Source organism: Trachypithecus francoisi, unplaced genomic scaffold, assembly GCF_009764315.1.
Source record: "Trachypithecus francoisi isolate TF-2019V2 unplaced genomic scaffold, Tfra_2.0 Lachesis_group12, whole genome shotgun sequence".
Lineage (NCBI taxonomy): Eukaryota > Metazoa > Chordata > Mammalia > Primates > Cercopithecidae > Trachypithecus > Trachypithecus francoisi.
In genome coordinates, this window is record NW_022681457.1 from 577,639 (window position 1) to 853,917 (window position 276,279).

Genomic DNA, 276,279 nt, shown 5'->3' on the forward strand with positions numbered 1-276,279 from the left:
GTGACTCAGGTTTGAGTGGGGAAGTGCTCAGAACCCATGGCTTCTTTCTGGGGCATGGTCCCACAGGGACCAGGCCCACCCACCTGCTGAGGTCCCACGGGCTCTCCCAGGCACAGAGACCCGAGTGGGACCTCAGCAGGTGGGTGGGATGCTGGGAGTGGAGGGGCTGAGGGGCATTCTTTCCTTTACCCCCTTATGGCTGCAGTGAGCTATGATCGCACCACTGCGCTCCAGCCTGGGTGACAGAGTGAGACCTTGTCTCAAAAAAGGAAAAGAAGGCCAGGTGTGGTGGTTCACACCTGTATCCCAGCACTTGGGAGAAGATTGCTAGAGCTCAGGAGTTCAAGACTAGCCTGGCGACATGGCGAAACCCTGTCTTTACAAAGTATACAAAAATTAGCTGGGTGTGGTGGCAGGTGCCTGTAATTCCAGCTGCTCAAGAGGCTGAGGCATGAGAATCACTTGAACCTGGGAGGTGGAGGTTGCAGTGAGCTGAGATTGTGCCACTGCACTCCAGCCTGGGCAATGGAGTGAGACTCTGTCTCAACAAACAACAACCAAAAAAAAAAAAAAAGATTTAGAGGCCAGGTGTGGTGGCTCACCCCTGTAATCCTAGTGCTTTGGGAGGCCGAGGTGGGCGGATCACCTGAAGTCAGGAGTTCAAGACCAGCCTGGCCAACATGGTGAAACCCCGTCTCTACTAAAATACAAAAATTAGCCAGGCATGATGCTGGGTGCCTGTAATCCCAGCTACTCGGGAGGCTGAAACAGGAGAATTGCTTGAACCTGGGAGACAGTGGTTGCGGTGACCCAAGATTGTACCACTGCACTCCAGCCTGGATGGCTGAGCGAAACTCTGTCTCAAGAAAAAAAAAAAGATCTAGAAAGGAGAGTTAGGGAGTCCATGAAAAATCTCTAGCCAGCCCTCCTGAAGCACTAGACAGGGGAACAAGTCAGACTTTGCAGGAAAATCTGGGAAGTCAGGCATATCCAACTATCAGAGTCATGAAAGGCTGTTGCCTCTGCATCTGGTGTTGAGCCTGAGGTCCCTGGTGGTTAGCAGGGCAGAAAATTGAGAAGAGATAAACAGGAGTGTGAGGGAAACAAGGTCCTGAACATTTGCATCTGTCACACCCTTCAGGGCAGAGCGAGAGCACATGGGAACCCCTAACACATCTACATCTGTCTGTTGCCACATCTAAATAGAGCAACCGTCCAAGAAAAATACCATGCTCAACTTCTTTCTTCCAGTTTTCATGCAATTTTCTCTTTTGGCCAACTCTAACTCAGAACCATATGGGGGGCCGGGCGCGGTGGCTCAAGCCTGTAATCCCAGCACTTTGGGAGGCCGAGACGGGCGGATCACGAGGTCAGGAGATCGAGACCATACTGGCTTAACACGGTGAAACCGTCTCTACTAAAAATACAAAAAACTAGCCGGGCGAGGTGGCGGGCGCTTGTAGTCCCAGCTACTCGGGAGGCTGAGGCAGGAGAATGGCGTAAACCCGGGAGGCAGAGATTGCATGAGCTGAGATCCGGCCACTGCACTCCAGCCTGGGCGACAGAGCGAGACTCCGTCTCAAAAAAAAAAAAAAAAAAAAAAAAAAAAAAAAAGAACATATGGGGAAGGGTTTTTGTTTGTTTTTTTTGTTTTTTTCTAGAGTCTTGCTCTGTGCCCAGGCTCTGGAGTGCCATGGTGAAAGCTCAGCTCACTGCAACCTCCGCCTCCCAGGTTCAAGCGATTCTCCTGCCTCAGCCTCCCAAGTAGCTGGGATTACAGGTGCCCGCCACCACGCTTGGCTAACTTTTTTGTATTTTTAGTAGAGATAGGGTTTCACTGTGTCGACCAGGTTGGTCTTGAACTCCTGACCTCAGGTGATCTACCTGTCTCAGCCTCCCAAAGTTCTGGGATTGCAGATGTGAGCCACTGCACCCAGCCACCTTCATCACTTTCTTTCTTTCTTTTTTTTTTTTGAGACGGAATCTCACTCTGTCACCCAGGCTGGAGTGCAGTGGTGTGATCTTGGCTCACTGCAAGCTCCGCCTCCTGGGTTCACACTATTCTGCTGCCTCAGCCTCCCGAGTAGCTGGGACTACAGGCGTCCGCCATCACGCCTGGCTAATTTTTTGTATTTTTAGTAGAGACAGGGTTTCACCGTGTTAGCCAGGATGGAGATGGTCTCGATCTCCTGACCTCGTGATCTGCCCGCCTTGGGCTCCCAAAGTGCTGGGATTACAGGCATGAGCCACCGCCCGCGGCCACCTTCATCACTTTCAATATGTCGTGCCACTCTATCCTAGCCTGTGAGGTTTCCACTGAAGAGTCTGCTGCCAGACGTATTGGAGCTCCGTTGTAGGTTTGTTTTTGTTTTTGAGACAGAGTCTCACTCAGTCACCCAGGCTGAAGTGCAGTGACGAAATCTCAGCTCACTGCAACCTCCACCTCCCAGGTTCAAGCGATTCTTGTGCCTCAGCCTCCTGAGTAGTTGGGATTACAGGCATGAGCCACTGAGCCTGACCTCATGCCTGGCTAATTTTTTTGTATTTTTGGTAGAGACAGGATTTCACCATGTTGCCCAGACTGGTCTCTAACTCCTGGCCTCAAGTGATTCACCCGCCTCAGCCTTCCTAAATGCTGGGGATTACAGACATGAGCCACTGCACATGGCCTCCATTGTATGTTATTTGTTACTTTTCTCTTGCTGCTTTTAGGACCTTTACTTTATCCCTGATCTTTGGGAGTTTGATTATTAAATGCCTTGAAGGTAGTCTTTGGATTAAATTTGCCTAGTGTTTCTATAACCTTTTTGTATTTGAATATTGATCTCTTTTTCTAGGTTTGGAAAGTTCTCTGTTACTATCCCACTTAGTAAACTTTCTGTTCCAGTCTCTCTACTTAGGGCCAATAAAACTCTTAGATTTTACCTTTTGTGGCTATTTGCCAGATCTTGTAGGTGTGCCTTATTCTTTTTTTTTTTTTTTTTTTTTGAGATGGAGTCTTGCTCTGTTGCCACACTACAGTGCCACAATCTTGGCTCACTGCAATCTCCGCCTCCCAGGTTCAAGCAATTCCCCTGCCTCAGCCTCCCAAGTAGCTGGGATTATAGGCGCCTGCCACCATGCCAAGCTATTTTTTTGTATTTTAGTAGAGATGGGGTTTCGCCATGTTGGCCAGGATGTTCTTAAACTCCTGACCTTGTGATCCACCCACCTCGGCCTCCCAAAGTGCTGGGATTACGGGCGTGAGCCACCGCACCTGGCCCTTATTCTTTATTTTTTATTTTGTCTCCTCTGACTATGTCTTGCCCTCCTCTCCTCTCCTCCTCTCCTCCTTTCCTCTTTTTGAGACAGAGTCTCACTCTGTCGACCAGGCTGGAGTGCAGTGGTGCAATCTTGGCTCACTGCAACCTCCACCTCCCAGTTTCAAGCAATTCTAGTGCCTCAGCCTCCTGAGTAGCTGGGATTACAGGCATGCACTACCACACCTGGCTAATTTTTGTATTTTTAGTAGAGACAGGATTTCACTATGTTGGCCAAGCTGGTCTCAAACTCCTGACCTCAGGTGATCCTACCACCTCAGCCTTTCAAAGTGCTGGGATTACAGGTATGAGCCACTGTGCCCAGCCTGACTGCATATTTTCAAATAGCCTGTCTTTGAGCTCACCAGTTCTTCAGGTTGATCAATTCTACTGTTCAGAGACTGATGCATTCTTCAGTGTGTCAGTTGAATGTTTTCTGCTTAATTTTTTTTTTTTTTTTTGAGACGGAGTCTCGCTCTGTCGCCCAGGCTGGAGTGCAGTGGCCGGATCTCAGCTCACTGCAAGCTCCGCCTCCCAGGTTTCGCCATTCTCCGGCCTCAGCCTCCCGAGTAGCTGGGGATACAGGCGCCCGCACCACGCCCGGCTAGTTTTTTGTATTTTTAGTAGAGAGGGGTTTCACGGTGTTAGCCAGGATGGTCTCGATCTGGACCTCGTGATCCGCCCGTCTCGGCCTCCCAAAGTGCTGGGATTACAGGCTTGAGCCACCGCGCCCGGCCAATTTTTTTTTTTTTTTTTTTTGAGATGGAGTCTCGCTCCATTGCCCAGGCTGGAGTGCAGTGACACAATCTCGGCTCACTGCAAGCTCCGCCTCCTGGTTCACACCATTCTCCTGCCTCAGCCTCCTGAGTAGCTGGGACTACAGGCGCCCGCCACCACGCCCAGCTAATTTTTTTTGTATTTTTAGTAGAGACGGGGTTTCACGATGTTAACCAGGATGGTCTCAATTTCCTGACCTCATGATCCGCCCACCTCAGCCTCCCAAAGTGCTGGGATTACAGGTGTGAGCCACCGTGCCCGGCCCCTTTTGCTTAATTTTTTTTAATTATTTCTTTTTTTTTTTTTTTTTTGAGACGGAGTTGGCTCTGTCGCCCAGGCTGGAGTGCAGTGGCTGGATCTCCGCTCACTGCAAGCTCCGCCTCCCGGGCTTACGCCGTTCTCCTGCCTCAGCCTCCCGAGTAGCTGGGACTACAGACGCCCACCACCTCGCCCGGCTAGTTTTTGTGTTTTTTTTAGTAGAGACGGGGTTTCACTGTGTTAGCCAGGATGGTCTCGATCTCCTGACCTCGTGATCCGCCCATCTCGGCCTCCCAAAGTGCTGGGATTACAGGCTTGAGCCACCGCGCCCGGCCTTAAAATTACTTCAATCTTAGCCTGTAATCCAGCACTTTGGGAGGCCGAGACGGGCGGATCACGAGGTCAGGAGATCGAGCCATCTGGAAACACGGTGAAACCCCGCTTACTAAAAATACAAAAATAGCCGGGCGAGGTGGCCGGGGCCTGTAGTCCCAGTCTACTCTCGGGCGTGAGGCAGGAGAATGGCGTGAACCTGGGAGACGGAGCTTGCAGTGAGCTGAGATCCGGCCACCGCACTCCAGTCCAGGCGACAGAGCAAGACTCCGCCTCAAAAAAAAAAAAAAAGAAAAGTCTTTAACAAGAGGACATGCTTTCGTTTGGCGGGGCGGTGGCTCAAGCCTGTATCCCAGCACTTTGGGAGGCCGAACGGGCGGATCACGAGGTCAGGAGATCGGACCATCCTGGCTAACACGGTGAAACCCCGTCTTACTAAAAAAATACAAAAATTAGCCGGCGAGATGGCGGGCGCCTGTAGTCCCAGCGACCGGAGGCTGAGGCGAGAGAATGGCGTAACCCGGGAGGCGGAGCTTGCAGTGAGCTGAGATCCGGCCCTGCCCACGCCAGCTGGGCGACAGAGCGAGACTCGCTCAAAAAAAAAAAAAAAAAAAAAAAAAAATTACTTCAATCTCTTTGGTTAATTTATCAATAGGATCTGAATCCCTTCTCTGTGCTATCTTGAATTTCATTGAGCTTCCTCAAAACAGCTGTTTTGAATTCTCCGTCTGAAAGGTCACATAGCTCTGTCACAGTGGGGTTGGTCACTGGAGGCTTGTTTAGCTCACTTGGTGTGGTCATGTTTTCCTGCGTGGTGTCAATGCTTGTGGGTGTTCGAGTTCAGTGTTTACTGTAGTCTTTGTAGTCTGGGCTCATTTGAACCCATCCTTCTTGAGAAGGCTTTCCAGGTATTTAAAGGAAATAGAGTGTTGTGATCTAAACTTTTGGTCACTGCAGCTGTATCTGCATTAGGGGGCACCCCAGGCTCAGTAACGCTGTGATTCTTGCAGAATCTTAAGAGGTACTGACCAGGCGCAATGGCTCATGCCTGTAATCCCAGCACTTTGGGCAGCCGAGGCAGGCGAATTATCTGAGGTCGGGAGTTTGAGACCAGCCTGGCCAACATGGTGAAACCCCATCTCTACCAAAAAATACAAACATTCGCCGGATGTAGGGGCGGGCACCTGTAGTCCCAGCTATTTGGGAGGCTGTCGGGAGAATCACTTGTGCATGGGAGGTGGAGGTTGCAGTGAGTGGAGACTGCAGCACTGCATTCCAGCCTGGGTGACAGAGTAAGACCCTATCTCAAAAAAAAAAAAAAAAAAAAAGGAATCTTAGAGGTACTGTCTCGGTGGTCTTGGGTGAGATTCAGGAGATTCCCTAAATACCAGGCAGAAACTCTTCTCTTCCCTTACTTTCTCCAAACAAACACAGTCTGTCTCTCTGTACGGAGCTGCCTGGAGCTGCTGGAGGGGAGACACAAGTACCCTTGTGGCCACCACCACTGGGACTGCACTGGGTCAGACCCAAAGCCAGCACACCACTGGGTCTCACCCAGGGCCCGTGGCAACCACTACCTGGCTTCCGCCAATGTTCATACAAGGCCCAAGGACTCTTCAGCCAGCAGGTGGTGAAGCCAGCCAGGCTTGTGTCCTTCCCTTCAGGGTGGTGAGTTCCCTCTTGGCCCAGGGCATGTCCAGAAATGCCATATGGGAACCAGGGCACGGAGACAGAAACCTTACGAATCTACCTGGTGCTCTATTGGCTGAGCTGGCACCCAAGCTACGAGAAAAAGTCTTTCCCACTCGATAGGGCTTGGCTGTGTCCCCACCCAAATCGCATCTTGCACTGTAGCTCCCATAGTTCCCCCATGTTATGGGAGGGACCTGGTGGGAGATACTTGAATCATGGGGACAGTTTCCCCCATACTGTTTTTGTGGTAGTGAATAAGCCTCATGAGATCTGATGGCTGTATAAGGGAAAACCCCTTTGACTTGGTTCTCATTCTGTCTTGCCTGCCACCGTGTAAGACACGCCTTTCAACTTCTGCCATGATTGTGAGGCCTCCCCAGCCACGTGGAACTGGGAGTTCATTGAGCCTCTTTTTCTTTATAAATTACCCAGTCTCAGGTATGTCTTTATCAGCAGCGTGAAAACGGACTAATACACTATTCTTCCATCACCTTTCATCACACAGGAGTCTTTCTCTGTGGCCACCACTGCTCCAGGCCCATGGCGGGTACTGCCTCGCTACTACTGATGTTCACTCAAGGCCCAAGCCCGCTTCAGTCAGCTTGTGGTGAATGCTGCCAGGCCTGGGTCTTTTTCTTCAGGGAAGAGGGATCCCTTCTGGCCCAGAGCAGATCCAGGAATGCTGTCCAAGAGCCAAGACCTCGATTGGGGATGCCAGCAGTCACTTGGTGCTCTACCCCACTGTGGCCAAGCTGGTGCCCAAGATGCAAGACAAAGTCTCCTTTACTCTTTCTTCTCCTTTCCTCAAGCAGGAGTCTTTCCCCAGGGCCACCGCAGCTGGGAATGCGCTGGGTCACGCCTGAAATCAGCACGGCCCTGGGTCTAACCCAAGGCCTGAAGCGAGTACTGTCTGGCAAACCACTGATGTTTATTCAAGGCCCAAGAGATCTTTAGTCAGCAAGTAATGAATCCTGCCAGGACTGGGTCCTTCCTTTCAAGACAGTGGCTTCCCTTCTGGCCCAGGGTGTGTCTAGAAATGTCATCTAGGATTTAGGGCCTGGAATGGGGGCCTCAGGACTCTGCCTGATGCCCTATCGTCCTGTGGCTGAGCTGGTATCCAAGTTGCAAAACAAAGACCTCTTGACTTTTCCCTCTTCTTGCCTCAAGCAGAAAGAAGGAGTCTCTCCTGGAACTGTAAGCTATACTGCCTGGGGTTTGGGGCTCGGGGGCTCAAGCACTCCCTTGGCTCCTCAGCCAATGTCTCACTGGACCTCATGTCCTCCAGGTCCACTTGTTCTGAGCCCAGCAAGGCACCGGACTTGCCCAGGAATCGCAGGTTTTGTGACCTGATTGCCTTTCTTATTTATTTATTTATTTATTTATTTATTTATGGAGTTTTGCTGTTGTCCAGGCCGGAGTACAGTGGCATGCTCTCGGCTCACTGCAACCTCTGCCTCCTGGGTTCAAGCGATTCTCTTGCCTCAGCCCCCTGAGTAGCTGGGATTACAGGCGTGCACCACCACGCCCGGCTAACTTTTGTATTTTTAGTAGAGACGGGGTTTCACCATGTTGGTCAGGCTGGTCTCGAACTTCTGACCTTGTGATCCACCCACCTCAGTCTCCCAAAGTGCTGGGATTACAGGCATGAGCCACCGCACCTGGCCTCAAGTTTATTTAGGGTCCCAGAGCACTTTGGCCCACAGTGGCTAGGCACGCCGGAACTCAGGTTCCCACCACTAGAATGGATTTTCCTCTGTCTAATGCTTATTTAAATGCTCTCTCTGTGGGTGGTGTCTGATTTCTGCCCCATGTTGCTTTCCACTGTAATAGAACAGCACTGAGATCCAATGCAAAGCTCCAGTCAGTCACTGAGCTCTCCCTACCCCAAATGCAGAGATTCTCTCTCCTTGCCATCTGACTGCTGCCAGGAGATGTGGGAGGGATGGCACCTCACCCCAAAAGCCCATTGGCTTAAAATAGCAGTCCCATCCCAAAAGCTCAAACCACCCCAAAAGCTCATTGGCTTAAAATAGCAGTCTAATATTACCTCTCATGGTTCAATGGGTTAATTTAGGGTTTAACCAGCTGACCAGCTGATTCCTTTTTTTTTTTTTTTTTTTGAGATAGAGTCTCACTGTGTCGCCTAGGCTGGAGTGCAGTGGCGGGTCTTGGCTCATTGCAATCTCTGCCTCCTGGTTCAAGGAATTCTCCTGCCTCAGCCTCCCACTAGCTGGATTACAGCGCGCCCGCCACCACACCCGCTGATTTTTGTTTTTCTTTTTTTTTGGAGACGGAGTCTCGCTCTTTCTCCCGGGCTGGAATGCAGTGGCCGGATCTCAGCTCACTGCAGCTCCACCTCCCGGTTTACGCCATTCTCCTGCCTCAGCCTCCCAAGTAGCTGGGACTACAGGCCCCGCCACCTCGCCCGGCTAGTTTTTTGTATTTTTTTAGTAGAGACGGGGTTTCACCATGTTAGCCAGGATGGTCTCGATCTCCTGACCTCGTGATCCACCCGTCTCGGCCTCCCAAAGTGCTGGGATTACAGGCTTGAGCCACCGCGCCCGGCCGATTTTTGTTTTTCCTTTTTTTTTTTTGGAGTTTTGCTCTTGTGTCCAGGCTGGAGTACAATGGTGCACTCTTGGTTCACTGCAACCTCTGCCTCCTGGGTTCAAGCGATTCTCGTGCCTCAGCCTCCCGAGTAGTTGGGATTACAGGCATGCATCACCACGCCCGGTGAAATTTTTGCATTTTTAGTAGAGACAGAGTTTCTCCATGTTTGCTAGGCTGGTCTTGAACTCCTGACCTCATGTAATCCACCCGCCTTGGCCTCCCAAAGTGCTAGGATTACAGGAGTGAGCTGCCATGCCTGGCCGAAAACAACAGATTTATATCTAACCATACTAATAATTGCATTGACTCTAAATTATATAAACACCCAATTATAAGACAGAGATTTCAGACCGAATGAAAAAGCATGACCCCACTCTATGCTGCCCACAATAATTTTTTATTTTTTTTATTTTTTTGTGAGACGGAGTCTCGCACTATTGCCCAGGCTGGAGTGCAGTGGCTGATCTCGGCTCACTGCAACCTCCACCTCCTGGGTTCAAGCGATTCTCCGGCCTTAGCCTTCCAAGTAGCTGGGATTACAGGCGCCCACCACCACACCCAGATAATTTTTTGTATTTTTAGTAGAGATAAGGGTTCACTATGTTGGCCAAGCTGGTCTTGAACGCCTGACCTTGTGATCCACCCACCTCGGCCTCCCAAAGTGCAGGAATTACAGGCGTGAGCTACCGCGCCCAGCCGAAATGCACTTTAAATAGATGTTCTGTACAAAAGTTAACTCAAAATGGACCACATCACTAATGCAAAACTTAAAACTATAACATTTCTAGAAGGAAACATAGGAGAAAATCTTTGTGACCCTAGATGATGCAAAAGTTCATTATATACAAAAGTTCATTATGTACAAGCATGATCATAAGAGAAAACCTTGATAAATTAGACTCCATCAAAATTAAAAACTTGGCCAGGCGCAGTGGCTCAAGCCTGTAATCCCAGCACTTTGGGAGGCCGAGACGGGCGGATCATGAGGTCAGGAGTTTGAGACCATCCTGGCTAACACGGTGAAACCCGTCTCTACTAAAAAATACAAAAAGCTAGCCGGGCGAGGTGGCTGGCGCCTGTAGTCCCAGCTACTCGGGAGGCTGAGGCAGGAGAATGGCGTAAACCCGGGAGGCGGAGCTTGCAGTGAGCTGAGATCTGGCCACTGCACTCCAGCCCGGGCGACAGAGCAAGATTCCGTCTCAAAAAAAAAAAAAAAAAAAAAAAAAAATTAAAAACTTTTGCTCTTCAACAAACATTATTAAGAGAATGAAAAGATAAGCCAAACAGTGGGAGAAAAATATTTGCAAATTGCATACTTGATAAACAACTAGTATCCAAATATTTTAAGAACTCTTAAAAGTCAATAGCTAGAAAACAAACAACCCAATTATTTTAAAAGGGCAAATGATTTGAATAAACACTTCACTAACGAAGATATGCAGATGAAAACAAGTACATAAAAAGCTGTTCACATCATTAGTCCTTAGAAAAATGCAAATGAAAACCACAAGGTCATTCTCCACCTATCAAGAGTGGTTATCATGGAGAAAAGAGGCAGGGTAATCACTTGAGGCCAGGAGTTTGAGACCAGCTTGGGCAACATACCAAGACACTGTCTCTACAAACATAAAAATTAGGGGCCAGGCACAATGACTCACGCCTATAATTCCAGCACTTTGGAAAGCTGAGGCAGGCGGATCACCTGAAGTCAGGAGTTCGAGACCAACCTGACCTATAGGGTTAAACCCCGTATCTAGTAAAAAAAATAAATAAAATAAAATACAAAAAATTAGCCAGGCATGGTGGCACATGCCTGTAATTCCAGCTATTCGGGAGGCTGAGGCAGGACAATCGCTTGAACCTGGGAGGTAGAGGTTGCAGTGAGTCAACATCTCGTCATTGCGCTCCAGCTTGGGCTACAAGAGTGAAATTATGTCTCAAAAAATAAAAAATAAATAAAAAATAAAAAAATCTATTGGCTGGGCACAGTGGCTCACGCCTGTAATCCCAGCACTCTGGGAGGCTGAGGAGGGCAGATCAACTGAGGTTGGGAGTTCGCGACCAGCCTGACCAACATGGAGATACCCCGTCTCTACTAAAAATACAAAATTAGCTGGGTGTGGTGGTGCATGCCTATAATCCCAGCTACTTAGGAGGCTGAGGCAGGAGAATCGCTTGAACCCAGGAGGGGGAGGTTGTGGTGAGCCGAGATCGCGCCATTGCACTCCAGCCTGGGCAACAAGCGAAACTCTGTCTCTCTCTCTATATATATATTATTTTCATGCTTTTTCCTGATTCATTTGGTGATTGTTCTCCTTTTCCACATTCTTTTTTTTTTTTTTTGGAGACGGAGTCTCACTCTGTCGCCCAGGCTGGAGTGCAGTGGTGCAGTCTCAGCTCACTGCAAGCTCCGCCTCTCGGGTTCACGCCATTCTCTTGCCTCAGTCTCCCGAGTAGCTGGGACTACAGGCGCCCGCCACCTCGCCCGGCTAGTTTTTTGTATTTTTTTTTAGTAGAGACGGGGTTTCACCGTGTTAGCCAGGATGGTCTCGATCTCTTGACCTCGTGATTCACCCGTCTCGGCCTCCCAAAGTGCTGGGATTACAGGCTTGAGCCACTGCGCCCGGCCTCTTTTTCCACATTCTTTTGGATTAATCAAGTTTTTTGTTTTGTTTTGTTTTTGTTTTGTTTTTTTTTTCTGAGACGAGTCTTGCTCTGCCGCCCAGGCTGCAGTGCAGTGGCCGGTTCTCAGCTCACTGCAAGCTCCGCCTCCCGGGTTTAGGCCATTCTCCTGCCTCAGCCTCCTGAGTAGCTGGGACTACAGGCGCCCGCCTCGTCGCCCGGCTAGTTTTTCGTATTTTTTAGTAGAGACGGGGTTTCACCGTATTAGCCAGGATGGTCTCGATCTCCTGACCTCGTGATCCGCCCGTCTCGGCCTCCCAAAGTGCTGGGATTACAGGCTTGAGCCACCGCGCCCGGCCTTTTTTTTTTTTTTGAGCCAGGATCTCACTCTTTTGCCCAAGCTGGAGTGCAGTGGTGTGATCATGGCTCACTTCTGCCTCGAACTCCTGGACAAAAGTGATCCTCCTACCTCAGCCTCTCCAGTAGCTGAGACTATAGGCATGTGCCACCACACCTAGTTAATTTTTTTTTTTTTTTTAATAGAGATGGTGTCTCATGTGCTGCCCAGGCTGGACTCGAACTCGTGGGCTCAAGTGATTCCTCCCGCCTTGGCCTCCCAAAGGGCTGGGATTACATGCATGAGCCACTATGCCTGGCTGAATTAATCAGGTAATTTTTTTATGATTCTATTTTCTCTCTTTTGTAGGTTTATTAGCTATAGCTCTTTGTTTTGTTATTTTATTTATTTATTTATTTGAGAGTTTCGCTCTTGTTGCCCAGGCTGGAGTGCAGTGGCATGACCTAGGCTCACTACAACCTCTGCCTCCTGGGTTCAAGGGATTCCCCTGCCTCACTCAGCCTCCAGAGTAGCTGGAATTATAGGTGCCCGTCACCATGCCCAGCTAATTTTTTGTATTTTTAGTAGAGATGGGGTTTCACCATGTTGGCCAGGCTGGTCTTGAACTCCTGATCTCAGATGATCCACCCGCCTCAACCTCCCAAAGTGCTGGGATGACAGGTGTAGGCCACCGCACCCAGCTATTTTATTTTTTGAGACAGAGTCTCACTCTGTCACCCAGGCTGGAGAGCAGTGGCACAATATCAGCTCACTGCAACCTCTGCCTCCCAGGTTCAAGCGATTTTCCTGCCTCAGCCTCCTGAGTAGCTGGGACTACAGGCGGCTGCCACCACACCCGACTAATTTTTGTATTTTTAGTAGAGATGGGGTTTCTCCATGTTGGCCAGGCTTGTCTCAAACTCCTGACCTAAGGTGATCTACCTGTCTCGGCCTCCCAAAGTGCTGGGATTACAGGCGTGAGCCACCACGCCTGGCCTGCTTTGTTTTTTTAATGGTCACTGTAGAGTTTATCCACATCTTTAACTTCTTGCAGACTACATTCAAGTGCTACTGCACTCCACACTCCAGTGTGGGTGAGAGAGCAAGACTCTGTCTCAAAAACAAAAAACAAACAAAAAAACAAACTAGCTGGCTGTGGTAGCACACACCTATAGTCTCGGCTACTTGGGAGGCTGAGTCACAAGAATTGCTTGAACCCAGGAGGTGGAGAGGTTGCGGAGAGCTGGTGATCGCGCACCACTGCGCCCCAGCCTGGGAGACAGAGCAAGACTCCATCTCAAAAAATTAAAAAAAAAAAATTTTCCTAGTGCTACACATAGGAATGTGCAGGTGCACACGCATACACCTGCATGCACACACATGTGCTCAGGTACATATATGAGTGAGTAAAACCAGTGAAATCGGAAGAATAAGGTCTTAGAATTGAACTAATGTCAATGTCCTGTTTTGATGTTGTATTATAGTTATATAAGATGTTAGCATTCTCTGGAGGCTGAGGCAGGAGAATGGCGTGAACCTAGGAGACGGAGCTTGCAGTGAACTGAGATAGCACCACTGCACTCCAGCCTGGGCAACAGACCAAGACTCCGCCTCAAAAAAAAAAAAAAAAAAAAGATGTTAGCATCAGAGGTAAGTGGGCGAAGGGCAAACAAGACCACCATGGACTCTTTTTTTTTTTTTTTTTGAGATGGAATCTCGCTGGGTCCCCCGGCTGGAGTGCAGTGGCGAGATCTCGGCTTATCGCAACCTCCGCCTCCTGGGTTCAAGCGATTCTCCTGCCTCAGCCTCCTGAGTAGCTGCGGTTACAGGTGCCTGCCACCATGCCCAGCTAATTTTTGTATTTTTAGTAGAGACAGGTTTTGCCATGTTGGCCAAGCTGCTCTTGAACTCCTGGCCTCGGGTGACCCACCCACCTTGGCCTCCCAAAGTGCTGGGATTATAGGCGTGAGCCACCACGCCCAGCACCATGTACTCTTTTCGTAACTTCTTATGAATCTATAATCTCTTAGAAATAAAAATAATCAGTTGGGTGCTGTGGACCATGCCTGTAATCCAGGCACTTTGGGAGGCCGAGGCCAGTGGATCATTTGAAGTCAGGACTTTGAGACCAGCCTGACCAACATGGCAAAACCCTGTCTCTGCTAAAAATACAAAAATCAGCTGGATGTGGTGTCGGGCATCTGTAATCCCAGCTACTCAGGAGGCTGAGGCAGGAGAATCGCTCAAACCTGGGAGGCGGAGGTTGCAGTGAGCCAAGATGCCACCACTGCACTCCAGCCTGGGTGATGGAGTGAGATTCTGTCTCAATTAAAGAAAAAAAGAAAAATAATAATAATTTTACATTTTACAACTTTGTAATCATAAAAATACAAACACAAAATGTTCAACTTTGTAATCATAAAAATTACAAAAGAAAAGAGGAGATAGATGGAATATTAAAATTTTATTGAATTAAGCTAAAAGAAGGCAGGAAAAAGGCAACTGAAGAAAAACAACAACAAAAACGGAAGGGACAAATGAAATGCCAGATGGTAAACTTATGCCCAATTATTTCCATAATTACAAATAAATGTAAAGAAATTCAGCACTCCATTAGGAGGTAGAGATTGGCAAACTGGATAAAAAGGCAAGATCTAGGCTGAGTGTGGTGGCTTATGCCTGTAATCCCAGCACTTTGGGAAGCTGAGGTGGGCAGATCACTGGAGGTTAGGAGTTCGAGACCAGCCTGGCCAACATGGTAAAACCCCATCTCTGCTGAAAATATAAAAATTAGCCTGTTGTGGTGGCGAGTGCCTGTAATCCCAGCTAATCAGGAGGCTGAGGCACGAGAAATGCTTGAACCCAGGAGACAGAGGTTACAGTGAGCTGAGATCACACCACTGCACTCCAGCCTGGGCCACAGAAGAGACTCTGTCTCAAAACATAAATTAATTAAATAAATAAAAGGCAAGATCTATCTAGAAGGTTAAAATATTATGAAATATGTTTTGTGACCATAACAGAAATCAGTAATACAAAGATAACTCCAAAAAAACAAAAACCCTTGGCTGGGCACGGTGGCTCATGCCTGTAATCCCAGCACTTTGAGGCCAAGGTGGGTGGATCACCTGATGAGGTCAGGAGTTCGAGACCAGCCTGACCAACAGGGTGAAACCCCATCTCTACTAAAAATACAAATATTAGCTGGGCGTGGTGGCGGGTGCCTATAATCCCAGCTACTTGGGAAGCTGAGGCAGGAGAATCACTTGAATCCAGGAGGCAGAGGTTGCAGTGAGCTGAGGCTGTGCCATTGCACTCCAGCCTGGGCAAAAAGAGCAAAACTGTCTCAGAAAAAAAAAACTCACAAGTATTTGGAATGTAAATAACCCAGAAGTCGAAGAAATCAAAAAAGAAAGTATAAACTACATAAAACTCAATGAAAAAAAAAAATAACATATCAAAATACACGACATGAGATAAAGTAATGCTTAGAAAGACATTGATAGATTTTTAAATGCATTATTAGAAAAGAGGAAAAGGAGGATTGGGGAGACGGTGGTTAAAGGATACAAATTTTAGTTAGGCAGGAGGAATAAGTTTAGGAGATCTATTGCACAATATGGTGACTACAGTTTTTTGTTGTTGTTGTTGTTTGAGATGTAGTCTCTCTGTGTCACCCAGGCTGGAGTGCAGTGGTGCCGTCTCCGCTCACTGCAACCTCCGCCTCCTGGGTTCAAGCCATTCTCCTGCCTCAGCCTCCTAAGTAACTGGGATTACAGGCGACCACCACCATGCCCAGCTAATTTCTGTATTTTTAGTAGAGATGGGGTTTCACCATGTTGGCCAGGCTGGTCTCGAACTCCTGACCTCAAGTGATCAGCCCGCCTTGGCCTCCCAAAGTGCTGGGATTACATGCATAAGCCACTGTGCCTGACCAACTACAGTTAATAACAATGTATTGTATACTTGAAAATCTCAGAGAGAGTAGTTTTAAATGTTCTCACCACAAAAAATAAGTACGTGAGGTGGATAGGTTTATTACCTTGATTAGCCATTTTACAATGTATACATATATCAAAACATCATGGGTTTTTATGTATTTATTTTTATTTTTTGATATTTGTTTTATTTTGTTTTGAGAGAGGGTCTCATTCTGTCACCCAGACAGTGGCATGATCATGGCTCACTGCAGCCTCAACCTCCCAGGCTCAAGCCATCCTCCCACCTCAGCCTCCCAATTAGCTGGGACCATAGGTGTGCACCACCACACCTGGCTAATTTTTTTAATTTTTCATAGAGACAGGGTCTCCCTATGTTGCTCAGGCTGGTCTTGAACTCCTGGGCTCAAGCTTGAACCAGGGAGGCAGAGGTTGCAGTGAGCGGAGATCGCGCCATTGCACTCTAGCCTGGGCGACAGAGCAAGACTCTGACTGAAAAAAAAAAAGAAAGAAAGAAAGAAAATAAAACGTCATTTTCAGAGGGCAAAGTGAGGAGGGTGCACCCTCAGGACATTCTTGCCTCAGCCTGGGGAAAGAGAGTTTAAGCAATTCCCCAGAAAGGCACAGGAACCTCAGCCCAGAGAGGGGCAGCTTCCTGCCTCGGGTAGCACAGCCTTGGGCTCCAAGAGTCCCTCGTCTCTACCTCCCCAAGTTCAAATATGCATGCGTGAGGTTCCAAACCCAGCCCCAACGCTAACCCCTGGCTGCCTCCTCTTTCTGACTTCTCAGGGAAAAAAAACAACCACCACCACATACACACAAAAATCCCACAAGTCAGGAAACATCCATCACGGGCTGTCCAGCCCAGGCCGGAGGGGCAGGGGTCAACAGGGAGGTGACCTCAAGGTCTCCGTGGGGACTAGGATCCGGCGGGGCTGGGGGTGAGAGGCTGGAAATTTTCCCACCCTGAGACTTTCCTGCGTCAACCCAGGAGGGCGCCCTGGATGCCGCCAGCCCTGCCCCCAACCTCCTTCCTCTCCTGACAGGGCAGCTTCCCGGCTAAGGATGGATGGGGAGGGCGCGCCAAAATGGAGCCACCAGGACCAGGAATGGACAGGCACTTCGAGACTGACCAGACGAGGGACCGTGGCTCAGAGTGGCCGAGGCCTGGCCTCAGAGCCACACAGCCGGGAGGTGTACATGGGTTGGCGTCGCTCCCGGCACACGCAGCCTCCCTCTGCCTCCACTGCCCTGCCCAGGAGCTGGAGCCCAGCCCGGCCTTGGGTGTGTGAGAAGCCACTGGCCCGGGGCCCTGCTCCCCCGGTCCTTCCTCCCCACAACACACTCAGGACTCAGCCCTTCCTTGTGTTAAATAGAAACCTCTTTATTCTAAGTATCAAACGTTCCTTAATACATTGGATTGGGGCCAGACCTTGAGGTGGGGGAAAGGGGCGGGGGAGCTGGGATATTTCTGTAGAGACTTCCAGAACGCCACTCACCACTCTGGGCTATGGCAGGAGGGGAGGCGCTGGGAACAGGCTTCACGGCCTTGGGAAAATCCTTTGTCTCTTTGGCCTCTGTTTCCCCCCACCCTTTTTTTTTTTTTTTTTTTTTTTGAGAAAGGGTCTTGCTTTGTTGCCCAGGCTGGAGTGCAGTGGCACAATCATAGCTCACTGCAGCCTCAAACTCCAGCGATCCTCCAACCTCAGCCTCCCCAATAGCTGGGACTATAGGCACACACCACCATGCCCAGCTAATTTTTTATTTTTTGTAGAGATACGGGGCAGGTCTCACTATGTTACCCAGGCTGGTCTTGAACTCCTGGACTCAAGCAGTCCTCCGGCCTCAGCCTCCTAAAGTGTTGAGATTACAGGCGTGAGCCACCGTGCCTGGCCTTCATTTCCCTTCTGTACAGGGAGTTTGGGGTTGGGTGAGAAGACATCTAAGGGTCTTTCTATCCCAGGGGTGTGTGGTCCCAGGCAGGGAGTCAGGAGAGGCGCCGTACGGGAGGCTGGCTTGTCAGCAGCATAGATGGGGTCACTAAGGCAGGCGGCTGGGTGACCCTCAGCGCCGGGCCCGAGGCCGCACTAGAGACGGAGGCCGGGGCCGGGGCAGACAGGCCAAACTGGGCCTGGCCAGCCGGGAGAGGGGGAGGCGGCCCAGGAAAAGAGGGAAGCTGAGACAGAAAGATGGGCGGGGCACGGGGATGTCTGCAAAGAAGGCACGGTCCCGAGGGGGTGACAGGGCTCCCTCCTCAGAGAGTTCCAGGTCCCGGGCCACGGCCAGGATCTCCTGGCGGGCGGCTGTGTTGCGCAGGCCACGGATGTCGAGGAGGGCTGCCACATGCTTCCTCCTGTGGGAAGAGGAACAGACAGGTGCATGCAGATCCCCAGCTCGAGACACACCCAGCCCACCCACAGACCCCACCTGACCCCCTCACCTGTCCCAGAACCTGCCCAAGTTCTGGGCCTCTGTGCCCCCTCCAGAGCCTTCCATCCAATCAGCTCCCTCGCCCAGGCCCTCACCTCATACCAGGTCCCTCCATAACTTCACTTCCAACCATCTCCAAATCCCCCTTACAACCAACTCCAGAACCAGACCTGGGATCTTCCTTTTCACCCCAAGCCTCAGCTTATGATTAAAATTCACCTTCTCTGCTGGGTGCAGTGGCTCACGCCTATAATCCCAGCACTTTGGGAGGCCAAGGCGGGTGGATCACCTTAGGTCAGGAGTTCGAGACCAGCCTGGCCAACATGGCGAAACCCTATCTGTACTAAAAATAAATAATAATAATAATTAATAAATAGCTGGGTGTGGTGGCAGGCGCTTATAATCCTAGCTACTCGGGAGTCTGAGGCAAGGGAATCGCTTGAACTCGGGAGGCAAAGGTTCCAGTGAGCTGAGATTGTGCCACTGCAGTCCAGCCCAGGTGATAGAGCGAGACTCCATTTCAAAAGTAAAAAAAAAAGAGGCCGGGCACGGTGGCTCACGCCTGTAATCCCAGCACTTTGGGAGGCCGAGGCGGGCCGATCACGAGGTCAGGAGATTGAGACCATCCTGGCCAACATGGTGAAACCCCGTCTCTACTAAAAATACAAAAATTAGCTGGGCGTGGTGGCAGGCGCCTGTAGTCCCAGCTACTCAGGAGGCTGTGGCAGGAGAACGGCATGAACCCGGGAGGTGGGGCTTGCAGTGAACCGAGATCGCACCACTGCACTCCAGCCAACAGAGCAAGACTCCATCTCAAGAAAAAAAAAGGGCCGGGCGCGGTGGCTCAAGCCTGTAATCCCAGCACTTTGGGAGGCCGAGACGGGCGGATCACAAGGTCAGGAGATCGAGACCATCCTGGCTAACATGGTGAAACCCCGTCTCTACTAAAAAATACAAAAAACTAGCCGGGCGAGGTGGCGGCCGCCTGTAGTCCCAGCTACTCGGGAGGCTGAGGCAGGAGAATGGCGTAAACCCGGGAGGCGGAGCTTGCAGTGAGCTGAGATCCGGCCACTGCACTCCAGCCCGGGCCACAGAGCAAGACTCCGTCTCAAAAAAAAAAAAAAAGGAAGAAAGAAATCTTGTCCCCACTCCCCCTAAACCCTCAGCCCTAGGCACCTCCTCATCTCCTCAAGCTCAACCCCCAAACCCAACCCAGCTAGCAAACTCTCAAACTTAGCTACAGATTTAAGTTCTGACTCATGATCCAATATTCAAGTTCAGAAACTCCACGATCAGCAAGAATATTGGGACTTCTTGGGACCCCCATGGGACTCCAGGAATCTGTGCCTTCCCAAGGACATGACCCTATCCCCCAGAACCAGAACTGACCACCCTGAATCAGTTCCAGGACCCCCACCCTCAGTGCTGAAACTGAAACCTGCTCATGCCTCACTCCTTGTTTTGCTGGGGTTCTGTTTCTGAATGTAGAATGTCTGTCTGCCTGAATAGCACTGCAGGGACTGGCAGTGCTCCAGCAGCCACCACCACTGCCACCACCATCCAGCACTGTCACATGGTGGTGTGGTGTGCTGATCTGGTGCACCAGTTTTTTTTTTTGTTTTGTGGTTTTGGTTTTTTTTTTTTTGAGACAGAGTCTAGCTCTGTTGGCCAGGCTGGAGTGCAGTGGCACAATCTCGGCTCACTGCAACCTCTGCCTCCCGGGTTTAAGCAATTCTCCTGCCTCAGCCTTCTGAGTAACTGGGATTACAGGCGTGTGCCATCACACCTGGCTAATTTTTGTATTTTTAATAGAGATGGGGTTTCACCATGTTGGCCAGGCTGGCCTCGAACTCCTGACTTCAGGTAATCCGCCTGCCTCAGCCTCCCAAAATGCTGGGATTACAGGCGTGAGCCACCGTGCCCAGCCAATCTGGTGTGCTAGTTTTAGAGCCAGTCTACTGCCTGGGTTCAAGTTCCACCTTTGCCACTTGCTAGGTGTGATATTTCAATAGCTTTAATTATACCCCTTATAGGCCAAGTGCAGTGGCTCACACCGCAATCTCAGCACTTTGGGAGGCAGAGGCAGGCGGATCACCTGAGGTCAGGAGTTCAAGACCAGCGTGGCCAACTTGGTGAAACCCGGTCTCTACTAAAAATACAAGAATTAGCTGGGTGTGGTGGCACATGCCTCAGCACTTTGGGAGGCTGAGGCAGAAGAATCGTTTGAACCCGGGAGGCAGAGGTTGCAGTGAGCTGAGATCAGTTCATCCTGGGTGACAAAGTGAGATTCTATCTCAAAAAACAAAACAAAACAAAACAACAACAACAAAATACCCCTTATAAAGTTGGCATGGGCTGGGCAACGGTGGCTCATGCTTCCCTGTTTGTAGGAAGCCGAGGCAGGCGGATCATTTGAGCCCAGAAGTTGGAGACCAGCCTGGGCAACATGGTGAAACCCACCTCTACAAAAAAAACAAAAAATTAGCTGGGCATTGTGGTGCGTGCCTGTGGTCCCAGCTACTCAGGAAGCTGAGGTGGGAGGACTGCTTGAGCCCAGGAGGTCAATGCTGCAGTGAACCATAATTGTGCCACTGCACTCCAGCCAGGGAAACAGAGTAAGACCCTGTCTCAAAAAAAAAAAAAAAAAAAGGGTTAGCATGTAAGATGCTTACTTAGGTCTGAAATAAGAACTCATTGAATGAGAACTGAAATTATTACTATAGTCATGAATGATGATGATGATGATGTTGATGATGATAAATTTCCCTAATAACCCTATGACGAGAATACTATTATCCCCATGGAACGGATGAGGAAACTGAGGCTCTGAGAAGGTCACATAGAAAGGAAGTGACCTAGCAGGAGTTGAATGCCGCCTGCGCCTGCCGCTGTCCCAGTGCGTGTGCGCCCATGTGCCCTGCGTGTCCCTGAGTCCCCCGTGGCTCCCCTGTGGGCCGGCCCTTCCTGCCTCCGGGCAGCCCTGCGCCCCCCTGCCCTGGGCTTCCTGTGACCGCCTGTTTGTTTGTGAGCCCTGGTGGCGGTGGCGGCGGAGGCAGCAGCAGCGGCAGGAGAAGGAGGGAAATCGTATTAATAATGCCCTGGTTCCAGCAGGAAACGGCCGTCAGACACGCTCGCCGGCTCCCTCCCTCGCCCAGGAGGCAGGAAACGTGGGGACGGATGCCAAGGCCACCAGGAGACCTCGGCCAGGCACTGCAAGCCCTGGCCCAGGCGGGATGTCTCACCTGATGTCTGGGTAGTCGCGCACCAGCACTCCCACCTCCACCTGGATGCTGGGCGTGTCTTCCAGCTGCAGGACTTCAGCCAAATGGGGCACCACGGCGTCCAGCCACGAGGCCTGGGACTCCTGCAGGGGAGGGAGGATGCAGGGCTCACACCCTCCCAAGATTGGCCCTGCCAATTCCTGCCCCTCCTGGCCTGTTATCCCATCTCTAAAATGTAGCAGAAACCAGGAGCGGTGGCTCAAGCCCATAATCCCAGCACTTTGGGAGGAGGCTGAGGTGGGCAGATCACTAGAGGTCAGAAGTTCAAGACCAACCTGGCCAACATGGTGAAACCCCATCTCTACTAAAAATACAAAAATTAGCCAGGCGTGGTGGTGCACACCTGTAATCCCAGCTACTCAGGAGGCTGAGGCAGAAGAATCACTTGAAATCGAGAGGCAGAGGTTACAGTGAGCGGATACTGCACGACTGCACTCCAGACTGGGCAATGGAGCAAGACTCTGTCTCAAAAATAAAGAATAAAAATAAAAATAGGTTGGGTGCAGTGGCTCACGCCTGTAATCCCAGCACTTTGGGAGGCCGAGGTGGGTGGATCACGAGGTCAAGAGATGGAGACCATCCTGGCTAACACGGTGAAACCCCATCTCTACAAAAAATACAAAAAATTAGCTGAGCGTGGTGGCAGGCGCCTGTAGTCCCAGCTACTCAGGAGGCTGAGGCAGGAGAATGGCATGAACCTGGGAGGCAGAGCTTGCAGTGAGCGGAGATCGCACCACTGCACTCCAGCCTGGCAACACAGCGAGACTCTGTCTCAAAAATAAATAAATAAAATAAATAAATAAAATAATAAAAATAAAAACTAAAATGTAGCAGAAGACATACTGTGGTCACATTTGAGAAAAATCCATAATATAATCTCCTCCCAGTTTTGCAGATAATTTGGAACTCTGGGACACCCCTCCAAACCTCTTCCAAGTTTGCAAAATCTTGCCTTTGGGGGAGTGGAGACTGGATAAAGTGTACAAGGAAGCTTCCTGCATTCTTTCTTACATCTGCATGTGAATCTACAATTATCTCAAACATTTTCCAAAGAAAACATTCCAAGGACTCTGGGCTTGAGACTCCGGGAAGAGCAACTGAATGAGGCCCTTCTAGCCCAGCTGAATACAACTGGGTACAAATAAGATCTGGCGGTTTTTAATTCCAGGATTTAGAAATGTTAGGATTTGGCCAGGCGCGGTGGCTCAAGCCTGTAATCCCAGCACTTTGGGAGGCCGAGGCGGGTGGATCACGAGGTCAGGAGACGGAGACCATCCTGGCTAACACGGTGAAACCCCGTCTCTACTAAAAATACAAAAAACTAGCTGGGCGTGGTGGCAGGCGCCTGTAGTCCCAGCTACTCGGGAGGCTGAGGCAGGAGAATGGCGTGAACCCGGGAGGCAGAGCTTGCAGTGAGCCGAGATCGCGCCACTGCACTCCAGCCTGGGCGACACAGCGAGACGGTCTCAAAAAAAAAAAAAAAAAAAGTTAGGATTTCTGCATTTCTCTTGCATGTAGCTTCTCTGTACGTTCATGGAGTCTTTTTTTTTTTTTTTTTTTGAGACGGAGTCTCCAGGTTGGAATGCAGTGGCAGGATTTCGGCTCACCGCAACCCCGCCTCTTAGTTCAAGCGATTCTCCTGCCTCAACCTCCCAAGTAGCTGGGACTACAGGCGTGAGCCACCACACCCGGGTAATTTTGGTAATGCAAGGAGTTTTAACTCTGAGCCAGGCACTGTCCTAAGTACTTAACAGGAATTAACCAATCTGATTCTCAAAACAATGGATAGAGACCATTATTCGCCTTATTTAATAGCCAAGGAAAGCGCCCAGAGGCGAGTTCTCACAGCAAGAAAGCCAGGTTTTAAGTGCAAAGGGTGTGGATCAAAGTTACTGGTTGCTATTGACCAGAAGTTGGCTGAGAGTTTCTGTCCTGAGCCCTGCCCCTCTCCCCCTGGCTTTTGAGACCTGAGATTCTCGGAAGCCAAGCCTTGTCCTGGTTTCTGAAAGCCCCCCAACCGCGTCCCGACACTGACCAGCCGCCGGAACAGCCTCTGCAGTTGCGCAGCGTCCTCCCGGAGCCTCCCAGCTACGCGGCTGCGGGTCCGCGCCGAGCTGCAGCGCAGGCGCCCACGGAGCAGGGGCCGCACGTACTCGACCAGCGCCCGCCGGTGCAGCTCGGCCACCAGCGCCTGGAAGCGGAGGAGGGAAACCCGAGGGGTGTGAGCCATGCCCCACTGACTCCCATCCCGCCAGTCTGAAGGCCAGCCCCGCCCCACTCGCCCACATCCACTCGGGCACCCATGGGCACCCTTCCCGTGCCCACGCCCCAGCCCCTGCACTATCCTAGGGTGCCTTCCCTCGCCCCCTAATAAGCCCGCGGACAGCCCCTGCCGGCCCCCAAAGGGTGCTCCATCCCAGCCTCTCCCCATTCCCCAAGCTGCACTCTCAGGGGCCCTGACTCAGTCTGCACCCCGTCTTACACCCCTGTTCCACGCACACGGCTCCCCGCAGACCCTGGGCAGGGGCCACCTCTTCCATCCATAGGGAGCCGCTCCCCACCTTAGAGGGATTTCCTCCAGCAGGAGTCTTCTTGCTCTTCCAACCTCCCCTCTTCCCGCCCCTTTCCCCTTTCCTCCTCCCCTCTTCTCCTCCACCCTCACCTCCCCTCCCCTCAGGCAGGCGCACCTGGTAAGGCTCATCCTGCATTCTGCGCAGGGCCAGGGCCTGGGCACCCAGCGTGCCCACGATGCCATCCAGGGCCTCCGGGCTGCTCAGCCACTTCCGGCGCATCAGCTTGTTGAAGTGTGGCTGGCAGGGACAGAGTAGGGGGTTAACGGCTCTCCTCCCTCCCACCCTCCTTCTTCACTTAGGTATTTGTTCCTGGAACCCTGCTCTGTGTTGAACCAAGGCTGTGGGTGCTGGGAACACATGGGGAACAGATAGCCCCAGCCCTGGCATCCTGGGACTCACAGTCCAGAAGGGGAGACTGGTCCCCAGGTAGTGATGACCAAAAGCTGGCAAGGCTGGGACCCGGGAGCCCAGGGGTTTAGGAAGCCCAGAGGGGATGCCTGACTCAGCATAGAGCCTAGGAGGGCTTCCTGGAGGAAGGGACACCAGAACTGATGCCCTAGTGATGACCTTCCTTAGGGATGGGATGGGGGAGGGAGTGGCTCAATGGGAGAAAATCGTGAGTATTAAGACAGTTCAGATTTCAGATGGGCATGCCAGGGAGAGGACCAGCAAAAAGGTCAGAGTGGCTGATGAAAACAGGGGACTTCATTTAAAAATTATTAAGGGGCTGGGCGCGGTGGCTCATGCCTGTAGTCCCAGCACTTTGGGAGGCCGAGGCGGGCGGATCAAGAGGTCAGGAGATCCAGACCATCCTAGCTAACATGGTGAAACCCCATCTCTACTAAAAATACAAAAAAATTAGCTGGGCGTGGTGGCAGGCACCTGTAGTCCCAGCTACTCGGGAGGCTGAGGCAGGAGAATGGCGTGAATCCGGGAGACAGAGCTTGCAGTGAGCCGAGATCGCGCCACTGCACTCCAGCCTGGGTGACAGAGTAAGACTCAATCTCAAAATATATATATATATATATGTGTGTGTGTGTGTGTGTGTGTGTATAAAGGGCTGGGCACAGTGGTTCACACCTGTAATCCCAGCACTTTGGGAGGCCGAGGCAGGAGGGTAGCTTGAGCCCAGGAGTTTGAGACCAGCCTGACAACATTGCGAGACCCCTTCTATACAAAACATTTAAAAGTTAGCTGGGACTGGGAGTGGTGGCTCGTGCTTGTAATCCTAGCACTTTGGGAGGCTGCACCGGGTGGATCACCTGAGGTCAGGAGTTCAACCCTGTCTCTACTAAAATACAAAAATTAGCCAGGTGTGGTGGCGTGCAACTGTAGTTCCAGCTACTCTGGATGCTGAGACAGCAGACTTGCTTGAACCTGGGAGGTGGAGGCTGCAGTGAGCCGAGATTGCACCACTGCACTCCAGCCTGGGTGACAGAGTAAGACTCCATCTCAAAAATAAGTAAATAAATAAAAATAATAAATAAAAATTAGCTGGGTATGGTGTCATGTGCCTGTAGTCCCAGCTACTCAGGAGGCTGAGGTGGGAGGATCGCTTGAGCCCAGGAGTTCAAGGCTGCGATAAAATATGATCATGATACTGCACTCCAGCCTGGGTAACAGAGGGAGGCCCTGTCTCAAAAAAAAAAAAAAAAAAGAAAGAAAAAGTAAGAACTTTAAGACATATTTTTAAAATTCATTAACTATGCACAGCCCTTAAGGGGAGGAACACGAATTGCTTCCACATTCCACTTCCTAGATCTGGTTGAGAAAACAGGTTCCCCATCTGGGGCTCTTAGGAAGGAATATAGTAAATGCCTCAGTTAATAACATCCTCCTTTTTGAAAGTTGCCTTTTCTCTCCACCCTTGAGTAGATCCGGTATTTGATGAAACTTGTGAAAGTGGGTGGAACCTGTCTTGCCCCCTCTTTTCTAGAATGCACTGTATATATATGCAACTGTGACTTTCAAGGAAATGTGTTTGCCATTTGCTGATTCTGGGGGAAGTTAATTTCTCACTTCTTTCACTGGTTAATGAAGGAAAGCATTGCACCTTGCGAATGCACCAAATGAATTGAGTTCATCATTTTAAAAACTGTCTTTTGACCAGGCAGACTTATTGAAAAATTATTAAGGGGCCAGGCACGATGGCTCATGCCTGTTATTCCAGCACTTTGGAAGGCTGAGGTGGGTGGATCATGAGGTCAGGAGTTCGAGACCAGCCTGGCCAACAAGGTGAAACCCTTATCTCTACTAAAAATACAAAAAATTAGCCGGGTATGGTGGCGGGCGCCTGTAATCCCAGCTACTCGGGAGGCTGAGGCAGTAGAATCTCTTGAACCTGGGAGGCGGAGGTTGCAGTGAGCCGAGATCGATCCACTGCACTCCAGCCTCAGCAACAAGAGAAAAACTCTATCTCAAAAAAAAAAAAAAAAAATGTTAAGGGCTGGGCACGGTGGCTCATGCCTGTAATCCCAGCCCTTTGGGAGGCTGAGGCTCGAGAATTGCTTGGGCCCAGGGCAGCATAGTGAGACTCCCTCTCTGTAATTTTTTTTTTTTTTAATTAGCTGGGCATGGTGGCCCACACTGTGGTCCCGGCTACTTAGGAGACTGACGTGAGAGGATCGCGTAAGCCCAGGAGGTTGAGGCTGCAGTGAGCTATGATCATGCAATTGCACTCCAGCCTGGGTGACAGAACAAGATTCTATCTCTGAAAACAAAAACAAAAACAAAATTCTTTTTCCCCAAAACAAAAAATAATAATAACTTTAAGACAGTGACGGAGAACATTAAACCAAGCTTGGGCCTTTCGAAGTGTGTGTTTTGGGGGTGAGGGGAGCTGTGCGACCCTGAAGCCAGTTTTGAGGCTTATTCCAGGTATAAGACAGGGAGGGGAGAGGTGAGGCTGGGGCAGGCCTGGGGTGCACAGGGCCTCCTGGGCTGGGGGAGAAGCCCCAGCTTTCTCCTGAGGGCAGTAGGGAGTCATGGCCAGTTTTGTACTGGGGAGGGAGAGGGTCAGATTTGTGCTTTACCAAAATGGGAGGAGGCGACTGTGGTAGAAATGACGGAGGAGTCTGGAAAAAAGGGGAAAGCGGAGATAGGGAGGGAATGAAAGAGGGTGAGGAGGGGGAAGAGGAGAATCCCAGTGGTAGAATTCATAGGATGAAGTGAGTGACCACTGCCCATGGGGAGGGAAAGGAGGTATCTGGAGGAGACCAGAGACCCTGGAGATGGGCAGGCTGTGGGTCTCTCCCTGATACAGGGGCAAGAGGAGGGTTGGGGGAGAGGCTGCAGTCTGGGTGGACACAGGGTATGTGAAGTTCGGAGACATGCCCAGGATGGTATCCACGGGGGAGGTCTAATTCCCTCTTCAGCTCAGCCTCAGCACCCCCTCCTGTTCTCTCACCCTGACAGCAGCCCAGTTTTTATTGTTTTTTTTTTTTTTTTAAGATAGGGTCTCGGCCGGGCGCGGTGGCTCAAGCCTGTAATCCCAGCACTTTGGGAGGCCGAGACGGGCGGATCACGAGGTCAGGAGATCGAGACCATCCTGGCTAACACAGTGAAACCCCGTCTCTACTAAAAAATACAAAAAACTAGCCGGGCGAGGTGGCAGGCGCCTGTAGTCCCAGCTACTCGGGAGGCTGAGGCAGGAGAATGGCGTAAACCCGGGAGGCGGAGCTTGCAGTGAGCTGAGATCCGGCCACTGCACTCCAGCCTGGGCGACAGAGCCAGACTCTGTCTCAAAAAAAAAAATAATAAATAAATAAATTAATTAATTAAAAAAAAAAAAGATAGGGTCTCACTGTATTGCCCAGGCTAGTCTCGAACTGCTGAGCTCAAGCGATCCTCCCACCTCAGCCTCCCAAATTGCTGGGATTACAACAGGTGTGAGCCACCATGTCTAGCGTGTTGCTGGGGGCTTTTTGTTTGTTTGTTTTACTGTTTCTTTTGAGATAGAGTCTCACTCTGTCACCAGGCTGGGATGCAGTGGCGTGATCTTGGCCCACGACAAGCTCCACCTCTCAGTTCAAGCAATTCTCCTGCCTCAGCCTCCTGAGTAGCTGGGATTACAGGCACCTGCCACCATGCCCGGCTAATTTTTGTATTTTTAGTAGAGAAGGGGTTTCACCGTGTTGGCCAGGATGGTCTCGATCTCTTGACTTTGTGATCTGCCCGCCTTCGCCTCCCAAAGTGCTGGGACTACAGGTGTGAGCCACTGCGCCAGGCAGGGTGTTTTTTTTTTTCTTTTTTGAGACAGGGTCTTGCACTGTCTCCCAGGCTGGAGTGCAATGGTGCGAACATGGCTCACTGCATCCTTGACTTCCTGGGCTCAAGCAATCTTCCCACTTCAGCCTTCCAAGTACCTGGAACCACAGGCATGCACCACCACACCCGGCTTATTGTTTTTTATTTTTTGTAGAGACAAGGTCTTACTACGTTGCCCAGGTTGGTCTCCAACTCCTGGGCTTAAACGATCCTCCCACCTCAGCTCCCAAAGTGCTGGGATTACAGGTGTGAGCCACCGTGCCCGGCCAGCTCTGTTTTTTGAACCTCCAAAAATGGAGCAAGGCATGAGAGAACCCACATAATGCCTGGGCCCTGGTGATGCTCCCAGGGTCCACACCCTGGCTGATGCTCACACACACACGCACACTCATGCACACAGCACACACACACACACACTCCCTCAAAAGCCTACAGCCATTCACACACTCACGCAGGCATGCAAGCACAGCACTGTGTCCTATCTCTTCATGTCTCTAGCTGGTTCTTTTTTTTTTCCTTTTTTTTTTTTTCTTTTGAGACAGAGTCTCCCTCTGTTGCCCAGGCTGAAGTACAGTGGCGCGATCTCATCTCACTGCAACCTCTGCCTCCCAGGTTCAAGGGATTCTCCTGCCTCAGCTTCCCGAGTAGCTGGGATTACAGGCACCTGCCACCATGCCTGGTTAAGTTTTTGTATTTTTAGTAGAGATGGGGTTTCACCATGTTGGCCAGGCTGGTCTCAAACTCCTGACCTCAAGTGATCTGCCCGCCTTGGCTTCCCAAAGTGCTAAGATTACAGGCGTGAGCCACCGTGCGTGGTCTGTCTCTAGCTGGTTCTGATGTCTCTGCCTTTGTCCTATTGTCCCACTCTCTCTCCTTTCCTTCCTCCCTCACCTATCTTGTTTTCTCAGTCTCCCCCTGTTTCTTTTGCTTCCGCTCTCTCTGTCTCTGTCTCTCTCTCTCTCTCAAAACAAACATAGTGGTTTATAAAGCCGGACACAGTGGCTCATACCTGTAACTCCAGCTTGGGTGACAGAGCGAGACTCCGTCTCAAAAACAAAAACAAAAACCAAAAAGCAAAAACACGTAGTGTTTTTTTTGTTTGTTTTTTGTTTTTTTGAGACGGAGTCTCGCTCTGTCGCCCAGGCTGGAGTGCAGTGGCACGATCTCAGCTCACTGCAACCTCCGCCTCCCGGGTTCATGCCATTCTCCTGCCTCAGCTTCCCTAGTAGCTGGGACTATAGGCACCTACCACCACGCCCGGCTAATTCTTTGTATTTTTAGTAGAGACGGAGTTTCACCGTGTTAGCCAGGATGGTCTTGATCTCCTGACCTCGTGATCTGCCAGTCTTGGCCTCCCAAAGTGCTGGGATTACAGGCGTGAGCCACCATACCCAGCCACACAGTGGTTTATAGATTAAGATCGTAGATTTGCAATGGGCTCTGCCATTTGCTGGTCTCATCTTCCTCACCTGTAAAATGAACCTACAACCCATCTTGTAGGATTGCAGTGAGAATTAAACGAACCAATACTCTCAAGCACCTGGCACAGTGAGTCCTGAGAATGTGTTCGCTGTTGCTACGAAGTCTGTACATTTAAGACAGCAAGCTGGGTGTGGTGGCTTACATCTGTAATCCCAACACTTTGGGAGGCCAAGTCAAGAGAATTGCTTGAGCTCAGGAGTTCAACACCAGCCTGGGCAACATAGTGAGAGCCTGTCTCTACCAGAAATACAAATAAATAGGGAGGGCACGGTGGTTCATGCCTATAATCCCAGCACTTTAGGAGGCCAACGTGGGCAAATCACGAGGTCAAGAGATCGAGACCATCCTGGCCGACATGGTAAAACCCCGTCTCTACTAAAAATACAAAAATTAGCTGGGTGTGGTGGCAAACGCTATAGCATGGCAGGTGGCAGTAAGTGCTTTGGAGGAAAACAGCAGGAAGTTGGGAGGGGGGTTTCGTCTAGGGGCTTCTATTTTTTTGTTTTTTGAGAGGGAGTCTCACTCTGTCACCCAGGCTGGAGTGCAATGGCATGATCTCGGCTCACTGCAACCTCCGCCCCCTGGGTTCAGGCAATTCTCCTGTCTCAACCTCCGGAGTAGCTGGGATTACAGGCGTGTGCTGCCACGCGTGGCTAATTTGTGTAATTTTAGTACAGACGGGGTTTTGCCACGTTGGCCAGGCTGGTCTCAAATTCCTGACCTCAAGTGATCCGCCCACCTTTGCCTCCCAAAGTGCTGGGATTACAGGCATGAGCCACCGCACCTGGCCAGGGCTTCTGTTTTAAATGGGGCAATCAGAGAAGGTCACACTGAGGTGACACTTGAGTCAAGACTTGAGGCAGGGCGTGGTGGCTCACACCTGTAATCCCAGCACTTTGGGAGGCCGAGGTGGGCAGATCACATGAGGCCAGGAGTTCGAGACCAGCCTGGCCAACATGGTGAAACCCCATTTCTACTAAAACTACACAAAAATTAGCTAGGCGTGGTGGTGCATGCCTGTAGTTCCAGCTACTAGGGAGGCTGAGGCAGGAAAATTGCTTGAACCTGGGAGGCAGAGGTTGCAGTGAGCTAAGATTGTGCCACTCCACTCCAGCCTGGGCGACACAGGGAGACTGTCTCAAAACAAAACAAAACAAGACTTGAAAGAGGCGTGAGAGGGAGCTATGTGACTGTGAGAGGGAGAGCATTCCAGGCAGAGGGAAGGACAAGTGCAAAGGCCCTGAGGCAGGAATGTGCCTACTGGGTTAAGAGACAGCAAGGGGGCTGGTGTGGCTGGCGTGGGGGTTAGCAGGAGAGTTGGGGGGCGGGCAGAGGGAGGAGATGAGGTCTGAGAGAGAGAGAAGGGAGAGGGAAGGGGCTGACTGTGCAGGGCTGTGGGGGCCACGGCGGGATTTTGGCATTTGCCCTGCGTGAGCTGGGAGTTGTGGGAGGATTCTGAGCAGAGAAGGGGAGTGGTCCACTGTATAACATGGGTTGAGCTTGTGTTATGGCCAGGAACACAGTCCGCCTGCAGTCTCTCTCCTCAGTGCTCCCACCCCCCGCCACCACATTCACTAACCCACCTTTGCACCAAACCCTTATAGGGCGGGCACGAGGGCCTAGAGATGGGTGTAGGGGGCTCTGAGGTCTAGGAGAGCCTAAGCAGGGATTTGGGGGACCTCAGTGGGGAGGGGCTCCACCCAAACCTCAAGCCCCCTCCTGCTGATGGCCCTCTGTTCTCCCCCTGGTCACATCCTCATGTCTTCCTTCCTGCACCCTCTCCACCCCACCAACAGCCCAGGCATGGCCCTAACCGCCCCCGCCCCCCGCCCCTGTCTGCTTCCCAAACACTGAGCTTTGGGCTAAAGGGCACTGGAGGATGGTGGTTGAGGCGGGAGCACTTCCCTGTCCCGGCAGGGGCCCCAACCCTGGCCTCCCACCTCACTCACCTGCAGCTCCTGGAATAGCAGGTCGGCCACCACACGGTGGCAGAGCCGGGTCACATGGTCCAGAGCACTAGCAGACGCTTCCCGGGCCGGCTCGCTTTCTGGGGGCCCCACCCGGGCCAGGCGCTCGGCCAGAGCTCTGTGGGGATCAACAGAGCCAAAAGTGAGGGACCCCAACATCTCAGCCCAACCGCCTAGACCTGTCTCCCCTTAGGTAGAACAGAGGGGCACAGGGGTGACAGGTCAGATGGGAGGCGAGGAAGGTCAGGGACTCTGGAGAGGGGACAGGGGATACTTGACAGGTTGGAGGTGTCTGGGGATTGGGGATGTCTGGGGATGTCAGTGGACTCATGGATATTGCGGGGCTGAGGGATGGATGGCTAGGAGGTCTAGGGTACACTGGGGGAGGTCTTGCTGGGTCTTCGGGTCTCAGTTTCTCTTGGTGCTTTCTGGGTGAGAGTGGGGAGGCCTCCATTCTAAAAGTCTGTGGTTCTGATAGTCTACAACTCTGAAACTCTACCCTTACTCTTCTCTTTTTTTTTTTTGAGACAGACTTTTGCTCCTGTTGTCCAGGCTGGAGTGCAATGGCACGATCTCGGCTCACTGCAGCCTCCGCCTCCCAGGTTCAAGTGATTCTCCTGCCTCAGCTTCCCAGGTAGCTGGGAATGCAGGTGCCGGCCACCACACCCGGCTAATTTTTGTAGTTTTAGTAGAGACAGGTTTTCACCACGTTGGTTAGGCTGGTCTTGAAACCCTGACCTCAAGAGATCTGCCCACCGTGGCCTCCTAAAGTGTGGAATTATAGGCGTGAGCCACTGCATCCTGCCCCGGCCATTTATTATTATTTATTTATTTATTCTGAGACAAAGTGTCGTTTTGTCGCCCTGCTGGAGTGCAGTGGTGCGATCTCGGCTCACTGCAAACTCCGCCTCCCGGGTTCACGCCATTCTCCTGCCTCAGCCTCCTGAGTAACTGGGACCACAGGCACCCACCATCACGCCCAGCTAATTTTTTGTATTTTTAGTGGAGACGGGGTTTCATCATGTTAGCCAGGATGGTCTCGATCTGCTGACCTCATGATCTGCCCACCTCGGCCTCCCAAAGTGCTAGGATTACAGGCGTGAGCCACTGCACGGGCCATTATTATTATTTTTTGTAATACAAATGGTAGAATAGTATACCCACTTCTGCTCTTTCCTTCAACAGCTTAGAGACTTTTCCGTTAGGGCATGAAGAGTTCTCACGCTCCTTTTTAACATCTGAGCTGGATTCCACTGCTTAGCTGTCCCATCATTTATTTAATTGGCCCCCGATAGATGGACAGTTGGTTCCATTTTTTCCAGGGAGGAACTCCGCACACATGTCATCTCCCATGAACTTTTGGCCTCTGAAGGGTGGATTCCTAGAGGATCTGCTGGGTCAAGGGCCCAGTGTTTGTGATTTGAGCAGAAAGTGCTCGGTCTGGACTATTCTCCATTCAGCAATGGAAGAACACAGACTGCCACAATGATACGAAATGGGAATGGGCAGGTGCGGTGGCTCACACTTCTAATGCCAGCATTTTGGGAGGCTGAGGCAGGAGCATCACTTGAGCCTGGGAGTTCAAGACCAGCCTGGGCAACATAGAGAGACCCTCATCTCTTTTCTTTTCTTTTCTTTTCTTTTTTGAGACAGAGTCTTGCTCTGTTGCTCAGGCTGCAGTGCAGTGACGGGATCTCGGCTCACTGCAACCTCCGCCTCCCGGATTCAAGCAATTCTCCTGCCTCAGCCTCCTGAGTAGCTGGGATTACAGGCACCTGCCATCATGCCTGGCTAATTTTTCTATTTTTTTAGAGATGGGGTTTCACCATGTTGATCAGGCTGGTCTTGAACTCCTGACCTCAGATGAGCTGCCCACCTCGGCCTCCCAAAGTGCTGGGATTACAGGTGTGAGCCACTGTGCCTAGCTGACCCTCATCTCTCTCTCTCTTTTTTTTTTTTTTTTGAGACGGAGTCTCACTCTGTCGCCCAGGCTGGAGTGCAGTGGTGCGATCTCGGCTCACTGCAAGCTCCGCCTCCCGGGTTCACGCCATCCTCCTGCCTCAGCCTCCTGAGTAGCTGGGAGTACAGGTGCCCTGCCACCACGCCCGGCTAATTTTTTCGTATTTTTAGTAGAGATGGGGTTTCACCGTGTTAGCCAGGATGGTCTTGCTCTCCTGATCTCATGATCCACCTGCCTCAGCCTCCCAAAGTGCTGGGATTACAGGCGTGAGCCCCCACACCCGGCCCCCATCTTTTTTTTTTTTTTAATTAAACTAATCAAAAAGGATAAAAAGGCAAAAAAAAAAAAAAAAAAAAAAAAAACCTGTCATTCTTAAGAGTCTTGAGTCCGGGGTCTAGGTTTCTATAATTCGAACATTCCAATATTCAGATGCTCTGTAGTGCTATGGCTGTTTCAAGGACTCCCAGATTTTATGCTTCTAAGGTGCCATGCTCAGGCTCCCCTGAGTCAGTTCTGCAATCCCCACCCAGATCTGGGCATCCCAGGTCAGCTTCCACCTTGGATTGGTCCTCCCTCCATCACACCAGGGATGCCCTCACCTCAGCGGGGGGCCGCAGTTGACCAGGGCGATGGTCTTGCTGATATAGGTGTCAGGTAGCATCTCCCGGACTCCTGGGTTCTCATGGAATCGCTCCACACGCTGCTGGAAGCTGGTGGGAGGAAAGGGGACAGATGAGGCGCTGTTGGGTCAGGGTTCCTGGCTGGGCACCCAGCCTGCCAAAGCCACCATCACTGTGGTGGCACTCTACCTGTCCTTAGGTGACTCCCTCTCATCTCTCCTCTCTCTGTAGGATCCCAGGCCCCGATGCCCAACCCCAGCAGAGCTAACCCATGCTCCCAGCTTCCCCTACCTCTGCAGGAACTCTGCCAGCCCCCCCAGGCAGCAGTGGGCCATCCGCTCCCCAAACTCCTGGCTGATGCGGGGTGCTCGCTCTGTGTGCTCTTCCAGCAGCTGCGAGGTCCAGGGCGACGAGAAGAGGTGAGGAGGGGCAAGGTCTCACTTTCCCACGCCTGCGCCGTCCAGTCCATTCCCCAAGCCTCCCTCCACCTCCTACCTCACACACATCCTGGGCCAGGCTGCTGGGCTGGTCCTCCAGGCTCCCCCAGTGCTCCTCGTCCTCCTGCAGCACACGGAGAAGGGCGGCCCGGGTCTGAGCCTACAGTGGGGAGACAGGAGACAGGCAGGAGTTGGGGGCTGCCTGGGGGTCTTTTTCTATCTCTTTATCCTACCACAATGCCCTAGCCCTTAGCCCCAAGCAGTTCTGGTTTCTACCTATGAGCTTGTCAAGGTGATGCTGGGGAGGGAGGCTGAGCCAGAAAACTTCCGCAGCCCTTCCCACTCCTAACTCTGTGGTTTGGAACTTTTGTATCAAAAGTCTGTGGTTTGGCCGAGCGCAGTGGCTCGTGCACGTAATCCCAGTACTTTGGGAGGCCTAAGTGGGCAGATCACCTAAGGTCAACAGTTCGAGACCAGACTGGCCAACATGCAGAAGCCCCATCTCTACTAAAAATACAAAATTAGCCGGGCGTGGTGGTGCATGCCTGTAATCCCAGCTACTTGGGAGGCTGAGGCAGGAGAATCACTTGAACCCAGGAGGAGGAGGTTGCGGTGAGCCGAGTTTGTGCCACTGCACTCCAGCCTAGGCAACAAGAGCGAAACTCCATCTCAAAAAAAAAAAGATACAGGTACATTAATATACATATATGTACATTAATGTACACATGTGTATATTATTTACAATGTGTATAATTATTTATGTTAATACATATACATAATGTATATTTGATATTTACATTTAATATACATTAAATTAAATATATTTAATATAAATCCTATTACATAATATGTATTAAGTATTATTTATATTAAATATTGTTTTTCTTTAGAGGCCATATCTTGCTCTGTCCCCCAGGCTGGCGTGCAGTGGCACCATCATGGCTTACTGCAGTCTCACACCCCTGGACTCAATCCTGCCACAGATTCCTGAGTAGCTGAGGCTACAGCACCTGCCACCACACCCAGCTAACTTTTTAAATGTTTCACAAAACAATTTTTGTTGTTGTTGTTGTTGAGACGGTGTCTCACATTGTCACTCAGGCTGGAGTGCAGTGGCGCCATCTTGGCTCACTGCAAGCTCCGCCTCCCGGGTTCACGCCACTCTCCTGCCTCAGCCTCCCGAGTAGCTGGGACTACAGGCGCCTGCCACCACACCCGGCTAATTTTTTCTATTTTTTGGGTGGAGACGGGGTTTCACCGTGTTAGCCAGGATGGTCTTGATCTCCTGACCTTGTCATCCACCCACCTCGGCCTCCCAAAGTGCTGGGATTATAGGCGTGAGCCACCGTGCCCGGCCCAGTTCTGTGACTTTCTTGTACTCTAAGGTTTGAAGTGTCCAGATATACTGAACCTTTACCAAGTGTCTCTGTACAGGCGGCCTTTGTGTCTATGGCGTATGGACAGAACTTAGAAATTCATAAAGGGAAAAGGGAGCTGGAAAGAGTGAAAGGGGGAGGGGACAGGCCTCCCAAGCCCACTGTGACCCCCTCCCTCCCTCCACAGCACCTCCCACTTCCAAAATGCAAAGTCCCAGGTACCTTAACATCTGTGACGCATTCATCCTCCAAACCCCGCAGGGTGCCAGGGGACAAAAGGGGCCCCAGCTCCCCATTCTCCAGGGCAGCCATGTCCACCAACCCTAAGACCTCTCTGGGGGTGGGGGTGAGAGAAAAGGAGGTCTGTGAAAAGTGGGGCTGGGCAGTTGGCCCCTTCCCTACACCCTCCTACCCACTGTTTCTGTGACCCTAGGCCACTCCCTTCCTCTCTCTAAGTCAGCTCTGCTCATCCCTCAGAGGAAGTCTTTGGAATTGTTGCCTCCCTGGCTCCAGCTCTCTGAGTCAGCTCCCTGATGGATGGTGTCCGGGCATGATATTTAAGGGTCAAGTCCAGGCTTGAAGATCTGACACGCAAAGCTTCGCCCCTGATCTGTTTCAACAGACGGAAGTTCCCTTTGCGCCTATGCTCTGAAGCCCTGCTCCCTTACCTGGCCTTGCAGGCTTCCCCAGTCCAGCCCTTGCTCCCCACCTTCTAGTTGCTTACATGCCTGGAGCTATGTGATATCATCAATATCCACCCCCATACACCCCAGACTTGGGCTCACGGCATCCTCTCAATTATAAACACCATCTCCCTATAAATTGGACCAAACCCAGTTCCCAGCACTTTAGGAAGCTTTCTGGACTCGCTATCCTGCCTCCATCCCTTATAGATAACATGAGAGCATTATCAACATACATTCCCAAATCAGATCTATGTGGTTGATGTGGGTATCTGTTGCCTTCCCAGTCTTCTGGTGACAGCACCCTGATTTTGTTGGAAGAACCACCCACCCCCTTCACTGCCCAATGTGTGGCTTGGATGTGGCTGACTCCCTTTTCTCTGGGGTAGACAGGTGACCTGGAGGTAGCTAATCACCATATTCCATCCCCCAGGCACAAGAATGGATATGTTTTAGGACACAAAGGCTCAACAGTAACAAGATTCTAGGACTGGGAGGGACCACGGCATTGAGGTTCTGGGGGCTACCCTTATAGAATTCAAGGGGCGAACAGCACTCGAGTCCTAAAACTGGGCCAGGTGTGGTGCCTCACACCTGTAATCGAAGCACTTTGGGAGGCCAAGGTGGGTGGATCACTTGAGGTCAGGAGTTTGAGACCAGCCTGGCCAAAATGGTAAAACCCCGCCTCTACTAAAAATGCAAAAAATTAGGCCGGGCACGGTGGCTCGTAATCCCATGGTTGGCATGTAATCCCAACACTTTGGGAGTTCAAGTCAAGTGGATCACCTGAGGTTAGGAGTTCAAGACCAGCCTGGCCAACATGGTGAAACCCCATCTCTACTAAAAATACAGAAATTAGCTGTGCATGGTGGTGGGTGCCTATATAAATCCCAGCTACTTGGGAGGCTGAGGCAGGAGAATCGCTTGAACCTGGAAGGCGGAGGTTGCAGTGGGCAGAGATGACAGCACTGCACTCCAGCTTGGGCGACAGAGCAAGACTCCATCCCAAAAATAAATAAATAAATAAATACAGTCCTAAAACTAGAAGGATCAACAGCGTTGAGGTTCTAAGACCGAAAGAGGGAATGAGGCTAAGGTTTAGGATTCAAAGGTTCATTGGTACTAAGCTTCTATGGTTGAGTCATAAATTCTAAGTTCTAAGATTGGAAATGTCAACACTACTACTGACCTAGGTTCTAAAGAGAGAGCAGTGTAGGATTCTAGAATTCTAAGTGTCATTGTATTAAGGTTAAGGGTCAGTGGGGCTATGGTTCTAGGAAGGAATGGTCAACAGTGCTAAAACTCTAGGACTCAAAGTGTGAACAGCTAAGATTCTAGTAGCGAAAGTGTCATGAAGCCCAGGTTCTTGGACTGGTGGGCCCACGGTGCTGAGCTACTAGGATTGAAACTGTTGATAGTGCTAAAATTGTAGAACTTGAAGACTCAATGGTGCCAATAGGTTCTAGGTCTGAAAGGGTGGGAATGCTAGGATTCTAAGACTGGAAGCATCCGTGTTACTTTAGATGCTAGGAGTGTAGGCCGGGCGCGGTGGCTCAAGCCTGTAATCCCAGCACTTTGGGAGGCCGAGACGGGCGGATCACGAGGTCAGGAGATCGAGACCATCCTGGCTAACATGGTGAAACCCCGTCTCTACTAAAAAATACAAAAAACTAGCCGGGCGAGGTGGCGGGTGCCTGTAGTCCCAGCTACTCGGGAGGCTGAGGCAGGAGAATGGCATAAACCCGGGAGGCAGAGCTTGCAGTGAGCTGAGATCCGGTCACTGCACTCCAGCCTGGGCGACAGAGAGAGACTCTGTCTCAAAAAAAAAAAAAAAAAAAAATTTAAAAAGATGCTAGGAGTGTAACTGTCTGATGATGCTAAGGTTGTATGTAGGTCTAGAAGAATGAATGGTGTTGAAATTTTAGGAACGGAAACGTAGCCACGCGAAGGTTCTAGGACTGGAGGAATCAACGGTGCTAAGATTCGGGGACTGGAAGGGTGGACAGTGAGGCGATCTAGAGTGTAAGTGTTGACAGAGCGCTGAGGTTCTTGGACAACAGTGGTGCCGGAGCTCTTCTAGGACTGCAAGGGTTCGTGGCACTGAGGCGCTGGAACGGAAGCCTGGGTAGCAATTCCATTCTAGGATTATAACTGTCAGCGGTGCTGACGACTGGATGGGTCAATGGTGCTAAGTGCTAGGACTATAGGGTCAGCTGTCCCAAGGTCCTTAATGTCTGAAGGGGCCAGTGCTAGGGGTTGGGGCTGGGGCTTTCACGAGACCTTGGGCAACCGAGTCCAGCTCACCTGGGGTAGACCTGATTGTGCCAGTGCAGCAGCGCATAGCGGTCGGCCAGCGGCAGCCTGCGACGGGCGGAGGCCCCCAGCCACTCAGCCAGGGCCCCGTGGTAGCCTCGCAGGTAGACGCCGAAGGCGCCCAGGCCGGCGGGGTAGGCGGGGGCCAGGCGGCCCCGCACAACGGCCATATCTTCCAGCAACCGCGCCCGCAGCGCCTCCAGCTGCCCGGCCAGGCCTCCGGGCGCCCCGGGAGCCGCCGCCTCTAGGCGCTCCCGGGCCGCGCGCGCCACGGCTTCGGCCCAGCGGGCGCGCAGCTTGCGGGCCGCCCCGGGCCCCCGACGCCCATCCGCCGCCTCCTCTTGCACCAGCACCTGGCCCAGCTGCGCCACAGCGCCCGCCCCGGCGCACATGCCCGGCCCGGGGCCCGTCAGCGTTTCGCGCACCAGCGCCCACAGCTCACGCTGCAGGGCCTCGTACAGCAGCGCCACGTCCCGCGCCCTGCGGCCCCCGCCAGCGCCCTCGGCCTTGGGAGGCCCAGGTGCGCCGCCCCCCGACGGCGCCAGCTCCTCGGCCTCCAGCTCCAGGATGTGCTCGTCCGCGCGCGCTAGTTCGCGCTGCTGGATCAGGCTCAGGATCTCCAGCACTGCAGGGGGGAAGGCGGGAGGTCAGCAGTGCGCGGGGGGAGGGGGGCGATGCCGGACGCAGGGGTGGGGGGGTGCTTAGGAAGCGAAGGGAGATGACGGGAAAAGGGTTACAGGAGGCGGGAAGGTGTTGGGGGCAGAGAAGAGCCCGGAGAAGAGCAAGAAAGAAGGGTGTTGGATGAAGGATGTAGGGGAGGGGGCAGGGTGAGGGGGCTCATGCTTGTAATCCCAGCACTTTGGGAGGCCGAGGCTGGCAGATCACTTGAGGTCAAGAGTTCAAGACCAGCCTGGCCAACACGGCGAAACCTCGTCTCTACTAAAAATACAAAAATTAGCCGGGCGTAGTGGCGTACCCCTATAATATCAGCTACTCGGGAGAGCGAGGCAAGAGAATCGCTTGAACCCGGAAGGCGGATGTTGCAGTGCGCCGAGATTGCGCCACTGCACTTCAGCCTGGGCAACATGTTGAGTGAGACTCCATCGCAAAAATAAATAAATAAAAACTTAAAAAAGAGAGAGAGAGAAAAGAAAAATGCCTGTAACTGAGGAAGGGATCTGGGGAGGTTGCAGGGTGGAGAGATGCAGGAGGGGTCGGAGGAGGCGAGAGGATTGAGAGAGGAGCCAGGTAAGGGGGAGAGGAATGGAGGCAGCGGTGGGAGCAGGAGGGGCAGGGTGGGGGCTTGGAGATGAGGAGAGGATGTGGGACCACTGATGGGGTCTTTTTGGGGTGGGGATGGCTGTGGGGTGATCTGGCCCTCTGATGAGTTCAGACTGCCTGGAGAAAGGGGAGTCGTGGGGCTGGAAGGCCTCTGAGGCTGAAGGAGGGTCCTGGCAGCCCAGGGTTACCCTCGACACCTCCACCCCCCCTCCACTTCCTCCCTGGCAGAGAAACTATTTCCTGGCCAGCGCTATTTCTGCCCATCCGTTTCCAGAAGGCGGGGCTCTAGTCACCCCCTCCTCACCTCCCTCTAGTGCCCTCCCAGTCCCCAGGGAGCTGGGGCTGAAATAGCCTCTGGCCAGAACGCGCAGGGCATCAGAGGACAGAAAAGGCTCTCCTGAGTCCCCAGCCCTGGAGCAGCTCAGGCCTCAGGGCTAAAAGCAGAGCTCAGGCACAGGAGCAGAGATAAAGGCAGGGCTGGGGATGGCAGTTAATTAAGATGGGGATTGGGACAAGGATGGGGATGGGGCTGGAGGTGAGGATGGGGGGAAGGTGGGGGTGGGGATGAGGGAGTTTAGGGTTAGGATTAAGTCGGGTGGGAGTCTGGACAGATATGGGAAAGGAGCGAAGAATGACATTGGGATCTGGGTAGGGATGAGGTTGGAAAGGTGGGGAAGGGGAGTGTAGGTGAAATCTGAGGATGGAAAGGACATAAAGATTGATGTGAAGGCCGGGCACGGTGGCTTACGCCTGTAATCCTAGCACTTTGGGAGTTGGGCGGATCACCTGAGGTCAGGAGTTCGAGACCAGCCTGAGCAATATGGTGAAACGTCATCTCTACTAAAATTATAAAAATTAGCCGGGCATGGTGGTGTGTGCCTGTAGTCCCAGCTACTCAGGAGACTGAGACAGGAGAATTGCTTGAACCCGGGTGGCGAAGGTTGCAGTGAGCTGAAATCTCGCCATTGCACTCCAGCGTGCATGACAGAGCTAGACTCCGTCGCAAAAAAAAAAAAAGATGGATGTGAGTTTGAAGATGAATTCTGGAAGTGAGTTGGGCTTACGAATAGGAACGTGGATGGAATTGAAGATGGAGGGGTTGGGGATGAGGGTTTAGGATTGGGACTCAGGATAGGGGTGAAGATAGATTAGGGATGAAGAGGAGGTTGAATTTGGAATTGGAGTTGAAACTGGGGGCTGAAGAAGGACTAGGAACTCAAATAGGACTGAATAAGGAGGTTGCTGGTCAAGTGTGGTGGCTCATGCCTGTAATCCCAGCACTTTGGGAGGCTGAGGCAGGTGGATCACCTGCGATCAGGAGTTCGAGACCAGCCTGGCTAATATGGCGAAACCCCATTTCTACTAAAAATACAGAAAAAAATTTTAGCCAGGCATGGGGGTGATGCATGCCTGTAATCCCAGCTACTCGGGAGGTTGAGACAGAAGAATTGCTTGAACCCGGGAAGTGGAGGTTGCAGTGAGCCAAGATTATACCATTGCACTCCAGCTGGGCAACAGAGTGAGACCCCATCTCAAAGCAAAAAAAAAAAAAAAAAGGAGGTCGCCAGAGGGAAATGGGTGGAAGGTGGATGCTGAGAGGGGCCTGGGGCTGGGGGTTAAGAGTGAGACCAAAAGAGTGTAAAAGGGTTGAAGGTGAACATGGGGAAGAATGGGATATGAAACGGGACTGGACCAGCTGGGGGTTGCCATGGTGTTGGACATAGACATTGATATTAAAGATGGTGTTTGGGGCCAGGCGCGGTGGCTCACGCCTGTAATTCCAGCACTTTGGGAGGCCGAGGCAGGCAGATCACAAGGTCAGATCGAGACCATCCTGGCTAACCCGGTGAAACCCCATTTTTACTAAAAATATAAAAAATTAGCCAGGTGTGGTGGCAGGCGCCTGTAGTCCCAGCTACTTGGGAGGCTGAGGCAGGAGAATGGTGTGAACCCGGGAGGCGGAGCTTGCAGTGAGCCGAGATCGTGCTACTGCACTCCAGCCTGGGCAACAGAGTGAGACTGTCTTAAAAAAAAAAAAAAGATGGTGTTTGAGCTAGGCATGGTGGCTCACACCTATCATTCCAGCACTTTGGGAAGCTGAGGAAGGAGGATCACTTGAGGCCAGGAATTCAAGACCAACTTGACCAACATAGTGAGACCCCCATCTCTACAAAAAATGTAAAAATTAGCCAGGTGTGATCGCCTGTGCCTGTAGTCCTAGCTACTCAGGCTGCTAAGGTGGGAGGATTGCTTGAGCCCAGGAGGTCAGGGCTGCAGAGAGCCATGATTGCACCACTGCACTCTAGCCTCCAGTCTGGGTGATAGAGTGAGACCCTGTCTCCAAAAGTAGATGGCGTTTGGAGGAAAGGATGAGCTGTACGAGAAGCATATGGATGTGTCTCAGATAGAGACTGATGGTGGGCTTGGAATAAGTGTGGGGTGAGAACAGAAAAGGCATTGATGAAGACACTGGGGCTTGGAGTAGGAATGGGTACTGAGGATGAAGATGGGATGGTGTTAGGGATTGAATTATGTCCCCCCAGAAAAAAATATATGTGAAGTCTTCACCCCGGTACATCAGAATGTCACCTGATTTGGAAATAGGGTCTTTACAGAGGCAATCAAATTAAAGGGAGATCATAGCGCAGACCCAAATCCCATATGAGTGGTGTCCTCATAAAAAGCAGAAATTGGCCAGGTGCCGTGGCTCACACCTGTAATCCCAACATTTTGGGAGGACGAGGCAGGCAGATCACTTGAGGTCAGGAGTTCGAGACCAGCCTGGTCAACATGGTGAAACATCATCTCTAGTAAAATACAAAAATTAGCTGGGCGTGGTGGCACATGCCTGTAATATCAGCTACTCGGGAGGCTGAGGCAGGAGAATCATTTGAACCCGGGAGGCAGAGGTTGCAGTGAGCCGAGGTTGCACCACTGCACTCCAGCCTGGGCAGCAGGGCGAGACTCCATCTCAAAAAATAATAATAATAAATAAAATAAAATAAAGAAATTGAAGAAATTGGGGATAGAAAGGGAAGGGGGAGAGATGGGACCAAAATCAGGTATTCGCTTGGCTTTAGACGTGGGAGTAGGGCTGAAGACGGCAGGTGGAGGAGGCAAAGATTGAGGGTGGGCGTATATTAACAGGTGGCGCTGAAGAGGAAGGTTGATGACAGGAGTTAGGACTGCCGTGGTAACGGGTTGGAGCTGGCATGGAGGCAGGAGATGTGAGTCAGACATGTGAATTGCAGGTCGGGGTCACAGGTGGCAGCTGGGATGGGCTTAAGTATGAAGCCTGGGACCACCAGGGCTGGGGATGGACATGGGCACTGGAATTCTCCCAGGACTGGGTCAGGGCTCTGGACTCACCTGACAACGGCTCCTTCATCTTTGGGGGCTCTGGGACCTTGGGTGGGGGCTCTGGAGCTGCCTCACCTGCAGGCACCACTCTCTCAGCCAGGGACGCACGCTGGGGCTTGGATCCACGCCCGAGTCTCAGGAAGGCCAGTCTCCGGGCGGCCTCCCCTGCTGCCTCCTCGTCGCCATGGGCTCGGGTCCCATGCAGCCGGGCCAGGAGGCCAAAATCTGCTGAGCTCCTGCGTATCCCTGGTACCAGCACACGGCCCAAGAAAGAGCGGGACTGCCCATCCCCAGGGCTGCCTGCCCGCCGGCCCGGGGCCCAGCCCAGACGGAAGGGGGCCAGGCCTGCAAGCTTCTCCAGGGTGGCGCGGCGGCGACAAGATGTTCCATTGGGGAGGGACCCCAGCTCCCCAGCCTCTTCTTCCTCCAGCCCTGAAACTTCTTCAAAGGGGTTCCGAGAGGACCTCAGGGGCAAGGTCCCTGCCCGGGGCACCTTAGGGTCTGACACTCCCAGATTCTTCAGGATAGGCATTTTGACAGGTGAGGACCTGGGGGAAAAAATAATGACCATGGATGATGCTGATGACAATGGTGGTGTGGATGACAGTGCCTCTGTGTACCGAGCACTTTGGGGTGAGCGTACCAGACACTTGCCTGAGCACTTAATAATCCCTGGATCTGCACAAGCTTATAAGGTGGGGACTTTTTTTTTTTTTTTTTTTTGAGACGGAGTCTCGCTCTGTCGCCCAGGCTGGAGTGCAGTGGCGCAATCTCGGCTCACTGCAAGCTCCGCCTCCCGGGTTCCCGCCATTCTCCCGCCTCAGCCTCCGAGTAGCTGGGACTACAGGCGCCCACCACCTCCCCCGGCTAGATTTTTGTATTTTTAGTAGAGACGGGGTTTCACGGTGTTAGCCAGGAGGGTCTCGATCTCCTGACCTCGTGATCCACCCGCCTCAGCCTCCCAAAGTGCTGGGATTACAGGCTTGAGCCACCGCGCCCGGCCTTTTTTTTTTTTTTTGAGACGGAGTCTTGCTTTGTCCCCCAGGCTGGAGTGCAGTGGCGCGATCTTGGCTCACTGCAAGCTCTGCCTCCTGGATTCACGCCATTCTTCTGCCTCAGCTTCCGAGTAGCTGGGACTACAGGAGCCCAAGGTGGGGACTTTTTTTGTTGTTTTTATTTCTTGAGACAGAGTCTCACTCTGTCACCCAGGCTGGAGTGCAGCTCACTGCAGCCTCCACTTCCTGGGTTTAAGTAATCCTCCCACCTCAGCCTCCTGAGGAGCTGGGATTACAGGTGCATGACAGTACGTCTGGCTAATTTTTCTTTTCTTTTTTTTTTTTTTTGAGACGGAGTTCTCGCTCTGTCTCCTGGGCTGGAGTGCAGTGGCTGGATCTCAGCTCACTGCAAGCTCCACCTCCCGGGTTCACGCCATTCTCCTGCCTCAGCCTCCCGAGTAGCTGGGACTACAGGCGCCCGCCACCTCGCCCGGCTAGTTTTTTGTATTTTTTTAGTAGAGACGGGGTTTCACCTTGTTAGCCAGGATGGTCTCGATCTCCTGACCTCGTGATCCGCCCGTCTCGGCCTCCCAAAGTGCTGGGATTACAGGCTTGAGCCACCGCGCCCGGCCCTAATTTTTCATATTTTTAGTAGAGATGGAGATCTTGCCATGTTGCCTAGGCTGGTCTCAAACTCCTGGACTCAGGTGATCCGCCTGCCTCAGCCTCCCAACGTCCTGGGATTACAGACACGAACCACCATGCCCGGCCATGCTGGGGATTTTCTTTATCTTCATTTTGATGAGGAAATGGAGGCTCAGAAGGGCAAAGGCACCTGCCTAAGGTCCCACGATGATTTGAGAACAAAGTCAGGATTTGCACTCAGACCGTCTGATTCCAGCGCCTGGGTGCTCTCCCTACATATCCACATTAGAACCTTTCCTTACCCTACTCCTGCCCTGTCACTAAGGAGCAATGTTCGTGTCTGGAATATTCTCCCTTTTTTTTGAGATGGAGTCTCATTCACTCACTCTGTCACCCAGGCTGGAGTGCAGTGGCACAATCTCAGCTCACTGCAACCTCTGCCTCCCAGGTTCAAACAATTCTCCTGCCTCAGCCTGAGTAGCTGGGACTACAGGCGCGTGCCACCACACTAGGCTAAGTTTTATATTTTTAGTAGATACGTGGTTTCACCATGTTGACCAGACTGGTCTTGAACTCCTGACATCAGGTGATCCACCTACTTCAGCCTCCCAAAGTGCAGGGATTACAAGCGTGAGCCACCGCTCGTGGCCTGGAATATTCTCTGTCTTAAGTTGATCCTCTTGATCCTCCTACTCCGTGGAGAAACAGGCTCAGAGAGAGGAAGGCTCCCTCCCAAGATGACACAGTCAGCCAAGGACAGAGATGGTATGGGGACCCAGGCCCCACCATCCATCCAGACATCCAGGACTCCAGGACAGACTCCTGAGCGCCTGCCTACACCCCCTCATCCCCTTCATCTCTCCTATTTGATTAGTACCCTTGTCATCTCTCCCTCATTCATGTCTTCGGCAAAAACTTATTGGGAAATGTCTAGAACAGGCAAAGCCTAAATTTTTTTTTTTTTTTTTTTTTTTGAGACTGGGTCTCACCCTGTCACCCAGTGCTGGAGTGCAATGGCCCCATCATAGCTCGCTGCAGCCTGAAACTCCTGGGCTCAAACGATCCTCATACCTCAGCCTCCTCAGCAGCTGGGACTACAGGTGTGCACCACCATGCCCAACTTTATTTATTTATTTATTGAGACAGGGTCTTGCTATGTTGCCCAGGCTGGTCTCAAACTCCTGGCCTCAAGGGATCTGCCTGCCTCTGCCTCCCAAAGTGCTGGGATTACAGGTGCGAGTCGCCTCACAGGTCTCTAGGCAAATCCTTAGAGATGGAAAGGAGACTGACAATTACCTATAGGACTGGAGAGAATCGGGGAATGGGAAGTGACTGCTAATGGATGCAGGGTTTCCTTTTGGGGAAAGGAAGACACTCTGGAACTAGATAAAGGGGATGGTTGCACAACACTGTGAATGCATTAAATGCCACTTAACTGTATGCTTTTAAAATGGCTTGAGGCCAGGTGTGGTGGTTCCGTGCCTGTAATCCCAGCACTTTGGGAGGCGGAGGTGGGCGGATCACCTGAGGTCAGGAGTTCGAGACCAGCTTGGCCAACATGGCGAAACCCTGTCTCTATTAAAAATACAAAAAAAAAAAAAAAAAAAGAAAAGAAAAAAGCCAGGCAGTGTGGCAGGCACCTGTAATCCCAGCTACTCAGGAAGCTGAGGCAGGAGAATTGCCTGAACCCAGGAGGTGGAGGTTGCAGTGAGCTGAGATCCTGCCACCGTATTCCAGCCTGGGAGATAGAGCAAAACTCAGTCTCAAAAAAACAAAACAACAAAAAAATGTACTAGGTATTTTCCATGGGCCCAGCCCTGTGCAGGTGTTAGGGACACAGCAGTGGCCAGGGCAGCTCCAGTCCCTGCCTTCACAGCGTCCTGAGTCCTGCCCATTCCATCTCCTAAGCCTCTCTTCAGTCTGCGCTCCCTCCTTTCACTCCCTTCCAATAGCCCCTACCCCAAGCGGAACCCTTACCCACTTCCCTGCTCTGGCCTTCTCCCTGGTCCCCAGCCTCTAGTCTTAGCACCTCCAGTCCACCTTTCAGGACCTTAAAAAAACACAGACCTGCTCTTCTCCATCTCTTAAGCCTTCCATGGCTCCCTAGTGACTTTGGGACAAAGCTGAGGCCTGTCACCACAGTCTTCATGCTCTGGCAGCTGCATACCTCACTAGCAGTGTCCCGTAGCCTCCTCCTTACCCTGGGACCCTCCAGGTTTCAGCATCTGCTGGTGCTTCTACGTAGACACCTCTTCACCATGCTCCAGTCAGGACTTCAGGACTCACACTTCAGAACTCAGCCCCATGCCCCCTCCTCCAGGAAGCCCTCCCTGACCCTCAGGCTCCCACAGTCCCTGGGTTCCCACACCTCACCCCTGCCTGCTCTGGGTCATCCCTGTCTGGGGACAGATCTGTGTCCCTCACTGGACTGCAAACCCCAGGAGGACAGGGCTGGGGCTGTCTTAGTCACCACTGTGTCCCCAGCTCCCAGCACAGGGCAGACACTCAGGGAATGGGTGCTAAACAGGAAATGAAGGAAGCAAAGAGGCAAGACAGTTCATTCCTTGGGTTAAGAGGAGGAGGGTGAGTCAAGCTGGAAGAGGTCATTGGGAGCAGGCCATACAAGGCTTTAAATTCCTTGATAAGGGACAGACTTTCTTCCAAGAGCCCTGCAGAGCCACAGATGGGTGCTTTTTAAAACGATGAAATAGTTCAAACATTCAGAAAATTACAGAGGACAAGCTTAATAAACACCTCTGCGCCTACAATCCTAGCCACAGCTCACACAAACATTTGTTCTCTTGGTTCAGGTTTTTGTTGTTGCTTTTGTCTTTAGAGACAGGGTCTCACTCTGTTGCCCAGGCTGGAGTGCCTTGGCGTGATCATGGCTCACTGCAGCCTCCAACTCCTGGGCTCAAGCGATCCTCCCACCTCTGCCTCCCAAGCAACGGGGACACCCTGCTAATTTTATCTTTTAATTTTTTGTTATAGACGAGGTCTTGCTATATTGTGCATGCTGGTCTGGAACTCCTGCTCCTGGTCTCAAACAATCCTCCCTCCTTGGCCTCCCAAAGTGCTAGAATTATAGGTGTGAGCCACTGCAAACTGGCCTGATTTTTGTTTTAAAGAATAAGCCAGGCGCAGTGGCTCACGCCTGTAATCCCGGTACTTTGGGAGGCTGAGGCGGGTGGATCACCTGAGGTCAGGAGTTCGAGGCAAGCCTGGTCAACATGGTGAAACCCTGCCTCTACTAAAAACACAAAAATTAGCTGGGTGTGGTGGCAGGTGCCTGTAGTCCCAGTTACTTGGGAGGCTGAGGCAGGAGAATTGCTTGAACCTGGGAGGCAGAGGCTGTAATGATCTCAGACTGTGCCACTGCACTCCAGCCTGGGCAACAGAGCGAAACTCCATCTCAAGACAAAAAAATAATAATAATGAATTACAAATGCGTGCAGCCTCCTCTCGCCACCTCTCCTGGTCCCACTCGCTCTAGGCTTCTCTTAAGGAATCCAGCATCCAGAATGAATGTACTGTCTATCCATCCAAGTAGATTTTTATCCCATGCTCCATAGACTTGTATCCAGAAATAATATACTGTTTTACACGGTTTCAGACTCTCTATAAATGGTATCATACTATTTGTATCTTGTAACTTGCTTTAAAATTTGTTTTTTTGCCCACATTATGAACTTGTGAGATTTATCCATGTCTAGCTATACAGCTCCAGTTCATTTAAGTGCTATGCAATATTCCACCGTATGAATTGCATAAAGGGTCAGATGTTCACTCGTTCTCCTGTTGCTGGACCCGTAGTTTGTTTGTCACCAGGACAGGGTTCTGAGCAGGTCGGGACAGGGTCAGGATTATGCAGACGTGTAGGGGTGGACAGGAGGCCTGGAAAGAGGGTGGTGTGCAAAAGGCCTGGGTTGCCTAGGCTGTGGGTAAGAGCACCCTTTTCCATGATGGAGAGGCCCCTTCTTTCCTCCCCTATTTCAACCCCTGAGCTGCTGCTTCTCAACCCTCCGGTTCCTAGAAATGCTCTCGGACCTCCTTCCAGTCTCCGTGGGCCCCTACCCCCCAGGAGGCAGTCACCATGACAACCCTTTGCCTGGAGCCCCCATGGCTGTGTGCAATAGATACCCCCCATGCACACACATTATTTGCACACTCATTTCTCTTTTATTTTATTTTTTTGAGATGGAGTCTTACTCTGTCACCCAGGCTGGAGTACAATGGCACGATTTCAGCTCATTGCAACCTCCACCTCTTAGGTTCAAGTGATTTCTCCTGCCTCAGGCTCCCAAGTAGCTGGGATTACAGGTATCCACCACCACGCCTGGCTAATTTTTGTATTTTTAGTAGAGATGAGGTTTCACCATATTGGCCAGGCTGGTCTCAAACTCCTGACCTTGTGATCCACCCGCTTCAGCCTCCCGAAGTGCTGGGATTACAGGCGTGAACCACTGCACTCTGTCCTTCTCTTTTATATTTTAGACAGTCTCACTCTGTCACCCAGGTTGGAGTGCAGTGGCGTGGTCTCGGCTCACTGCAACCTCTGCTTCCCAGGCTCAAGCAATCCTCCCACCTCAACCTCCCGAGTAGCTGGGACTACAAGTGTGAGTCACCACAACTGGCTAATTTTTGTATTTTTAGTAGAGATGAGGTTTCGCCCTGTTGCCTAGGCTGGTCTCCAACTCCTGAGCTCAAGTGATCCACCTGCCTCAGCCTCCCAAAGTGCTGGGATTACAGTCATGAGCCACCACAGCCATCCTTGATTTCTCTTTCATCCTCTGAACTAGCATCCACATGCCTCATCCCAAAATGGCTCCATCATCCCCCCTCCACCCCATAGCTGTCTCCATCTTCCTCTCAAAATTTCAGGCTTGAATTTCCCTCCAGTTGAAGTCAACCTTGCCCAGACTACATCTGACTTTCCCCCACGTGGCTTCAATATCACCTCCAATCTGGATCCAGCATCCCCAAACCTGGCTGCAACATTTTCCCAAAACTGGCTCCGACGCCTTTCCCCTTCCTGGCTCCAACACCCGCCTCTGCAAACTGGTGCTGACATCCTGCCCCCTCCATCCCTCTGTCTGCCTCCCAGTGCCCAGCCCCTGACTCACTTCCGAGGCATCCCTCAAGCCCCCAGCCTCTCAGGCCCGCAGGATGTCTTGGCCACCAGAGCTTCCCTCTTTGAGCCCCTCCTCCTCTTCCTCACTGCCAGCCTTTTCCCTGGAGTTCCTAACCTTCTGCAGCGGCCCTGACCTCGGTTTGCAGAATCCATCACCTCTAACGTTCAGTGTCTACATTAGAGAACAGTCGTTCTGCATGGTGTGTCCCCAAGCCCAACCCCAACCAGTGCAACCCCAAACCAGTCCTTGACCCCAAACACAATCCTGTCATGGGCCCAGCCCATTGCAAGCTCATCCGCATCTCCAATCCCAACCTGATCTAGGTCTCTCCTGCTTGATCTCAATCCCCACCTGGTCCCTGTCTCCCATCTCCGAGACCCCATCTCTTGGGACAGAACAAATACTCGATCCTTCCTGGCCTCAGTCTTCCCACCCAGACTCGCAGGACGTTCGACCCAATGTCATCTCATCTCTCTTCTCCCTTGGTGGCCAAGGTTTCCAATGCTCCCTTGTACCCTCTCTGGACCCTTCGAGTCCTCAAATTCTCTCCTGCACCCTCCTCTTGTTCTCATCTCCTTTCTGCCTTCTCGCCGGCAACCCCCTGGGGTCAGGCCCCAGATTCTCTCTTTCCCCTCGGCCCCTGCTGGGTTTAAGGCACAGGTTCTCATCAGCTCTGGTCCAGTGCAATTCAGGGCAACACTTTTCCCAGAAGGGCTCCCAGTGGGAGGTGGGACCCCTTCCCCCTGTCCCCAGCACACTCACCTCTGTCTTCCTGCCCGTCCTTCAGTTCCAGCTGCTGTCCTGTCCCCAGGCTACTTCAGCCAGGACTGCTGAGAGCTTGGATCTGAGTTGGGGGGGTGCTCGGAGGAGGACAATTTCCTGTCAGGAAACCCCTCCCTCTCTGGGGCCAGGGGCGGGAAGGACTCATTATCTGTCTGCCCTTTTAGGCCAGGCTGCGGTTGGGCTGGGAAGGCCGAAACCCACAGCGGGGCCCCCACCCTCACCCCGACTCCAGGCCGGAATCCGCCCACGCCTGCATGCTCTTCACGCCTCCCAAGGTGACAACACCATCCTGGGCGCCCCAGGGAGACACCCCAAGCTGGACGCCAGCCCAGAGCTGCTTTCCAGCATGGGCAAGCCCCGAGGACTTGGAATGAGAACTTGGGGGCAGGCAAGCATCTCTCCAGAGTTCCCTGTCACGGGCTGAAGACCAGGAGGGAAGTTTTGCTGGGTCCAGGGGCTGGGGAGGGGGACCTATGGAGGAGGGCACTGGGCATGGCTTTGAAACTGTGGTTCTCTTTGTCTAGAAGCTCCTGCACCCAGGTCTGTGCATGGGGCCCTCCTTTGCATTATCCCAGTACCAGCCCCATGGTCTCTTCCTCTGTTCTCCACTGTCCGGTCTCACAGAGGCGTCACTCTGCTTTGTCAATTTATTTTGCTTTTTTTTTTTTTTTTTATCCTGAGACAGAGTCTCGCTCTGTCACCCAGCCTGGAGTGCAGTGGCGTAATGATAGCTTACTGCAGCCTGGATCTCTCAGACTCAGACAATCCTCCCACCTCAGCCTCCTGAGTAGCTGGGACTACAGGCATGCACCACCATGCCCAGCTAATTTTTGTATTTTTTGTAGAGACAGGGATCTCACTAGGTTCTCCAGGCTGGTCTCAAACTCCTGGCCTCAAGCCACCTTCCTGCCTTGGCTTCCCAAAGTGCTGGGATTAGAGGCGTGAGCCACCGTGCCCAGCCTGTCGATGTCTTTATTGCACCTTCTACAATCTGAAATTATCAGATGCAGCTGGATTCCTTGCAGATAAACTCAGCAAAGCTCACTTTGTTGATCCTGGTCATCTTTATAAGCCTAGCTGCGTGCCTGGCCCTCAGCAGTCAAGATTTAAATGAATTTAAATGAATGCATCAGTGGGGACAGACTGAAGCTGAGGGTTGGAGGTGGGTTTGGAGATGGACTTCCGGCTAGAGTTGGAGATGCCAAGTGAAGTGAGGGCTGGGGCTGGAGCTGGTGCTGGGTGGAGCTGGGTATGAGAGTCAGGGTTACTTTAAAAGACTAGGGCCATGTGTGGTGGCTCATGCCTGTAATCCCAGCACTTTGGGAGGCCAAGGCAGGGGGATTGCTTGAGCCCAGGAGATCAAGACCAGCCTGGTAACATAGCAAGACCCCATCTCTACAAATTTTTTTTTTTTTTTTTAATTAGCCAGGCGTGGTGGCACCCTGTAGTCCTAGCCACTAAGGGAGCTGAAGTGGGAGGATCATTTGATCCTGGGAGATGGAGGCTGCAGTGAGCCATGATCTCACCACTGTACTCTAGCCTGGGTGACAGAGAGAGACTGTCTCAAAAATTAAAAAAAAAAACTTTTTTTTTTTTTTCAATAAAACTAGGCTGGTTGCAGTGGCTCATGCCTGTAATCCCAGCACTTTGGGAGGCCAAGGCGGGTGGATCACTTGAGGTCAGAAGTTTGAGCCCAGCCTGGCCAACCTGATGAAACCTCACCTCTAGTAAAAATCCCAGCACTTTGGGAGGCCAAGGCAGGCGGATCATGAGGTCAGGAGATCGAGACCATCCTGGCTAACACGCACCACTGCACTCCAGCCTGGGCAACTGAACGAGACTCTGTCTCTCTCTCTATATATATATATTTATTTATTTTATTGAAATACAATTCACATACCTAAGATTCGCCCTTTTCAAACAGAGTTCGGTAGGTTTTAGTATATTCACAAGGCTGCAGCAAGCGTCACCACTATCTAATTCCAGAGCATTCTCATCACCCCAAAAAGAAACCTGGTAGCTATCAGCGGTCACTTCTCATTCCCCCTCCTGCAACCCCTGGCAACCATTAATCTACTTTCTGTCTATGGATTTGCCAATTCTGAATATTTCATATGAATGGAAGCATACAATAAGTGATCTTTTGCATCTGACTTCTTTCGCTAAACATGCTGTTTTCAAGGTTCATTCACTTTGCAGCCTCCCTCTCTGTAAGCCTCAGTCCCTGCGCGTCTGGGAAATCGGGTGGGGAGGCTGCTGGGGAAGGGAGGGCAGGGATGGACCCTGGTGTGTGTGGGGCGCGTGTAGGGAGGTGATCGGCTGCCCCCGTGTGGTGCATGGTAGAACTGCAGCTCTCAGCGCCAATGTAGGGAAGGGGTTGGCGGCGCTCAGCCCCTCTAGCCCACCCCCAAGACCCCCACTTTCACCCTGCAGCGTCCCTGGGATCACAGTACTTCTAGAACACTACCCCAGAACTCCTCCCTCTCTGCCACTGTCCCTGAGACTCCTCGGGCCACATTTGCCAAATAGTAATAATAATGTTCCCACATACGAATTTTGAATCTGGCCCCCTGTGAAGCACTTTACTGACAGATTCTCATTGATTTGTTAGTAGTAACAAATTAAAATAATAAATAAATATAAACAAATTGACAAATAAAAATAGTAGCAGCCTGAGGTTGCTGCTATTATTATTTGGAGACAGGAAACTACAGTGGTTGAGAGAGGCTCCAAGTTTGGGAACTTGGGAGCACTTGGATTCAAATCGTAGCCTTGCCACTAATTTGCCATGTGACCTTCAACGTGCGACGTTTCTCCCTTCCTTGGGCCTCTGTTTCCTCATCTGTAAATGGGACTGATAAAGATGCTCCCTACCTCCTGGGGTGGCAGAAAGGAGAAAGTGCTCAGAGCCTGGCACAAGGGCAGCTGCCATGAGTCTGTGTTACTGATAGTATGAAGCAGTGCTGTGCTGCTGTTTCACAACCAGCTTTTGGCTGAGTGCAGGGTAATCCCAGCACTCAGACCGAAGCGGGAGAATTGCTTGAGCTTGAGAGTTGGAGATCAGCCTGGGCAATATGGCTACAAAAAATTAGCTGGGCGTGATGATGATGCACACCTGTAGTCCCAGCGACTCGGTGGGGCTGAGCTGGGAGGATTGCTTGAGCCCGGGATGTCCAGGCTGCAGTGAGCCATAATCGCACCACTGCACTCTAGCCTGGGTGATGCAGTGAGACCCTGTCTCAAAAACAAAACATAGCGAAGCAAAACAAAACACCCCCAGCTCTCTGCAGGTGGGGGTGGGGAGCCTTAATCTGTAGCATTTGCCAATTTCCATGGTGTAAATATTCCCACCACGGCTAATTTCAAGCTACCAAGGTGATGTCACAAGGCATTTTTGCCCCCCATTATATAGTACTTTTACTGTGCAGCTACAATAGACGTAAGTAACCTCAAGATCACAGATAATGGCAAATGTAGTAAGATAATTAGGACGTGATGAGTATGTATTACCTGGACTTTTAATATAATTTAATTGTATGTTAGCATAATTTAATTTTTAATAATGGCCGTGTTTAACAACCAGTTCCAAAATTCCTGAGACATAACAATCAGCTTGCTCCAGCCAGATCCAGCACACTGCTGTTTTAGAAGGGGAAACTGAGGGTCAGGAAAGTGGGCCTCAGATAGACGAAGGCAGGGCACAGACCCCTTCCCAAAACCGTGTGACTCCCAGGCCAAGACTATGTAATGCCCGTCTTTCTTGTGGATGGTTCCCCACAGCGCTGTGTGGCCTCCGAGAGGCCTTTGTCCTCTCTGGTCTCAGTCTGCCCGCATGGGGAGTGGCCATGCCCTGCAGGCGAATATCTGCACAGGGTTCCTTCGCACCTGCCAGTGAGCAACACACGGATTCTTCCTCTCACTTTACAAACTGGGAAAGTGAAGCCCAGAAAGGGCAAGTACTTGCCCTGGGTCATACAGGTGGGCAGAGATGGTCCCCAGCTGGGGTGCAGAGGAAAGGATACTGCAGCCCCAACCTGGGGGTCTGGAGCTGTGTGGGTTGGTGGAGGCGGCCTGACTAGGGAGGTCGCTGAGCCCTCAGCATTGGCCAACCCCCGCACACCATCCCCTTGACCCACCCCACCCTTAGGCCTCCGAGGGGAGAGCTTCCCCCGCCCCCCACCAACTGGGGAGAGAATGGACCAGGAGGAGGGACAATGTGGGCAGCGCCTCTGGGGGCTTCTCTGGCTCAGTCCCTTTATCTCCATCTCTTCACAGATCTCTGCGTCTCTGTATCTCTTTGTCTCTACCTGTGTGTGGGGGGGGTCTCTCTTAGTCTTTGTCCCTCCGTGTCTCTGGGTCTCTCTGTCTCCGTGTCCCTGCGTCTCTCCCTCTCTGTCCTCTGGCTCTCCGTTCATCTCCTTGCGCCTCTCTCTCCACCCTTTTGTAACTCGTCTCTCTCTCTTTGTGTCTCTTTATCTCTACGCCTCTCGATCTCTCTCTCTGCGTCTCTGGCGCTTTGCCCCGGTCTCTCTCTCCCCTTCTCCCCTTCTCTCCGCTCTAGTGCGCCTCTCCTCCTGGGCGAGAACAAGCTCCCCGCGGGCGCGCCCAGACCCGCCTCCGCCCCCGGCGCCCCGGACCAGCCCGGGCCTGCGCCTTTAAGGGCCGGCGGCGGGGGGCGGGGTCCCGGTGCCCCGCCCTGGCCGCCCCTCCCCCTGACGTCCCTTCTTCCCTCCCCAGTCCCTCCACCGCCTCCCTCCGCCGCCGCCTGGGCCGGCTCCGCGCCCCCTCCGCGGCCCCCGCCCGCCCGCCCGCCTGCCCGCCGCCCCCATGGCGCCCGGGGTCCCCGCTGCACGGGGCCACTAGGACCCTCGGGGTCCCTTCCCCTCCCCCGCCCTGTCCTCTCTCCCGCGGCGCGGACCCGGGCGTTCTCGGCGCCCAGCTTTTGAGCTCGCGTCCCCAGGCCGGCGGGGGGGGAGGGGAAGAGAGGGGACCTGGGACCCCCGCCCCCCCCACCCGGCCGCCCCTGCCCTCCGGGACCCGGAGAAGATGTCTTCGCGGACGGTGCTGGCCCCGGGCAACGATCGGAACTCGGACACGGTGAGTGGGGCCCGGCCCCTTGGGGAGCCCTGGCTGGGTCCAGCCGCCAAACCCTTCGCCCCGCTGTGCCCCTCGCCCCGCGAGCCCCTACCCTCGTTTCCTGGGCTCGACCCAGCTCGTCACCTCTCGACCCCTCCCAGACTTCCAGGCCTCTCGGCCCTCCCCACCTTTTCCAGCCCAGCCCGACCCCTGGGGGCGCCCCTCTCTCGGGACCCCTCTCTTGTCCCCGTGCAGACCGCTTCCGCTCGGGTCTGTTCCCTCCAGGAAGCCCCCTCCCCTGCTTCCAGGAGCCCCTCCCTTCTCTCGCGCGTGCTAAGCCCTTTCCCCTCCAGGCTGTCCGCGTCCGACACCTCGCCCCCTCCCGGATTTGCAGGGCCCCTGACCCCCCAAGGCCCGGCCCTGGCTCTCCCAGCAGGGCCTGGCCCAGTCCTGCCTCTGGCTCCGGCCTTCCCTATCTGGGGCTGGGTGCCGGCTCCCCAGGAGCCCCCCTCCTCTCATTCCCAGTCCTCTGCCCCTCCAGGACGCACCCGGGGCGCCTGTGGGCAGCCTCTGGCAGGAAGCTGGTTTCCACCTCTCCTGGGCCCCGGCCTTTTTCTGGCTTCTTCAAGGTCTCTCCTGTCCCAGGCCTGGTCCCCATCTTCCACGCAGCCCTGTCCCTAGATCCCAGCGCTCCGAGGCCCCCAGATGCCACCTGGACCCTTTCTGGTCTCTTCCTCTCCCAGGAAGCCTTGGCCTCCAACTTCCAGGCCCCCACCTCACCCAGGCTCGTATTTCTAGGCCCTGGACCAGTCTGACTCCAGGCCTCATCCGCCCTCTATCAACTTCTCAGCTTCAGGCAAGCCCCTTCCCCAACCCCCAACCTCTCGACCCCATGCTAGGCCAAACTCAGGCCCCTTCCCCACAAACCACCGTCCTTTCTCCTGCCCCAGGACCTCCCCCTTCCTTGCTGGGGGTCTGGCCTCCCAAGGAAGCCCCCTCCTCAGCTTCAGAGGCCTTCCTCAGCTACAGGGCCTGGCCCCAGATCCTTCTTCCAGAAAACTCCTGGACCTGAAGCCTCTCATCTTGCCCTGACTTCAAGCCCCTCATCTTGCCCTGGCTTCAAGCCCTTTTCCCTTGGGGTCAATCTGTTGGAAGCCTTCTCCCCAAATTTCTAGACCCCTTGACCTCCCCCAGGGCTCCGCCTTATTCGTCTGTGCTGCTCCTTGCCCAAGAAACCCCTACCCCATACTTCCAGGCCCCCCAGACCCTTCTCTAGTTTCAAGGACTGCTCCTAGAGACCCCCTTCTCTGACTCCTAGGAGCTTCCCAAGACCCAGGGATTCCTGGCCTCTGACTTCCACTGCCCCAATGGCTTTATCACTTGCCACCATTCCCAGGCGTCCCCTGCCCCTACACTGTTTCCCAGAGAGTCCCAGGGAGGCCCCTCCCCATCACCTGTGTCTCTGATCACTCTGATCACTTCCAAAGACCTGCCCACCACCCAATCCTAGACGTCTCCCAAGCTGGGATCTTTGTGTCTTTCTCCAAATCCTTCTGCCAGGTCCCTGTTCCCCTTCCCCCTGTTTCCCTCACCTCTGACAGACTGGCCCCCCGCACACACACGCCATCAGAGATTTAGATCTGTCCCTTCCTCATCTTGCAGATCCCTCCCTCACAAAGACCACCCCTATCATCACTATGGGCCGGAACTCCAATGTGGAGTCTAATGAAATGCCCACCACCTCTGCTTCTTGGTCACTACAATCTACAGTGACGTGCTAGGGACTCCACAGTCCTGGGTTCCAGTGCTGGCGTGGCCAGCTGGTTTGCCTTGTGTCCTCAGAAAACCAGTTCTCCCTTTCTGAGCCTCAGTTTCCTGCCCTGGAAAATAGGGGTGACCGCTTGAGTGCCTCCTTGGCTTACTCGATTCAGGCGAAGCCTGGCACCTAGGAAGCACTCCACAAATGCCAGCTGCTATTGTGGCTGTGGGTATGAGTCAGACGGCCCGTGGATTCTCAGCTCAGGGCTGTTATTAGTTGTTGAGTGAGGCTGCAGATTCACTCCCAGCTTGCAGCCTCAGTTTCCTTATCTCTAAATCGGGTTGCTGATGGCCCTCCGCTGTTAGGGATGTTTGCAGGAGCCAATGATGTGATGTGACTAAGGTGCACAGGGCCTGGCATGTGTCGTGGCTGTTGTGGTTATTAGTGCTAGTTTAATTGTTCAGGTAAACTTGGGTTCATATCCTGCTTCTGTCCCTCCCTGGCTGTGTGACCTCGGGCAAGTAACCTCACCTCTCTGAGCCTTGGTTTCCTTGTCTGTTAAGTGGAACGCCTGATGACGACTTGCTGTTCCCTGGGTTGTTAAGATGCGTGCATGGTGCGGATTTGAGGATGGCTAATCCCCTTTTCTCTCCTCCAACTCTTGTCACTAAGACCTGCCTGTCAGTCCTGATGGGGAGTCACCTGCCTGCCTCTGGAATGGGAGGTTGCAGCCCCCTCTCCTGTTACCTGGTTACCATGGCTACAGCCACGTAGGGTCATGCTCCCCCACCCCAAGTTCCAGGGCCCCCCACCAGGGGGCCAGCCTCCCCAGGTTCCCTAGCAACAGGCCTGGGTGTTGGGGCGCCAGCCGGGCGAGAGGGAGCCAGGCCAGCTGGTGGTGCAGGCCAATTTTAGCTCCCACCCCCGGCCCCCAGGGGCTTTGTCACCCACTGCCCCAGCTGCCCCTCACAGGGGTCCCTCAGCCATGCTGCCTTCAGTGTGGTGCCATCCCACCTCCAGCTGGCTGCCCTGGTGCCACCTGACGGGGGTTCTTCTCCAGGTCCTTATCTCGGTGGGGATCGGAGGCCTTATCTCCAGGATCTCCACCTGCCTCCCTGGTCTCTGCCGGGAGGAAGCCTGGAGCAGTGGGGAAGCCTGGCTCAGCACTCAGGCGGAATCAACAGGCTGGGATTCGCATCCCAGCACTCTGCTGCATCTGCCCTGTGACCTTGGGGGAGGGGCTCCCCCTACCTGAGCCTGGGGGTCCCCATCTGGAGACTGCAGATCATAACTGGACCCACATTGGAGGCCAGGGTGAGAGCACGGCAGGCAGTGGCAGACGCATGGTTGGAGCGCCGGCCGTGGTGGTTGGAACTGCCCAGCCGTGGGGAGATTGTCTTTCTGCCCCTCTGAATGGACTGTGTGACCTTCACGTAGCATCTTCCCTCTCCAAGGCTCAGTTTCTCTGCTGGAACATGGAGTGGCTCACTGGGCTACTGCAGGAATCAAGTGTAGGCGAGTTGCCTGTTTACACAGGACTTGGTCCATAGCATGAGCTGCTTTGTAGAAATGGTTCATGACCCAGCGTGGTAGCTCACACCTATAATCCCAGCACTTTGGGAGACCCAGGCAGGAGGATGGCTTGAGCCTGGGAGCTGAAGACTAGCCCGGGCAACATAGCAAGACTCCATCTCTACAAAAATATTTAAAAATTCGCTGTGTGTCGTGGGGCACTCCTGTGGTCTCAGTTACTCGGGAGCCTGAGGTGGGAGGAGCGGCTTGAACCCAGGCAGTTGAGGCTGCAGTGAGCCTTGATTGCACCACTGCACTTCAGCCTGGGCAACAGAGCAAGATCCTGTCTCAAAAAAAAAAAAAAGGTTCAGGTGTGAGAGGCAGTGTGGTGTTGTAACAGAGAAGAGCATCAAGACTGGTGAAAACTACAGGGCATGGTGGCTTACCACTGTAATCCCAGCACTTTGGAAGACTGAGGCAGACGGATCACTTGAGGTCAGGAGTTCAAGACCAGCCTGGCCAACATGGTAGTAGTCTTTACTAAAAATACAAAAATTAGCCAGGCGTGGTGGCGGGCACCTGTAATCCCAGCTACTCGGGAGGCTGAGGCAGGAGAATTGCTTGAACCCGGGAGGTGGAGGTTGCAGTGAGTTGAGATGGCGCCACTGCACTCCAGCCTGGGCAACAAGAGTGAAGCCTCATCAAAAAAAAAAAAAGACTAGCGGAAACTGTTTGGGTTCAGATCTTGGGTCTGGGCCTCAGTTTCCCCACCTGTAAAGTGGAGATGATAGTGTGGTAATGGCCTCATATTGCATCAATAACCAACATTAATTAAATGTTAGTTGTTGCTATCAAGTGGCCCGGCAGTGCCTTTCTCAGAGACTTGGGACACCAGCCTATCAGTCTCCTGGCCTTTCTTCCTCCCCTCCTGTTGTCCTCCTGCTTCCCACTCCCAGCCGGAAGGGCACAGGCAGAACTGCCTTGGCAGGGGGCCTCAGGCACCCTGAGTCCCAGCCCTGAAAGGGAGACACAGTCCCTGGGGCTTCCAATCAGGCCAGGGCAGCTTGGAGCAGGCAGGTGACCTGTGGGGGAGAGAGGCGGGGAGGGGCAGGACAGTAGGAACAGAACATCAGGAGGAGAGAAGCCATGGTGTGGGAGACAGCAAGTCAGGGGCTGCTCAAACCCTGGGTGTTTGGGGGGGTGGTGGCAGAAGCAGCAATGTTTCCCATGGAAGGAGGATAACAGGGATTCAGCCAGGTCTCAGGGCCAGTGAAAGACTTGGTTATCCGCAGGGGGTGGTGTCTCACGCCTGTAATCCCAGCACTTTGGGAGGCCGAGGTGGGTGGATCACTTGAGGTCAGGAGTTCAAGACCAACCTAGCCAACATGATGAAACTCCGTTCCTACTAAAAATACAAACTTAGCCAGGCATGGTGGCACATGCCTGTGATCCCAGCTACTCGGGGAATCTGAGGCAGGAGAATCGCTTGAACCCAGGAGGTGGAGGTTGCAGTGAGCCAAATCCCGCCACTACACTCCAGCCTGGGCAACAAGAGCGAAACTCCGTCCAAAAAAACAAACAAACAAAAAGACTTGGTTACAATGTTTGGAGTCCAATCTGGGGCAACAGTGATTGGGATAAAATGTTAGGGGCATTCCACTGGGAATCAAATGTTGCCATTTGGGTTTGAAGTAGAATTTGGTGGCTGGAGAGGAGACGGTCAATGGGTCAAATAGCATGTCAGGACCAGTGGTGGTGGAGGAGGAGACTCGAGTCCAGATTGAGGTCAGTGTTGATTGGGGTTGAGGGCAGTCTCATTTAGAGCAAAATATCATAGAGGTGATCCAGGCTCCAGGACAGGCATATCCTGCTTTTTCGCACTTTGCCTTATCAAACTTCACAGATTACTGTGTTTTCTACGAATTGAAGGTTTCTGACTACCCTGTGTTGAGCAAGCCTGTAGCCTCCATTTTTCCAACAGCCTGTGTACCATTCATGTCTCTGTCGCATTTTGGTAATTCACACAATATTTCAAACTTTTTCATCATTATTATAATAGCTGTGATGGTGATCTGTGATCAGTGATGTTTTTTCTTTTTTTTTTTTTTGAGACGGAGTCTCGCTGTGTTGCCCAGGCTGGAGTGCAATGGCCGGATCTCAGCTCACTGCAAGCTCCGCCTCCCGGGTTCCCACCACCATTCTCCTGCCTCAGCCTCCTGAGTAGCTGGGACTACAGGTGCCCACCACCTTGCCTGGCTAGTTTTTTGTATTTTTTAGTAGAGACAAGGTTTCACCGTGTTAGCCGGGATGGTCTCGATCTCCTGACCTCCTGATCCGCCTGTCTTGGCCTCCCAAAATGCTGGGATTACAGGCTTGAGCCACCACGCCCGGCCTTTTTTTTTTTTTTTTAAAGAGACAGGGTCTTGCTCTGTTGCCCAGGCTGGAGTGCAGTGCCGTAATCATAGCTCACTGCAGCCTCGACCTCCTGGGACTCAAGTAATCTTCCCATCTCAGCCCCCTGAGTAGCTGGGACTATAGGCACATGCCACTATGCCTAGCTAGTTTTCTTTTTTTTTACGTTTTTCTAGAGATGGACATATCACTTCATTGCCGAGGCTGGTCTCAAACTCCCTGGCTTCAAGCGATCCTCCCACCTCGTCAATGATTTTTTTTATTGTGATTCACTGAAGGTTCAGATGATTGTTAGCATCTTTAGCAATAAGGTATTATAAAATTAAAGTATGTACATTGTTTTTATAGCTGTAATGCTATTATTGCACACTCAGTAGACTACAGTATGGTGTAAACACATTTTTTCTTTCTTTCTTTTTTTTTTTTGAGATGGAGTCCCACTCTGTCCCCCAGACTGGAGTGCAGTGGTGCGATCTCAGCTCACTGCAACCTCCGCCTCCCTGGTTCAAGCGATTCTCCTGCCTCAGCCTCCTGAGTAGCTGGGATTACAGGTGTGCATCACCATGTCTGGCTAAATTTTGTGTTTTTAGTAGAGGCGGGGTTTCCGCATGTTAGCCAGGCTAGTCTCAAACTCCTGACCTCAGGTGATCCACCTGCCTTGGCCTCCCAAAGTGCTGGGATTACAGACATGAGCCACCCCTCCTGGCCCATAAGCTTTATTTTTTTTTGAGACAGAGTCTCGCTCTGTTGCCCAGGCTGGAGTGCAGTGGTACGATCTTGGCTCACTGTGAGCTCCGGCTCCCGGGTTTACGCCATTCTTCTGCCTCAGCCTCCTGAGTAGCTGGGACTACAGGCGCAAGCTGCCACGCCTGGCTAATTTTTTGTATTTTTAGTAGAGACAGGGTTTCACCGTGTTAGCCAGGATGGTCTCGATCTCCTGACCTCATGATCCGCCTGCCTTGGCCTCCCAAAGTGCTGGGATTACAGGCGTGAGCCACCGCGCCTGGACTTTTTTTTTTTTTAAGACCAAGTCTCACTCTGTCACCCAGACTGGAGTGCAGTAGAGCGTTCTTGGCTCACCACAACCTCCGTCTCCTAGGTTCAAGCGATTCTCCTGCCTCAGCCTCCTGAGTGGCTGGGATTACAGGTGTCTACCACCATACCTGGCTAATTATTGTATTTTTTTAGTAGAGATGGGGTTTCACCATATCGGCCAGGTTGGTGTCGAACTCCCGACCTCGTGATCCACCCACCTCGGCCTCCCAAAGTGCTGGGATTACAGGTGTGAGCCACTGCTCCCAGCTGTCTGGCCCATAATTTTTATATGCACTGGAAATCCAAAAGATTTATGTGCATTACTTTTTTGCAATATATGCTTTATTATGGTGGTCTGGAACCAAACTTGCAATATCTCTGAGATATATGTGTAATTAGAAAAGGAGGTTGGGTCTGGATGCGATGGCTCACATCTGTAATCTATACGGCCGAGGCAGGTGGATCACCTGAGTCAGGAGTTTGAGACCAGCCTAGTCAACATGGTGAAACCTCGTCTCTACTAAAAATACAGAAATTAGCCAGGCATGATAGTGCACACCTGTAATCCCAGCTACTCGGGAGGCTGAGGCAGGAGAATGGCTTGAACCCAGGAGGCGGAGGTTGCAGTGAGCTGAGATTGCAGTGAGCCACTGCACGCCAGCCTGGGTGACAGAGCAAGACTCCATCCCAAGAAAAAAAAAAAAAGATGAAGTTGGTGGTAGTCAGACTGCAGTGAGGGTTGAAGAGGGGGTCTGATGCCTAGGGTCCTGGATGTTGCAGATTTGGGGGACACAGGAGCTTTTGTTCCTGGAGGCATCTTTTTGTAGGGAAAGATGAAGGATGCTTGGCTCTCTGTGACCTGAGTTTGAAAAGGGCCCCAAAGGGGTCAGTAGCCAGGCCTCAAGTTAACCAGCCTACAGGTGCCACGGAAGGTGGGATTGGATAGCTCATGCTCCATCTCCCCTGCCCAGCATGGCACCTTGGGCAGTGGCCGCTCCTCGGACAAAGGCCCGTCCTGGTCCAGCCGCTCACTGGGTGCCCGTTGTCGGAACTCCATCGCCTCCTGTCCCGAGGAGCAGCCCCACGTGGGCAACTACCGCCTGCTGAGGACCATCGGGAAGGGCAACTTTGCCAAAGTCAAGCTGGCTCGGCACATCCTCACTGGTCGGGAGGTGAGTATGGGCACAGGGTGGGGCTCGGGGCAGTTTCCTGCGGGACCAGGTCTTCGGGGTACGTTGATAGAGGTCGGGATCGGCCCTGGGTTTGCTTTACGGCCTCAGGTAAGTTCCCGACTCTCTGTGGGACAGGTCACAATATCCTGGATGTTCCCAGAACTACCCCCGTGGGAGGTCTCAGATCACAGGCAGTCCAATGTGTGCATTGCTAAGGATGCGTGCGGCTTTTGTAGATAAACCTGAGCTATGGCTGGATGCGTTGGCTCACACCTGTAATCCCAGCACTTTGAGAGGCCAAGGTAGGAGGATTGCTTGAGCTCAGGAGTTTGAGATGAGACTGGGCAACATAGCAAGACTTTGTCTCTACTAAAAAATAAATAAAAATTTTTAAAAAATTAACTGGGTGCAGTGATGCGTGCGTGTGGTCCCAGCTACTTGGGAGGCTGAGGCCAGAGGATCACTTGAGCTCAGGAGTTTGAAGCAGCGGTGAGGTGTGACCTCACCACTGCACTCCAGCCTGGGTAACAGAGTGAGACCTTATCTCAAAAAATAAAAATAAAAGAGGGCTGGGCACGGTGGCTCACGCCTGTAATCCCAGTACTTTGGGAAGCTGAGGCAAGTGGATTGCTTGAGGTCAAGAGTTTAAGACCAGCCTGACCAACATGGTGAAACCCTGTCTCTACTAAAAATACAAAAAGCTGGGCGTGGTGGCGCATGCCTATAATCCCAGCACTTTGGGAGACCGAGACGGGTGGATCACCTGAGGTCAGGAGTTCAAGACCAGCCTGGCCAACATGGTAAAACCCCGTCTCTACTAAAAATATAAAGATTAGCTGGGCGTGATGGCAGGCCCCTGTAATCTCAGCTACTTGGGAGGCAGAGGCAGGAGAATTGCTTGAGCCCAGGAGGCAGAGGCAGAGGTTTCTTTTTTTTTTTTTTTTTTTTTTTTTTTTTTTGAGACGGAGTCTTGCTCTGCCACCCAGGCTGGAGTGCAGTGGCCGCTCTCAGCTCACTGCAAGCTCCGCCTCCCGGGTTCACGCCATTCTCCTGTCTCAGCCTCCCGAGTAGCTGGGACTACAGGCGCCCGCCTCGTCGCCCGGCTAGTTTTTGTATTTTTTAGTAGAGACGGGGTTTCACCGTATTAGCCAGGATGGTCTCGATCTCCTGACCTCGTGATCCGCCCGTCTCGGCCTCCCAAAGTGCTGGGATTACAGGCTTGAGCCACCGCGCCCGGCCGAGGCAGAGGTTTCAATGAGCCAAGATCGCGCCACTGTATTCCAGCCTAGGCAACAAGAGTGAGACTCTGTCTCAAAAAAAAAAAAAAAAAAAAAAACATTGCCGGTGCAGTGGCTCATGTCGGAGGCTGAGACAGGTGGATCACCTGAGGTCAGGAGTTTGAGACCAGCCTGGCCAACATGGCAAAACCCCATCTTTACTAAAAAAAAATACAAAAATTAGCCAGGCGCGGCGGTGCGTGCCTGTAATCCCAACTACCTGGGAGGCTGAGGCAGGAGAATCACTGGAACCCAGGAGGCAGAGGCCGCAGTGAGCTGAGATTATGCCTCTGCACTCCAGCCTGAGTGACAGAGCAAGACTCCATCTCAAAAATAAATAGTAAATAAATTAAAAATGAAAAGTAAAGTTAAATAAACCTGAGCTGCCTGTGTGTTCTAAGGGTAGACTTTGGTTCTTTGAAATCTTCCTGTGATCTGGAGAACACAGCAGGTTTATTTATGTTGTATTCTCAGTTACACACAGCCTCACTCTCCCCACCTCCTCTTCCAGAGCAGGCATCTGTGCTGAGTATGGCGACATTATTGCAAAAAGGGCCCACACGGGCTTTGCGGCCTAGATACGAGGTCTCTAACTCACTTAGAGGAAAAAGAATGGTGGGTGATTTCATGATTTCCCCACCCCTCCTTCAATTTTAGAGAAATGATTGGAATGAATTATCCTGCCTTGGATGGACTCTCTCCTGCCCTCACACTGTCTACACCATACACGCAAAAGACACCAAGGCCCGATGGTCTTACGGGCAAATTCTACCGGATGTTCACATTTTATGCCAGTTCTTCCAGAGACTAAAGAAAGAACTTCCACTGCCCGATAGGTTTTTATGTGCCAGTTTGTCCTTAAGAGCAAAACCAGACAAGAAAAATTACCGACCAATCTGGTGAACATAGGTACAAAAATCTTATACAAAATATTAACAAACAGAACCTGGCAAATCAATTAAAGAAAACTGTATGATGACGAAGCTGGCTTTGTCTTAGGAATGCAAAGTTCTTTTCCCTTTGACAATTTATTCATGTACTTCACCACATTCTCAGATTAAAGGAGAGAAACCATATGATCGTCTCAATACTGGCATAAAAAGTGTTTGATAAAATTTTTAAAAACCCATTCGTGAGAATATGAGGGAAGCTAAGGGGCCCTCTCTTTCATGAAGAACACATGGTTCCCTGTATGTGGATCTGGTTCCAGGGGTTTCTGAGAGGGACCTGGCCCCATCTCTGTTTTAAAAATAAAATGCAAGTTTCACTGCAGACCGGGTGCGGTGGTTCATGCCTGTATTCCCAGCACTTTCAGAGGCTGAGGTGGGCGGATCACCTGAGGTCGGGAGTTCAAGACCAGCTTGGCTAACATGGAGAAACCCTGTCTCTACTAAAAATACAAAATTAGCTGTGTGTGGTGACGCATGCCTGGAATCCCAGCTACTCGGGAGGCTGAGGCAGGAAAATCCCTTGAGCCCGGGAGGTGGAGGTTGACGTGAGCCAAGATCGCACCATTGCACTCCAGCCTGAGCAACAAGAGGGAAATTCTATCTCAAAAAAAAAAAAAAAGTTTCATTGCAAAAGAAGTATAAGGAGAGTTCAATGACATTCTGATTTCTTTCCCATGGTGTATCTCAAAGCTGTTTTAAAAGTTGTGTTTAAAAGGTAGATTCCATCAGGCTGTGTAAATTCAAATCTGGCCCACAACTTGCTACAGTTTACTAGCCATGTAACTTTGGCCAAGTGACTCAACAGCTCTGTGCCTCAGTTTCCCTGTTGGTAAAATGAGGATAATCCTGTTAGCCAAGTGTTGGTGGCGTGTGCCTATGGTCCCAGCTACTTGGGAGGCTGAGGTGGGAGGATCGCTTGAGCCCAGGAGGTCAAGGTTGCAGTGAGCTATGATGACACCACTATGACACCACTGTACTCCAGCCTGGGCAACAGAGTGAGACTCTGCCTCCAAAAAAAACAAAAGTGGGGGGATGGGTGTGGAGAATGGGAGGGATAATCCTAGCACTTACCTCACAGGTTGTTGTGAGGATTAAGAGTTCTCATTTGTAAAGCACATAGGCCTGGTAGAGTGAGAACTTAGTACATGTTAGCCAGTTGTTATTTATTCCACTGCCCGTTTGTTCAAAACAAAGATGTGATGGGCGAGTGATCGGCGGTGCCCTCACAAAGGGATTCCCTCAAGGTCTTGGCCATGCCCACATCCCCTCAGGCAGCTCTGGAGCAGGCCCTGCTGTGGAATAAGGATATTTCTCTGCAGGAGTGAGGGTGGCAGTGGAGACAGTGAGGACAGCTTGTGCAAAGGCCCTGAGTCCCCAACTTCCCCATCCACTGGGTATGGCCCAGAGTGAGGGCTCTTCCGGGAGAGGGGGCAAGGGAAGGATATCCTAGGGTGATCTGAGCTGGGCCAGGCTGGAGTGCAGTGGCGCCATCTTGGCCTCCCAGGCTCAAGTGATTCTCCCACCTCAGCCTCCCGAGTAGCTGGGATTACAGGCACCCGCTACCACACCTGACTAATTTTTATATTTTTAGGAGAGACAGGGTTTCATCACATTGACCAGACTGGTCTCGAACTCCTGTCCTCAAGTGATACTCCCACCTTGGTCCTCCCCAAAATGCTGGGATTACAGGCCTGAGCCACCACGCCCAGTGGGGCCTGTGGTACCTTGACCTTCCCTCCTCCTTTCCTCCCCCTCTAGGTTGCCATCAAGATCATCGACAAAACCCAGCTGAATCCCAGCAGCCTGCAGAAGGTGAGGCTGGGAAGATGGGGGAGAGCAGGAGCCAGGCTTCCGGGACAGCCGGGTGACCCACCTGACCCCTCCTGCGGGGGCCCGGCTGGGGAAAGGATCCCCCAAGCCACCCACCCTCACTCTCCTCTGTCTTCCTTTCTGGCCACACCCAGCTGTTCCGAGAAGTCCGCATCATGAAGGGCCTAAACCACCCCAACATCGGTGAGGAGGGAATGGGCGCAGGGGCAGGCCACCAACCGGACACTTGGAAAGGAGTTGGGGGTGGTGGCAGTGGTTAGAATAGTTGGAGACCCGCCAGGCGCAGTGGCTCACCTCTGGAATCCCAGCACTTTGGGAGGCCAAGGCTGGTGGATCACTTGAGGTCAGGAGTTCAACACCAATCTGACCAACATGGTGAAACCCTCTCTCTACTAAAAATACAAACATGAGCAGGGTGTGGTGGTGGGTGCCTATAATCCCAGCTAGTTGGGAGACTGAGGCAGAATTGCTTGAGCCCAGGAAGCAGAGGTTGCAGTGAGCCAAGATCATACCACTACACCCCGGCCTGGGCAATAAAGCGAGACTTTGTCTCAAAAAAAAAAAGAGTTAGAGACCTGGTTTCTCATAGTTGCATCACTGCTGTGTGACCTTGGGCAAGTCACTTAACCTCCTTGGGCTTCTATTTTTTCTGGAGTAGGGATGATAAGAGGGCCTATTACCAGGTCATTGTGAGGATTGACAAAGATCATGCGTCTAAAATGCTTAGTTTGGGCTGAGCTGTGGGACTTGGTCCGATTATTTCCACCAGCATCAGCATCCTCACTGTCATTATCACTGGGCAGAGTGGGGAGAGAGGGGTCTTTAGTGAGAGAAGCGGAGTTTAGCTCCGCGTGGATGTGGCTGCAGCATTCATTCATTTACTCAGTAACTGTTGATTGAGTGGCTGCTGTGTGCCGGACCCTGGGGACACAGCAGGGAAGAAAACAAGACAGAAATCTCTGACCTCATGGAGCCGACATTCTTGTGAGAGAGAAAGTGGAAAGGGTGAACAGGCGCGGTGGCTCACGTCTGTAATCCCGGCACTTTGGGAAGCCGAGGCAGACCACTTGAGGTTGGGAGTTCGAGACCCGCCCGACCAACATGGAGAAACCCCCGTCTCTACTAAAAATACAAAATTAGCTGGGCATGGTGGTGCATGCCTGTAATCCCAGCTACTCGGGAGGCCAAGGCAGGAGAATCGCTTGAAACTGGGAGGCAGAGGTTGTAGTGAGCAGAGATCACACCATTGCACTCCAGCCTGGGCAACAAGAGCAAAACTCTGTCTCCAAAAAACAAAACAAAACAAAAAAACCAAAAGGGTGGTAGAGGTGGGTGAGGAGTTTGCAAGATCTTGCTGTCAGTAGGGAGCCATTGAGTGTTCTTGAGTTGGGGGGGTGGGTGGGTGTTATGGTTGGCCTTTTGCATAGTTACCGAGTACGGGTTAGGTAGGGCTGTTTCTCCCTAACCCCCTACACTGTTCCCAACCATTGTAGTGAAGCTCTTCGAGGTGATTGAGACTGAGAAGACGCTGTACCTGGTGATGGAGTATGCAAGTGCCGGTGAGCCGCCCACCCTCTCCACCCTGCCCCTGTGCTGCCTCCCCCTGCCCCTGCACCTGATCCTGACCCCGCTCGGCCTCTGCCCTGCAGGAGAAGTGTTTGACTACCTCGTGTCGCATGGCCGCATGAAGGAGAAGGAAGCTCGAGCCAAGTTCCGACAGGTTGGGGCAGGGCTGAGGGTGGGGCTGACGGGGTGCCTGGGTCCCTGGGAAGGGTGTCCGAGAGCTGGGCATGGTCTAGGCTGTCCAGCGACCTGGGGGTGGGGCTTAAGTCTGGGCAGGGGTGAAGGTGCAGAGCTGGGTGTGCTGGGCGTGCAGTCGCCCAGATGTGAGGGCATCTGGATGTAGGTTTGCAGGTGCCCCTTTGGGTGGGTAAGAGGATGTTTGGGCATGAAGGCGCCCCGGTGGGCCGGTGTTTCTTGTGTGGGGCATGTGGGTGTGCCCAGCACGTAGGTGTGTGGGTGAGGGGGCACGAAGGTGCCAGGTGTGAGTGTGCCAGAGTGTGAGTCAGAAGATGTGTGGGCAGTAGGTATGTGGGTGTCCAGGTATGTAGGTGTGTGGGAAAGAGGGTGTAGGGCACCCCAGGTAGATGGGCAAGAGAGGGCCGAGGGGTGGTTGTGTACGCTTGTAGGTACTAGGGCATGCCGGCGTGTGGGTGCCCGGGTGTGTGAGTGCCCAGATGTATGGGTTCCCAGGTGTGTGGTAGTGAGGGCGCCCAGGTGTATCAGAGTGTGGGAGGGGCCAGGTGTGCGGGGTAAGAGGAGATGTGGGTTAGAGGGTGCCCAGGTGTGGGGGGTAAGAGGCGATGCAGGTGTGAGGGTGCCCAGGTGTGGGGGGTAAGAGGAGATGTGGGTTAGAGGGTGCCCAGGTGTGGGGGGTAAGAGGAGATGCAGGTGTGAGGGTGCCCAGGTGTGGAGGGTAAGAGGAGATGTGGGTTAGAGGGTGCCCAGGTGTGGGGGGTTAAGAGGAGATGCAGGTGTGAGGGTGCCCAGGTGTGTGGGGTAAGAGGAGATGTGGGTTAGAGGGTGCCCAGGTGTGCGGGGTAAGAGGAGATGTGGGTTAGAGGGTGCCCAGGTGTGGGGGGTAAGAGGCGATGCAGGTGTGAGGGTGCCCAGGTGTGTGGGGTAAGAGGAGATGCAGGTGTGAGGGTGCCCAGGTGTGGAGGGTAAGAGGAGATGTGGGTTAGAGGGTGCCCAGGTGTGGGGGGTAAGAGGAGATGCAGGTGTGAGGGTGCCTAGGTGTGAAGGGTAAGAGGAGATGGGGTTAGAGGGTGCCCAGTGTGGGGGGTAAGAGGCGATGCAGGTGTGAGGGTGCCCAGGTGTGTGGGGTAAGAGGAGATGTGGTTAGAGGGTGCCCAGGTGTGGGGGGTAAGAGGAGATGCAGGTGTGAGGGTGCCCAGGTGTGGAGGGTAAGAGGAGATGTGGGTTAGAGGGTGCCCAGGTGTGTGGGGTAAGAGGCGATACAGGTGTGAGGGTGCCCAGGTGTGGAGGGTAAGAGGAGATGTGGTTAGAGGGTGCCCAGGTGTGGGGGGTAAGAGGCGATACAGGTGTGAGGGTGCCAGGTGTGGGGGGTTAAGAGGAGATGTGGTTAGAGGGTGCCCAGGTGTTGGGGTAGAGGAGATGTGGGTTAGAGGTGCCCAGGTGTGTGGGGTAAGAGGAGATGCAGGTGTGAGGGTGCCCAGGTGTGGGGGGTAAGAGGAGATGTGGGTTAGAGGGTGCCAGGTGTGGGGGGTTAAGAGGAGATACAGGTGTGAGGGTGCCCAGGTGTGTGGGGTAAGAGGAGATGTGGGTTAGAGGGTGCCCAGGTGTGTGGGGTAAGAGGAGATGCAGGTGTGAGGGTGACCAGGTGTGTGGGGTAAGAGGAGATGTGGGTTAGAGGGTGTCCAGGTGTGTGGGGTAAGAGGCGATACAGGTGTGAGGGTGCCCAGGTGTAGAGTAAGAGGACGTGCAGGTGTGAGGGTGCTCAGGTATGTGGGGTAAGAGGACGTGCAGGTATGAAGGCACCCAGGTGTGTGGGATAAGAGGAGATGCAGGTGAGAGGGTGCCGGGGCATGAGGGGTAAGCAGCTGTGCTGGTGTGAAGGTGCCAGGTGTGTGGGATAAGAGGCGATGCAGGTGAGAGGGTGCCGGGGCGTGAGGGGTAAGCAGCTGTGCTGGTGTGAAGGTGCCAGGTGTGTGGGATAAGAGGCGATGCAGGTGAGAGGGTGCCGGGGCGTGAGGGGTAAGCAGCTGTGCTGGTGTGAAGGTGCCAGGTGTGTGGGATAAGAGGCGATGCAGGTGAGAGGGTGCCGGGGCGTGAGGGGTAAGCAGCTGTGCTGGTGTGAAGGTGCCAGGTGTGTGGGATAAGAGGGGATGCAGGTGAGAGGGTGCCGGGGCGTGAGGGGTAAGCAGCTGTGCTGTGTGAAGGTGCCAGGTGTGGGATAAGAGGAGATGCAGGTGAGAGGGTGCCGGGGCGTGAGGGGTAAGCAGCTGTGCTGGTGTGAGGGTGCCAGGTGTGTGGGATAAGAGGAGATGCAGGTGAGAGGGTGCCGGGGCGTGAGGGGTAAGCAGCTGTGCTGGTGTGAGGGTGCCTGTTCGGGACTGTCCAGCTGCCCTGACGCAGCTATCCTGAACTCAAGGGCCGTAAGCCCTGAATTGGGGTAGCGTGTGTATCTACAGGTTCGGGATATCCTCATGGGAATTTCCAGATATGAAGGTTAAGAGAGGCTGGTCCCCATGCCTTGGTTCCGACATCCCTGGGCATGGGGGTGTCCTGTGGGAGGCGTGTGTCTGCCCAGATTCCACGGGTACCTCTTGCTGGGACTGAATCGGGGTGCGAGGCCTCAGGTCTCGGGCTGTGCCTTGGGGAAGCCTGGGGCTCGGTTGTGAGTGGTTTCACAGTCCAACTGAGGGAGGCTGAGGGTTTCGGGAGCCACAAATAACCAGCCTTCCCCCTCCTTCCCAGATTGTTTCGGCTGTGCACTATTGTCACCAGAAAAACATTGTACACAGGGACCTGAAGGTAAGCCCCCACCCTGCTGTGACCTCGGGGACCCCAGCTCAGCCCTTAGACTTCTCCCTGCCCCCAGCCCTCCATGGTTCCTCTGGCCTCCAGCAAATTCCCCCAGCCCTTTTCTCCTCCTGCTCCTCCCTCCGCACTCAGCACCCCCTTGACCCTTTCCCAAGCTTTTGTGGCAGAAACAAGGCCAGCAGATGGGGGAGCGGATGGGGAGGAGGGGACAGGAGGAGTGAACAAAGCGGGGAGAAACAAAGTGTCCCAGAACGGCCCTGGATGCTACAGGGCTGTTGGATAAGGACGCTGGGATGTGATAAGGGGTTTGTCGCTCTTAGAGCCTTTGGGACCTTGGCATTCTCCGACCTTAGGACGTTCAGGACTCCTCGAGGATTTAGGTTGCAGAGCCCCAGAGTCCCTCTGCCCGCAGGGTATCTGAGAACTTGAAAAGGGGCTTTGTTTCTTTGAACTTGAGAAGGGGCTTTGTTTTTATTTTTATTTTTGACACAGAGTCTCACACTGTTGCCTAGGTTGGAGTGTAGCGGCCCCACTCGGCTGACTGCAACCTCTGCCTCCCGGGTTCAGGCGATTCTCCTGCCTCAGCCTCCCGAGTAGCTGGGATCACAGGCGCCTGTCACCTCGCCCGGCTAATTTTCGTATTTTTAGTAGAGACAGGGTTTCACCTTGTTGGCCAGGCTGGTCTTAAACTCCTGACCTCGTGATCCACCTGCCTCGGCCTCCCAAAGTGCTGGAATTACAGATGTGAGCCACCGCACCCAGTCTCGGAAGGGACTTTGAGAGAAAAACCACTTTGGCCAGTACCAGGCAGGAAAGGACTCAACGGGGCTCTAGTCCAGCTGCCTGTAGGAGCTGAGCCGGGCAGCCTCCTCGAGTACCTGTGGCCCCAGGGTCCCCATTCCACACCTTCTGCTGCATGTCTCTGGCCTCCCGCTCCAAGACCAGGTGGCTGAACGTTTGGTTGGCTCAAATCCCATTGACTGTCGTTTTGTGAGCACCTGTGTGCTAGGTGGCATCCTAAGTGCTTTAAGGAAGTGCTTCTGGAACTATCAGTGAGGAAGGACTGGGTTGCTTTTGCTGTTTTGTTATGTTTTTTTCTTGCCCATGCTGACGTGTGATGGTTCCATCACAGTTCACTGTAGCCTCGACCCCTTGGGCTCAAGCAGTCCTCCCATCTCAGCCTCCTGAGTAGCTGGGACCACAGGTGTGAGCCACCAAGCCTGGCTAATTTTTAATTTTTTTGTAGAGATGGGGGTCTCACTCCATTGCCCAGGCTGATCTTGAACTCCTGGGCTCAAGTGATCCTCCTGCCTCAGCCTTCTGAGTTTCTGGGACTACAGATGGGCACCACCATGCCCGGCTAATTTTTGTATTTTTAGTAAAGACAGGATTTCACCATGTTGGCCAGGCTGGTCTCGAACTGCTGACCTCAGGTGATCCGCCCGCCTTGGCCTCCCAGAGTGTTGGGGTTACAGGCGTGAGCCACTGTGCCCAGCCACAAACCCCATTTTAAAAGCTATTATCAGATTCTAAAGACGCAAAATTCCACAGTCGAATTCCTATGCAGGACCAAGTGCAGTTTCATACCTGCAATCCCAGCACTTTGGGAGGCTGAGGTGGGAGGATTGCTTGAGCCCAGAAATTCGAGAACAGCCTGGGTAACATAGCAAAACCCCATCTCTACAAAAAATAATTGTAAAAAATCAGCTTGACTGGGTGCAGTGGCTCACACCTGTCTCAGCACTTTGGGAGGCGTAGGCAGGTAGATCACTTGAGGCCGGGAGTGCAAGACCAACCTGGGCAACATGGTGAAACTCCATCTCTACTAAAAATACAAAAATTAGCTGGGCGTTGTGGTGTGTGCCTGTAATTCCAGCTGTTTGAGAGGCTGAGGCATGAGAATTGCTTGAACCTGGGAGGTGGAGGTTGCAGTGAGCTGAGATCATGCCAGTGCACTCCAGCCTGGACAACACAGCAAGACTCCATCTCAAAAAAAAAAAAAAACCAGAAAAAGATTAGGTCGTATGCCTGTAGTCTCAACTACTCAGGAGGCTAAGGCAGGAGGATCCCTTGAGCCCAGGAGGTTGAGGCTGCAGGGAGCCATGATTGCACCACTGCACTCCAACCTGGGTGACAGAGCAAAACCCTGTCTCTAAAAACAACAACAAAAAATTCAAAAGCAGAAAGTGCATCTGAAAAAAAGAAAAATAATGAAAAATGAAAACAAAAAACAAATTGCTATAGAGGTTGAAGTGCTAACCCTCTCTTGACTTCCTTCTGCTGGGCCAGGGTGTCCCTCCACACAGCCCTGGAGGCAGCACCTTAGAGGCTTCCATGATTAACCTGGAGGTCGTACGCCCCCTGGTGGAGGGTCCCCAAAACAGCTAACACAAAGTTTGGGGTCCTATTAGTACACCAGGGGTATCAACCAAGGGGACCAACCCAAATGTGACCTTGGGGCTGGATTGCGGAGCCTCAAATGACAGGAAAAGAAACGTAATCCCTGGCCTGGCGTGGTGGCTCACACCTGTAATCCCAGCACTTTTTGGGAGGCCGAGGTGGGCGGATCACCTCACCTCAGGCAAAATAAAAAAAAAAAAAAAAGCCAGGTGTGGTGGTATGCACCTGTAGTCCCAGCTACTTGGGAGGCTGAGGCAGGAGAATCACGTGAACCCAGGAGGCAGAGATTACAGTCAACCGAGATTGTGTCACTGCACTCCAGCCTGGGTGACAGAATGAGACTCCATCTCAAAAAAAAAACATATATATATATATAAGCCCTGAGCTAGGCAGATGCTATTAGATTCAGGTTTGGGAGGAGCTCTCTGCTGTGTCTTTGTAGGGTCTGGGACTTGACTGGGGCAGGAGCTGGGGAAGTGTGGTCCAGAAATAAACCAGGAGGCATAGGGAGACCTGGGAGGAAGCCAGGGATGCTGGTGACCTGGGCGAGGGAAGGACCGCAGTTGGGATGGACCAGATGCGGGTAACATTTTGAAAGGTGGAACTCTGCGTCTGTGTGTAGTCAGAAGGCTGGAGGCTTCTTCCTCCACGCGCTGTGGAAATGGGTGGCCTTGTTTAGATTCTAGTTCTGCTGCTTTCTTGCAATGGGCATGAGATGTGGCCTCCCTGAGCCTCTGTTTCCTCCCCTGTGAAATGGCAATTGTAAGACTGCATGCCACAAAAAAATAGACAAAACTTTATAACAATACAGAACATTTATTTGTTTATTTGTTTTTGAGATGGACTCTCGCTGTGTTGCCCAGGCTGGAGTACAGTGATGCAGTCTCAGCTCACATGATTTTCCTGCCTCAGCCTCACGAGTTGCTGGGATTACAGGCGCCTGCCACTACACCTGGCTAATTTTTGTATTTTTAGTAGAGATGGGGTTTCACCATGTTGCCCAAGCTAGTCTCGAACTCCTGACCTCAGGAGATCCGCCTGCCTTGGCCTCCCAAAGTGCTGAGATTACAGGCGTGAGCCACAGCGTCCGGCCAGGAAATGTTTACTGATCACTGACTGCGTTCTAGGGGCTGCTGTGAGCACTTTACGCTTAAACCCACAACAGTGCTTGAGGCAGGTGTCGAGATCACCCTTGGTTTACATACAAGGAAACTGAGGCACAGAGAGGTCTGGTAACCCACCTAAAGTCCCACAGCAAGTAAGTGGTAGAGCTGGGATTTGCAGCTGGAATTCTCCAAGAGTCTGTAGTTTCACCTTCACATTATGCAGACAGACACTGTTATAATTGATAGTCAACAGAGCCCAGTGCATGGTAGGTATGCAACCAGGATTAAATTATTGCTTTCATTTTCCTGGGTCTTGAGCAATCAGGCCTTATTTTGTTTCTACTGGGTAACCTGAGGCTCCAAGAGGGGCAGGAGATTTCCTGAAGACCCCCAGCTCTGCAGACCACACAGGGTAATAGTGATATTTCATAGTGTTCACTGGGTATGAAATATTGTTTTTGTTTTGTTTTTTGTTTTTTTTTTGTTTTTTTGTTTTGTTTTGTTTTGTTTTGAGACGGAGTCTCGCTCTGTCACCCAGGCTGGAGTGCAGTGGCACAATCTCGGCTCACTGCAAGCTCTGCCTCCCGGGTTCACGCCATTCTCCTGCGTCAGCCTCCCGAGTAGCTGGGACTACAGGCACCTGCCACCACGCCCGACTAATTTATTTTTGTATTTTTTAGTAGAGATGGGGTTTCACTATGTTAACCAGGATGGTCTTGATCTCCTGACCTCGTGATCCGCCCATCTCGGCCTCCCAAAGTGCTGGGATTATAGGTGTGAGCCACCGCGCCCAGCTGCTTTTCTTTTTTTTTGAGACAAGTTCTCACTCTGTTGCCCAGGCTGGAGTGCAGTGGCATAGTCTTAGCTCAGTGCAACCTCTGCCTCCTAGGTTCAAGCAATTTTTGTGCCTCAGCCTCCTGAGTACCTGGGACTACTGGCGCATACCACCATGGCAGCTCATTTTTATTTTAATGTGTTTTTGAGACAGAGTTTCGTTCTCGTTGTCCAGTCTGGAGTGCAATGGCGTGATCTCGGCTCACCGCAACCTCCGCCTCCTGGGTTCAAGCAATTCTGCCTCAGCCTCCTGAGTGGCTGGGATTACAGGCATGCGCCACCATGCCCAGCTAATTTTGTATTTTTAGTAGAGACGGGGTTTCTCCATGTTGGTCAGGCTGGTCTTGAACTCCTGACCTCAGGTGATCCACCCACCTTAGCGTCCCAAAGTGCTGGGATTACAGGGGTGAGCCACCGTGCCCAGCCCGTGCTAGGTTTTCTATGCAGGTTAACTCCTAATTCTCAAACTACTCTGTGAAGTAGGGACTAAGATTATCCCCATTCTTTGGATGAGGAAACTGAGGCTCAGTGAGGTGAAGTCACTACCTAAGGTCAGGCAGAGAGTAAGGGATAGGCCCAAGAATTGATCCCTGTGGGCCAACCCTAGAACCCGTGCTCCTGTCCACCTCCCACGTCCGCAAAGGGCTTTGGCCTTGAGTCCCTCTCCTCCTCTCCCCACAGGCTGAGAACCTCTTGCTGGACGCCGAGGCCAACATCAAGATCGCTGACTTTGGCTTCAGCAACGAGTTCACGCTGGGCTCAAAGCTGGACACATTCTGTGGGAGCCCCCCATACGCTGCCCCGGAGCTGTTTCAGGGCAAGAAGTACGACGGGCCGGAGGTGGACATCTGGAGCCTGGGAGTCATCCTGTACACCCTCGTCAGCGGCTCCCTGCCCTTCGATGGGCACAACCTCAAGGTACCGGGCGAGACTGGGTGCGGGGTGTCAGCCCCTCCCAACAGTCAGGCCCCCATCCCCCACACCCCTCCCCTGTAGAGGGCCTCAGTGGTGGGACTGACCTGAGTTCCCATGGGAAGACGGGACAGGCAGGATTCAAGTCCCCTCTGCAGTGAGGCTGGCCAGATGGACTATGCCATGCTGGGGTTAAGGGCATGATCTTTGCAGCCAACAGGCTTGAGTTCAAATCCTGACTCATCCGTTCACTGAGCTAATATTTATGGCCCACTTCTCTGTGTCAGGCTCTGTTTTGGGCTCTGCATGTAAGGCGAGAACAAAAACTCCCACTTGGCTGGGTGCGGTGGCTCATGCCTATAATCCCAGCACTTTGGGAGGCAGAGGCGGGAGGATCACTTGAGCCTGGGAGTTCGAGACCAGCCTGGGCAACATAGGGAGACGCTGTCTCTACAAAAAATACAAAAATTAACTGGGCATAATGGGGCACGCCTGTAGTCCCAGCTACTTGGGAGGCTGACGCGGGAGGATCACTTGAGCCTGGGGGATCAAGACTGCAGTGAGTTGAGATCGTGCCACTGCCCTCCAACCTGGGTGACACAGGGAGACCCTGTCTCCAAAAAGAAATTAAAAAACAAACAAACAAAAAAACCCGCCCTCGTATATGCTACGCCGTGGGTGAACCTTGAAAACATTGTGCTAAGTGATTCCATTAATGTGAAATGTCCACAATAGGCAAATCCATAGAGACAGAAAGTGGATTACTGGTTGCCTGAGGCTGGTGGGGAGAAGCGAGTTGGAGGCTCATTGCTAAAGGGTACAGGGTTTCTTTTGAGGGGATGAAAAATGTTCTAAAATTGAATGTTGTGGCCGGCCTGGTGGCTCACACCTGTAATCCCAGCACTTTGGGAGGCTGAGGCAGGTGGATCACTTGAGGTCAGGAGTTCGAGACCAGCCTGGCCAACATGGTGAAACCCCATCTCTACTAAAAATACAAAAATTAACTGGGCATGGTGGCGGGCGCCTGTAATCCCAGCTACTCAGGAGGCTGAGGCGGGAGAATTGCTTGAACCCGGGAGGCGGAGGTTGCAGTGAGTCGAGATTGCGCCATTGCACTCCAGCCTGGGTGACAGAGCGACACTCTGTCTCAAAAAAATAAATAAGTAAAATTGAATGTAGTAATGATTGTACAACTCCGTGCGTATACTAAAAACCATCGAATTGTGCCCTTCGCTTCAAACAAAACAATTCCTGTCTTCTCAGACTAGCATTCCTACTGGAGCCAGGCAGCTAACAAAACAAATACGCAAACTAGATACGATATCAGATGCTGGCCAGTGCTGTGCGGGGTGGGGGGAATATTGTAAAGGGGTGGGAGGTGTGGGCTGAGTTGTTGCTTGCTTTATTTTTTTTTTTCCTTTGAACTTTTTATTTTGAACCATTGCCAATCTATGGAAAAGTTGCAACAATAGAGCGAATAACACATGGTATGTTTCAGGAGCTTCACAATCGCTGGCCTGTGTCCACATTTGCTGTATCTGTCTGTGTTTGCATATGATCTTTGCTGCTGTCATTGATATTGATGAGACATTTGACAGTTGCAGACACTGTGTCCCTTTATCCCTAAAGGCGACAGCGGGTTATCTCCTGAGACCAGGGGCGTTTTCCTGTTGATGGTGACATACAGGAAATACAACAGTGGTATAATCCTGGCCTCCACCCCATGGCCCATACTCAGATTTCATCCATCATCCCACAAGTATCTTTGGCAGCTATTTTTTTTCCCAGTCAGGGATCCACTCGGGTCCCCGAGTTGCATTTAGCTGCACCATCTCTTGTGTCTCCTTTCATCCAGAACAGTTCTCAGCCTCTCTTTTGTCTTTCGTGACATTGACATTATCGATTAGTTCAGGCCAGTTAATTTTGCAGAACGTCCCTCAATTTGTGTTGCCTGGTGTTTCCTCTCGATTGGAATCCGGGGTGCATTGGGGCAGGAATTCTGCTGCTGGGACGCTCTGCCCTGCTCTGCGTGGTCCATGAGGAGCATGTACTGTGATCTGAAATTGGAAAGTCAGGGAAATACTTGCAGGGGACAGACCGTCAAAGCAGAGCCCTCAGTGATGAAGAGGAGGGAGTCCCTTCTTCACAGTGGCCTTGGCCGAGTATCTAACCCCTCCAAGCCTCAGTCTCACCTGCTGTTCAATGAGGATCATAAAGATACCAACCCTGTAGGCTGGGCGCGGTGGCTCACGCCTGTAATCCTAGCACTTTGGGAGGCCGAGGAGGGTGGATCACGAGGTCAGGAGATCGAGACCATCCTGGCTAACATGGTGAAACCCCGTATCTACTAAAAATACAAAAAATAAGCTGGGCGTGGTGGCAGGCACCTGTAATCCCAGCTACTCAGGAGGCTGAAGCCGGAGAATGGTGTGAACCCAGGAGGCGGAGCTTGCAGTGAGCCGAGATGGCGCCACCGCACTCCAGCCTAGGTGACAGAGTGAGACTCTGTCTCAAAAAAAAAAAAGATGATACCAACCTTGTGGCAGTGATTTTTAAGGACTGGCTGAGATCTGGGATGCAAAGTGCTCATTCAAGACAGCCTCCTGGCCGGGCGCGGTGGCTCACGCCTGTAATCTCAGCACTTTGGGAGGCTGAGGCAGGCAGATCACCTGAGGTCAGGAGTTCAAGACCAGCCTAGCTAACATGGTAAAATCCCGTCTCTACTAAAAACACAAAAATTAGCCGTGTGCGGTGGCACACACCTGTAATCCTAACTACTCGGGAGGCTGAGGCAGGAGAATCGCTTGAACCAGGGAGGCAGAGGTTGCAGTGAGCCGAGATCACACCACTGCACTCCAGCCTGGACAACAGAGCAAGACTCTGTCTCAAAAAAACAAAACAAACAAAAAAGCCTCTGACACTCCGGCCATAGCTGAAGCCTGGGGTAGGGAGGTGCTGTCACAGAATAATTTTTCTGAGCCTCAAGCATGAAGCTAAAAGACCTTTTTGAAGGGCCAGGCCAGTGTCTCACCTGCCCCAGGACCTTGTCACTTTCTGCCATCCTGGTGTTCCCACCAGGCACCCCTGGCCTTGCTGGGCAAAGGAGGCACACAGCTGAGAAGAGGCAGGTTCTAGCTCTGTCAGTTCCTTTCTGAGTGACCTTGGACATGTCCTTTTCTGAACCTCAATTTCCCACCTATAAGATGAAGACATTAAGAGTATTCAGGACAGGTGTGGTGGCTCATGCCTGTAATTCCAGCACCTTCGGTGGCCAAGGCGGGCAGATCACTGGAGGTCAATAGTTCGAGACCAGCCTGGCCAACGTGGTGAAACCCCGTCTCTACTAAAAATACAAAAAGTAGCCAGGTGTGGTGGCGCATGCCTGTAGTCCCAGCTACTCGGGAGACTGAGGCAGGAGAATCACTTGAACCTAGGAGGCAGAGGCTCCAGTGAGCCAAGATTGCACCTCTGCACTCCAGCCTGGACGACAGAGCAAGACTCCATCTCAAAAAAATAAAGAGTTTGACACCAGCCTGCGCAACATTTCAAGACCCCATCTCTACAAAAAAAAAATATTTTTTAAATTAGCCGGGCATTGTGGTGCATGCCTATAGTCCCAGCTACTTGGGATGCTGAGGTGGGAGAATTGCTTGAGCCCAGGAGTTCCAGGCTACAGCAAACTATGATCACACCACTGCATCCAGCTTGGGTGACAGAGCAAGAGCCTGTCTCTTTAAAAAAAAAAAAAAAAAAAAAAAAAGCATCTGCTTGCAGCCTGTCTGCATGTGTTAAGCCCTTCGCTGGAGCTTGACATCTGGCCACAGCATCATGCTTGGGAGCTGCGCTGGAGGTGGCAGTGGAGGCCTGATGGCTGCTTCTCCCCATCACATGACAGGCAATATGGCATTGTGGTCACACAGCACAGGCTCCAGAGCCAAGGCCCTGCCACTTTCTGGCTGTGCAATTCTGGGGCAAGTGACCAAACCCTTCCGGGCCTCAACCTCCTCGTCTGGAAAGTGGGCATTATAGCTGGGCTTCGTGGTGTTGTGAAAATTGATGTAATATGCATAAAGCACTTAGAACACTGCTGCTAAGGGGTAAGTGTCCTGAAAGTGATCCACATGAAATATTAATAGCCCTTTATGGTCTGCAGAGGCTCCCCAGGCATGGGCATCTTTCAGCCATTTTAGGAGAATGCCCCAGCAGAGGACCCTGTCCCACATCTTTCAGCCATTTTAGGAGAATGCCCCAGCAGAGGACCCTGTCCCAAAGGAGTCCTGTTCACCCCCCATGCTCACTTCATTCCTACCGGTTTTCTGCCTCCCTCCATTTTTTTGTTTGTTTGTTTGTTTGTTTGAGACAAAGTCTCACTCAGTCACCCAGGCTGGAGTGCAGTGGTGCAGTCACAGCTCGGTGCAACCTCAGCCTCCCAGGCTCAAGCAATCCTCCTGCTTCAGCCTCCCGAGTAGCTGGGACCACAGGTGTATACCACCACACCTGGCTAATTTTTGTAATTTTTGTAGAGACGGAGTCTCACTGTGTTGCCCAGGCTGGTCTCGAACTTGCGGGCTCAAGCGATCTTCCCCCCTCGGCCTCCCAAAGTGCTGGGATTATAGGCGTGAGCCACCACGCCTGGCTGTTGCAGTTTTTTATTCAGATGGAAAGAGCTCCCCCGGTCTGCCAAGCCATGGATTTATCTGATTTTTCACAGCTTTGGTAGGGCCTCTCATAAATGGCCCTTAAAGAGAAAGCCATCAGATAAATCCATGAATGGCCTTGAGGAGTCTATCTTTGGACAACAGGCATGGCTTGGGGAGGGGAGAGATGGGAAGGCAGGAGGGGCAGTAGGGTCTTCTCCTTGCCCTTGAGTGAATCTCGTATTTACATACCACTGGCTCTGGGACAGGCATGTGGTAAGCATTTTACAGATTTTTTTTTTTTTTCCAAGACAGAGTCTTGCTCTGTTGCCCAGGCTGGAGTGCAGTGGCGCGATCTCGGCTCACTGCAACCTCCGCCTCCTGGGTTCAAGTGATTCTCCTGCCTCAGCCTTCCGCATAGCTGGGATTACAGGCTTCCGCTACCACATCTGGCTCATTTTTGTTTTGTTTTGTTTTGTTTTTTTTAAATAGAGATGGGGTTTCGCCATGTTGGCCAGGCTGGTCTCAATCTCCTGACCTCAGGTGATCCACCTGCCTTAGCCTCCCAAAGTGTTGGAATTACAGGCGTGAGCCACGGCACCTGGCCACATTTTTACAGATGTTAACTCACTTGTACCCTGGCAGCAAGCATGTGAAGTGGGTCCTGTAATCCCTTTCACAGACAAGGAGACTGAGGCCCCAGTGGCTGACTCACTTACCTACCTCCCTCTTACCTGACTTAGAGAATAAACTTCCTTTTTTTTTTTTTTTTTTTTTTGAGACGGAATCTTGCCCTGTCACCCAGGCTGGAGTGCAGTGGCGTGATCTCAACTCACTGCAACCTCCACCTCCTGAGAGTTTAAGTGATTCTCGTGCCTCAGCCTCCCAACTAGCTGGGACTACAGGCAGCCACCACCACACCCAGCTAATTTTTGTATTTTTAGTGGAGATAGGGTTTCACCATGTTAGCCAGGCTGGTCTCAAACTCCTGACCTCAGGGGATCTACCCATCTCTGCCTCCCAAAGTGCTGGGATTACAGGTGTGAGCCACCGTGCCTGGCCAGAGAATAAGCTTTCTCTGCAAGTTTTCCTCTAAATGAGAAGTTACGTAGCTTAAGTTTTTTGTTTGTTTGTTTTTTGTTTTTTTGTAGAGGCAGACCGGTTGTTCAGGCTGGTCTTGAACTCCTGGGTTCAAGTGATCCCCCTCCCTCGGCCTCCCAAAATGTTTGGATTACAGGTGTGCACCACCATGCTCAGGTCATTTTGTATTTTTTGTAGAGATGAGGTCTCTCTGTGTTGCCCAGGCTGTTCTTAAACTCCTGGGCTCAAGCGATCCTCCCGTCTTGGCCTCCACGCCTGGCCAAGAATTTTTTTTTTTTTTAATTGCAGGGTCCGTATGATGTTCCCATTTTATGGATAGGGAACTGAGGTCAGGAGAGAGGAATGGGGTTTTGCCTACCTTGTCAAGAGCTGGGACTCAGAGCTTCTGTCACTTCTATCAAAGGGGCTGGGACAAAGGTGTGTGTGTGTGTGTCTGTGTGTGACAGTGTATGTGTGAGTGTGTGTATATGTGTGTGTATGTGTGTGTGCGTGTGTATGTGCCGTGTATGTGTGTATGTGCGTGTGTGCACGTGTATGTGTGTGCGTGTGTGTATGTGTGCGTGTGTAGTGTGTGTGTATGTGTGCATATGTAGTATGTGTGTGTCACAGTGCGTGTATGTGTGTGCGTGCGTGTGTGTGTATGTGCGCGCGTGTGTGTGTGTGTGTGTAATAGGTGGGGGGCGAGGCAGACCCCCCGCCTCCAGTAACCCCCTCCCTGCAGGAGCTGCGGGAGCGAGTCCTCAGAGGGAAGTACCGGGTCCCTTTCTACATGTCAACAGACTGTGAGAGCATCCTGCGGAGATTTTTGGTGCTGAACCCAGCTAAACGCTGTACTCTTGAGGTGAGCCCAGCCTCACAGCCAGCGGGGGCCCTTCTTGTCTCCTGACTCCCCTAGACTCTGCCTGCCCCCACCCACAAAAGCCTTCTTGACACACTTTTCCTCTCCCATGCCCACCTAAGATCTGCTGCTGGTGAGTGGGGGTAGACAGGCCATCCACGGAAAAGCTCCCGGGCCTGTCCTGACGCCACCCCCCCGACAGGCTCACCCACTCCCCGCCTTGCCAGTAATTAGCTAATGAGCTCCTAGGATGATTACAGGGTGCCAGGGACCCAGATGATGCGGAGGAGGGACGGTGGCATCAGGAGGCTCCGGCAGGGGACGCGGGGGAGAGGGAGGCCCAGGAGGCGCTATCTCTTAGGAAGCCCGCAATACTGGGTGTTAGGCCTCGGAGGTTTGGGACAGGGCAGGTAGCCCTACCTGGGGGCCTCTGGGAGGTGGGAAGCTGTATGATTCCTTCTGACACCTGTCTTCCCCCTTCCCTGCTCGTGATGCCTGCAGCAAATCATGAAAGACAAATGGATCAACATCGGCTATGAGGGTGAGGAATTGAAGCCATACACAGAGCCCGAGGAGGACTTCGGGGACACCAAGAGAATCGGTGAGGGTCCGGGAGAGCCATCCTGTCACCCAGGATGGAGCGCAGTGGCTCAGTCTCAGCTCACTGCAACCTCCACCTCCCAGAATCAAGAGATTCTTGTGCCTCAGCCTCCCAAGTAGCTGGGTCCACAGGCGCCTGCCACCATGCCCAGCTAATTTTTGTTATTTTTATTTTTTTTTTTTTTGAGACGGAGTCTCGCTGTGTCGCCCAGGCTGGAGTGCAGTGGCTCGATCTCGGCTCACTGCAAGCTCCGCCTCCCAGGTTCCCGCCATTCTCCCGCCTCAGCCTCTGAGTAGCTGGGACTACAGGCGCCTGCCACTGCGCCTGGCTAGTTTTTTGTATTTTTAGTAGAGACGGGGTTTCACCATGTTAGCCAGGAGGGTCTCAATCTCCTGACCTCGTGATCCGCCCGCCTCGGCCTCCCAAAGTGCTGGGATTACAGGCTTGAGCCACCGCGCCCGGCCAATTTTTGTTATTTTTAGTAGAGACAGGGTTTTGCCATGTTGGCCATGCTAGTCTCGAACTCCTGACCTCAGGTGATCTGCCCGCCTCAGCCTCCCAAATTTCCGGGATCACAGGTGTGAGCCACTGCCCCTGGCCCGTGTTCACTTTGATATTAAGACATAAAAAGAGACCAGGCGAGGTGGCTCATGCCTGTAATCCCAGCTCTTTGGGAGGTCAAGGTAGGAGAATCACTTGAGCTCAGGAGTTGGAGGCCAGCCTGGCCAACATAGGGAGACCCTGTCTGTACAAAAAAATAAAAATAAAAAGTTAGCCATTTGTGGTGGTGTGCACCTGTAGTCTCAGCTACTTAGGAAGCTGAGGTAGGAGGATCCCTTGAGCCCAACAATTTGAGGCTGCAGTGAGCTATGATCACGCCACTGCACTCCAGGCGACAGGGTGAGACCCTGTCTCAAAAGAAAAAGGGCCAGGCGCAGTGGCTCACGCCTATAATCTCAGCACTTTGGGAGGCTGAGGCTGACAGATCACCTGAGGTCAGGAGTTCGAGACCAGCCTGGCCAACATGATGAAACCTCGTCTCTACTAAGAATACAAAAATTAGATGAGTGTGGTGGCGGGCACCCATACTCCCAGCTCCTCTGGAGGCTGAGGCATGAGAATTGCTTGAATCCGGGAGGCAGAAGTTGCAGTGAACTGAGATCACGCTGCTGCACTCCACCCTGGGCGACGACGAGCAAAATTCCATCTAAAATAATAATAATAATTACGGTAGTTACTGTTAAATGGCAAAATCCGGAATTACTTTTGCATCAACCTAATGATATTAATAGGTTGAAGACAACAAAAAGTTGAACCATATGAAATTGCCATTTTATTGGTTTAAAATTGTCAGTACCACCAATTTTGTATGGTTTAACCTAATAGTGATAATTTATTCTGTCACATAACTAAAATGAATAGAGTATGCAGCCTTCAGGCACAGTTGAATCCAGGTGCCCAGAGACAGTTTTGGGGAATGTTTTCTTTTTTTTTTTTTTTTTTTTTTGAGGCGGGGTCTCGCTCTGTCACCCAGGCTGGAGTGCAGTGGCCGGATCTCAGCTCACTGCAAGCTCCGCCTCCCGGGTTTACGCCATTCTCCTGCCTCAGCCTCCCGAGTAGCTGGGACTACAGGCGCCCGCCACCTCGCCCGGCTAGTGTTTGTATTTTTAGTAGAGACGGGGTTTCACTGTGTTAGCCAGGATGGTCTCGATCTCCTGACCTTGTGATCCGCCCGTCTCGGCCTCCCAAAGTGCTGGGATTACAGGCTTGAGCCACCGCGCCCGGCCGGGGAATGTTTTCTATGGTAGCTTTTTGCCAGGCTGCTGTCACCCTAGGAGGCAAGCAGATCTGGGTCACATGCCTGCAATGAACCAGTCAGTGTGGCTCTAGGTGTAGAACACACTAATTAGCCAGACCTGGGTTATCTGCTTGCCTTAAGATTGGAGCAGAGGGGCCATCCACGTCATCTGAGCGGAAAGAATGTTCTTTCTTTCTTTCTTTTTTTGAGACAGAGTCTCACTTTGTCACTCAGGCTAGAGTGCAGTGGCAGGATCTTGGCTCACTGCAAGCTCTGCCTCCTGGTTTCACCCCATTCTCCTGCCTCAGCCTCCCGAGTAGTCGGGACTACAGGTGCCCACCACCACGACTGGCCAATTTTTTCATAATTTTAGTAGAGATGGGGTTTCACTGTGTTAGCCAGGATGGTCCAGATCCCCTGACCTCGTGATCTGCCTGCCTCGGCCTCCCAAAGTGCTAGGATTACAGGCGTGAGCCAGCGCGCCCGGCCAAGAATGTTCTTTCAGAGGACATCAGCGTGCTGTTGGGAAGGCCTTGAGGATGGGTACTGGCCAGGTCAAAGAGCAGACACCGCTGAATGATACGGAAATGGGTGGAAGTGGGTCAGGTGCAGTGGCTTATGCCTGTAATCCCAGCACTTTGGGAGGCCCAGGTGGGTGGATTGCTTGTGCCCAGGAATTTCAGACCAGCCTGGATAACATAGCAAAACCCTGTCTCTACTAAAAATACAAAAACCTAGCTGGGAGGATCAGCTGAGCCTGAGGAGGCCGAGGCTGCAGTAAGCTGTGATTGTGCCACTGCACTCCAGCCTGGGTGACAGAGTGACACCCCGTCTCAAAAAAAAAAAAAAAAAAGAGAAATGGGTAGAAGTTAAAGTTTCCGGAAGTCTGAACCTTCTCTCCATCCCCGCTTCCCAGAGGTGATGGTGGGTATGGGCTACACACGGGAAGAAATCAAAGAGGCCTTGACCAGCCAGAAGTACAATGAAGTGACCGCCACCTACCTCCTGCTGGGCAGGAAGACTGAGGTCAGTGGGCGCCAGGGGCCCTTGGGAATGCATGATGCCTGGGGGAGGGACTTGGGGTGCAGAAGAGCCTCATCTGTCGTCCTCTCACAGGAGGGTGGGGACCGGGGCGCCCCAGGGCTGGCCCTGGCACGGGTGCGGGCGCCCAGCGACACCACCAATGGAACAAGTTCCAGCAAAGGCACCAGCCACAGCAAAGGGCAGCGGAGTTCCTCTTCCACCTACCACCGTCAGCGCAGGCATAGCGATTTCTGTGAGTATCAACCCCACCCCCTCACGCGCCCTCCTCCTCCCCAAGGCCCAGACTTACAGTTATGTCAAGGTTCTCTGATTGGCAAGCAACAGAAACCCACTGGAGCTAACTGCAGAGAGGGAGGAATGTCTTATAAAGACACAGGGCATTGCACGGAACTTGGAGGCAGGAGTGCACAGCCAGGCTCAGGAAGGGATTAAAACTGGAAAAGCAGCCGGACCCAGAGCAGACACTCTGTCCTGCTTCCTCTCTGCTTGTGTGGTTTTTCCTTTGTCTCTTACTTATTTCATCCTATCTTTTTTCCTGATCTCTTAGCTCCCCGATTTTTTTTTTTTTTTTTTGAGATGGAGTCTTACTCTGTTGCCTAGGCTAGAGTGCAGTGGTGTGATCTTGGCTCACTGCAACCTTTGCCGTCCGGGTTCAAGTGATTCTCCTGCCTCAGCCTCTTGAGTAGCTGGGATTACAGGTGCCTGCCATAGTACCCAGCCAATTTTTGTATTTTCAGTAGAGATGGGGTTTCACCATGGTGGCCAGGCTGGTCTTGAACTCCTGACTTCATGACCCACCCTCGGCCTCCCAAAATGCTGAGATTACAGGTGTGAGCCACCGTGCCCAGCCTTTTTTTTTTTTTTTCTTTTTTTTTTTTGAGACAGAGTCTCACTCTGTATCCCAGGCTGGAGTGCGGTGTCGTGATCTTGGCTCACTGCAACCTCTGCCTCCCGGGTTCAAGCTATTCTTGTGCCTCAGGCTCCTGAGTAGACGGGATTATAGGCACCTGCCACCACACCTGGCTAATTTTTGTGTTTTTAGTAGAGAAGGGTTTCACCACGTTGGCCAGGCTGCTCTTGTACTCCTGACCTCACGATCTGCCTACCTCAGCCTCCCAATGTGCTGGGATTACAGGCGTGAGCCACTGCACCTTGCCCCCGATTTCTTGCCTTAGAGACCAGTCCAAGTGGCAGCTGGAATCTCTTTGGTCCAGGATGGAGCTCTGATATCAGAGTCCAGTTTGAGTTAATCCACTGTAACTGGGGCACAGGAGGACACATTGTACAAAGTGGCTGCTGAGAGCCTGCCATCTGGCTTTGCCTCCACACTGAAGTGAAGGAGGCTCTTCCTAGTGGAAGAGGGCTGGGCAGACAGCTGATTATACCCCACATTCTGCAACTGACAGACATCTCATCTGCTGCAGAAAATTAAGAGAGAGTCTGAGTTTAAATCTGGGCCGGGCTGGGCGCGGTGGCTCAAGCCTGTAATCCCAGCACTTTGGGAGGCCGAGATGGGCAGATCACGAGGTCAGCAGATCGAGACCATCCTGGCTAACACGGTGAAACCCTGTCTCTACTAAAAAATACAAAAAAACTAGCCGGGCGAGGTGGCGGGTGCCTGTAGTCCCAGCTACTCAGAGGCTGAGGCAGGAGAATGGCATAAACCCGGGAGGCGGAGCTTGCAGTGAGCTGAGATCTGGCCACTGCACTCCAGCCTGGGCAACAGAGCGAGACTCCATCTCAAAAAAAATAAATAAAAATTAAAAAAATTAAACAAAAAAATAAATAAATAAATAAATAAATCTGGGCCGGGGATGATGGCTCACGTCTGTAATTCCTTGGGGAGGCCAAGGTGGGCGGATCACCTGAGGCTGGGAGTTTGAGACTGGCCTGGCCAACATGGTGAAACCCTGTCTCTACTAAAAATACAAAAAAACTAGCCGGCGAGGTGGCGGGTGCCTGTAGTCCCAGCTACTCAGAAGGCTGAGGCAGGAGAATGGCATAAACCCGGGAGGCGGAGCTTGCAGTGAGCTGAGATCTGGCCACTGCACTCCAGCCTGGGCAACAGAGCGAGACTCCATCTCAAAAATAAATAAATAAAAATTTAAAAAATTAAACAAAAAAATAAATAAATAAATAAATAAATCTGGGCCGGGGATGATGGCTCACGTCTGTAATTCCTTGGGGAGGCCAAGGTGGGCGGATCACCTGAGGCTGGGAGTTTGAGACTGGCCTGGCCAACATGGTGAAACCCTGTCTCTACTAAAAATACAAAATTAGCTGGGCGTGTTGGTGCGTGCCTATAATCCCAGCTACGGGGGAGGCTGAAACAGGAGAATTGCTTGAAACTGGAGGCCGAGGTTGCAGTGAGCCGAGATCACACCACTGCACTCCAGCCTGGGCAACAGAGAGACCTTGTCTCAAAAAAATTAAAAAAAGAAAAAAAAATTGATACACCCACCATCAGCACCCATCATGCATAGAAACTTCCAAGAGGTCCCTTAACCCACACACTCATCAGATTTTAACTCTTTCTGCTATTTCTTTTAATGGCTTTATTAAGGTTAAAATTCATATACCAAGCAACATACCCATTTAAAGTGCACAATTCAGGCTGGGCACAGTGGCTCACACCTGTAATCCCAGCAGTTTGGGAGGCTGAGGCAGGAGGATTGCTTGAGCCCAGGAGTTCTAGACCAGCCTAGGCAACAAAGCAAGATACCGTCTCTACAAAAAATTAAACATTGGCCAGACGTGGTGGCTCACGCCTATAATCCCAGCCCTTTAGGAGGCCGAGGTGGGTGGATCACGAGGTCAGGAGTTCAAGACCAGCCTGGCCAAGATGATGAAACCCCATCTCTACTAAAAATACAAAAAAAGCCAGGTGTGGTGGTGGGCATCTGTAGTCCCAGCTACTCGGGAGACTGAGGCAGAGAATTGCTTGAACCCGGGAGGTGGAGGTTGCAGTGAGCCGAGATCATGCCACTGTACTCCAGCCTGGGCCACAGAGCAAGACTCCATCCCCCTGCCCTCCCAAAAATTAAAAATTAGGTGTGGTAGTGCATACCTGCAGTCCCAGCTACTTGGAAGGCTGAGGTAGGAAGACCACTTGAACCTAGGAGATCGAGGTCATGGTGAGCCGTGATCGCGCCACTGCAGTCCAGCCGGGTGACAGAGTGAGACCTCACGTCAAAAAGTAAATTAAAAAGTGCACAATTCAATGGCTTTAATATATTTACAGAATTGTACATCTATCATGAGTGATCTCAGAACATTTTCATTACCCCAAAAAAGAAAATTCACAACCTTTAGCAATCACCTTCTAGGCTGGGCGCGGTGGCTCATGCCTATAATCCTAGCACTTTGGGAGGCTGAGGCAGTCAGATCACCTGAGCGCAGGAGTTCGAGACCACTGGGCAACATGGCGAAACCCTGTCTCCACAGTGAAATACAAAAATTAGCCAGGCATAGTGGCAGGCACCTATAATTCCAGCTACTCAGGAGACTGAGGCAGGAGAATTGCTTGAACCCGGGAGGCAGTGGTTACGGTGAGCTGAGATCCTGCCACTACACTCTAGCCTGGGCGATAAGAGTGAGACTTCTTCTCAAAAAAAAAAAAAAAATCAACTTCCAATCCCCCTTCCACCCTCAGCTACTAATCTACTTTCTGTGTCTATGAATCTGGCTATTCTAGATGTTTCAGGTAAATGGAATTATACGACGTGTGGCCTTCACTAACTGGCTTCTTTCATTTAGCAGAAATTTTTCAAGGTTCATCCATGATGTGGGTATCAGCACTTCATTCCTTTTCATTGCCAAGTAATATTCCATTGCATAGATAGACCACATTTTGTTTATTCATTCATGAACGTGTGGATTGCCTCCACTTTTTGGCTGTTGTGAATGACGCTGCTGTGAACATTTGTGTCCGTGTTTTCATGTGGCTGTGTTTTGCCATCATTTCTCTTGGGTACATATCTGAGAGCGGAATTGCTGAGTCATCTGGTAATCCTGTGTTTAATAGTTTGAGGAACTTCCAGAGTGTTTTCCAACTCTCTGTTCTTTTTACAGCCCTGCTTGTCTGCAGGGGTGAAGTTTTTACTCTGGGTCAGGCACTGGGGTGTCTGCTAATCTGATCTTTTTTTTCTGTCTCTTGCATATTTCACCTTATCTTATTTTCTGGATCTCTCAGTTCCTAGATTTCTTTTTTTTGGTTTGTTTTTTTGAGACAGAGTCTCGCTCTGTTGCCCAGGCTGAAGTGCAGTGGCACAATGTTGACTTACTGAAACCTCAGTCTTCCAGGTTCAAATGATTCTCCTGCCTCAGGCTCCCAAGTAGCTGGGATTACAAGTGCAGGCCACCTCGCCCAGCTAATTTTGTATTTTTAGTAGAGACGGGGTTTCACCATGTTGGCCTGGCTGGTCTTGAACTCTTACCTGAGGTGATCCGCCTGCCTCGGTTTCCCAAAGTGCTGGGAATACAGGCATGAGCCACTGTGCCCGGCTGCTCCTAGATTTCTTACATCTCAGTTTTAGAATCCAGCCCAGGGCTGAGTGCAGTGGCTCACACCTGTAATCCCAGCACTTTGGGAGGCTGAAGTTGGTGGATCACTTGAGCTCACAAATTCGAGACCAGCCTGAGCAACATGATGAAACCTCATCTCTGCAAAAAAATACAAAAATTAGGCTGGGCACAGTGGCTCATGCCTGTAATCCCAGCACTTTGGGAGGCTGACCTGGGTGGATCACCTGAGGTCAGCAGTTTGAGACCAGCCTGGCCAACATGGTGAAACCCTGTATCTTCTAAAAGTATCAAAATTAGCCGGGCGTGGTGGTGGGTGCCTATAATCTCAGCTACTTGGGAGGCTGAGGCAGGAGAATTGCTGGAACCTGGGAGGCAGAGGTTGCAGTGAGCCAAGATCGTGCCATTGCACTTCAGCCCGGGCGACAACAGCGAGACTCCATCTCAAAAACAAAACAATTAGCTGGGCATGGTGGTGTTCACCTGTAATCCCAGCTACTTGAGAGGCTGAGGTGGAAAGATGGTTTGAGCCTGGGAGACTGAGGTTGCAATGAGTCCAGATCATGCCACTGCACTCCAGCCTGGGTGATAGAGCTAGACTGTATCTCAGGAAAAAAAAAAAAGAATCCACCCCAAGTGTTAGCTAGAATCTCCTTGGTCCCCTCATCAGGACCAGGATGGAGCTCTGATATTGAGTCCGGTTGGGATTAATCCACTGTAACGGAGGCACAGGAAGACACATTGCACAAAGTGGCTGCTGAGAGCCTGTGCTCTGGCCTCCCCTCCACACTGAAGTAAGGGAGGAGAGAGGTGTCAGGGAAGCTGAGACCCAGCATGAGCCCCATAAGGGAAGTGGTGCTTCTGCCCTACCTCCACCATTGTTGGATGGTCAAACGTCTTGTCTACCCCACCTGTAAAATGACAGGGTGTGCCCAGAAAGTTCCTAAGGAGCTTGTGAGTTCAGTATCATATGGTTAGAACATGGTAACCTTCAGAACTCCCCACACTGAGACCTGAGTTCTAGGGATTCTCAGGAGAGGGATTCTCAGGAGTGCCAGGTATCTGTCATTGTCATTGTAGAGCTCTCAGCTTGTGGTTCTGGGATTTTTGAGCATATATTGCTCCTGAGGATCTAACATGCAGATGTTCTGACTCTCTCAAGTTTGAGATCACTTGGCACCCCTGGGTTCTAAAACAGTAGATTCCTAAGATGTTCCAAGGGACCAGAATTATTTTGTGTTGCTTTTGAAATTGTTCATACAATCACATCCTTGAAAATGTGTTAGTTTGGAAAGGATAGACAGTGAAAAAGTCTTCATCCAACACATATCCCCAGCTCCCAGTTTCTCAAATACAGCGACTGTTAGGGGTTTTGTTGTTGTTGTTGTTTTGTTTTTTGACAGAGTCTCGCTCTGTCACCCAGGCTGGAGTGCAGTGGTGTGATCTCGGCTCACTGCAACCTCCGTCTCCTGGGTTCAAGCGATTCTCCTGCCTCAGCCTCCCGAGTATCTGGGATTACAGGCATGTGCCACCACACCCAGCTAATTTTTTTTTTTTTTTTTGAGACAGAGTCTCGCTCAGTCGCCCGGGCTGGAGTGCAGTGGCAGGATCTCAGCTCACTGCAAGCTCTGCCTCCCGAGTTCACGCCATTCTTCTGCCTCAGCCTCCCGAGTAGCTGGGACTACAGGTGCCTGCCACCATGCTTGGCTAATTTTTTTTTGTATTTTTAGTAGAGACGGGATTTTACGGTGTTGGCCAGGATGGTCTCGATCTCCTGACCTCGTGATCTGCCCATCTCGGCCTCCCAAAGTGCTAGGAGTACAGGTGTGAGCCACTGTGCCTGGCCCTGTTACGGGTTTTATATGAATTCTTTTGGAGAGATTTTATTCATAAATAAACATGTAAAAAGATAGATATGAGGCCCGGCGTGGTGGCTCACGCCTATAATCCCGGCACTTTGGGAGGCTAAGTTGGGAGGATCACTGGAGTCCAGGAGTTCGAGACCAGCCTGGACAACATGGCGAAATCCCATCTCTACAAAAAAAATACAAAAAGTAGTTGGGATGGTAGTGTGTGCCTATAGTCCTAGCTACTTGGGAGGCTGAAGTGGGTGGGAGGATGGCTTGAGCCTAGGAGGCCGAGGTTGCAGTGAGCTGAGGTCACGCCACTGTACTTCAGCTTGGGCACCAGAGCGAGATCCTGTCTCAAAAAAAGAAAAAGAAAGAAAGAAGGAAACTGAAGATACATAAAAACAATAAGTAAATTCTCCCCTTTTGAAACAAGTTATAGTCCTTTGGAGATATTCATATATAAGCAAGTAGATAGAGATCTATAGATACACACTTTTTTGCTTTTGTAGACAAGTGATAACACATTGTTGACCCATCTCTTGTCTTGCCTTTTCTACTTTCCAGTCTATCATGAAGGTCATTCTGTATTGGTGCATAAAATGCTTCCTTATTCTTTTTTATAGCTGCATAATTTTCCGCTGTGGAAACACCTTGACTTATGTAGTCATTCCCCTACTAAGGGTCTAATGGTGCAGGCCGGGTGGGGTGGCACACACCTGTGATTCCAGCTACTTGGGAGACTGAGGCAGGAGAATCGCTTGAGCCTGGGAGGTGGAGGTTGCAATGAGCAGAGATTGCGCCACTGCACTCCAGCCTAGGCGACAGAGCTGGACTTTGTCTCAAAAAAGAAAAAAAGAGAAGGTGCAATGAATGGCCTGTATGTGCATGATGTCACTGATTTGGAGTTTCTAGGTCAGTATATGTGCGTTGGTAATCTTGAGGTAATTTTGACAGATACTGTCAGAATGGCCCACACAGAGATTGCAGCCCACATGAGGAATTCTCAGGTTCCAACGATCCCCCAGAGTCAGTTCTGGGTTTCCGTGGTGATGCCAGCTCTAAACGGTGCCCCCTCCCCCAGGTGGCCCATCCCCTGCACCCCTGCACCCCAAACGCAGCCCGACGAGCACGGGGGAAGCAGAGCTGAAGGAGGAGCGGCTGCCAGGCCGGAAGGCGAGCTGCAGTGCCGCGGGGAGCGGGAGTCGAGGGCTGCCCCCCTCCAGCCCCATGGTCAGCAGCGCCCACAACCCCAACAAGGCAGAGATCCCAGAGCGGCGGAAGGACAGCACGAGCACCCCCGTGAGTGACCAGGGCTGGGGGGCAGGGCTGGGGGCGCCGCCACCTGTGGCCAGCCTGCGGACACCACCTGAGCCACATTCCTCAGGCCCTGCCTTCATCTCATTCCACAGGCAGAACTCCTTCTTACCAATTCCTTCTTATATCCATTCATTCATTCAACAAACATTGATCAAGTGCCTCTGTTTGCCTGAGCTCAATTTATACACAAACACTTGATGTTCGTGTATAACGTTCTGTGTCAAAGAAGTGAAGAACATACTCTTGGCAGAAAGGATTTAATACAGGAAATTAAGTGCTTTTAAAAATGTGGGAAGGGCCAGGCATGGTGGCTCATGCTTGTAATCCTGGCGTTTTGGGAAGCCGAGGCAGGAGGATCACTTGAGGCCAGGAGTTTAAGAAACATAGCAACACTCCATCTCTACTAAAAATCAAAAACATTAGCCAGGCATCATGTTATGTGCCTGTGGTCCCAGCTACTCGAAAGACCGGGGTGGGAGAATCACTTGAGCCCGCGAGGTTGAGGCTACAGGGAGGTTGAGGCTACAGGGAGCTGTGATCCTGGGTGACAGAGCAAAACCCTGTCTTAATGAATCAATAAATAAAATATTAATAGTAATTTAAAAAATCAGGCCAGGCACAGTGGCTCATGCCTGTAATCCCAGCACGTTGGGAGGCAGAGGTGGGCGGATCACTTGAGGTCAGGAATTTGAGATCCACTTGGCCAATATGGCGAAACCCCGTCTCTACTAAAAATATGAAAATCAGCCGGGCATGGTGGCGGGCACCTGTAATCGCAACTACTCGGGAGGCTGAGGCAGGAGAATCGCATGAACCCAGGGTGCGGAGGCTACAGTGAGCCAAGACTGTGCTACTGCACTCCAGAATGGGTGACAGGTGAGACTCCATTAAAAAAAAAAAAAACAGCTGGGTGCAGTGGCTCACGCCTATACTCCCAGCACTTTGGAAGGCCGAGGCGGGTGGATCATGAGGTCAGGAGATCGAGACCGTCCTGGCTAACACAGTGAAATCCCGTCACTACTAAAAATACAGAAAATTAGCTGGGTGTGGTGCATCCACCGATAGTCTCAGCTACTCTGGAGGTTGAGGCAGGAGAATCGCTTGAACCCGAGAGGCGGAAGTTGCAGTGAGCCAAGACCACACCACTGCACTCCAGTCTGGGCAACAGAGTGAGACTTCGTCTCAAGAAAAAAAAAAAGTCGTGGGAAGCAGCAGCAGCTTCCCCAGCTCCTCAGCTCTTCCGGCATCTACATTACATTCTGTCCCACTCCTTGCTCCTCTGCTCTGCACATGTTCAGGAGCCGCCCCACGAGGCTGTGCCCTTGGCCTTTCAAGGCTGGTCATGGCAGGTTACTACCAGCCAAGTCCCAGCCTTGACCAGGGTGCACACAGGTATGAGTCTGAGCCAGTTGTGGGCCTAAACTTTTAAAAGCATGGTCGGCTGGGCGTGGTGGCTTACACCTGTAATCCCAGCACTTTGGGAGGCCGAGGCGGGCAGATCATGAGGTCAGGAGATCGAGACCATCCTGGCTAACACGGTGAAACCCCGTCTCTACTAAAAATACAAAATAAAAAATGGCCGGGCGCGGTGGCTCAAGCCTGTAATCCCAGCACTTTGGGAGGCCGAGGCAGGCGGATCACGAGGTCAGGAGATCGAGACCATCCTGGCTAACCCGGTGAAACCCCGTCTTTACTAAAAAAATACAAAAAACTAGCCGGGCGAGGTGGCGGGCGCCTGTAGTCCCAGCTACTCGGGAGGCTGAGGCAGGAGAATGGCGTGAACCCGGGAGGTGGAGCTTGCAGTGAGCTGAGATCTGGCCACTGCACTCCAGCCTGGGCGACAGAGTGAGACTCCGACTCAGAAAAAAAAAAAAAAATACAAAAAAAAAAAATTAGCCGGGCGTGGTGGTGGGCGCCTATAGTCCCAGCTACTCGGGAGGCTGAGGCAGGAGAATAGCGTAAACCCGGGAGGCAGAGCTTGCAGTGAGCTGAGATCCGGCCACTGCACTCCAGCCTGGGTGACAGAGTGAGACTCCGTCTCAAAAAAAAAAGCATGATTGGCTGGGCACGGTGGCTTACATCTACACCTATAATCCCAGTACTTTGGGAGGCCGAGACGGGTGGATCACAAGTTCAGGAGATCGACACCATCCTGGCTAACACGGTGAAACCCCGTCTCTACTAAAAATACAAAAAAAATTAGCTGGGTATGGTGGTGGATGCCTGTAGTCCCAGCTACTCGGGAGGCTGAGGCAGGAGAATGGTATGAACCCGGGAGGCAGAGCTTGCAGTGAGCTGAGATCGCGCCATTGCACTCCAGCCTGGTGACAGAGTGAGACTGTTTCAAAAAAAAAAAGCATGGGTTACTACCCACACAGACACAAAATACTTACAGTTATCTTATTTTTACCATAAGATTTTGCTCTTTAACAAATAAGTTGACCGGGTACGGTGGCTCATGCCTGTAATCCCAGCACTTTGAGAGGCCAAGGTGGGTGGATCACGAGGTCAGGAGTTCGATACCAGTCTGGCCACCGTGGTGGAACCCTGTCTCTATTAATAATACAAAAATTACCCAGGCGTGGTGGTGCACGCCTGTAATCCCAGCTACTCAGGAGGCTGAGGCAGGAGAATTGTTTGAACCCAGGAGGCAGAGGTTGCAGTGAGCCGAGATTGCGCCACTGCACTCCAGCCTGGGCGACAGAGCAAGATTCCATCTCAAAAACAAGACGCCCGGGCACGGTGGCTCAAGCCTGTAATCCCAGCACTTTGGGAGGCCGAGACGGGCGGATCACAAGGTCAGGAGATCGAGACCATCCTGGCTAACCCGGTGAAACCCCGTCTCTACTAAAAAATACAAAAAAGGCCGGGCGCGGTGGCTCAAGCCTGTAATCCCAGCACTTTGGGAGGCCGAGATGGGTGGATCACAAGGTCAGGAGATCGAGACCATCCTGGCTAATACGGTGAAACCCTGTCTCTACTTAAAAATACAAAAAAACTAGCCGGGCGACGAGGCGGGCGCCTGTAGTCCCAGCTACTCGGGAGGCTGAGGCAGGAGAATGGCGTAAACCCGGGAGGCGGAGCTTGCAGTGAGCCGAGATCCGGCCACTGCACTCCAGCCTGGTGACAGAGCAAGACTCCGTCTCAAAAAAAAAAAAAAAAAAAAAATACAAAAAAACTAGCCGGGCGAGGTGGTGGGCGCCTGTAGTCCCAGCTACTGGGAGGCTGAGGCAGGAGAATGGTGTAAACCCGGGAGGCGGAGCTTGCAGTCAGCGGAGATCCAGCCACTGCACTCCAGCCTGGGTGACAGAGCAAGACTCCGTCTCAAAAAAAAAAAAAAAAACAAGACAAAACAAAACAAAAATACGTCATAAAAATTAAATTTTTCGTCAGACATGGTGGCTCATGCCTGTAATCTCCGCACTTTGAGAGCCTGAGGTGGGTGGATTGCTTGAGCTCAGGAGTTTGAGACCAGCCTGTGCAAAATGGTGACACCTCTTCTCTACAAAAAATACAAAAATTAGTCCGGTGTGGTGGTGGCACGTGCCGGTAGTCCCAGCTACTTGGGAGGCTGAGGCAGGAGGATCACTTGTGTCCAGGAGGTGAAGGTTGCAGTGAGCCAAAATCGCGCCACTGCACTCCAGCCTTGGTGACAGAGGGAGACCTTGTCTCAAACAAACAAAAAAATAAGTTTTTAAATACTAATTTTTCTTGTACGTACTTGAGAACATTCATCTTTTTAATTTCTTCTTAGTGCTCTTAGTGCCTCTGGGTACTTCCAGTTTATTTTGGTTCTAAACACCCAAGGCAAACCAAGGTCTCACTGCACGGCTGTTTGCAGGGTAGGGGCGTTTCTGCGGAGGTCCCGGCCATCAGGAGGAACCCAGCCGTAGTGGCTGGTGGTGTCTGGCTGTTACCAGCGTTTACCAGCCTTGACTGGCTTTGACCGATTGTGACTGGCCTTCAGTGACAATGCCTGCCAGGGCCCTACTGAAGCTTTTACCGCAAGTGTCCACCTGTTACCAGTGGCAGCCAGCTGTGGCCAGCTTTGACCAGCCTTTACTGGCAATGTCCAGCCATGACCAGTATTAACCAGCAGCAACTGGCTGTGACCGGCTTTGACCAGCCTTGACTGGCCGTGACCACCCTTGGCCAATGGTATCTGGCTGTGACCAGTGGTGTCTGGCCATTACCACTCATGACCAGCTTTAACTGTCCCTGACTGTTGGTGTCTGACCATGACCAGCCTTAACTTGCTGTGACAGGCTTTGACCAGCAGTGTTAGGCCATGACCAGCGGTAGCCAGCAGCAACTGGCAGTGACCGGCTGTGTTTGGTTTGACCAGCTGTGACTCTGCCACCACCTGTGAGGACTGCTAGTCCGTGTTCAGGGCCCTGAACTCCAGGGCTGCACAGAGCCCGGGGTCAGCAGGGAGGGGAGTAGAATGTTGTGAGGGGACCCTGTGGGGATGGGCCAGGAGAGGGTGCACCTGAGGACAGCTCACTGGCCACCTTATACCAGAAGGGCCTTGGGGAAACAGATCTTGAGGGCATCAACTCAACTTCAGGCAGGTGGTACAGGAGGGAGGCGGGGATGCCTGTGTGTCCTGAGTATTCCGGATCAGTACAAATTCACGCCCCTTGGCTCCTCCCCAGCCCCGAGACCTGGAGCTCCACGTGGCAGCCTCTGAGGCCCATGTGTCAGAGAGTGATCCACAACCCAGAGAATAGGTGGGAGCAGCAGGGCCAGAGAAGGAGAGAATGAGATGGGAGTGTGGTTAAAGAAAAAAGAAGGCTGGGCGCGGTGGCTCAAGCCTGTAATCCCAGCACTTTGGGAGGCCGAGACAGGTGGATCACGAGGTCAGAAGATCGAGACCATCCTGGCTAACACGGTGAAACCCCGTCTCTACTAAAAATACAAAAAAACTAGCCGGGCGAGGTGGCGGGCGCCTGTAATCCCAGCTACTCCGGAGGCTGAGGCAGGAGAATGGCGTAAAGCTCCGGGAGGCGGAGCTTGCAGTGAGCTGAGATCCGGCCACTGCACTCCAGCCCGGGCAACAGAGCAAGACTCCTTATCAAAAAAAAAAAAAAAGAAAAAATTGTAGGAGGGACTGGAGGAGCGGACAGTGGGCAGGATTTGCAGGAACAACAGTCGCAACCACACCGCAGAACTGACCCACCAAGGGAGCTGCTGCTTCTGAGGCTGCCCCAGCACTGATAAATTCAAGAGCACATTGTTAGGCCGGGCACGGTGGCCTATGCCTGTAAGCCCAACACTTTGGGGGGCCGAGGCAGTGGATCACTTGAGGTCAGGAGTTCAAGACCAGCCCAGCCAACATGGCAAAATCCCGTCTGTAGTAAAAATACAAAAATTAGCCTGGCATGGTACACGCCTGTAATCTCAGCTACTTGGGAGGCTGAGGCAGGAGAATTGCCTGAACCTAGGAGGCGGAGGTTACAGTGAGCTGAGATTGCACCACTATACTTCAACCTGGGTGACAGGGCGAGACTCCGTCTTTAAAAAAAAAAAAAAGGCCGGGCGCGGTGGCTCACACCTGTAATCCCAACACTTTGGGAGGCTGAGGTGGGCGGTTCACAAGGTCAGGAGATCAACCGAGACCGCGGTGAAACCCTATCTCTACTAAAAATACAAAAAATTAGCCAGGCGTGGTGGCGGGCGCCTGTAGTCCCAGCTACTCAGGAGGCTGAGGCAGGAGAATGGCGTGATCCCGGGAGGCCGAGCTTGCAGTGAGCTGAGATCGCGCCACTGCACTCCAGCTGGGGGACAGAGCGAGACTCCGTCTCAAAAAAAAAAAAAAAAAAAAAAAAAACAACACATTGACATGGCTGTAACCCAAGACTCAAAGACCTCATCCTTCATCAGTCAAAAGAGCTTATTGATGCCCAGAGGGCTGGACAATGGGCAGTAGGGCCCTGCTGAAGCAAAGACCTTCATCTCATAGCCTTGCCTGTGTGAGCTGAAGTCAAAGCAGGCAGGACAGCAGCTGCTGCCCCATTTACACCTTCCAAATCTTCGTGAATGCAAAGATTGGCAGAACCCAACTTGTATGCAGAACCTGAGCTGCAAAGGACTCTGGGAAATGTAGACTTGGCTTTCCTGCATCTGAGTTCCCAAGAACGGCATAGTATGAAAATATCCTCAATATAGGAACAGGAGAGTGGAGGCAACTGGACATGGTGGCACACACATGTAGTCCCAGCTATTGGGAGGCTGAGGTGGGAGGACTGCTTGAGGCCAGGAGTTTGAGACCAGCCTGGGCAACATGTTGTGATCCTATCTCTTAAAAAAGAGAAAAAGGGTGGAGGCAGTTTGAGAAAGTGGCCAGGATTCTGAAGCCACGTAGAGTTTGAATTACCTTAATGAGCCGTGTGACTTTGGGCAAGTAACTTCATCTCTCTGAGCTTCAATGTCTCACTCTGAAATGGGCTCATTAGAGAACCTGGGTCATTGTGAGGATCTTGTAAGATCTCAAACGTGAGGTACTTCACATACTGGCACAGTAAGCACTCAGTGAATGAGAGCTCTTGTTATTGCTAAACAAAACCCACACTTTAAGAAGGTTAAAAAAAAGAAAAGCAAATAAACCTCAAAGAAAGTAGAAGGGACCAGAAGTGGTGGCTCATGCCTGTAATCCCAGCACTTCGGGAGGCTGAGGCAGGAGGATTGCTTGAACCCAGGAGTTGTAGACCAGCCTGGGCAACACAGACCCTATCTCTGCCAAAAATAAAAATTAGCTAAGTGTTGTGGCACATGCCTTAGGTTCTAGCTACTTGGGAGGCTGCAGTGAGCCATGATCACACCACTGCACTCCAGCCTAGGCATCAGAACAAGACCCCATCTCAAAAAAAGAAGGGAGGAGGCATTAAAGAAAATAAATCAGGGAAGGAGAAGGAAGAGGTACAATAAAGCAACAAAACCTAAAGTTGGTTTTTTGAAAAGATTAATAAAATCAGTCTGGGCGCAGTGGCTCATGCCTGTAATCCCAGCACTTTGAGAGGCTGAGGTGGGTGGATTACTTGAGGTCAGGAGTTTGAGACCAGCCTGGCCAGCATGGTGAAACCCTGTGTCTTCCAAAAATACAAAAAAATTAGCTGGTTGTGGTGGTGCACGCCTGTAATCCCAGCTACTTGGGAGGCTAAGGCAGGAGAATCATTTGAACCTGGGAGGTGGATGTTGCAGTGAGCCGAGGTCATGCCATTGCACTCCAGCCTGGGCAAAAAGAGTGACACTCTGTCCTAAATAAATAAATAAATAAAATCCAATGGATCCCTGGTAAAAATCAATTAAGGAAAAAAGACAGCAAACATGAATTACCAGTATCCAAAATGAAAAGGGGAACTTTGTTCTAACATTAACAGATAGTAAGATGATATTAGGAACTACTTTATGCCAATAAATGTAACAGCTTAGATGAAATGGACACATTACTTTAAAAACACACTGTATCAAAACTGACACAAGAAGAAATAGAAAACCTGAACAGTCTTATATTCTTGTTAAAGAAATTGAATTCATAACTGAAAACCTTCCCCATAAAGAAAATTTCCGGCTCTGATGACTCCCACCAGTGGAATTCTTCCAAACACTTAAAGAAGAAATAACACTAACCTTACACAAACTTCCAGAGAATAGAAAAAGAGGGCTCTCTGCCTAACAGGTTTATGAGGCAGCATAATGCTGATATTCCCTATGTTCCCAGAGCTCACAGCCCAGTATAGGATGGGGACATATATGAGAAGAGACATTGATAGCACAGTGATTGAAGCTGCAGTGGGGAGCCCAGGGACCTGTGGGAACCCAAAGGAGGCACGTGACTCAGCCTGGGGCCGGGGGTGGTGGTAGATTATGAACTGACACCTGAAAGATATGTAGGAGTGAGTCAGGGGAAAAGGTAGGAGGAATGTTCTAACAGGTGAGACAGCCAGTGCAAAGGCTAGGCACAATGACAGAATGTGGCATGAATAAGTACATTAGCAAATGTTTGGTGTGGCTGGGCTGGACCTTGAGAAGGTGGGCATTGCTGGGAGAAGAGCAGTGGACAAGGATGCCCCCTGGAAACCTTCCCTGCCTCGTTTTCCCTCAGTGTCGCCCTCTTCTCCGGGCTCCAGGGGTCTCCCTTGACTCAGCCTAGGTGGTTGGGATTCTCATGAGCCTTTCACGTCTTTGAGACCTTTGACCATCTCCTACTCACCCTGGCTTCCCACACGAGCCCCTGACTCATTCGTGGATGGGGAGGGCAGAGAAGGGAAGAGGGTGGAGCTCAGGGGCGTGTCTTCACCCCCTCACTCCCTTCCTGGCCGTGTCTCCTACAGAACAACCTCCCTCCCAGCATGATGACCCGCAGAAACACCTACGTTTGCACAGAACGCCCGGGGGCTGAGCGCCCGTCACTGTTGCCAAATGGGAAAGAAAACAGGTACGGAGGGGGCAGCAACAGGGTGAGGGGTGGGAAGTAGGGGGTAGGTGAACAGGACCTCCCTTGATCTGAGATGATAGGCGTTGGAGGCTGGTGCCGTGGGGACCAGGGCCCAGAGAGGGAGTGTATCTGCCCTGCCCTTGGCCATGTGCCCTTGCCATGTACCCCCCTGAAAATCCTCCCCACTTAATTAATTAGTCTTCAGCACCAGGAAAGCAGTTGGCCCTGTTCTCCGCCTACAAGCCTTGGGAACCTGAATTGATTTTTTGAATGATCCATTTTTAGAACTCGAGAGAAGCCCCAGAATGTCACAGCTTCAGCATCATCTGGTTGGCTGGTTTTCCAGCTTGTTGGCCTGAGTCTGTGAGGTCTCTTCCAGCTGGCAAGGGAGAGAAACCAGTTCAGACTGGCTGGAGTAGAGAGAGGGAAGGGATTGGTTCACATCACAGGTCAAGGCCAGTCAGAGTGGGGCCGGCTCCACGACAAGGACGCTGCCACCCACCAGGACTGTAGGGCAGGTTGATGGCCAACACCAGGGAACACTGTGGGATGCACCTGATTAGTGGATGCAGATCTTCCCACTGGGTGTGGGTGGGGGAATGAGGTAGTTAACAGTCACGATTCTGTGAATACTCAGTTCTGAGTTCGAATCTTACCTCTGTGCTCGCACTGCTAGCAGAATGACTGGGTAAATCTCTGAGCCTCTGTTTCCTCCTCCATAAAATGGGCTTGATGCTGTCTGGGCACGGTGGCTTACGCCTGTAATCCCAGCACTTTGGGAGCCGAGGTGGACAGATCACCTGAAGTCAGGAGTTTGAGACCAACCTGGCCAACATGGTGAAACCCTGTCTCTACTAAAAATACAAAAATTAGCCAGGAATGGTATCATGCGCATGTAATCCCAGCTACTCAGAAGGCTGAATAAGGCAGGAGAATCGCTTGAACCCGGGAGGCAGAGGTTGCAGTGAGCTGGGTTTGCGCCACTGCACTCCAGCCTGGGCCACACACGGAGACTCTGTCTCCAAAAAAAAAAAAAAAAAGGCCAGGTGCGGTCTTTTTACACCTGTAATCCCAACACTTTGGGAGGCCGAGACAGGCAGATCACGAGGTCAGGAGATCGAGACCATCCTGGCTAACGTGGTGAAACCCCGTCTCTACTAAAAATACAAAAAATTAGCCAGACGTGGTGGTGGGTGCCTGTAGTCCCAGCTACTCAGGAGGCTGAGGCAGGAGAATGGCGTGAACCCGGGAGGTGGAGCTTGCAGTGAGCCTAGACAGCACCACTGTACTCCAGTCTGGGCGACAGAGCAAGACTCCATCTCAAAAAAAAAAAAAAAAGGGCTGATGCTGTCTACTTCCAGGCCCCATTATAGAGATCCAGTAGAGATCAGGTGTGTCCTGTACCTGGCACTGGGTCTAATGCTTAGGAGGCCTTCATTCAGTGACTGAGAGTGCTTTTCCTTGGTAGTTATCAAATAAAAATAATAGTAGTGAACATTCTGAAGCAGCAGCCACATGCCAGGCTTCTATGTCTATCGCCTGGCTCAATGCCCCTAACAACTCTGTGAGGTAGATCCTAATATCTCCATTTTACAGCTGAGAACATAAGGCCTAGGGAGGTTAAGTAACTTGTCCAAGGCCACACAGCTGGTAAGTCAAGAAGCAGATTCCAGACTGACTCCAGAATCTATTTGTAATCACCATAATATATGGCCTTCCAGTTCTGCTCAAGAGACAGTAGAACAGTTAAATTACAGACTCAGACAAAAAAAAATTTTTTAATTTAAAATTTAAAAACAAAAAATAAAAATTATAGACTCAGCTGCTGTAACAAAAACAAAGAGATCCCAGGGTAGAGTAATTTAAATAAAAAGGAGGTTTAGTCCAGAGGGTCCTCCAAGGACCCAGGTAAGTTCTTCCAGCCCCAACATGAGTTTCCAGCTCTGGGACTGAGGCCACTGCACCAGCTGCCATCATTTCCTAATCAGCAAGAAGTGGGGAAAGAGCAGGGGACAAGCAGCAACTCTTTTTAAAGGCGTGACCCGAAGATCGTACAGAGCACTTCTGCTTATATCCCATTGGCTGGAGCATGGTCACATGACCATCCCTAACTGCAAGGGAGTCTGGGAAATGTAGACTCTGGCTGGGTGGCCGTGTGCAGTGCTCATACTCTTAGGGTTTTGGTTACCAAGAGCAAAACAGGGAGGATGGATTCTAAGGGAGAAGTAACAGCCTCTGCCACAATCAGGATTCTTCTCTGAGATCCAGGCTGGGCCTGAAGTCCCTGGGAGGATAGAAATTGGAGGTCTGGGCTGGGTGCAGTGGCTCACGCCTGGAATCCCAGCACTTTGGGAGGCCAAGGTGGGTGGATCACCTGAGGTCAGGAGTTTGAGACCAGCCTGGCCAACATGGGGAAACCCCATCTCTACTGAAAATACAAAAATTACCCAGGCGTGGTGCTGCATGCCTATAGTCCCAGCTACTCAGGAGGCTGAGGCAGGAGAATCATTTGAACCCTGGAGGGGGAGGTTGCAGTAGCCAAGATCGCCCCATGGCCCTTCAGCCTAGGTGACAGAGTAAGACTCTGTCTCAAAAAAAAAAAAAAAAAAAACTGGGCATGGTGGCACACACTTGTAATCCCAGCTACTCGGGAGGGTGAGGCAGAAGAATTGAACTCAGAAGATGGAGGTCTGGCCCTTGTTGTCAACGAGGAGGGTCCGAGGGGCTGGAGGAGGGTCCTGGGACAGTGGGACCCCCACTGCTCAAATTATCATAGTGAATGCAGGTATCCTTGACCTTTACATCTTTCCCTTTCCTGATTTTAGATGATGGGAGTTCAGATAGCAAAGTGTTTGCCAAGTTGATTTGGTTCCTGAGGTTTCGGCAAATAGCAAGGAAGTCAACCAAAACTTTCTGTGGATCTATTCAGTTGCTGCGTTTGGAGAGAGGAGAGTTGTGATAGGAGATGGTTTGGAGGGGGTAGAGTTTGAAGAAGGGACAGTTTGAAGGAGGGGTAATAGGAGAGGAGAGTTAGTAAAATAATGCTAGGATTGTATAGTGCACAGCCTGCACAACTGTATATTGCAGCCCTGTCTCTGAGTTCCAGGCTGGTTGCAGTCCCTGGTCTCAGGACAGGATTATGAAGAATCAGAAGGACTGGGGTCCTGGCTTGCCTCAGTCCCCCACCCTGACTTGTCTCTCTCTGCCCACAGCTCAGGCACCCCACGGGTGCCCCCTGCCTCCCCCTCCAGTCACAGCCTGGCACCCCCATCAGGGGAGCGGAGCCGCCTGGCACGCGGCTCCACCATCCGCAGCACCTTCCACGGTGGCCAGGTCCGGGACCGGCGGGCAGGGGGTGGGGGTGGTGGGGGTGTGCAGAATGGGCCCCCTGCCTCTCCCACGCTGGCCCATGAGGCTGCACCCCTGCCCGCCGGGCGGCCCCGCCCCACCACCAACCTCTTCACCAAGCTAACCTCCAAACTGACCCGAAGGTGAGCTCCGCAGGGATGGCAGAAGCGGGGTGGAGCAGGGCAGGGGGCTGATGGGACCTAACCTGTCTTCTACTCTGCTCTGTCTCCTGTACCCGAACATTTCCTCCTCCTCCTCTTCCTCCTCCTCCTCCTCCTCCTCCTCCTTTCCTCCTCCCCTGTCGTCCCTCACCGCCCTCCTCACACTGCAGGGTTACCCTCGATCCCTCTAAACGGCAGAACTCTAACCGCTGTGTTTCGGGCGCCTCTCTGCCCCAGGGATCCAAGATCAGTAAGTCCCGTCCATGCCCTGTTCTCGCTGGCTCTGCCTCCCTGTCTGCATGTCTCACCTGTGTGTGCGGGCATTGGGGAGGGGGCTCTGTAGATGTGAGTGGAGTACAGGGTCAGTACGTGGGGTCTGGTTTTTCATTTACAGAAGCATAGCCTCTGGAGCCAGATTTGGGGGTTCAAATGGCAGTTACTCAAGGTCTCTGGGCCTCACTTTCCTCTTCTGTAAAATGGCTATAGTAATAACAGTACCTGTCTCCTAGGGTTATTGTAAGGACTAAATGAAGTGATGTATGGACTGAGCTTAGAACCTTGCCTTGGAAAGTGCTTTACATGTGTATTAGTTACTAATTGCTATTATTCATTGAGTCCTTACTGTGTGCCTGGCACTGCCCTAGGCCCTGTAGTAGAGGGTGAGCAAAAAGTATAAAACTTCTGCCCTGGCAGAGCCAACATTCTATTAAGGGATCTAGACAAAAAAGAAATCAGTAAAATATACTTATTATATAGACGTCTAGGTAGTGGGAAGTAACAAAGAAGAAAAATAGAATAGAAGCCACATTTGGTGGCTCATGCCTGGAATCACAGCACTTTGGGAGGCTGAGGCGAGTGGATCACTTTAGCCCAGGAGTTCAAGACCAGGCTGGACAACACAGCAAGGTCCTATCTCTACAAAAAATAAATAATTGGCCGGGCATGGCAACTGCACCTGTAGTCCCATGGACTTGGGAGGCAGGAGGATCACTTGAACCCAGGAGGTCGAGGCTGCTGTGAGCTATGATCATCAGTCCTGGTAACAGAGGAAGACCCTGTCTCTAAAAAAAAAAAAAAAAAAAAAAATAGAACAGGTAGGGGAATGAGCAGTGTGGGGAAGGGAGGGGTGCAGCATTAAATGGGCAGGCCTCTGGATGAGGTGGCTCAGACCAGTAATCCCAGCACTTTGGATGGATCGCTTGAGTCCAGGAGTTTGAGACCAGCCTGGGCAATGTGGCAAAGCCCCATCTCTGCCAAAAAAAGAAAAAATCTGTGGCACGCGCCTGTAGTCCCAGCTACTTCAGGGGCCAAGACAGGAAGATTGCTTGAACCCAGGAGATGGAGGCTGCAGCCAGCCGAGATCACGCCACTCCTGCATGTCAGAGTGAGACTTTGTCTCAAAAAAAGAAAGAAGAAAGGGCAGGCCTCACAAAGGTGTTGTTTGGGCAAAGCATGATTGTATATGTGTGTGTGTGTGCGCGCATGTGCGCGTCTCTCTCTGACCACTTCTCTATATAAGGGTGTGTCTCTGCCCACTCCCCTCCCTTTCATCTTCCACATTCTTCAGTATCTTTCCTGTGACCTGCACTAACCCATTTCAGAATGAGCCCCATTATGGGGATGGACAGGGAGATCAAATCCTGACTCCAGGCCCTCGCCAGCCAGCCCAGAGGGACTGGGGTTGAGGCAGGGGCTGCTCAGAATCCCGGAGGCACTGGGTTGGGGGAGGTGGGTTCCCTATGTCCAGATTAGACACTCTGTCCCCCTCTCCTCCCCTAGGGTCGCAGACGAACCTGAGAGAATCGGGGGACCTGAGGTCACAAGGTGAGTGCTTGGGCCTACCCCCAACTGCCACACCAGCCCTTCCCCTCTCCTGCCTCCGCACCTCCTGACACTTACCCCAGGGAATTAGACGGGGCCCCAGTCTCATCCTGCAAGGCCAACTTCCTGAAATGCCCTATGGCCCCTGCCTTCTCTGCCAGCTCCTCTCATTCCCACCCCATCACAAGCACCTTCTCTTGACCATCTTAAACTTCAGCCTCCGACTGGGCGCCGTGGCTCATGCCTGTAATCCCAGCACTTTGGGAGGCCGAGGCAGGTGGATCACCTGAGGTCGGGAGTTCAAGACCAACCTAACATGGAGAAACCCTGTCTTTACTAAAAGTACAAAAATTAACCGGGCGTGGTGGCGCATGCCTGTAATCCCAACTACTCGGGAAGCTGAGGCAGGAGAATCGCTTGAACCCGGGAGGCAGAGGTTGCGGTGAGCCGGGATCGTGCCATCACACTCCAGCCTGGGCAGCAAGAGCAAAACTCCATCTAAAAAAAGAAAAAAAAAAAAAAGAAAAGCCTGATCTCATCTACAACTCAACTTCTGGTCAATGCCCCCACCTCCTTTTGCTTCTCATCCAGTCATGGCACAATGTTTGCCTGGCACCTCAGGGCCAGCAGGAGGCAAACATCTGTATAGACCCAGATCATGATTTTAGGCTTTGAGGGCCAGGCACCCTCTGTCACGCCTTTTCAGTTGTGCCACTGGAGTGCAAAAGCAGTCATATTCAACACAAAACAAATGGGTATGGCTGTGTTCCAATGAAACTTGATTTACAAAAGCAGACAGTACCGCAGTTTGCCAAGCCCTGGTTTAGTCTGAGTTCCCGGTTTAGAGACCCAGGTGGAAACCCGAGCCTTGCCAGCAGCTGCAACAAACTGCTAGGGGTGACTCTTATTGGCTGGGGCTAGGTCACATGCTCATTCCTAAGCCAATGTCTGCAGCCAGAAAGGAGACGTACTCTGGTTGGTCAGACCTGGTCATGTGGTCACCCTTGATCCGAGCACAGAGATCGGAAGTAGAATGCTCTCGCTCACCCAAGCTGAGGGGTGGCCACACGGAAACAAGGGGGGCTAGCCCTGGGATGCTCATCCAGTGCAGCACTCTTGTACTTAAGGCGGGACAGTTCTTTGTTGTGCAGGGCCCTCTTGCACATTGGAGAATGTTTATCATCTCTGACCTAACCTATCCCTAACCTAGTCAATGCCAACAATGCTCCCATCCTAAGACATGTGACAAAAGGCCCCCAGAGGCCGAACACAAGTGGCTCATGCCTGTAATTCCAACAACTCAGGAGGCCAAGGCAGCAGGATCACTTGAGCCCAGGAGGTCAAGGCTGCAGTGAGCCGTGATTGCACCACTGCACTGCAAGACCCTGTCTCAAAAAAAAAAACTAAAAAGTGGCTGGGCACTGTGGCTCGCGCCTGTAATTCCAGCACTTTGGGAGGCCAGGGCGGGTGGATCACATGAGGTCGGGAGTTTTGAGACCTGCCTGGCCAACATGGTGAGACTCCCTCTCTACTAAAAATACAAAAATTGGGCGTGGTGCCTGTTCTCCCAGCTACTTGGGAGGCTGAGACAGGAGAATTGCTTGAATCTGGGAAGCAGAGGTTGCAGTGAGCCGAGATTGTGTCATTGCCCTCCAGCCTGGGCAACAAGAACGAAACTCTGTCTCACACACACACACACACACACACACACACACACACACACAAAACGGGCGCAGTGGCTCACACCCGTAATCCCAGCACTTTGGGAGGCCGAGGCGGGCGGATCAGGAGGTCAGGAAATCGAGACCATCTGGCTAACACAGTGAAACCCTGTCTCTACTAAAAATACAAACAAAAACAAAACAAAACGGTTGTGGTGGCGGGCGCCTGTAGTCCCAGTTACTCGGGAGCCTGAGGCAGGAGAATCGCTTGAACCAGGGAGGTGGACCTTGCAGTGAGCCGAGATCGCGCCACTGCACTCCAGCCTGAGCGACAGAGCGAGACTCTGACTCAAAAAAAACAAAGGCTGGGCACGGTGGCTCACGCCTATAATCCCAGCACTTTGGGAGGCCAAGGCGGGTGGATCACCTGAGGTCGAGAGTTCGAGACCAGCCTAACCAACATGGAGAAACCCCATCTCTACTAAAAATACAAAAATTAGCCAGGGCCGGGCATGGTGGCGCATGCCTGTAATCCCAACTACTCAGAAGGCTGAGGCAGGAGAATCGCTTGAACCCAGGAGGTGGAGGTTGTGGTGAGCCGAGATCGTACAATTGCACTCCAGCCTGGGTAACGAGCAAAACTCCCTCTCAAAAAAAAAAAAAAAAAAAAGCAGAAAGAAATTTCTCATTCAAACCATGTGGCCAAGCCAGGCTGGTAGGGCCACCCTGATCTGTGCAATCATTCACGTCCCCGGGTTCTTCCATCCCCATTTCCTGGAGCCCTCATGTCATCTTCACAGTTGAGGCTGGCCTGTGCCACTGCTAAGTCCAGCTCATGGGAGATGTGGGACAGGAGAGCCTGGAGCATGCAGGTTCTCTGAAGGAACTGATGTGGATGGCACACCTCACTTCTGCTCATGTCCCAGAATTTAGAGACAGGGTCACACATGGCTGCAAGGGATGCTGGAAAGTGTGGTCTCTAGCTGGGGGTCAGCTCTGTTCCAGTTGAAACTGTCACTGGCATAGCAGGGGAAGAAGTTTTTTGAGGGGATGGCTAGGAATCTGTCCCAAATTGGGAAGAGGTATCCCTTCAGCCCTCCACCACATTCCTCTTTGCTCCCATCTCTGACTCCTGATATCTTCTCGCCTCAGTTGCCATCTACCTTGGGATCAAACGGAAACCGCCCCCCGGCTGCTCCGATTCCCCTGGAGTGTGAAGCTGACCAGTTCGCGCCCTCCCGAGGCCCTGATGGCAGCTCTGCGCCAGGCCACAGCAGCCGCCCGCTGCCGCTGCCGCCAGCCACAGCCGTTCCTGCTGGCCTGCCTGCACGGGGGTGCGGGCGGGCCCGAGCCCCTGTCCCACTTCGAAGTGGAGGTCTGCCAGCTGCCCCGGCCAGGCTTGCGGGGAGTTCTCTTCCGCCGTGTGGCGGGCACCGCCCTGGCCTTCCGCACCCTCGTCACCCGCATCTCCAACGACCTCGAGCTCTGAGCCACCACGGCCCCAGGGCCCTTCCTCTTCCTGTCCCTTGTCCCCTTCACTTCTAAAGGGGGGGAAGGGGCCAGGGAGGGAAATTCTCCCTTTATCATCACCTCAGTTTCCCTGAATTAGATTTGGGGGCAAAGATTGTCCCCTCTGCTGTTCTCTGGGGCCGCTCAGCACAGAAGGATGAGGGGGCTCAGTGGGGGGAGCTGGCACCTTCCTGGAGCCTCCAGCCAGTCCTGTCCTCCCTCGCCCTACCAAGAGGGCACCTGAAGAGACTTTGGGGACAGGGCAGGGGCAGGGAGGGAAACTGAGGAAATCTTCCATTCCTCCCAACAGCTCAAAATTAGGCCTTGGGCAAGGGCAGGGAGAGCTGCTGAGCCTAAAGACTGGAGAATCTGGGGGACTGGGAGTGGGGGTCAGAGAGGCAGATTCCTTCCCCTCCCCTCCCCTCACGCTCAAACCCCCACTTCCTGCCCCAGGCTGGCGCGGGGCACTTTGTACAAATCCTTGTAAATACCCCACACCCTCCCCTCTGCAAAGGTCTCTTGAGGAGCTGCCGCTGTCACCTACGGTTTTTAAGTTATTACACCCCGACCCTCCTCCTGTCAGCCCCCTCACCTGCAGCCTGTTGCCCAATAAATTTAGGAGAGTCCCCCCCCACCCCAGTGCTGACCCTAGGATTTTCCTTCCCTGCCCTCACCTGCAAATGAGTTGAAGAAGAGGCCTGGGAATCCAGGCAGTGGTTTTTCCTTTCAGAGCCTCGGTTTTCTCATATGCAGAATGGGAGCAGTGGGGGTGGGAAGGTAAGGATGGTCGTGGAAGAAGGCAGGATGGAACTCGGCCTCATCCCCGAGGCCCCAGTTCCTATATCGGGCCCCCCATTCATCCACTCACACTCCCAGCCACCATGTTACACTGGACTCTAAGCCACTTCTTACTCCAGTAGTAAATTTATTCAATAAACAATCATTGACCCGTGCCTACTCCATGCCAGGTCCAGTGCTGGACACACAGACATGAAGCCCTGTGTGGGAGACATGGATTCTGACACAGACACTGGACAGGGGAGTCCAGAAGAGAAAGTGGGCAGGGTGGGGTCACTGGGGAAGATGCTCTAGAGGAATTAATGCTGCAGTGGGGTGTTGAAGGATGAGTAGGAGTTGGCTAGGCATTGAGTTTGCCCTGGGCAAAAGCCCAGAATTGAGAGTATGTGGTATATCTTCAGAGAACTGGGTAATTTCAGTGTGGCTACTGTGTTGGGCATGGATGGAGAATTAACAAGAGAAATGCTGTATTAGGACTAATAATCCATCTACACTGCTTAATTAAGCAAAAAGGTATTTGTTGGCTTAGGTTACTTAATATTACAGGGGCACCTGACTTCAGGTAGGTTTGATCTAGGCATCAGACCATTGCATCTATTTTTCAGTGTAAGCTGAATTCTAGTAGTTTTTATCAAGTAAGTGCACCTTTCCTGATGGCACAGATGACTTCAGCAGTTAGAAATTTCTATCCCTCCAGTTTTCTGCAGCAGAAAGATCCTCATTGTCAGTTTCCCAGCAAAAGTCCCAGGGCAGACTGTCATTGGCCCAAATGGGCCATGTGATTTTCTCTAAACCAATCACTGTGACTCTGGAGTGGCCAGACTCATACTTAGAACTGCACTTAGTAGGGATTCCTCAAAGGAAAGTCAAGTGTCACGAGCAGGAGAAAAGGCATGGGAGCTGGACAGATTATAGTGGTTGAAAGCTGTGCGGTACAGAAGGGGAGAGCTTATTCACACAGTGCCTTTGGGGCCAAAATGAATAAGCTGGACTTTCTCCCCATGACACTGGGGAGCCATGAAAGTTCAGGGAACTTCAGGGAAGAGGCTTGGTCAATTACTGAGAGCATCCTCTGTGCTGGGGACACAGTGGTAATCAAGACAGCCCCAACACTGCCCTCATAGAGCTCACAGTCCAATGGAGGAGGCAGACGTGTCCTCAGGCAGCAACTGGGCAGGGCTGGTGCAGGGGAGTCCAGAAGTGATGCCTGCCTCAGCCAGGGAGGGCTTCCTGGAGGAGAAGGAGCCAGCTAGACATGGATAGGAGTGCATTTTAGGCAGAGCGATTGGCACATACAAGGGCCAGGGAGCAGGAGAGAGGACACATTCTTCAACAAATGGCATGTGACTTGGTAAGTGTAGAATTGCTGTGAGGTATGGGGCTAGGGGCGTCAGTAGGGCTTTGAAGGTTATGGACGGGCCTGGGCTTTCTTCCAAGGGCATTGGTGGAACCATGGCAAGGTTGTGGGCAGTGTAGAGATGGACGGGTTTGTGCTATGTGCAGGGTGGAAGGGAGGGAAGTTAACAGGTCAGAAGGGCAGGAAAGAGGTCTGGGCCGGACAGATGGGGAAAGCACAGATAGATTTAAGAGAGTCCTATGAGGCAAAGTGGGCAGGACATGGTTACTGACAGGTGTCTGGACTGTGGATTTGGCTGGCTCAGATGGTCCCCACTGGCATGTGTGGTCTGTGTAGCCTCTGGGTGTGGAGCTGGGATCTTCAACTGGGAACAGTACAGTAAAGAACATCGCAGCATCTCACAGGTTCTGCGTACCTTGATGTTTGGGATCTCTTCTAACCTTCCCTTTAGTAATCTCCCTGGGAACTTTTGGGGACATCCCTAGGCCTCAATTTCCCCTCTGTAAAACAGAGGGCAGATTGAACTACAAGGGCCCTTAATCTTTGTGACTCTTCAGGTTTGAAAAAGCACCTTAGGTTCCTGAGGGCTCTGTCAGGTCTTCCATTTACTCCCGCCTCACTTTTTTTTTCCCCCCTAAAACCTTTGTCTTTTGGGGCCCACCCACTGTGTCCTTAGAGATATTGGCCTCTTTGGCTGGGTGGAGGTGATTGACATGTCCAACGCCCAGTGCTTGTTCAGATACTGTTTGACTCCTATTAATTCTTCTTCTCCCTCCACCAATTGCTCTACCACGCCTCTTTCCTGTTCCTTCCTGGGACTGAGTTCTCCAAAATGCTTATCCCTAAAGACTTCATGGAGATGCTCAGACTCAAAGTTCCAGATTGGAGAGGGAAACAGCTTGGTCAAAGACATTGAGGTGGGAATTGGAGGGTGTAAGGTGTGAAAGAATCAGAGGAGTAATGGGGAAAGAACTGGAAAGGTGAGTCTCCAGCAAATGGTATGCATTTCAGTGTGACCTTGAATTGCAAATAACAGAAAGGCTTTCTAGGAGAAATGGGGAGCCATGGCAGGTTCTTGAGCAAAGTAAGGGCCTGGCAGCAGCTACAGAGGGATGAAGTCAGACGGGACAGAAGGAAGCCAGTGAGAAGCAGAATAGAGGCAGATGTGATGAGCTGCGTGGGAAGCCTCAAACTGGAGACCCCTGGGCTAAATTCAAGTTTCAGACATTTCGTTTGGCTGCATTCCTCCCCAGTTTGAGATCTGAGCATGACTAATTCAAAGCCAAAGTTGGAAAGGGCCCATGCTTTGGGTGAGTGACACTGGGCTCAGTGGCTCTCCGGATCTCAGATTCCCCACAGAGCCTTCTAATTTTTGGACTAGATTCTGTGACCTAACTTTGCCTCATTTTAGACCCGGGATAAGACATGTTTAGTACATGCCGAGACAGGACAACCACTCCGAGGCCACACAGTGGCCAATTGCACCTCCTCCCTCAATAACTATGGCACAAAGCTAAAGCCACCATTGCTTTTATTTGTTGCTTTGCGTGGAGACAAAGCACAAGATCCGGGTGTGCTGGGAGCTCTCCATTAACTAGAGCTCCTGGTGGGGGCAGAGCTCTAGGAAAAGAAGAGGACCCTGCCAGGGAGATATTTCATTTGGCCAGAATCCAGAGGATGGAGCCCATTGGTTGGAACTCTGGTTGAAACTGGAACTCTGAGAAGGGTGGAGAAAGTCCCCAGGAGACAGCACCATCACAGGGTGGGACTCCGGGACAGGGGGCGGGGCAAGGAGTGAGGGGGCGCATCTCTGGTGGGCCAGGCCCTCCCATTGGCTGGGTTCCAGCAGTCGGTGGCAGGTGGGCAGGGCGCCTACTTCTGTGCGGGGATCATGTCGTCGATGGACTGGCCTTTCTCCAGCTTCTTCTCCATCTCCACCATGAGCTTCACACCATCCACCACCAGCTGCACCTGTTCTACTTCGGACGAGCCCAGCCGATCAGCATTGGACACGTCAAATACTGAGCCCACGGCAGCTGTGTCCACGCCACCTGTGGGAGCAAGGCACAGGGAAGTGAAGAGGCAGCGAAGGTGCAGAGGGGTTGGGACGTGGTCCCCGTGCCAAATGCAACAGCGGCATGTAGTGAGTGCCTACTGTGTAACAGGTTACCTGCACACAGGTAATGCCTGTTTATTCATGGACTCACGAGTCTCTGGCTTTAGATGGGGTACCATGCCACTCAATTATCAAACATGAAAATATCGTATAGTGGGTAAGAGAGTGGGTTCTGGAGCCAGGCGGCCTGCGGTCGAATCCTGACCACTCCTCGCTTTATAAATGGGGAAACTGAGGCCCCGAGGGAGGTCCAAGGGCATGTGCAATGCATATTATATAATCATGAAAATCCCACACTGACTCCTGTGACTTAGGGGTATTGACACCCATTTTACAGAGGAAGAAATGCAAGCTCACAGAGGGTCATCCCGTCCCGGATCCCCAGAACTCGCAGGGATGTCGCACCTCTCCTTCCATCCCCGCAAAGGGCCCTCCCCACCCGTCGTGGTGCAAAGGATGTGGGAGCCGTACCTGTACCCCTCTTCTGCAGGCGCAGGCGGGTGAGGATCTCCTCGAACTTGGGGTGCTTGCTCAGGTGTGCCAGCTTCACATGCACGCCTCCACGCAGCCCAGTGCCCAGGTTGGACGGGCAGGTGAGCACGTAGCCCAGGTGCTGGTTCCACATGAAGGGGTGGCCCGCTTTCTTAAAGATCTCCTCGATCTGAGGTTGGGGGACAGGACCAGGGGTCAGCGCCGGCAGGCACCCCCAAATGCACCCGCAACATGGACAGGGTCCGGAGGTACAGGGCGTGGGAACGTGGTGGAGGTGGGATTCTGAGGGGAGCCGGGAGGTAGGAGATTCTGAGGGTACTGGCTAGACAATGGTGACCAAGGCAGGATTTTGAGGGGTGGGGACTAAGAATGCTTTGAAGGCGAGTTTTTTTTTCTTCAGAGTCTCGCTGTATCACCCAGGCTGGAGTGCAATGGCGTGATCTCATCTCACTGAAACCTCTTCCTCCCAGGTTCAAGTGATTCTCCTGCCTTAGCCTCCCGAGTAGCTGGGACTACAGGCCCGTGCCACCACGATTGGCTATTTTTTTTTTTTTTTTGTATTTTTAATATAGAGACGGGGGGGGAGGTTTCACCATGTTGCTAGGCTGATCTTGAACTCCTGACCCTCCTCCGCCTCCCAAAGTGCTGGGATTACAGGCGTGAGACACCGCTCCCGGCCTGAAGGCGGATCCTTAAGGGAGGGGCTTGGACATAGGGTGGAGCTGGGTCCAGGGGCGGGGTCCTGAAAGGCGGATGGGGCTGGTTTTGAGGGGCGGGGTTTGGCATGGGGTGGAGCCAGGTCCGGGGGGCAGGGCCCTGGAAAATGGGCGGGGCAGGGCTTAGCATGGGGCAGGGGCGGGGCCTCGGAAAGCAGGTGGGGCGTTCAAGGTGGAGTCAGAAGTCAGAAGCTAAGGGCAGACACCCACCTTCTGCAGCCCCACGCAGAAGCGGCGGAAAACCTCCTTCATGTTGCCCCCCTTCTCCATGGAGATGACCCGGAGGTGATCCTCCTCGTTCACCCACACCAGGAAGCTCTTGTTGTCATTGTGCCTAGGGTAAGGTGCCACAGCAAGAGGCCAAGGTCTCAGCCCCGCGGGAGCCCCATTCCCAGCCCTCCCCCAAACATCTGCCCACCGTCAGGGGGAAGAGGGCCTAAGAGGTGGGAGGTGGGTGGCATCTGCCTCCTCAAAACGCAGAAGCTTAAACCTGTAGACTCTAACGTCACAGGATCTGCAAAACCTTGAATCCTGGGATCAAGGACTTTTAGGGACTTAAAGTCTTTGAACAGCATTATTATAGATCCTTGGGATCTCAGGATGTTTGACAAACAAAAGCCTGGGATCAGAATTGATAACATCTTGGAAATCCTACATCTGGTCTCAGGACCAGAAAATCTTCCCATCGCAGTGTGTTAGCTCCCAATCCTAGCATCTCAGAAGCAGGATCTTAGAACATAAAATATTAAGGTCGGGCGCGGTGGCTCAAGCCTGTAATCCCAGCACTTTGGGAGGCCGAGGCGGGCGGATCACGAGGTCAGGAGATCGAGACCATCCTGGCTAACACGGTGAAACTCCGTCTCTACTAAAAAACACAAAAAAATTAGCCGGGCATGGTGGCGGGCACCTGTGGTCCCAGCTGCTCAGGAGGCTGAGGCAGGAGAATGGCGTAAACTCGGGAGGCGGAGCTTGCAGTGAGTCGAGATCACGCTACTGCACTTCAGCCTGGGTGACAGAGCAAGACTCCGTCTCCAAAAAAAAAAAACAAAAAAAGCCATAAAATATTAAGATCTGGACATGGCCGGGTGTGGTGGCTCACGCCTGTAATCCCAGCACTTTGGGAGGATGAGGCCGGAGGATTACTTGAACCCAGGAGCTCAAGACCATCCTGGGCAACATGGCAAGATCCACATATCTACAAAATGTAAAAAGTTAGCAGGCATGGTGGGACACATGCCTGTAGTCCAAGCCACTGGGGAGGCTGAGGTGGGCAGATCACTTAAGGTGAAGAGTTTGAGACCAGCCCGAGCAACATGGCAGAACCCTGTCTCTACCAAAAATACAAAAACTAGCTGGGCACAGTGGCACATGTCTGTAGTTTTAGCTACTCAGGAGGCGGAGGGTGTGAGAATCATTTGAACCCGGGAGACGGAGGTTTCAGTGAGCCCAGATCGTCCCACTGCACTCCAGCCTGGGCCTCAGAGTGAGAGTCCATCTCAAAATAATAAATAAATCCAGAAATGCTTCAAATTATGGAATCACAGAATTTGAAATGAGTGGAATCTTAAAACCTGAAAATATTTAAAATCTTGAAATCTTAGAATCATCCCACCTGTATATCTTAGCACCCAGGCTCCCCTCATCAATTGAAACCTAGGTTCTCTAAATCTTTTTAGATCTTTGACTATCTGAATCAGGAATTCAAAGAGTCAAAGCAAGTCTAGCAATAATAGTTTATAATAAAGATAAGATGAATAACCAAGATATACTGAACACTTAGTGTATACCAGGCACTGCTTTTTTTTTCCAAGACAGAGTCTCACTCTGTCGCCCAGCCTGGAGTGCAGTGATGCAATCTCGGCTCACTGCAAGCTCCGCCTCCCAGGTTCTCGCCATTCTCCTGCCTCAGCCTCATGAGTAGCTGGGACTACAGGCGCCTGCCACCAAGCTTGGCTAATTTTTTGTATTTGTAGTAGAGACAGAGTTTCACCATGTTAGCCAGGATGGTCTGAATCTCCTGACCTCGAGATCTGCCTGCCTTGGCCTCCCAAAGTGCTGGGATTACAGGTGTGAGCCACCGCACCCGGCCCAGGCACTGCTTTTAATACTTTACACAAATTAACTCACTTAATCTCACAAGAACACCAGAAGCTACAAATTACTGTGATCCCTATCCTATAGACAGGAAACTGGGGTAGAGAAAAATAAAATAAGTTACCCAAGTTCACAAAGCTAGTAAAGCTAGTAAATGGTAGAGCTGGAATTTGAACTTAGGGAGTATGGTTCAAGTCTAAGTTCTTATTTTTGAGACAGGGTAGCTGGAGTGCAGTTCTTCGATCACGATTCACGGTAACCTCAATCTCCTGGGCCAAGCGATCCTCAGCCTCTGGAGTAGCTGGGACCACAGGTATACGCCATCACACCTGGCTTTTTTTTTTTTTTTTTTTTTTGGAAACAGACTCTCACTCTGTCGCCCAGGCTGGAGTGCAGTGGCGCCATCTCACTTCACTGCAACCTCCGCCTCCTGGGTTCAAGCGATTCTCCTGCATCATCTTCCCAAGTAGCTGGGACTACAGGCGCCTGCCACTACGCCCAGCTAAATTTTTGTGTTTTTTAGTAGAGATCGGGTTTCACCGTGTTGGCCAGGCTGGTCTGAAATTCCTGACCTCAAGTGATCTGCCCCCCTTGGCCTCCCAAAGTGCAGGGATTACAGGTGTGAGCCACCACGCCCAGCCAAGTCTGTTTTTAACTACCACTTCTCCGGTCCAGATTTCCCAAAATCTGACACACAGACCACAGGATAGGCAGGGGTGGAGGGCAAGATCATTTTCTGTGGCATGTAGAAGATCATAATTATGTTTATGGCCTTGGCTTTGGTGGAGGAGTGAGGAGGGCCATTGTGGGACTGGAGGAGGCTGGGGGAAGAGGAAGCCAGGGGGTGGGGAGGGGCCTCACCAGATGCCACGGGCGTCGGGCCAGTCGCGGGCCATGCCTGAGGCCAGCAGCAGTGGGGACACGGGCTTGTCGAACAGGAAGTGGTCATCGATGAGCTGCTGCTGTTCCTTCTCCGTCATGCTCTTCAGAGGGTAGTACTTCCCTTTGAACTCGCCCGTCAGGCTGTTAAGAGCTATAGGGACACACGAGGGAGTGGTTGGCAGCCTGTCCCACTTCAACCAGGGTGTGGAGGCCCAGGGTTCCCCCTGCTGCTGCTCCTAATGGGCCTGGGCCTTGGCCCCCCTGGATGTCCTAAAGGCATCTGAACCCTGTGGTCTAAACCCACACTTGTGACGGTTCCCCAAAATCTGTTCCTGCCATCTGTCCAGGCCCCCAGGAATGGCCACACAATGTGTTCAATCTAGAAAACAGAGCCACCCCTTCCCCGAGGGACCCTCACATCCAGTTCACCTGCAGGCTACAGTGTGCTGGTGCCTGCTCCTAATGGCTGGCCAGACAGATGGCTAAAGTCTCAGGACTTTGAGAGGCCATTAGTAAAAATTATTATAAAGCAGAATGGTAGCCAGGTGCACTGGCACGAGCCTGTAGTCCCAGATACTGGGGAGGCTGAGGCAGGAGGATCACTTAAGCCAGGAGTTTGAGTCCAGCCTGGGTAACATAGCAAGAGCCCCCCATCTTTTTTTTTGAGACAGAGTTTTGCTCTTGTTGCCCAGGCTGGAGTGCAATGGCGCGATCTTGGCTCACTGCAACCTCTGTCTCCCAGGTTCAAGCGATTCTCCTGCCTCAGCCTCCCGAGTAGCTGGGATTATAGGCATGTGCCACCATGCCCGGCTAATTTTGTATTTTTGGTAGAGACGGGGTTTCTCCACTTGGGCGCCCCAAGACCCCCATCTTTAAAAAATAAATTGTAGGCCAGGCGCAGTGGCTCATGCCTATAATCCTAGCACTCTGGGAGGCCAAGGCAGGTGGATCACTTGAGGTCAGGATTTCGAGACCAGCCTGGCCAACATGGGGAAACCCCATCTCCACTAAAAATACAAAAATTAGCCGGCCATGGTGGCACGTGCCTATAATCCCAGCTACTCAGGAGGCTGAGGTACGAGAATCATTTGAACCCAAGAGGTGGAGGTTGCAGTGAGCTGAGATTTCGCCACTGCACTCCAGCCTGGGTGACAGAGTGAGACTCTGTCTTAAAAAAAAAAAATTGTGGCCGGGCGCGGTGGCTCAAGCCTGTAATCCCAGCACTTTGGGAGGCCGAGACGGGCGGATCACGAGGTCAGGAGATCGAGACCCTCCTGGCTAATACAGTGAAACCCCGTCTCTACTAAAAATACAAAAACTAGCCGGGCGAGGTGGCGGGCGCCTGTAGTCCCAGCTACTCGGGAGGCTGAGGCAGGAGAATGGCGTAAACCCGGGAGGCGGAGCTTGCAGTGAGCTGAGATCCGGCCACTGCACTCCAGCCTGGGCGACAGAGCGAGACTCCGCCTCAAAAAAAAAAAAAAAAAAAAAAAAAAAAAAAAAAAAATTGTGTGTTTTTTTTGTATATTCATATATATAAAAATATGTGTATAATGAATTTATATTTGTGCATATGTACAATAAATATATAATATTTATATATATTATACATATTAATATAATATACAGACATGCCTCATTTTATTGCATTTTGCAGATATTGTGTTTTTTACAAATTGGAGGTTTGTGGCAACCCTTTGTCCAGCAGGTCTGTTGGAGCCATTTTTCCTACAGCATGTGCTGCTTCGTGTCTCTGTGTCACATGTGGGTAATTCTCACAGTACTGCAGACTTTTTCATTATTATTATTAGATCTGTCATGGTGATCTGTGATCAATGATCTCTGATGTTACTGTTTTAATTTTGGGAGGGTGCCACCAACCTTGCCCATATAAAAGGGTGAACTTAATGGATAAATGTTGTGTGTGCTCTGACTGCACCACTGACCGGCCGTTCCCTCATCTCTCCCCATCTCCTTGAGCCTCCATATTCCCTACGACACATGATTTTGAAATCAGGCCAATTCAGTTAATAACCCTATAATGGCCTCGAGGTGTTCAAGTGGAAGGAAGAGTCAACAAAATGTTGACTGAAAATGTGAATTGAAAAATTCACTTTAAATCAAAAGCTTCATAGGCCAGGTGCAGTGGCTCACGCTTATAATCCTAGTGATTTGGGAGGCTGAGGCAGGCAGGTCACCTGAAATCAGGAGTTTGAGACCAGCCTGGCCAAGATGGCGAAACCCCGACTCTACTAAAAATACAAAAATTAGCTAGGCATGGTAGTGCACGCTGGTGGTCTCAGCTACTCAGGTGGCTGAGACACGAGAATTGCTTGAACCAGGAGGCGGAGGTGACAATAAGCCAAGATTGCACCACTGCACTCTAGCCTGGGTGACAGTGTGGCTCCATCTCAAAAAAGAGATTCTTTTCAAACTATTACTGCTGGCCAGGCACTGTGGTTCACACCTGTAATGCCAGCACTTTGGGAGACCAACATGGGAGGATCACCTAAGTCCAGGAGTTGGAGGTTATGGTAAGTCATGATTGCACCACTGCATTCTAGCCTGGGCAACAGAACAAGACCTTGGCTTGAAAAGAGACAGAGAGGGAAGGAAGGAAGGAAGGAATGAAGGGAGGGAGGGAGGGAGGGAGGGAGGGAGGAAGGAAGGAAGGAAGGAAATTGCACCAGCCATCTCAACCTTAAACCGCAACCGCCCTGATCAGTCAGCAGCCCATCAACATCAAGACAAGGCCCTATACAACAAAAAGATTCCAACTTGCTGAGTCCTCAAATGATCACAGCATTTTTAGCAGGATTTTAAAATTAAGGTATGTACTTTTTTTTTTTTTAGACATAATGCTATTATTGTGCACTTAACAGACTACAGTATAGGGAAAACATAACTCTTTTTCTTTTTTTTTGACACAGAGTCTCACTCTGTCCCCCACGCTGGAGTGCAGTGGCATGATCTCAGCTCACTGCAACCTCTGCCTCCCAGCTTCAAGCGATTCTCCTGCCTCAGCATCCCGAGTAGCTGGGATTACAGGTGTGTGCCACTAGACCCAGCTAATTCTTGTATTTTTAGTAGAGACGGGGTTTTACCATGTTGGCCAGGCTGGTCTCGAACTTCTGTCCTCAAATGATCCACCCACCTCAACTTCCCAAAGTACTGGGATTACAGGTGTGAGCCACCTCGCCTGGGCAATTGTAACTTTTATATGCACTGGGAAACGAATTTGTGTGACTTGCTTTATTGTGCTAATTGCTTCATTGCGGTGGTCTGGAGCCAAACCCACAATATCTCTGAGGTATGCCTGTAATATACTATACACTATGCTACATATCACATGCCATGTTATACATAGTTAAGATTAAATATGCAAATTTTATATTTAAGTAAATTATTTTAAAAATTATTTATTTTTATTTATTTATTTTTGAGACAAGTCTCCATCTGTCACCCAAGCTAGAGTACAGTGGTGTGATCTCAGCTCACTGCAGCCTTGACCTTCCAGGCTCAAGCAATCCTCCCACCTCAGCCTCCCAAGTAGCTGGGACCATAGGTGCATACCACCACACCTGGCTAATTTTTGTATTTTTTGGAGATAGGGTTTCATCATGTTGCCCAGTCTGGTCTCAAACTTCTGGGCTCAAGCAATCCTTCCACCTGAGACTCCCGAAGTGCTAGAATTATAGGCGTGAGCCACCCCGTGCCCAGGCTAAATACATTATATTTAAAACAAAGGTAATAAGTACTCAAAACTAATACTTCCTATTATTTTACTACATTTATTATTGACTTCCTGTCTTGAAGTCCTTCCTTCTTTCCTTCCTTCCTTCCTTCCTTCTTTTTTTGAGACAGAGTTTCACTCTGTCGCCCAGGCTGGAGTGCAGTGGCATGATCTCGGCTCATTGCAACCTCTGCCTTCTGGGTTCAAGTGATTCTCCTGCCTCAGCCTCCCAAGTAGCTGGGATTACAGGTGCATGCCACCACACCCGGCTAATTTTTGTACTTTTAGTAGAGATGGGGTTTCACCATGTTGGCCAGGCTGGTCTCGAACTCCTGACCTCAGGTGATCTACCTGCTTTGGCCTCCCAAAGTGCTGGGATTACAGGTGTGAGCCACTGTGCCCGGCCTCTTTTCATTTGTTTTTGAGGCAGGTTCTCGCTCTGTCACCCAGGCTGGAGTGCAGTGGCACAGTCACGGTTCACTACAGCCTCAACCTTCCAGACTCAAGCGATCCTCCCACCTCAGTCTCCTGAGTAGCTGGGATGACAGGTGTGTGTCACCACTTGTGGCTCATTTTTGTATTTTTTGTAGAGACGGGGTCTTGCTATGTGGCCCAGTCTGGTCTTGAATTCCTAGGCTCAAGCAATACCCCCTCCTAGGCCTCCCACACTGCTGTGATTACTGTTGTGAGCCACTGTGCCCGGCCTCAACTCCTCCTTTCTGAGGCGGCTCCCCTCGGTCATTCTCCACCACACCCATGTCTTGGCTTCATGGCACTTTTGAATTATCTTGTTCATCTGTGGGTTTCTGTATTTCTTCTCATCTCCCCACCAGCTGAACACTCTGTGAGAACAGTGAGGGACCCCTATCTCCCCACACAGGGCAAGAAGCCCTGGAAATGTGTGCTGGATGAACGGATGGCAGGACGCTGGGGGCAGCCAGGTGTCTGTGTGGGTCTTCTCAGGGGCCCTTGAGTCTGGACAACACCCCCGGATCTCCAGCACAGCAGGCAATGCCGACGGCCAGCACCACTCCCCAAGCCCCCACAATTTACCAAGCTCTTCCCCTACTTTGGAAAACGGGGGCCCAAAGAGACCCGAGGACCTGCCCATGAAGGAACAGAGACAGGGTTGGGTGACCCCAGCAGTGGACGGGGTGGGGCGCTCACCTTCCACGGAGAGCTTCTCCACCGCCCGGCGCTCGCCACGGGAGCAGTGCGGGGGCAACGTGTAGCCCTTGATGCTGCGGCCGGTGCGGACGCGGCTGCTGAGCACGTAGTGGGGGTCCAGGTCGTCTCCACCCTGGAGAGCGGGTGGGAGATCAGGACCAGGTAGATCCTCCGCCCCCTCCAGCAAGCCCAGGTCTCCCCCAGATGCTCCCTTCAGTCTCCCTGTTGCTCCCTTTGCCCTCTGCGTCCTCACTGATTGGTTGTGCAGAGCCTCTCCCCGCCACCCATACCTGGGCTCTGTCTCTCCTTTCTCTGTCTCTCTCCCATCTCCTATCTCTGTTTTTCTTTATACCTCTCTCCCCCAACCTTTGTATATTTCTTTTCCTTTTTTTTTTTTTTTCCGAGACAGGGTCTCTCACTGTCACCCAGGCTGGAGTGTCGTGGTGCCATCATAGCTTACTGCAACCTCAAACTCCTGGGCTCAAGCAATTCCCCTGCCTTAGTCTCCCAAGTAGCTGGGATTAACAGGTATGTGCCACCATGTTTGGCTAACTTAAAATAAATTTTTTATAAATAGAGACAGGGGCTGGGCGTGGTGGCTCACACCTGTAATCCCAACACTTTGGGAAGCCGAGGTGAGCCAATCACCTGAGGTCAGGAGATCGAGACCATCCTGGCCAACATGATAAAACCCCATCTCTATTAAAAATACAAAAATTGGCCGGGCGCGGTGGCTCAAGCCTGTAATCCCAGCACTTTGGGAGGCCGAGACGGGCGGATCATGAGGTCAGGAGATCGAGACCATCCTGGCTAACACGGTGAAACCCCGTCTCTACTAAAACCTACAAAAAAAAAACTAGCCGGGCGACGTGGCGGCGGCTGTAGTCCCAGCTACCCCGGAGGCTGAGACAGGAGAATGGCGTGAACCCGGGAGGCGGAGCTTGCAGTGAGCTGAGATCTGGCCACAGCACTCCAGCCTGGGTGACAGAACGAGACTCCGTCTCAAAAAAAAAACAAAAAACAAAAAACAAAAATTGGCCGGGCGTGGTGGCTCATGCCTGTAATCCGAGCACTTTGGGAGGCGGAGGTGGGCGGATCACGAGGTCAGGAGATCAAGACTATCCTGGCTAACACAGTGAAATCCCGTCTCTACTAAAAATACAAAAAAATTAGCCAGGCATGGTGGTGGGCGTCTGTAGTCCCAGCTACTCGGGAGGCTGAGGCAGGAGAATGGCATGAACCCGGGAGGCGGAGCTTGCAGTGAGCTGAGATCATGCCACTGCACTCCAGCCTGGGTGACAGAGCGAGACTCCGTCTCAAAAAAAAAAAAAAAAAAATTAGCTGGGCGTGGTGGTGCGTGCCTGTAATCCCAGCTACTCAGGAGGCTGAGACATAAGAATCACTTAAACCTGGGGATCGGGGGTTCCATGAGCTGAGATTGAGCCACTGCACTCTAGCCTGGGTGATAGAGTGAGATTCTGTCTCAAAAAAAAAAAAAAAAAAAAAAATGAGACAGGGTCTCACTATGTTGCCCAGGCTGATCTCAAACTTCTGGGCTCAAGCAGTCCTCCTGCCTCAGCCTCCCAACGCAGTGGGATTACAGGCGTGAGCCACCATGCCTAACTAAATGTTTAGGCTTTTTTTTTTTTTTGGTAGAGACAGGTTCTTGCTATATTGGTCAAGCTGGTCGTGAACTCTCCTGGCCTCAAGTGCTCCTCCCACCTCAGCCTCCCGAAGTGCTGGGAGTACAGGTATAGCCACTGCACCCAGCCTTTCTGCCCATTTCTGTTCTCTTCCTGTCTCCCTTTCTCCCACTCTTCCTGTCTGTCTCTGACTGCAACTGCATGTCTCTCTCTGCCTGTCTCTCCTGCCTTCTCTGATGCTCCCTTCTGTCTCCTTCTGTGTCTCTGCCTCTCCCTTTTTTTTTTTGAGATAGAGTCTCACTCTGTTGCCCAGGCTGAGTAGCTGAGATTACAGGTGCGCGCCACCATGCCCAGCTAATTTTTGTATTTTTAGTAGAGACTGGGTTTCACCATGTTGGTCAGGCTGATCTCAAACTTCTGACCTCATGATCTACCCACCTCAGCCTCCTAAAGTGTTGGGATTACAGGTGTGAGCCACTGTGCCCAGCTATGCCTCTTCCTTTTCTACATGCTTTTGTGCCTTTCTTCTCCCTCTCCCTCTCCCTCTCCTCTTTCTGTCTCCTTGGCTGTCTCTGTGTCTCTCTGTCCCTCTCTCTTTCCTTTTTTATTTTTCTGAGATAGAATCTAGCTCTGTCACCCAGGCTAGAGTGCAGTGGCATGATCTTAGCTCACTGCAGCCTCTGTCTCCTGGGTGCAAGAGATTTTCCTGCCTCCACCTCCTGAGTAGCTGGGATTACAGGTGTGCACCACCATGCCCAGCTAATTTATTTTTTTGTTTTTTTGTTTTGTTTCTTGAGACCAAGTTTCGTCCTTGTTGCCCAGGCTGGAGTGCAATGGCACAATCTCTGTTCACTGCAACCTCCGCCTCCCAGGTTCAAGTGATTCTCCTGCCTCAGCCTCCTGCGTAGCTGGGATTACAGGCATGTGCCACCACATGCACCAGCACACCCAGCTAATTTTGTATTTTTAGTAGAGACAGGATTTCTCCATGTTGTTCAGGCTGGTCTCGAACTCTCAACCTAAGGTGATCTGCCCACCTTGGCCTCCCAAAGTGCTGGGATTACAGGCGTGAGCCACCATGCCTGGCTGGCCCATTTTTTTTTTTTTTTTTTTTGAGAGCTCGGCCTTGGCTCACTGCATGCTCTGCCTTCCGGGTTCACGCCATTCTCCTGCCTCAGCCTCCCGAGTAGCAGGGACCACAGGCGCCCGCCACCACGCCCGGCTAATTTTTTTTTTTTTTTGTATTTTTAGTAGAGACGGGGTTTCACCATGTTAGCCAGGATGGTCTCGATCTCCTGACCATCGTGATCCGCCCGCCTCGGCCTCCCAAAGTGCTGGGATTACAGGCGTGAGCCACCGCGCCCAGCCGGCCAGGCTGGTCTTGAACTCCTGACCTCAAGTGATATGCTCGCCTCGGCCTCCCAATGTCCCTCTCTCTTTCCATCTCTCTACTTCTCCACACCTCTGTGTCTCTGTATTTCTCTCTCCCCCCGATCTCTCCTGTGATCTCTCTCTCCTCACCCCTCGGCCCTCCCCTCCGTGCAGACACTGACCTTGAGGTTCTCATGGTTGAGGTCAGTCTTGTGCTTGTCGGTGGGTTTGTAGCCCCCGTGGCGATCCGAGATGATGGGATCAAAGAGTTCCTTGAACACTTCATAGGACTCCTCATCACCAGCCACACAGCCCACGGTCATGATGAAGGGGTGACCTGGAGGGGTAGGGGTGAGGTCGGAGCTGCTAGTCCCCAGCAAACAGGGCCTGGGCTCATGGGCTCAGTGGAGACTGTGTGGACACGTGTGTGTCAGGGTAGGGGGTGGGGTACATTCAATACCTCTGGGTGGGAATTGAGAATACTAAGGGTTGGGCGCAGTGGCTCACACCTGCAATCCTAGCACTTTGGGAGGGTGAGGCGGGTGGATCTCTTGAGGTCAGGAGTTTGAGACCAGCCTGGCCAACAGGGTGAACCCCATCTCTACTAAAAATACAAAAATTAACTGGGTGTGGGGCACATGCCTGTAATCCCAGCTACTTGGGCGGCTGAGGCACGAGAATTGCTTGAACCAAGGGGTTGGAGGTTGCAGTGAGCCGAGATGGCACCACTGCACTCCAGCCTGGATGATAGAGCAACTCTTTCTCAAAAAAAAGAAAGGAAAAAAAAAAAAGAAATAAGACTGAGGACTGGTAGGAACTGGGAGGGAAGACTGGGAGAGGTCAAGGTGGCTGGGAGGGGTCAAGGTAGGAGAGAAGAAAGAATGCTGGGTGTGGGGTCAAAGGAGAAGGGGGAGCTTCAGAGGGTACATGGTGCTAAAATATCAGCATCTCGGAAACGTTAGCACCCAAAGTCATGACGTCTCAGCCTGAAATGTTGTTAGGATCTTGGGGTACCACCTGCCACAGAGGGTCAGGAAGGCAAGAGACTTGAAAGGCTCTTATTTCCCAGTGGAAAAACAGGGGCCTGTAGAGAGAGGCCTCTCCACTGCATCACACAGAGAGCTGGACGTGAGGGGCACTAGAGCCTCCTCTCCACTCCCAGCTCTCTTCGCCTTGTGAGCGAAAGGGCTTTGAGAAACAACCATGACATTAATAACATCCCCTATCCGATTCTTTTTTTTTTTGAGACAGGGTCTCCCTCTGTGGTGCGATCTCGGCTTACTGCAACCTGCACCTCCCAGGCTCAAGCGATCCTCCCACCGCAGCCTCCTGAGTAGCTTGGACCACAGGCCCTCATTACCACACTTGGCTAATTTTTTTGTATTTTTTGTCAAGACAGGGTCTTGCTATGTTGCCCAGGCTGGTCTCAAACTCCTGGCCTCAAGCGATCCTTCCACCTGGGCCTCCCCAAATGCTGGGATTACAGGCATGAGCCGCTGCACCTGGCCTCCCATCAGAGCTTGAGCACTCACTTGGTGCTAGGCGCCACTCTAAGCACCGCACAGCCATTGACCTGTGTTTTCACAACATGGGTGCCCATTTTTCAGATGAGGAGACTGAGGTTCGGGAGATGAACCGATCTCCTCGGGGATCTCACGTTATTCTCATGCATGTTTATTGCGTGGTTTGCTGCATACCTTGCACTGTTCCAAGCCCTTTACATATATTAGTGCATTGATTCTCACAACAGCCCCAGTTTACAGATGAGAAAACTGAGACCCCCCCCCACTTCAGGGGAGGTGGGATTGGGGCGTAGCCTGCAGCCTCTGGAGCCCCCATGTAGCCCCTTCAGTGCTCCACCGGGGAGGCTTACCTGGGTTGTCCACTCCTGTCTGGATGACATCGTCTAGGGTGAAGCCCGATGGGGTCTCCTTGTCCCGCAGCTTCTTGTAGAGTTCAAGGGTCAGTACCTTGGCCATGTGGTTGTTATGTTTGCTGAGGTCGGGGTACTCCTCCTCAGGCTTGTAATTCAGCTTGAACTTGTTGTGAGTGTTACCGAACGGCATGGTGGCAGTGAGACCTGATGGGCAGGGCAGGAGGGGAAGATTAGCTCGCATCTGTTTTCTTTCTTTCTTTCTTTCTTTCTTTCTTTCTTTCTTTCTTTCTTTCTTTCTTTCTTTCTTTCTTTCTTTCTTTCTTTCTTTCTTTCTCTCTCTCTCTCTCTCTCTCTCTCTCTCTCTCTTTCTTTCTTTCTTCTTTTTTTGAGACAAAGTCTCCCTCTGTCACCCAGGCTGGAGTGCAGTGGCACAGTCTCAGCTCATTGCAACCTCTTTCTCCCGGGTTCAAGTGATTCTCCTGCCTTGGCCTCCCAAGTAGCTGGGACTACAGGTGCCCGCCACCACGCCGGGCTAATTTTTTGTATTTTTAGTAGAGACGGGGTTTCACTGTGTTAGCCAGGTTGGTCTCAATCTCCTGACCTCATGATCTGCCTGCCTCAGCCTCCCAAAGTGCTGGGATTACAGTCGTGAGCCACAGCTCTTTTTTTTTGGGAAGGAGTCTCACTCTGTCACCCAGGTTGGAGTACAGTGGCAAGATCTCAGCTCACTGCAACCTCCACCTCCCAGGTTCAAGCGATTATCCTGTTTCAGCCTCCTGAGTAGCTGGGATTATAGCACACCACTATGCCCGGCTAATTTTTTTGTATTTTTAGTAAGATGGAGTTTCACCATCTCTACTGGTTGGCCAGGCTGGTCTCAAACTCCTGGCCTCAAGTGATTCACCCACCTCGGCCTCCCAAAGTGCTGGGATTACAGGCGTGAGCCACTGTGCCTCGCCTACCTCGCATCTTGCAGACAGCAGCAAGAGAACCGAGCGAGGCATTGGGGTCAGGCAGGCTGTGTGACTTGGAGCAAGAGAAATCCTCTCTCCGAGCCCCTACGTCTCAGCAGGAGGCATCCGGAGTCTTAGATGGAGGGCCCGGCTCTGCCACATCCCAGCTGGGTGAGCCTGGACTAGTCATTCTTTTTGGAGACTCAGTTTCCCCAGGTGGAAAACGGGCCCCAGGCGGAGGCTGGAAAAATATCATGCGTAGGTAAGAGTGTAGGTTCTGGAATCGGCCCAGGGTTTGATTCCCAGCTCTGCTACCTACAACCAGTTGTGTGCCCGGGGGCAAGTTGCTTAACCTCTCTGTGCCTCAGTTTATTCATCTGGACAATGAGGATCCTAACAGCACCCACCGCATGGCAGGTGTTGAAAGGATTAAATGTGTGAATGCAGGTATAGCTCACGGAACAGTGCCTGGTTCACAACAAGCATTATTTCACTTAGCTATTATTATTATTATTATTATTATTTTTGAGACGGAGTCTCGCTCTGTCACCCAGGCTGGAGTGCAGTGGCGCAGTCTCAATTCACTGCAACCTCTGCCTCCCAGGTTCAAGCAATTATCTTGCTTCGGCCTCCCGAGTAGCTGCAACTACAGGCGTGCGCCACATCCAGGTAATTTTTTTTTTTTTTTTTTTTTTGTATTTTTAGTAAAGATGGGATTTTGCCATGTTGCCAGTCTGGTCTTGAACTCCTGACCTCAAGTGATCCACTCACTTCTGCCTCCCAAAGTGCTGGGATTATAGGCATGAGTCACCGCGCCTGGCCTGTTGTTATTTTAAAGGTTAGTGTGAGGAGCTGGTGAGAAGGTGGAGGTGAGGGTGTTGCTGGGAGTGAGTATGTGAGCAGGTTCTTGGATGAGCAATCCAAAGACAAAGGGCCTGGGTCAGGGGAGGGCTGGGTGGCTGCCCCTCCTCTGCCTGCTGACAATTCTCCCACAGGGTTCAGCAGGGAAGAAAAACTCAGCCTCTGGGTCGTCAGAGCCAGGTTCAAATCCCACCTATGCCATTTCCCTGCTGTATGACCCCAGGCCAGTCACTAGGCCTCTCTGGACCTTGTCTCCTGTGAACTGAGCCTGCCCCATAGGATTGCCAGGATCCTCTGAGCTTGGCCATGAGGTTGGCTGAGCACAGGCCCTGACATGGAGTTGGAGCCTGGAACCCTGGTGGCTGCTATTATTGTTATTACTACTTTTTTTTTGTAGAGATGAGGTCTCACTATGTTGCCCAGGCTGGTCTGGGACTCCTGGCCTCAAGTGATCCTCCAGCATCAGCCTCCCAAAATGCTGGGATTATGCATGTGATCCACTGCACCAGGTCCTATTGTTATGATTATTTTATTCACTGGACCCAGAAAGGAGAAGGGACCTCCAACAGCGGTGGGAGAGGGGGATAGGAAGCAGGTGGGATTGTGGGAGGGAAATTGGGACCATGGTGAGCTGAGGCCAGGGAAGAGGAACAGGGACCCGCCAAAGACCTTGGGCGCTGCTGTCCCGAGTGGTTATTTTTAGACTCTGGCAATTGCCTGCCGCCCCACCCCCAGCTGCTGCCCCTCCCCACCCCCACATTCCGGGGCTCGGCTTGCAGCAAGTCAGCAGGCCCAAGACAGGTGGGCCAGGGTGGCTGGGAGGACACGGGTCCAGGCCCCGGGACTCAGCCCCGGGGCTCAAGGACATCCCAGGCTGGCAGCCCAGACCCCCTCCCTTCAGAGGATGTCCCCCCAATCTCTGCCAGGGACACCCCAGGAGAGGGCACTGAGGCAAGATGGGGGACCCCCCCCAAGAGACACAAGCAGAAAGCCCCAGAGCCACACACCCCCACCACCACAGACTCCCCAGATCACACTGTAAACTGAGTCACACAGTCACACTTCCAAGCTCAAGGACACACCCAAGATAGAGGCACTCATGTGTCCGCTACCAAGTCAGATACAAGGTCACAGAGACCTACACGGTAGCAAACGCAAAGAAGCCCGTGACACCTGCTCTTGCAGACTCTGCTAGGCGACAGACACACCTCCTACGGCTTGTGGCACCAGTGTTGGCGACAAACTGTAATGAACGCAGGCCTGGCTCAACAGCCCCTTGCAGGGGGTGACAGTTGGCAGCTGTCAGGACCCCTTTCATCTCTGGGATACCTCCCCATAACCCAAGACTTGTGCCGCAGAAATCACAGGTCCCAGCGGGGGTTCAGGCGTCCTCACAGATGGAGGGGACTCCCAGACACACAAGGTCAACCTTCCCACGCACCGACCTGCCTTTGTATAGGAGGATGTTGGTGGAGCAAGGGGTGACACACAGGCCCTTTCCCAAGGCAAGACAGCCTCTAGCACCCAGAGAAACCCCCTACTCTGGCTCCCACCCAGATTCCTACCCCGTGCAGTACCTGGCTGGGCTGGGCTGAAGGGGGCTGTCTGTATCCTGGAGGTGACACTGACCCAAAGGAAGGGCCTGCAGCCGTGGTGTTTTATAGGGGGACCTAGGCTGTGCAATTGGCTGGGAGGGGCTGTCCCCAGGGAGGAGTTCTAGAGGGCAGCTGAGCCTCTCACCTCCCTGCTCGGGCACCATGCCCACCTTGAACCCAGGCATGCCTTGCGCCCAGCCCCATGGCCTTGTATGGGCTGAGCTGCCCCAGGGGCTGGGCCCAAGCCCCCCCACTAAGCTGATACCCTGACCAAGTGCTGAGTCGGGCTGGCGGTGGGGACAGCTGGCCCCCCGCCGGGAACATGGGACAGTGGCTGGGAACGTCCCAAGCACGTAGAAGCCACCCTCCCCTGGCCCCTGAGTCTCCTCCAGCCACCAGCCCCTCCTGTGGCCCTCGGCTCCTCCTGTGCCCCCTGGGCCCTCGCCCCTACCCGAGTCCCAGCGGCACCTCCGGGAACTATGCTGTTGCTCCAGGAGGACCAGGGACCCTGTGAGCAGGAGGAAGCAGAGGCCAGGAGAGGCTGCGTGGCCGCCTGCTGCCACCACCTATAGGGAGGGTCTGACCAAGCCCAATTGCAATAGAGGGCAGTCTAACCCCAGAAACCTGCGCTTGGGTGCCCCTTCCTCCTAGGGACTGAGTGGAGGGGAAACTGAGGCTGGCTGAATTGGAGCGATTAAAACTCAGGGCAAGGGTGGGAGGCGGTGGTCACCCTCCCCCAGCTTAACCCTTGCACCCTCGGTGCCACTGGGAGATTTCTGCTGTGCGGGGGACAGGGAGGGTCTCAGCCACTGGGAAAGGAGTTATTTTTAGAGAGCGCTTTGCTGTCTCCTCCTGGCAAAGGCCGAGACCCGAGATGCTGGGTATGGGGGGGGTCGGGGGCAGGTGTTGGAGGGGGCTTTGCCACGTGTCCTGGTTAATTATAACCGGGCATCTCGGGTGTCCCAGGGCCTCACCTCCTTACAAGGGCAGCCACGGGGCCCTGGGTGGCCGCTCCCACCTCCCGGGGAAGGGGGCTGGGCAGCGATGTGGTTCAGAGCACCAGTGCCAGACTCACGCAGATCTGGGCATAGCAAGCACTCTGGGCGCCTCGGCTGTGACCAAGGACTTCCAGGGCTGAGAAGGAGGTTCTATGGAGGCGGGTACAGTACAGAGGAAGCCGCTTTCTCCTCCTGGGACGCGCCAAGATTGCAGGCTGATCGGGTCTCCTCCTCCAGGGAGCTCCCAGAATTGTGAAGAAAAGAATGTCCCTTCCTTCTGGGTTCCTCCCTCTCCCAGGGCCTCCTGGGTCTCCTTTGTATCTTCTTAGGCAGGTGAGGACTGGCTTAGAGAAAGGGAGCCTCTCTGCCTCTCCCCCAGGCTCCTGATCTGAGGGAGGAGGGGAGAGGGGTGCTTTAGAAATGTTTACCCGGGGCCCAGCCCTTTCCCAGCAAGCTCAGATCGGCAAGGGTCTCCTTCATGGTTATGGAAACTGAGGCCCAGAAAACTAAGTGGAACTGGTCTTAAAACAATAATCTGGCCGGGCGCGGTGGCTCAAGACTGTAATCCCAGCACTTTGGGAGGCCGAGACGGGCTGATCACGAGGTCAGGAGATCGAGACCATCCTGGCTAACACGGTGAAACCCCGTCTCTACTAAAAATACAAAAAACTAGCCGGGCGAGGTGGCGGCGCCTGTAGTCCCAGCTACTCAGGAGACTGAGGCAGGAGAATGGCGTGAACCCAGGAAGCGGAGCTTGCAGTGAGCTGAGATCCGGCCACTGCACTCCAGCCTGGGCGACAGAGCGAGACTCCGTCTCAAAAAAAAAAAAAAAAAAAAAAAAACAATAATCTATCAGGCACTTCCTGAGGCTACAACAAAACACAAAACCCCTACCTTCCTGGAGGTGATATTTCAAGAGGGTCACAGATGAGGGAAGAGCACAGCAGCAGGGGAGGTTGAGGCAGGCCTCTTTGGGAAGGTGACATCTGAGCAGAGACCTGAAGGAGAGCAGGGAGCCAGCAGTGTGTGGATCTAGGGGGAACAGCAGGTGCAAAGGCGCTGAGGTGAGAATGGCTGGACTCATCTGAGGACAGACAGGAAGGAGGCCAGGGGGGTGGAGCAGATGGGGCCAAGGAGAGAGTGGGAGGAAGAAGATGAGGTTGGAGGGGGGCCAGGAGGAGACCCATCGTGCCCTAGGGGCTGTGGGAGGAGTTTTAATCCCATTGTGATTGACAGCGATAATGTTAGATGGGCCGGGCTCAGGCCCGTACTCCCAGTACTTTGGGAGGCAGAGGCAGAGGAGGGCGGATCACTTGAGGCCGAGAGTTCAAGACCAGCCTGGCCAACATGGTGAAACCCCATCTCTACTAAAAATACAAAAGTTAGCCGGGTGTGGTGGCACATGCCTGTAATCCCAGCTAGTTGGGAGGCTGAGGCATAAGAATTGCTTGAACCTAGGAGGCAGAGGTTGCAGTGAGCTGAGATGGTGCCATTGCACTAAAAAAAAAAGAAAGAAAGAAAAAGAAATTGTTCAATGAACCAGGCATAGAAAGACAAACATCACATGTTATTTGTGGGATCTTTTTTTTTTTTTTTTTGAGACGGAGTCTCATTCTGTCACCCAGGCTGGAGTGCAGTGGCCGGATCTCGGCTCACTGCAAGTTCCACCTCCCGGGTTCACGCCATTCTCCTGCCTCAGCCTCCCGAGTAGCTGGGACTACAGGCGCCCGCCACCTTGCCCGGCTAGTTTTTTGTATTTTTAGTAGAGACGGGGTTTCACCGAGTTAGCCAGGATGGTCTCGATCTCCCGACCTCGTGATCTGCCCGTCTCGGCCTCCCAAAGTGCTGGGATTATAGGCTTGAGCCACTGTGCCCAGCTGTATTTGTGGGATCTAAAAATCAAAACAAGGAGGCTGAGGCAGGAGGATTGCTTGAGCTCAGGAGTTCAAGACCAGCCTGGCCAACATGATGAAACCCTGTCTCTACTAAAAATACAAAAATTAGTTGGATATGGTGGTACACATCTTGTAGTTGCAGCTACTCAGGAGGCTGAGAAGGGAGGATCACTTGAGCCTGGGGAAGTCAGGCTGCAGTGAGCTGTGATCGTGCCGCTGCATTCCAGCCTTGGTGACAGAGTAAGACTCTGTCAAAAACAAGATAAAATAAATAAAATAAAATTGAAACAATTGAACTCAGGGAGACAGAGCAGAAAGATGGACACCAGGGGCTGGGAAGGGTAATAGGCCAGGTGCGGTGGCTCACACCTGTAATCCCAGCACTTTGGGAAGCCAAGGAGGAAGGTTTCCTTGAGCCTAGGAGTTTGAGACCAGCCTTGGCAACATAGCTAAACCCCGTCTCTGCAAAAAATACAAAAAACTACAAAAATTAGCTGGGAGTAGTGGAGTGCACCTGTGGTCCCAGCTACTCAGGAGGCTGAAGTAGGAGGATTGCTCGAACCTAGGTAGTTGAGGGTGCAGTGAGCTGTGATCGAGCCACTGCTACACTCCAACCTGGGCAAGAGAGTGAGACCCTGTCTCACGCATGCAAAAATTAATTAATTAAAATAAAATAACGAAAGGAGTATAATTGGATTGTTTGTAATACAAAGGATAAATGCATGAGAAGATGGATACTCCATTCTCCATGATGTGATTATTACAAGTCACATGCCTGGATCAAAACACTTCATGTACCCCGTAAATATACACACCTACTAAATACCCACAAATTTTTTTTTTTTTTTTTGAGACGGAGTCTCGCTCTGTCTCCCAAGCTGGAGTGCAGTGGCCGGATCTCAGCTCACTGCAAGCTCCGCCTCCTGGGTTCACGCCATTCTCCTGCCTCAGCCTCCCCAGTAGCTGGGACTACAGGCGCCCGCCACCTCGCCCGGCTAGTTTTTTGTACTTTTTAGTAGAGACGGGGTTTCACCGTGTTAGCCAGGATGGTCTCGATCTCCTGACCTCGTGATCCGCCCGCCTCGGCCTCCCAAAGTGCTGGGATTACAGGCTTGAGCCACCGCGCCCGGCCAAAAATTTTTTTAGAATAATTTTTTAAAATATTAAATGGAAAAAATCATCATCATCATCCCACTGTGAGATTGACCAGAGACACTGAGGGTCATAAGCAGGGAAGAGACTGGATCCATGCCACACACATTTTGGGTGGCACAGCCCAGCCACACCCTGTGGGAAGGTTTGAATTTTTTGTTGTTGTTGTTTGTTTTGAGACAGAGTCTAGCTCTGTCACCCAGGCTGGAGGGTAGTGGTGCCATCTCGGCTCACTGCAAGCTCGGCCTCCAAGGTTCATGCCATTCTCCTGCCTTAGCCTCCCGAGTAGCTGGAAATACAGGTGCCTGCCACCACGCCCAGCTATTTTTTTTTTTTTTTTGTATTTTTAGTAGAGACAGGGTTTCACCATATTAGCCAGGATGGGCTCGATCTCCTGACCTTGTGATTTGCCCGCCTCGGTCTCCCAAAGTGCTGGGATTACAGGCGTGAGCCACTGCGCACGGCCGATTGATTTATGTATTTATTTTGAGACGAAGTCTTGCTCTGTCATCCAGGCTGTAGTGCAGTGGCGCGAACTCGGCTCACTGCAACCTCTGCCTCCCGGGTTCACGCCATTCTCCTGCCTCAGCCTCCCGAGTAGCTGGGACTACAGGAGCCCGCCACCAGGCCCGGCTAAGTTTTTGTATTTTTAGTAGAGACGGGGTTTCACGGTGTTAGCCAGGATGGTCTCCATCTCCTGACCTTGTGATCCGCCCGCCTTAGCCTCCCAAAGTGCTGGGATTACAGGCGTGAGCCACTGCGCCCGGCCAATTTTCGTATTTTTAATGGAGATGGGGTTTCACCATGTTGGCCAAGCTAGTCTTGAACTCCTGGCCTCAACTGATCGTCCATCTCAGCCTCCCAAAGTGCTGGGATTACAGGCATGAGCCACTGCACCCGGCCCCAGATCAATCAATTTTATCAAATTAGCTATACATTTCCCTGTAGGTGCTGCTTTAGCTTTATCCCAGGTTGTTTTTTTGTTTTGTTTTAACCATTTTTGTTTTTTTCTTTATGTTGTTTGTTTGTTTAGAGACAGGATCTCACTCTGTCTCCCAGGCTGGAATGCAGTGGTGTGATCCTGCCTCATTGCAGCCTCTATCTCCTGAGCTCAACGATCCTCCCACCTCAGCCTTCTCAGTAGCTGGGACCGCACATGCGTGCCACCACGCCCGGCTAATTTTTGTATCTTTTGTAAAGACACAGTCTTGCTATGTTGCCCAGCCTGGTCTTGAACTCCTGACCTCAAGCAATTCTCCTGCCTCAGCCTCCCAAAGTGCAGGGATTGCAGGTGTGAGCCACCATACCACCTGGCCTGGTTTTTGTTTGTTTTTGTATTTTTTGTTTTTGAGCTGGAGTCTCCCTCTGTCACCCAGGGTGGAGTGCAATAACGTGATCTCGGCTCACTGCAAGCTCCGCCTTCCGGGTTCATGCCATTCTCCTGCCTCAGCCTCCCAAGTAGTTGGAACTACAGGCGCCTGCCACCACACCCGGCTAAATGTTTTGTGTGTTTGTAGTAGACAGGGTTTCACTGTGTTAGCCTGGATGGTCTCGATCTCCTGACCTCGTGATCCGCCCGCCTCGGCCTCCCAAAGTGCTGGGATTACAGGCTTGAGCCACCGCGCCCGGCACATACCTGTCCTGTTTTTATGTTCTATTATCGTTTCAAATGTATTCTTTTTATTGGAAGTGTTATATTTGGAGTGTATGGATATTCACACTTATTCATATTTTATTTTCTCAAATTTACTTTTTTTTTTTTGAGATGGAGTTTCGCTCTTGTTGCCCAGGCTGGAGTGCAATGGCGCGATTTCAGCTCACCGCAACCTCCACCTCACAGGTTCAAGCGATTCTCCTGCCTCAGCCTCCCGAGTAGCTGGGATTACAGGCATGTGCCACCATGCCTGGCTAATTTTTGTATTATTAGTAGAGACAGGGTTTCACCATGTTGGCCAGGTTGGTCTCGAACTCCTGACCTCGTGATCCGGCCGCCTCAGCCTCCCAAAGTGTTGGGATTACAGGTGTGAGCCACCATGCCCGGCCAAATTTACTCTTTTTATTGAGGCATAATTTCCCCCTTCCCTCCCCTCCCTCTTCCCTTCCCCTTCCCTTTCCTTCCCTTCCCATTATCCCAGCACTTTTGGAGGCCAAGGTGGGTGTATCATGAGGTCAGGAGTTCAAGACCAACCTGGCCAAGATGGTGAAACCCCATCTCTACTAAAAATACAAAAAAATTAGCCAGGTGTGGTGGTGGATGCCTGTAATCTCAGCTACTCGGGAGGCTGAGGCAGAGAACTGCTTGAACCCAGGAGGCGGAGGTTGCAGTGAGCCAAAATGGAGCCATTGCATTCCAGCCTGGGCAACAAGATTGAAACTCTGTCTCAAAAAAAAAAAAAAAGGCCGGGTGCAGTGGCTCACGCCTGTAATCCCAGCATTTTGGGAGGCCGAGGTGGGTGGATCACCTGAGGTCAGGCGTTCGAGACCAGCCTGGCCAACATGGTGAAACCCCGTCTCTACTAAAAATACAAAAGTTAGCCGGGATTGGTGGCACGTGCCTGTAATCCCAGCTGCTCGGAGGCTGAAGCAGGAGAATCGCTTGAACCTGGCGGTGGAGGTTGCAGTGAGCTGAGATCACACCACTGTACTCCAGCCTGGGCGACTGAGCATCTCAAAAAAAACAAAAGAAAAGGAAAAAGAAAGTAAATAAAACCATTCTCCTGGCTTTTTACACCATAGATTAGCTTTGCCTGTTTGTTGAACTTCGTATAAATAAAATCATACAGGATGTCTGTTCATTTGTCTGATTTCTTTTTTTTTTTTTTTTTTTTTGAGGCAGAGTCTCGACCTGTTACCCAGGCTGGAGTGCAGTGGCCTGATCTCGGTTCACTGCAACCCTCCGCTTCCTGGGTTCAAGCGATTCTCCTGCCTCAGCCTTCTGAGTAGCTAGACTACAGATGCATGCCACCACACCCGGCTAATTTTTGTATTTTTAGTAGCGGTTTCACCATTTTGGTCAGGCTGGTCTCGAACTACCGACCTCGTGATCTGCCCGCCTCAGCCCGCAAAGTGCTGGGATTACAGGCGTGAGTGACTGTGCCCAGCCCATTTGTGTGATTTCTTTTGCTCAACTTTCTGTCTCTTGAGATTCCTTTTTTTCTTTCTTTCTTTCTCTTTTTTTTTGGTACAGATGGGGTGGGTCTTGCTATGTTGCCCAGGCTGATCTTGAACACCCAGCCTCAAATGAGCCTACGGCCTCCAATTCCAGTGCTCCAGGCTTAGCCTCCCAAAGTGCTGATATGGCAGGAGAATAGGTAATTAGGGTAACTGGGAGTTCATCAGGTACCGCCAGTTTGCATAAGCAACAGAATAGCAGGTGCAGCCAGTTGATATAGTCAGGAGAGCCACAGGTTCATACAGGCTATATCCTCCCTTCCATGATAATAAGCCACTCCAGCCTCTGATTGACTGCGAGCCAGGTCTCCACTTGGGCTCTGATTGGTCGTGAGCCAGTCCTTCATAGCGTGTAACCAATTGGAGGCCTCTGAAGGGCACCTAGGGGTGTTGCTGAGTCCTTTTTAGCTTAATAAAAACCCTAACTGGCAGGCCTGGTGCAGTGGCTCGCCTGTAATCCCAGTACTTTGGGAGGCCAAGGCGGTCAAATCGCTTGGGATCTGGAGTTTCAGATCAGTCTAGCCAACATGGTGAAACCCCGTCTCTACTAAAAGTACGGTAATTAGCCGGGCATGGTGGTGCGTCCCTGGTGGCACGTCCTTGGTGGCTTGTGCTAGGAGTCCCAGCTACTCAGGAGGCTGAGGTAGGAGAATCACGTGAATGCGGGAGGCAGAGGTTGCAGTGAGCTGAGATTGTGTCACTGCACTCCAGCCTGGGCAACACAGCAAGACTCCGTCTCAGAAAGAACCCTAATTGGGGAGGCGCTCAAGCCCTCTCCCACTCTGTGAATTGTCTTGGATAAATCTCTGCTTTGTCTTTTGTTGCTTTGTTCTTTTTTCTTTCTTTCTTTTTAGTGAAACACAGTACCCCAAAATGCAATAGCTTTTATTTTTTATTTTATTTTTTATTTTTTTGACTCTCACTCTGAGACGCAGGCCGGAGTGCGGTGAGGCGATCTTGGCGCACTGCAACTTTACCTCCCAGGTTCAAGCAATTCTCCTGCCTCAGGCTCTGAAGTAGCTGGGTTACAGGTGTGCACCACCATGCCCAGCTAATTTTTTTTTTTCTTGAAATTTTAAAATCCCTCAAAAACTTCATTATACAGGTGAATTTTGATCGTTATGATGGGCTTATCGGTAGGATTTCTGGTAACGAGCATGGGCACCAGGGCCTCCAAACTTTTTGGACTCACAGCGACAGGGATCAGCTACCAGCAGGGTCTGGTCGTACTGGATGAGGATGTCTTTGATCCCCTTCTTGGAAGCCTCATCCACATATTTCTGGTAATAGGCCACCAGGGCTTTGGAGACGGACTGATGGAGAGCATAAATCTAGGCCACGTGACCACCACCCTTCACATGGACGTGGATGTCCACACCAGCAAATCGCTCCTTGCCGAGAAGCAGAACTGGCTCCAGCAGCTTCTATGGTAATGTGCGCGGCTCCGTCATCTCCAGGAGCTGCCTGTTCACCTTGATGAGGCCATTGCCGCGTTTGCAGCCCGCCACAGCTGTGGCTGTCTTCTTGCGACCCAAGACCTGCACACACTGCAGTAGGCCCTTGGACCGCATGGCTGCAAGCGTGAACTAGAGACCCTCACCACGTGGCGCTGCAACCGGGGAAAAAAAAAAAGTAATTTTTTTTTTCTTTGAGAGGGAATTTCACCCTTGTTGCCCAGGCTGGAGTGCAATGACGTGATCTCAGCTCACTGCAACCTCCGCCTCCCCGATTCAAGCAATTCTTCAGCCTCAGCCTCCCAAGTAGCTGGGATTACAGGCGCCTGCCACCATACCTGGCTACTTTTTGTATTTTTAGTAGAGACAGGTTTTCACCATGTTGGCCAAGCTGGTCTCAAACTCCTGACCTCAGGTGATCCACCCACCTCGTTCTCCCAAAGTGCCAGGATTACAGGAATGAGCCACTGTGACTGGCTTTTTTTTTTTTTTTTTTTTTAACATTTTATTTTTGGTTTATGATTTTTTACATTTTATTTTGGTATGTTTTTATTTTGGAGAGAGGTTCTCACCTCTTGCCCCACTCTTTTTCACCCAGGCTGGAATTCAGTGGTGCCATCATAGCTCACTGCAGCCTTGACCTCTGGGGCTCCCACCTCAGTCTCCAAAGTAGGTAGAACTACAGGTGTGCGTCATCACACTTGGCTCATTTTAAATTTTTTTTTTTTTTGTAGAGATGGGGATCTTGCTGTATTGCCCAGGCTGGTCTCAAACTCCTGGTCTCAAGCAATCCTCCTGCCTTGGCCTCTCAAAGTGCTGGGATTAGAGATGCGAGCCACCATGCCTGGTCAATGGCTCTAAAATGGATGTGCGGTTGGCTGAGTGTTGGCCAATGCCGGCTGGGCTCAAATGGGAAGCTCTGTTTCATATGGGAACCTTGTGGAGCGCAGGCTGAGGGGAGAGGAACCTCTCAGGGGAAGCCCTTCTCATGGCCATGCTGAGATGCAGAAAGAAATGTTCAGGGTCTCTTGAGGCCTAAGCTCAGAACTGACACGACTGTCACTTATGCCCCTCTGCTATTGGCCAAAGCAAGTCACATGGTCACATCCAAAATCAAGGCCTGTCATTTTGTCCTCCACAGGTAAGGATATCAGATGTGCTTTTCTTTTCTTTTTTTTTGAGACGGAGTCTTGCTCTGACGCCCAGGCTGGAGTGCAGTGGAGCCAGCTCGGCTCACTGCAAGCTCCGCCTCCCGGGTTCACGCCATTCTCCTGCCTCAGCCTCCCGAGTAGCTGGACTACAGGCGCCCGCCACCACGCCCGGCTAATTTTTTTTTTTTTTTTTTTTGTATTTTTAGTGGAGATGGGGTTTCACCGTGGTCTTGAACTCCTGACCTTGTGATCTGCCTGCCTCGGCCTCCCAAAGTGCTGGGATTACAGGCGTGAGCCACCGCGCCTGGCAGGTGTGCTTTTCTTTTCTTTTCTTTTCTTTTTTTTTGAGACGAAGTCTCGCTCTATCGCCCAGCCCAGGCTGGAGTGCAGTGGTGCGATCTCGGCTCACTGCAAGCTCCGCCTCCGGGTTCACGCCATTCTCCTGCCTCAGCCTCCCGAGTAGCTGGACTACAGGCGCCCGCCACCACGCCCGGCTAATTTTTTTTTTTTTTTTTTTGTATTTTTAGTGGAGATGGGGTTTCACCGTGGTCTTGAACTCCTGACCTTGTGATCTGCCTGCCTCGGCCTCCCAAAGTGCTGGGATTACAGGCGTGAGCCACCGCGCCTGGCAGGTGTGCTTTTCTTTTCTTTTCTTTTCTTTTTTTTTGAGACGAAGTCTCGCTCTATCGCCCAGCCCAGGCTGGAGTGCAGTGGTGCGATCTCGGCTCACTGCAAGCTCCGCCTCCCGGGTTTACGCCATTCTCTTGCCTCAGCCTTCTGAGTAGCTGGGACTACAGGCGCCCGCCACCTCGCCCGGCTAGCTTTTTGTATGTTTTTTTAGTAGAGACGGGGTTTCACCGTGTTAGCCAGGATGGTCTGGATCTGCTGACCTCGGGATCCGCCCGTCTCGGCCTCCCAAAGTGCTGGGATTACAGGCGTGAGCCACCGCGCCCGGCCGGTGTGCTTTTCTTAAATGGGCCCACACACTGGTACATCCACACGCAATCCATATTCATGGAATATCTCTGGAAGGATATTGGAAACGGTCATCAGGTTTGCTTGCGGGAAGGGAGTCCCGGGATCAGGGTGAGATAACGCCTACTTTCACTCTACAGTCTTTTATTCTCTATGAATGTTTTTTCTAACTACATTCCTCTTTTTTTTTTTTTTTTTTTGAGATGGAGTCTCACTCTGTCGCCCAAGCTGGAGTGGAGTGGTGCGATCTAAGCTCACTGGAACCTCCGCCTCCCGGGTTCAAGCGATTCTCCTGCCTCAGCCTCCTGAGTAGCTGGGACTACTAGCAGGCGCCACCACACCTGGCTAATTTTTTGTGTGTGTTTTTAGTAGAGACAGGGTTTCACCATGTTGGCCGGGCTGGTCTCAAACTCCCGACCTCAAGTGATCCACCTGCCTCAGCCTGCCAAAGTGCTGGGATGACATGTGTGAGCCATTGCTCCCGGCCATTATTTTTAAATTAAAAAATTATGGCCAGAAGGTGAAAATAGAAAAGCTCCTGCCCTATGTACCCATTTTCCTGACATGGAAAACTAAGGCCTTAAGGGATAGGGTGGAGTATTTGTTGAATGCCATGTTGGATATGCAAGCAGTTTCTCCTCTCTGAGCCTCAGTTTCCTTTCCTTTTTTTTTTTTTTTTGAGATAGGCGCTCATTCTGTCACCCAGGCTGGAGTGCTTTGGTATGATCATAGCTCACTGTAGCCTCAGACTCCTGGACTCAAGCAGTCCCTCTGCTTCAGCCTCCTGAGTAGCTAAGACCACGTGTGAAACATCATGTGTGGCTAATTAAAAAAATTTTTTTTTTCTTTGTCAGGCGCGGTGGCTCATACCTGTAATCCCAGCACTTTGGGAGGCCGAGGCCGGCGGATCACCTGAGGTCAGGAGTTTGAGACCAGCCTGGCCAACATGGTAAAACCCCCGTGTCTACTAAAAATACAAAAAAAATTAGCCAGGTGTGCTTCCTATAATCCTAGCTACTCAGGCGGCTGAGGTAGAATTGCTTTAACTCAGGACACGGAGGTTACAGTGAGCCAAGATTACACCACTGCACTCCAGCCTGGGCAACAGAGTAAGACTCCATCTCAAAATAAATAAATAAACAAACAAACAAATAAAATAATTTTTTTTTTTTTTTTTTTTGTAGAGACAGGTTTGCCCTATGTTGCCCAAGTTGGTCTCAAACTTCTAGGCTCAAGTAATCCTCCTGCCTCTGCCTCCTGAAGCACTGGGATTACAGGTATGAGTCACCACATCCAGCCAGTTCCCTCATTTTTAGGTGGGGCTGGTAATATTGCCTACCTTGAGGGGTTAGCTACAAAGATTCTGGGGCTCTGCTACTCCTTGGCTGTGTGACCTTAGACAAGTTACTCAGCCTCTCTGTGCCTCATTTTTTTTCACCTGTGGAATGGAGCAAATCATGGCAGCTGGTGTGAGTATTAACAATTTGCACATAGGAGTTGGCACAGGGTCATTCTGGGGTAAGAACTCAAACATCAGCTGTCGTTGGTGTAGTGCAAAAGTACTTGGAATAGGGCTGGCCTAAAGGAAGGTTTTCCTGGCCAGGTGTGGTGGCACTTTGGGAGGCCAAGGCAGGCGGATCACAAGGTCAGGAGATCAAGCCCATCCTGGCTAACACGGTGAAACCCCATCTCTATTAAAAATATAAAAAATTAGCTGGGCGTGGTGGCAGGCACCTGTAGTCCCAGCTACTCGGGAGGCTGAGGCAGGAGAATCATTTGAACCTGGGAGGCAGAGGTTGCAGTGAGCCGAGATCGCGCCACTGCATTCCAGATGGGGCGAAAGAGCAAGACTCCCTCTCAAAAAAAAAAAAAAAAAAAAAAAAAAAACGCAAAACAAAAAACAGGAAAGGTTTTCCTTAGTTTACACTTTCTTCTTCTTTCAATCTTTATCTCATTTAATCCTCACCGCAACGCTGTGTGATGAGTGTGATCATCCCTGTTTTACAGATGAGGAAACAGAGGCTCAGCCAGAGATCATTGTTCTCCCAGTTTACATGGAACAGAAATGGCAGGGCCAGGATTTAAACCTAGATCTGCCTGGCTCCCTCCTGGCCTTCATCCCCTGCCCTCCCCCAACACACAGTATTTACCGGGTGCTACCCTGTTCTAAGCTTTTTCTGAGGGATTATACATTAATCCTCGCCACAGCCTCAAAATAGGGTACCCTGTGAGTCCTGTTCGACAGACCAGAAATCTGAGGTCCAGAGGTTGCTTCTTGGCTCAGAGGTTCACACAGCTAGCAAATTACCCAGCAGAGATTCATATCTGGGCTGCCTGGCTCCAGTCCCTGCACTGCCTTGTGGTAAGCATCTGGCAGATCCAGATCCAATGTCCAGTGTCCTGAGGCCAAAAAAATGGGGGGGCAGGGGGAAGAGCTTTGCTGTCCCTCAATCCTGTGCTGTAGAAATAGCTGGAGCTAGCACTTTGGGAGGCCGAGGCAGGTGGATCACCTGAGGTCAGGAGTTCGAGACCAGCCTGGCCAACATGGCGAAACCCCGTCTCTACTAAAAATACAAAAATTAGCTGGGCATGGTGGCACACATCTGTAATCCCTGTAAGCTACTTTAGAGGCTGAGGCAGGAGAATTTCTTGAACCCGGGAGATGGAGGTTTCAGTGAGCCAAAATCACGCCATTGCACTCCAGCCTGGGTGACAGAGAGAGATAAATGCTGTCTTTTTTTTTTTTTTTTTTTTGAGACGGAGGTTTCACTCTTGTTGCCCAGGTTGGAGTGCAATGGTGCGATCTCAGCTCACTGCAACCTCCGCCTCCCCGGTTCAAGAGATTCTTCTGTCTCAGCCTCCTGATGAGCTGGGATTACAGGCACATGCCACCATGCTCGGCTAATTTTTGTATTTTAAGTAGAGATGGAGTTTCATCATATTGGTCAGGCTGGTCTTGAACTCCTGACCTCGGGTGATCCACCCGCCTCGGGCTCCCAAAGTGCTGGGATTACAGGCATGAGCCACCGTGTCCAGCGAGATGCTGTCTTAAAAAAAAAAAAAAGAAAAGAAGAAAGAGAAAGAAAGGAAGGAAGGAAAGAGCGAGCTGGAGCTTGGCGCAGTGGCTCATGCCTGTAATCCCAGGACTTTGGGAGGCCAAGACAGGAGGATCGCTTGAGGTCAAAAGTTCAAGACCAGCCTGGGCAACAAAGGGAGACCCCCCCCCCATCTTTACCAAAAATAACAAAAATTAGCTGGGCATGGTGGTGCATTTGTAGTCCCAGCTACCTGGGACTTGGGAGGCTGAGGAGAGAGCATTGCCTGAACCTGGGAAATCGAGGCTGCAGTGAGCTATGACTTTGCCACTGCACTCCAGCCTGGGTGACAGAGTGATGCCTCTCTTTAAAAAAAGCTGGAGTAGCCTGGGTGTGGTGGCTCATGCCTGGAATCCCAGCACTCTGGGAGGTTGAAGTGGGTGGATCACCTGAGGTCAAGAGTTCAAGACCAGCCTGGCTAACATGGGGTAACCCCATCTCTACAAAAATACAAAAATTAGCCAGGCATGATGGCGAATGCCTGTAATCCCAGCTACTTGGCAGGCTGGGGTGGGAGAATCGCTTGAACCTGGGAGGCAGAGGTTACACGGTGAGCCAAGATTGTGCCACTGCACTCCAGCCTGGACAACAAAGCGAGACTCTGTCTTAAAAAAAAAAAAAAAAAAAAAGCTGGAGTAGTTAGGATATGAGTTCGAATTTTTATTTCCATGATTCAATCAGCACCCATTCTCCCGAATGCCTTGTCTGTGTTGGACCTTTGCTGGGTGGCACTGGGGACACAGTGGAGACTGACATGGACCCTGGCCACCTCTTCCCTTCTTGGGGCTCATAGTCTAATATGGGACGGCCTGTACCCCAATACTGATGACCCAGAGTTGGCAGAGCTGGACATGGGAGCCTAAGAGGCTGGAAACCTGGGAGGTAAGAAAGGGCTTCCTGGAGGAGGAAGCATCAGCACTGGGGCTCATACAATAGGGAAGTAGGGCGCACGATGGCTACAATTCCCAGCAAGTGCGAATCTATGCTGAGTCTGGCGTTTGGTCCACAGACCAGCGGCGCCCTCTGCTGGAGGCATCCCATAGTGCAGTGACCAGGGGTACAGCGCGCATGGAATCAAGTGTGTGTGTGTGTGTGTATGTATGTATGTATGTATGTATGTATTTTTGAGATGGAGTTTTGCTCTTGTTGCCCAGGCTAGAGTGCAATGGCGTGATCTCGGCTCACTGCAACCTCCGCCTGTAAGGTTCAAGCGATTCGCCTGCCTCAGCCTCCCAAGTAGCTGGGATTACAGGCGTGTGCTACCGCGGCCGGCTAATTTTATATTTTTTAGTACCGGCTAATTTTTTTTTTTTTTTTTTTTTTTGAGACGGAGTCTCGCTCTGTCGCCCGGGCTGGAGTGCAGTGGCCGGATCTCAGCTCACTGCAATCTCCGCCTCCCGGGTTTACGCCATTCTCCTGCCTCAGCCTCCCGAGTAGCTGGGACTACAGGCGCCCGCCACCTCGCCCGGCTAGTTTTTTGTATTTTTAGTAGAGACGAGGTTTCACCGTGTTAGCCAGGAGGGTCTCGATCTCCTGACCTCGTGATTCACCCGTCTCGGCCTCCCAAAGTGCTGGGATTACAGGCTTGAGCCACCGCGCCCGGCCCTAATTTTGTATTTTTAGTAGAGATGGTTTCACCATGTTGGTCAGGCTGGTCTCGAACTCCTGACATCAAGTGATCCACCAGCCTCGGCCTCCCAAAGTGCGGGGATTACAGGTGTGAGCCACTGTGCCGTCGTCAAGTTATATTAGAATCGTGTCCTCCCAGCTTTGGCCAGTTTACTATTCTAGGACTTGATTCCTTCATTTAGTCACAATTTATTGAGCACCAACTTTGCGCCAGGCTCTTGCTGAAGATACAGTGGTGACAATATAGAGCCCTGCCCTCAGAGCTGACATTCTAGAGGATAAATATACAGTCAGTAGCAAGTATTTACTAAGTACTTTCTATGTGCGAGGCCCTGATAAAAGTACTGTCCTGGCCCGGCGCGGTGGCTCACGCCTGTAATCCCACCACTTTGGGAGGCCGAGGTGGGAGGATCACCTAAGGTCAGGAGTTCACGATCAGCCTGGCTAACATGGTGAAACCCCATCTCTACTAAAAATACAAAAATTAGCTGGGCATGATGGTGGGTGCCTATAATCCCAGCTACTCAGGAGGCTGAGACAGGAGAATGACTTCAACCCGGGAGGCGGAGGTTGCAGTGAGCCAAGATAGCGCCATTGTACTCCAGCCTGGGTGATAGAGCAAGACTGTGTCTCAAAAAAAAAAAAAAAAAAAAAAAAGTACTGTCCCTGTATTAGTTAACATTCAATTCTCAAAGCCTTAGACTATTTCCATTTTACTGACTAGGGAAACTGAGGCACAGAGAAGTTACTTGCCCAAGGCCTGCACAGCAAGTGAGTGCCAGAATCAGATTTGAACCCCGAGCCCAATTCTTAGATATCACATTCTCTTACCAATAACGTAATGTATATTATATAACATAATGATGTGATATATGTTATATAAAATAACTTTAGGGGCCGGGGACCGTGGCTCACACCTGTAATCCCAGCACTTTGCGAGGCCGAGGCAGGAGGATCACTTGAGGTCAGGAATTCGAGACGAGCCTGGGCCAACATGGCGAAACCCCATCTCTACTAAAAATATGAAAAGTAGACGGGCGTGGTGGTGGACAACTGTAGTCCCAGCTACTGGGCAGGCTGAGATGGGAGAATCGCTTGAACTTGGCAGGCGGAGGTTGCAGTGAGCCAAGATCGCGCCACTGCACTCCAGCCTGGGTGACAGAGCGAGACTCCCTCTCAATAAATTTAAATTTAAAAATTTTAGGCCCTGAAAAGTTTTGTGAACAAAATCAAGAGGAGTATGTAATGTTTTGGTGGAAGGGTGCCATTTAGAAGGGGGCAATCAGGGAAGGCCTGCCGGAGGAGGTGGCCTTTGAGAAGAGACCTAAAGACGATGAGATCTATGGGAAGAGTGATCGAAGCAGGCGACGCAAACAAGGAAAAGGCTCCGCGGCAGGCACTGCAAGAAAACCGCCGGTCTGGGATCTAAAGTTTCCAAGGTTTTAGCTTCGCCAAGGCCTCTTCGCTGCAATCACCCTGATTCGAGGTGCCCTGGAGGTTACCAGCTCCGGGTGCGAAGTTCTGCCATTCCCGCGGGGCCGGAGCCACGAGGCTGAACTTCCCGCGGGCGGTGGGCGTGGCCGGCTCACCTGCGGGGGCATGGCTACCAGCCGCCCCGCCCCTCGGAGGAGCCGCCCGCGGTCCCAGACGCCCGGCGCAGCGGGAGCGGCTGGGTGTGCCTGGCCTGCGGGACGCGACCGAGCGCAGTGGGGTGAAGCGGGGCCTGGAGCCGCCCGCGGTCAGGTGGGCGCCGGGAGTGGGGCGCGGGACTCTCGGAGAGCCGCGATGATGGGGGGCGGGAGCGAAGGGTGAGGATGGGGCCTGGAGCAACCCTGGGCCCGCTTGTCCTGCGACGGGGAAGGGCCTTGGGGCTCCCAGATACCCTCTGGCCCGTCCTGGGGCTCTCTGGGGTCTGGAGGCCTGGCTGGGGCCGCGCGCCCCCCACCCCAGCGCAGGTAAACAGCGAGGACGGGGCGCGGCCTAGGGGGAGGGAGGGAGGAGGGGGCCCTTGTGACGGCGGGTGAGCCTGGTGCGCGGGGCTGGGCCGGCCAGGGTAAGGTGGTGCGGTTTGCGGGGCTGGGCCACGATGGGAGCCTCCTGCCTGCCTGCCTGTGTGTGTGTGTGAGGCTTTGTGTGTGTGCAAGAGTGTGTCAGGCTGTGGGTATGAGGGTGAAAGCGACTGTCCTCCGTGTAACCCTGTGATGCGACTGTGTGTACGATGTGACACCTTCAGCAATGTGAAAATGTGGGCGACTTCTGACGGGAATGGTGTATGTGTAGAATCGGATTGTCAGTAGCACTTTATGACTAAGAGCGAGTGCGACTGTAGTCAACTTTCTGCTTGGCCTGATGTGCATGTGTGTGGCTGTGTGTGTGGCTGTGTTTATGGCAGGGAGTGGAACTGGTTGTAGGATTAGGTGTGAATGTTGACCAAGAGGTTGTGCAGCTGTGGTTGTCTTTCTGCCTGTTGGGGGGTGTGTGTGCGTGGTGGATAGTGTGTGGCACTGGATCAATGATAGGTGACTATGATTGACTTTTTTTTTTTTTTTTTGAGACGGAGTCTTGCTCTGTCACCCGGACTGGAGTGCAGTGGCCGGATCTCAGCTCACCGCAAGCTCCGCCTCCTGTGTTTATGCCATTCTCCTGCCTCAGCCTCCCGAGTAGCTGGGACTACAGGCGCCCACCACCTCGCCCAGCTAGTTTTTTGTATTTTTTAGTAGAGACGGGGTTTCACCGTGTTAGTCAGGATGGTCTCGATCTCCTGACCTCGTGATCCGCCCGTCTCGGCCTCCCAAAGTGCTGGGATTACAGGCTTGAGCCACCGCCCCCGGCCCTTATGATTGACTTTTGATTGTCACTGATGATGTATGGGGCTGGGCGGAACTGTGTCCAGAAGCGGGAGTGTTTCATGGGACGGTGTGTGTGGAACCTCGGGGTTGGATGAGTGAGGTGTGGAAGTGTGTAAAACCGTGTGTGTGTGGAGAGAGGAACTGGAGGGTGTGTGACCTGCGCTGATGCCGTGGCTGGCAGTGGTGTGCAATGGAGAGTTTGTTGTGGGGCTGTGTAGTGTGGGAGACAGGAGTGGAGATGCAGATGACCAGATGGAAAAGGGGGTCAGCACCAGGGATCGGTGTGTGAGACTGTGCCTATGATTATCAGCTGTGCAGTTTTGCACCCGGGGCTCTGTGTGAGTGTGGGAGCTGCTGTGTGTCTGGGACACAGCCCGAGTGCTGGATGGCTGTGGTTAAGCCGTGTTTGTTGCTGTGGTTGTCCATCTGGCTGTGGAGTGGTGTGTGTAAGGCTGTGTCTGAGATTATGGAGGGAGGTTGTTACATCGGCAAAATTGTGTGAAGAATGGTTGTGGTTGTCAGGATGACTCTTGATGAGCCTGTGTGGTTGTGAGTTCAACCATTTATGATGTTTGTGAGTGAGGTGTGAGACTAGGTATGGTGTGACATACACATGCACATAGAGATTGGCTGGGTGCAGTGGCTCATACTTGTAATCTCAACACTTTGGGAGACTGAGGTGAGGGGATTGCTTGAACCCAGGAGTCCTAGACTAGCCTGGGAAACATGGTGATACCCCATCTCTACAAAAAAACCCAAAAATTAGCTGGGCATAGTTTAGTTTTTTAAAAAATGATCAAGTCTGTGGTGCACAAAATGTACAGGACCCTTACTGTATGTGATTGTGCGTGTGCAACCTGTGCAGAAACCGCTGGGCTGCCTATGGTGGATGCAGTGGCTCGAGTGAAGCGTGCGAAAACGTGGCATCCCTCTACGCATATTCACAGCTCTCTGTTCCTACTGAATCCAAGTATTCATGAGTGCATGGCGTGTAGGTGTGGGAGTCCCTGCTGGCCAGGCCTGGAGGGGGAGGAAGAGGAAGTGGGGAAACTGGTGAGGGATCCACAGTGAATCCTGGGAGTGTGTGCATCTGGAGGTGCGTTGGGCACATTGTGGGGAGTTGGGTTGTATGAGTTCAGGGGACAATGAGTGTCACGGTCAAGTGCAAGGAGATGGTCTGAATGTGAGTGATTTGGGGAGTGCGAGAGACAGAGTTAGTTTCTGCGTGGGTCGGCTTTTTCTCTTTTTTTTTTTTTTTTTTGAGACGGAGTCTCGCTCTGTGGCCCGGACTGGAGTGTGGTGGTGTGATCTTGGCTCACTGCAACCTCTGCCTCTCGGGTTCAAGCGATTCTCGTGCCTCAGCCTCCTGCGTAGCTGGGACTACAGACGCATACCACCACGCCTGGCTACTTTTGTATTTTTAGTAGAGCCGGGGTTTCACCATGTTGGCCCGGCTGGTCTCAAACTCCTGACCTCAACGGATCCACCCCCCTCGGCCTCCCAAAGTGCTGGGATTACAGGTGTGAGCCACCGTGCCCAGGCTTGGCTTTTATTTCTAAGAGAATATACCTGTGTGTTAGGTGGGATTTGCAGAAGGGGATTGTATACAGATTGTTTTTGAAAGAATAGTGTATGTGTGCGCCTGAGTTGGTGTGTTGTCTTAGGTTGTATTTCTTTTTTTTTTTTTTTTTTTTTTTTTTTTGAGACGGAGTCTTGCTCTGCCACCCAGGCTGGAGTGCAGTGGCCTGATCTCAGCTCACTGCAAGCTCCGCCTCCCGGTTTACGCCATTCTCCTGCCTCAGCCTCCCGAGTAGCTGGGACTACAGGCGCCCGCCTCGTCGCCCGGCTAGTTTTTTTTGTATTTTTAAGTAGAGACAGGGTTTCACCGTATTAGCCAGGATGGTCTCGATCTCCTGACCTTGTGATCCGCCCGTCTCAGCCTCCCAAAGTGCTGGGATTACAGGCTTGAGCCACCGCGCCCGGCTTAGGTTGTATTTCTAAAAGGAAAATGTAGGTATTTGTATTGAATTGTATATTTAATAGGAGAAAGCGAGTTCATGTTGTTATTTCTAAGAGAAGAATGTATATTATGTTGCCTCCCTTCTCTTCCCCTCCCCTCCCCTCCCCTCCCCCCTTCCCTCCCCTCCCCTCCCCTTCCCCCTTCCATTCCCTTTCTTTCCTTCTTTCTTTCTTTCTAGACTGGGTCTCACTCTCTCGCCAGGCTGAGTGCAGTGGCACTATCATGGCTCACTGCACCTTCAACCTCCTGGGTTCAAGCGATCCTTCTACTTCAGCCTCCAGGAACACCACCACCACACCTGGCTAATTTTTTTTTTTTTTTTTTTTTTTTTTTTTTTTTGAGACGGAGTCTTGCTCTGTCGCCCAGGCTGGAGTGCAGTGGCCGGATCTCAGCTCACTGCAAGCTCCGCCTCCCGGGTTTCCGCCATTCTCCTGCCTCAGCCTCCCAAGTAGCTGGGACTACAAGCGCCCGCCACCTCGCCCGGCTAGTTTTTTGTATTTTTTAGTAGAGACGGGGTTTCACCGTGTTAGCCAGGATGGTCTCAATCTCCTGACCTCGTGATCCGCCTGTCTCGGCCTCCCAAAGTGCTGGGATTACAGGCTTGAGCCACCGCGCCCGGCCTCACACCTGGCTAATTTTTAAATTTTTTTTATAGAGACGGGGTCTTGCTATGTTTCCCAGGCTGGTCTTGAACTCTTGGGCTCAGCTGATCCTCCTGCCTCAGCCAAAATCCCAAAGTGCTGGGAGTACAGGTGTGAGCCACCGCACCCAGCCTACATTGTGTTTCCAATGAGGAAGTGTGTGTGTGTGTCACTGTATTTCTGGGAGGGGGCGTGTGTGTATCATGGGTTTTGTTTTTTTTTTAATGGAGTCTCTCTCTGTCGCCCAGGCTGGATTACAGTGGCGTGACCTTGGCTTACTGCAACCTCCGCCTCCCGGGTTCAAGCAATCCTCCTGCCTCAGCCTCCCAAGTAGCTCGGACTACAGGCATGTGCCACCACCCCGGTTAATTTTTATTTTTTATTTTTTATTTTTAGTAGAGACGGGGTTTCATTATGTTGGCCAGGCTAGTCTCAAACTCCTGGCTTCAAGTTATCTGCCTGCCTCGGCCTCCCAAAGTGCTGGGATTACAGGCGTGAGCCACTGCACCTGGCCCCATGTTGTATTGGAGAGAAGGGAGAGTGCGTGTGTGTGTCAAATTGTATTTTGGAGAGGAAAATGCGTATGCTGCATGGTGTCTTTAAGAAGGGAGGGTGTGTGTGTGTGTCAAATTGTATTTTGGAGAGGAAAATGCGTATGCTGCGTGGTGTCTTTAAGAAGAAATTGTATTTTGGAGAGGAAAATGCGTATGCTGCGTGGTGTCTTTAAGAAAAAATTGTATTTTGGAGAGGAAAATGCGTATGCTGCGTGGTGTCTTTAAGAAGAAATTGTATTTTGGAGAGGAAAATGCGTATGCTGCGTGGTGTCTTTAAGAAGGGAGGGTGCGGGTGTGTGAGGTGTGTTTCTGAGGAGTGTGTTTGTGTGTCTGTGAGGACCCCAGGGGCACCACCAGCTAAGTTTCTGTGACCTTGTCACCCACATACAACCACATGAAGTCCCATAGAGGGGGGGCCCCTGCCCACTATGAGCGGGGCTTCAGACTCTCAGCTGTCACATGGCCAGTGTGACATCCCTGGACCACACCTATCACACGTGTGTCCCGACAGGCCCTGGGCTGGCTGAGCCTGTCTGATGGAGGAGGGCAGAGCCCCTGTTCCCCCAGAGTCCATCTGCTGCCTGGGAGCCAACACATGGCCCCGTCCTCATTCCCCCCAGCCTAGAGGCCTCCTGGGCTTCTGCGGGCCCTGGCCCCTCAGCCCTCTCCTCCCACCGCACCCACCCCCAGTGGTCTGACTGGTTCCCAACAAAAACACCCTAAGAATGAGCTCACGCAGAGGCTGCCGCCTCCACACGCCCCGCCCCACTCGTCTGGCAGAGGAGGGTGCCTCTGGTCCCAGGTCACACGGCCGACCGGGAGCTCTGGGCCAGGGTATCCAGGGGCCTTGGGGTGGGGAAGGTGGCCAGGTGAGCTGAGAGCAAATGGGGGACCCCAGCCTGTCTGTTTGCCTTCTCTTGGTTAATTACACATAGGATTTGGGAACTGTCCTCAGGGCAGAACCCTGGGTTGGGAGGACAGACGAAGGTAGACTAGACTGTTCCAGATGAGAGCTGGCTGGGATGGGTGTGGAGACTGGGATGGAGAGGGTGTGGAGGCAGAGGGCTGGCCAGGATGGGTGGAGCAGAGAAGAGATGGGGAGAAGTTACGGGTCCTGATGGCCATTATGGGAATAGAGGGTGGGGGCCAACTGACTGGCCTGGGCAATGATTCCCCAAACCCCTCACCGTTGCCCCCCAGGAGCAGCAATGTCTGTGCAGGTGGCAGCTCCCGGAAGTGCGGGGCTGGGCCCAGAGCGCCTGAGCCCTGAGGAGCTGGTACGGCAGACGCGGCAAGTGGTCCAGGGGCTGGAGGCGCTGCGGACAGAGCACCGTGGCCTGGCTGGGCACCTGGCAGAGGCCCTGGCGGGACAGGGCCCGGCAACTGGCTTGGAGATGCTGGAGGAAAAGCAGCAGGTGGTGAGCCACTCGCTGGAGGCCATCGAGCTGGGGCTGGGTGAGGCCCAGGTATGAGGGGGCCAGCTGGGGAACTGGGAGAGGATTAACTGAGGGCGGAGGGAGGGCCAGGTATGAGGGGGACAGATATGCAGGGGGCTGGGAGAGGGGTTCACTATTGCTGAGGGGCACACTTTGGGAGGCTGAGGTGGGCAGATCACTTGAAGTCAGGAGTTCAAGACCAGCCTGACCAACATGGCAAAACCCCATCTCTACTAAAAATACAAAAATGAGCTGGGCATGAGGGCTCCTGTAATCCCAGCTACTCGGGAGGCTGAGGCATGAGAATCACTTGAACCTGGGAGGTGGAGGTTGCAGTGAGTGGAGATCGTGCCATTCCACTCCAGTCTGGGCGACAGAGAGAGACTGTTTCAAAAAACAACAAAAAAAAAGTATGGCAGAAAGGCACATCTGGGGCAGGCGGAGGCCTAGGGGAACGAGGCCTGGGAAGGTGAGGCTCCAGGCCAGAGATGGAGTCCCTTGGCAGTTCTAGGGGGTCCTTGTATATGACAGGGACCCCTGAACCAGATGGCATTCTTCAGTAAACTGTGGATCTTAGGGCAACTTCGGGGGTAAAATCAGAGGGGCCCCTCAGAGCCTCTGAGGGCAGTGGAGCCACGTTGGTGGAGTCTCTGCAGAATCTAGGGGTGTCGTGCATAGTAGTGGGGTGCAGCGGCCTGATTCGAGGTCTGGGCTGGGTCAGGGGCTGGCTGGCAGGGTAGGAACCAACCTCGACTTGGGACCCCCACCCTGGGCAGGTGCTGCTGGCCTTGTCAGCACATGTGGGTGCACTGGAGGCAGAGAAGCAGCGGCTGCGCTCACAGGCCCGGCGGCTGGCCCAGGAGAACGTGTGGCTGCGGGAGGAACTGGAGGAGACGCAGCGGCGGCTTCGGGCCAGCGAGGAGGCCGTGGCCCAGTTGGAGGAGGAGAAGCGCCACCTGGAGTTCCTGGGGCAGCTGCGACAGTACGACCCGCCCACGGAGACCCAGGTGCCATGGGCAGGGCAAGGTGGGGGTGCTGGGCCCTTCACAGAGCCCCACAGTTCCCCAGACCCTCCTTAGAATCCCACAGTCCCTCCTTAGAATCCCACAGTCCCTCCTTAGAATCCTAGTCCCCCAACCCTCCACAGAGCCCCCAGACCCACCAGAACTTCCGTAGACGCCCCCACTAGCTGCTCCCCGAAGCCCTCAGGCCTCACCAGTCCCCCAGGGGGCCCCTGACACTCATGATCACCACCTCCCTCAAACCCTGAGATAGATCCAGGGCTCCAGTCTCTAAAACAAGCCCCCACTCCCCCGGCCCCCCACTTTCCTGTCCCTGCAGCAGTCTGAGTCCCCGCCTCGCCGAGACAGCCTGGCCTCCTTGTTCCCCAGCGAGGAGGAGGAGAGGAAAGGTGGGTGTCAGGAGTACATGCCACAGATGATGGCGGGCCAGGGTAGGGAGGGGGCTCTGAGCTGCAGGACCCCAAAGTCTCTGAGCAGGGATGGGGAGGTGAGGGCAGGGTCAGGAGGACCCTGAATGTGACAGTGGGCAGGTGAGGCTGGGAGCTGTGAAGACAGGATAGCTGCCATGAGCCCGGCAGGCCCCGTAGTCACATCTTGCAGGGCAGGTATGCCGCCATGTACCTGTCCCGAGGCCAGGATGCATCCCACCAGCTGGTTAGATGATAGTGACTACAATCTCAGAAGTTAACATGGGGGCCCATAGTCCCAGGGGCCAGTTAGGCAGTCTGGGGCGTGTGTCTCCTCGTGCGAGGATGGAGGGGCAGGAGGCTTAGGAGGCTTGCAGTGACCCAGAGCCCACCCCGCCCCACCCAGGTCCTGAGGCCGCAGGAGCAGCAGCGGCTCAGCAGGGTGGCTATGAGATCCCTGCCCGCCTTCGGACCCTGCATAACCTCGTGATCCAGTACGCGGGGCAGGGCCGCTATGAGGTGGCGGTGCCCCTGTGCCGCCAGGCCTTGGAGGACCTGGAGCGCAGCTCGGGCCACTGCCACCCTGACGTGGCCACCATGCTCAACATCCTGGCGCTGGTGTACCGGTGAGAGCTGCGGCCGGCCATGGCAGGGGGCAGGAACGGCAGGGACCCATTGGGTGCAAGTGGTGGGACCCTGGTGCCCCCTCTGCCACCATGGAGCACCTGGGGAGGTCAGAGGAGGGGACAGCCAGAATGGGAAAGGAAGGGAAGGCTCCTGCTCTAAGAACGGCAAAGAGGGAGTGGGCCAGGGATCTGGGGGGGTGCAGGGGCACTGAGCCAGGCAGAGAGGAGTCAGAGCACAGACACCAGGGACCCCAACAGAACAGGCAAGAGAACTGGGGTGGTTAGAGGCTTGGCAGAGGTCTGGGGATACAGGGCCTGGTGTTAGAGAACTGGAAGGTATGGAGGGGCCCACAAAAGGCCCCCAAAGGGTGCCACCCATGCTTGGTTCAGCCAGGTTCCCTGGGCCTGCCAGGGTCAGCCCAGACCCTGTGGCTGCAGCTGCCCCAACCCCCGGCTAACCCCTGCCATCCCTTGGCTTCCCCACAGAGACCAGAACAAGTACAAAGAAGCCACAGACCTCCTCCATGATGCCCTGCAGATCCGGGAGCAGACGCTGGGCCCCGAGCACCCTGCGGTGAGTGGGGCCCCAGGGAGACGAAGTGGGGCCGTGCCTGCCCATCCCTGACCTGTGTCTCCCCTAACCCCACAGGTGGCTGCCACGCTCAACAACTTGGCCGTCCTCTATGGGAAGCGCGGGCGTTACCGGGAGGCAGAGCCGCTGTGCCAGCGCGCTTTGGAGATCCGAGAGAAGGTCCCATCCCCCTTACCCAACCCCGAGGAACCCCTTGTAGCCCTCTCTGTGGATCCTGAGCACTTACATCATGACCCTGATCCTCGGGCCCCTTGCGTTTGGTACTGGGAGACTCCAATTGGAGCCCAACCCATCACCCTTGACCTTCTGAGATCCCAGTTTGGTCTTGACCCTGACTCTGACCTCTCGCCTTACCTCACATGCTACCCCCCAACTGGGTCCCCCCACAGCCTTTCCAACCCCTCATGGCCACTGGCACAAGCCCAGCCCTGACCTACCCATCTCACCTGGTGCCCCGCGAGTTTCTGGATCACCATGGCCTCTGACCTCAGTAATCCTGCTCGACAGTGTCACTTGTGCCCCAGCCCCCAACCTCTCAGATCACTCTGCTTTGGCCCTGTAATCCCTAACTTGTGACCGCCATACAGAAGTGATGTCACGTGTCCCACCAATCCTGTATGATGCCTCTGACTTGTGGCCCCTGGCCCCCAGGTCCTGGGTGCTGACCACCCAGATGTGGCCAAGCAGCTCAACAACCTGGCCCTGCTGTGCCAGAATCAGGGCAAGTTTGAGGACGTGGAGCGGCACTACGCCCGGGCCCTGAGCATCTATGAGGCCCTGGGCGGGCCCCATGACCCCAACGTGGCCAAGACCAAGAACAACCTGGTGAGGCCCCTGGGGCTAAGTATGCCCGGAGGGGAGGGTCCTGCCCTGGGGAGGCACCCAGTGGTTGGATACAGGGCGAGCACCATGGGGGAGGGTCCCCCCGAGGCAGGGCCCTTGGAGCAAGTGTCCCATCAGACACAGGAGCTGGCTCAGCACAGAACACGGAATCAGGAAATGCGTTAAGTCCACGGCACCCAGAGGACAGTCAGTGAAGGGGAAACTGGCAGGCGCAGATGGCAGCAGCAGACATTTATTGAGCTCACTGTGGCCGGCTCCCCTCTTAGCCCGGTCCCCACATCACTAGTTCTTACAGTGTCCCTATGAGGTGGGAGCTGTCGCTCTACTTTGCATGTGAGAAGACTGAGGCACAGAGGCCATGCCACCAGCTCCAAGTAGACAGGCAGGCTCAGAAACAGGTTGCCTGCCCTCCATCCCCCAGGCAGGAGGTAGGACGGAGCTCCAAACCCACTCTGCCCCAGGGCAAGGCTTTAGGCAGGGGAGGGATATGGCCAGGTCAGCACATTAGAAAGTGGGACTGGGCCCAGGCGTGGTGGCTCACGCCTATAACCCCAGCACTTTGGGAGGCCAAGGCAGGAGGATCACTTGAGGCCAGGAGTTCAAGACCAGCCTGGGCAACATACCAAGACCCTGTCTCTACAAAAAAAAAAAAAAAAAAAGTGGGACTGGAGGCAGTGTTGGGAACTGGGGTCTGAAAAGTTCCCAGACTAGAGCCAAGATCACCCAAGACACTCCCTTCTCCACAGGCCTCAGCCTACCTGAAACAGAACAAGTACCAACAAGCGGAAGAGCTGTACAAAGAAATCCTCCACAAGGAGGATCTACCTGCCCCTCTCGGTGAGCCCCTAGCCCCTGCCTGCCCTCCTGGTGGCTTCTCTATGTCCCCATTTCAGTGTCCCCCATCTTTCCCCTAGGTGCCCCCAACACAGGCACAGCTGGTGACACGGAACAGGTGAGGATGGGCTGTGCTTCGGTTCCTGGGGAAGGCGTGGGGACTGCATGGGCTCGGGGGACTGAGCAGCATCCCTGCCCCTCCCCAGGCCCTTCGCCGCAGCAGCTCTCTCTCTAAAATCCGCGAGTCTATCCGGCGAGGAAGTGAGAAGCTGGTCTCCCGTCTCCGAGGCGAGGGGGCGGCGGGGTGAGTGTTGATCAGGTCGGCGAAGAGCCCTGACATCAGCAGAATTCATAGCCCACCCCCCACCCCCTCCTGCTCAAGAACCTTCCATGGCTCCCATCTCCCCTGTGATACACACAGATCAAATTCTGTGCTGGAAAGCTCCATCCTGGATTCACTCGTTTCTTCCCTGCTGCCCCCTTTGCAGAATGAAGAGAGCCACGTCGCTCAACACACTGAATGTGGATGGCCCAAGGGCTCCTGGGACTCAGGTGAGGGGACACCTGGGTCAAAAATGGAGTGGGGCCATGTGGGTAGGTGCAGAGATAAGGCAAAAGCAGGGCGGTTGGGCCGGCATCAGAGTCAGCAGGTGGTGGGTTGGTGTTGGAAGAGACCCAGGACAGGAGCAAAGATGGGTTTTACTTGTGGTAGAGGTGAGATGGGTAGACAGTGGGCTGCCAGGCTGGACGTAGCACCTGCCCCTCACCTCCCCTCCAACCATCCCCTGTGCCTGTCTCCAGTTCCCCAGCTGGCACCTGGACAAGGCCCCTCGGACCCTCAGCGCCAGCACCCAGGACCTGAGCCCCCGCTAACATCCAGTGACCTGTGTTGGCCTCAGCTTCTCGGGAACAGTGCGGGAGGGGTCTATCATCTCTTAGACGCCCCCTGCCCTCTTCTGTGATTAAAGGCTATGGATATGACAGTGAGGAATGTCACCTGAGTTCATAAGACCTTCCAGCACCACCCCTGCTGCGGCCTCGGAGCTGCTGGGACCCAGGGCCAGGCAAGACTCAGGAGTCACCAGGAACCATTTATGGCCCTGCCCACCCCGCTCAGAGCTGCTGAGCAATCTGCTCTATCCTCTGCAGCGTCTCCTCTGATTCCAGCTGCTCCAGGCTGAGCAAGGACAGGCCCAGCTGATCCTCCTGCAGAGAACAGAGGAAAGTAAGGGGGGGCACTGTCAGGAAGAGGCCTAGGCAGCTGCTGTACTTCCCTGACGGGCATTAGGGGTCTGAGACATGAGGGCCAGGATGTTTGAATTTGGAGGTGTCAGTATAATCCAGAGCCATTCCTGTCAACATAAGAGCCAGCCAGGGAGTCAGAGGATGGGCTTTCCCCAGGCCAGCACAGTCTCAATGCCTGGTACCTCTTCACCCCGCCTTGCCTGGGCCACCTGCTGGCATCTGTGGCCCCTTGAATCTCCCCCTACCCCCCAGAGCCTGGCATGTAGATGCACAATAAACTTCTCTCCGTAGAGGGCAGGAGGACAAGCTGGGGTGGGGGAGAATCCAAGGGGCCTTTCTGGAGGAGGAGCTTAGCCTGGGAGGATGCTGGGAGGGGAATGCAGGCCTCACCCGGTGGAAGGGCTGTGCCATCTGCCGCAGGAAGTACTTGGCCACCTGGACACCCTCATCCACAGTCAGGTTGAGGTTGGCATCTGTGAGGTGCTCCTGGATCCAGCGGGGCAGTTTCCCCCGCTTGTCCCCACGGGCAAACCGCTGTGGGCAGAAGCACAGGCCAGGGAGAGAACGTCAGGACCTGAGTTGGGGAGCCCGGGCCACCCTCCACCCTGTGACACCCCCCATCTGGGAAATGAACGGGCAAATAGCCTGGTTCTTGGAGGCTGGGGTGGGAGCACAGGGGCACCCCTGAACCTGCACCTTGTCGGCAAAGACCATGAGGCCGTAGTCTGTCTTGCCCCTGATGGCCCGACCCACACACTGGGCCGCGTGGCGCATGGCATCGAAGGTGAGAAAGTCATTCTCACGAATCTGGAACTGGTCCCGCAGGTATTCCAGCCGTGCCTGCAGAAACGAAGGACGAGGAGCTGGGGAGGTGGGGGAGCCATCCCTCCCCTGGCCCTAACACTTTGGGACTTCTGGGAGCCAGAGCTACTCACCTTGAGAATGCGACTCTGTGTGTAGACGTAGGGGACGCCAAACATGATGACGGCCCGCCCATAGTGGTGCACTGGTGGGCAGAGGAGAGGGGTCGAGGGGAGTTACAAGTGTGGCTGGTGGGACAGGGACAGCCTCACGCGCCCCAGGATGCTGTGTCTGAGTGGGAGAGAGAGGGTGTGCTCCCGCCGGGTGCCTAGGGACAGAGGGGAGGGTCCCTCTGTGCACCCAGGCTGTGGGTGGGTGGTCCCCCGCGGGAGCAGACAGCAGAGCGGGCAGGTGTTCCAGAGAGCTCTGGGAAGACACCTGGGGAGGAAGAGCGAGTCCACTCACCAAAGTCGATTCCCTCAGACACTTTGCCCCGGGCCACTGACAGCAGGATGGCCCCGCGTCCGTTCTCACAGGCCTGAGGTAGGGAGGCAAGATGCAAGTTGGGTCACTCCTTGGAGCCACCTCCCCACCCCCTCCACGCTGGCCTCACACACCCACCTCCTGGTACTTCTCCAGGGCGACACTGGTTTCGGCACCATCCTGGGTCTCAATAAAGAGCAGCTTGTTCCTCTGGATGTTCTCAAGGATCCCCTGGGGAGGACCCAGGGAGGTCAGGGTGGGGGTGGCAGAGGGTGGGTTCAGGGCATGGCCATCCTGGTTATATCCAACTCTCCCAGGGACTCCTACATCACCATTTCTCTGGGCCTCAGCTGGCTCATCTGAGATGTGGGGAGGGAGGGTGGAATTGTCCAACCTTACTTCTTCGGGGGGGAACTCAGTGATCTGGGTGGGGAACCAATCACTGCTGGATAAGTGGGGCAGGCATGTGGCCCAAGGGGGTGGCCAATCAGGGCACCCCATCCCCTGCCAGCGACTGGTGGAGGGACTGACTGTGAGGCAGGCAGAGTCAATCAGAGGCTGCTGAGACTTCCCATATGACACTACAATACAGACAGTGTAGAGCCAGGGCAAGGACAGACACAGACCAGTGGGACAAAATGGAGAGTTCAGAAGCACACAGCCACCTGTGCAGTTCAGTGGGGAGAAGTTTTACTGGAGCAAGTGGATTTCCAAATGGAACCAAAAAATGAACCTTGACCCCCTACCTTACACCATATAGAAAGATGAATTTGAAGTACCTCATAGACCTAGATGTGAAAGCTAAAACCACAAGCTCCTAGAAGGAAATACAGCAGCCTCTCTTCATGACCTTGGGGTAGGCAAAGGTGTCTTAAATAGGACACAAAAGGCACCTGGGCTGTGGGGACTGGATCACCTTTCCACCGTGTGGAAGCCACCTATTGAAGCACAAGGCCAATGTCCTGGCTGTGAGGATGAGGTTCCTGCCTCCATGAGTGCCATTCCAATACTTGGATTAGCCAAGTTCACTCACCTCACCCCAAAGTGCTTTCACCCACTCCTGAGAGCCTGGCCATGGTGTGCTCAGAGGCACGAAGTGCAGAGTGGCCTCCCTTCCCACCCAGGGCCTGGCTGTGGTGAGCCCTGTTTCCAGAATGCCCCATGACCTCCTCTGCCTACTTCCCTGAAGAGGCTCCTGCAGACCCTTGAGAGGCTTTGCCCTGAGTCCCAGTCCAGCCTTGATTCTCTAGAACCTTCCTCTAACCTAGATAGAGTCACACCTGCTACCTGGGCCTCCCCACCAGGCCATCTGTGCTGGAGGAATACAGGGATGGGGTAGCCCCAAAGAGCAGCAGGGGAGCAAGGAACCTAGAAGGTGGGGGTGACTCTGCCACAGGGTACTCCTCTGAGGGAGGGGCCCACATTGGGGCTTATGTCTGTGTTCTCAGCCTGATGTACTGGGGGCGGGGCATAGAGTGTGTGCTGCTTACACCCCATTCCTACATGCTGCATGCACTCTCCTGTCATACAGGACACCTGTCACCATCAGAGGGTAAGAGGAATGAAGCTGACATAGCAGTGCAGTGCCAGGGGCTGAGGAGAGCAGGTGACTCCCCTCCTGCAGTGCCAGGGGCTGAGGAGAATAAGTGCAGGGAGGGGGTAGCCAGGCATACCTGCTCATACCAGGAGGCCACGGTGCTCTCCATGTACTGGTAGCTGGTGAAGAAGGCCACGATGCCATCAGGGACCACAGCGGACATCTCCAGCAGGAGGTTCCCGTAGTTCCGGATCACAGCTGCGAGGGGTCAGAGGTTAGGCCCTCTCCTGGCTCAGGTCCTCCCCCCTTCTCTGTCTTCGAACTAGGAGTTTCTGGAAACCCCACTGAGGCTGGCTGTCAGGCTATTCACACACATCCCCTTCCTCCTCCTCCCAGGCGTGTTTGAGGACCCTCCTTGCCACTTCCTGAAGTCACACCTGGCTATGTAATTTGCCATGGCCAATGAAATCAGTGCAGAAGGGGCCAGGCGCGGTGGCTCACGCCTGTAATCCCAGCACTTTGGGAGGTCGAGGTGGGTGGATCATCTGAGGTCGGGAGTTTGAGATCAGCCTGGCCAACATGGCAAAACCCCATCTCTACTAAAAATACAAACATTAGCCTGGCGTGGTGGCAGACGCCTGTAATCCCAGCTACTTGGGAGGCTGAGGCATGAGAACTGCTTGAACCCACAAGGAAGAGGTTGCAGTGAGCCGAGATCATGCCACTGCACTCCAGCCTAGGTAACAGAGCAAGACTCTGTCTCAAAAAAAGGCCATGTGTCACTTCCAGGGGAGCACCCTTAGGAACCAGTGCACAATTCACTGTGACCGCTGTGATCCCACCTGTCACATCATGCTGCCTCTGACGCACCCAGCGGTGGAGGTTCCCAGGTGAGGAGACACAGGGCAGGACCCCTACCAGCTCACAGTGGACGTGTCCCATGGGCAAGAAGGAAGCTCTGGGCTAAGCAACTAAGGCCAGGGATATTTGTTACAGCAGCGTGACTCAGCCCATCTGACTGATACACCTCCCTCTTGGAACCCACAGAAACCAGCCCCACTGGCATCATACCAATATCCTCCCGGGTCTCAAATTTGGAGCTGATGGCCACCTGGTCATTGCCACGGCCGATGATCTGAAGAGAGCAACAGAGGTCATGATAAGCGAGGCAGCAGCAACTGCTCCAGTGTGTGAGTGCTGACCACCTGCTGGTGCTGTTCTAAGCTTTTTTTTTTTTTTTTTAAATAGAGACAGGGTGTCACCATGTTGCCCAGTCTGGTCTTGAACATCTGGCCTCAAGCGACCGTCCCATCTTGGCCTCCCAAAGTGCTGGGATTACAGGAGTGAGCCACCACACCCAGTCTGCTCTAAACTTTTTATAAACACAATGTCATTGAATGAACCCTCAGCTACCCTGTTATCTGCATTGCACAAATGACCTGGCCTCAGAAAAGGTGAGTTGCCTGCCCAAGGTCACACAGCAAATAGGTGGCAAAGATGGAACTGGACCCGAGTCTGTCCACACTCTCCACCAGCAGCTACACTCTAGCCAGCCCCAGGCTCCAGGCCAGCCGGATCCCAAAGAACACCCCTCACTATGCCGGTGGGCATCCCCGCCAGCAGGCAACCTCACACAACCACGATGCAGTGGGTGGTCATTACTGGTCCACAACCTCTGACAGGCAACTCCAAAAGCCAAAAGCTCTGAACACATTTCTTTTTCCAGTTGGGCACAAACTCATTAAGTAGCAAACCCTGCCCTGCCCTGAGTTGCTCTGCAGAGGCCTGATTTACTCCTTCATGTGATGCTTCCAAATCTTTTACTGCCAAAATAGGAGTTTGACTCGGGGGAGCCACCCAGACCCCACTGGGGGCATCACACATCACATAGCATATGCCTTGTCTCTAAAGGCTGGAAAATTCTGAATTCCAAAACAAATGGCCACGTGCAGTGGCTCACACCTGTAATCCCAGCACTTTGGAAGGACCAGGTGGGCAGATCACTTGAGACCAGCCTGGCAAACATGGTGAAACCCTGTCTCTACTAAAAATACAAAATTTAGCCGGGAGTCGTGGCACACGCCTGTAATCCCAGCTACTCAGGAGGCTAAAGCAGGAGAATCACTTGAATCCAGGAGGCGGAGGTTGCAGTGAGCTGAGATCCGTGCCACTGCACTCCAGACTGGGCAACAGAGCAAGAGTCTGTCTCAAAACAAAAAACCAGCCTTGGGACTTCAGATAAGGGACTGAGGGCCCATGTTGACATGCACATGTTACAGAGATGGAGATGGACAGCAAGGCCCACTTACCTGGGTCACAGCCAGACCATGTACCCGGCAAAGCCATGTTAACCAAGATGCTGACTAAGTGCCTACCTGTGCCAGACCCTGGGCTACCTAAGTGTTTTACCCCAGTTCTCTCAATCCTCTCAACCGGCCTGGGAGATCAGGGAGGATACATTCCTATTTCACAGATGAGAAAACTGAGGCTTGAGAGTTGTACCCACAGAGAAGCAGAATCAAGCCTAAGTCTGTCTGAGTCCCACACCCAGCCTCTTCAATGTAAAACTCTCCTGCCTGAGCAGTGGGGGAAGCCAAGGAAGGGGGGCGGCCCCTTGCTCCCACCTCCCCTCCCAGTCCCAGCCCTAGCCTCTCCCACTCACCATAGGGCAGAGGCAGACCCTGGCCAGCGTCATGGTGAAGGTTGCCATGGTGACGGGGTGGAAGTCCAGGATCTTGGGGTAGATGTCCAGCGGGGACAGTGTCTGTAGGGGGGACAGTGGGAGGGATCTCAGCAGGACTGGGCAGGGACCAGGAGGCCCATGGAGGGAGGCCAGGGACTGGGAGGAACAGGAGAAGGGTCCTCACCCCAGATGTGATGATGACAGACTGGAAGCGCTCGAATACAGGTTTGATGGCCAGCGAGGCGTCCATGCAGCTGGAGAGAGATGAGGGCGGTGAGGGCCCGGAGGGCAGGGCCCCTGACCCACAGTGCAGTCACACCCCCACCGGGCAGGGTCCCACCTGAAGTGCAGGATGGGGTTGGCAATGGTTGGGGTTCTGTCGTCAAAGGGCTCGATGATGATGGTGAAGCCTGCAGAGGGCAGGCAAGGATGGGTGAGATTCCCCCACTACAGCCACAGCGGCACCCACTCAGCCATTCCCTCTCCCGCTCCCTTGCTTCACCCCAATCTCCATCCCATACTGCCCGGGAGTGAATGGGACCAAACATGAGGTGCTTAAGCCCCAAACTAGGCATCTGAGTCTAAAATACACCCCAGTCTTTCTGCCTCTCCACAGGGCCCACACCTGTGCAAACTTTCACGAAGGATCCCAAGTAGAGAGCGCCACAGCCCCGCCCACTGATCACTCTCCCAGTACTGCAGGGCCCCCCAGCACCCACACCAAAGCCAGGAGCCAGAGCCTTAAGCTTTCTCCCAGGACCCTTGTTTTTGTTTTTTGACATGGAGTCTCGCTCTGTAGCCCAGGCTAGAGTGCAGTGGCGCGATCTCAGCTCACTGCAAGCTCTGCCTCCTGGGTTCAAGTGATTGATTATCCTGCCTCAGCCTCTTGAGTAGCTGGGATTACAGGTACACCCCCCTACAACACACCCAGCTAATTTTTGTATTTTTAGTAGAGATGGGGGACCTCCAGTGATCCACCCGCCTCAGGCTCCCAAAGTGCCGGGATTATAAGTATGAGTCACTGTGCCTGGCCTCCCACAACCTTTCTACCTAAGCCATCAGCAAAGCCAGGCAGCTCTGCCTCCAAAACCTACCTGCAATCTGACCACTGCCCCCGACCCCACCTGGGGCCAGCCACCATCACCTCCTGCCTGGACCCATCATCCCCTGCTCACTTCACGGCAGCCAGAGGGGCCCTATGGAAACCTGAGCCCGGCCATATCACCTCCGCCCCCCGCAGAAGCCTCCCATGGCCCCCACACGCCTCCAGTGGCCTGGTGCCTGACCTTCAAAAATCAGCAGGCTCAGTCCCCCCGGCATGTTTACACTTGCTGGTCCCATGTGGCCTGGAAAACCTCCCGAGGTGGCTCCATTTGGTCATCTGAGACTGCTCAAAAGTCAACCCCTCCAAAAGGCCCTCCCCAGCCACTTTTTCTATGCAGACATATTCCAATGCAACAACATTTTTGTTTTTTTCTTCATGATAACTGCCACTTTCTGGAATTATTTCCTTGTTTATTTGACTGCATCTTTGCTACTGGTTTTCCCCTCTGGAATGTAAGTTCTAGGGGGTTAGGAATGAGATCTTTTTTGGTTCCTGCTGCTTCCACAGTGCTGAGCCTGGCCCGCTTGTTGAAGAAATAAATGAATGAATGAATTTATATATTCAGTTTCACGCAGTGAAAAAAAATCAAGTTGTCTGTGCTGGGGACACAGTGGTGACCAAGCCAGCCTTGCCGCTGCTTGCATGGGTTCGCAGTCCAGCAGGAGACAGACTTGTCCTCAGACAGGGATGACTGACAGTGGGCAGTGCTGGGACAGAGGTGCCCAGAGGAGGGGCCTGACTCAGCCTGGGGGTCAGGGAGGGCTTCCTGGAGAAGGAGACATCTCTACTAAGCTGAGAACCTAAGGATGAGGGGGAGGTGGCTGGGGGATGAGGAAGATGAAGAAGGATGCTCCAGGTGAAAGAACATGAGGTGTTGGCAGTTGGGAAACAGTGGATAGAGAATGACAAAGGCAGGGATGGAAGATGGGGCAGGACAGAGAGACAGAGGCAGAAGCAGCAGCCAGCAGGCCTCGCTACCCAGCCCCGGGGCAGGGGCCGAGATCTCCATCCTCCTGTCAGGCCCTGCCGCAGGACATGAGGCCTGATCTGGTTTCCTGGGTACAGGATAAACCCCCAGGAGGCAGACTGAACCCCTGGTGAGCTTCACGCTGAGGACGGGGAGGGAACACTGGCCCATAAAGCCTCCAGAATGATGGCCCTCTCTCGCAACCTGAAAATCTGAACATCAGCCTGTACTCCTCTTGTCCCAGGTCCCAAAACCCAGACACCATGCTCCCCACATCCCAGCCTCTACCTCCCACATCTCTCTCCAAACCATACCTTTCTCTCTCACCATGGCCACATCCTGGCCAAGGCCCCTCCCCTCCTACTCAGGTCCCTGCCTGCCACCCAGTCTCCTGCCTCTAATCCCTGCCAGAAGAAATCTTTCTTTCTTCTTTTTTGAGATGGACTCTTGTTTTCGCCCAGGCTAGCGCAGCTGGTGCGATCTCAGCTCACTGCAACCTCTGCCTCCTGGGTTCAAGCAATTCTGTCTCAGCCTCCTGAGTAGTTGGAACTACAGGCATGCACCACCACATTCAGCTAATTTTTGTATTTTTAGTAGAGATGGGGTTTCACCATATTGGTCAGGCTGGTCTTGAACTCCTGACCTTGGGTGATCCACCCACCCGGGCCTCCCAAAGTGCTGGAATTACAGGCATGAGCCACTACACCGGGCCTATTTTTTTTTTTTTTTTTGAGACCAAGTCTTGCTCTGTTGCCCAGGCTGGAGTGCAGTGCCACAATCTTGGCTCACTGTAACCTCTGCCTCCTGGGATCAAGCAATTCTCTTGCCTCAGCCTCTCAAGTAGCTGGGACTACAGGAGCCCGCCACCACACCTGGCAAATTTTTGTTTTTTTTTTGTTTTTTTTTTTTTGAGACGGAGTCTTGCTCTGTCGCCCGGGCTGGAGTGCAGTGGCCGGATCTCAGCTCACTGCAAGCTCCGCCTCCCGAGCTTCTCTGCCATTCTCCTGCCTCAGCCTCCCGAGTAGCTGGGACTACAGGCGCCCGCCACCTCGCCCGGCTAGTTTTTTGTATTTTTTAGTAGAGACGGGGTTTCACCGTGTTAGCCAGGATGGTCTCGATCTCCTGACCTCGTGATCCGCCCATCTCGGCCTCCCACAGTGCTGGGATTACAGGCTTGAGCCACCGCGCCCGGCCAAATTTTTGTATTTTTAGTAAAGACAGGGTTTTACCATGTTGGTCAGGCTGGTCTCAAACTCCTGACCTCAAGTGATCTGCCCACCTCGGCCCCCCCAAACTGCTGGAAATACGGGCGTGAGCCACCATGTCCGGCCCCCGGCTAATTTTTGTATTTTTAGTAAAGATGGGGTTTTGCCATGTTGACCAGGCCGGTCTCGAACTCCTGACCTCAGGCCATCTGCCTGCCTCACCATCCCAAAGTGCTGGGATTACAGGCATGAGCCACCACCTCCGGCACCCAGAAGAAGTCTTTCCAAAGCACAAATCTGGGCTGGGCGCAGTGACTCGCTGCACTTTGGGAGGCCAAGGTGGGTGGACCATGGGGTCAGGAGATCAAGACCATCCTGGCCAACATGGTGAAACCCCATCTCTATTAAAAATACAAAAATTAACTGGGCGTAGTGGCATGCGCCTGTAGTCCCAGATACTGGGGAGGCTGAGGCAGGAGAATTGCTTGAACCCAGGAGGTAGAGGCTGCAGTGAGCCGAGATCACACCACTGCACTCCAGCCTGGGCAACAGAGTGAGACTCCGTCTCAGAAAAAAAAAAAAAAGCACAAATCTGACCTGGCACCTTGCTTGCTAGAACCTACCATGGCTTTCCAGCGCCCCCAGGAGCAAAATGATCAACTCATTACCGTGCCCTCTAGTGTGAGCTGACCCCATAGAGCTTCTCTGGCCTCATCCCTTACCACTGCCCACGCCATCCTTCTCCACTCTGCAGCCCGAGGAAGTCTGTGAAAATGTAAATCTGAGCACAAGGCTTACTCAAGAACTATCTACAGCTCCCCACTGCCTTCAAAATAGAGCCCACACTTCCAGCCAAGCCCCGCAAAGCCCTGTGTGTCCAAGTTCCTGCCAACAACCCTCTAGACTCTGCTGCGACCCTGATTCCAGCTCCTAGGAGGCCCAGCAGGGATAGAAAAAGGTGAGCTTACCTTTGGCGTAGGTGCTGACAAGGGTGGCAAAGTTAGCAAGGAGGGTGAGCGGGGAGAAGTCAGCAAGGTCGGTGATCTCCAGGGTGTGCAGCAGGGACCGCAGGCGTTCAGCACAGAATCTGGTGGGGAGGAGAGACAGAGACAGGGTCAGGGTCAGGGTCAGACGGAAGCATGAACAGGACCAGCAGCCCTGCCTCCGCCATCACGGCGGTCACGTGCCTGTCTCCCCAGACAATGGGCACTCGGTGAGGGCGGGCAGTGGGCCTGTTTTGGAAACGTGCACCCCCACGCTATACATCTGCATGTCACACACAGCCACTGCTGCACGATGGCACAGACAGAGCAATAATCAGACACCCCAGAGTCATGTGGTCACTTGTCATACCTGCTAGCACAACCTCCTAAGTGGGTTTTTTTTCCTCTTTTTTTCTTTTTCAGACAGACTCTCGCCCTGTCATCCAGGCTGGAGTGCACTGGCGCCATCTCGGCTCACTGCAACCTCCACCTCCCGGGTTCAAACAATTCTCCTGCCTCAGCCTCCCGAGTAGCTGGGATTACAGATGCCCACCACGCTCAGCTAATATTTTTTTTTTTTTTTTTTTTTTGAGACGGAGTCTCGCTCTGTCGCCCAGGCTGGAGTGCAGTGGCCGGATCTCAGCTCACTGCAAGCTCCGCCTCCGGGTTCACGCCATTCTCCTGCCTCAGCCTCCCGAGTAGCTGGGACTACAGGCGCCCGCCACCTCGCCCGGCTAGTTTTTTTTTTTTTGTATTTTTTAGTAGAGACGGGGTTTCACAGTGTTAGCCAGGATGGTCTCGATCTCCTGACCTCGTGATCCGCCCGTCTCGGCCTCCCAAAGTGCTGGGATTACAGGCTTGAGCCACCGAGCCTGGCCATATTTTTTTTTTTTTTTGAGACGGAGTCTGGCTCTGTCGCCCAGGCTGGAGTGCGTTGGCCGGATCTCAGCTCACTGCAAGCTCCGCCTCCCGGGTTTACGCCATTCTCCTGCCTCTGCCTCCCAAGTAGCTGGGACTACAGGCGCCCGCCTCGTCGCCCAGCTAGTTTTTTGTATTCTTTAGTAGAGACGGGGTTTCACCGTATTAGCCAGGATGGTCTCGATCTCCTGACCTTGTGATCTGCCTGTCTCGGCCTCCCAAAGTGCTGGGATTACAGGCTTGAGCCACCGCACCCGGCCTAATTTTTATACTTTTAGTAGAGACGGGGTTTCACTATGTTGGCCAGGCTGGTCTCGAACTTCTGACCTGGTGATCCGCCCACCTCGGCCTCCCAAAGTGTTGGGATGACAGGTGCGAGCCACTGCACCCGGCCCTAAGTGGGTTCTGATCAAAACAAGAGACTATCACACCCAGAATCCCCCAGTCATGGCATTCATCCTGCATGACCACATAGTCACGCATTCACATCCAGAACCTCTCCCACTGTCTCTCACGCACCTGCGGGGACACAGTGTCGGAACCCCATGGGCTCACAGAGGAATGCAGTCATCACCCACATCCCGCAGAGTCCCACGGATACTCACGCATGGGACATGCAGGGCCACTCGGCCACAACTGCACACAGGCAGGGCTGAGGCTCTCAGCCCCGGGGACGAGTCACGGAGCAGCTGGCTTTAAAGCCAGGCGGGCAGTCACACTTGCAAACCTGCCTCCCACACTTCAGCCCTCCCAGCCTGTCTCCTCTAACCCCAGGTGCCTACCCTGGCTGGTCGCTAGCTGGGGATGAGTCTGTCCCCTACACTGGGCCATGGAGCCTCTACGGCTGTGTCCCCAGCATGGAGCAGGCACTTGGGGAATGCGTGTTGAGTGACCGAGATCCCCTCTTTGCCCTCACAAGTCTCCAATTCTGGGGAAGATGGGCAAACCCACACGGAAGGTGGCCTCACCCACAGAGGCAGGGCAGCCAGGGCCTTTGGAGCCCACAGGCCTGGCTTCAAGCCCCAACTACTGGGCACAGTGCTGTGCAGCTCTGGGCAAAGGCTTCCCCTCTGGGAGCCCCAGTGTCCTCATGTGCAGGGTGGGGATGCTGTACTGGGGGTACAATTGAGGTAAGGAACATAAAGGGCTTAGCTTCTCCTTAGTGCTCAGGACAGGGTAGCTGACTGGCTTCGCTGCTCTCTCATTAACCACCACAGAACCCTGTGAAGTAAAGATCCGACTCCTTGGCCATTTTACAAAGGAGAAAACTGCAGTTTAGAGAAGACCCATGAGTTACCCAAAGCAGCAAAGGAAAAGCCCCCTTCTATCCCTGGTCATTCTCTGCCTGCCCTGTGCCTCAAGAGACTGACTCCCCCAAAATGCGCCCAGACTGCTCCATGGGGACGCCCCTGCCCTCAGACTTGGAAGATTAGAGGCAATGGTGGGAAGAGACATGGGCCGGGGCCTCCTCCCCCAGCTCCTAGCCTTCGAGACCCAGGTTCTGGTTTCTGCTCCCAGCAGGAGCCCCTGTCCAGGCCCCCACCAGCTGGTTCTCAACACACTCCCTCCCTGCCGCTGTGGCCTGGCTTAGCTCCCAGCTTTCACCTCCCACCACCCTCCTTGGCTCCTCCCCCAGTCCACTCCTCTGTAAATGGTGCTCCCACTACTCTCTCTTGGGTGGGGTAGACTCTCCTATCCAGCCAGGTGTTGCCTGCCAGGCCCCTGCCCAACGCAGGGACCCAGGACCAACTCCAACCTTGCTCCTGGACCTGCCAAGTTAGACCAGACAGGGTCCCACGTGCCTCTCCTAGCTCACTCACTCCTGAGGCTGGCAATGGTGATCCTGGGCTACAGGCATGGAGGACATGGCTCTGCCTAACCAGGACCTGCTGAGCCCCCATCCCCGCGCTGTATGGGGCCGCACCTGAGGGGCTTGCGCTGGATGCACACGCGCTGGGCCAGGCCGCTCAGGAAGGCGGGTGGGCTCTCCTGCACCACGTGCTGCACACGCAGCCGCCACTTCACGTACTCCAGCAGCCGCCGCAGGAAGCCCAGGAAGTGCTCGGCCGTGCGGATGGAGCCAGGCACAGCCTCTGCGAGGAGAGGCTATCAGCGGCCATGGGGAGGCGGGAAACGGACTAGGGGGCCGCGGGGGGTGGGAGCTCACCCTGCAGCACCTCGTCGGGCAGCACGGGGTTGGCCAGGTGGGCGTCCGTCTCCCGGGCGGCGCTGGCTTCCCGCAGCCCCTCCACCAGACGCCGGTACTCATCCCGCAGGCGCTGCTCGTCTGTCTCTTTGATCCTGCGGGGAGATAAGCTGGGATTGGGGTGGGGCTGGCACCCCTGGGGACAAGTCAGACAGAGGCCAGGGTCCCAGGGGCAGGGCGGGCACCAGGGTCCTCCAGCCATCCCCGGCCCCACCTGAGCACCGTCTTCTGCAGGGTCTCCAGGTTGCCCTGGCACCGGTCAAGGGTCCGGCGGGTGAGGTTGACGCTCATGGAGTCGATGCAGACGTTGTCTGGAGAAGGGGGACAGAGCCGGCTCAGACAGGCCTGCAGGGGCCTCACTCAGAGGGGCTGGCGTCCCTTTGGCCCCTGGCGCCCTCCTCACCAATGTTGTGGGCCTCGTCAAAGACCACGACGGCCTTGCGGGCCAGTTCCTTGGACACCAGGTCTGCAATCTTGGGGTCCAGGAGGTAGTGGTAGCTATAAACCACCACGTTGGCATGCAGGATCTGGGGGGCCAGGGAGCAGGGTCACCAGGGCCCTGCCACCCCAACCCCTACCCCTGGCCACACTGGCCCATCATTCCCACACAGGCCTGCAGAGGCAGACACAGGCCAGGCAGAAATATGAGCAGATGGATAGAGACAGAGCGACAGACATGGGCACCCATCAACAGGGAGATGCAGACAGGCAGACTCACAGCAAGCAACAGACAGGCATGGGCAGACAGTAGACGGGCGGGCAGCCCACACCCTCACACTCGCCCCTCTGGCCGCCCCACCAGCCTTCTCACTGAGTATCGAGCAAGGAAGTATGGGCACCAGCCCTGGCGCCGCCCCAGGGCCTTCAGGTCATCTAGGTTGTAGATGCCAGCGGGGAGGGGCACCTCGCGCCCATGGACATCAAATTCCTGGGACAAGAGTGCCAGGGGTCAGGGAGGCTGCCTGCCCCAGGCCACCCATCCAGCCTCCCTCCCTCAGCCCTGCCCTCCAGGCACCTCATAGAAGCGGCAGTGGGGCAGGCTGGTGTCATGCTGGTACTGCGCTCGCACATAGGAGGCTGTGAGGCTGTGGCATTTCCCATCGACGTCCTTCCCAAAGCGCAGGGGTGTCACCTGGGGGTGTGGAGCATCTTAGCACCCAGACAGAGTAGAAACCCAACCACTCTTCAAATGCAGGTCTCCACACCTCCCAGCTGGCTGGGGTTTTGGACAACTTGAACCTCAGTCTGTTGCATTATTAGTTAAGACACATGGGAACTTAATGCAGGGATACAAGAGTAGTAAAACTGGACTGGGCGTGGTGGCTCACGCCTATAATCCCAGCACCTGGTGAGGCTGAGGTGGGGAGATCACGAGATCAGGAGTTCGAGACCAGCCTGGCCAACATGATGAAACTGAAACTCCATCTCTACTAAAAATTAGCCGGGCACGATGGTTCACGCCTGTAATCCTAGCACTTTGGGAGGTGGAGGTGGGCAGATTACCTGAGGTCAGGAGTTCTAGACCAGCCTGGCCAACATGGTGAAACCCTGTCTCCACTAAAAATACATTAGCCAGGTGTGGTGGCACGTGCCTGTAATCCCAGCTACTCAGGAGGCTGAGGCAGGAGAATCGCTTGTACCCGGGAGGCGGAGTTTGCACTGAGCCGAGATCGCGCCACAGCATTCCAGCCTGGGCAATAGAGCGAGACTCCATCACAAAAAAATAAATAAATAAAAATAAAAATACGAAAATGAGCCAGGCAAGGTGGTGCACACCTGGAATCCCGGCTACTCGGGAGGCTGAGGCAGGAGAATTGCTTGAACCCAGGAGACAGAGGTTGCAGTGAGCCGAGATCATGCCACTGTACTCCACCCTGGGCGACAGAGTGAGACTCCTTCTCAAAAAAACAAAAAGAGAGTAGTAAAATTGTTACATTCTTACAAGTTATACATATATATTTTTGGAGACAGGTCCCTCTGCTACTCAGGCTGGAATGCAGTGGTGCAATCACAGCTCACTACATCCTTGACCTCCCAGGCTCAATTGATCCTTCCCCCTTCAGCCTCCCAAGTAGCTGAGGCCACAGGTGTGCACCACCATGCCTGGCTAATTTTTGTCTTTTTAGTGGAGATGAGGTCTTGCTATGTTGCCCAGGCTGGTCTCAAACTCCTGGCCTCAAGCAATCCTCCCACCTCAGTCTCCCAAAGTGCTGGGATTACAGGCTGAGTCACTGTGCGCAGCCAACCAAAACTAATATTTTAAAACAGTAAGCCTTGAAAATCTTTAGCATATAGATTGAGGATAATTACTTCATCCTTGGAAATGCCAAAACACATGGAACCCTGGCAGGGCCTAAGAATCAAAGGAGGTTCTGCACAGTCTGGGACTCCCGTCATCCCTGACCTGCTCTGTATCCTCTAAGGCACCATCACAGCCTAAGGCTATCTTTCCCAAGAACAAATCCTTTTCCTACACCAAACGGAAAGCTCCAAGGCAGCCAGACCTTCCCTCTCCATTTCCCCTTTCATCAGTCATCGAGGCCTGTGCTCTTTGTCATTCACTAGATATATTATTTCTCATATATTCTTACAAATAATGTGATGTAATATATAGTCTGTGGGCCCAGTGTGGGAGTTTGAGATCAGCCTGGCCAACATGATGAAACGCATCTCTATTAAAAATACAAAAAACTAGCCGGGCGTGGTGGTGGGCGCCTGTAATCCCAGCTACTCAGGAAGCTGAGGCGGAAGAATCACTTGTACCTGAGAGGTGGAGGTTGCGGTGAACCGAGATCACGCCACTGCACTCCAGCCTGGGCAACAAGAGTGAAACTCCATCTCAAAAAAAAAAATAAATAAGTCTAGGCACGATGGCTCATGCCTGCAATCCCAGCACTTTGGGAGGCCAAGGTGGGCGGATCACGAGATCAGGAGTTAGAGACCCGCCTGACCAACATGGTGAAACATTGTCTCTACTAAAAACACAAAAATTAGCTGGGTGTGGTGGAGTGCGCCTGTAATCCCAGCTACTCAGGAGGCTGAGGCAACAGAATCGCTTGAACCAGGGAGGCAGAGGTTGCAGTGAGCCAAGACTGCGCCACTGCACTCCAGCCTGGGTGACAGAGTGAGACTCTATCTCAAAAAAAAAAAAATATATATATATATATACACACACACACACATATATATAAAACATATACACATATATACATTCTGTGAGTTACCACATGTAAAGTATTCAGAACAGTGCCTGGCACACAGTGAGTACAGTGTTTTTTTTTTTTCTTCTGAGACGGAGTTTCACTCTTGTTGCCCAGGCTGGAGTACAGTGGTGTGTTCTTGCCTCACTGCAACCTCCCTCTCTGGGGTTCAAACGATTCTCCTGCCTCAGCCTCCCGAGTAGCTGGGATTACAGGCATGTGCCCAGCAAACTTTTGTTTTTTTTTTTTAGTAGAGATGGGGTTTCTCCATGTCGGCCAGGCTGGTCTCAAATTCCTGACCTCAGGTGATCCACCCACCTCAGCCTTCCAAAGTGCTGCGATTACAGGCGTGAGCCACCATGCCCAGCCAAATACAATGGTTTTATAGCATAATTTAATAACAATTAATATTGTATTTGTCATATATTATGTATATAAATATGACAATTTCTTTTTTTTTTTAGACAGTCTCACTCTGTCCCCCAGGCTGGAATGCAGTAGTGTGACCTCAGCTCACTGGAACCTCTGCCTCCTGTGTTCATTTTTTTTTTTTTTTTTTTTTTTTGAGACGGAGTCTCGTTCTGTCGCCGGGGCTGGAGTGCAGTGGCCGGATCTCAGCTCACTGCAAGCTCCGCCTCCCGGGTTCATGCCATTCTCCTGCCTCAGCCTCCGGAGTAGCTGGGACTACAGGCGCCAGCCACCTCGCCCGGCTAGATTTTTGTATTTTTTAGTAGAGACGGGGTTTCACCGTGTTAGCCAGGATGGTCTCGATCTCCTGACCTCGTGATCCGCCCGTCTTGGCCTCCCAAAGTGCTGGGATTACAGGCTTGAGCCACCGCGCCCGGCCTTTTCTTTTTTTTTTTTTTTTGAGACGGAGTCTCGATGTGTCGCCCAGGCTGGAGTGCAGTGGCGTGATCTCAGCTCACTGCAAGCTTCACCTCCCGAGTTCACGCCATTCTCCTGCCTTAGCCTCCCGAGTAGCTGGGACTACAGGTGCCCACCACTATGCCCGGCTAATTTTTTGTATTTTTAGTAGAGACGGGGTTTAGTCTCTACTAAACCCCTAGTTTCACCGTGTTAGCCAGGATGGTCTCGAGCTCCTGACCTTGTGATCCGCCCACCTCGGCCTCCCAAAGTGCTGGGATTACAGGTGTGAGCCACCGTGCCCAGCCGAGAATTTCTAACATTCTTTTAGCTCTTTGTACATGCTAAGGGCATCAGCTGCCATCATTTCATCCAATTTTATCATCAGCAACCTTATGAGGCAGGCACATAATTATCCCCATTTTACAGAAAGGAAGACTGAGGCCCAGGTGGCAGAAAACACCTCTCCATAAATACCCGGATGGTAAGTTTCAGAGCCAGGCCTTCCAGAGCCTCTAAGAGCTGCCTTTTTAACCTCTCCCAGGCCTGGGTAGAATTGGAAGACTCCCTGGAGGAAGTGTGCTTGCCTGGGCCACGATGAGAATTTGACCAGTGAGACAGGAATTCTCTGTGTAGCCACTGCATGCCTTTGCAAGAGGTCTGGCCTGGGGATCCAGGACTTGCAGTTGGATGAAAGAGTTTCCTCTACCTCTGGGCTAAGGGCAAGGAGAAGGGACGGGTGCTCACCTCAGGGTGAATACACAAGTTTTTGCGGGAGCTCAGAGCCAGCCCCAAAAATGGCAGCTTCTCGCCCTCCTGCTTCTCATAGAAGTTGAGCAACTTTCGAAGCTCTTCGATCACCTACTCCAAAGTTGGGGGGAGGGAGGGGGAGCTTGTGTTCATTGGAGGCACAAACCCCTGCCCTGCCAGGCCCCAGCCTCTTCCCCAGCTTCCCAGACACCCCGAAAGCTGGTGATGGCCACCACGAGGGGGACCAATAGGGCATAGGGAACAGTGGGGCTGGAGCACCAGGATGAGTCCTGGCTCACCTTCTCAATCTCCGGCACAGTTCTTGAGCAGTAGATGAGTTTGGTCACCTCCAGAGGATATGCCTGCCGATAACAAGTGGACTCAGTCCCTGTCCTGTCCCTTCTTTTGTCTACCTTTACAGGTTCAACGCATCACTCACCCGCTGGTATGCCATGATCAGGGCCAACAGGGACACTGTCTTCCCAGTGCCTGAGGGCATCTCCAGGACTCCATGACCCTGCATGTTGGGAACCAGAGGGACAACACACAGGGTCTCAAAACCTTGGGCACACAAACTCTGGGGACTCTCCCCAACCTCCAATGCCACCAAATTGGAACAGCAGGATAACACAGCAGCAGTTCACATTGGGCAGTGGGGTCCAAACCCACTTCTGCCTCCTCCTTGTTGAGTGGTCTTAGGCAAGTACCTTCACCTCCCCAGACCTCAGTATCCCTATCTCCAAAACAGGCCTAAGGCCAGGCGTGGTGGCTCACGCCTGTAATCCCAGCACTTTGGGAGGTCGAGGCAGGTGGATCACCTGAGGTCAGGAGTTCGAGACCAGCCCAGCCAATATGGTGAAACCCCTTCTCTACTAAAAATACAAAAAATTAGCCGGATGTGGTGGCGTGCACCTGTAATTCTGTCTCAAAAATAAATAAAATAAAATGGGCCTAATAATAAAATCTTCCTCATAACATGTCTGCGAGGATTAGTGAGAAATTGCACGTTAAATATTTAGCCCAGCAGCTGATATATAGTGAACTTTCTCCCTTCTTTTTTAAGAGACAGGTCTCACTCTGTTGCCCAGACTGGAATGCAACGGCACAATCATGGCTCACTGCAGCCTCCAACTCCTGGCCTCAAGCGATCCTCCTGCCTCAGCCTCCCAAGCAGTGGGGACTACAGACAAGCACCACTACACCCAGCTAATTTTCTAATTTTTCGCAGAGATAGGATCTTGCTGTGTTGCCCAAGCTGGTCTCCAATACCTGGTCCCAGGTGATCTTCCCACCTCCACCTCGCACCAAAGTGCTGGGATTACAGGCACAAACCACTGCGCCCAGCCTATTGACCATTATTATTTTATTTTATTTATATTTGAGGCCGAGTCTCACTCTGTCGCCCAGGCTGGAGTGCAATGGCGCCACCTCGGCTAGCTGCAACCTTCGCTTCTCGGGTTCAAGCGATTCTCCTGCCTCAGCCTTCCGAGTAGCTGGGATTACAGGCGCCCGCCACCACACCTGGCTAATTTTTGTATTTTTAGAAGAGACGGGGTTTCACCATGTGGGCCAGGCTGGTCTCGATCTCCTGACCTCAAGTGATCCGCCCGCCTCGGCCTCCCAAAGCGCTGGGACTACAGGCGCGAGCCACCGCGCCCAGCCTATTCGCCATTATTATTTTGGATAACGGGAGATTATGGGGTCCTGGATTCCCAAGGACCTCGTACTTCTAAAATCCAGACGTCCTGCAATCTGTTTTAGGCCCAGGCGTGGCAGCCCCTCCGGTCAAGTGGGCGGGTCGGGCCCACCGGCCACCCACCTTGGCGTCCAGCGTGCGTTTGAGCTCCCGCATGTAGGAGAACTGCTCGGGGTAGATGTAGTCGTAAGGGAAGTAGACCAGGAGCCCGTCCACGTTGAGCCTGGCGGCAGGCGCTGCTGGGTCAGTCCCCGTCCCCTCAGCCCCTCTCCCGCCTCCACACTGCCCGGTCGTGGGGCCCAGAAGGGTGACCTGCCCGGCGCCCCCGGTAACCCTCAGGTACTCAGGAGCCTCAGTGTCTCCTCGCTATCACCGCTGCTCCCTGAAGCTGCCCCCGCCTCACCCCTTCACCCTCCCCTCGCCCCACTGGGGACCCAGGCGCGCCCACTAGTGACCCCATCTTCAAGAACCCCCCCGGCGCCCACTCGCGAGCCGCGACCCCCGGCCCCCTTCTCACTTCATGGCGCCGGCCGAAGTGTGCAGCGGCGTCCACCCGCCTCCCTCATGAATATTTAGCAAGAGGCCGGGTCGTGGACATCCTCAAGGGCTCGCTCCACCTATATTACGAGACCATTGGCTGATCTGCCCGTCAATCCGCTAGGGCAGAGCCAATCGGGATACTGCGCGTGCGCACGGAAAAGCGAGGGCTGCTGACTGTCGCGAGAGGCGGTGCGGGAGGCGTCACTGAGGATCGTCGAGGGCCAATCAAAAAGAAAACATGGAAGGGAGAGAGCCGAGAGAATCGATCTCATTCACTAGAATTTGGTCCTCCTGCGCCTGCCAAGATTGTCTGAGTATTGATCGAACCCAGGAGTTCGAGATCAGCTTGAGCAAGATAGCGAGAACCCCCGCCCCTCCACCTGGTCTCAAACAAACAAACAAAAAAATTCGTTTCAGTAGCGAATAGAGATTCTAATGGAGAATGACAGGGACACTGGTGATCCTTTCTGGGCCCAAGAATTAGAAATGGCTTTGCAGCACCAAAAATGCGTTTATAAAATACCTGCTGTAAAACAAAAAAGTAATACAAATAATTTTTAAATAACATAAAATAAAAACAAATGAATGAAAACAAAGCAAAATAAAATACATGGTCAAAATGATATAAAATACATGCTGTATCCCAGACTTCTATGATATAAACAACTTATAAACAGCTCTTCCTATTTATTGAGCACCTCCTTTTTGCCAAATACTGTGATAGGTGTTTTAATAAGGGAATAACGAAAAGGTAGTGTGGTTTAGTTGCTAACTTGTGGGCTCTGGAACCAAAATTCCTGGGTTCATAATCCTGGCGTCACTCTTGTTGCCCAGGCTGGAGTGCAATGGCATGATCTCAACTCACGCAAACCTCCACCTGCCAGGTTCAAGCAATTCTCCTACCTCAACCTACAGATTAGCTGGGATTACAGGCACACACCACCACACCTGGCTAATTTTTGTATTTTTTGGTAGAGATGGGGTTTCACCATGTTGACCAGGATAGTCTTGATCTCTTGACCTCGTGATCCGCCCGCCTTGGCCTCCCAAAGTGCTGGGATTACAGGTGTGAGCCACCACACCTGGCCTGGGGTTACACTTTTGTATCTGCAAAGTAGTTAATAATCAGCCTATCTACAATGTAGGTGATGCTACATTGTAGCATTACAATAATCTAATTGTTAATTAAAGACTATTACTATTGTTAATTACATATTACTATTGTAGATAGTCTGTTAATTAGGTGAGTTAATTTCAAATCACATAAAGCAGTTAAAACTGGGTTTAGCACATACTAAGCATTCAATAAATGCTAGTTTTGTCTGGGCGTGGTGGCTCACACCTGTAATCCCAGCGTTTTAGGAGGCCGAGGTGGGTGGGTCACTTGAGGTCAGGAGTTTGAGACTAGCTTGACCAATATGGTGAAACCCTGTCTCTACTAAAAATATTTTAAAAATTAGCCAGGTGTGGTGGCGCACACCTGCAGTCCCAGCTACTTGGGAGCATGCCTGTAGTCCCAGCTACTCAGGAGGCTGAGGCAGGAGGATCACTTGAGCTGAGGAGACAGAGGCTTCAGTGAGCGGAGATCATACCACTGCACTCCAGCCTAGGTGACAGAGGGAGAGTCTGTCTCAAAAATAATAATAAGTAAATAAATGCGGCCAGGCATGGTGGCTCAATCCTGTAATCCCAGCACTTTGGGAGGCCGAGGCGGGCAGATCACCTGAGGTCGGGAGTTTGGGACCAGCCTGACCAACACGGAGAAACCCCGTCTCCACTAAAAATACAAAATTAGCCGGGCGTGGCGGCTCACGCCTGTAATCCCAGCTACTCAGGAGGCTGAGGCAGGAGAATCACTTGAACCCGGGAGGTGGAGGTTGCGGTGAGTTGAGATCGCGCCATCGCACTGCAGCCTGAGCAACAAGAGCAAAACTCCATTTCAAATAAAAATAAAAATAATGATAATAATAAAATAAAACATAAATGCTAGTTTTTGTTTCTTCAACAAATAGCTATGTGACATCTACCATGTACCTAATCCTGTGCTGGCCCCAGGGAACAGAAAGGTGACCATGACAGCCTCAGCACCTGCCCTCAAAGAACAGATTTTTTTCTCTTTTTTTTCTTGAGACAGGGTCTTGCTCTGTCGCCGAGGCTGGAGTGCAGTGGCACAGTCACAGCTCACTGCAGCCTCCACTTCTTGGGCTCAAGTGATCCTCCCACCGCAGCCTCTTGGGTAGCTAGGACCACAGGTTGTGCACCACCAAGCCCAGCTAATTTTTATTTTTTAAAATTTTTTAGAGACAAGGTCTCACCACGTTGCCCAAGCTGGTTAAACTCTCGGGTTCAAGTGATCCTCTCCCCTCAGCCTTTCAAATTGTTGGGATTACAGGGGTGAGGCACCAGGCCTGGCCTCAAAGAACAGATATCAAACATACAAATAAATATATGATTACAGCCTGGAGTGGTGGCTCGTGCCTGTAGTTCCAGCACTTTGGAAGGCCAAGGCAAGTACATTGCTTGAGCTCAGGAGCTGAAGACGAGCCTGAGCAATGTGGTGAAAACCCGTCTCTACAAAAAAATGCAAAAATTAGCTGGGCGTGGTGGCACGCACCTGTAGTCCCAGATACTCAGGAAGCTGAGGTGGGAGAATCACTTAGGCCTGGGAGGCAGAGGTTGCAGTGGGCAGTGATTGTGCCACTGCACTCCAGCCTGGGCAACAGGAGTGAAACCCTGTCTCAAATGTGTGTGTGTGTGTGTGTGCGTGTGTGTGTGTGTGGTGTGTGCGCGCGCGCGCGTGCGCATGCATGTATAATCACCACTGCAAAAGTGCTGTGAAGGAGAACTTCAAGTCACCATAAAGATTTATTATGGGCTGGGCACAGTGGCTTCTGCCTATAATCCCAGCACTTTGGGAGGCCAAGGCGGGTGGATCACCAGGTCAGGAGTTCAAGACCAGCCTGGTCAACATGGTGAAACCCTATCTCTACCGAAAAAAAAAAAAAGCCAGGCGTGGTGGCATGTGTCTGTAGTCCCAGCTACTCAGGAGGCTAAGGCAGGAGAATTGCTTGAACCCAGGAGGCAGAAGTGAGCCAAGATCATGCCACTGCACTCTAGCCTGGGTGACAGAGCAAGACTCCATCCCAGAAAAGAAAAAAAAAAAAGACTTACTATGACACGATGCCTACTGTCAACTGTGGGGTGTGAATGTTGGCCAAGCGATCAGAGAAGGCTTCCTGGAAGAAGCGAGGTTTGAGTAGAGCCAGAAAATAATTAGAAGAAATCAACCAGCAAGAGGGGATGGATGAGAGAAGTGAGAAAGGTGTTCCAGGGAGAGAGACCATCACGCACAAAGCTCTAGGCCAGAAGAAAGCTGAGGCCTGTGAACATTAAACGGTGGGTGGAGCTCAGAGTCGAGCACAGGGAGCAGAGAAAGGGCAGCTGGAGGGAAGGCAGGGCCAGAGTGAAATCTCTTTTTAAAATGTATTTATTTATTTATTTATTTATTTATTTATTTATTTTTGAGACAAGGTCTCACTCTGTCACCCAAACTGGAGCACGGTGGCACAATCTCAGCGCACCACAACCTCTGCCACCCAGACTCAAGCGATTCCCTGTCCTCAGCCTCCCTAGTAGCTGGGATTAAAGGTGCGCACCACTACCGCCCAGCTAATTTTTGTATTTCTAGTAGAAATGGGGTTTCACCACGTTGGCCAGGCTGGCCTCAAACTCCTGACCTCAAAAGATCCACCCACCTCAACCTCCCAAAGTGCTGGGATTAGAGACGTGAGCCACCCCATCTGGCTGTATGTTTGGAGACAGCGTCTTGCTCTATCTCAGCCTGGAGTGTGGTGATTTGAATTTGGCTTACTGCCACCTTGACCTCCAGGGCTCAAGTGATCCTCCCACTTCAGCCTCCTGAGTAGCTGGGACTGCAGGTGCAAGACACCATACCCGCTTAATTTTTAAATTTTTTTTGTAGAGATGGGGGTTTCTCACTCTGTTGTCCAGGCTGGTCAAACTCCTGAGCTCAATCAATTCTCCCATCTCAGCCTCCCAAAGTGCTGGGATTATAGACATTAGCCACTGTGCCGGCTTAATTTATATATATATATATATATATATATAGCCACTGTGCCCGGCTTAATTTATATATATATATATATATATTTTTTTTTTTTTTTTTTTTGAGACGGAGTCTCGCTCTGTCGCCCAGGCTGGAGTGTAGTGGCCTGATCCTGGCTCACTGCAAGCTCCGCCTCCCGGGTTCACGCCATTCTCCTGCCTCAGCCTCCCGAGTAGCTGGGACTACAGGCGCCCGCCACCTCGCCCGGCTAGTTTTTGTAATTTTTAGTAGAGACGGGGTTTCACCATGTTAGCCAGGATGATCTCAATCTCCTGACCTTGTGATCCGCCCATCTCGGCCTCCCAAAGTGCTGGGATTACAGGCTTGAGCCACCGCGCCCGGCCTATATATATATTTTCTTTCTGAGACGGAGTCTCGCTGTGTCACCCAGGCTGGAGTGCAGTGGCGCGATCTCGGCTCACTGCAAGCTCCGCCTCCCGGGTTCACGCCATTCTCCCGCCTCAGCCTCCGAGTAGCTGGGACTACAGGCGCCCGCCACCACGCCCGGCTAGTTTTTTTTTGTTTTTTTTTTTTTCGTATTTTTAGTAGAGACGGGGTTTCACCATGCTAGCCAGGATGGTCTTGATCTCCTGACCTCGTGATCCACCTGCCTCGGCCTCCCAAAGTGCTGGGATTACAGGCTTGAGCCACCGCGCCCTGCCGATATATTTTTTTGTTTTTACTTTTCTATCTCCTACAGGAAGAAAATATAATTTGTTACAGGGTCTCGCTATGTTGCCCGGGCTGGTCTTGGGCTCAAGCCATCCTGCTGCCTCAGCCTCCCAACGTGCTGGGATTTACAGGCGTGAGCCACTGCATCGGCCCAGATCCAAAATCTTTACTGTCACCTACAGAGTCTTCTCTAACTAGCTTACCGCTAATCACCTCGATACCAACCCACCTTACTGCTCTAATCTCCTCCTCCCTCTCCCCCAGCTCATTTTGTTTCAGCCATGCTGGCCTCCTTGCTGTCTCTAAAACACAACAAGCACATTCCACCTCAGTGCCTTTGCACCAGCTATTTTGTGTGCCTGGAACGCTATTTCCCCTGAGAACCAGGTGGCTGATATACTCGCCTCCCTCAGCAGTTTGCTCAGTTGTCACCTTCTCGGCCCGGCACAGTGGGTCACACCTGTAATCCAAAGCGGGCAGATCACCCGAGGTCAGGATTCCGAGAGCAGCATGGCCAAGATGATGAAGTCCCGTCTCTACTAAAAATAGAAAAATTGGCAAGGTGTGGCAGCACATACCAGTAATCCCAGCTACTGGGGAGGCTGAGGCAGGAGAATCACTGGAACCTGGGAGGCAGAGGCTGCAGTGAGCCAAGATTGTACCACTGTACTCCAGCCTGGGTGACAGAGCAAGACCTCATCTCAAAAAAAAAAAAAAAAGTCACCCAAATGAAGGCTTCCTGACCTCCAAATTAAATCTGCCTCCTAGACACACACACACATGCACACACGTGCATGCACACACACACATTATATCTCCCCCTTCCCTGCTTTATTGTTCTTCAGAGCTCATTTAACCATGTGACATACTGAATATTTTACTTATTTATTTTGTTTAGAAAGTCAGCTCCTGGCTGGATGTGGGGACTCATGCCTGTAATCCCAGCACTTTGGGAGGCTGGAGCAGGTGGATCACCTGAGGTCGGGAGTTCGAGACCAGCCTGACCAACATAGTGAAACCTCGTCTCTATTAAAAATGCAAAAATTAGCCACGTGTGGTGTCACATGCCTGTAATCCCAACTACTTAGGAGGCTGAAGCAGGAGAATCGCTTGAATCCGGGAGGCAGAGGTTAACCATGAGACGAGATTGCGCGATTGCACTCCAGCCTGGGCAACAAAAGTGAAACTCTGTCTCGAAAAAAAAAAAAAAGTCAGCTCCATGGCAGGAGTGATGGCTCATGCCTATAATCCCAGCACTTTGTGAGGCCGAGGTGGGTGGATCACTTGAAGATTGAGACCAGCCTGGCCAACATGGTGAAACCCCATCTCTACTAAAAATACAAAAATTAGCCGTGCGTGGTGGCACATGTCTGTAGTCCCAGCTACTTGGGAGGCTGAGGCAGGAGAGTGGCTTGAACCTGGGAGGTAGAGGTTGCAGTTAGCCAAGATCGCGCCATTGCTCTCCAGCCTGGGCAACAGACTCCGTCTCAAAAAGCAAGCAAGCAAGCAAGAAAGAAAGAAAAAAGGATGGAAAGGACCCTGACAAGCACTGTTGCATAAAGGTTTCTTTTTTCTCTCTCTCTCTTTTTATTTTATTTTTTAATTTATTATTATTATTTTTTTTTTGAGACAGGGTCTCACTTCTATTGCTCCAGCTGGAGTGCAGTGGTAAGATCACAGCTCAGTGCAGCCTCAACTTCCCAGGCTTAAGTGATCCTCCCACCTCAGTCTCCTGAGTAGCTGGGACTGTAGGTGCACACCAGCATGCCCAGCTAATTTTTTGTATTTTTAGTAGAGATGGGGTTCCGCCACGTTGCCCAGGCTGATCTTGAACTCCTGAGCTTAAGGACTCTGCCCCCCTTGGCCTCCCAAAGTGCTGGGATTACCAAGGTGAGCCACTGTACTCAGCCTGAATATAGGTTTCTGATAACTTTAGCATCATATTGTTTGGACTGGGTAAGAATTCCCAGAACTCTAATGAAGAAACGGACTGGTTTATATTTTATTTTATTATTATTATTTTTGAGAGGATTTTCACTGTTGTTGCCCAAGCTGGATTGCAGTGGCACGATCTTGGCTCACCACAACCTCTGCTTCCCGGTTTCAAACAATTCTCGTGCCTCAGCCTCCCCAGTAGCTGGGATTACAGGTGCCCACCACCATGCTTGGCTAATTTTTTTTTTTTTTTGTATTTTTAGTAGATACGAGGTTTCACCATGTTGGCCAGGCTGGTCTCAAACTCCTGACCTCAGGTGATCCACCTGCCTTGGCCTCCCAAAGTGCTGGGATTACAAGCGTGAGCCACTGCGCCCGGCCTAGGCTGGTTTATAAAACTGCTAAACTAAGCAGAACAAGAATTAAATACCAAGGAAATACTCTCCTAGATTGTCATGCTACATCAGCCAATACTAAAATTGTCAAGATACACCATTTGAATGAACTCCATGGTCCATGTCGAATTACCTGTGATATTACCCATCTAATAAACAGTACTATGTCCCTTAATGGGAGAAAAAAGTTGGAGAATTAAGAGAATATCAACCCAATGCTGGTTGGGTGCAGTGGCTCATGTCTATATTCCCAGCACTTTGGGAGGCCAAGGCAGGAGGATCACTTGAGCCCAGGAGTTCAAGGCCAGCCTGGGCAACACAGTAAGACCCTGTCTCTACAGAAAATAAAATAAATAAATAAAAAATTAGTGTGACATGGTGCCTGTAGTCCCAGCTACTTGGGAGGCTGAAGAAGGAGGATCATTAAAGCCCGAGAAGTTGAGGCAGCAGTGAGCCATGAGTGAGACTCTTCTCAAAAAAAAAAAAAAAAAAAAAAAAAAAAAAGGTGATCACTAGAGGAAAAAAACCTAAAGCGGGGTTTGGGGGGAGTAGGAGGTCCCATCCTGCTAGGTTGCACTATGTTCTCCTGGGAGGCACCACGGGAGAGTCATTTCCTTGTCTTTTTCAGTTTCTAGAGCTGAATTCTTTGCATGCCTTGCATTCCTTGGCTCGGAACCCCTTCCCTAACCTTCAAAGCTGGCAGCTAGCCTCTGGCTCGAGGGTCCCATGGCGCGTCACATGGCCCGTCTCTGTCTTCCTATCCAAGCTTCCTTTTATAAGAACATTGGAGCCAGGCACGGTGGCTCATGCCTGTAATTCCAGCACTTTGGGAGGCCAAGGCAGGCGGATCATGAGGTCAGGAGTTCAAGACCAGGCTGGCCAACACAGTGAAACGCCGTCTCTACTAAAAATACAAAAAAGTAGCCAGGCATGGTGGCGGGCGCCTATAATCTCAGCTACTTGGGAGGCTGAGGCAGGAGAATCACTTGAACCTGGGAGGTGGAGGTTGCAGTGAGCCAAGATCAAGCCATTGCACTCCAGCCTGGGTGACAATGCAAGACTCCATCTCAAAAAAAAAGAAAGAACATTGGAGACCAGGTTTAGGACTTACTCCTATACTCCAGGATTATCCTCCCATTTTCAGATCCTTAAGGTGAGCACACTTGCAACCTCCCTTTACCATATAAGGTCACATTCACAGGATTATGGATTTGACAAACCAAAAATTGGTCATAAACAATGTTAGCAATTTGGAACCAGTCATCACAGCAATATATTTTATTTGAATCATTTTATCTCTCTCATGGTGAATCACAGAGTGCAGAGGTTTGGTTTTATTTCTTTTTCTTTTTCTTTTTTTTGAGATGGAGTCTCACTCTGTCACCCAGGCTGGAGTGCAGCGGCACAACAGCTCACTGCAACCTCCGCCTCCCGGGTTCAAGCAATTGTCCTGCCTCAGCTTCCGGAGTAGCTGAGATTACAGACAACCGTCACCACGCCCAGCTAATTTTTTGTATTTTTAGTAGTAGAGACGGGTTTCACCATCTTTGTGTTTTTTTTTTTTTTTGAGACGGAGTCTCGCTCTGTAGCCCAGGCTGGAGTGCAGTGGCGCGATCTCGGCTCACTGCAAGCTCCGTCTCCTAGGTTCATGCCATTCTCCTGCCTCAGCCTCCCGAGTAACTGGGAGTACAGGCGCCCACCACCACGCCTGGCTGATTTTTTGTATTTTTAGTAGAGACGGGGTTTCACCATGTTGGCCAGGATGGTCTCGATCTCCTGACCTTGTGATACACCCGCTTCGGCCTCCCAAAGTGCTGGGATTACAGGCATGAGCTACGGCGCCTGGCCTTTATTTATTTTTCTTTTTTTTTTTTTTGAGACGGAGTCTTGCTCTGTCACCTGGGCTGGAGTGCAGTGGCCGGATCTCAGCTCACTGCAAGCTCCGCCTCCCAGGTTTACGCCATTCTCCTGCCTCAGCCTCCGGAGTAGCTGGGACTACAGGCACCTGCCACCTCGCCCGGCTAGTTTTTTTGTATTTTTAGGAGAGACGGGGTTTCACCGTGTTAGCCAGGATGGTCTCGATCTCCTGACCTCGTGATCCGCCCGTCTCAGCCTCCGAAAGTGCTGGGATTACAGGCTTGAGCCACCGCGCCCGGCTTATTTTTCATTTTTTAAAATTATTTTGAGACAAAGTCTATTCTGTGGCCCAGGCTGGAATGCAGTGGCGTGATCACAGCTCACTACAGCTTCTACCTCCTGAGCTCAAGAGATCCTTCCACCTTGGCTTCCTGAGGAGCTGGGACCTCAGGTGTACCTCACCACTCCCAGCTAATTTTGTTTAAATATTTATTTATTTATTATATTTTTGTGACGGAGTTTCACTCTTGTTGCCTGGGCTGGAGTGCAATGGTGCTATCTCGGCTCACTGCAACCTCTGCCTCCTGGGTTCAAGCAATTCTCCTGTCTCAGCTTCCTGAGTAGCTGGGATTACAGGCACATGCCATCGCTCCCAGGTAATTTTTGTATTTTTAGTAGAGACGGGGTTTCATCACATTGGTCAGGCTGGTCTCAAACTCCTGACCTCAGGTGATCCGCCCACCTTGGCCTCCCAAAGTGCTGGGATTACAGGCGTGAGCCACCACACCCGGCAATTTTTTTTTAGACAAGAGTCTTGCTCTGTCGCCCAGGCTGGAGTGCAGTAGCTTGATCTCGGTTTACTGCAACCTCCACCTCCCAGGTTCAAGCGATTCTCCTTTCTCAGCCTCCCAAGTAGCTGGGATTACAGGTGCACACCACCACGCCGGGCTAATTTTTGTATTTTTAGTAGAGATGGGGTTTCACCATATTGGTCAGGCTGGTCTCGAATTCCTGACCTCGGGTGATCCATCTGCCTCAGCCTCCCAAAGTGCTGGGATTACAGACCTGAGCCATGCACCTGGCTTAATTTTTTTATTTTTGATAGAGACAGGGTCTCCCTATGTTGTCCAAGCTGGCAGAGATTTTTGGTTGTTTGTTTGTATGTTTGAGAGGGAGTTTTGCTCTTGTTGCCCAGGCTGGAGTACAATGGTGCGATCTCAGCTCACCGCAACTTCCGCCTCCTGGGTTTAAGCAATTCTCCTGCCTCAGCCTCCCAAGCAGCTGGGACTACAGGTGCCCACCAGGCTAATTTTTGTGTTTTTTAGTAGAGATGAGGTTTCACCATGTTGGCCAGGCTGGTTTCAAACTCCTGGCCTCCAGCAATCCACCCGCCTTGACCTCCCAAAGTGCTGAGATTACAGGCGTGAGCCACCGTGCCTGGCCTCTCAACCTACAATTTCAACACACAAGGAAACATCCCACCATGAGTGAGAACCAGCAGACACAACAAACTGTAGGATTAGCTGCCTCCAAACTTCAGGTGATATAATTATCAGGCATATATTTGAAACTAAAGGACACAAAAGAATCCAAAACATAAAACAAAGGATTGGACTTGTGTGAAAAGAATGCCTTGGAAAGGGCTACTTTCAGGCTGGGCACGGTGGCTAATGGCCTATAATCCCAGCACTTTTGAAGGACGAGGTGTGTGGATCACCTGAGGTCAAGAGTTTGAGACCAGCCTGGCCAACATGGTGAAACTCTGTCTCTACTAAAAATACAAAAATTAGCCAGGTGTAGTGGCGGATGCCCGTAATCCCAGCTACTCGGGAGGCTGAGGCAGGAGAATCGCTTGAACTCAGGAGGCAGAGGTTGCAGTGAGCTGAGATTGCGCTATTGTACCCCAGCCTGGGCGACAGAGCAAGATTAAAAAAAAAAAAAAAAAAAGAAGAAGGAAGGGCTACTTTCATACTGCCTTGCCAAAACTCCTAACCACAATGATGAGCACGTATTGAGTCAAAACAGAACCAAAAGAAAAGAAAGTCAATTTCTGTGCAGACTACTTTTATTTATAAGTAAAGTTTCCCTATTTTGTTTATAAACATTAAACCAGTGCTGTGTGAAGGCACTTAATTGGGGAGAGGAGGGGCAGGGATCCTGGTAGAGACCAATGTTTCCCACCCAGACCCCAAGACTGCTGGGAGAGATGGAGTCAGTGGTGACCTCCGGAAATATCCAGTGGTGTGGTCGCCCATCCCAGGATCTGCTGGGCAGGTGGGTGGCTTGCTGGGGGATGTGATGGTGGCAGTAGGCATGGGAGGCACTTTGGACGGGATCTGATTTGGCAAAAGGAAGTGGTTTCCTCTCCCCAGTGATTTCCAGCCCCTCCCGGACCTCCCAAGGCTAAGGCAGATTCCTAAATTTAAGGCTGGGGTCCTCCTTCTCCCCTGAACGTCCGGGAGAACAGAGAACCGGTGGCGAGGACCACCACCAGCAGGGTGAGGGGTGCAGATAAAGGCAGCAAAACACCGGGTGGTCTGCAGGGAAGGCGGATTGCTTGTTTCTGTCGGCCTCAGAAACCTCCTTCTATCCTGCTAGACTTTACTCCTTTGAGGCTTCACCCTGGGGAAGAGCTGGGGAGACACAGGATCTTCAGACATCAGGAGCTGCCACCTCCTCATCCCACACGCAAATCCGCTGCCTGTCTCCATCCTCCCACCCCTTCCTAAGGGAACCTCTCAGCACCTCCTAAACTGCTCCAGAATCCAAGTTCTGTGTCACCTCCAAGAACCAGAGGGAAGCTTCCAATCAGAGCCTCCATTGATAAAATGGAGTATTTCCAGTCTCTCCTAACTGCCACAAGGAGAAGCCCACCTCTCTCTAACACCTTGGCTGTCTTTTTGGGTCCCACTTCCATATTTAAAAAAGTCTCGGCCAGGAGCGGTAGCTCAAGCCTGTAATCCCAGCACTTTGGGAGGCCGAGACGGGCGGATCACGAGGTCAGGAAATCGAGACCATCCTGGCTAACACAGTGAAACCCCGTCTCTACTAAAAAAACACAAAAAAACTAGCCAGGCGAGGTGGTGGGCGCCTGTAGTCCCAGCTACTAGGGAGGCTGAGGCAGGAGAATGGCGTAAACCTGGGAGGTGGAACTTGCAGTGAGCTAAGATCCGGCCACTGCACTCCAGCCTGGGCGACAGAGCGAGACTCTTGTCTCAAAAAAAAAAACAAAAACAAAAACAAAAACAAAAAAACTCCCCTCTCAGGGCCGGGCGCGGTGGCTCACGCCTGTAATCCCAGCACTTTGGGAAGCTGAAGTGGGTGGATGACCTGAGCTCAGGAGTTCAAGACAAGCCTGGGCAACACGGAGAAACCCCGTCTCTACTAAAAATACAAAAAATTAGCTGGGCGTGGTGGTGCATGCCTGTAATCCTAGCTACTCGGGAGGCTGAGGCAGGAGAATCACTTGAATCCGGGAGGTGGAGGTCGCAGTGAGCCGAGATCACGCCACTGCACTCCAGCCTGGGTGACAGGGCCAGGTTGTGTCTCAAAAAACAAAAACAAAAAAACTCCCCTCTCAGGGCCGGGCGCGGTGGCTCACGCCTGTAATCCCAGCACTTTGGGAAGCTGAAGTGGGTGGATGACCTGAGCTCAGGAGTTCAAGACAAGCCTGGGCAACACGGAGAAACCCCGTCTCTACTAAAAATACAAAAAATTAGCTGGGCGTGGTGGTGCATGCCTGTAATCCTAGCTACTCGGGAGGCTGAGGCAGGAGAATCACTTGAATCCGGGAGGTGGAGGTCGCAGTGAGCCGAGATCACGCCACTGCACTCCAGCCTGGGTGACAGGGCCCAGGTTGTGTCTCAAAAAACAAAACACACACACACAAATAATTAAATCTCCCCTCTCAGGAATGTAACGAAATCTTCCTTGTCTTCTCCCCTAATCCTAATAGACAATTTTCCTCAATTATACTATAATTTTGTTAATGGATTTTTCCTCATTCTGCCCAGTACAGTGTAATAAAAGCTTCCTCTCCACCTGTTATATATATAAATATATATTTATATATAATATATATTTTTATAAAAATATTTTTATAAAATTTGTATAAATACATATAATTATATGTATTTTAAGACACAATTTCACTCTGTCACCCAGGCTGGACTGCAGTGGCACCATCAGGGCTCACTGCATCAGCCTCCTGATTAGTTGGGATTACAGGTGCCCACCACCACACCCAGCTAATTTTTTTTTTTTTTTTTTTTTTTGGTATTTTTAGTAGAGATGGAGTTTCACCATGTTGGTCAGGCTGGTCTCAAACTCCTGACCTCAGGAGATCTGCCTGCCTCGGCCTCCCAAAGTGCTGGGATTACAGGTGTGAGCCACCTGGCCCAGCCCTCCATTTCCTTCTCGTACATTGCTGAATCCCCATGTCAGCCCTAGAGGTCCAGTCTTTTGCCCTCTCCCAGCCTTAATCTACAGTTCTTTAACTCAACCCACCATCATTCAAATGAGATTCTTCTTCGTCACTTCCCTCGGCTAAAATGGATTATTCTTTAACCTCTCCATCAATACAATCAGGGATGATAATAAAAACATTGGATTAAGCATAAACCAATCAAATAACCAGTAAGGCAGCACTGGCCAGCACCCTACATCCTGATAGCTCTATAAAGGGCTCTTCCAGCCAGATGCGGTGGATCATGCCTGCAATCCCAGGACTTTGGGAGTCTGAGGCGGACAGGTCACCTGAGGTCAGGAGTTCGAGACCAACCTGGCCAACATGCCAAAATCCTGTCTACTAAAAATACAAAAAAAAAAAAAAAATTAGCCGTATTTGGTGGCACGCGCCTGTCATCCCAGCTACTGTCGAGGCCAAGGAAGGAGAATCACTTGAGCCCTGGAGGCAGAGGTTGCAGTGAGCCCACATCTTATCACTGCACTCCAGTCTGGGTGACAAAGCAAGACTCCATCTCAAATAAATAAATAAAAATTGGCTGGCCGGGCACGATGACTCAAGCCTTGTAATCCCAGCACTTTGGGAGGCAGAGGTGGGTGGATCACAAGGTCAGGAGATCGAGACCATCCCAGCTAACATGGTGATACCCCGTCTCTACTAAAAATACAAAAAATTAGCCAGGTGTGGTGGTGGGCGTCTGTAGTCCCAGCTACTTGGGAGGCTGGAGGAGGAGAATGGCGTGAACCCAGGAGGCGGAGCTTGCAGTGAGCCGAGATCAGCCATTGCACTCCAGCCTGGGCGACAGAGCAAGACTCCATCTCAAGAAAAAAAAAAAAAAAAAATTGACTGGGCACGGTGGCTCATGCCTGTAATCCCAGCACTTTGGGAGACCGAGGCGGGCGGATCATCTGAAGTCAGGAGATCAAAACCAGCCTGGCCAACATGGTGAAACCCTGTATCTACTAAAAATACAAAAAGTAGCCTGGTGTGGTGGTGGTGCGCGCCTGTAATCCCAGGCAGGAGAACTGGTTGAGCCCAGGAGGTGGAGGTTACCGTGAGCAGAGATGGCGCCACTGCACTCCAGCCTGGGCGACAGAGCGAGACTCCATCTCAGAAATAAATAAACAAAATTTAAAAATAAATAAAGAAATAATAGAAATTTAAAAATAAAATAAAGGGCTCTTCCTCGTCTACTGCCCTAACTATAAGGGACCCTTACCCCCGACATTACTATCAAATAGAATGGACTCTTCCTCTCCTCTCCATGAACAATAATGAGCTTTTCTGACCTCCTTCGCCCAATGTAACAGTTTGTCCCTGTCACCTCTTCTTTTTCCTGTGGGATCCCCCTTTTCCCCAACCGTCGGGACGTCCCCATGACATCCCCCCTGGGCTTACCCCGAAGTAGTTCCGCGGCACGTAGCCCTCCTGGCCGTGCAGCGCGGCCCACCACCAGTCGGTCTCCTCTGGCCCGTCCCTCCGCAGCACGGTGACCGACTCGCCCTCGCGGAAGGACAGCTCGTCCCCGAACTCGGCGCTGTAGTCCCAGAGAGCGTACACCGCCCCGCTGTTCATCAGCCCCATACTCTGCTCAACGTCTGAAACATGCCACGGAGGGAAGGTGAGAACCTGGCCCAGGGGGTCCAAGAACAGGGACCACGTGGGGACCAGGAGAGGCCCTGGAGTTTGGCGCCTGTTGCAGCAACCACCTGAAATCTTGTGTGTGCCCACGGCTGTGGATGGGAACAGGAGCTGGAGTCAGATGCCGGGACTGGCCGTCTTTGAGCATTCGAGGAAACTGGGGGAGGCATGCCATGGGCCACCCATTCCTGAGGCAGGGTCAGAGCCTCCCATTTCCTTTTTGTTTTTTTTCTTTTTTCTTTTTTTTTGAGATGGAACTTTCGCTCTTGTCACCCAGCAGGAGTGCAATGGTGTGGCCTCATTGCAACCTCCACCTCCCGAGTTCGAGCGATTCTCCCGCCTCAGCCTTCCAAGTAGCTGGGATTACAGGCGTGCACCACCACGCCTGGCCAATTTTTGTATCTTTTTTTTTTTTTTTTTGAGACGGAGTCTTGCTCTGTTGCCCAGGCTGGAGTGCAGTGGCGCGATCTCAGCTCACTGAAAGCTCTGCCTCCTGGGTTCACGCCATTCTCTTGCCTCAGCCTCCCAAGCAGCTGGGATTACAGGCGCCCACCACACGCCCGGCTAGTTTTTGTATTTTTAGTAGAGACGGGGTTTCACCGTGTTAGCCAGGATGGTCTCGATCTCCTGACCCCATGATCCGCCCGTCTCGGCCTCCCAAAGTGCTGGGATTACAGGCGTCAGCCACCGCGCCCGGCCAATTTTTGTATCTTTAGTAGAGACGGAGTTTCACCATGTTAGTCAGGCTGGTATCAAACTCCTGACCTCAAGTGATCCACCTGCCTCGGCCTCCCAAAATGTTGGGATTACAGGCGTGAGCCACCTGGCCCCGCCCTCCATTTCCTTCTTGTACATTGCTGAATCCCCGTGTCAACCCTAGTGGTCCAGTCTTTTGCCCTACCCTGGCACTTAGCTTAAATGGCACAGTCTCTAAGGAAGATTCACACCTTCCTTGAATGATAGGGTCCTTTAAATTGGCTCATGGACTGCCTCTTTCTTTGTTTTCTTTTCTTTTTGGAGACGGAGTATAGCTCTGTCGCCCAGGCTGGAGTGCAGTCGGGCGATTTTGGCTCACTGCAACCTCCACCTCCGGGTTCCAGCGATTCTCCGGCCTCAGCCTCCCAAGTAGCTGGGACTACAGGTGCACGCTGCCACACCCGGCTAATTTTTTAAATATTTTTAGTAGAGATGGGGTTTCACCCTGTTGCCCAGGCTGGTTTGGAAATCCTGAGCTCAGTCAATCCGCCTGTCTCAAGCCTCCCAAAGTGCTAGGATTACAGGCATGAGTCACCGCGCCTGGCTTTCTTTTCTTTCTTTCTTTTTTCTTTTTCTTTTATTTCTTTTTTTATTTTTTTTATTTTTTTTATTTTGAGACAAGGTCTCACTCTGCCACCCAGGCTGCAGTAGTGCAGTGGTGAAATCAAACTCACTGCAGCCTCGAACTTCCAGATTCAAGAAATCCTCCTGCCTCTGCCTCCTCCTGATTCTTTATATTATTAGTAAATATTTTGTAGGCCGGGCACAGTGGCTCACATCTATAATCACAGCACTTTGGGAGCCCAAGGCGGGCAGATCACCTGAGGTCAGGGGTTCGAGACCAACCTGCCAACACGGCAAAACCCCATCTCTACTACAAATACAAAACAAATGAAAATGCAAAAAAGTTAGCGGGATGTGGTGGCAAGTGCCTGTAATCCCAGTTACCGAGGAGCCTGAGGCAGGAGAATTGCTTTCACCCAGGAGGCAGAGGCTGCAGTGAGCTATGGTGCCATTGCACTCTAGCTTGGGTGATAGAGCAAGACTCTGTCTCAATAAATAAATAAATAAAAATAAAAATAAAATATTTTGTAGAAGTCAGGTGTGGTGACTCACACCTGAATCTTAGCACTTTGGGAGGCGAAGGCAGGCAGATTGCCTGAGCTCAAGATTTCGGGACCAGCCTGGGCAACGTGGCGAAACCCCATCTGTACTAAAAATACAAAAAATGAGTTGGGCATGGTGGTGAGTACCTGTAGTCCCAGCTACTCGAGAGGCTGAGGCAGAAGAATTGCTTGAATCCAGGAGGTGGAGGTTGCAGTGAGCCGAGATTGAGCTACTGCACTCCAGCCTGGGCGACAGAGTGAGACTCAGTCTCAAAAATAATAATAATAATTAATAAATAAATATTTTGTAGAGACAGGGGGTCTCTACAATGTCCTGTAGCCCGACCAGGCTCAACTTTCAAATATAGAATCCTCTGTCTCACCCATAAGTCCTAGGACCTGCCTCACTCCAACTCTCCATTAAGTTCCTCACCCACACCGAGACACAACTGGCTCCTCCAGGTGTGAAATGACCCTGTGCACAATTCCCGTGGCACAGCCTACTTCGCCCCACCCGTCGGGGAACTAGGTGATGCAGCCTGCCCCCTGGAGATATCGGGTATAGCCTTGTGTCTTCCTACAAGCCCCTTTCCGGCAGCTGCAGCCTGCTCACCTGCCAGGAGTGTGGCAATGCCTCTCCCACAAGTGGCAGAGCCCACCTGCCCACAGCCCTATGCCAGGTGGATGGCAGGGTTGAAATGTTCAGCTCCTCACCCCTGAAGACGGGAAAGGTGAACAGACCAATCTTCACAGCCATTCTCCTCCCCAAAGGTGTCCAGCTCGCTCGCATAGCACAGCCTCCAAGTCCCCTTTTCCCTTAGGAGGGCACAGTCGCCCACCCCCGCAGGCGGTCCATCCCTCCTCCTCCTCCTCCGCAATCCTGCCAAGTGGTTGGTGCAGCCCACACACCCTCCTCTCCCTAATAGGGGGTAGTTGCGCCCCTCCCCGCTCCTGCGCACCCGCCGGTACCCAGGCGCCAGCAGCCCTGCCTCGCACCTGCCAGGTAGGTGGCGCAGTCAGCATAACCCTCGCGGTAAGGGTCGCACTTCTCGAAGGCAGTGGCGCCGTCGCTGAGCGTGGTGGCGAAGATTGCAGCGCCATGCTGCACCAGCGCCATGCAGATGACTGTGTCGTTGCACGACGCCGCGCAGTGCAAGGGTGTCCTAGGCGTGGGGGTGGGGGGTTGCGGGGAGCGATGCATGAGAGGCTGCGCGTCCGCCCACAGGGGACCCAGCCCACCGCGCGGGTCGGGGCTCACCAGCCGTGGCTGTCGGGGGAGTTGACATTGGCGCCCGCGGTGATGAGGAAGTCCACGATGGAGTAATTGGCGCCGCAGATGGCGTTGTGCAGGGCAGTGATGCCCTCCTCGTTGGGCTGGCTCGGGTCGTTCATCTGAGTGCACCGGGGGAGAGGAAAGGCTCAGTCCCGCGGTTGGCATCAGCGCCGCCCCCGCCGTGCCCACCTCCCGCTCAGCAGCGCTCACCTCCTTCACCGCCTGCTGCACCACCTCCAGCTCTCCGGTCAGCGCCGCGTCCAGGAGGAGCACCAGAGGGTTGAGGCGCGCGCGGCGAGCCTTGCGCGGGGAGCCCGCCTTCCGCAGCACGGAGCGCATCTCCTGGGGGACAGGGCGCAGAGGTTAGTGACTTGGAGGGATTGTTAGTATATCCACGACCCAGAGTAGGAAACAGGTCCAGGGACCTGTGGCACCCATCTAGACAGGGGTAGGACTGGGATTCCCTCGGGGTGGGGTGCTGGGGTGCCTTCCATCACCTCCTAGAGCCTCCAGTTCCCTGCCATAGACAGGGAATCCCGAGATTTGAGAATCTTGGGCCTTGAAACGTGAGAGAAAGCTGGGGGCCATGGAATTGGTGGCAAAGTAATTCTATCATTTCAAAACAATGATTGTGGAAGCCAGTTATTCAATTCACACACAGTCTCACATTTCTTTTGTTAATGAATGCAATGAGGCACACATGACAAAATCTTACCAGGTGTGTTCATTCCAGATGTTTGGAATTTGAGTATTTTATTATTCTTTGTGCTTTCTTTTTCTTTTCTTTTTTTTTTTTTTTTGATACGGAGTCTTGCACTGTCCCCAGGCTGGAGTGCAGTGCAGTGGTGTGATCTCAGCTCACTGCAACCTCCGCCCCCCAGGTTCAAGCAATTCTCCTGCCTCAGCCTCCTGAGCAGCTGGCATTACAGGCATGGGCCACCACGCCCGGCTAATTTTCATATTTTTAGTAGACACAGGGTTTCGCCATGTAGTCCAGGCTGGTCTGGAACTCCTGACTTCAGGTGATCCACTCAAAAGTGCTGGGATTTTTTTTTTTTTTTTTTTTGAGGCGGAGTCTCGCTCTGTCTCCCGGACTGGAGTGCAGTGGCCGGATCTCAGCTCACTGCAAGCTCCGCCTCCCGGGTTTACGCCATTCTCCTGCCTCAGCCTCCCGAGTAGCTGGGACTACAGGCACCCGCCACCTCGCCCAGCTAGTTTTTGTATTTTTTTTTTAGTAGAGACGGGGTTTCACCGTGTTAGCCAGGGTGGTCTCGATCTCCTGACCTCGTGATCTGCCCGCCTCGGCCTCCCAAAGTGCTGGGATTACAGGCTTGAGCCACCGCACCCGGCCCAAAAGTGCTAGGATTACAGGTCTGAGCCACTGCGCCCGGCCTCATGTGCTTTCTTATTTTTAATTTTCTTCCTATAAGATTCCTTTATTCTGGGCTGGGCGAGTGCACACCCGTGGTCCCAGCTACTTGGGAGGCTGAGGCAGGAGGATTGTTTGAATGGTAGAGATGGAGGCTGCAGTGAGTCATGATCATGCCACTGCACTCTAGCCTGGGCAACACAGTTAGACCCAGTCTCAAAAGAAAAACAATGCATTTATTTATTCCAAGTGTGTGAGTCTGTGGCATTTGTGATTCTGGTCTTTGCTGTCAGTGATTTTAAGATTCTGGAATTCAGAGATCCCAACAGCCATGGAAACCAAAATTCCCAGATGCTCAGTTATTTCAAGTTTTCCAATATGTTGTGATTGCAGAAATGCTAGGTTGTGCTATTTCAAATTGCTGAGGGGCCAGGACTTTGCAATCCCAAGATTCTATGATTGAGAACTTTAATATTCTTCCATTAGAATTTTATTTTTATTTTTTTGGAGATAGAGTCTCACTCTGTCGCCCAGGCTGGAGTGCAGTGGCGCAATCTTGGTTCACAGCAAGCTCCGCCTCCCAGGTTCATGCCATTCTCCTGCCTCAGCCTCCCAAGTAGCTGGGACTATAGGTGCCCGCCACCACACCTGGCTATTTTGTATTTTTAGTAGAGACGGGGTTTCATCGTGTTAACCAGGACGGTCTTGATCTCCTGACCTCATGATCCACCCACTTCGGCCTCCCAAGGTGCTGGGATTACAGGTGTGAGCCACCATGCCTGGCCTAGAATTTCATTTTAAAAGACTAGAAGGAAATGCCTGGGTGTGGTGGCTCATGTGTGTAATCCCAGCACTTTGGGAGGCTGAGGAGAGTAGATCACCTGAGGTCAGGCAGGAGTTCAAGACCAGCCCAGCCAACATGGTGAAACCCCGTCTCTACTAAAAATACAAAAATTATCTGGGCATGGTGGTACACGCCTGTAATCCCAGCTATTCAGGAGGCCGTGGCACGAGAATCACTTGAACCCAGGAGGCAGAGTTATAGTGAGCTGAGATGGCGCTACTGCACTCCAGCCTGGGAGACAGAGTGAGACTCCATCTCAAAAAAAAAAAAAAACACTAGAAGGAAATATTCAAAATGTTAATGATGGTTCTCTGTGAGTGGTGTGATTTTGTCCTCCTTCTTCTATTTTTATTTATTTTGCCCAAGCTCTCTATGGTGTTGGTGTATTTCTTTATAGTGGAAAGTGTTAATTTAAAATATAAATCTCAGCTGGGCACAGTGGCTCATGCCTGGTTTGAGACCAGCCTGGACAACATAGTGAGAACTGTCTCTACAAAAAATGTTAAACATTATCCGGGAGTGGTGGTGCATGCCTGTAGTCCCAGCCACGGGGGAGGCTGAGGCATGAGGATTGATTGAGTCCAGTAGGTGGAGGCCGCAGTGAGCCATGATCTTGCCACTGCACTCCAGCCTGGGCAACAGAGTGAGACTCTGTCTCAATAATAATAGTAATAACCCTCTATTACAACATATCAGTGCATGAATTTGTGATTTTATAATTCAAAATATGAGCATCTTTAACTGTCAGATTTGGTGACTTCAAGAATCGGTAATAATCAGTCCACGATACTAACTTTTTTTTTTTTTTTTAAGAGAAAAGGTTCCTTTCATTTTATTTTGAGACAGAGTTTCTCTCTGTTGCCCAGGCTGGAGTGCAGTGGCGTGATCTCGGCTCACTACAGTCTCTGCCTCCTAGGTTCAAGCAATTCTCCTGCCTGAGCCTCCCGAGTAGCTGGGATTACAGGCATGCACCACCAGGCCCAGCTAATTTTTGTATTTTTGGTAGAGACAGGATTTCACCATGTTGGCCAGGCTGGTCTTGAACTCCTGACCTCAAGTGATCCACTCGCCTTGGCCTCCTGAAGTGCTGGGATTACAGGCATGAGCCACCGTGCCTGGCCTAACTTTATAATTCTAAGATCCTGTCCAATCCTTTAAATGCTGTAGGGCTCTAAAATGTTACTATTCTAAGATGGTGACACTAGCGTTTGATTCTTACATTCTATGACTTTTTAAGTTTCTCTGTGGCCAGGACTTTGTGATTCTACAACGGGATGCTCAACCATTTCAACATGCTGTCATTCTTCCCCTCTTGATTTCAAAATCCTCAGCCTCAAGGTTCCTTGCCTTTCCTCTCAGGAGGGCCTGGGAATAGGCATTTTGGGGTGTCCACCTGACCCCTACTTCTCTGAGAAGTTATCTTTTCCCTCTGTTTACCCACACGGATTATTCAGGTCTGTTCCATGTGGCTTAAACTCTCTTCCCAGTCAAGATGCAGGGACCAAGATCAGCAGGAGACCATCCCCTGGTCCAATGGTGACAACAGTAAGAGCAGTTAACAGTTATGTGCCAGGTATTATACTAAGCACTACGTTAATGTATTTCATCTTGGCTGGGTGTGGTGGCTCATGCCTGAAATCCCAGCACTTTGGGAAGCCAGGGCAGGCAGATCACTTGAGGTCAGGAGTTCAAGCCAACACGGTGAAACCCCATCTCTACCAAAAATACAAAAAATAGCCGGGCGTGGTGGCATATGCCTGTAATCCCAGCTACTTAGGAGACTGACGCAGGAGAATCGCTTTAACCCAGGAGGTGGAGTCCCGCACTCAGCCAAGACTCACTTTTTGTTTATTTATTTATTTAGAGATGGAGTCTTGCTGTGTCACCCAGGCTGGAGTGCAGTGGCGCGATCTCAGCTCACTACAACCTCCGCCTCTGGGTTTAAGCGATTCTCCTGCCTCAGCCTCCTGAGTAGCTGGGATTATGGGACAGCGTCACCACTCCTGGCTAATTTTTGTATTTTTTTTTACTAGAGATGGGGTTTCACCATGTTGGTCAGGCTGGACTCGAACCTCTGACCTCATGATCTGCCCACCTTAGCCTCCCAAAGTGCTGGGATTACAGGCATGAGCCACTGCACCCGCTGAGACTCACTAGAGAGCCAAGCCAGGCACAGTGGCTCATGTCTCTAATCCCAGCACTTTGGAAGGCTGAGACAGGCAGATCACTTGAGGTCAGGAGTTTGAGACCAGGGTGGCCAACACGGTGAAACCTCATCTCTACTAAAAATACAAAAATTAGCCAGGCGTGGTAGCACAGGCTTATAATCCCAGTTACTTGGGAAGCTAAGGCGGGAGGATGGCTTGAACCTGGGAGGTGGAGGTTGCAGTGAGCCGAGATCAAGCCACTGCACTCCAGCCCGAGTGATGGAGCAAGACTCTGCCTGAAAAAAAAAAAAAAAAAATAGAGGAGAGAGCAGAGCAAACACAAGAGACACAGAGACAAAGAGGGAGAGAAGAGAGGGTGACTGCTTTGATTCAGGCAAGACTTCTCAGTCCCATAATGAACTCACTGTTGTGCCAAGACTCAATCATGTCCAGGTGTAAGACTCGAGATTGCTGAAGGCATGCCCAGGGCAGGGCACAGGCACAGGTTATTGGAGAGAAGGAGCAGAGTACATCTCCATGTAGCCACAACTCCCAGATGGCCCTCCATATGCTCACACACAGCTATGCCTAAAGACTACATTTGCCAGCATCCCATTGCAATGGGGCTCCTGGCCAGTGGGAGCGGGCGGAGTGATGTGTGAACTCCCAGGTTCTGCCTGAAAGGGGAAAGCACACTTTCTCTTCTTCTCTCTTCCTGGCTGGAGGGCAGACTTGGTGACAGCCATCTAGGACCATGAGGGCAGGCTCACCCCCCAATGGATGGCAGAGCCCCAGGTAGATGGAGCCTGAGTGAGCTGCCTACAGTCCTGAGCTGCAAACTCCTGGACTTTTACTCAAAAGAGGAGAAAACTTCGATCTCATCTAAGCCACTGTATTTGGGGGGCTCTTTGCTACAGCCCTTGGATCCACGTAGCAAACATACCCCAGTTTCCTCCTGTATTACTTACCATGCTCTGCGGCTGCTCTGGTGGGCTGCTCTGGGACGGGGCCGGGGGTGGAATGGGAGCTGGTGGGGCAGGAGCAGGAGGCCCTGCCCTGGCCTCAGATCCCTCAGTGATGGTGGACAGCTCTGGCTCCAGCCCCACGGGCCCTGGCGCCCCATGGCGATGGAAGAGGCGGCTGATGATCTGCTGGTACTGTTTCTTGTGGGTAGGGGGCAGGGCCACGGCAGGGGCCTGCTCCATGGAGCCCCTGCGTTTGAGGGGCCGGGGAATTTCTGCCAGCACCCGTGCCACCTCCTCCAGCTCGGGCACCGACTGTGCCTCCGGTGGCAGTGCTGGCTGCAGCCTCGTGGGGCTGAGAGGCCTTGCTACAGTGCCTTCATCCACATCGCCAGCCTCCAGCACTGGGGTCAGCAGCCCCTCTATCTCCGGCTCAGGGTCCAGCTCGGTGGGGGGTTTGGGGGGTCCTAGCCGGAACAAGAGCCCCATCAGAGGACACGTCCCCAGGAGACAGCCAAGACTCCCTCTCCACAACTTCCAGGACATACAACCAGCACATGATTTTCTGTGTGACCTCAGGGAAGTTCCTTGCCCTCTCTGGGCTACACTTTCTTTGGGCTGTGAATAATATACAATTATGATGCCTCCCATTTATTGAGCAGTTACTATATGCCTGGCGCTTTACATGCCTACCTTACTGTAATCTCACCACTGCCTTGTGAGGTAGACAGACTGCCATCTCCCTTTATTACTGAAAGGGAATCTGGACCTCAGAGAGGAGAAGTCAGTTGCCCAAAGCCATGCAGTTGGGACTTGAACTCAGTTCTGGCTGACTCTAGAATCCACTACTACCAACCATGATAGATGTGACTTTCTGAGATCCTAAGAACTTCCTCTCCTAACATTTCAGGCAGAAAACTCCAGCAGGAAGTAGAATCCTGGTGTTTAATGATTTCTTCTCTGTCTTACTCACTCTGGCAGTAAAGCAAGTGGAAATAAAAATATGCATTATTGGCTGAGTGGAGTGGCTCATGCCCGTAATCCCAGAACTTTGGGAGGCCGAGGCAGACAGATCTCTTGAGGTCAGGAGTTTGAGACCAGCCTGGCCAACATGGTGAAACCCCGTCTCTACTAAAAATACAAATAAAAAAAAGAAAAAGAAAAAGAAAATTTGCTGGGCGTGGTGGCACATGCCTGTAATTCCAGCTACTCGGGAGGCTGAGGCACAGGAATCACTTGAACCCAGGAGGCGGAGATTGCAGTGAGCTGAGATTGCACCACTCCACTCCAACCTGGGTGACAGAGTGAGATTCCATCTCTCTCTCTCTCTATACACACACACATACACACACACACAACATTATGTATATAATGTATATATATTTATATATAGTATGTATATATATATAAATAATACACAAACACACACACACACATGTCTGGGCGTGGTAGCTCAAGCCTGTAATCCCAGCACTTTAGGAGGCCGAGGTGGGTGGATCACCTGAGGTCAGGGATTCAAGTCCAGCCTGGCCAACATGGCAAAACCTCGTCGCTACTAAAAATACAAAAAATTAGTTGGGTGTGGTGGTGCATGCCTGTAATACCAGCTACTTGGGAAGCTGAGGCAGGAGAATCACTTGAACCTGGGAGGTGGAGGTTGCAGTGAGCTGAAATCTCGCCATTGCACTCCAGCCTGGGCAACAAGAGTGAAATGCCATCTCAAAAAAAAAAAAAAAAAACCACACACACATACACATTATTTCATTGAATCCCCATCACAATTCTATAGGGTAGATACTATTAATCTCTCTTCACAGATGGGAAACAGAGGTTCAGACAAGTAATTTCTCCTCAGTCACACAGCAAGTCAGCAGTGTTAGCCAGGATGGTCTTGATCTCCTGATCTTGTGATCCACCCGCCTCGGCCTCCCAAAGTGCTAGGATTACAGGTGTGAGCCACTGCGCCCAGGCTTTTTTTTTTTTTTTTGTATTTTTTAGTAGAGATGGGGTTTCACCGTGTTAGCCAGGATGGTCTCGATCTCCTGACCTTGTGATCCGCCCGCCTCAGCCTCCCAAAGTGCTGGGATTACAGGCGGGAGCCACCACGCCCGGCCTTCTTTTGTGTTTTTGATAGAGATGGGATTTCGTCATGTTGGCCAGGCTAATCTCGAACTCCTGACCTCAAGTGATCTGCCCACTTCGGCCTCCCAAAGTGTTGGGATTACAGGTGTGAGCAACAGCACCTGGCCCATCAGGTGCTGTTTTAAGGACTTTATATGAATTTAATAACATATGTCAATAAGATAGATTCTATCACTATTTGCCTTTTTTTTTTGAGACAGTCTCGCTCTGTCACCCAGGCTGGAGTGCAGTGATGCAATCTCAGTTCACTGCAATGTCCACCTCCCAAGTGATTCTACTGCCTCAGCCTCCTGAGTAGCTGGGACTACAGGCACCTGCAACCACACCCAGATAATTTTTGTATTTTTAGTAGAGACGGGGTTTCATCATATTGGCCAGGCTGGTCTCAAACTTCTGACTTTGTGATCCACCCGCCTTGGCCTCCCTAAGTGCTGGGATTACAGGCGTGAGACACTGCGCCCGGCCCATTATTTGCCTTTTACACTTAAGAAAATTGAGGCCCAGAGAGGTCAAGTGACTTGCCCAAGGTCACACAGTGTAGAACAGGGCAGTGTGGCTTCAGGGTCCACACTTACTTTGCACTGTCCCTGACTCCTACCCAAATTCCCAAGCTCACCTGGCCTAGCTCTCTGCAGGGACAGTGCTTGTAAAGGGGCATTTGGCTGTGATCTCCCCGCCTCCCCAGGGCTGGTCTGGTCCCTCTGCCAATTTGTTCTCCCTTTACCCAGTCCTCTAGGGCCCTCATTGCTGACTCACCTTCGTTCACAGGGGGCCATGTCTGTTGGGGAGGCTGGGGGGCTGGGGTAGGGGGTTGGGGTTGTGGCTGGGGCTGTGGGGGCAGCTGGGGCTGTGGTTGTGGCTGGGGCTGTGGTTGTGGCTGGGGCTGGGGAGGCAGCTTAGGCAGGGGTGCTCTGGTGAAGAGGGGGGACCCAGGGAGCATGGCGCGGCTGGCTCCGTGCTCCCAGAAGGCATTCTGCAGCTTGAAGATCATGCTGAGGGGAATGGGACGCTGGCGCGGGGCCCCGCGGGGCTGGGGACTGGAGGGGGGCATGGGGATGCGGCTGACGGGCTGCCAGCTGCGAGGCAAAGTGCCTGACGGCCCCGCGGAGCCCAGCGAGCGGCGGTAGCTGCCCGTGTCGGAACGCCGGTCGCTGGCCAGAGGAGAGACCTTGTAATTGCGCGGCAGGGTGGCGCTGGTGAGGTTGTCCTGGGGAAGAGGGAAGGGAGAAGGGGATCGGTTGAGAGAGGGAAGGTGGAGGGGAGGGAGGGAGAGGAGGTGAGGGAAGCCCTGGGAATGAGGGAGAAGAAAGGGTGAGGAAGGGGCAGAAACCCGGCTCAGTGAAGGGAGAGCGTGGGAGAGGGCGCCGTGACCCAGATCGCAGCCACCAGAGACAGACTGGCCGTGACCCCGCTCCCCGACCCGGCTCCTCCTCGACCTTCCCCAGCCTCTCCTCCCCAGGCGTCGCCTCCTCACCTTGCCGGTGGCCCCCAGTCCATCCAGGCTGCTCTCCCTCCAAGGCAATAACTGCAGGCTCGGCGAGGCGGGCCGGGCGAAGACATCCAGGCCTATGGGGCGAGAATCGTCAGGGTCTGGGGGGCTGCCTCTCCTCTAGGTCCTCCACTCACCGGGCCTCCACCACTCACGTTCATAGCTCGCTGTCTGCGAAGGCTTCTTCTCGTACGCCACGTCCAGGTCAGACTCGTTCCAGGCTTTCGGGGGCCGCCGGCGCAGTGTCAGGTCGTCTGGGGAGAAGTTTCCAGTGAGGATGAGATGGGAGGGGTGGCGAGCCCCGGATCCCTCCTCCCGCTTCGACCCCAGGTCGAAGTCGGGCCCCCGGGTTCACCTTGTGCGCGCAGAGGCGGGGCGAAGGCGCTACCGCCCGAGCCTAGCAGGGAGCTCCCGAAGGCGGACGCTGGCGCGTCGTAGGCGGTGGCAGGGGGGCGCGGTGAAGGCCCGCGCTCTGGGAAGAAGGCCTGGGGCCCCTCCGCCAGGGGGCTGCCGCGGGGGGAGCCTGCGCGGCCCAGGAAGTCGAAAGGCGTGGGAGGACCCTGCTGGCGGAGCGGGCCTGGCCCGGGCCTCGGGGAGGGCGCACGGCCAAGGGAGCTGCCTGAGCCATCGAAGGCGCGGGGTCGGGGCGAGGGCGCGCGGTCCAAGCTGCCATAGGCGTCCGGCTGCAGGTAGAGCGGGGTGCGTGGTGACGACGGCCGGCCCTTGGGGGACAGCGGGCTGTAGGGGTGCAGGGTTGGGGCACTCTCTGATCGTCCGAACGGGGTGTCTGCGCCATCGGCGGCCGCCTTCCGGGGGGACCCTCGGCTGCCAAAGGGCTCAGGGATCGAGCTGGAGCTGTACCGGGGCGGCTGTGGGGAGGCCAGAACATTGAGGGATGGATCAAAGAAGACATTAGTGGAAGGGTTGGTGTGTGTGAGGGGGTGTCAAGAGGGATCACTGGAGGTCAACCCAGAGGAGGCCGACCGACGATGGAAATTCAGGCACAGAGAGCTCAGGTGAGGAGTGGTGGGGAGACAGCCGTGGCTAGCCCATTACGCTATGTCGCCTTTATGCCGCTTAGGTAAACGTCTGTTTCCTTCCGATGGTCCCGTTACATGTCCACCTCCACTGGTTTCTTTCTTTCTTTCTTTTTCCTTCCTTCCTTCCTTCTTTCCTTCCTTCCTTCCTTCCTTCCTTTTTTCTTTCTTTCTTCCTTTTTCTCTTTCTTTCTTTTTCTTTCCCTTCCTTCCTTCCTTCCTCCCCCCCCTCTTTTTTTCTTTCCTTGGCTCACTGCAGCCTCGACCTCCCTGACTTAGTGTGATCCTCCCACCTCAGCCTCCTGAGTAGCTGGGATTACAGGCATGCACCACCACACCAGGTTAACTTTTGTATTTTTAGTAGATACAGGGTTTCGCCATGTTAGCCAGGTTGGTCTTGAACTCCTGACCTCAAGTGATCCGCCTGCCTCCCAAAGTGCTGAGATTACAGGCGTGAGCCACCGTGCCCGGCCAGATTTTTAAAAAATTATTTGTAGGCCGGGCGCGGTGGCTCAAGCCTGTAATCCCAGCACTTTGGGAGGCCGAGACGGGCGGATCACGAGGTCAGGAGATCGAGACCATCCTGGCTAACACAGTGAAACCCCGTCTCTACTAAAAAAATACAAAAAACTAGCCTGCCGTGGTGGCGGGCGCCTGTAGTCCCAGCTACTCCGGAGGCTGAGGCAGGAGAATGGCGTGAACCCAGGAGGCGGAGCTTGCAGTGAGCTGAGATCCGGCCACTGCACTCCAGCCTGGGCGACAGAGCGAGACTCCGTCTCAAAAAAAAAAAAAATTATTTGTAGAGGCGAGGCTGGTCTCGAACTCTTAGGCTCAAGCAATTCTCTCGCCTCGGCCTTCCAAAGTGTTGGGATTCCAGGCCTGAGCCATCGCACCTGGCCTGGTCCCCTTTTTTCAAGTTCCCTTGAAGAGCCCACAACCTGCGTAACTATATGGGGCAATCTTGCCTGAAATCCAGGCCTCTGGTCTGGGGTCTGGAGAGAAGCTGGCTTTGGAGGTCAAGGCGGGAACCAGGCTTACCCTAGAAGGGGGTCCGGCTTGCGGGCCAGGAGGCGCGGGAGAGTCTGACCACAGCGACTCCAGCTGCTTGGTCAGTTCATCCACCTTGGCCGCCGCCGTGTCCAGCTCCATCTGCTTCAGATCCATGTGTTTCATGGCCAGCGCTGGGGAGGCAGGAGTGGAGGTAAGGACCAGGCCTCCTGGCAGGGGCCGGCCTCAGCAACCCCCGCCCGCTGCCGAGGACCCCGCCCCGCCAGCCCCCCTCCCACTCCAGCTCACACTGAAAGTTCATGTCCAGAAAGTCCCGCGCGCTCTGGAATGCCTCGCTGTCCATGGTGCCGGCCGGAGCGGGCGCCTGCATGGTGGGGAGGGAGGGAGCCGGCTAAGACCCCGCCCCTCTAGACTCCGCCCTCAGGGATCCAGGGGCCGTCAGGAGCGGGACAACGCCTTAACTCAGTTCCTTCCCCTGGAAGCCCTTTACCCTTTCAACCTCCCCAGCTGGGAAATGCCAACTCCTCCAAAGCCAAGTCCATGCGCCACGGAGAAGTCCAAACCCAGTCTAAAGGCTCCGGATAATTCACTTTCTCTCTTCTTTTTTTTAAGACGGACTCTCGCTCTGTCACCCGGGCAATGACGCGATCTCGGCTCACTGCAACCTCCACCTCCCAGGTTCAAGCGATTCTCCTGCCTAGCTGGGACTACAAGCGCGTGCCATTACGCCCGGCTAATTTTTGTAGTTCTGGGATTATAGGAGTGAGTCACCGCGCCCGGCGGTGTCCATCTATCTCTTTATCTCAGTCCTAAGAAGACCTGAATCACTCTTTGAACAATTATCTATTGATCGCCTACAATGTGCCGGTAAACAGGATGAAATAACTATGAATTACTGAATGTTTACGAGGGACCAGCACTGTGCTAGATCCTGTTTTTTTTGTTTGTTTGTTTGCTTTTTGTTTTTTGTTTTAATAATAATACTGCTGTCTGCTGTGTACTAGAACCCATGCCTACTGCTTGGGATATAATGTAGTAAATGTAGTAAAAACAACAACCGCCGGGCGCGGTGGCTCATGCCTGTAATCCCAGTACTTTGGGAGGCCCAGGTGGACAGATCACGAGGTCAGGAGATCGAGACCATCCTGGCTAACACAGTGAAACCCAGTCTCTACTAAAAAGACAAAAAAGTAGCCGGGCGTGGTGACCCAAGCCTGTAGTCCTAGCTAGTCGGGAGGCTGAGGCAGGAGAATGGCGTGAACCAGGGAGGCGGAGCTTGCACAGAGCCTTGGCGACAGTGCGAGACTCCGTCTAGAAAGAAAAGAAAAGAAAGAAAGAAAGAGACAGAGAGAGAGAGAGAGAGAGAGAAAGGAAGGAAGGAAGGAAGGAAGGAAGGAAGGAAGGAAGGAAGGAAGGATTAAAAAAAAATACACAACAATAACCAGCCAGGCTCAGTGGCTCGTGCCTGTAACCCCAGCACTTTGGGAGGATGAGGTGGATGGATCGCTTGAGGCCAGGAGTTTGAGACCAGCCTGGCCAATATGGTGAAACCCCGTCTCTACCAAAAATACAAAAGTTAGCTGGGCATGGTGGCATGTGCCTGTAATCCCAGTTACTCAGGAGGCTGAGGCACAAGACTCACTTGAACCTGGGAGGCACAGGTTGCAGTGAGTATAGATTGTGCCACTGCACTCCAGCCTGGGTGACAGAGCGAGGCTCTATTAAAAAATTATTATTATTATTATTATTGAGAGGCCACTCCCTTCTGGAGTGGTAAGAAATGACGTGCACTCAAAGCTTCATTCAATAGTCAAAACCACCCTAGCAGGCAAGAAAGCATGGCTCAGAAACATACGTTCAAGGTCACCCTGCAAGAAGTTGGTAGTTACAGGTTTCACACCCGGATCTAACTTATTCTGGGTCATCTCCACCAGATTAGACGGGTCCCAGAGGGAAGCGACTGCTCAGCTTCCTTTCCTTAGGGTCCCCATCCAGTGGGAGATCTGGCTCTCACTGACCCATTGTTATAGCAAGAGGAACAGGGAGGTGGCCAGGGGCGGAGGGGTAGCTGTGGTCACTGGCCCAGTGGGAGGGAGCTAGGCCACCAGGAACCGGTCAGGCCAGCACCTTCTCTATCCCCATGCTAGCCACCACGCCCACCAGCTCTGCAACCACCCTGCTGCATCCACCGCTTAGCTCTGGCGGTACAGGCAGCAGGGCAGGCTGGGTCATGCTGATACCTGCCTCTGTCTGGAAAGTCGAAGGAACAGAACCTGTTCAAGCTGGCGGCTCATTTGGATGAACAGGGAGTGTGTAAATGTGGGCACTGAGTCCTCTCCACTCACTGGGCCTCAGTCTCCCCAACAGTGAAAGGAGGCAAATCACTTCTTTTTTTTTTTTGAGACAGGGTCTCACTCTGTCACCCAGGCTGCAACTGTGACTCACTGCAGCCTCTCGACCTCCCAGCTCAAGTGGTCCTCCCACTTCAGCCTTCTAAGTAGCTGAGACTATAGGTACAGGCTCACGCTACCACAGCTAGCCAATTTTTTTTTTTTTTTTTTTGAGACGGAGTCTGGCTGTGTCGCCCAGGCTGGAGTGCAGTGGCGCGATCTCGGCTCACTGCAAGCTCCGCCTCCCGGGCTCATGCCATTCTCCCGCCTCAGCCTCCGAGTAGCTGGGACTACAGGCACCCGCCACCACGCCCGGCTAATTTTTTGTATTTTTAGTAGAGACGGGGTTTCACCATGTTAGCCAAGATGGTCTCGATCTCCTGACCTCGTGATCCGCCCGCCTCGGCCTCCCAAAGTGCTGGGATTACAGGCTTGAGCCACCGCGCCCGGCCAGCTAGCCAATTTTTTAAAAAAATTTTGTAGAGACAGGGGTCTCACTTTGTTGCTCAGGCTGGTTTTGAACCCCTGGGCTCAAGCAATCCTCCCGCCTCAGCCTCCCAAAGTGCTGAGATTACAGGCATGAGCCACCACACCTGGCCAAACCAGCTATTCTGAAAGGCCCCTTTAATCTCTATGAGCCCTAGACTCTGAAACTGTAAGAACCTTAGGACTGTAACTAAAGTTCTTTTGAGACAGAGTCTTGCTCTGTCGCCCAGCCTGGAATGCAGTGGCACGACCTCGGCTCACTGCAAGCTCCGCCTTCCGGGTTCACATCATTCTCCTGCCTCAGCCTCCCCAGTAGCTGGGACTACAGGAGACCACCACCTCGCCGGGCTAATTTTTTGTATTTTTAGTAGAGACGGGGTTTCACCATGTTAGCCAGGATGGTCTCGATCTCCTGACCTCGTGATCCACTCTCCTCGGCCTACCAAAGTGCTGGGATTACAGGCGTGAACCACCACACCCAGCCCGACTGTAACTAAAGTTCTACAGAGCCTAAACCCCTCAGCTAAAGAGCCTATTGTTGGAAAGCTCTGAGTCCAAGATTCTATGTTTGGAACATTCTAGAATTCTCCAATTTGTCTAACGCAGAATTCTGAGTCTTTCTGTACCACATTCTACCTAACCCAGGATTGCACTGCCCTGGAAGTCTAGATGGATGGTATAGTGGGGCTGGTAAAAGCACGAGTAAGAAGTCAGACTTCAAGAATTCAAATCTGAGGGCCGGGCATGGTAGCTTCCACCTGTAATGCTTGCACTGTGGGAGGCCAAGGTGGGAGGACTGCTTGAGGCCAGGAGTTCAAGACCAACCTGGCCAACATAGTGAGACCCCATTTCTTAAAAATTTTTTTTTTAAAGAATCAAATAATCAAATCTGGCAGCACCACCGTCCAACCCTGACCAGAGTACCTCAGTTTCCTAATCTGTAAAATGGGGATAAATAACAGTTCACCTCATAGGACTATTGTAAGAATCCACCTGGTCAGAAGGTGCAGGAAGAATTCAGGGCTCTGAGAATTCAGACCTTAGGAAGAAGAGACTACAGGAATCAAAACTCAGGCATTTAGAATTTCAGAGATACACAAACAATACTTTGTTAACTGTCTGTTAAAATAGATAAATGAGCAAGTCTGTGCAGCCTCCAATGCCAGCATTCCCGCAGTAAGTTACTCTTTTTTTCTTTGTTTTTCCGTAGAGACTTGTCTCTCTTGCGCCTGCGCTTAGGCTGGTCTCGAACTCCTAGCCTCATGGGATCCTCCCCGGCTCGATCTCCCAAAGCATTGGGATTACAGTCGTGAGCCACGGCGCCATGATCCCCAAATTTCCAAGATTCTCAGATTCCATGCTGACATCCTCTGGGTCTAAAGAAATGCCAACCCTGGGTGTGGGGCTGTGGCTGGGACAGGCGATGGGGACGTCGGAGCCACCAGGGGGCGGTCACGCCCCGACCCCCGCCAGGAGGGCGACTGCGCCTGAGCTCAGGCCGGGGGAATGCGCAGCGGGTCCGGGCAGGTGCTGTACATCCCGCGGCGAGGGAGCGGGGCCGGGCGGGATACAAGGGCGGGGCGCGGGGGTGGCGCGGGCCGTGTATCTGTTCCCAGGCCTCTGCCCCTGACCTCCGCCTCCCAGTCCTCTCCCCTGGGCTCCCCTCCAGCTCTAGCTCCTAGCTCTCCCGCGGGCTCCCGTCCAGCCGCAGGTACTCTCCCCTGGGCTCCTCTCTCCGCTCCACCCCTGGCTCTCCTTCCCTGGCCTCCTCTGCACCCCAGCCAGGTTCTTTAGGGCTAAGGATCCTGTGGACTTCCTGGAGGAGTCATCTTCAGTAGGAACCGGGTCAGAGAGCCAGACTGAGCTGGGAACAGCCAGGCTGGACTCCTACATCCCTGTCGGGTCACACTGAATCTGGGAGAGGCTCCACTGTCTCTGAGACTCGGGTTCCTCCTTTGTCGATGTCTGTGGAATGGGCTAGGGCCTTTCCTGCTCTAAGCCTCTACTGGGGCTTGTTATTTAGCTTCTCTGTGCCTGTTTCCTCGTGTGGACCGTGGGAGGAATTAATACCGTCACCTCAAAGGGGTATGAGGATTGAGTGACATTTATAAGCCATGATTAAAACAATGCAGTGCGCGAAATAAAGTTCACACATACAGGATTCATAATTACCAGATGTCTTTGGCTGTCTATTATAACACACGGTCTGGCAACAGAGTGAGGGGTCAAGACTCAATGTAATTTTTTTCCCCCTAAAAGGGTCCTTTCAACTCTTTCTGAGATCATACAAGCCCTGAGTTTTGACACCCAGCGTCTCAACTTCCTGAGCCCTTGCCTCTCAGAGTCCTCAATTCCACCTGTACATTCCTTAGTCTGGCCAGTGATCACTCTCAGTCACTTAGGGATAGGGGGCTGGGAGAGCCCTGGGAGATTCCAGACAGAAGCTGGCAAAAGCCCAGGGTGTAAGCAATATCCACCCTCCAGCCTCCGTTTCTCCATTTGTAATGAGGAGTCCTTCCTTGGGGTCAGCAAACCTTATTCAAAGGGAAACCCCTCTGCCACCCAAGACTCCTCTAGACAATGAGAGCTTTCCTACCTACCTACCAGCTCTGGGCTTGGCACACCAGAGCCCTGTCTTGGCAGCCACGGCTATTATTTTTAATTTCATTTCAGGCTATCATCAAATGTCCTTCAAGCCCAGACATTGGGAAACACCCATCTCATCAGATGCCCGCCTCCCCCATTCTGTTTTTAATCCCCCCTCTTAGGACGCATGGGGGTGGAGAGAAGGGGGAGACAGACAGAGGGAGGTGCCTGGTCCTGCCCTCCCCCCCCCCCCCCCCCCCCCCCCCCCCGCCCCCCCCCCCCCCGCCTCAAGGACAGACAGACACCTCCAGAATTAGCCTCTGTCCCTCCCTTATCTCCCACAATACCTCAGGTCAGACAGATGGGCGTGGAGGTGACATTTCTCACCTCAGGGTCAGGGCAAGGAGCCCTGAGGCAGAAGGTTAGTCAGAAAATCTGGCTGGGGCGGAGAGAATCCCGTCCCCCAGAGAGCTGCAGAAGGAGGAGGCAGAATCCTGACCCCACAAACTGCTGCCTGTGTGAGCTCCAAGCCTCAGTTTACCCCTTCCTCTCCGTGTAATGGTTAAATGCTCGGCTACGCAAACCTCCCAGAATCCAACAGCCGCTTTCCGGAATTCTGCCCTGGGTTCTAGAACTACCTGTATAAACCCAGCTGTTTCCCACCCCATAAAGCAATAGGGGAGCCCACCTCCGCCAGGGGGTGCCCTAGGGCGGATGTCCCTTCTCTGGTTAGGCAGGTCTGACGCCCAGGTTAATGACATGTTGGGTTCGCTCAGCGGCACAGAGGAGGTTGGCGATCTGCCTCGGTGTTTTCTCTCCTCCCCCGCCACCATCCCCGAGTCGAAAAGTCGGGGGAGAGCCGGGACACAGCCTCTGGAGGGACTCCGGGTACCTGTCATGCTCCACTTCAGGAACCCAGGCTCCACTATCCCTGCCCCACCCTTAATTCTGCTCAGAGACCTAGAAGATCGGTGGAGACAGTAGCTTGAGGGTGGCAGGGGGGGTCACCCATTCCACCCTGAGCCCCACCAGTTTGAGCCTCTCATTTCTCACCAACACTCGGGGATTCGAATCCCTATACTACCCAAAGACTCGGCTTCCTAGAGCCCTCCCAGTTCGAGAGACTCAGGAATTCCAGGTCCAACGTCTCCCCGGGATGAAGGGGTCGAATCCCTCCATTCCAAGAATTCAGGCATCGGAACCCGCTTTCCTTCCCTCCAGTAAAATAGGTATCAGAGTTTCCTTCTAAGTATCCAGGTGTCGGCGCGCCCCAAATTCCGCCCTGGGACCTGGCGTCCAAGTCCCCTCCCAATCCTCCCAGGAACGCGGGTGTTGGGCTCTTTCAGGGCCTCTGGTCCCCAGGAGGGTGAAACTCACGGATCTGGGCAGATCCTGGCACCAGGGGGCTTCCTCCGGCTCGGGCTTCGGCTTCGGGGAGCGGAGAACGGGGCGGGGCAGGAGCTGGGAACAGGTTAGACGACGTGACTTGGGCTGGAGAGAGGCGGGTCCCGGAGGGGAGGGGGAGCCGAGGTCGTCTCGAGCACCTTGGGACTTGTAGTCCGGGAGGGATAGGACGTAGCCCGAGATGATACCATTTGGATTCACCCAGAGTCCATTTCACAGACAGGAAGGGCGAGGCCCAGAAGCCGAGAGCGACCTGGCCAGGGAGATACAGTAGAGCCGAGAGGCCTGCCTCGCTGTGGCTGGGGGTGACTGACTCCTGAGCCCTTGCTCCACCCCTTCAGGCGCAGTTTCCCTTTTCCTGATCAGTATCCCCCCGGGTCTCTCTGAGCCCGAATCTCCCCGTCGACAAAAAGTGCGGATTGGATCTTTAAAGGATGTCCTAGCAAGAGTTCAAAAATCTTAGTTTGGACTACAACCCCCAGCAGCCTCCGCGACCGACCTCGAGCGACTCTTTTCCTCGGGTCCTCTGGGAATTGTAGTCCTGGAGCCCGCAGGGGCAGCACCCCGGAGTCTCTCTCGCCCACGCGAAGGGAACCGTCTGGAGATCCCGGGGAGGGGAAATATTTCCCCTTTCCCTTGACCCTCCCTCCGCTCTGGAAAGCCTCTCCCACCTGGATAGAAGTGGTGCCCCAATTCTGGAGTAGGATCCTAAATCTTGGCAGAGGGGGCGGGAAGTGGCGCTGACACACCGGCCAGGAATGCAGTCGGGTCACCCTGTCTAGCCACCTTCCCGCGGCTCCAACCGCCGCCCAACGCGGGGCGGCCCCAGTGGGAAGGGACGTGGGTGCGTCCCCCAAATCTGCGTCCACGTGCGGCTGTTTACACGCGCCCTGGGGCAGGGAGGAGTCGCCGATCAGGTCCCTTCCTGAAAGTCATCGAGGCTTCCCATGCATGAGACTAAACCCCCGAGGGCATCTACAAGTCCCATTTGATCCACAAGCGCTACACCGTGCTCAGCACCACTCCACGCGTGTCACGCTCCTGGGTCCGAGGCTCCTCCCTCAAGAACCACAAGCTCCTCCCCCTATGTTTCCCGCTCCCCCGGAGTTCAGAAGCCCCGCCCCCTGGCTGGAACTTCACTGAAGCCCTCCGGACGGATTGCCCCTATTTCTCCATTTTCCCGCTTCTCCCAGTCAAGTTCTGAACTTCCGAGGCATCTGGACCTCCCCGTAAGGCATTTAACACAGAAAGCACAGCCCTGCTAACTAGGATTCTTACCTATCTCTTTAAGAATTTCAGACCAATCGACCGTCCTGTCTCTTTAAGACTTAGGAAGCGCAGTGTGGCTGCCCCTTTAAGGAGGCGTTGCAACAAACCATATTGGACAGACGATGGGGGCGACCCATCGGGACCCGACGGGCCTCTGACTCCAGCACAAAACGAATCAGCGGCTTTCGGGAATACATTTATCCGAAAAAGACTTCTTCCTCGGTTTTCTGATCTGCACACGTGGAAATTTCCCCCAGTTCTTCCTGCAGAATGGGAGTCGAGCGATACCTACCCCCGCGCTCCCGCACCAGTTGGGCGCTCCCGGATGAGGCCGTACCCCTTTGGATCCACGTGGTCTGCAACTGGGTGTGAGCAGCCCGGGCTACTGGGTCGCCTGTGGTGTGGGTCCCGGGATGGAGGAGCCCCAGGCCGGCGGTGAGCGTGCGTGTTGACGGGGTGCGGAGGGTGCGTTGGTGGGAGGAGAAAGGGGCGCCCGGGAAGGTTCGGGCCGAAAAGGAGGCGTCCCTGGAAGCAGGACTTGCGGAGAGCGTGCATTCCCAGTGGGCGAACGAGAATACGAACGGAGAGAGGGTTATCTTGTGGGGGGCTACCCGTGGAGAGCAAGGCGCCCCCAGGGGTTGGATCGGTGAAGTTGAGGTCGCCTCTGGGGAAAAGGTGGGCAGAAAGGAGGAACCAGGTTGAGGGGATTGGAGTGCTCACGAGGTTAAGACCAACGGACCGATAGGTGCGCCCTGCAAGATTGGACCGGCAAGGAGGTGTCAGTAGACTCCATTTCCCCTTCTGCTGCAGGTGCTGCTCGGTTCTCTTGTCCCCCTAACTTTATCGCGAAGCCCCCAGCCTCAGAGTCCCCTCGTTTCTCCTTGGAGGCGCTGATGGGTCCAGATACGGAGCTGTGGCTTATTCAGGCCCCTGCAGACTTTGCCCCAGACTGGTGAGTGGTCTTGTTGACAGAAAAGAGGGTCCCGATCCAGACCTCAGGAGCGGGTTCTTGAATTTGTCACAGGAAAGAATTCGAGGCGAGTTACAGAGCACAATGAAAGAAGCAAGTTTATTGGAAACTACTCCTTTACAGAGTAAAATGTCCTCAGAAAGAAGGAGAAACCCACAACCCTTTGTTAGTATCTCTACTTATAAGGAACTATAATTAAACTTGGAGTGTGCAGATAAGCTCACTAAACGTAGGGGCTATTGGTGTTATCCATGACTATTAATCCTGCAACCTAAGCTTGCTCATTTATATTATATTTAAGCAACGGGGGCTGCATTCTTAGGACATTTGGACATTCTGCAGGCTTGGTGAGACATGTCCTGTATGGCCATAAATATTCTGTAATTATAATTGGTGGTCAGCTTGGGATGTGGTTATGTTCAGGCCATAAGCATGAACCTTTTAAGTGCCTAGCTACTCACTTTAAGATGGAGTCACTCTAGTCATGTTTTATTAAAAACCAGAGGCCACTGGGCGCAGTGGCTCGTGCCTGTAATCCCATCACTTTGGGGGGCCGAGGCGGGCAGATCACTTGAGGTCAGGAGTTCAAGACCAGCCTGGCCAACATGGTGAAACTCTGTCTCTACTAAAAATACAAAAATTAGCCGGGCATGGTGGCAGGCGCCTGTAATCCCAGATACTTGGGAGGCTGAGGCAGGAGACTCGCTTGAACCCAGGAGGTGGAGGTTGCAGTGATCTGAGATTGTGCCACTGTACTCCAGCCTGGGTGACAGAGCAAGAGTCTGTCTCAATAAAAAAAAAAAGCTTCCCTCTCCTGTTCCACTTAAGCCTCTGCCCTCCCTGTTTCTCTTGATAGCTTCAATGGGCGCCATGTGCCTCTCTCTGGCTCGCAGATCGTCAAGGGCAAGTTGGCAGGCAAGCGGCACCGCTATCGAGTCCTCAGCAGCTGTCCCCAGGCTGCAGAAGCAACCCTGCTGGCCCCCTCAACGGAGGCAGGAGGTGGACTCACCTGTGCCTCAGCCCCCCAGGGCACCCTAAGGATCCTTGAGGGTCCCCAGCAATCCCTGTCGGGGAGCCCTCTGCAGCTCATCCCAGCAAGTCCCCCACCACAGATCCCCCCTGGCCTGCGGCCTCGGTTCTATGCCTTTGGGGGCAACCCACCAGTCACAGGGCCTAGGTCAGCCTTGGCCCCCAACCTGCTCACCTCAAGGAAGAAGAAAAAGGAGATGCAGGTGACAGAGGCCCCAGTCACTCTGGAGGCAGTGAATGGGCACGGGGTCCTGGAGGTGGACATGGCTTTGGGGTCCCCAGAAATGGATGTGAGGAAGAAGAAGAAGAAGAAGAAAAATCAGCAGCTGAAAGAACCAGAGGTGTCAGGGCCTGTGGGGACAGAGCCCACAGTGGAGACACTGGAGCCTCTGGAAGTGCTGCTCCCGTCCACCACCAAGAAGAGGAAGAAGCCCAAAGGGACAGAAACCTTCGAGCCAGAAGACAAGACAGTGAAGCAGGGACAGATTAACACTGAGCCTCTAGAAGACACAGTCCTGTCCCCGACCAAAAAGAGAAAGAGGCAAAAGGGGATGAAAGGGATGGAGCCAGAGGAGGGGATGACAGTTGAGTGTCAGCCACAGGTGAAGGTGGAGCCACCGGAGGAAGGCATCCCTCTTCCCCCTACAAAGAAGAAAAAAAAAGAAAAGGAACAGATTGCAATGATGGAGTCAGGGACGGAGGCGATGGAGCCAGTGGAGCCAGAGATGAAGCCTCTGGAGTTCCCAGGGGGGATGATGGAGCCGAAACAGCCAGATGGAGCTGAGCCTCAGGCCCAGGCAGCCCTGGCAGCTCCCAAAAAGAAGAGGAAGAAAGACAAACAGCAAAATGCCACAGTGGAGCCAGAGACAGAGGTGGTGGAGCCTGAGCTGCCGGATGACCTTGAGCCTCAGGTAGCGCCCACGTCCACCAAGAAGAAGAAGAAGAAAGAGAGAGGTCACACAATGACTGAGCTGAGGACTGAGCTGATTCAGCCACTAGAGCCTGAGCTGCCAGGGGAGGGACAGCCTGAGGCCAGGGCAACTCCAGGATCCACCAAGAAGAGGAAGAAGCGGAGTCAGGAAAGCTGGATGCCGGAAACAGTGCCCCAAGAGGAGATGCAGGGGCCACCGCTGAATTCAGAGTCTGGGGAGGAGGCTCCCACAGGCCGGGACAAGAAGCGGAGGAAGCAGCAGCAGTCTGTGTAATCTGCTCCAGGGAAACTGAGGAACTAAAGAAAGCTGAAGGTGCCTACCTAGGCCATCCGAAAGTGACACCTCAAGAACCCCTCCCGAGAGACTGCACCAGCATAGCCAACAGGAGCCTGGCCTGGGAGGATGCTTTATTTTTACCCTGAGGGTCTCCTTGGCAGCTGGGGTCATCGAGGTACTTTCAAGAAGGGCTCATGCAGGACATCAAACAGCCTCCGGGCCTGGATGGGAGGGAGAAAAAAATGAGGAACCAGTCATTAAAGGAGCTGTTTCCTGGGTAAATCTAGAGTGGGGTTTTGGTTCTTTTTTTCCCCCTAAACACTCAAGCATTTATCCATTGAATTACAAACAATCCAGTTACAATCTTTTTAAGTTATTATTTATTTATTTATTTTGAGACGGAGACTTGCTCTGTCGCCCAGGCTGGAGTGCACTGGTGGGATCTCAGCTCACTGCAAGCTGCGCCTCCCGGGTTCATGCCATTCTCCTGCCTCAGCCTTCCGAGTAGCTGGGACTACAGGCGCCTGCCACCACGCCCGGCTAATTTTTTTTTTTTTAAAGTACAGACGGGGTTTCACCGTGTTAGCCAGGATGGTCTCGATCTCCTGACCTCGTGATCCACCCGCCTCAGCCTCCCAAAGTGCTGGGATTATAGGCATGAGCCACCGTGCCTGGCTTACGTTTTTTTTTTTTTTTTTTTGAGATGGAGTCTCGCGGTGTCACCCAGGCTGGAGTGCAGTGGTGTGATCTTGGCTCACTGCAACCTCCACCTCCTGGGTTCCAGCAATTCTTCTGCCTCAGCCTCCCAAGTCGCTGGGCCTCCAGGTGCCCACCACCATGCCCGGCTAATTTTTGTATTTTTAGTAGAGATGGGGTTTCACCATATCGGCCAGGCTGGTCTTGATCTCCTGACCTCATGATCCGCCTGCCTTGACCTCCCAAAGTGCTGGGGTAACAGGTGTGAGCACTGCACCTGGCCAAGTTATTTTAAAATGTACAGTTATTATTGACTATAGTCACCTGGTTGTGCTATCAAATAGTATGTCTTTTTTTTTTTTTTTTTTTTTGAGACGGAGTCTTGCTCTGCCACCCAGGCTGGAGTGCAGTGGCCGGATCTCAGCTCACTGCAAGCTCCGCCTCCAGGGTTTACGCCATTCTCCTGCCTCAGCCTCCCCAGTAGCTGGGACTACAGGCGCCCGCCTCGTCGCCCGGCTAGTTTTTTGTATTTTTTAAGTAGAGACAGGGTTTCACCGTATTAGCCAGGATGGTCTCGATCTCCTGACCTCGTGATCCGCCCGTCTCGGCCTCCCAAAGTGCTGGGATTACAGGCTTGAGCCACCGTGCCCGGCCCAAATAGTATGTCTTATTCATTCTTTCTCTCTTTTTTTTTTTTTTGTTTGTGTGTGGTACCCATTAACCTTCCCGATCTCCCTGCCAGCCCCTCACTACCCTCCCCAGCCTCCAGGAACCATCCATCTACTCTATCTCCATGAGTTCAACTGTTTTGATTTTTCGATACACAAATAAGTGAGAACATGTGATGTTTGTCTTTCTGTGCCTGGCTTATTTCACTTAACATAATACTCCCCAGTTAATTATGTTGTAAACGATAGGATCTCTCTTTTTTTTTTTTTTTTGAAAAGGGTCTCTCTCTGTTGCCCAAGCTGGAGTGCAGTGGCATGATCTTGGCTCACTGCAGTCTTCACCTCCCGGATTCAAGTGATTCTCCTGCCTCAGCCTCCTGAGTAGTTGAGATTACAGGCACGCGCCACCACACCCGGCTAATTTTTGTATTTTTAGTAGAGACGAGGTTTCACCATGTTGGCCAAGCTGGTCTCGAACTCCTGACCTCAAGTGATCTGCCCGCCTCGGCCTCCCAAAGTGCTGGGATTAGAGGTGTGAGCCACCACGCCTAGCCAGGATCTCATACTTTTTTTATGGCTGAAGAGTACTCCATTGTGTATAAGTACCACATTTTCTTTGCCTGGTCATCTGCTCATGGACACAGGTTGGTTCCAAATCTTGGCAATGTGAACTGTGCTGTAACAAACAGGAGTGCAGATACCTGTACCATACACTGATTTCCTTTCTTTGGGGATATACCCAGCAGTGGGATTGCTGGATCATGTGGAAGCTGAACTTTGTTTTTAGAGGAGTCTCCAAACTGTTTTCCATAGTGGTTGTACTAATTTACATTCTCACCAAAAGTATACGAGTGTTCCCTTTTCTTCACATTCTCACCACCATTTGTTATTGCCTGCCCTTTGGATAAAAGCCATTTCAAGGCCAGGCACAGTGGCTCACACCTATAATCTCAGCACTTTGGGAGACCAAGGTGGGTGGATCACCTGAGGTCAGGAGTTCAAGACCAGCCTGACCAACCTGGGGAAACTCCGTCTCTACTAAAAATAAAAAACTAGCGGGGCATGGTAGCAGGTGCCTGTAATCCCATCTACTCAGGAGGCTGACGTAGGAGAATCGCTTGAACCCGGGAGACGAAGGTTGCAGTGAGCTGAGATCGCACCATTGCACTCCAGCCTGGGCAACAGAGCGAGACTCCATCTCAAAAAAAAAAAAAAGCCATTTTAATGGAGCTGAGATGGTATCTCATTTTTTTTTTTTGAGATGGAGTCTGGCTCTGCCACCCAGGCTGGAGTGCAGTGGTGTGATCTCAGCTCACTGCAACCTCTGCCTCCCAGGTTCATGCCTTTCTCCTGCCTCAGCCTCCTGAGTAGCTGGGACTACAGGTGTCTACCACCACGCCCGGCTAACTTTTTTTGTAATTTTTAGTAGAGACGGGGTTTCACTGTGTTAGCCATCATGGTCTAGATCTCCTGACCTCATGATCTGCCCACCTCGGCCTCCCAAAGTGCTGGGATTACAGGTGTGAGCCACCACACCTGGCCTATTTTTGGGTTTTTTTGAGACCAAGTTTCGCTTTTGTTGCCCAGGTTGGAGTGCAGTGGTGTAATCTCAGCTCACTGCAACCTCCATCTCCTGGGTTCAAGCGATTCTCCTGCCTCAGCCACCCAAGTAGCTGGGATTACAGGCATGCACCACCACACCCAGCTAATTTTTGTATTTTTAGTAGAGATGGGATTTCGCTATGTTGGCCAGGCTGATCTTGAACTCCTGGGCTCAAGTGATCTGCCTGCCTCAGCCTCCCAAAGTGCTGGGATTACAGGCGTGAGCCACGGCGCCCGGTCTCATTGTAGTTTTGATTCACATTTTTCTGATGATCAGTGATGCTGAGCACCTCTTCATATGCCTGCTTGCCATTTGTATGTCTTTTGAGAAATGTTAATTCAAATATTTTGCCCACTTTTTGATTGTATTATTATATTTTATCCTATAGAGTTGTTAGAACTCATATCTTCTGGTTATTGATTCCTGGTCAGATGGTTAGTTTCCAAATATTTTCTCCCATTCTGTGTGTTGTCTCTTCACTTTGTGGATTGCTTCCTTTGCTGTGCAGAAGCTTTTTATTCTTTTTTTTTTTTTGAGACGGAGTCTCCTTCTGTTGCGCAGGCTGGAGTGCAGTGGCGCGATCTCGGCTCACTGCAAGCTCCGCCTCCCGGGTTCATGCACTTCTCCTGCCTCAGCCTCGCGAGTAGCTGGGACTACAGGCACCTGCCACCACGCCTGGCTAATTTTTTGTATTTTTAGTAGAGACGGGGTTTCACTGTGTTAGCGTGGTCTCGATCTCCTTATCTCGTGATCTGCCCGCCTCGGCCTCCCAAAGTGCTGGGATTACAGGTGTGAGCCACGGTGCCCAGCCTTTTAATTTTTTGAGACAGAATTTCACTCTTGTTGCCCAGGCTGGAGTGCAATGGCGCGATCTCGGCTCACTGCAACCTCCACCTCCCAGGTTCAAATGATTGTCCTGCCTTAGCCTTCCAAGCAGCTGGGAATACAGGCATGTGCCACCACACCAGGCCAAGTTTTTGTATTTTTAGTAAAGATGGGGTTTCTCCACATTGGCCAGGCTGGTCCCAAACTCCTGACCTCAGATGATCCAGCTGCCTCAGCCTCCCAAAGGGCTGGGATTACAGGCGCGAGCCACCGTGCCTGGCTTAGAAGCTTTTTAACTTGACGTGATCCCATTTGTCCATTTTGCTTTGGTTTCCTGTGCTTCTGGAGCATTATTCAAGAAATCTCTGCCCAGTTCAATGTCCTGGAGAGCTTCCCTATGTTTTCTTGTAGAAATTTCATGCATTGAGGTCTTAGATTTAAGTCTTTAATCCATTTTGATTTGATTTTTGTATATGGCGAGAGGTAGGTGTCTAGTTTCATTCTTCTGCATTGGATTGCTTCTGCTTTGAGACAGGATCGCTCTGTCACCCAGGCTGGAGTGTAGTAACGTGATTATAGCTCACTGCAGCCTCAACCTCCTGGGCTCAAGCGATCCTCCCACCTCAGTCTCCTTAGTAGCTGAGACTACAGGCATGTAGCAAGCTCACACCACCATGCCCAGCTAGTTTTTTTTTTTTTTTTAATAAAGGCGAGGTATCCACTTGCCCAGGCTGGTCTCCAACTTCTGGCCTCAAGCAGTCCTCCTGTCTCGGCCTCCCAAAGTGTTGGGATTACAGGTGGTAGCCACTGTGTCCAGCCTTTGGTTCTTTTTTCACCTTAAAACTTTGGGGTCTCAGGTTGTGTTTACTTGGGGCTCCCTCCTTTCCCTAACTCCTTGGGTTCTTTCCCAGAGCTCTTACCTTCTGAGGGCCCAGGCCTGGGCATAAGGCCAGATCTTCTCTCGATGCAGCGATGAGCTGTTCCAGAGACTGAAAGTTGAAAGCAAGGGGTCAGGGTAGCTGAGCACAAAAGCCTCCCTGTCCCAGCTGAGGAGGGGCCTCAGATATTCCCCGGGGGAGGTGAGGGCCTGTGGGAAGGCAGGACGGGCCAAGGGGTGGGCAGGGAGATGGAAGGAAATGGGTGAAAGGCTTTCTAAAAAAGGCAAGGGGACAGAAATGCCTAGGGGCAGGGAGCCTTTCCTTACTCCAAACGTGGCCAGGAGGGTCTGACTGTCCGTTTTGTTGACTGACTTCACGGTGGTCAGACATTCAGTCACCTGGAAGAGGAGGAGGCAGGAGTGTGTCGGGAGAAGAAAGGCCAGGGAGACTGAGCCTAGAGGGCGGGGCTGGGTCACAGCTGTGTCCCCAGACTGCCTGGCATGCAGGAAGCACTAAAATGGGTTTTCTCCCTACTGATTAAAAAGTCATCTCAGGCTGGGCATGGTGGCTCATACCTAGTAATCCCAGTACTTTGGGAGGCCAAGGTGGGAGGATCACCTAAGGTCAGGAGTTTGAGACTAGCCTGGCCAACATAGTGAAACCCCATCTCTACTAAACATACAAAAAATTACCCAGGCGTGGTGGCAACACACCTGTAGTCCCAGCCACTCGGGAGGCTGAGGCAGGACAATCACTTGAACCCGGGATGCAGAGGATGTGGTGAGTGGAGACTGTACCACTGCACTCCAGCCTGGGCGACAGAACAAGACTCTGTCTCAAAAAACAAGCAAACAACAACAAAAAAAAAAAAACAAACAAGAATTAGCCAGGCATGGTGGAGCACGCCTGTAATTCCAGCTACTAGGGAGGCTGAGCTGGGAGAATCGCTTGAACCTGGCAGGTGGAGGTTTCACTGAGCCAAGGTTATACCACTGCACTCCAGAGTGGGTGACAGAGCAAAACTCTCTCATTAAAAAAAAAAAAGGCGGGGGGGGGGGGGAGGACGGCCAGGCACGGTGGCTCACACCTGTAATCCCAGCACATTGTGAGGCTGAGGCGGGTGGATCACGAAGTCAGGAGTTCAAGACCAGCCTGGCCAATATGGTGAAACCCCGTCTCTACTAAAAATACAAAAATTAGCCAGGTGTGGTGGTGCACCTCTAATCCCAGCTACTCGGGAGGCTGAGGCAGGAGAATCGCTTGAACCCAGGAGATGGACATTGCAGTGAGCTGAGATCATGCCACTGCACTCCAGCCTGGCAACAGAGCAAGGCTCTGTCTCAAAACAAACAAGCAAAAAAAACAATAACAAGAGCCTGGGTAAGGGGCTCAATTTTTGGGCAAATGAGGATCCTAAAAGTAAAGTCGAGGGTGGCTGTGGACATCACTGGGATGTACCTGGGAATGCTCTCCAGCTCCACTGGGTGATAACAGATTCCTGAATGCTGACCCATGTGGCCTGGGTGTTGGCTGCCTCGGTTTAAACCCCCACCCCATCTGACGGGCAAATCACTGCACTCCCTTTCTCCTTCATGATTGAGATGGGGGTTTTCAGAGCCTCTTCCCGGGAGAGTGATTGTAAACCAGGTTGTCAGGGTGATGTCTCTGGCAGAAGTAAGAGCTTCAGATGCAGGAGCTGTTGATACTAGGCCCTGACTGTCTAATGGGGCCCCCTGGCTGTGTGATCTTTTCCCACAGTCCCTAGGACAGGCCTATATGGCAGACCCCTCACCATCCCTCCATCACTGGAGTCCAGAAGCAACAATGCATTCAGTAAACACTGAGGGCTGGGTGGTGCTAGAGACACAGTGGGGACCAAGAGAGCCCCCAAGCTGCCCTTCTGGGGCTCCCAGACTGGTTGGGAAGATAAGTCAGTTCCAAACAGTGATGGCCCAAAGGGACAGGGCTGGATGGGGGAACCCAGCAGGAACACTTAACTTGGCCTAGGGATCAGGGAGGGCTTCCTGGAGGAGGTAGTATCAAAGCTGAGATGTGAAAGATGGAATTAGGCAGGTAAGGCTGGGCACGATGACTCATGCCTGTAATCCCAGCACTTTGGGAGGCCGAGACGGGTGGATCACGAGGTCAGGAGATCGAGACCATCCTGGCTAACACGGTGAAACCCCGTCTCTACTAAAAAATACAAAAAAAAAACTAGCCCGGCGAGGTGGCGGGCGCCTGTAGTCCCAGCTACTCTGGAGGCTGAGGCAGGAGAATAGCGTGAACCCGGGAGGCGGAGCTTGCAGTGAGCTGAGATCCGGCCACTGCACTCCAGCCTGGGCGACAGAGCAAAACTCCGTCTCAAAAAAAAAAAAAATATTAGATGGGCATGGTTTCGGGCACTTGTAGTCCCAGCTACTCGGGAGGCTCAGGCAGGAGAATCGCTTGAACCCAGGAGGCGGAGGTTGCAGTGAGCTGAGATCATGCCATTGCACTCCACCCTGGGCAACAGAGTGAGACTCCATCTCAAAAAAAAAAAAAAAAGGAATTAGGCAGGTAATTGGGCAGAGGGAATAGAAGGGGCAAGTGCTTGGAGAAGCGAGCTAGGCCTGGGAGAAGTGAAGTGTAAAGTGGGGGCCACCAGGCTTCTGAGCCTGACGGGCCCTTGTTGAGCCTGGCCAGAAGCCTGGGCTTTCCCCCTCGGGGTACTAGGGAGCCATGGGAGGATTTTGAGCTGGAGAGGGTAGCAGCAGATTTGTGCTCAGGAAAATCCCTCTAGCTGCAATTTGGGTGGGATGGGGTAGGGAAGACGAGGCTCGGGGATGAATGCACAGTGCCTTAAGATTGGAACTGAAGCTCAACCACCCAGGAGCTGCGGGGAGGCCCAGGCAGGGATGGAAGGTGAGGTGGCCTCACCCGGGAGACGAAGTCCTGCTCTAGCTTCTCCATCAGGAGGTCCGCTGGTTTCTGCTCATAGGCCTTGTAGGTCTCCAGGTACCGCCCAGCTTCCTCGGGACTAGGATAACAGGATACAGGGCAGCGGGAAGTGAGGTATCAGATTGTAGATTTGTTTCCTTATGGTCAGTCATAAGAATTACCAATACTAGGCGGGCGCAGTGGCTCATGCCTGTAATCCCAGCACTTTGGGATGATGAGGCAGGCAGATTATCTGAGGTCAGGAGTTCGAGACCAGCCTGGCCAACATGGTGAAACCCCATTTCTACTAAAAATACAAAAAAGTAGCTGGGCTTGGTGGCGTGTGCCTGTAGTCCCAGCTACTCAGGAGGCTGAGGCAGGAGAATCGCCTGAACCAGGGAAGTGGAGTTTGCAGTAAGCTGAGATCGCGCCATTGCACTGCTGCTTGGGCAACAAGAGTGAAACTCGGTCTCAAAAAAAAAAAAAAAAAAAGGCCAGGCGAGTGGCTCACGTCTGTAATCCCAGCACTTTGGGCGGCCGAGGCGGGTGGATCACGAGGCCAGGAGATCGAGACCGTCCTGGCTAACATGGTGAAACCCCGTCTCTACTAAAAATACAAAAAAATTAGCCGGGTGTGGTGGCGGGTGCCTGTAGTCCCAGCTACTCAGGAGGCTGAGGCAGGAGAATGGCGTGAATCCGGGAGGCGGAGCTTGCAGTGAGCCGAGATCGCGCCACTGCCCTCCAGCCTGGGCGACAGAGCAAGACTCTGTCTCAAAAAAAAAGAATTTTTGATGCTAAAAATCAAAATTCCAGCCCATCCCCATGCCAAATACAACCTGGTAGTGACCACTGCTGGGCGCATCTTGGTATCTTTTCTGGCTATGGGCCAGCTCTTGGGAGTCTGACCCCACCTCTGCCTGGGTAATCCTGGGCCAGTGGTTTGCTCTCTGGGCCTCAGTTTCCTCACTGTAAAGTGGGGTGGTCAGGCATAGTGGCTCATGCTTGTAATCCCAGCACTTTGGGAGGCTGAGGCAGGAGGATCACTTGAGCTCAGGAGTTTGAGACCAGCCAGGATAACATAGCAAGATGTTGTCTCTACAAAAAATTAAAAATTAGCCAGGTGTGGTGGTGCGCGCCTTCAGTTCAACTGCTTGGGAGGCTGAGGCAGGAGAACTGCCTGAGCCTGGTAAGTTGAGGCTTCAGTAACCTGTGATAGCGCCACTGCACTCCAGCCTTGGCAACAGAGCAAGACCCTGTCTCAAAAATTAATAATAAAGTGGGGAGGATGGTACAACTGTGAAGATCAGAGAATACTCTGGAATGCTCTGTAAGTGCCAAAAGCTGCGCCTGGCACTGCTGAAGAAATGTTAGCTATTTTGGAAGGGAAGTCAGCACACAAAGTGTTTGTACTGGGTTTGACAGAAGGAAAACGAGAAACACTGCTTATTTTCCCACTGCAGCAAGAAGCCAACCTCATGAAATGTTCAGCTTCCAGCCAGGCACAGTGGCTCACGCCTGTAATCCCAGCACTTTGGGAGGGTGAGGCGGGAGGATCACCTGAGGTCAGGAGTTCAAGACCATCCTGGCCAACATGGCAAAACCCTGTCTCTACTAAAAATACAAAAAAATTAGCTGGGTGTGGTGGTGCGCACCTGTAATCCCAGCTACTGGAGAGGCCAGGAGAAGTGCTTGAACCCCCAAGGCAGAGCTGAGATTGCGCCACTGCACTCCAGCCTGGGGGACAGAGTGAGGCTCTGTATCAAAAAAAAAAAAAAAGATATTAAGACCTTGTTTTACAGATGAGGAAACTGAAGGCCAGAGAGAGGCGCTGCCTGCACCACGCCCATACAGGAAGGAGAAGGCAAGGGCTGGGCAGGGTGGGATGGGGGAGCAGGTAGAGCCTGAATGAGGCAGGGAAGCCCCCATCTCACCTCCAGGCGAGGATCAGTGTGCAATCGGCCAGGATACACATCTTAGCCAGCTCCTTCAGGGCCTGCTGGGGATCTTTCTGGAGGAGAAAATCAGAATTAGAAACCTAGAAGCCAGGAATTACAAAAATTAGCCAGGCGTGGTGGCAGGCGCCTGTAATCCTGGCTACTAGGGAAGCTGAGGTGGAGAATTGCTTGAACCCGGGAGGTGGAGATTGCAGTGAGCCGAGATCACGCCACTGCACTCCAACCTGGGCGACAGAGCGAGACTCCGTCTTAAAAAAAAAGAAAAAAAGAACAAAAAAGGAATTAAAGCCTGAAAACACAGTAGCTCAGGAAGCCAAGAGCCTCTCACCCAATTGTCACTCTCTAAGCTCCTACTGTGCCTGGCCCGTGCTAAGCAATGCTAGGACCCAGCAGTGACCGAGACAGCCCTGACTCTGCCCTCCCAGGACTCACAGTCTGATAAGCAGGACAGACCTGTCCCCAGACATTGAAGATCTGGAGTGGCCAGGGCTGCGATGTGGGAGCCAGAGGAGGGACCGAGCCTGCCTGGGGGATCAGAGAGGGCTTCTTGGAGGAGGGGACATCTGAGCTGAGACCCAAAGGAGGATGAGGAGGAGGAGGAGGAAAGGATGAAAAGGAGACCAGAAAAGGGAATTCCAGACATAGAGACCAGCATGGGCAAAGGATGGGAGGGGAAAGAGGGCTTCAGGAATTATAATTCACTCCCTGTGGGAGAGAGGATGTGAAATTCCATGAGAAGCACAGACTCTTAGAGACGGGCCTGGAAAACTAGGTAGAGGTCAGAGGTCACACAGGGCCCCATAGGTCATGGAAGGGAGCAGAACTTTCTTCTAGGGTGCTTAGGAGCCATGGGAGTTTTATGATTTTTTTTTTTTTTTTTTTGAGACAGAGTCTTGTTCTGTTGCCCAGGCTGGAGTGCAGTGACATGATCTTGGCTCACTGCAACCTCTGCCTACCGGGTTCAAGCAGTTCTGCCTCAGCCTCCCACGTAGCTGGGATTACAGGCGCACGCCACCACGCTCAGCTGAATTTTGTATTTTTAGTAGAGATGGGGTTTCACCATGTTGGCCAGGCTGGTCTTGAACTTCTGATATCAGGTAATCCCAAAGTGCTGGGATTACAGGCGTGAGCCACCCCCAGTGGGTGATTTTTAAAAAATTTTTAGATACAGGGTCTTGCTGTGTTACCCAGTCTGGTCTTCAACTCCTGGCCTCAAGCAATCCTTTTCCACTGGGTTGGGTGCAGTGGCTCATGCCTGTAATCCTAGCTCTTTGAGAGGTTGAGGCAGGAGGATCACTTGAGGCCAAGAGTTCGAGACTAGTCTAGGCAACAGAGTGAAGACCCCATCTCTACAAAATACAAAAAAATATGGTGGTGTGCACCTATAGTCCCAGCTACTTAGGAGGCTGAGGTGGGAGGATCACTTGAGCCCAGGAGGTCAAGGCCACACTGGCCTATGTTTGGGCCACTGCACTCCAGCCTGGGCAACAGAGCAAGACCCTGTGTCAAAACAAACAAACAAACAAAGAGATAAGCTGGGCGTGGTGGCTCACACCTGGAATCCCAACAGTTTGTGAGGCCGAGGTGGGCAGATCACTTGAGGTCAGGAGTTTCAGACCAGCCTGGCCAACATGGTGAAACCCGTCTCTACTAAAACTACAAAAATTGGCTGGGCGCGGTGGCTCACGTCTGTAATCCCAGCACTTTGGGAGGCTGAGGCGAGTGGATCATGAGGTCAGGAGATCGAGCCCAGCCTGGCCAGCATGGTCAAACCCCATCTCTACTAAAAAAACAAAAAATTAGCCAGTCATGGTGATACGTGCCTGTAATCCCAGCTACTTGGGAGGCTGAGTCAGGAGAATCACCTGAACCCAGGAGGCGGAGGTTGCAGTGAGCCAAGATTGCACCATTACACTCCAGCATGGGCAAAAGAGCCAGACTCTGTCTCAAAACAATAAATAAATAAATAAATAAATAAACAAACAAACAAATAAATAAATAAGCCAGGCATGGTGTAGTGTGCCTGTAATCCCAGTTGCTCAGGAAGCTGAGGCAGGAGAATTATTTCAACCCAGGAGGCGGAGGTTGCAGTGAGCCAAGATCTCGCCATTGCACTCCAGCCTGGGAGACAGAGGAGACTCCATCTTAAAAAAAAGAGAGAAAGAGATATGAACGGGTGTGGTGGCTCATGCCTATAATCCTAGCACTTTGGGAGGCTAAGGCGGGTGGATCACCTCAGGTCAGGAGTTCAAGACCAGCCTGGCCAACATGGTGAAAACCAGTCTCTACTAAAAATACAAAAATCAGCCAGGCGTGGTGGTGCATGCCTATAATCCCAGCTACTCAGGAGGCTGAGGCAGGAGAATCGCTTGAACCCCGGAGGCTAAGGTTGCAGTGAGCTGAGATCGAGTCATTGCACTCCAGCCTGGGCAACAAGAGCGAAACTCCATCTCAAACAAATAAACAAACAAAAACCACACACACAAAAGAGATATTTAGGGGGCAGAGATCTGGGACTAATTGAAGGGGATGTGGAGAAAGAGGAAATGGATAATTTTGCCCTCCCCTCTCCTTGCCAACACAGTGTCTTGGTGACCCATGTCAGTCTCGGATGTGAAAAACCTTCCTCGCTGAGGTTTTAGCTGTATTTCCTCTTGGAAGGGATTCAACAGTACGCTGCACAACCTCGAGGCCCAGCACTCCCCATTTCCGAGATGGGGCCAGTGAGGCCAGCTGGGGAGCGACCCCTGCTTACCACATCCACCTGGATGAGCAGGACCCGCAGGGCGAAGTTCTTCCCCAGGCTCTGCAGCCGCCCATGGATGTAGTCCGGGTGCAGGTTGTGGTAGCGGAGGCTGGTGGGGGCAGGGAGTAGGAGTTGAGAAGTCTGTCTGTTCGAGACCCCCAAAGCCCTTCTGCCCTCTCACTGGAATACTAAGGGCTCAGAGTGCGGCACAGGGGACAGAGGGGTCCTGAGGCCCACAGAGAGTAAGTCACTTGCCACAGGTCTCTCTTCCAAGAAGATGCTCCGTGGGGATTGGCAGCCAGGGCCACATGGCTGTGGTTACCCAGAAGCCCAGACCCGTGGCTTCTTCATGAAGAGGGGAAGAGACTTGGGCTTCAAGGGGAGAACAGGTGCCAGGGGCCCTGGAGAGTGTGAGCGCGGGGACATTGCATGGCTCACAGTGGGAAGCAGGGCCCACTGCCAGCCCATCTGCTCTGGCCTCAGAGGGCTATGGTGAGGGCTTCATGACCCAGGGAACTAGGACTGGCGCTGCCCAGCAGTCTGCAGCTCTCACAGCCTGCGGGGAGCACAGGAACTCACAGGTTTCACTTCCTCTGTCTGGCCCTGTCTGCAGAGGGGCCCCTGGGTTGGGGGAGGAAGTTGTTTAGGGTGGAGATGGGAGAAATCCTGCCTCTCCTCAACTCCAGTCAAAGATGTCGGGGACATGAGTGACCCAGTCCCTCCTCCCTCAGACCCAGGAGTCTGGCCCCCATGCCTTCCTCCCTCAGACCCAGGAGTCCAGGCCCCCAGCCCCTCCTCCCTGAGACCCAGGAGTCCAGTCCCCCATCTCCTCCTCCCTCAGACCCAGGAGTCCAGGACCCCAGCCCCTCCTCGCTCAGACCCAGGAGTCCAAGCCCCCAGCCCCTCCTCGCTCAGACCTAGTAGTCTGGCCCCCAGCCCCTCCTTCCTCAGACCCAGGAGTCTGGGCCCCAGCTCTTGTTGTACTGGGCACCTCTAGGCCAAGACCCCCTTCCTCCAACACAGGGTCCCACCAAGGCCCAGAGCCTGCAGGACCATGCCCATAGAACAGTCCAGAACACTGGGACATGACCTCCCAGGCCAGTGGGGTGTCCTTCCTGAAGGCTGGGGTGGCGCCGCAGAGCTCACCTGAGGAACAGGGCACAGGTACTCTGGCCCAGCACATAGTCGGGGATTACATCGCCAAATTCCCAGGGCACGTTGCGCACGAACTTCAGTACGGGATTGCCCCTCTGGGGAGGGAGGAAGGGCAGAAGCCATCAATAGGGATGACCCTTGGCAACCACAGGGCCCTCCTCTACCTCTTCTCGCACCTCCTCCCTCCTCCCACCTCTTCCCATACCTCCTCCCTCCTCCCACCTCTTCCCACACCTCCTCCCTCCTCCCACCTCTTCTCGCACCTCCTCCCTCCTCCCACCTCTTCCCACACCTCCTCCCTCCTCCCACCTCTTCCACACCTCCTCCTCCTCCCACCTCTCCCACACCTCCTCCCTCCTCCCACCTCTCCCACAACCTCCTCCCTCCTCCCACCTCTTCCCACACCTCCCCCTCCTCCCACCTCTTCCCACACCACCTCCCTCCTCCCACCTGTGCCTGGGTCTTTTCCAGCTTCTCTCTCCTCCTCCAACCCTGGACAGTCCCTGGTCCTCTGATCCAGGTTCCTCCCCTCCACTTCCACTGGCACCAGGCCTTTCCTAAAGGGTCCCCGGGTCTGTCTCCAGCTCAACCCTCTCCCCCAGCCCCAGTCTGCGAGTCATGTGGTCCTGAACACCTCCTGCCCCTACGCCTGGCTAATTTTTGTATTTTTAGTAGAGACGAGGTTTCACCATGTTGGCCAGGCTGGTCTCGAACTCCTGACCTCAGGTGATCCGCCTGCCTCAGCCTCCCAAAGTGCTGGGATTACAGGTGTGAACCACCGCACCTGGCCTCATTCAGTACATTTTAAGTAAATTAACAAACCTGGGGTCAGGAAACAGAGCTGCACCAACACAGCCAAAGCCCCAGCAAGAGCTGGGGCACTCTCAACCCACACACTGCTGTTGAATGAATGAATAAATGAATGGTGAGAACAAAATGGCTGGAACTCAGACCTCCTTCCACTGGAGTCATCCCTAGAACAGCGTTTCCCACTGAAAACCTCAAGGCTCCTCTTCTCCGTCTCCCTCCTCACCTGCCGAGGGCTCACAATGATGCTGTTGGATTTTGCCCCGGGTTTCAGGGCCTGGTTGGGGGTCTCTCCTGCCAGGGGCTCTGACCCTGTGGGGCACGTGGCCCCAGCCCCTCCCGGAGGCTGTGAGATGGCATATTCAGCGTAGGTCTGAGGGGCCGCCTGGGCCGAGGTGTCCACAGTGGGAAGGCTCTGTGTGGATTTGAATAAGGGCTTGGCCTGTGGGGAGAAAGGGAGTTTGCACGGGACCAGTTGGGGTGAGCAGGGGACATCTGAGGCCCTGTGAGTTCCTCTCCTCTTTCTTTTTTTCTTTTTTTTTTTTTTTGAGACAGAGTCTCATTCTGTCACCCAGGCTGGAGTGCAGTGGCACAATCTTGGCTCACTGCAACCTCCACCTCCCAGGTTCAAGCAATTATCCTGCCTCAGCTTCCCAAGTAGCTGGGATTCCAGGTGCCCGCCACCACGCCCAGCTAATTTTCTTTTTTTTTGAGATGGAGTCTTGCTCTGTCACCCAGGCTGGAGTGCAGTGGCATGATCTCAGCTCACTGCAACCTCCGCCTCCCAGGTTCAAGCGATTCTCCTGTCTCAGCCTCCCGAATAGCTGGGACTACAGGCGCGTACCACCATGCTGGCTAATTTTTGTATTTTTAGTAGAGACAGGGTTTCAACATGTTGTCCAGGCTGATCTCAAACTCCTAACCTCAGGTGATCCGCCTGCCTCGGCCTCCCAAAGTGTTGGGATTACAGGTGTGAGCCACAGCACTTGACCCCTCTCCCCTCTTTAGGGCTGCCCATCCTCCTTCCTCTAATGTCCCTTCCAGAAGGCTGAGAGCTCAAAATCTGAATCCAGGCACTTCTGCCCCACTCCTCAGCCTCCACTCTGGTCCCAGCCAACAGCGTCTCAGCCTTGGACCACTGAAGTCCCTTCCTCACCAGCTCCTTGCCCACACTCTCACCCCCTGGAAGTCTGTCCCCTACACTAAATCTTTATGTCCTTCCTCTGCTCAGAGCTAGTGGGTGGCTCCCGCCTCAGAGTGAAAGTCAAAGCTGTCACCATCACCAACAAGGCTCTAGATCTGTCCCTGATTCTTGCCTTACAGACTACACCTTCTACCACTTCTCCCTTGCTTTCTCAACTACTGCCCCACTGGACTTCGTGCTGCCCTTGAATGTGGCAGGCTCTCTCTGACCTCAGGGCTTTGGCACTGGCTGTTCCCTCTACCCCAGATGTCTCTGTGGCTCATTCCCTCACCTCTTTCACGTCTGTACCAAGATATCACCTCCTCAGAGAGGCCCTCCCTTGAACTTCCTATCTAAAGTAGGAAGGGGCCAGGCATGGTGGCTCATGCCTGTAATCTCAGCACTTTGGGAGGCCGAGATGGACGGATCACTTGAGGTTCAAGACCAGCCTGACCAACATGGTGAAATTCTGTCTCTATTAAAAATACAAAAATTAGCCGGATGTGGTGGCACGCTCCTGTAATCCCAGTTACTCGGAGGCTGAGGCAGGAGAATCGCTTGAATCCGGGAGGCGGAGGCTGCAGTGAGCCAAGATGGGTGCCAGTGCACTCCAGCCTGGGTGACAGAGCCAGACTCTGTCTCAAAATAATAAATAAATTAAATAAAGTAGGAAGGTCCTCTTCCCCATCGCGCCCTATATCCTTAGCTCACTTTCCTTTTCTTCATAACCAATGTTAATCACCAATCGATTGTTTTCCCTTGGGAAGGAGATTTCAATATTACCAGGTCCTTCCATTTACCAAAATATGTCTAAAGTATAGATTTTAAGATTGCAAAACCTGGCAATTCTTAAACATGAGCTATAAATTCATGTCTTGAAAAATCAGGGTGCTGGCCTCGTAAAACACATCAGGGGTTATCTGCTGAATGCCAGTGTCTGGCCTCTGCCTCAGCCCTCTCTTAGAACCAATCATCCATTTCACAGATGGGGAAACTGGGACCTGTGGAGGACCAAGGACTGTTTCCCCAAGTCGTCCGTGGCCCCCAAATCCACTAACCCACACCCTGGTCCCACAGGCCCCATCCTATTCTCTTCCTTCTCCTAACACCCCCCAGCCTCCCAGGGGCCCCGCATCTCCTTGTCCTACCACTCCAGGAGGAATCTCATCCTCGTCGAGGGGTATCACAAATTTCTTCCTTGCTGGAGGCCCTGAGGGCTGGGGCACCCCCTCTTTGTCCTTCCCAGGGTCCATCTGGAACCTGAAAGGGAAGGTGCCAGGAGCGAGTGAGCCATCGGCGTTTATGTTCTCATCCCCCAGCAGGAACCCCTACTCATAGCTGTCCGCCACAAAACTCCCAGAGCCCCATCTGGTCAGGTCCCAAACACCAAGGGCCCGAGGCTCTATAACGCCCCGCCCCTTTGACCTCCACCTTCTGCTCGCCCCGCCCCTTACAAGTCCCATCGCTCCGCCCCTCGCCCCCACTGGATTCTATTGGCTCCGCCCCCACCGTCCCCCGACTTCCGTTCGCCCAGCCCCCGGGGCTACATCTGGACGCCCTCCCCACGCCTGGCCTTGTCCATCTCTCAGACTCGGCAATGATTGGCTTCCGCGGTTGCCAATCTCCACCTGCAGTCTCCGCCTCCCGCCCCTCTGGTCCCGGCCTCACGGTTTCAGAGCCGCGAGCTCAGTTGCTGGTCTTGGAGCCTCAAGGGAAAGACTGGAGAGGGACTGAAGCAGTCCACCGCCAGCACGGCCAGCGCGGCCCAGGGCTCGCCGCACTTCCGGCCTCTCTGGCCCCGCTCCCCAGGAGAATAGCGCATAGAGCAGGGCGATCTCTATGCAACTCTCTATGGTCCTGGAGGACCGCGGAGTTCGTGGGAGGAGAGACATGTGGCCTCAGAGGATCTGGCTCCCAAATTGTTCATTTCCAAAGCCCATACTGAGCGCTTCTGTGTGCCAGGAATCCTGGCAGGGCTCAGTGGAGAAGAGATCGCAGGAGATCCAACTTGGTCCCTCCTCTCAGTACGGAGAGGCTTAAGTTTGAATCCCAACTCAGACATTGACTTGGCCTCAGTTTCCCCATTCATTCATTTATTCCACACCTATTCCCCCCACGCGCTTCCTCTGTTCCCGGTCCTGTGCGAGTCCGTGCTGGTGAAACAGCAGTGACCAACGACAGCCCCGTGTTGTCCTCCCGGAGCTTACGGTTCAGTAAGGGATACAGACACGTTCCCAAACAGTGATGACTTAGAATGGGCAGGTCTGGGATGGGAGATCCCGGGAGAGCCGTGGGGTGGGGGTCAGAGGGAGCGCCTGACTCAGCCGCCGAGTCCGGAAGGGCTTCCTGGAGGAAGGGACATCTGAGCAGGGGCCTGGCTGATGAGTTAGTATTAGTCACTTCCTGAAAGGATAGTATCACACTGTTCTAACTTGCAGCTCTCTGATTACTAAGGAAATGGAACGGTTTTTGTGAATGTACTGGTCTTATAAATTTTGTCTTCTGTGAATTGCTTGCTCATATTCCTTGTCCATTTTTTAAATGGGTTGTATGGCTTTTTTATTACTATTAATTTCTAGGGGTACTTTATGGATTCTGATTCTAATCCTTAGTTACCTATATTGCAAACATTTCCTCCTAGTTTCTACTTTGGGTTTTAACTTTAGTTATTTTTGGCACAGAAGTTATTTGTGTTTATGTACAGCTATTTATCAATCTGTTCCGGTCTGACTTTTGCTTTTGGTGTGTTAAGAGCCCTGCCATAACCCAGGGTCATAGTGATAAATTCTTTTTTTTTTTTTTGAGACAGAGTTTCGCTCTTATTACCCAGGCTGGAGTGCAATGGTGCGATCTCAGTTCACTGCAACCTCCACCTCCTGGGTTCAAGCGATTCTCCTGCCTCCTTAGTAGCTGGGATTACAAGCATGCGCCACCATGCCTGGCTAATTTTTTTTTTTTTTTGTATTTTTAGTAGAGACGGGGTTTCACGATTTTGGCCAGGCTGGTATCGAACTCTTCACTTCAGTTGGTCCACCTGCCTCAGCCCCCCAAAGTGCTGAGATTACAGGCGTGAGCCATGGCGCACGGCCATAATGATACATTCTATCATTTCTTTTATCTGTGTAAAAGATAAAAGCTCCGTGTTGTGTTGTCCTCCCAGAGCTTATGCTTCAGTGAGGGACACAGACACCCTCCCAAACAATGATGACCTAGAATGAGCAGGTCATCTGGCTTTAATCTATGTAAGATTTATTTATTTATTTATTATTTTTTGAGATGGAGTTTTGCTCTTGTTGCCCAGGCTGGAGTGCAATGGCGCAATCTACAGGCTCACTGCAACCTCTGCTTCCCAGATTCAAGCGATTTTCCTGCCTCAGCCTCCCAAGTAGCTGGGATTACAGGCGCCCGCCCAGCTAACTTTTGTATTTTTAGTAGAGACGGAGTTTCACCATGTTGGCCCGGCTGGTGTCGAACTCCTGACCTCAGGTGATCCACCCGCCTCTGCCTCCCAAAGTGCTGGGATTATAAGCATGAGCCACCACGCCTGGCCAAGATTTATTTTTGAAAGTGCACCGAGGTTGTTGTTTATGAGTGATATAACCAATTGTCTCAAGTTGACCAAACGTAGATCTTTTCTCCACTGTTCTAAAATTCTACCTTCATCACATACCAAATTCCCATACACACACAAGTCTATTTCTGACATTTCTGTTATGTTCATTGATCTTTTTACCTGTACTTGCCTGCATGTACATGACCATCCCTCTGTTTCTTTCTTCACATCAGTCTTTCGTCTATGGGTGTTTGTCTCTGTGTCTACATTTTCCCATTTTACCTATTTTTTTTTTCCTGGGCATGGTGGCTCATGCCTGTAAAGAGTGAGAACAAATAAAGAAAAAAAGAAAAGAAAGAAAAAAGGCCGGGCACAGTGACTTGCGCCTGTCATCCTAGCACTTTGGGAGGCCGAGGCGGGCGGATCACCTATGGTCAGGGGTTCGAAACCAGCCTCGCCAACATGGCAAAACCCCGTCTCTGCTAAAAATACAAGATTAGCTGGGCATGGTGGCGCATGCCTGTAATCCCAGCTTCTTGGGAGGCTGAGGCAGGAGAATCGCTTGAACCTGGGAGGCAGAGGTTGTAGTGAGCTGATATCGAGACACTGCACTCCAGCCTGGGCGACGGGGCAAGACTCTGTCTCAAAAAACGAAAAAAGAAAAAAGAAATATACCTCTGTATCCAAGACCATACAGCAATTCTAGAAGTAGGTCATCCCAAGTAGAAGGGCTTGTGACTCAGTTATCCCCTTGGGGAATGGAATTGCCAGACTTAACCCTGCAACTCCTGCGTTTTCTGCCAGGGGGCGATGGTGCACCACAAGAGAATTGGAAGTGTTGGGGAGCCGGGGCAGCTTCGCTCCGCCAGAACCCAGCGGGGGCAAGACCACCTAGAAGGAGGTCCCGTCCCCGCTCCCGACCCATTTCCTTGAAGTAGAAGTGCAGCAAAGGAATTCCTGGAAGTAGAAGTGCGATCAGTGGAATTCTAAATCTGTTAACATTAGTTAAGAGCGAGGGGAAAAAGTTGCCCTGGGTTCTACGTTATTTCCAAGTTGGGTATTGGATTTCTACCCTCAGTTTCTTTTTTTTTTCTTCTTCTTCTTCTTTTTCTATTTTTTATTTTTTATTTTTTTGAGAGGGAGTCTCTCTGTGTCACCCAGGCTGGAGAGCCGTGGTGCGATCACACCTCACTGCAGCCTCAACCTCCCGGGCTCCCACATCACTTCCCCTTGTAGCTGTACCACAGGCGCGCGCCACCACGCCTAGCCAACGTTTGTATTTTTTTGTAGAGGCGGGGTGGGGGGGGGAGTCTCACTATAGCCCAGGCTGGTCTCGAACTCCTGGGCTCAAGCGATCCTCCCTTCTCGCCCTCCGAAAGTGTCGGGATTACTGGAGTGAGCCGCTGCTCCCGGCCTAAGCAGTTTCAAAATTAAACTTTGGAATCCCGGATTCGAATCTCCCTGGCTCCCAGAGTTGAGCGTTCGAATCCACCAGCCGTATGCACGCTCCGATTCCGCCTCTTTATTCCAAACGCCCCAAGTTCCAGAATTCAGCCGCAACTCCAGTTTGGGCCACTCCCCAGCTCCGGCCCCTGCTCCCGTCCCAAACCTTCCCCTCCTCTCAACTTAGAGCCCTTTGTGCGCCCCGGAACGGCTGGGGTGGGGACGGAGACTTTGAGGACCGGACCCTCACCTCCAATTCCGCCCGAGGGGACCTGAATGGGGGGCGCGGAGAGCAGCCCGGCCGAAGGCTCTGGAAGCAGGCACCGCCGGGGGGCGCAGTGACCAGGCTGCCGTCCCCGCCCGCCTCTAAACTTAGCCGCGGTGACGCGCGGCCCGGTGATCGCGGCGGGGCCGGGGACGCAGGGGGGCCCGAATGGAGGGGGGCGGCACGGCTCGGCGAGCCTCTATTTATAGCGCCCGGAGCCCGAAATAGCGCTGAGCGGAGCGGCCGGGATGACGCGGGAGCCGCCGGGGGCTGACTCACCCGGCCCCAAGAGAAGGCCCCCGGATGGGGGACAGTGGAGGCGCCTAGCCCCTACTCCGCGTCCTCCCGGGCATCTTTTTTGCTGGGACATCCCAAGTCTCCACTGGAGAGGCTGTGGATGGATGTACAGCAAAGGAAAGATCTGCAGCATGAGAGACTGAGGTTGGATCAGAAGTGGGACTTCCACACACACACAACCAGAACAGGGCGGGGCACGGTGGCTCCCGCCTGTAATCCCAGCACTTTGGGAAGCTGAGGAGGGCAGATCACCTGAGGTCAGGAGTTCGAGACCAGCCTGGCCAACATGATGAAACCTCATCTCTACTAAAAATACAAAATTAGCCAGGCCTGGTGGCATATGCCTATAATCCCAGCTACTCTGGAGGCTGAAGCAGGAGATCGCTTGAACCCGGGAGACGGATGTTGCAGTGAGTCAAGATCGCGCCACTACACTCCAGTCAGGGCAAAAAGAGTGCAACTCCGTCTCAAAAAAAGAAAGAAAGAAGGAAAGAAAAATAAAAACAGAATCAAGGACCTATTTATACAAACAGAGAAAGGGGGAAAGAGGACAGGTAAACCAGATACACACACTTGTTTCTCACCAGCAACAGAACTGTGATGTTTTAGGCAAAGAAATGGACTCAGTGACCCTGGGTAGTTGCCATTCCAGAGCACGTGCCGTTCTCCAGTTGCCACAATTTATTGCACACTGTTCCCATTCCCTAGAATGTTCTTCCTTGCCTTCTCAGTCTTGAGAACTCATGTACCTCCAGGACCTGGTGCCCAGGGCAATTCCTTTATTTTATTATTATTATTATTATTATTATTATTATTATTATTATTGAGACAGAGTCTCGCTCTGTCACCCAGGCTGTAGTGCAGTGGCATGATCTTGACTCACTGCAACCTCCGCCTCCCGGGTTCAAGTGATTCTCCTGCCTCAGCCTCCTGAGTAGCTGGGACTACAGGCGCATGCCACCACACCCGGCTAATTTTTTTTTTTAGTAGCGATGGGGTTTCACCATGTTGGCCAAGCTGGTTTCGAACTCCTGACCTCAGGTGATCCACCCTTCAAAGCCTCCCAAAGTGGTGGGATTTTATAGGCATGAGCCACCGCGTCCAGCCAGAGCAATTCCTCAAATAAAAACTCCGTGACCCACTGAACTGGGAGCCCCATAAGGGCAGGGTCAAGGCTATCTCAGTCATCACCTTGTCCCCAGCACTGCCCAGCACAGGACAGGCCTTGGGATAAATTAACTGCATGAATAAAAGGTGCCGGTGATAAAATAAAATGACATTTCCCAAGTTATAACAGCAAATGTTGATTGTATGCTTTGTGACCGGCAGGCATGATTCTGAGCCTTATCTCCTGTGGGCTTCGTTGCAGCCCTACAGGGATGTGCTTTTATTAATCTTATCACCGCCATCCCTATGTTAGAGGTGAAGACGCCAGGCTCAAGGGGGCTAAAAGTACCAGAGCTCACTGCTTGCACTCAGCTTGCTCTTAAACCTAGGTCACCTTGGTTCCAAAGGTGTTCAGTTTCCAGGATACACACATCTGGGTCCTGTGGAACCAAAAGCTAGGGAGTGAATCTCAGCCTGCAGCCCAAAAACCTTAGGGGGTTCCCCAGCACCCTTTCAGGGAGTCTACAAGTTCAAAATTATTATCATAAGTGGGGCACGGTGGCTCACGCCTGTAATTCCAGCACTTTGAGAGGCTAAGGCAGGTGGTTCACATGAAGTCAGGAGTTTGAGACCAGCCTGGCAAACATGGCAAAACCCCATCTCTACTAAAAATACAAAAAATTAGCCGGGCGTGGTGGCGTGTGCCTGTGATTCCAGCTACTTGGGAGGCTGAGGTAGGAGAATTCGGAGAGCAAGTTTGCAGTAAACTCAGATGGGGCCACTGCACTCCAGCCTGGGCAACAAAGCAAGACCCCGTCTCAAAAAAATTATTATCATAATAATATTGACATTATATATGATATACCATAATAATAATACATAGTTGCGGGCGCGGGCTCTCAGCCTTCCCCAGGCTGGAGTGCAGTGGCACGATCTCGGCTTACTGCAACCTCCACCTCCCGTGTTCAAGCAATTCTCCCGCCTCAGCCTCCCAAGTAGCTGAGACTACAGTCATGCACCATCACGCCTGGCTAATTTTTTTGTATTTTTAGTAGAGATGGGGTTTCACCATATTGGCCAGTGCAGTTTCCACGATATTGCAACAGACCAAACGCAGACACGCACGTGAGGACCCAGCTGTCTTCTGTTAAGCCTGATGTGAAAGTGATTTGCAAAAATTAAAATGATGCCCTTCTTCTCACTAAATTTTTGTTTCAGGCTGGACACGGTGGTACGTGCCTGTAATTCCAGGACTTTGGGAGGTCAAGGTGGGAGGATGGCTTGAGCCCAGGAGTTCAAGACCAGCTTGGAGGGCTGGGCGCAGTGGCTTACGCCTGTAATCCCAGCACTTTGGGAGATTAAGGCGGTGGATCACCTGATGTCGGGAGTTCAAGACCAGCCCGATCAACATGGAGAAACCCCATGTCTACTAAAAGTACAAAAATTAGCTGGGCGTGGTGGCACATACCTGTAATCCCAGCTACTTGGGAGGCTGAGGCAGAAGAATCATTTGAATCCAGGAGGTGGAGGCTTCGGTGAGCCAAGATTGTGCCATTGCACTCCAGCCTGAACAACAAGAGTGAAACTCCATCTCAAAAAAAATAAAAAGAGGCCGGGCACGGTGGCTCAAGCCTGTAATCCCAGCACTTTGGGAGGCCGAGACGGGCGGATCACGAGGTCAGGAGATCGAGACCATCCTGGCTAACACAGTGAAACCCCATCTCTACTAAAAAATACGAAAAACTAGCCGGGTGAGGTGGCGGGCGCCTGTAGTCCCAGCTACTCGGGAGGCTGAGGCAGGAGAATAGCGTGAACCCGGGAGGCGGAGCTTGCAGTGAGCCGAGATTGCACCACTGCACTCCAGCCTGGGCGACAGAGCGAGACTCCGTCTCAAAAAAATAAATAAATAAATAAATAAAATAAAATAAATAAAAAGACCAGCCTGGGCAACATAGGAAGACCCCAATCTCTACAAAAAATGTTTAAATGAGTTGCACTTGGTAAAAAAAAAAAAAATTTGGAAAACATGGTTATTTTCATTTAAAAGATATAACTTACATTAACATACAATTAATTTTGTATTTTTATTTTATTTTATTTATTTATTTATTTATTTATTTATTTATGAGACGGAGTCTCGCTCTGTCACCCAGGCTGGAGTGCAGTGGTGCGATCTCGGCTCACTGCAACCTCCACTTCCGGGGTTCAAGTGATTCTCCTGCCTCAGCCTCCCGAGTAGCTGGGACTACAGGAGCCTGCCATCATGCCCGACTAATTTTTTGTATTTTTAGTAGAGATGGGGTTTCACCGTGTTAGCCAAGATGGTCTCAATCTCCTGACCTCATGATCCACCCGCCTCGGCCTCCCAAAGTTCTGGGATTACAGGCGTGAGCCACATGCCCAGCCTATTTTATTTTTTTTTTGAGACGGAATCTTGCTCTTTCGCTCAGGCTGGAGTGCAATGGCACAATCTCGGCTCGCTGCAACCTCCGCCTCCTGGGTTCAAGCAATTCTCCTGCCTCAGCCTCCCGAGTAGCTGGGACTACAGGCATGTGCCACCGTGCCGGGTGAATTTTTCATATGTTTAGTAGTGACGGGGTTTCACCGTGTTAGCCAGGCTGGTCTCGATCTCCTGACCTCATAATCCACCCTCCTCGGCCTCCCAAAGTGCTGGGATTATAGGTGTGAGTCACTGCAGCCGGCCAACACAAAATTAATTTATTATTATTATTATTATTTATTTTTAGAGATGGGGGTCTTGTTGTGCTGCCCAGGCTGGTCTCAAACTAAAGCAGTACTTCCACCCCAGTCTCCCAAGTAGCTGGGATTACAGGTGTGTGCTACTGCACCCAGCTCCTTTTAAGTGAATCAACAAATATTTCTAAAATTTCTCAGTTTTAACTTCTAATACAGTAAATATTGGTAGAAATCATACACATCAACAAAAACTCTTTGGGGTCCTCAATACATTTTTTAAATTTTAGACAAGGTTTCACTGTGTTGCCCAGGCTGGAGTTCAATGGTGCAGTCATAACTCACTGCAATCTTTGAACTCCTGGGCTAAAGGAGTCCTCCCACCTCAGCCTCCCAAATAGTTAGGACTACAGGTGCACACCACCACTCCTGGCTGCTTTTATTTACTTTTTTGTAGAGACGGGGTCTTGCTATGCTGCCCAGGCAGAGGCCTTCAATAGTTAGGAGTGTAAGGGGGCCAGATGCAGTGGCTCACGCCTGTAATCCCAGCACTTTGGGAGGCTGAGGCGGGCGGATCATGTGAGGTTGGGAGTTCGAGACCAGCCTGACCAACATGACCTGACCAACATGGATAAACCTTGTCTCTACTAAAAATACAAGATTAGCCGGGCATGGTGGCACATGCCTCTAATCCCAACTACTCGGAAGGCTGAGGCAGGAGAATCGCTTGATCCCAGGAGGCAGAGTTTGCAGTGAGCCGAGATCGCGGCCACTATACTCCAGCCCGGGCAACAAGAGTGAAACTCTGTCTCAAAAAAAAAAAAAAAAAAAAAATTCAATGGATTAGGCCAGGTGCGGTGACTCACACCTGTAATCCCAGCACTTTGGGAGAACAAGGCAGGCAGATCACTTGAGGTCAGGAGTTTGAGACCGTCCTAGGCAACGTGGTGAAACCCCGTCTCTATTAAAAATACAAAAATTAGGCCGGGCACAGCCTCATGCCTGTAATCCCAGCTCTTTGGGAGACCAAGGCAGGTGGATTACCAGAGATCAGGAGTTCAAGACCAGCCTGAGCAACATGGTGAAACCCCATCTCTACTAAAAATATAAAAATTAGCCAGGCATGGTGGCATGCGCCTGGAATCTCAGCTACTTGGGAGGCCAAGGCATGAGAATTGCTTGAACCCGGGAGGTAGAGATTGCGTGAGCTGAGATTGTGCCATTGTACTCCAGCCTGGGCAACAGAGTGAGAGTCCCATCTCAAAAACAAACAAATTAGCTGGGCATGGTGGTGCATGGATGTAATCCCAGCTACTGGGGAGACTGAGGTCGGAGAATCGCTTGAACCCGGGAGACAGAGGTTGCAGTGAGCCGAAATTGCACCACTGTACTCCAACCTGGGTGACAGAGCAAGACTCTGTCTTTAAGAAAAAAAAAAGAATCAATGAACTAATAATCATACAAACCTGATAAGTGTCATGAAGGACAAGAATGTGGAACATCATTTTAACTGTGAAGGAGAGGAGTGGACGGGAGGGTAGGGGAGGTTTCTCTGTCAAAGGAGCATTTAAAAAGAGACCTGGCCGGGCGCGGTGGCTCAAGCCTGTAATCCCAGCACTTTGGGAGGCCGAGACGGGCGGATCACGAGGTCAGGAGATCGAGACCATCCTGGCTAACACAGTGAAACCCCGCCTCTACTAAAAATACAAAAACTAGCCGGGCGAGGTGGCAGGCGCCTGTAGTCTCAGCTACTCGGGAGGCTGACGCGGGAGAATGGCGCAAACCCGGGAGGCGGAGCTTGCAGTCAGCTGAGATCCGGCCACTGCACTCCAGTCCGGGCGACAGAGCGAGACTCCGCCTCAAAAAAAAAAAAAAAAAAAAAAAAAGAGACCTGGCTGGGCACAGTGGCTCACACCTGTAATCCCAGCACTTTGGGAGGCTGAGGTGGGTGGATCACGAGGTCAGGAGATCAAGACCATCCTGGCTAACATGGTGAAACCCGTATCTACAAAAAAAAATTAGCCGGGCTTGGTGGTACGCGCCTGTAGTCCCAGCTACTCGGGAGGAGGCTGAAGCAGGAGAATCACTTGAACCTGAGAGTCAGAGGTTGCAGTGAGCCGAGATTGTGCCACTGCACTCCAGTCTGGCCAACAGCAAGACTCCGTCTCACAAAAAAAAAAAGGACAAGAAGAGACCTGTCCAGGCGCCCTGGTTCACACCTGTAATCCCAGTACTTTGGAAGGCTAAGGCTGGTAGATCGCTTGAGCCCAGGAGTTCGAGACCAGCCTGGGCAACATAGTCAAACACCGTGTCTTTCCAAAAAATACACAGAAAAAATCGCATGGCATGGTGGCATGTGCCTGTAGTCCCACATACTCGGAAGGTTAAGGTGAGTGGATCACTTGAGCCCAGGAAGGTCAAGGCTGCAGTGGGCCATGATCATGACAATACACTCCAGGCTGGACAGCTGAGTAAGGCCCCCATCTCAAAAAAAGAAAAGAAAAGATAATCTATTTGGCAGTTTTCTCTCTTGCCTTCCAATTGTTGCATCTCATTTACTTTTCTTGTCTTATAGCATTTTTTTGCTTTTTTTTTTTCCGAGTCTGAGTCTTGCTCTGTCACCCAGGCTGGAGTGCAGTGGTGCGACCTCAGCTCACTGCCACCTTCGCCTCCCGGGTTCAAGCAATTCTCCTGCCTCAGCCTCCTGAGCAGCTGGGACTACAGGTGCGCACCACCACACCTGGCTATTTTTTTTTTTTTTTTTTGAGATGGAGTCTTGCTCTGTCGCCCAGGCTGGAGTGCAGTGGCACATTCTCGGCTCACCACAAGCTCTGCCTCCCTCGTTCAAGCAATTCCCCTGCCTCAGCCTTCCAGTAGCTGGGATTACAGGCACCTGCCACCGTGCCTGGCTAATTTTTGTGTTTTTAGTAGAGACAGGGGTTTCACCATCTTGGCCTGGCTGGCCTCGAACTCCTGACCTCGTGATCCACTTGCCTTGGCCTCCCAAAATGCTGGGATTACAGGCGTGAGCCACTGCACCTGCGCCCAGCCTTTTTTTTTTTTTTTTGAGACAGAATTTCATTCTTGTTGCCCAGGCTGGAGTACAAAGTGCGATCTCGGCTCACTGTCGCCTCTGCCTCCTGGCTTCAAGCGATTCTCCTGTCTCAGCCTCCCGAGTAGCTGGGATTATAGGCATCCACCACCACGCCTGGCTAATTTTTTTTTTTTTTTTTTGAGACGGAGTCTCGCTCTGTGGCCCAGGCTGGAGTGCAGTGGCCGGATCTCAGCTCACGGCAAGCTCCGCCTCCCGGGTTTACGCCATTCTCCTGCCTCAGCCTCCCGAGTAGCTGGGATTACAGGCGCCCGCCACCTCGCCCGGCTAGTTTTTTGTATTTTTTTAGTAGAGACGGGGTTTCACCGTGTTCGCCAGGATGGTCTCGATCTCCTGACCTTGTGATCCGCCCATCTCGGCCTCCCAAAGTGCTGCAATTATAGGCGTGAGCCACCACGCCTGGCCAAATTTTTGTATTTGTAGTAGAGACGGGGTTTCACCGTGTTCGCCAGGATGGTCTCGATCTCCTGACCTTGTGATCCGCCCATCTCGGCCTCCCAAAGTGCTGCAATTATAGGCGTGAGCCACCACGCCTGGCCAAATTTTTGTATTTGTAGTAGAGACGGGGTTTCACCATTGTTGGCCAGGCTGGTCTCAAACTCCTGACCTTGTGATCCACCCACCTCAGCCTCCCAAAGTGCTGGTATTAGAGGCATGAGCCACTGTGCCTGGCCCGTCTTACAGCATTTACAAACACTTCCAGGACTATGCTGCACAGTAACATTGATTCTCACAACAGCCCTCCAAACTACAATCCTCTGAGATGACTTATCTCACCATGCCCATTTTACAGAGGGAGAAACTGAGGCACAGGGAAGGTAGAATCTTGTCCAAGGCCACAAAGCAAGTAAACAACCAAACTAGGACTCCAACCAAACTTTGTGCTCTCAGTTTCAGCCTTAAAAGAAAACTCAATAAATATTCTGGGTTTTTTGTTTCTGTTTTGAGACCTTTATTCTGTGACCCAGGTTGGAGTGCAGCGTGGTGATCACAGCTCACGGCAGCCTCAAACTCCTAGACTCAAGTAAACTTCCTATCTCAGTCTCACAAGCAGCTGGGACTATAGGTGTGCACCACCACACCCAGCTAATTTAGTAGAGATGGGGTTCTCACTATATTGCCCAGGCTGATCTCAAACTGCTGGCCTCAAGGGATCCTCCTGCTTCAGACTCCCAAAGTGTTAGGATTACAGGTGTGAGCCTCTATGTTCAGTCCACATTCTGTACTTTTTTTTTTTTTTTTGAGATGGAGTCTCACTCTGTCGCCCAAGCTGGAGTGCAGTGGTGCAATCTCGGCTCACTGCAACCTCTGCCTCCCAGATTCGAGAGATTGTTTCAAGTCTCAGCCTCCCAAGTAGCTGGGAGTACAGACATGTACCACCACACTCGGCTAATTTTTTTTGTACTTTTAGTAGAGACGGGGTTTCACCATGTTGGCCAGGTTGGTCTCGAACTCCTGACCTCAGGTGATCCACCCACCTCGTCCTCCCAAAGTGCTGAGATTACAGACATGAGCCACTGCGCCCGGCCTATTTTTTTTTTAAACAGGAAAAATATCCTGTAACTGGCTGGGCACGGTGGCTCACGCCTGTAATCCCAGAACTTTGGGAGGCTGAGGCGGCCAGATCACGAGGTCAGGAGTTCAAGACCAGTCTGGCCAACATAGTGAAACCCCGTCTCCACTAAAAATATAAAAAAAAAATTAACCGGGCATGGTGGTGTGTACCTATAATTCCAGCTACTTGGGAGGCTGAGCCAGGAGAATTGCTTGAACCCGGGAGGCAGGGGTTGCAGTGAGCCGAGATCGTACCACTGCACTCTAGTCTGGGGTGACAGAACAAGACTCCGTCTCAAAAAAAGAAAAATATCCTGTAAATTTCCACAGTGACCCACAGAGCTTGGATGAAGAGCTGGAAGCCTGAGATCTCGTTCAGGCTCCATCCTCTCTCTGAGCCTCAGTTTCCTTCCCTATGAGGAAGGGTTGGAAAAGATGTTCTCTAAAAGCCTCAGAAACTCTGCCGTTAGTAAGGAGGAGACAGAAGCCCAAACAGATTGCATTAGTTTCTTAACTGCTACTATAACAAATTACTACCAATTCAGTGACTTAAAACAAGAGAAATTCATTCTTTCACAGTTTTGGAGGCCAAAAGTCAAAATCAGGGTGTCAGCCAGGTGCGGTGACTCACCCCTGTAATCCCAGCCCTTTGGGAGGCCAAGGTGGGTAGATCCCTTGAGGCCAGGATTTTGAAATCAGCCTGACCAACATAGTGAAACCCCATCTCTACTAAAAATACAAAAAATTAGCTGGGCGTGGTGGTGTGGGCCTATAGTCCCAGCTCATCAGGAGGCTGAGGCAGGAGAATTGCTTCAGCCTGGGAGGCAGAGGTTGCAGTATGCTGAGCTCTTGCCACTGTACTCCAGCCTGGGCCACAGGACAAGACCCTGTTTTTGTTTGTTTGTTTTTTAAAGAAAGAAAAAAGAAATTGTACAGCCAATATTTGAACCCCTGGAATTTGGCTCCAGAGCCTGTAGTCTCCACACTACCTTCCAGAGGTCCATCTTCACATGCTGTTAAATCTGGACTTCAGGGAAGCCGCAGTAGAGATCCGTGTTCAGGCCAGGGCTCACCGCTATGCTGTTAGATAGGGCAGTCACTGGCCACATGTTGCCTTTAAGAGCTTGAAACATGGCTGGTCCAAAATGGGATTCGCCTGCAGTGTAAAATCCACGCTGGAGTTTGAAGGCTTAGTGCGATGAAAGGAATGTAAAGTATCTCATGAAGAATTCTGATGCTGAGGCCGGGCGCAGTGGCTCATGCGTGTAATCCCAGCACTTCGGGAGGCCAAGGAGGGCAGATCACCTGAGGTCAGGAGTTTGAGACCACCCTGGCCAACATGGCGAAACCCCGTGTCTCTACTAAAAATACAAAAATTAGCCAGGTGTGGTGGCGCGTGCCTGTAGTTCCAGCTATTCAAGAGGCTGAGGCAGGAGAATCACTAGAACCCGGGAGGTGGAGTTTGCAATGAGCCGAAATCGCGCCATTGCACTCCAGCCTGGGGGACAGAGCTAGACTCTATCTAAAAAAACAAGGAAAATTAACAATAATAATTCTGAAACTGGATACATGTTGAAATAATAATATTTTGGATGTATCCAGTTAGATAAAGTACATAAAGTTATCTTCACTTGCTCTTTTTACTTTTTTTTTAGTGTGGCTACTAGAACATTTACTATTTGTTTGTTTGTTTGAAACAGGGTCTGGCTCTGTCACCATGGTCCCAGGTGGAGTAAAGTGGCACAATCATAGCTAACTGCAACCTTGAACTCCTAGGCTCAAGGGATCATCCTGCCTCAGCCTCCTGAGTAACTGGGACTGTAGAGGCCTGCCACCACACCCAGCTAATTTTTTAATTTAAAAAAATGTTGGCCGGGCGCGGTGGCTCAAGCCTGTAATCCCAGCACTTTGGGAGGCCGAGACGGGCGGATCACGAGGTCAGGAGATCGAGACCATCCTGGCTAACACGGTGAAACCCCGTCTCTACTAAAAAAATACAAAAAATTAGCCGGGCGAGATGGCGGGCGCCTGTAGTCCCAGCTACTCGGGAGGCTGAGGCGAGAGAATGGCATAAAACCCGGAGGCGGAGCTTGCAGTGAGCTGAGATCCGGCCACTGCACTCCAGCCTGGGCGACACAGCGAGACTCCGTCTCAACAAAAAAAAAAAAAAAAAAAAAAAAATGTTTTGGGTTGGGTGCGGTGGCTCAGCCTGTAATTCTAGCACTTCGGGAGGCTGAGGTGGGCAGATCACGAGGTCAGGAGTTCGAGACCAGCCTGGCCAACATTGTGAAACCCCGTCTCTACTAAAAATACAGAACTAAACTGGGTATGGTGGCAGGTGCCTGTAATCCCAGCTACTCAGGAGGCTGAGGCAGGAGAATCGTTTGAACCCAGGAGGCAGAGGTTGCAGTGAGCTGAGATTGAGCCATTGCACTCCACCCTGGGTGACAGGGCAAGATTCCGTCTCAAAAAAAAAAAAAAAAATTGCCGGGCACAGTGGCTCACTCCTATAATCCTAGCACTTTGGGAGGCCAACTGGATCACAAGTTGGATCACGAGGTCAGGAGGAGACCATCCTGGCTAATATGGTGAAACCCTGTCTGTACTAAAAATACAAAAAAAAAAAAAAAAAAGGCTGGGCATGGTGGCTCACGCCTATAATCCCAGCACTTTGGGAGGCCGAGGCAGGCAGATCACGAGGTCAGGAGATTGAGACCATCGCAGCTAACACGGTGAAACCCTGTCTCTACTATAAAAAAAATTAGCCGGGTGTGGTGGCAGGCTCCTGTGGTCCCAGCTACTCGGGAGCCTAAGGCAGAAGAATGGCATGAACCTGGGAGGCGGAGGTTGCAGTGAGCCGAGATCATGCCACTGCGCTCCAGCCTGGGCAACAGAGCAAGACTGTCTCAAAAAAAAAAAAAAAAAAGGTTTTGTAGAGATGAAGCGGGGTGCGGGGTGGCGGGGGGTTGGGGGTGGGGTGGGGGTCTTGCTGTGTTACCTACGCTGATCTCACACTCCTGGCCTTGACATTGCAGTCTGCCTGCCTTGGCTTCCCAAAATGCTAAGATTATGAGCATGAACCACCCTGGCCTAAACACTTAAAACAACACGTGTGACAGCCAGGCATGGTAGCCTGCACTTGTAATCCCAGCTCCTTGGAAAGCTGAGGTGGGAGGTTCCCTTTAGACCAAGAATTGGAGATCAGCTTGGGCAACATAGTGAGATTCCATATGTAGTGGATTCCAATATAGTGAGACTTTAAAATATAAAATAAGGGCCAGGCACAGTGGCTCACGCCTGTAATCCCAGCACTTTGGGAGGCCAAGGTGGGTGAATCACCTGAGGTCAGGAGTTCAAGACCAGCCTGACCAACATGGTGAAACCCCATCTCCACTAAAAATACAAAATTAGCCAGGCGTTGTGACACATGCCTGTAATCCCAGCTACTTGGGAAGCTGAGGGAGGAGAACCGCTTGAATCCAGGAGGCGGAGGTTGCAGTGAGCTGTGATCACGCTACTGCACTCCAATCTGGGCAACAGGAGCAAGACTTCATCTCAAAAAAAAAAAAAAAAAGAAAAGAAAAGAAATATATATGTATAATAAATAAAAATAAAATTGTACATATGGATCCAGCAGACTCATATACCTCTGGTTATATTTCCAAAGGAATTGAAATCAGTATGTTGAAGGAATATCTGCTCTCCCAAGTTCATTGCAGCACTGGTCACAATAGCCAAGATATGGAGGCAACCTAAGTGTCCATCAAAGGACATAATGGACAAAGCAAATGTTGCATATACACACAATGGAATACTATACAGCCTTGTAAAGGGAGGAAATTCTGCCATTCACGACAACATGGATGGAACCGGAGTACATTATGCTAAATGAAATAAACCAGGCACAGAAAGACAAACACCACATGATCCCATTTTTATATGGAATCTTAAAATGTCAATCTCACAGAAACAGTATAAAGGTGGCTACTAGAGGCTGGGGAAGTGGGAGAGGGTTGGGAAAAGAGAAGATGTTGATCAAAGGGTGCGAAGCTTCAGAGAGACTGGAGAAACATATTTCACTGATCTATTGCACAGCATGGTAACCATGGTTAATAAGAATGTACTGTATATTTCAAAGTTGCTAAAATAGAGTTTAAATTTTTTAATTTGTAAATATTATTTTTTATTTGTGTCAGTACATATTCTCATCTGATTTTTATTTTTTATTTTTATTTTATTTTATTTTATTTATTAATTTATTTTTGAGATGGAGTCTTGCTCTGTTGCCCAGGCTGGAGTGCAGTGGCGCAATCTCTGCTCACTGCAACCTCCGCCTCCTGGGTTCAAGTGGTTCTCCTGCCTCGGCCTTCTGAGTAGCTGGGACCACAGGTGCCCACCTCCACGCCCAGCTAATTTTTTTTTGTATTTTTAGTAGAGATGGGATTTCACCGGGTTAGCCAGGATGGTGTTGATCTCCTGACCTCGTGATCTGCCCCCCTCCATCTCCCAAAGTGCTGGGATTACAGGCGTGAGCCACTGTGCCTGGACTCTCATCTGATTTATTTTTGTTTTTATTTTTGTGCTTTTTGTAGAGATGGCATCTCACTACGTTGCAACTCCTGGGATCAAGACAGCCTCCTGCCTCAGCCTCCCAGACTGCTGGATTTATAGGCGTGAGTCACTGTACCTGGCCCTGACATGTTGATTTCAATTTCTTTGGATATACACCCAGAAGTGGGATTGCTGGATCCACATGTGTAATTTTATTTTTTATGTGTTTGTTTATTTATTTATTTATTTTAAGACAGTCTCACTCTGTTGCCCAGGCTGGAGTGCAGTGGCGCACAATCTTGGTTCACTGCAACCTCTGCCTCCCCGGCTCAAGCAATCCTCCTACTTCAGCCTTCTGAGTAGCTGGGACTACAGGTGTGCACCATCACGCCTGGCTAATTATTTTTATTTATTTGTTATTATTATTTTTTGAGACAGAGTTTTGCTCTTTTTGCCCAGGCTGGAGTGCAATGGCTCAATCTCGGCTCACCGCAACTTCCGCCTCCCTGGGTCCAGAAATTCTCCTGCCTCAGCCTCCCAAGTAACTGGGATTACAGGCATGCGCCACCACGCCCGGCTAATTTTGCATTTTTAGTAGAGACGGGGTTTCTCCCTGTTGGTCAGGCTGGTCTCAAAATCCCGATCTCAAGTGATCGGCCCCACTCGGCCTCCGGAAGTGCTGGGATTACAGGTGTGTACCACCGTGCCCGGCCCGAAGTTATTCCTCTTATCTGACTGTAGTTTGGTATTTTTTAACCGGCATCTCTCTGTTCTTCCTCCCCCAACCCCATCTCTACTAAAAATACAAAATTAACCAGGCGTTGTGGCGCATGCCTGTAATCCCAGCTACTCGGGAGGCTAAGGCAGGAGAATTTCTTGAACCCAGGAGGTGTAGGCTGCAGTGAGCTGAAATCGCACCACTGCACTCCAGCCTGGGCGACAGAGCGAGACTCTCTCAAAAAACAAAAACAAACAAACAAAAAAACAAATAGCGCCGCGTTTTCTGGGAGTCAGTAAGTTCCCCATTTAGGAAGTGTCCAAGCTCAAGTTGAAATGATGGTACATTGCGACTCATGCTGCAAGGCCTCAACCCAGTTCCTCTCCGGACCTCAGTTTCCTCATTTATAAAATGGGTGTGGACGACTCAGTAAGGTCAGATTTTTAAAAATAATAATAGTAGTTAATAGTAATTGGCCGGGTGCGGTGGCTCAGGCCTGTAATACAGCACTTTGGGAGGCCAAGGTAGCGGGATCGCTTGAGCCCAGGAGTTCTAGACCACCCTGGGGCAATTTAGCGAGATTCTATCTCAAAGAAATAATCATAATCATAATAAAAATAAATGAATAGATAAGCTGAGACGGACTCAGGTCCAGCTCCTGCCTGCGATCCCTGCGGAGGCCACCAGGGGGCGCGGCGCCCCTACCCAAAACTCCTCCGACGGCTCTGAACCCCAGCAGACGCGTCCGGACGCCCCTGGAAGATTCTGCGCCCTGCCGGCTCGCAGGCTCCTGGGAGCCCGGGAGGCAGGTGCGCACGCGGGGTGTCCAGGGCGCCCCCGATCCAGGACCCCTCGCCGTGCCGCGGGGCTAGGGGACGGCGGTGACTCAGGCACGCGCTCCTCCCTGGGGCCCTCAGTGGTCGCGAGGGGGCGCGCACGGCCTCGGGAATCCGCGCGGCGCCGCGTCCATTTTTACCCCAGCGCCGCTAAAAATAGTCGCCGCGCTCCGAGCCGAGCCCGAAATAGCGGCCCCCAGATAAGGCAGGACGACTCAGCGCTTCCGGGGAGCGGAAGGGGGAGCGCGCGGGGGGAGCGGTGCTGGGCGCAGCCCGGCCGAGCAGGCGCCGCTGTCCCCAGCGCACCCCCACTCTGTCCTGGCGGTCACACTCGCCCCCGACTGCGACCTCCGCCCCGCCGCTAGCCTGGCTGCCTTCCTGCGTCCCCTACATGGTATCCCTATCCCCTGCCCCCCATCCTCAGCTTCACCTCCATTCCTCATCATAATTCCCCCTTCTCCTGCCTCCCCCCAGCGATGTCCCCCACTGGTACTCATACCCATCCCCCAGCCTGCCCTACTCCTGTCCCTATTTCCCCTCTCCACCCTCATCGCCAATCTCCTGTCTTCCTGAATCTGCCCCTTCACATCTGTGTCCTCAAGGCCAACCTTTATGGGGGCAGGGCAGGGCGGGAGGGTCACAGGGAGTCAGGATACCTGCGGGCTGAGGGCTGAGGGCTGAGGGCTGGGGGTGAGGATCTGATTTCTTGATTTGTTTCTACAGTGGGCAGGGTTAGGCTTAGATCTGGGGGTTGGAGCATCTGACACTTTAGTCTGGCCCAGTCTCAGAGCTGAGGCGAGGCATGGCCAGCATCACAGCTCATTGTGTGACCAGGGTCGGGGCTCAGGCTGGGGAAGGATGACTGTCTTTGTCATCAAGTTTGATCACTGTGTCACCAGAGTTAGGGCTCAGCCTTGAGCCGTTTCTTTATTTACCCACCTCCACATAATATTGTTTTATTTCAGACAAGGTCTTGCTCTGTCGCCCAGGCTGGAGAACAGTGTTGCCCAGGCTGGAATGCAGTGCTGGAATCTTAGCTGACTGCAGCCTTGAACTCCTGGGTTCAAGAGATCCTCCCACCTCAGCCTTCCTAGTAGCTGGGACTACAGATGTGCACCACCACACCTGGCTAATTTTTATTTTTATTTTTTTTGTAGAGACAGAGTCTCTACGCCTTGCCCGCCTTGCCCAGGCTGGTCTTGAGCTCCTGGCCTCAAGCGATCCTCTGGCCTCCTCCTAGGAAGACACTGAAATGACAGGCATGAGCTACAGAGCCCGCCTCCACTAAGATTCTTTCCTCCCTTGCAAGTCAGTGATTGGACACAACAGCTCCAGGCCGTGGGAACAGTCAGAACTCTGTTCTCTGGGTCTAGGTCTTCCCTTTGCACTTGGATCATCTAAGGGCCTCCCCATTTCCATATCCTGAGATTCTCAGTGCCCACTCCAAGAATCGGTGTCAGGCCTCAAGGACCTACACTGCATGTTCTGGGGGTTCAAAGGCAGCACACTGACTTCCCTGAGGGTGACAGAGGTCTTGGGCCTGGCCCTGACCCTGCAGTGGGCGAGGAAGACACCCAGTTGAGGCCCAGGTCTCCACCCAGGTAGCAGGGTGGATGGGGGCAGGGGGGTCATCCCTGAGATGAAATGTGGGTGGAAGGTACCCAGATAAGTTTCAGAGTCAGTCCAGAGATGGTCATTTTTGTTTGTTTGTTTTATTTTTTTATTTTTTATTTTTTATTTTTGGAGACGGAGTCTCACTCTGTCGCCCAGGCTGGAGTGCAGTGGCTGGATCTCAGCTCACTGCAAGCTCCGCCTCCTGGGTTCACGCCATTCTCCTGCCTCAGCCTCCCGCGTAGCTGGGACTACAGGCGCCCACCAACTCGCCCGGCTAGTTTTTTGTATTTTTTAGTAGAGACGGGGTTTCACCGTGTTAGCCAGGATGGTCTCGATCTCCTGGCCTCGTGATCCACCCGTCTCAGCCTCCCAAAGTGCTGGGATTACAGGCTTGAGCCACCGCGCCCGGCCAGAGATGGTCATTTTTAAGTAACTTCTAAAATTCTCGAGTAGCTGAGATTACAGGCACCTGCTACCAAGTCTGGCTAATTTTTGTATTTTTTGTAGAGATGAGGTTTCACTATGTTGGCCAGGTTGGTCTCAAACTCCTGACCTCAAGTGATCTGCCCACCTTGGCCTCCCGAAGTGCTGGGATTACAGGTGTAAGCCACTGTGCCCAACCTAATTTTTTTTTTTTTTTTTTTGAGACAGAGTCTTGCTCTGTCACCCAGGCTGGAGTGCAGTGGTGGGATCTCGGCTCACTGCAACCTCTGCCTCCCAGGTTCAAGTGATTCTCTTGCCTCAGCCTCCCGAGTAGCTGAGACTACAGGCCAGGCGCATGCCACCTGTAAAAATTAGCGCCCGGCTAATTTTTTGTATTTTTATTAGAGATGGGGTTTCACCGTGTTAGCCAGGATGGTCTCGATCTCCTGACCTCGTGATCTGCCTGCCTCAGCCTCCCAAAGTGCTGGGATTACAGGCGTGAGCCACTGCTCCCAGCACTTTTTTTTTTTTTTTTAAATTTTGAAAACTGTTTTGAGGCCAGGTGCAGTGGCTCACGCCTGTAATCCCACCCAGCACTTTGGGAGGCCGGGGTGGGAGGATTTCTTGAGCCCAGGAGTTCAAGACCAGCCTCGATATTATAGTAAGATCTCATCTCTGTAAAAAAAAATTTTTTTAATTAGCCAAATGTGGTGGCATGCACCTGTGGTCCCACCTACTCAGGAGGCTGAGGTGGGAGGATCAGTTGAGCCCAGAGGTGGAGGTTGCAGTGAACCAAGATGGCACCACTACACTCCAGCCTGGGCAACAGAGGCCCTGTCTAAAAAACCCAAAAAGTTTTGGTAACTACAAAAGGATATACCTTGGAAAAGTAAATTTCCCTCCCACTCTTATCCCCACTTCTCAATATTAACTACTTTTTATGTATCTTGGCCAATAGGATTCACTGAGCTCTCACAATGTCCCTGGCCTATGCAAAGCTCATCACAGAAATGAAGTGACTGGACTCATTCAGCACTCAGGGAGTGGGCCGTACCCCATTGCTACACCTGTTTTAGAGATGGGAAAACTGAGGCTTGGAGAGGGGCAAGCATGTGTCCTTTTGAGGACTGGGCTCTGAAGACTTTTCAAAGTTGAGGCAAGGAAGTGGATGAGATCAGAGAGGCAAGGTTCAGGTCAGGATACACATCCCAGGGAGGGTGTCAGGGATGGGGAGTCAAGGAAGGCTGCCTGGAAGAAGACTAAGGGTAGCCAGGAAGGCACCTTCCAGAACCTTCTGATGGAGGGCTTGGATGTTAGTAGATAACTCTGTTTGGGAGGCTGAGGAACCACCAGCAGCAGGGTGTGGCCCCTCCTCAGATCCACAGGACCCCAGGGGTATGTATAGGAGGAGAAGCAGGCTGCTTAATTACATCTCAGGGACACATCTCGTGTGATAGCACAGCCGGCTTACTTATGACGTCTGAGTGATTTGCCAACTGCCTTAAGACCAGCATCCCTAGTCATGCCCCGCAGGGGGGGATAAGGATAAGAGGAAGTGACAGGCCATGTGGGGAGGAAGGGGAGATGCAGTCACACACAGACCAGGGACTCAGGCGCTGAGGGATGTGTGGTGCCCTCTGTACTAGGGAAGAGTCTCCCAGCTGCCTGGGTGTGAGGGTCCATCTTATTGATTTGTCTAGTGAAGGAGGCCAGGCTCCAAGGAGGTATAGCTGTAGTCAGTCACAGTCAGTTTAGGATGGGGTCTGCCCAGGGGCTGCTAGAATCAGTCACTGCTGTGTCCCCATCACCTAAGGCAGTAACTGGGACACAGCCGGCGCTCCATACATCTTTACTGAATGAATGAGTCGAATGAAAAGGGTCAGCACTCTCTGGGACTCAATTTACCCTTGTGGTCATTGGGCTGCTTCAACCAAGGGGATCGCTAAGAACACCCCTTCCCACCCTGGGTCCCAGATCCCAGATCGCCAGTGAATAAGAAAACGGGTTAGCGCCTTTGGTGGACTCCGCTCACTTGTGACGTCACGAGCCGCTCCCCCAGGGTCCCAATCAGGCCTCTCCCTTGGGATGGGGGCGGAGAGGAACCCGGGAGTCCCGACTTAGGCCCCTCCCCCGGGAGCAGGCGGGCCTGGCAGGGTTACACAACCCGTCGTCGCGTCCCGAGGGAAGTCACCGGATGTCCTGGCTGGGCCGGGGACAATGGGCTAGGAGCGCCCCTCCCGCAGGAACCTGGAAGTGGCAGGGGCTCCCCCTCTTCTGATTCACCCTTGTTTCCGGCCCGGTTTAGCCTCCTTCTCCCTGGGGATCTTATCTCCTCCCAACTCTACCCTCCTATGGCCCTGCAGTTCGGTTCTTTCTCTGAATCGGCAAACCTCTCTCCTCTACACCCCGCACCCCGTCCTTTCAGACCTCCCCAACGCCCCCCGAAACTCTCTGCCCTCACACTCATCGCTTGTAATTCCCGAATCCCCTAAACTTCCAGTGTCCCCGGTCCTTCCTTCACTCATCCATACCGGGCCCCTCTTCCCCCCACCCAACTACCCCCACTATCCTGCCCACGTCTTCCCAATTCTCTCCCCGGGCTCCCCCAAGCTTTCCTCAATATCTCCCACTCCTCCCTAGCCCCCGACTCACCCGCTTCCCTCCAACTGACCCCAATACACTCTCTTGTCCTAATCCCAGCCTCCCCAAGTTCCCTCCTGTCTCCTCGAACTGCCCCATGTCTCTACCTCATTTGGGATCTCCCCAAATCCGGTTCCTCATTTTCCCCCCTCCCCCAGCCAGCCGCTTCGCCCCCAACCTCGGAACCCCTCCCCGCCCCTAGGCCCAGGGCCGGCCCGTGCCCCTCCCGGGCGCGCTCCCACGCCGGGCGCGGGTTCCCAGGCCGCCCCCCCGCGGTGGCCCAGAGACCCAGTTTGCGGCGGCAAAACACTGGTCTCCGGGCAACAGGCCCCGCCCCGCCCCAGGGCCGCCAGCCGAGGCTGGGCGGTCAGGAGGCCACTGGGCCGGGACGTAGCACCCAGGCCTGCGTGCCGAAACCCCGGCCTTGGCCCCCAGAGGCCTCAGGGGGCGGAAACCCGGAGACTGAGGCGCAGCAAAGCGGAGATACAGAGATCAGGGCCCCGGGGCAAGAAATTCGGAGACATGCTTGGAGGCCGAAGCAACAGGGAACTGTCGGGGCGCAGAGATATAAGGAGAGACAACGCGACAGATCGAACAAGGACGGGGCCCAGAAATATGCACAGAAATAGCGCAGTTACACATGGGCAACACCGAGGGGGGCAGGGACGCTCCTGATGGCAGAATAATCCATCTCTACTCCTCAGGACCTTTGCACTCAGTTCGAGGGACTTCCCCTCTCTGACTCTCAGTTTCTGTATTTGTAAAATGGGGACATTAATACGTAGCGCTTAGCAAATCGGGCTGTTCTGACGATTCAGTGAATTCGCAGACCCAGAGCTTGTAGCGCAGTTCCTGGCATGTACACTCATCATTCATTCATTCAACAGATTTTGTTGTTGTTGTTACTGTCTGAGAGGAGTTTCGCTCTGTGGCCCAGGCTGGAGCGCAGTGGTGCCATCCTGGCTCACTGCAACCTTCGCCTTCCGAGTTCAAGCAGTACTTCCACCCCAGCCTCCCACGTAGCTAGGGTTACAAGCCTATGCCACCACGCCCAGTTATTTCTTGTATTTTTAGTAGAGATGGGGTTTCACCATGTTGGCCAGGCTGGTCTGAACTCCTGACCTCAAGTGATCCACCCACCTTGGCCACCCAAAGTGCTGGGATTACAGGTGTGAGCCACTGTGCCTGCCCCAATCAACAGGTATTTATTGAGCATCTACTATATGCCAGGCACTGGTAAGGACTGTGAGAATGCAGTATTGAACAAGACAAAGCTCTCTGTCCTGGGAGTTTAGTCTTTGGAAATTGGGAGGGGGATGATCAACAATAAATGAACAAATGAGCACATTAAGCAAATTATTGAGTACATTGGAAAGTAATAACTGCTGGGAAAGCAGAGACAGGGGGCTGGGGTTGCTATTTTCAATGGAATGGTCAGGGAAGGCCTAAATGAGAAGGTAATGTTTGAGCAGAGACTAGAAGTTTGTTCGGGAGAAGCCATGCAGACATCTGGCCTAAGAGCATCACAACCCAGTTAGAGGGAAGTAACAGCAAATGCAAAGGGTGTAAGGTGAGGACATGTCTGGCGTGTTGGAGGAATAGGGAGGAGGCCAGTGTGGGTGGACAGAGAGAAAGTGGAGAGGGCACTGGAGCACAGGAGGTCAGAGAGACTAAGGGCTGATCCTGTAGGGCCTGATGGGCCAAAGTGAGGTCTTTACAGAGTGAGTCGGGAGCGAGGGTTTTGAGTAAAAGAGGGATGTTCACTGTTTCTTATTTTTTATTTTATTTATTTATTTATTTTGAGACAGAGTTTCTTTCTTGCTGCCAGGCTGGAGTGCAATGGCACCGTCTCAGCTCACTGCAACCTCCGTCTCCCAGGTTCAAGCGATTCTCCTGCCTCAGCCTCCCAAGTAGCTAGGATTACAGGTGCATGCCACCACGCCTGGCTAATTTTTTTTTTTTTTTTTTTGCATTTTTATAGAGATGGGGTTTCACTCAACCCAATCCAACATTGGCCAGGCTGGTCTCGAACTCCTTGACCGCAGGTGATTCGCCCACCTCAGCCTCCCAAAGTGCTGGGATTACAGGCGTGAACCACGGTGCCTGGCTTGTTTTTTATTTTAACAGGGTTCTTCTGGCTGTAGGTGGGGAATAGACTTTGGAGGACAAGTGTGGAGTCAGGGAGACCAGTCACTCTCATGATCTAGTTGAGTCCAATGGTGACTTGGACTAGGAGGTAGCAGGGATCGATTCTGGAGGCCTTTAACTCAAGAGAGGCAAAATCTGTGACAAGCACATGCATAGTAAGCCATCAGTAGATGGCAGCACTTACCATTATGTTAGGTGGTACTCACCACATTCCCGGAAAAGTTATCATCCCTATTTTACAGATGTGCAAACTGAGGCCCATAGAGGTCACTTAACTTGCCCAAGGTCTCACGGCTCAGTCTAGCTCCAAAGACGGTACCCCTCTATTGGGATGGCTATTCCCAAGCCCACACACCCGAACATAACACTCTCAGCACCTAGAGCTACATCTAAACCTGTACTCATCCATGTGGGCCCCAGGACTCCCGGAGCCATGTCCTCATCAGTTACATGGAGCTGGTGTAGAAAGTAGCGGGTGGGCCGGAAGAGGTGCCTCACAACTGTAATCCCAGAACTTTGGGAGGCCAGGGCAGGCAGATCATGAGGCCAGGAATTCGAGACCAGCCTGGCCAACATGGCAAAACCCTGTCTCTACTAAAAATACAGAAATAAGCTGGGTGCGGTGGCAGGCGCTTGTAATCTTAGCTACTCAGGAGGCTGAGGCAGGAGAATTGTTTGAACCCGGGAGGTGGAGGTTGCAGCGAGCCAAGAACGTGCCATTGCACTCTAGGCTGAGTGACAGGCTAGACTCCGTCGAAAAGAAAAGAAAAGAAAAAAGAAAAGAAAAGAAAAGAAAACAAAGAAAAGAAAGAAAAGAAAAGAAAGTAGGGGCCAGACGGGGAGAATGCTGGCCCAGGACACTTGCTTAGAGGCAGGTTGGCACAGGTACAGAAGGTCCACCCAGAACCTCCCAGCCCAGCATCTGGCTCCCACACCCAATCATGGCCTAGGCCTGGCACACCCCAGTGCTACGTGCAGCAACATGTTAAACACAGTCAAGCATACACACAGAGATGTGGTCTTCTGCTCTGGGAATGCATTTTCAGGCAGTGTGCAGAAAACATAGATTTGCCTCTATCTTTTTTTTTTTTTTGAGATGGAGATTCGCTCTTGTCATCCAGGCTGGAGTACAGTGGCGTGATCTAGGCTCACCGCGACCTCTGCCTTTCAGGTTCAAGTGATTCTCCTGCCTCAGCCTCCTGAGTGGCTACAGGCACGTGCCACCACGCCCGGCTAATTTTGTATTTTTAGTAGAAACAGGGTTTCGCCATATTGGTCAGGCTCGTCTTGAACTCCTAACCTCAGGTGGTCTACCTGCCTCTGCCTCCCGTAGTGATAGGATTACAGGCGTGAACTACTGTGCCTGGCCTCTATCTCTTTATGTCCCTGTATCTCTCTGTTTTCTTTTCTTGTCTCTATCTCTGACCTTTGTCTCACTCTGACCCAGCTCTGTGTCTCTCATGCCTCCACACTCAGGATCCTCTAACTGCCACAGAAGGACTCTTGTCCCTGGCTGTGTGTTCCCATAGGACCTCACCTATTATGTACCATGAGAACCTGGCCTCCGGACAGGCGTGTCCAGCCCCAGGTTGGCAATTCTGGCTGGTTGCTCAGAATCACCTGGGGAGTAACTCACACAGCATAATCCTCTGGGTCTCTCTCTCTGAGATTCTTTCTTTCTTTTTTTTTTTTTTGAGACAGTGTCTTGCTCTGTCACCCAGGCTGGAGTGCGGTGGCACAATCTCGACTCACTGCAACCTCTGCCTCCCAGGTTCAAGCGATTCTCCTGCCTCAGCCTCCCAAGTAGCTGGGACTACAGGTGTGCGCCACCAAGCCTGGCTAATTTTTGTGTTTTTAGTAGAGACTGAGTTTTGCCATGCTGGCCAGGCTGGTCTCGAACTCCTAACCTCAGATGATCCACCCACCTCGGCCTCCCAAAAATGTTGGGATTACAGGCGTGAGCCATCGCGCCCGGTCATCTATCTCTGAGATTCTGACCCACAGCTTGTGGGTGTGGAACTGGAGAAACTCACCTTTAAAATGCTCCCTAGTGATTGGGACCCCTGCCTGCTTGTACTAGTTACTGCATCTGATTTTACAGACAGGGAAGAGCTGAGGCCCAGAGAGCGGAGGGCTCACCCCAACATCACACAGCAGTCAGCTGCGAGGGGCTTGGTGCTACTCAGATTCTCCTAAGAATGTTTGGAAACAAGTTGATGGAGAGTTAAGTAATAAAGGAAAATCACAAACAGAGACATAGACCCAGAAAGGGACTCACGGGAATAAAAGCAGAAAGTGACAGAGATACATAGAGATGATGAGACAGAGACAGAAAGATCAGAGAGATAGGATTCAGAAAAAAGGCAGAGAGAGGCCAGGCACAGTCACTCACGCCGGTAATCCCAGAACTTTGAGAGGCTGAGGTGGGAGGATCTCTTGAGCCCAGGAGTTTGAGACCAGCCTGGACAACATAGTAAGACCCCACCTTTATTTTAAAAAAGTTTTATTAATTTAAAAAAATGCAGAGAGAGATAAACACACATTAAGGATCAGAGACTGAGAAAGACAAAAAGCTATTTGGGGGCCTAGAGAGACCCCCCACCCCAGGAGGGATGTATTTTCTTTTCAAGGAGACAATACCATCTCCTTGGCCCATGCTTTAATAGGCCGTACCTCCTAGAAACAGCCAGTGCCACGGTTTAGCAATTTCAGCCTTACCAAGCCAGGTCTCCTCCCCAGGCTTGATATGTAGGATGCACATTAAATACGTTTATATAACCTGCCCTCTGTGCAGAATCAAGGAGCTTTACATAACGTAGCCCCGTGAGTCATGCGGCAGACACGGGGCACTGACCTGACATGCCCAGTGAGAGGGGACCCCTCGCCCAGGACCTTTACCTGGAAGTGATTGTGAAGGATAAGGGATCATGCATTTCACTGAAGAGGAAGCAGAGGGTCAGAGAGGGCAAGGCACTTGCTTGGGGTCACACAGCCAGGATTCAGCACAATAAGGATTCCAACCACATCTGCTAGTGCCTTATCACGTGCTCCTTTACAGAGTGCAGGAAACAATAATAAAAAACATCTCTAGTAATACAATGACTGCTGTGTATTGAGTGCACCCGGCTGCAGTAAGTACTTTACAAACACCATCTTATGTATTCCAAAACCCAGTAAGGAGCTGGATGCTGTGACTCATGCCTACAACCTCAGCACTTTGGGAGGCCGAGGCAGGAAGATTGCGTGAGTCCAGGAGGAGTTCGAGACCAGCCTGGGCAATATAGTGAGGGCCCCATCTCTAAAAACAAAAAATAATACACATTAAAAAGTAAAAAATTAGCCAGTGCCTATAGTCCCAGCTACTTGGTATGCTGAGGCGGGAAGATTGCTTGAACCCAGGAAGTGAGGCTGCAGTGAGCTGTGATCATACCACTGGGCAACAGAATGAGACCTTGTCTCAAAAAAACCAACAAAATGGCCAGGCGCAGTGGGTCACGCCTGTAATTCCAGCACTTTGGGAGGCCGAGGCGAGTGGATTACTGGAAGTCAGGAGTTCAAGACCAGCCTGGCCAACACAGTGACGCCTCGGCCCTTCTAAAAATACAAAATTAGCCCGGCATGGTGGCGGGTGCCTGTAATCCCAGCTACTCGGGAGGCTGAGGCAGGAGAATCGCTTGAACACGGGAGGCAGAGGTTGCAGGGAGCCGAGATCATGCCATTGCACTCCAGCCTGGGCAAAAAGATTAAAACTCTATCTCAACAAAACAAAAAAAAGTCCAGCGAGTTAGCGACAGAATCCAGTTATTAAATAACATAATTAAACCTATTTTATACGGAGCACTTACTATGTACTAAGTGCTTTACCAGATTTCATGGTCACAATTCTAGAGGGGGGTGATGTTATCACCTCCATTTCAGGAAGGAAGGAGGCTCAGAGGAAGTCACAGGTCAAGGTTCCGGAGTGGGTAACTAAACCCAGGTCTTGCTAGCCCTGTATCTCTATCACTTATTCCCATGCATACAGGTCCACAACACGCCTGTGCACACGTGCAATCAATATTGCACTAACCTCTCCAAACAATAGTTGAAATACCCAGCGCTCTCGCCTTATATCTTTTCTCTTCCCCAGGAAGGCTAACCCAGCCTCCAATTCCCTAAACCTCCATTCGCCAGGGAAGGAACCCTCTTCTTTCCCTGTAACGCCTCAGTTCTGCCGCGCGGCCGGCCGAGGTCGGCACCTGTAAAATGCTCCTGCTCCTTTAAGAGAATGAACAGTGGAGGCCGGGCACAGTGGCTCACGCCTGTAATCCCAACACTTTGGGAGGCCTAGGCGGGTGGATCACCTTAGGTCAGGAGTTCGAGACCAGACTGACCAACATGGCAAAATCCCGTCTCTACTAAAAATACAAAAATTAGCCGGGCGTGATGGTGCGCACCTGTAATCCCAACTACCGTGGAGGCTGAGGCAGGAGAATCGCTTGAACCTGGGAGGCAGAGGTTGCAGTGAGCCGAGATCGCGCCATTGCACTCCAGCCTGGGCCACAGAGAGAAAGCGAGACTCCGTCTCAAAAAAAAAAAAAAAAAAAAAGAAAAAAGAGAGAGAATGAACAGTCGGCCGGCGTTGCCCGGCAGCGCTGCGCCAGTTGCCCGGCAACGTCAACAAACGACGCGGCCGCCGTCTCCGTGCGCCCCCCCCACGCCCGCGCAGACGCGGTGACGCGACAGACTGTGGAACGCCGTCTCCTAGCAACGCGAGGGCTGTTTGTCCCGGGCTGGGTGGCGCGGCCGCACTGGGCGCAGCCAGGACCGGCCCGGGCGGACAGACCGGCCCGCCGGGAGCCCGGGGCAGGGGGTGGAGGGGATTGCGGTGATGGAAGCGGGGGAGAACCGGGTTCCCAAATTACCGGTTTCCCTTTAGACAGCCGCCGTCTGTTGTCGCCCGCTCCTCCTGTCTGCCCCGGGACCGCCTCCGCTCGGGTATCTGTCCGTCTGCGCGCCCTCCTCCCTGGCATGTCCGTCTGTCCAGCGCCTCCCGCGCTGTGGCTGTCTCATATCCCCCCTTAAACCATCACAACCAAAATAGGGACAAGCACACACTCCGCTGGCCTGCCCTTTCTGCCTTGGACTGCTGGATTTCCGGGTGCGCTGTTGCGGTTGGGGTCTCCACCAGGGGAGACAGACAAGGGGAGACAACCTGTTCACACTCCAGCCACAGCCCCAGAGCTCCCTCCCGTTACTTTCCCCGCTCCCCTGGGGTTCTCTTGCCTGTCTTTCCTGAGCCTCTTTGAAGAGACAGGCAGCCCGCGGTCCTTCCATCCTGTGTCCGGGAAGCTGTCCACAGCTGGGAGGTTCTAACAACTCATCCCCAACACACACTCCCAACACCCCCCTATCCAGTAGCTTCATGTGACCAGGGCTGGGGCGAATCTCTGAGCAGAGAGAAGAAATTGAGTGTGTGACAGTGTGAATGGATGTGACTATAGGTGAGGAACAGCCGGTGACAATGTGCACATCTGGTATTTCCTGTGTGAGAGCAAAACTGCAGGACTCAGCGAGTGGTTTCTGCGGTTTGCACTTGTGTATCTGGGTGTATGGGAGTGTGTAGCCCTGCTGACTGTGTAGATGTGCATGTGTGTGTAGTTGTGAGTCTTGCATGTGGTCATCTGTGTGAAACAATGCCTGTGTAAGTACCCGTGGATGTGCACGGTTTTGCCTCTAGCTGTGCATTTCTGATTCTGTGTGTGTGTGTGTGTTTCTGGTTTTTTCATTTGTTTTTTAGAGATGGGGTCTGGCTATGCAGGCTGCTCTTAAACTCCTGGGCTTAAGCGATCCCCCCGCCTCAGCCTCCCGACTAGTGGGGATACAGGCAAGCCCACCACACTAGGCTAATTTTCTAATTTTTTTGTAGAGATTGGATCTTGCTGTGTTGCCCAGGCTGGTCTCTAATTCCTGGCCCCAAGTGATCCTCCCACTTCAGCCTCCCACCACTGTGCTGGGATTACAGGCGTGAGCCACTGTGCCTAGCCATGTGTGTTTCTGGATCTCTGTGTGTAACCATGCAGGTACCTGCGTTTGCGTGCAGACGATTTCTCAGAGCTCCCTCCACAGCATTCATTGCAATGTCTAATTATATATTTGTTCCTTTGTTTACTGTCCATCTCCCCCACCGGACTGTGCACCCTGTGAGGGCAGGACCCAGGGCTGTTGTGGTCACTACCAGGTCCCCAGCACCAACCTGCACAAAGAAGGTGCTCAGCAATTCCTTGTTGGGTAAATGAATCAATGACTCTAGTGTCCATGTCAAACACACACATCCATGTAACCCTGCAAGTGATTTTTTGGTACTGGGTCTTCTGTGTGTGTCTAGCAGCTGCGTGGGCCATAGCACAGGAGGGTCTCTGTAGCCATGTCTCGCTATGTAGCTCTAATTTTTGGCATCCCCCACAGTGCATGGCACACATCAGAACCTCATGGCACATATCAGGGCTGTGTGGACTAGGAGGCCAGGTGCACTGGCTCACATCTGCAATCCCAGCACTTTGGGAGGCTGAGGCAGGAGGATCACTTGAGACCTGGAGTTCAAGACCAGCCTTGAACTGGTGAGACCTGTCTCTACAAATAATATAAAAATTAGGCCAGGCGCAGTGGTTCATACATGTAATCCCAACAATTTGGGAGGCCGAGGAGGGTGAATCATCTGAGGAAAGGAGTTTGAGACCAGCCTGGCCAACATGGTGAAACCCCATCTCTACTAAAAATACAAAAAAAAGCCAGGCATGATGGCAGGTGCCTGTAATCCCGGTCATTTGGAAGGCTGAAGCAAAAGAATTGCTTAAACCCGGGAGGTGGATGTTGCAGTGATCCAAGACACATCATTGCACTCCAGCCTGGGCAACAAGAGTGAAACTCCGTCTCAAACAACAACAACAATAAAAACAAAACAAAAATTAGCTGGGCATGGTGGTGCACACCTGTAGTCCCAGCTACTTGGCAGGCTGCTGTGGGAGGATCATCAGAGACCAGGAGGTCAAGGCTGCAGTGAGCTGTGATTATACCACTGTACTCCAGCCTGTGTGACAGAGTGAGACCTTGTCTCAAAAGAAAAACAAAAAACAAAAACAGAAATTAAAAAACCCCAAAAACTATGGATTTGAACTCTGTTGTCTTTTTTTTTTTTTTTTTTTTTTGAGATGGAGTCTCACTGTGTCACCCAGGCTGGAGTGCAGAGGTGTGATTCTGTCTCACTGCAACCTCTGCCTTCTGGATTCTCCTGCCTCAGTCTCCTGAGTAGCTGGGATTACAGGTGCCTGCACCACACCCAGCTAATTTTTGTGTATTTTTAGCAGACACAAGGTTTCACCATGTTGGCCAGGCTGATCTCAAACTCCTAACCTCAAGTGATCTGCCTGCCTCGGCCTCCCAAAGTGCTGGGATTACAGGCGAAAGCCACCGCGCCCAGCCGAACTGTGTGGCCTTCCTGATACTAGCATTAGGACCTCTGTGCACTCGGTTTCCTCATCTGTTAAATGGGGAGAATAATAGACCCAGTTTATGGGACTGTTGTGGGGAAGTAAATGAGTTCATATGGAAAGCATTTAGAATATGCCTGGCAGAAAACAAACATTTACAAAACACCAGTTTTGATTGTTGTCAGTATTATTACTTCCTCTGTGTGTGTCCTTGGATATGCGTGTGTGTGTCTAGAATCCGGGTGCAGATGCAGGCTTTAGCTCTGTAGTCCTGTGTTACTGGGTACCCAGATGCCCTGAGTCTTACTTTCCCTCCTATACCATGGGCATGTTCCAGACCTTCTCCAGGGCCAGCTGGGACTGAATGAAGCTGCATCTGGAACACTCCAATGGCTACAAGGCCCAACCGTAGTCTGGTTTCAGGAAAGATAAATGAGGGGTGAAGTTGGGATGGGATGGAATTGAGGTTCAGATCACACCATGGGACTGGAAAAGTGGGAAGTCCAAGAGGGATGAAAGAGCACATTTGAAGCAGACAGACTGAAGGTCAGACTCCAGAAAGGACTTCCTCCTAGGACTATTTTGGGGCTGGGGACTATAAGAAATGAGCTATTTTGCTGGGCCTGGTGGCTTACGCCTGTAATCCCAGCACTTTGGAAGGCCAAGGCAGGTGGATCGCAAGGTCAAGAGATCGAGATCATCCTGGTTAACCTGGTGAAATCCCATCTCTACTAAAAATACAAAAATTAGCTGGGCATGGTGGCGCGTGCCTGTAATCCCAGATACTCAGGAGGCAGAGGCAGGAGAATTACTTGAACTCAAGAGGTGGAGGTTGCAGTGAGCCGAGATTACGCCACTGTACTCCAGCCTGGTGACAGAGTAAGATTTCCTCTCAAAAAAAAAGAAAGAAAGAAAGAAAGAAAAAAAGAAAGACGTGAGCTGTTTGGAGAGCTGCCTGGAGGAAAAGAAACCAGCCCGAGTTTCACAGGCTAGTGGAATTTGGAGGGGGGCAATAATAGCAATAACAATAGGCCAGGCACAGTGGCTCACGCCGGTAATCCCAGAAGGGTGGATCACCTGAGGTCTGGAGTTCGAGACCAGCCTGGCCAACATGGCAAAACGCTGTCTCTACTAAAAATACAAAAAAAAAAAAAAAAAAAATTAGCCAGGTGTGGTGGTGCGTGCCTGTAATTCCAGCTACTCGGGAGGTTGAGGCAGGAGAATAGCTTGAACCTGAGAGATGTAGATTGCAGTGAGCCGAGATCATGCCACTGCACTCCAGGCTGGGCAACAGAGTGAGACTTTGTGTCAAAAACAACAACAACAACAATAATAAGAATAATAATAATGCACTAGGTACAGATACTAATAAGGGCTTTGTGAGGAATTTTCTTTCTTCCTTTCTTTTTTTTTTTTTGAGACAGAGTCTCACTTTCTTTCTCCGGCTGGAGTGCAGTGGCGCGATCTGGGGTCACTGCAACCTGCGCCTCCTGGGTTCAAGCGATTCTCCTGCCTCCTGCCTTAGCCTCCCGAGTGGCTGGGATAACAGGCGTCCGCCACTACACTCGGCTAATTTTCTTTTTTTTTTAGATAGGGTCTGGCTCTGGCTCTGTCACCCAGGCTGGAGTGCAGTGGCGTGATGACAACCCACTGCAGCCTTGACCTCCTGGGCTTACGCGATCATCTTGCCTCAGCCTCCTGAGCGCTGGGGCTACAGGCTTATTTTTTCGTAGAGATGGGGTCTCACTATGTTGCCCAGGCTGGTCTCAAACTTCTGGGCTCAAGTAATCCTCCTGTCTTGGCTTCCCAAAGTGCTGGGTTTACAGGAGTGAGCCACCATGTCTGGCCATTTGAGGAAATTTTTATTTTTGTCTGTCTTGTTTCCTGCTCTGTCCCCAGCACCTAGAGTGTGTGACGGTGGGGTGTGTGTGTGTGTGTATGTGTGTAGGTGTGCTGATTAAATATTTGAATGGCTGATTGAATGAATGAATGAATGTCATCCTACAACCACTTGTGAGTCCTGGTCTTAGGGGAAGGCTGGGCTGGGGCCCTGGCCTCTAGGATCCCTCTTGTGTCAGTCCCCCAGCCCTGCTGTTCCCACAGCTCTGTGCTGAAGAGGGCGTGGAGGGGGCCAGGGAAGGGAGTGTCAGGCAGCCAGCCGGCTGCCTGCCCTGGACAGCAGCCCAGAGTGTCTGCAGGAGGGAGAGGGTAGTTCAGGAGCCTGAGTCACCCTGGGAGAAACCCCAGCCACATACCTGGCCGCTGACATCACCCGGCCAGGGCACCCCCGGCAGCCTAGACAAGTCGACTGAATCACAGGCGGAATTCAGCCACCCTGGGCACGTGGCCTGCTGTGACCCCCGAGTGGCCGTCTGGCTGCGGGGGTTAGGCCGGGCACATAGGGGTCAGTGAGGGGGCATGGGGCCTGAGTCAGGGACAGGGTGGCTACAGCCAGAGACCACCCAGCCGCAGGCGTCCACGTGGGGCAGGAAGGAGAAAGTTTGGGAAGGAGAGCCTGTGGGGAGGCCCTGGCGGGTGAGGAGGAAGCACGTGTGGGTGTGACGGGGAGGCTGCGGCTTGCGGGCAGCAGCTGGGTGACCCACAGGGGTGGGATGGGGTCTGAGTGTTTGCGCAGAGAATCACCAAATCGTAAGAGACTTGGTCGTAAGAGTCAGTCAGGAGGACAATGGAATCACCAATGTGCTTACACACGCAGAGGCACACACGCACACTCAACACCCGAC

At 52.4% G+C, this 276,279-nt stretch overlaps 9 protein-coding genes and 1 pseudogene across 37 annotated transcripts in view; 4 read left to right on the forward strand and 6 right to left on the reverse strand.

Moving 5' to 3' along the window:
* The window catches only part of BLOC1S3 (biogenesis of lysosomal organelles complex 1 subunit 3), a 33,280-nt gene extending 25,528 nt beyond the window's left edge, over positions 1-7,752 (forward strand). Inside the window, exon 5 of the transcript XR_004440412.1 lies at positions 6,865-7,752. The gene's annotated coding sequence lies outside the window, so the exon portion shown is untranslated. The remainder of the gene's footprint in view (positions 1-6,864) is intronic.
* Positions 7,753-16,928: 9,176 nt separating this feature from the next.
* Positions 16,929-51,527, reverse strand: EXOC3L2 (exocyst complex component 3 like 2). Its single transcript, XM_033223639.1, has 12 exons — positions 51,430-51,527; positions 43,905-44,443; positions 39,246-39,879; positions 36,481-36,592; positions 34,941-35,042; positions 34,737-34,837; positions 34,425-34,535; positions 31,848-31,983; positions 24,265-24,387; positions 23,613-23,768; positions 21,539-21,660; positions 16,929-18,219 (listed from the first exon to the last, which is right to left on the reverse strand). The coding sequence occupies exons 2-12, from the start codon at positions 44,425-44,427 to the stop codon at positions 17,931-17,933; spliced, it is 2,409 nt and encodes an 802-aa protein (XP_033079530.1). The 5' UTR covers positions 44,428-44,443; positions 51,430-51,527; the 3' UTR covers positions 16,929-17,930.
* Positions 51,528-56,162: 4,635 nt separating this feature from the next.
* Positions 56,163-113,888, forward strand: MARK4 (microtubule affinity regulating kinase 4). Of its 3 annotated transcripts, XM_033223652.1 has the most exons (18): positions 56,177-56,547; positions 64,216-64,416; positions 68,402-68,455; positions 68,608-68,656; positions 69,967-70,032; positions 70,123-70,193; positions 72,974-73,030; positions 78,061-78,297; positions 84,751-84,870; positions 85,369-85,468; positions 88,183-88,292; positions 88,383-88,542; positions 95,763-95,980; positions 104,332-104,435; positions 107,648-107,926; positions 108,115-108,194; positions 109,724-109,768; positions 112,579-113,888. In XM_033223652.1, the coding sequence occupies exons 1-18, from the start codon at positions 56,497-56,499 to the stop codon at positions 112,641-112,643; spliced, it is 2,067 nt and encodes a 688-aa protein (XP_033079543.1). In that variant the 5' UTR covers positions 56,177-56,496; the 3' UTR covers positions 112,644-113,888. The 3 variants fall into 3 exon arrangements, with proteins under 3 accessions (XP_033079542.1, XP_033079543.1, XP_033079544.1); XM_033223651.1 differs by lacking the exon at positions 108,115-108,194 and having other exon boundaries at positions 56,163-56,547; XM_033223653.1 differs by lacking the exons at positions 56,177-56,547; positions 64,216-64,416; positions 68,608-68,656; positions 108,115-108,194 and having other exon boundaries at positions 68,406-68,455.
* Positions 113,889-116,604: 2,716 nt separating this feature from the next.
* On the reverse strand, positions 116,605-134,719 carry CKM (creatine kinase, M-type). 2 transcript variants are annotated; one of them, XM_033223654.1, is made up of 8 exons: positions 134,569-134,719; positions 131,175-131,381; positions 129,484-129,638; positions 126,288-126,420; positions 121,370-121,541; positions 118,625-118,748; positions 117,678-117,867; positions 116,605-117,141 (listed from the first exon to the last, which is right to left on the reverse strand). In XM_033223654.1, the coding sequence occupies exons 2-8, from the start codon at positions 131,365-131,367 to the stop codon at positions 116,963-116,965; spliced, it is 1,146 nt and encodes a 381-aa protein (XP_033079545.1). In that variant the 5' UTR covers positions 131,368-131,381; positions 134,569-134,719; the 3' UTR covers positions 116,605-116,962. The 2 variants fall into 2 exon arrangements, with proteins under 2 accessions (XP_033079545.1, XP_033079546.1); XM_033223655.1 differs by lacking the exon at positions 131,175-131,381 and having other exon boundaries at positions 134,569-134,663.
* Positions 134,720-142,722: 8,003 nt separating this feature from the next.
* LOC117093775 lies at positions 142,723-143,409 on the reverse strand (annotated as a pseudogene).
* An 8,320-nt stretch (positions 143,410-151,729) lies between these two features.
* KLC3 (kinesin light chain 3) lies at positions 151,730-162,913 on the forward strand. 10 transcript variants are annotated; one of them, XR_004440416.1, is made up of 14 exons: positions 151,736-151,849; positions 155,865-155,962; positions 157,371-157,636; positions 158,383-158,613; positions 158,948-159,017; positions 159,442-159,661; positions 160,148-160,235; positions 160,311-160,412; positions 160,905-161,078; positions 161,843-161,933; positions 162,011-162,048; positions 162,137-162,235; positions 162,415-162,482; positions 162,732-162,774. XR_004440416.1 is itself a non-coding variant. In XM_033223667.1 (14 exons), the coding sequence occupies exons 3-14, from the start codon at positions 157,379-157,381 to the stop codon at positions 162,801-162,803; spliced, it is 1,503 nt and encodes a 500-aa protein (XP_033079558.1). In that variant the 5' UTR covers positions 151,736-151,849; positions 155,865-155,962; positions 157,371-157,378; the 3' UTR covers positions 162,804-162,911. The 10 variants fall into 10 exon arrangements, 9 of the variants coding, with proteins under 9 accessions (XP_033079553.1, XP_033079558.1, XP_033079552.1 ...); XM_033223667.1 differs by having other exon boundaries at positions 158,951-159,017; positions 162,137-162,234; positions 162,419-162,482; positions 162,732-162,911; XM_033223661.1 differs by having other exon boundaries at positions 162,137-162,234; positions 162,419-162,913.
* On the reverse strand, positions 161,313-183,188 carry ERCC2 (ERCC excision repair 2, TFIIH core complex helicase subunit). Of its 7 annotated transcripts, XM_033223656.1 has the most exons (23): positions 183,091-183,099; positions 182,697-182,796; positions 181,317-181,394; positions 181,177-181,239; positions 180,875-180,988; positions 177,079-177,195; positions 176,875-176,991; positions 176,467-176,590; positions 176,278-176,374; positions 176,025-176,158; positions 175,782-175,950; positions 172,925-173,043; positions 169,020-169,089; positions 168,864-168,933; positions 168,659-168,760; positions 167,068-167,131; positions 166,133-166,254; positions 164,598-164,690; positions 164,442-164,514; positions 164,111-164,181; positions 163,872-164,015; positions 163,566-163,709; positions 161,313-163,136 (listed from the first exon to the last, which is right to left on the reverse strand). In XM_033223656.1, the coding sequence occupies exons 1-23, from the start codon at positions 183,093-183,095 to the stop codon at positions 163,044-163,046; spliced, it is 2,283 nt and encodes a 760-aa protein (XP_033079547.1). In that variant the 5' UTR covers positions 183,096-183,099; the 3' UTR covers positions 161,313-163,043. The 7 variants fall into 7 exon arrangements, 5 of the variants coding, with proteins under 5 accessions (XP_033079547.1, XP_033079548.1, XP_033079549.1 ...); XM_033223657.1 differs by lacking the exon at positions 180,875-180,988 and having other exon boundaries at positions 183,091-183,187; XM_033223658.1 differs by lacking the exon at positions 182,697-182,796 and having other exon boundaries at positions 183,091-183,138.
* A 10,957-nt stretch (positions 183,189-194,145) lies between these two features.
* PPP1R13L (protein phosphatase 1 regulatory subunit 13 like) lies at positions 194,146-220,551 on the reverse strand. Of its 4 annotated transcripts, none has more exons than XM_033223672.1 (14): positions 220,482-220,512; positions 219,177-219,260; positions 212,626-212,701; positions 212,368-212,510; positions 210,648-211,161; positions 210,448-210,546; positions 210,278-210,369; positions 209,560-210,010; positions 206,668-207,128; positions 201,550-201,681; positions 201,325-201,458; positions 201,063-201,229; positions 197,962-198,161; positions 194,146-194,731 (listed from the first exon to the last, which is right to left on the reverse strand). In XM_033223672.1, exons 3-14 carry the CDS (start codon positions 212,678-212,680, stop codon positions 194,693-194,695), a joined length of 2,487 nt encoding a protein of 828 aa, XP_033079563.1. In that variant the 5' UTR covers positions 212,681-212,701; positions 219,177-219,260; positions 220,482-220,512; the 3' UTR covers positions 194,146-194,692. The 4 variants fall into 4 exon arrangements, with proteins under 4 accessions (XP_033079563.1, XP_033079562.1, XP_033079564.1 ...); XM_033223671.1 differs by lacking the exon at positions 220,482-220,512 and adding an exon at positions 219,875-220,241; XM_033223673.1 differs by lacking the exon at positions 219,177-219,260 and having other exon boundaries at positions 220,482-220,551.
* On the forward strand, positions 220,528-223,965 carry CD3EAP (CD3e molecule associated protein). Of its 3 annotated transcripts, none has more exons than XM_033223676.1 (3): positions 220,528-220,907; positions 221,283-221,424; positions 222,299-223,965. In XM_033223676.1, the coding sequence occupies exons 1-3, from the start codon at positions 220,886-220,888 to the stop codon at positions 223,674-223,676; spliced, it is 1,542 nt and encodes a 513-aa protein (XP_033079567.1). In that variant the 5' UTR covers positions 220,528-220,885; the 3' UTR covers positions 223,677-223,965. The 3 variants fall into 3 exon arrangements, with proteins under 3 accessions (XP_033079567.1, XP_033079566.1, XP_033079568.1); XM_033223675.1 differs by having other exon boundaries at positions 220,813-220,913; positions 222,299-223,961; XM_033223677.1 differs by having other exon boundaries at positions 220,848-220,928; positions 222,299-223,961.
* Positions 221,523-271,404, reverse strand: ERCC1 (ERCC excision repair 1, endonuclease non-catalytic subunit). Of its 6 annotated transcripts, XM_033223679.1 has the most exons (11): positions 240,780-241,341; positions 240,260-240,371; positions 238,155-238,370; positions 237,113-237,216; positions 235,976-236,075; positions 233,197-233,273; positions 231,266-231,365; positions 228,676-228,747; positions 228,392-228,460; positions 223,821-223,900; positions 222,979-223,113 (listed from the first exon to the last, which is right to left on the reverse strand). In XM_033223679.1, the coding sequence occupies exons 1-10, from the start codon at positions 241,001-241,003 to the stop codon at positions 223,847-223,849; spliced, it is 1,128 nt and encodes a 375-aa protein (XP_033079570.1). In that variant the 5' UTR covers positions 241,004-241,341; the 3' UTR covers positions 222,979-223,113; positions 223,821-223,846. The 6 variants fall into 6 exon arrangements, 5 of the variants coding, with proteins under 5 accessions (XP_033079572.1, XP_033079569.1, XP_033079575.1 ...); XM_033223681.1 differs by lacking the exon at positions 240,780-241,341 and adding an exon at positions 271,332-271,404 and having other exon boundaries at positions 221,523-223,900; XM_033223678.1 differs by having other exon boundaries at positions 221,523-223,900.
* Between the last annotated feature and the right edge of the window lie 4,875 nt (positions 271,405-276,279).

What these genes read in the sequence shown, in the direction of transcription:
- ERCC1 (XM_033223678.1), bottom strand. Translation starts at nt 241,003, where the DNA reads ATGTCTCTCCTCCCACGAACTCCGCGGTCCTCCAGGACCATAGAGAGT. An exon ending in ACCTGTGCCCTGTTCCTCAG is followed by an intron (nt 236,076 to 237,112) that starts GTGAGCTCTGCG and finishes TGCCCCCACCAG; the next exon opens with CCTCCGCTACCACAACCTGC. An exon ending in AGCAGGACTTCGTCTCCCGG is followed by an intron (nt 228,748 to 231,265) that starts GTGAGGCCACCT and finishes CTCCTCTTCCAG; the next exon opens with GTGACTGAATGTCTGACCAC.
- CD3EAP (XM_033223675.1), top strand. Translation starts at nt 220,886, where the DNA reads ATGGAGGAGCCCCAGGCCGGCGGTGAGC. An exon ending in GCCCCAGGCCGGCGGTGAGC is followed by an intron (nt 220,914 to 221,282) that starts GTGCGTGTTGAC and finishes CTTCTGCTGCAG; the next exon opens with GTGCTGCTCGGTTCTCTTGT. An exon ending in GCAGACTTTGCCCCAGACTG is followed by an intron (nt 221,425 to 222,298) that starts GTGAGTGGTCTT and finishes TTCTCTTGATAG; the next exon opens with CTTCAATGGGCGCCATGTGC.
- ERCC2 (XM_033223656.1), bottom strand. An exon ending in CTGTCATCATCACATCTGGG is followed by an intron (nt 168,761 to 168,863) that starts GTGAGGACCCTT and finishes TCCCCCCTACAG; the next exon opens with ACACTGTCCCCGCTGGACAT. An exon ending in GGGTCTGCCTCTGCCCTATG is followed by an intron (nt 167,132 to 168,658) that starts GTGAGTGGGAGA and finishes TGCTCTCTTCAG; the next exon opens with ATCATCGGCCGTGGCAATGA.
- KLC3 (XM_033223662.1), top strand. Translation starts at nt 157,379, where the DNA reads ATGTCTGTGCAGGTGGCAGCTCCCGGAAGTGCGGGGCTGGGCCCAGAG. An exon ending in CGAGGAGGAGGAGAGGAAAG is followed by an intron (nt 159,018 to 159,441) that starts GTGGGTGTCAGG and finishes CGCCCCACCCAG; the next exon opens with GTCCTGAGGCCGCAGGAGCA. An exon ending in CAGCTGGTGACACGGAACAG is followed by an intron (nt 162,049 to 162,136) that starts GTGAGGATGGGC and finishes GCCCCTCCCCAG; the next exon opens with GCCCTTCGCCGCAGCAGCTC.
- EXOC3L2 (XM_033223639.1), bottom strand. Translation starts at nt 44,427, where the DNA reads ATGCCTATCCTGAAGAATCTGGGAGTGTCAGACCCTAAGGTGCCCCGG. An exon ending in AGAGGCTGTTCCGGCGGCTG is followed by an intron (nt 21,661 to 23,612) that starts GTCAGTGTCGGG and finishes CCTCCCCTGCAG; the next exon opens with GAGTCCCAGGCCTCGTGGCT. An exon ending in CGCGACTACCCAGACATCAG is followed by an intron (nt 18,220 to 21,538) that starts GTGAGACATCCC and finishes CTCTTCCCACAG; the next exon opens with GAGGAAGCATGTGGCAGCCC.
- MARK4 (XM_033223651.1), top strand. Translation starts at nt 56,497, where the DNA reads ATGTCTTCGCGGACGGTGCTGGCCCCGGGCAACGATCGGAACTCGGAC. An exon ending in GATGGAGTATGCAAGTGCCG is followed by an intron (nt 70,033 to 70,122) that starts GTGAGCCGCCCA and finishes TCTGCCCTGCAG; the next exon opens with GAGAAGTGTTTGACTACCTC. An exon ending in GGGGGACCTGAGGTCACAAG is followed by an intron (nt 109,769 to 112,578) that starts GTGAGTGCTTGG and finishes TTCTCGCCTCAG; the next exon opens with TTGCCATCTACCTTGGGATC.
- PPP1R13L (XM_033223673.1), bottom strand. Translation starts at nt 212,680, where the DNA reads ATGGACAGCGAGGCATTCCAGAGCGCGCGGGACTTTCTGGACATGAAC. An exon ending in AAGCCGGACCCCCTTCTAGG is followed by an intron (nt 211,162 to 212,367) that starts GTAAGCCTGGTT and finishes GCCTCCCCACAG; the next exon opens with CCGCCCCGGTACAGCTCCAG. An exon ending in ATGGCCCCCTGTGAACGAAG is followed by an intron (nt 207,129 to 209,559) that starts GTGAGTCAGCAA and finishes TGTTCCGGCTAG; the next exon opens with GACCCCCCAAACCCCCCACC.
- CKM (XM_033223654.1), bottom strand. Translation starts at nt 131,367, where the DNA reads ATGCCGTTCGGTAACACTCACAACAAGTTCAAGCTGAATTACAAGCCT. An exon ending in CCCGACGCCCGTGGCATCTG is followed by an intron (nt 118,749 to 121,369) that starts GTGAGGCCCCTC and finishes ACCTTACCCTAG; the next exon opens with GCACAATGACAACAAGAGCT. An exon ending in CCTGCAGAAGAGGGGTACAG is followed by an intron (nt 117,142 to 117,677) that starts GTACGGCTCCCA and finishes TTGCTCCCACAG; the next exon opens with GTGGCGTGGACACAGCTGCC.